Source organism: Pelobates fuscus, chromosome 7, assembly GCF_036172605.1.
Source record: "Pelobates fuscus isolate aPelFus1 chromosome 7, aPelFus1.pri, whole genome shotgun sequence".
In the NCBI taxonomy this organism is placed as follows: domain Eukaryota; kingdom Metazoa; phylum Chordata; class Amphibia; order Anura; family Pelobatidae; genus Pelobates; species Pelobates fuscus.
The window spans coordinates 47,261,946-47,550,303 of record NC_086323.1 but is presented as its reverse complement, the minus strand read 5'-3'; the positions used below and the strand labels follow the sequence as shown (position 1 = coordinate 47,550,303).

Here is a 288,358-nt window from a genome sequence, read left to right as displayed (position 1 = left end):
AACATGTCGCCTTCAGCTGGGTCTTTCGCGCTGGGTTGCGGCCCCTCATGTAGCCTCGTCTCTTTCTGCGCCATTTTTGGGCTCTGGTTGCTGGAGAGTGTGTGCCTGTGTTGGAAGCTTGCCGGCCCCACCGTGGGAATGTGGTTAGCAGGTTTGCTTGCCTGGGCTTGCTGCTCCCTGAGTGCTATCCTCTCCCAGAACTCTGCGAATAGCTTGTCAAGAAAGTCAGGCTTCTCTGCAGGTCGGGTGCACGTGGCGGCGGCCATTTTGCAGGAGTTCACTTCTTCCTGTCGTTGATGGAGCTCCATCTTTGGGGCTTGAACAGGTGGGTATTCTTTCAAGATTTGACCGGGATAACCCTGACCGGTCCGGGGGGTGGGGGGGTGGTGTGGTGGAAATAGGGTGTTTGTGCAGCTGCCCTTCCGATGCAGGGCTGGGGAGATCAGCTGCCTCCCCCCAGTCTCCTCACCTCTAGGCCGCGTCTAGCCAGCTCAGGCTCCCGGTCTCCGAGGAGCGTAAGGAAGGTATCAGGCTTGTCACCAGGTCGCACTTAATTCAGTTAGTGCTTCCCGGTTTGGATTCCGTCTCGGGTTTGGCGAGTAGCGGCAGTAATATGGCTCGTTAGACGGGAGCCCAGCTTGCATGTGACCGCTCGTCTCTTTGGCTTGGCCCCACTCCCCCAGAAATAAACAGTTTGACAATGCTATAACGTACACCCTGTGAACTAGTATGAGGAATTTTATTAAAGGGATGAATTACTTAACCTTTAAAGGAGACTGTTGTCTCACTCTGCAGGTGATCGAAAAGAAAAAAACAAAATAATTTCCCCCCATATTTACCTCCTTTCTTATACTTTCCACAACCACTCCAGATGGACACTGATGTAGCCACTGTCCTATCCCTACAAATGCTGGAAAAGTACATTGGGCATGCCTGACTTATTTACACACACAGATCTCTTCACCTTGCAAAATCCTGACATTGTTAAGAGGGGGGGGGGGGGGGGGGGAACCTGACCACTGAACTGGTGAGATGCATGGTGCAGAGGCTCCTGCACTGCCTGCTGGATTTTGGGGCTTACGTCCGGTAACAAAGTCGCCACTAGCACCGCAGTGTGCTACCCAGCTCAGGAGGGCACTGAGGAACAAAACGAGCCTTCACTCCGACTTCTACTCACTCAGGAGCCCTGGGCACAGAGCTGCTGGCGTTAAAGCTGGTGAGAGGAGGCCATTCTCCCTGCTCTTGGTATAAATCTGACATCCTACTCCTCTACCCATCCTGGACCGGGAGGGAAATTTCCAAGATGGCTGCTGTCACTTCGCCCAATCAGTGGAGCATATCCCTGGCCCACAAGCCTCACTATGACCCCTTAGAATCTATCCTGTGGAGACTGGATGTAATAGTCCGGGACTTTTGGCTGAAGCTCCAGAAATCTTATACAACCTACTCACTCTGGGCAAATAAAGGTATCTCGGGGATAAGCGTGGCCAAGACAGAGGGACCCCCTCTGGAGCCTTCGCGAGCACAAGCGCCTTTGCACTCTACCTAGGCAGAGAGCCCACTCAACCTTCTGCTCACCTGGACCAGGGGACAGACTCTATCCCAAAGGGCTCCCAAGTCCGTGCACGAACACTGCGGGCCTCCAAACAGTCCTGATCTGCGCCGATTGGGCTCCCTACATTAATGGCGCTTCTACCCTACCTTCCTGCTGGTTCCAGCTGCCTCCCAGCATTGGGAATCGGATGATGTTGACTTTTGCCCTAAACCATTATCCCTGCTGATACCCTATCTGCTCTATTATTACTTACACAGTGGTGCAGCAACATAAAGAAGTGCTTAGTTCCACTGGTTCAAATCTTTGACATAAAAGCTAGCAAGTCTATTCCGTTAAAATTGGTTTCTCATTACTCTGAACCCTTTTCATTTTTTTTCCAGAACGAAACTCATTCGGTCATGTACTCTTGCTTTCGGATTCCTCATGTTCTCGCTTTCAAAAATAAGAGTGCAATTTATTCACATGCCATGTTTCGGCAATTTACATGTTTGGTATTTCATGATTGTCTATGCTGTCTTGGCAATATCTGCTTATCTGTACCTATCTGCACTGAAAAAAATAGAAGAAAAAACCCCAAAAAGTGACCAGTAAGAGCAGATTCTTCTGTCGTGTTTCCTGGCACCAACAATGCCCTGTTTCTTTCATTAATGGACTGGTTTGAAACAGATAAGTGGGTGAGAGAGGGGGATAGCAGGGAGGCTGAGGAAGCTCCCGAGAGGTGGGCCCAATAGTGCAGTCTGACGACATGTTTATAAACCTTTAATAATTTTGGAATTTTTTTTTCTTGCTTTATTTTTATTTGTATATTTAACTGTTTGCTTGCTGGTATAAGGAAAATTGCCAAGTGATGCATGTCTCTTTCAAGGTATATTCACTTTCTGGGATTTTTTTTTAAAGATGTCAAATTTGGGGGGGCGTGGTTTGCAGCCGAGCGAGCTGGACGCGTCCGGATAGAGCTCCGCTGAGCCACGGTGCCAACAGCATATATCAGCAACGATACACCCGCAAACCTTACGGATCTAGGTGGATAAACTAATATGGATAAACTGGCCCCAAGAAAGCAGTCCAAAAAAACCTTCGGAGCCGGGCACTACGGTATCGGAACTGTTTGCGGCCTCCGTCTAACCTCCCAAGATGGCGGACGGGACGGTCGGGGGACGCCTCGCTCACCCTCCAGCCCGGGGAGCGGAGTCTCTTCGGTGGCCCTGGAGACCGATACGGGCCAAATACTGGTGAAACTGGCGGAGGTTAGGACTTACCTAGCCACAGAGATTGCTCGGAACACAGCCGAGGTCAAAACGGAGATCCAGGCCTTGGGCGTCAGGACGGCTGCCCTGGAACAGCGTGTGGAGTCTACTGTAGTGGCCCACAATGAAGCTGCAGCGCAAATTAACCTCCTGACGTCCCGACTAGCCCACGCTGAATCCGCTATCGATGACCTCGGCAACAGATCACGGAGGAATAATATCCGTCTCCGCGGCCTACCGGAGCAGGAGGGGGAGGGGTCCCTCATTGAAGTGGTGGTGAGCATTTTTAGGCCGCTTCTCCCTGACATAACGGAATATCTTTGGCACGTTGAGCGTGCCCATAGGGCACTACGACCCGGCGAATGGAAGACAGGCGGCCGAGGGATGTGATCATCAGGTTCCTGTCGTTCCACATTAAAGAGGCTATCATGAAGCATGGTAGGAACAACAAAATCGTATACAACGGGGCTGAACTAGCGGTTTACCAGGACTTAACGCCTGCTACGCTGCAGAAGCGGCGCGAGTGGCGCCCTGTTACAGAGCTTCTACAGCACAACAACATTAAATATGCATGGGGCCACCCTTTCCGATTTAATGGCGTTTAAGGATGGCCGCACCAAAATCCTGCTGGCTGACGGTGACCCGGTACCTTTCCTGCAGGAGTTGGGCATTCGGGTTCCAGAGGATCTGGCGGTACAGGCTGCACCGGCTGGCACCTTGAATCCTCTACCTCGCGACTGGTACACTGCGGGAGAGTGATGGAGTCGCTCGTCTGGAGATCTACTGATTCGGATATCCGTGTCTCCGGGCTCTCAGGTTCTTAGGGGGGGCTCTTGTTGTTTGGGTGGGTGACCCCGGGGGGATCCCCGATCTGTTTTACCCCCTCCCCTTCCCTCCCTCCCTCCCTCCCCCCTTATGGCCCTGGGCCAACCCGACCCCATTTGTTTAACAAGCTTCCCTTTTGGTTGGGGTTGGGACCTCTTCATGGGGTGGGCTAAGGCTTACTTTCGCCACGGCCCGTTGTTTTCGGCCCGGTGAGCTTATGAGTGAGAACGTTCTGTTTTCGGGGCAGAGGAGGCCGTTCACATCTGGGACGCCGGATCTCTTTTACCCTGGCTCTCCCACCGTCACGCTCAACCTGTATGAGGGACATTGGCAGGACTTTTGCGGTTAGGGGGTTTATTCTGTGCTGCGGGCGGCGGGCGGGGGATTGCACTAGCTGTGAGGGACTGTAGTGGCAAATTTTGTTCGTTACTTCCCTATCTGGCTACACTCTAAGGTTATTTTACTGCTAACTGGTTATGCCGGGTTATGTTGGGTTAACCTGGGAGGTGGGAACCTGCCTTTATGGTAGGAAAGAGACGTGTGTTTCTGTTCCGGTTAATGCCGTACTATGTAGGGTGGCTATTGCTCCCCTCCCCTCCCCCCCCCCTTTTTTGGTTTTCCTTTGCTCATTGTTGGGGTGATCGGGTTGCCACGGGCGGCGGGCGGTGGGTTGCTTCTTCTACCACCGCCCTCGGAGTGGGGGTTGGTCAGCTGCACTGTAACCCACCTGATGGCGATGTATTTGGTATCTCTTGTATAGCAACCTTCGGCACCCGTGTGGTGCGTTCTGTAGTTGGTCTATGTTCCTGTTCCTATGGAGCCTCATAGAGGCCCCGAGGAGGAGGGATCTTACACCCCAGACATGCCTGGCTATAGGTAAGACCAGGCTTATTTAGTTTTTTTATGTTCTTTCTTCTTCTTTCTTTCCCTCTTACTTCCTTTTCCTTATCCCCTCCATTGTGTTTTCCCCTCAGGAAGGGGGGACAGGTGAACCTAACTTAGTCACACACTACAGTCCTAACCAGTTAGGCCCGGGCCCACCACTGTTTGAGCTGCGTTGTGACGGACCGCGTCTCTTGGCCCCAGGGCGAGTTGGCTCGTAAGATTAGCTGGATATCATGTAGGCTGCGATGCCTCTAAAGTTACTATCCTTGAATGTGAAAGGCCTTAATGCTCCGAATAAACGCCGCCTTATGTTTCGGGAACTTAAGTGCCTTAATCCTGATATAGCATACTTACAGGAGACACATATTCCGGCTGTAGCTAAGCTGGTTTTGAAGGACGGTGCTTATCCATCATAGATGCCCGATCAGAGTGGAAACAGTACGGGCGGATCCGGGTGGGGTTTTTATTCTGGTGACGGGGGAGTGTTCACTCACACCCGATACACCTGCTCAACATCTATGCTCCGAACATCCCCTCTACCGATTTTTGGGAGGATATGGCTCAGTTGGTGAATTCACTATCGCACGGCATGGTGATAGTTGGAGGCGACTTCAACGCGGCTCCATGTCCGGCGGTGGATAGGGGCCCATGCAGGGGACTCCCTCGGTCCCATGGGAGAGGGGGACAGGATAAACTGTTATATAACTTTATTCGGCGAACGGGTCTTCTGGAGAGCGCATCATCCTGACGATCGGGATTACACTTTTTATTCCGCTCCCCACGATACCTACTCACGGATCGACCTTTTTCTTGTGAACCCCCATGTGGTGCCCAAGGTATCCAGCTCCGCGGTGGGGTCGATAACCTGGTCGGACCACGCAGAGGTCACAATGACCTTGGACAAATTGTGCATGGCTTCTCCGTGGTCTTGGAAGTTGAATACTTCCCTGCTTCAGGACCCGATAGTGGTGGAGAAGGTTAGGGGGGGAACTGGCTGAGTATTTCGCTAGAAATGCTGAGGTCGGCGTTCGCCCGTCCACGGTGTGGGCGGCTCATAAGGCGGTTATTCGGGGTATTCTGATCCGAGAAACCACCTTGATAAAAAAAAGAGACTCAACGGTTAGCGTCGCTCCTGGAGGCCCTGGGAAAAGCAGAAACATAAACTAAACAATTCGCCTAACACTCTAGCTGACGTTAAAACCTTACGGGCTTCGATACACGAAACCCTCCTCGACGAGTCAGCTAGGGCTATTTTTTGGTCCATGCGGACCTACTACGAAAAGGCAAACAAAAAGGATACCCTATTGGCAAGGTCTCTCCGACCAAGACAGAGACATACACACATTACGAGCATTAAGGATGCCTCGGGCACACGCCATACTGACCCCACTAAGATAGCTCAAGTCTTTACGGATTATTATTCCAAGCTGTATAACCATTCTGAGGGGACTAGCGACAATCCCTCTAGAGAAACTGACAACACCCGTTCTTTCTTGTCCCGTTTGTCCCTCCCTGTTTTGAGGGGTGCGGATTCAGAGGCTTTAGGATTGCAGATCTCAGCTGAGGAAATCGATGCAGCTATCTCCTCGTTAAAAGGCAACAGGGCTCCGGGCCCTGATGGCTTTGAGGTGGGTTACTATAAGATCTTTCGGGAAGAACTGACTCCCCATTTGGAAAAGTGGTTCAATGACCTCTTGGAAGGGGGCGCACCGGATAGGGATATGTCATTGGCTGATATTGTTCTCTTGCCAAAGCCAGGCAAGGATGATACAGGGCCGGAAAACTTCCGCCCTATCTCCTTGATTAATCATGATTGCAAAATTCTGGTGAAAGTTTTGGCTCATAGGCTGAACCCCTTGCTGCCGCAGCTGATACATCTGGATCAAGTGGGTTTCATTCCAGGTAGGCAATTGTTCGAGAATACTAGGCGCAATGTAGACCTTATCTGGCGACAGACCGCTAGGGACACCCCAACTTTGATACTATCACTCGACGCCGAAAAGGCTTTTGATAGGGTTAAGTGGCCGTATCTGTTCGAAGTACTTCGACATCTTGGCTTCCCTACCCTGTTTATAACAGTGGTTAGAGCCATGTACACGGATGTTCGGGCACGGGTCAGGATAGCGGGGGTCAGGATAGCGGGGGCCAGGTTGATGCCTTTCAGCTTAGGGAACGGAACCAGGCAGGGCTGCCCTTTGTCGCCCCTGCTGTTTGCCCTCTCCTTGGAACCCCTTCTGCAGGCTATCAGGGAGAGCGCGGACATTAAGGGGGTTATGGTTGGAGGGCAGAAGTACGTCGTGTCGGGTTTCGCGGATGATGTCTTGCTTACTCTGACCGACCCATTGGAATCCATGGAGGCATTGACGCTTCTGCTGGATGTGTACAGCAGAATAGCCGGCTATAAGGTGAACATGGTCAAATCGAGCGTGCTTCCAGTAAGGGTAGGAGACGCAGAAACTGACCTTATAGGACGAACATATAACTTACATGTAGCGAGGGACTATATCACATACCTGGGAGTCCGACTCACGGCGGACCCTGCTCGGCTATTCCAACAAAATTACGTCCCCATGCTTCAAACACTGATTGACAATATGGAGAGATGGGTGGATAAGCCGATCTCTTGGATTGGCAGGATACATTCAGTAAAGATGAATGTCCTCCCTCGAATCTTGTTCCTGTTTCAGGCACTCCCAGTCCGACTGACTAGAGCCGACTTGGGAGCGCTTCAGAAGGCGGTGGGTAAATTCATATGGCAGAATAGGAACCATAGAATCTCGCGTAATGTTCTTTATAGAGCGAAAACGAGGGGAGGTTTGGGGCTGCCTAACTTTTACTTTTATTATCTGGCGGCCCAACTGACCCAGATAGCTATGTGGCACTCCCCTGTGGGAGAGAGGCGATGGGTTGATTTGGAATCTGCTCTTCTGGGCTCAGATTTGTCACAATTCTACATGTGGGTCTCTCGGGACTGTAGACCATCGACACAATATTGCATGCCCGGCTATCAAAAACTCTATAAAATTATGGGATGCAGCGGCTTCAAAGTATAGCTTGTCCTCCCGTGTGTCCCCGTGGGCTCCTTATTTGAGGAATACGGCATTCCTGCCTGGGATGGAGGCGAGAGACTTTCAAGGTTTAGAAGGTACTGGGGTACAGAGGTTTTATCAACTATATGAAGGCGGATCGTTGGTCACATTCGAGGGATTGAAATCCCGAGCCCCTTTACGCCCGTCTGACTTTTTTCGGTATATCCAACGGAGGGACTTTGCCCAGACCCCGGAGGTGAAAACATCCGCGTTGACCCCGCTCACGTTCTTTGAGCGGATGTGCATGAAAGAACAATTCCCGAAAGGTCTGATTACAATTTTATATGCACATTTAAGCACGACTACGACTGAGTGGGGGGACCTCGCCTATACTGCCCAATGGGAGGCGGACTTGAATGAGGAACTAGAGGGGGTTGAATGGCAGGAGATCTGGGAGGCCGTGGCGACCTCGTCGATGTGTGTCTCCATGCAGGAACAGGTTTATAAGACCATGTTTAGATGGTACACCACCCCGGTAAAGCTTTGCAGGATGAACAGGGTGCCCACTGATCTGTGTTGGAGAGGCTGTGGCCAAAAGGGGACTTATCTTCACATGTGGTGGGATTGCCCAGAGGCACAAAAGTATTGGAAACTGATTGCAGACCTGCTACGGGATATTTTTGACAGGGAGTTCCTATTGGACCCCTGGGTCTTCCTCCTGGCCAGGTCCATGGATGATTGGACCAGGACAGAGCAGAAATTAATATTCAAGGTGAACTTGGCTGCTAGGAGGGCTTTAGCACAGGTCTGGCTGCAGAGGGGGATCCCTTCGCTAGACCTGGTAATTCAAAAGATTAGAGATAATTTCCTAATGGATAAACTGACAGCGCAGGTCAGGGGTACTTTGCGTAAGTTTGAAAAGGTCTGGGGCCCGTGGATAGAGAGTGGAGTCAGCGACTAGGCAATGGGGGAGGGTTCTCCCCCGGCCCCCTGCGTCTCTTGCTAGCAGTCTTGCCCCAGCCTTTGAGTCGCCCTCCCTGTGCTCCCACGCAGAGACTAATGAAACAGGCAGACTTTCCCTACACAATGACCTTCCGTGTCACCGTCGTGCTATGGCGAATTGTTTAGAGTCCATTCTGGGACTGGACCGCATGGACCTGTCGAGGTCGTGGCGATTGGTTCCCTGTTCCATCCCTTCCTGTCCCTCTCTTTCTTTTCATACCCTCCCATACCATAATCCTCTCTCTCTCCTTTTTCTTTCTTTCTTAGAAGTTTGGTGTACTTCCGTTTTTCTTCACGTTGCTTTCTCCTCGGATCTGACCGGGAATGGCGTCCTCTATCACCGAGTAGGTGGGCACAGATTAGCAGGTATAGAGTCTCGGGCGGTGCTGGCGCGACGCTAAAGGCTTTATGATGATGGCGCTGTGAAAGATCTAAGCTTCCTCAATCATTCTGCTCCCGCCTGTACTTTATATGGGTTACTACGTGTGGAAGTGGTGTGAGAGGTCACAGTACTTGATAGCTGGTCGGATTTCGAGTATTTCCATTTTTATATTATCTCTTATCTAAAATCCTGGCGGGGCACCTACAGAACATGGGATATGACAGTCTGTACACGAATTACGCATGCACTTGGAGATTGCCTTTATACACTGTTTGTTTGTCTCACTTGTGCAATATTGGATGTATCATATGCTACTTGTGTCTTACTGCATTGTGTTGTTTGTACTTTTTTTGCCTTGAAATAAATACAGAATTTAAAAAAAAAAGTCAAATTTAAGGCTACCAGTTAATGCTTTAAGTCCCTTTGAAATGCACACAGGTCCTATATCTAGTCTTCTCAAGCTGTTGCCATGCTGACAACCAGGAAATGTAAAACAGCTGATCAGAACATATTGTTCACTCTTAGCCACCATGATGTGAAAGGGGGAGTTGTACAACGCCGATTCCATCATCTTATCCATACCCCTGCATGTTGCCAATCTGACATATAGTAATGGATTTAGACCCATTTTTAAGGTTTATTTGGCTCCAGGTGCCAAAAAAAAGAAAAAGGGGGTATTTGTATATAAATATGTTTATTAAGTTCATTTCTAACAAATCATCTTGACATTCAGACTGTTCCATGCAAGTACATTGCCCAAAATTTGAGAAATGTTGCTGGTTGAAACCCGGAGATACCAGCAGGTGCCTGTGGGGAAAAAATAAATTTGGTTAGCCTAAAGACATCAGAACCGTATTTTAACAATGAAAACAGTACCCTTACTAGCCTCTTCCAGAGTTTTGTTATCTCCGTACTGGCCACGGTAGGAAGAAACATGGCAGTAACTGCCAACAGATGAGCTATAAGGTTTCATGGCAAATTGTTGGTGTAAAGTGTGTCTGGTGGCCAATCATTGTAATTGGGGTTGTTTGGGTAAAATAAATCGTAAATAGGGGACAACTTAAGGCGTTTGGTATTTACAGATAGCATGATTGTAAAATCAATATCTCAGCTTTGCAATCAAAACTACAAAATATATTCACTATTTTCATGCAAGTGATTGCTGGCTTTGGAAACCTCATGTATTATGGATATAATTTAGTGGATAGTTAATACAATGTTAAACAAATCTGCACACCAGTCAAGCTATAAGACTTGCTTTTCCCACAGAAATCACAAATTTGCAATGATGTTCATACCGCAAAGTATTCTGGGTGGGCATATGCAAATTAGTTTAACAAAGAATCACATTTCTATAATATTATATATATATATATACACATATACACACACACACACCTAATTTCCTGTATGATAGCAGCTTTCATAGTGACCAGGAAGTGGCTACAAATCTGCCAATCCCTCTTCCAGAGCCAGCTGTGCATATCATTGGCAAACTAGTGAGCAGCAATTTATGGGTATATCCAAATTATTAATTGCCTCGGTAGCAAACAAAGATTTCTACAAATATAAAGATTGGCCGATGGTCTTACAGACAGCCTTATTGCAAGTTTTGTGTTTAAAGATTTTAGATCCTGATATTTGCAATTGAGCATTTGCTCCTGCAATGTGTAGCAATTTTTCTTAATGGCTGCAAATGTCAGAAAAGATACAAACAGAGTGAATCTCCTTCCATCATAATATATGCAAGTAGCCTATACTTTTAATAATACTGGAGTTTTGGTTAAATTACACGGCTTACTATGAAAACATCTTGTTTTAATTCACCAAAAATCCATTGCAATACTCACCACGATAACCCTCCTCTTCTTTATTGGCAAGCGTAAAGCAGTATCATAGAGGGGCTGATCAGAATCCATCCACACAAGGTTTTTCACTCCATCGTCCGAAGCCAAATTCATGGTGTTCAGCTGAAATGTCATAAACTGGAACAACTGACCATCAGTGGCAATACTTTGGACGACAATTGGTTGTTCCAAGACCTCTGCACCATCCTAAAAGTTTGAACAAATACATTTCATTTTACAGATATTTATACACACACACTGTAATAACTCAGGTTTTCCCCCCAAAAATACAATGAATATGCCTTGCAAAATTCAAGAGAAAATAGCTCTAATTAGAAGAAGGAAAATTAATGTGTGACTTTCCTCTCCTGCGGCATCGGTCTCCAGCATGTTACTCTGCCTCTTTGGCCGGGATAGAGATTGATGATCTCAGGTAGTCCAACGCTTTTCCAGAGGAAAGTATTGGGAGGATAGTTCACTCTGCGTTAATCAGATGGTCTCTATGAAACCATATGATAGAAATGATTGCGTTTTATAACAGCCAACAGACGCAAGTTAGCCCTGTAATGTAGTGTTCCTGCCAAACAGCCATGTTTTCAGCTGCAGGGTTAAAACAGGGGGAACATATCACTCAGACCACTTCTTTGATACCAAGTGGTCTGAGTATTTATGGTGTCCCTTTAATAGTGTTTTCTATGAATTTTAAACAATCATTTAGCATATTTTTAAAAATATAAGAAGCACCCATGTGTTTCTTACATACATTTAGTGGCTCTTGCTCCTCACACTTTTTTTTTTTTTTATAAATTCTTTATTTTTCAATTTTAAGATGAGGTATAGGGTACAGAATAAAGGTAGGGATAGGGTAGTTGTCATTTTCAATACTTTGCAGTTTCATTACATTTTATCAATGCCATTGTGGTTTATAGCGAGACCTCATGTCAGTACTCTGGGTTGAGTGGTTCAGTTTTTCTTTACGTACGTGTCGGGTGGAGGAAGTCTCTTGGTAATGGGTCTTATCGTCCTTGCAAGTGGGTGCGTGTTTGGTTCCTCTAGTATTGTGTTCATCAGGTTTGTCTCTCCTTCGGTGGTGTGTGGATCTGAGGTTTGGTGTGTTTGTTTTGTGAGTGGGTGTGGTCAGTGAGGGAGTGTTGATGGTCCCAACCCATGGTTGGAAACCATTTTTGTCCTATTGTTGTGGGTCGTTTCATGTGTGGTGGAGATCGATTCTTCTTCGTTTGCCTGAGGTTGTTTTCTTATGTGTATCTCTGGCATTGGTGATCGCGTTTTACTAAATATGGTATTTTATCTTTTTGTTGGATGGTCTCTCCCTTCTTATGATTGTGCCTTTACTTGTGAGGTTGGTGTAGAAGTTATTTCAATGTATTATTATGGTAATAGATATAATCCATAGATGATACCAGTGTTGTAAACTCTTTGACGTGACATTTAGTGTATAGCACTATAGACCCAATAAGTGGGTTATCTTACAACTCAGTTATATTAAATGTGTATTCCAAAATAATAATCATTACGGATATGTGCCAAATTAATAAGCATCCATCAATCAAATAGGATGCTATCCATTTTAGTCTTTATCTGTTTAAAGATTTATCTACATTCACACCTTGGCATAAGTGATATATCCAAATCAAAAAAAATTTTTTTTTTAAAATTTTTTTATATTTCAAATTAAATTATATGAATTTATTTTATAATCCTATATATTCATGTATTTCATTATTATAAGATCTGAATTATTGATATCATCCATACTGTGGAATATTACAAACAGTATTCCTTAGTGGTCTGGTGGTGTCCATACAGTGCTTTCTTTTTATATGGCCTTAGTAAAAATTGTTCCTGAAGAATTATAATAATATAAATCCATCAAACAATATATAGATATCACATATTTAAAAGACAACCATCAAGACAATTTGCATCTTGCAAAACCTCCAATGTATATGAGATAACAGCAATGGTATATAAAGAAAATAAAGATGCAAAAAGAATCCTAAAAAGGCACTGCTGTGGAACAAAAGAAAAAACTAATCAAGAAAACACATGAGGTCTATATCAAGATTGAGTCCTCTTGGGTGAAGGGTCTGGAATTTATGAATCCAGAATGTTTCACGTTGTGCTAATTTTTTTTAGTCTATCACCTCCCCTCCAATAGGGTAATACTCTTTCTATTCCCACACACTTGAAGTTGGAAAGGGAGAACAAAGGACAGACATTGCAATGAGTGGGTATAGAATGGGTTATGAGCTTCTTTTTTAGATTAAGATGTTCCATAAATCGTATCTTTAGAATCCTTTTCGTGCGCCCTACATACTGTTTGCCACACGGACACTGCAGTAAATAAACATAGTCCGTGTGGCAACCTATATCTGATTTGATGTTAAACCTCTGTCCTGTACTGAAACTAGAAGACGAATTGGTTCTAAATACAAGACTGGTGGTGCAAGCTTTACATGTATTACATCCTCTAAAGGATCCTAATATATTAGAGACATTTTGATGTGTGGACTTTAGAGCATAGCTGGGAGCTAGCATATTTGTAAAATTTCTGTTCTTTTTATAGATGACTTTAGGTTGTTTTGATAATGCTGTCCCTAAAACGGGGTCCTGTAACAGAATTGGCCAATATTGTTGTAGACATGTTTTTATTTTGCTATGGTCAATGTTAAGTTGTGTTATGAAAGCTGATGTGAAATTTTCATTAGAAGTTTCAATCTGAGGTTTATCACTCAATAGTTGATTTCTATTGATTTGTTTGGCTAACCGGATCTCTTTTTCCAAGGTATTCTTCTTATACCCTTTTTCTATCAATTTATTTTTAACATGTGTAGATTGAATATAAAAATCCTGGCTGTCGGAGCAATTACGCCTCAGGCGTGTAAATTGGCTTTTTGCAATGCCCCTCAGCCAGGGTTTATAATGACAACTACGTTGGTGAACAAACCAATTTCCATCAGTAGGTTTAAAAAAAACACTTGGTTATTAATTTGGCACATATCAGTAGTGATTATTGATTATTATTTTGGAATGCACATTTAATATAACTGAGTTGTAAGATAACCCACTTATTGGGTCTATAGTGCTATACACTAAATGTCACGACCATAATAATACATTGAAATAACAAGGGGTTAAATGAGAAGTCTATGTATTTGGATACACTCTTAAATTTTAAATATAGAAATAAGATGATAGGGAAACAATAATGTGGTTTTTGTATTTTGTGTTTTCTAAGTTTGATTATTTAGATCTGTAACCAACTCCTTTTTTTCTGTTAGGAGATCTTCTGTTTTACATGTTCTTGCTAAATTTTGATTATTATTAGGATGGCTATACTGGGCGACCTCTAGGTGGCAATATGTAATTGTTCATCATAACTGAGCTGGAACGCATAGGTTAGTGGAACGCGGAAGTACAAACTAATTCTCACTTCCGGTTCCACCGTTTTGCGCCAAGAAAGACCGATGGAACACCCACTTCACACCTGAACAGGATCCCTGGACACTCCACAACTGAATAGGATCATAGAATCAACGGTAACTCCCACTGGACCCACCTATGAACTGAGGGCTCAGCCCTATTTATAGAGACTCGCTGGGGGGGGATATTGTATGCATTTCTGTATTTGATTGCTTTTAATTGTCATATTACTTAATTTTGGTCCCTGAGGAAGTTCCTTTTTACAGGAACGAAACGCGTAGGACCTTTCCTCTGTTTTATTTTTCTTTATGTGGCTAATTTATATGGCCCTTCTTTTACAATAAATTTGCATATTTATTTTACCCATACCTACATCGGAGTCTCATTCCATATTTTTGGTCCGCATGGAGTTCCAGTGGAGACGTTTAGCCGCCCAAGTTTTTCAGGGCAGGCACCTTTTTGGCGCATTATTCATTTCAATCTTGTGAGTGTATTACTATCTCAGCGCACTAGAACTCGTTTTACTGTATCACACTATGTGCCTTTTTTTGTTCCTGTTTTAGATTATTTGCGGCCGAATCTCATTACCTTCTGTGTTCATATATATGTTGTAAAAGGTCAGGAACTGGGCTACGACCTTGAGAGGCTGTTTGATTGAATATACCAGATAAGTATATTTAGATACCATTGTAATATAATTTAAGGTATCACATATATATATATACACAAGCCTTAAGTTAGATTAAGTGGGGAACATGCAGAATAACATTTTAACTCACCCCATACAGACTTCTGGCTTTGGCCAGTGCACTGCCATATGCCAACATGATCATCTTTGCTCGGAGCTGGTCTGGTGAGAATTTTGCTTTGGTGCTACAGGGCTCGATGAGGAACAAAGTGTGAGGGTGAGTGAATGGGTACCCAGGTTTGAAACCTAACAGAGATTAACATAGCATGCATGAATTAGCAAAGATTGCAGTTTATTTTTTATTTATTTTAATATAAATGCAATAGACTTTAGTCATGAAAAGAAGAGAGAAATATCATTAAAACAAACACAGGCCCTCACCCCACCAAACTTTTATTTTAGTGTATTATAGCTACATATGGTGACAGGAAATTTTATTTAAAAGAGCACTATAGGTTCAGGCACACAAACGTGTGCCTGACCCTATAGTGTTTAATCCACCATTTAGGTGGCTTGCCCTCCCTTTATAAAATGTTAAATCTCAACATATTTCCAGCACTGCACAGGTCCACCGACGCTGGCCCTGCCTCCGATCCGCCTCCTTGGTGACATCAGAATTTCCGATTTTTTGCCCAGAGGGAAAGCACTGGATTGGCTGAAATCGGCAAAGAGCTGGGGCAAAGCCAAATGCAGTTTTGGCCAATCAGCACCTCCTCAAAGAGATGCATTAAACTAATGCATCTCTATGAGGAATTTTAAGCATCTTCATTCAGAGTGCAGAGACGCTAAACGGCAATGCTACACAATGTGCAGCACTGCACCAGGAAGCACCCCCCCAGTGGCCATCTGAGGAGTGGTCAATTGGAGGTATCCCTAGGGGGCAATGTAAACAATACCTTTTCTCTGAAAAGGCAGTGTTTGCATTTAAATACCTGAAGGCAATGATTTTACTCACTAGATCAACTACAATAAACTAAAATAAAATATTAAACTAAACTAGTTATATAACAATACTGAAGTGATGTAAGCAGTAAATTACAATACAAGAAGTCTTTCATTTTCATGGTAAATCTCTCTCTCTCTCCCTCTCTTTCCTAGGGATCCTATAAGCTGCAATGTCTTCAATAACATTGTAGTGGAAATGTGCATGCTGTACTGATGGGAGAGGAGCATAGAGGAGAGAACTGCAGATCCAAGCTTACTGCTCAGATGACTTCTAATTGTCATGTTAGCAAGCCTTAACATGAATTCAGTATTCCTTTACAGTGGAAGACAGTCAGGATGGGAAAACAACATTGATCATTTGAATATTAAGAGATACCTGAATCATTTCTTTCCTCATACACAATGACTTCCTGGAGGTCAATAGCAGGAGATATCGGGTACAAAGACCCCAGTGTGTGCTGCTCGGTAGCCTGGATCTCACTGTCGGAGGCCATCCGGGTGAGAGGGCTTTTCGCACTCATAAGAAAACCATTAATCCCACGCACATGATATGTGTCAGAACCTGTGAAAGAGGCATACATTTTTCAGTATTGATCAGCAATATTTGTTATCCTAACATTTGTTAGGATTAACACCTGGCATTCAGAGTCTATCACTGCCATCCAAGTATGTACAGATAATGCCCTTTACAATAAGATAATAAAATGTTTAGGATGGTGTTCCTTTAAAATGTCACATCAACAATAAACACAATAAAAGGCTCATACATTAAATGTAAAGTGCAGCCACTCAAGGAGTAACTTCTCAAGAATCACCGAATAAACAGAACACACAATAAATAGGAGGAAACGAGAGAATGTTTTTGTCCTTGATACCTTAAAGGGACACTATAGTCACCTAAATTACTTTAGCTAAATAAAGCAGTTTTAGTGTATAGATCATTCCCATGCAATTTCACTGCTCAATTCACTGTCATTTAGGAGTTAAATCACTTTGTTTCTGTTTATGCAGCACTAGCCACACCTCCCCTGGCTATGATTGACAGAGCCTGCATGGAAAAAAAAAACTGGTTTCACTTTCAAACAGATGTAATTTACCTTAAATAATTGGATCTCAATCTCTAAATTGAACTTTAATCACATACAGGAGGCTCTTGCAGGGTCTAGCAAGCTATTAACATAGGAGGGGATAAGAAAATCTTAATTAAACAGAACTTGCAATAAAGAAAGCCTAAATAGGGCTCGCTTTACAGGAAGTGTTTATGGAAGGCTGTGCAAGTCACATGCAGCGAGGTGTGACTAGGGTTCATAAACAAAGGGATTTAACTCCTAAATGGCAGAGGATTGATCAGTGAGGCTGCAGGGGCATGTTCTATACACCAAAACTGCTTCATTAAGCTAAAGTTGTTCAGGTGACTATAGTGTCCCTTTAACTACGCTTGGATTAACCCCTTAAGGACCAAACTTCTGGAATAAAAGGGAATCATGACATGTCACGTGTCTTTAAGGGTTAAACGTGTAGAAGCCTCTCTGAGTAGTTGCATTACACTGGATTTCAGTCCACCCTGCCCTGCAATAACAGAAGAAGCCTGGAGACCTACTGGATCACAACCATCAGATCTTTCAAGAGCCTTTGCATCAAGGTCTGAACGATTGCACTATACAGCGTTTTTAGGCAGAGCGTTTTCTTTGCACATGTATAATTAGATATGCAAACACATTTGCGAGTGTGGTTTTTTTTTTTATTGTTTGTGTGTGTTTTATATTCAATACATTTTATTGAGCCATGATTTTATCTGTTTCATTCCCCCTTTACATTGTTTCTGCTAGTGTATGTATTGTACCTAAAACTGATATTTGCGCCCTCTTATTTGTGTGTCCCTTTAAAAAGGTGTAAAGAGGGGGGGCGGGGCCGGACCGCCATGCTGAGTGGAAGCATGGAGAAAGAGCTCCTGCAAACTGCTCAAGTTTTTGGCCCTAAAGACCAGCAAAACGCTCGTTAAAAGCCAGAAACTTAAACACCAGTGAAAGAGGCAACCCTGGTCCCGAGGAGAGGCTTGCCACGAGGTTCTAGTCCCTCGGTGGGGCGATCCCAGCCGAACGTGATGGAGACCGCCCGGGCGGTGAGAGGGGTGGACGGCCGCCGCCCAGCTATCCTGCCCACCAGCGGTTTAGCTGAAACGCAAGGCTAGGCGGGTCTGGCCCTGTTTCCCCCCCCTATGGACCGGCGGGGGTGATCCCGGTCCCCACCCTGTGACCCAGTGAAGTGCCACAACACCAGCGAGAGTCCGCTCCCAAGATGGCGGAGACCACATGGCACCTCCGAAGAGAGGGCCGCCGGACGCACCCTCCTCTCCTGCTCCCATACAGGCGGAACGATGACCGCACCAAAGAGGGCACCGGCGAATAAGCACTTACCTCACACAAACGGAAGAGGAGCAGCATAACAACCCGACACACCAGAGCATAATGAACCCGAAGAGGGAACACGTTACAAGGCCTCGGACCAACCTGGCACACAGCCCAGTTCCCTGTTGAGAGCCTGAAACGGAAGATTGGCCCACCCACAGCCACTAAACCCGGGACTCACTACAGGCCCAAGTCTGGTGCTCGGCTGGAATACCATTGATCCAGGAATGGAGCTGCGACCCCCCTTTCAGGTCACCCAATGGGACTATAAGCACAGAGGCAGCCATTAAGCATGTTACCACACTACAGCATACCACACTGCACACTAAGGGGTCATCCTGAATGCTGCCATAGACTCTTACCTGACTGTCGCTGGGTAAACATAGGGTGGCTATTTTAAGCATGTTTTAAGCATTTTTAAGCATATTAAGCGTTGAAGCACAATCTTTACTTTTGACACTGCTTTTCTGTTTCAAGCCTATGTACCTATCAAGCACTAAAAGCTAATTTACTCTAATGTACATCAACAAGTAACCCACATACATTACTATAAGCTTATGCATACCCATCTATGTTATTCAAATGCCTAACCAAGCATGTTCATCCTAACTACACAAGTTTGTTTCTTTCATGTCATTTAAAAAAAAAAAAAAAAAAAAATGTGCCGTTTACACTGGCACGTATTTGTAACACCAAGAAAATGCCTGCAGTTGCTGTTGTGGCTCTGCATGATTATTGTTATTTGACGCACAAATAAAATAAAGAATTAAAAAAAAAAAAAAAAAGGTGTAAAGAGCAGGATGAGCTCAACTACCGTTTTACTGAGATGACAAGCAGCAATCAGCCAAACATTGCTGAAGCCTATCACTGCCAGACATAAATCGAGTTACTTAATTTAAAATTTCTTCAAAACATACCTCTTTTCACCCCGCCAGGTGGGTCTTAGCTTGTGGCCCATACCTTGGGCACCTTGATCTCCGCCACAACCCACGGGAACTATTCATTATGATTGTTAGCTGTACTATATTGTACCCTCCCCTCCCATCTCCCTCCCTCATGGACTACCCTCCTTTTTCTCTACTCTATTCCTTTATATCTTTGCTATATTTTTTACGTTCATCTCCACCTACACCATGAATACTTTTCTACTATGTCCCTTCCTTGGAAAGCACTACCCAATTCGCGCACTGGATAACGACGCACGCACATATTGATGCGCTGGATTGGGCAGCGCCTACCTGTGATGCGAGGTCACATAGACCACCTCTGCTAAGGGGCCTCGTCTACTGGATTGGAGTTAATTGGTTTATTGGGTGAGAGTACATGCCCTGTATCCCAATGACCACGGGAAATACATAGGCCTGATGGGTGTATAAGCGGTGACCGATTTTTTCTTATTTAACTAAAATAAACTCAACAAGGTGTAACGCCATAAACTTCTACAAACCTATGGCTACGGAACACTTATTTATTATGAAAACTTCAGAATGGTCTCTATTGCTACTCTCCTCTGCATAAATGTTTTTACTTGTTAATATCTTTAGTGTTCTTATATATGACATTGTATTACAGTACTTTTTGTTATTTCCTATTATTGTTTTCACATGCTTGTGGTTTCATGCCTTGTAATAAATAAATGAATTAAAAAAAAAAAAAAAAAAATCATACCTCTTTTCCAAAAGGTAGCCAAGCGACAATTCTCAACAATGCTCCTTTCAGAAAGGGCAGAAAATTTACTGTTCTGTGTCCGGCACAAATGCAACAGGCCTTGTAACAGCTTTGGGCTTAAATGGGAAACAGAAATAAAGTGTCACTTATTTTTCAAAGATCCTAGAGTTTTTCTAGCAAGCATTATAGAAAGTTTACAACCTCCTTAAAAGGAACACAATAGGTTTAGGAATACAAATGTTTATTCCTAACACTAAAGTGCCATAGGGTTAAACATGAGAGTTTGCTTACCCCTTCTCCCTCGCAGTGCTGGTCTCCAGCATACTGCACCGCCTCATTGGCTGAGATTATCGAGACTGATGATCTCAGCCAATCCAGTACTTTCCCATTGGAAAGCATTTTGAGGCTAGTGTGAATTGAGATGACGTGGTCTGTGAGCCTATAGTGTTCCTTTAATGGGAATCTCTTATAGATAACAAAATAAAGTCATATTTTAATTGATCAGAGAAAATGTTGGGTGAGGTACGGTAGCATGCAGGACTTCCAATCGCCTTGGTTTAAAGTGGATGTCTGGTGAGCTCTGTATTAGATCTGCAAATCAAACTACAATGCATATGTAAAATTATTAGCAGATGAATGCTTTGGACATGGCTTCAAAGCAAAGGTGTGATTCTGTAATTGGTAGTAAATTAGTTACTGAATATCCAGTGTACAACTTGAAATGTTATGCCTGGCTCTATAGTGTAACGAACTGTGTTCCTACTCATGCAACCGACCGAAACGTTGTCCCCAAACTGCTATATTGCTCCCGTTCCCGGCATCCCTTTGTTTGCTGCCCTTGCTTGCCAACCCGGGAGCTACGGGTCCGGACGCGAGCCCTGGCCGACCTTCTGGAGTCATGAGTCGGCCTCACAGCCACAGAGTCCCGCTGGCTGTCTGGAAGTCCGTGCTGACCAATGAGAAAGGGAGCTACAGTTCAAATGGTTGTGCCCCCTTTCTTCTGATTGGCCGGCGCGAGTTAGAGGGCTTACCTTGTAATTCCCCCCCTCCCTGAGCGCTGATTGGTCGCTACTTGGTTTAGGAGCGAAAGTTGAATCCACTGGTCTAAAACAATTAATCCTGTGGAACTATTTTCGGGGATGTACAGAGCCTCAAGCCCAGATTTTACACAATGATTTCTCGAGCTCTGCACATCCGACCGCTCCAATATTTGCAGATATCATAGCTGGGACCAGGAGCTATTCGGGGATGTATGACGTGGGGATACATTATTGTATTTTGTGTATTTGGCTTTTTGTGTCCGGGAGATACCTCCCAGACACAGCGACGCCTGGGCAGCTTATGTTTTATGTTACTTTGAATGGAGACCCCCTGTGGGGGTCTCCGCATAAGTACTGTGTATCCTACATTCAATAAGCCATTCCTATTGTACCCTTTGTCAAGTCTCGGCTGATGTTTGGGTAACCAAGAGCTCTAATCACTCATTCACTTGGGAGTTGGGAGAATTTCAACGGATATACTCAGTCGGAGTATAGGGGATCCGTTACATACAGTAAAAATTATGCATGAGGAAAGTAAGGCATACAAAATCAGATTCATTGAAGGTTTTAAAAAAATGTAGCATTCCAGCAGTAATGATGCTCAGCAATCATTTTAAAAGAAAACGTTAATTACTCTCTGAGCATCATAGAGCTGTAGTTCTACAGCAACTGAAAAGCTACATGCTGGCTGCCATTTATCTACAGAATAATTTACACAGCACTCCACAATAATTGTGTCCCTCGTCCTACTGACAGGTTTCGTAATCTTAAAATGAGAGAGAAATACAACCGCTAACTAGTTCCAACTTCCTGGAAAAGGATTATGGGTGCTGCTAAGGTATTAATTGTCATTAGAGTTTGCAATCAATACCCATTTACTCAGGTGGAATACCTATCAGCAATACCTACAGGGGTTGCCAACAGGTGGAGACCAGACGTTGTATGACCACAGGTTCATTCCAGACAGATCACATTCAGACTGGATATTACACATGTGATAGTTCACACTAACCAGTATTCTTCCCTGGTTGGCTGTTCTTCCTTGTTGTTCCATATACAGGCTTGATTAATTAGGTTGTGCACCAGTTGTTCGTGGTTGGAGAATTGATACGCTGGGTCATTACATATGCTAAGAATTCTCTCTGGAAGACCTTCAATCAGCTTGGACTTGGTCAGCCAAAGGGCTTGTTTTACTCCTAAAAGAAGGAAATATAAAATCTTTAGAACAGTTGACCCACGTGCAACACTGTGTTGATACGCATTTTAATGCCATATCAGTCGTGCCTATATTTAAACTAGAAACATGCATGAATACCTTTAACCCCTTAAGGACACATGACATGTGTGACATGTCATGATTCCCTTTTATTCCAGAAGTTTGGTCCTTAAGGGGTTAAAATAAGTGCTCGTCATACACATTACTTAAAAGAACACTATAAGGTCAGGAACACAAACGTGTATTCCTGACGGTAAAGTGCTAAACCCACCATTTAGGTGGCTTGCCCCTCCTTAAAAGAAATTAAAACTCACCTTATTTCCGGCGGCGCACGGGTCCCGCCCTCTTGGTGACATCATCAGAATAGACTTTTTTTTTTGCCAATCCAATGCTTTCCTATGGAGAAAGCATTGGATTGGCTAAAATCTGCAAGGGGGCAGGGCTAAAGGTCATTTTGGCCAATCAGCACCTCCTCATAGAGATGCATTGAATCAATGCATCTTTATGCGGAAAATTCAGCGTCCCCATGCACAGCGTGGAGGTGCTGAACGGCAGTGCTGTCTACTATGCAGCACTGAGCCAAGAAGCACCTCCAGTGGCCATCTGATTAGTGGCTACTTGGAGATGTCCCTAGGCAGTGTTTGCATATAATGATTAAACTCACCAGAACAACTACATGGGGACACTGGGGCACACAGAGACATGGGGACACTGGGGGAACCTGAGAGACAAATAGACATGGGAACACAGGGGGATGAGAGACGCATAGACATGGGAACACAGGGGGATCCTGAAAACACAGACTTTGGGGCACTGGGTCACACAGAGACACTGTGGGATCCTGGGAGACACCTGAGACACTGGGACACAGAGACATGTGGAAACTAGGAGACATGAGGACACAGACACTAGAGGATACTGAGAGACATGGAGAAACCACTGAGACACTAGGGAACACAGACATCTGTGGTCGCTGTGAGACATGGGGACACTGGGATACATAGGGACACAGACACTGGGAGACAGGGAGGCATTGGCAGACATGAAGACACTGCGCACATGGGGACACTAGGAGACATGAAGACACTGCGCAGGGAGAGAGTGGGAGCAATCACTCTATGCAGCAGAAACAAACAAAGTAGTTATTTGGTGATTTTAAAGAATTTTCTGTTATGTCACTCCTCGTGATTTACATCTTGCGATGTCACACATGCATAATTAATTATGCAATTTGTACGGCCGTATTTTTTGCCAAGAAAAGTGGCAACCCTGAGACACTAAATGTCAGTGATGTGCATCACTGCCCCAAGAGGCACCTCTAGTAGTCATCTGAGTTATCTCTATGCTGTAATGTAAGCAGTGCATTTTCTCTAAAAAGGCAGCGATTACTGCAAAAAGCCTGAAGGGTATAGTATGATTATACTATCCCCAGAACAAATACAATAAGCTGTAGTTGTTCTGTTGACTATAGTGTCCCTTTAAGCACCATGCATAGATCATACAGCACAAAGGAGACTACATGAGCCCCCCAAAATATGGTAATGTGTTCTTCCTTAAGAAGCACCTCCTGCACAATTCCTTAACCCCTTAAGGACACGACATGTGTGACATGTCATGATTCCCTTTTATTCCAGAAGTTTGGTCCTTAAGGGGTTAAGGAGGATAGAGGTCACCCACTGTGATACCATGTCCTCCTTGTATAGAGGGGAAGCAGAGCCACCAGGGACCATATTGATGGGCTGACATGAAGAGCCATTAGTCACTGATACCCCCCTGCACCATATGATTGCTACATACAGTCAGAGAGCATTTTCCATGGGCTGTCAATCAGTCTGAAGAAGAAAACCGTGGTGTGTCTGTCCGCCTCCCTCCCACATGTACAAACCTCCCACCATCCGGCAGCTGCGGTGGAACACATAGCTCGGCCGCTCCCGGTACAGCTCCATCTCCTCCGGCGGGGGCGCCCGGTAGTGTCCGGGGTCAGCCCAGTCCTTCCTAAACTCGGGGAAGGTGGGGCGAGCCAGCCAGGGGACATGGTACATCCTGTCCGCGTAGGTGATCCTCTCCAGGCCCGGGATCTCGAGGGGCTCCTTCCGGACCGGCTTCACCACCCTCCCGCCCCAGCTCACCTGCAGGCTCAGGCAGCGGAGCCCGGGGCGGCGGCGGAGACATGACAGTATGGCAGTACTATGGGGCAGTATGGACGCCGCCATGTTGCCGCGCTAAGCCTGCTGGGAGACAGCCGCTGAACTAGGTGATCTCTGGACAACGTATCCCATGATGCTCCGCCAGCCAAACGCATGGCTAAGCATGCCGGGAAACGTAGTCCTTACTGTGTAAATGGGGGAAAAAAGGCTTGCAGCCAATGGGTGAGGGGTAAGTAAGCACCATGTCCTGGCCTGTCACTGGGGGTCTGATTGTGAGGATCTCTCTAACCAGAGTAGGAAAGCTGGGTAAGATAACTGGACAAAAGGGCCATTTGGGGATTATTTTGTTTATAATTCCCAGGTCCTGCCTTAGTGATTAACAACAGAGAGTTCAGTAAGTGACTGTGGGCTTTATTCACTAAACTCTGAATTTTGAATAATTAAAGCCTCAACTTGTAAGTGAATTTCAAATTTAAAGGAACACCATAGTGTTAGGAATAAAAACACGTATTCCCAGGGGCTGCAACCATAACGACTGTCACGGGCCCACCTGTCTTATGGTGACCAGGTGCGCCGGCCCAAATTTGGACTATCAGCGGATTTGGCCAGTAGCCCGAATCAATAGGCCCTGCGTGAAATTCAGGGGGAGGGGGCAGTAAGTAAAAGTGCCCTGGGAAGCATGTGGAGGGGGGCACCGCCAGAGCCGGCTGCCAGAATCTCCGGCTCTAATTGGGCCCCCTTCCTCGAGCCAGCAGGGAGATCAAAATATGGAGTTCCTGGTGATCCAGTGTTCTGCTAGTGCAGCCCCACTCCTATGTGGTTTCCATTTGATATAACACCGGTGCACTGTAAGTGTCAGAGCACAGACGCCGGGTTCCCAGCCTGCGCTCTGACGTGATGTCAGAGCGCCGAACCCTTGAGGGAGTGCAGCTGCACTAGCCGCACACTGGACCACAAGGGAGTCCACCACCAACAAACTGGATCACCAGGACCTACTGGACCACCATGGAATTAATTATTGCCCCCTGCCTGGCATTGGGGGCCAAATAAATATATATATTTTAGAAGCATTTTTATTCAGTATGGGGAGAAGGTGTGACACTTACCACCCTTCCACAGTCACCCCTCTCCCTGCCACACACCCTCTTACAATACCCTCACTCTATCACACTAAACTCCCTAACCCTGTCACACAAACCCACCTAACCCTATCACACTAACCACTCTTAACCTTGTCACACTCACCCCCCAAGCCCTGTCACACTCACTCCCTATCTGTGGAATGTTCACCCACCCTCACACTTACTCCCCAAACCCTTAAACGGATGTCTGTGTATCTCTGTGTAAGTGCCAGCGTGTGTGTCTGTGTATTTGCATGTATTTTGGTGTGTATGTCTGTGTATCTGTATGTGTGTCAGTGTATTTGTATCTGTGTGTGGCAATGTATACACTACACACATATGCACGCCTTCATTCAAAAGCCAGCATTCACACACACATACTCCATACAAAACCATGCTTACATTCAAACACACAAACACTGCTCAGTGCTAAATATAACCCTGCAAGGATGGGCAAATTGTAGATTCCCAACTAGCAAAGCATTGTGGGACTTGTATGGGGTACTACATTTTGGCCACCTTTGTGCTAGAGGGCGGCCCAAAAAATCACTACGTTAGTTACAGCACTGCCCCTGTGGGCCCTCAGCAACTTGTATAGTGAAGAGGGGGCATAGCACATGCGATCTTTAGCTTCCAGAAGCTCTCTCCAACTCTTACGAGCTTCCGGGTTGCGGGTTACCATGGCAACACTGTGCGTGACACGCAGACTGGACTCACGAGAGTCGGAGAGAGAAAATGCCAGAAGCTGAATATTATGTTGGCTGGGCCCCATCTTCACTACATAGCACCTGGTAGCCTGCACATTACCACCGGACCACCAGGGAGTGGCCACATGTAAGAGGTATGGAGGGGGAATAACATTTATAAATTAATGCAAAAAAAAAAAAAAAAGACTGCAGTCCCTATCCTACCCCTCATATATACTCACAAACTGCACCCACTACACACACACACACACTCCATCCAGTAAACACTCACCACATCCACTATACACACACTGCATCTTCTACACCAGGGGTGCTCAAAAGGTAGATTCCCCAGATGTTTTAAAACTACAGCTTCCATGATGCTTTGCCATTCTAAAGGCATGTAAAACATCATGGGAGTTGTAGTTCTGCAACATCTGGGGTTCTACCTTTTGGGCACCACCGCCAGGGCCGGCGCTACCTGTTAGGCGGACTAGGCAGCCGCCTAGGGCGCCCCTTGGGAAGGGGCGCCGCCAGGAGCACCGGCCCCCATCATGCTGCAGCCGCCCGAGCGCTCTGCAGAGAGCCTCAGGCAGCTGCAGCTTTGCCCGGGCTGGTGCGTCCATGAGGGCGCACCGCCCGGGCGCAGCATGAGGAGAGGGACTGACCCCACTCTCTTTCTCCCCCCTCCCCACTCTCTTTCTCCCCCCTCCCTCCTCCCCACTCTCTTTCTCCCCCCACCTCTGTTGTAGCGTGGCCGAGCCCTGTACAACAGAGGTGGGGGGAGAAAGAGAGTGGGGAGGAGGGAGGGGGGAGAAAGAGAGTGGGGAGGAGGGGAGAAAGAGAGGAGGGAGGGGGGAGAAAGAGAGTGACAAGGGGGGGAGAAAGAGAGTGACAAGGGGGGGAGAAAGAGAGTGACAAGGGGGGGAGAAAGAGAGTGACAAGGGGGGGAGAAAGAGAGTGACAAGGGGGGGAGGGGGGAGAAAGAGAGTGACAAGGGGGGGAGAAAGAGAGTGACAAGGGAGGGAGGGGGGAGAAAGAGAGTGACAAGGGAGGGAGGGGGGAGAAAGAGAGTGACAAGGGAGGGAGCGGGAAAAAGAGAGTGACAAGGGTGGGAGGGGGGTAGAGAGTGACAAGGGAGGGAGGGGGGTAGAGAGTGACAAGGGAGGGAGGGGGGGAAGAGAGTGACAAGGGAGGGAGGGGGGGAAGAGAGTGACAAGGGAGGGAGGGGGGGAAGAGAGTGACAAGGGAGGGAGGGGGGGAAGAGAGTGACAAGGGAGGGAGGGGGGGAAGAGAGTGACAAGGGAGGGAGGGGGGGAAGAGAGTGACAAGGGAGGGAGGGGGGGAAGAGAGTGACAAGGGAGGGAGGGGGGGAAGAGAGTGACAAGGGAGGGAGGGGGGGAGAGAGTGACAAGGGAGGGAGGGGGGGAGAGAGTGACAAGGGAGGGAGGGGGGGAGAGAGTGACAAGGGAGGGAGGGGGGAGAGAGTGACAAGGGAGGGAGGGGGGGAGAGAGTGACAAGGGAGGGAGGGGGGGAGAGAGTGACGAGGGAGGGGGGAGAGAGTGACAATGGAGGGAGGGGGGGGAGAGAGTGACAAGGGAGGGAGGGGGGGGAGAGAGTGACAAAGGAAGGGAGGGGGGGGAGAGAGTGACAAGGGAGGGAGGGGGGTAGAGAGTGACAAGGGAGGGAGGGGGGGAAGAGAGTGACAAGGGAGGGAGGGGGGAGAGAGTGACAAGGGAGGGAGGGGGGAGAGAGTGACAAGGGAGGGAGGGGGGAGAGAGTGACAAGGGAGGAAGGGGGAGGAAGAGAGTGACAAGGGAGGGAGGGTGGAAAGAGAGTGACAAGGGAGGGAGGGGGGAAAGAGAGTGACAAGGGAGGGAGGGGGGGAAAGAGTGACAAGGGATGGAGGGGGGGAAAGAGAGTGACAAGGGAGGGAGGGGGGGGAATGAGAGTGACAAGGGAGGGAGGGAGGGGGAATGAGAGTGACAAGGGAGGGAGGGGGGGAGAGAGTGACAAGGGAGGGGGGGAGAGAGTGACAAGGGAGGGAGGGGGGGAGAGTGACAAGGGAGGAAGGGGGAGGAAGAGAGTGACAAGGGAGGGAGGGGGGAAAGAGAGTGACAAGGGAGGGAGGGGGGGAAAGAGAGTGACAAGGGAGGGAGGGGGGGAAGAGAGTGACAAGGGAGGGAGGGGGGAAAAGAGAGTGACAAGGCAGGGAGGGGGGAAAAGAGAGTGACAAGGGAGGTAGGGGGGTAGAGAGTGACAAGGGAGGGAGGGGGGGAGAGAGTGACAAGGGAGGAAGGGGGGGAAAGAGAGTGACAAGGGAGGGGGGGGAAGAGAGTGACAAGGGAGGGAGGGGGGAGAAAGAGAGTGACAAGGGAGGGAGGGGGAGAAAGAGATTGACATCCATCACACACACACACAAACACACACACACAATCATGCAACCCTTACACACACAGAAACACACAATTCATTCCTTACACACACTCAATGCACCCTGTACACACACACTCAATGCACCCCTTACAGACGCACACACTGCATCCCGTACATACACAGAAACACACCTTGCAGCCCTTACACATACAAACACAGATTCACACAATGCATTCCTTACACACATATCAGGACATCCCCTACACACTCCACCCCCTGTGAACAAACTCATTGGTGGAACCTGAACCTGAACCTGAAGGTGGACCCTGAGCTGTGTAAAGGGCCCCCAAAAAAGGGAGCTGCTTCCCGTTCTCCCAGAACATTGATTTTTGTGACCACAGTTACAAACAGCCTCCAGAGAGCCTGTTCTACACCAGACCAGTGGTGCCAGACTGCAGCTAGAGCCCATCATCATCCTCATCTGGTTGTAAGTAGGCAATCTAGTATATTATTCGTGGCACTAATCTCTAATTTACCTCACATTAAAGAAAAACTATAGTCCCCAGAACCACTGCAGCTTAATGTAGTGGTTCTGGTGTCTATAGCCTGTCCCTGCAGGCCTTTTAATGTAAACACGGCGGCACTGCAGCACTGGCGATAGTTCAAGTGGCAGATCATATGGGTGGGGCATTGTGATGTCACATGGGGGGGGGCGGCAAACTTTACTTTTGCCTAGGGCGGCAAAAATCCTTGCACCGGCCCTGGGCAAACACAGGGCCGGTGCAAACACATACACTGCATCCACTACAAAAACACACTCTGTATCTACTCTATACACACACACACACACACTGCATCTTTGTGGGCAGACTCAGGGGAAGGCACTGTGGGTGGGTTAAGGGGTTGGCCCTGTGGGCTGACTTGGGGGGAGGGCCCTGTATGCTGGCTTGGGGGGAGGGCCCTGTATGCTGGCTTGGGGGTGGGGACTAGGGTCCCAGACCTTGAGCTGTGTTAGGGCCCCAACATTCATGATGGCAGCCCTGTGTATTCCTGAAACTATAGTTTGAAGCCGTAGTTTAGATGCACCCCCTCCCCTTTGTTAAAAAAGCTATTTTATTCACCTTATCGTGCCGGTCTTGATCCTGGCCCAACTCCGTGCCTCTTTATGGGGAATGTTTTGAGTCTCCAGTAGTACTGACGCAGGAAGCACCTCTAGTGACAGTCTGAGTGACTGCCACTGGAGTTGTCCCTCGGCAGGAATGTAAACACTGCCTTTTCTCTGGAAAGGTAGTGTTTACATTAAAAAGCCCTTAAGACCGCAGGGCGTACAATTACGTCCTTTTTTTAACGGCTCTAAACGCCGCCGGGCGTAATTGTACGCCCTCCGTTTTTTTTTTACTTACCCGGTCGCCGGCGATCCCACGCCGGCGATCGCGGTTGGGGGGACTCCCAGGGAGCCCCCCGCGGCACGTCCGCCCTCTTCAGCCCCCCCGGGCCATGTGAGAGTGAGGTCCTTGCGAGGACCTCACAATCACATGGCCGGGATAGCTGGCTGCAGCAATGCCAGCAGGGGGACTAACTGTAATGACAGTTAGTCCCCCTGCTGGCTGGAAATCAAATTAAAATAAATTAAATAAGTGTAAAAAAAAAAAATATATATATATATATATATATACTTAGATCATATATATATATTATATTATGATCTAAGTATATATATATATCCACATATACACATATACATACATACATACACATACACTGTCTAGGTGTATTTTACTATTAATATATATATAATTATATATATATTATATATTAATATCAAATTACACGTAGACTGATACTGATTAAATATATATATAATTACATTAAAAAAATATGTAAATACGTAAAAAAATAAAATTAAAAATAAATAATTACAAAATATTTATATATATTTATATTTATATCAAAATACACGTAGAACGAAATAATATATATATATCTATATACATAAATATATACGTATATATCACTATATATATACCTATATATAAATAAAAATATTAAACATTTTTTTATATATATATATATATATATATATATATACGTTTTTTTTTACATAATTAGGTATCCTAATTAATTACAATTAGCGGGACCTGCCTGACAACCCATGCTGAAAGTATAGGGAATTTAATTTGCTAGCACTATATTTAACCCTATAACTTTCCAAGACACCATAAAACCTGTACATGGGGGTTACTATTAACAACTGTTACTGGTGTTTTGGGAAGTTACAGGGTCAAATATAGCACGTTACATTTGAAATTGAAATTCGCCAGATTGCTTACGTTGCCTTTGTGACCCTATGGTAGCCCAAGAATGAAAATTACCCCTATGATGGCATACCATTTGCAATAGAAGACAACATCCCAAGGTATTGCAAATGGGGTATGTCCAGTCTTTTTTAGTAGCCACGTAGTCACAAACACTGGTCAAAATTGGCGTTTTTTGCATTTTTCACACACAAACAAATACGAACGCTAACTTTGGCCAGTGTTTGTGACCAAATGGCTACTAAAAAAGACTGGACATTCCCATTTGCAATACCTTGGGTTGTCTACTATTGCAAATGGTATGCCATTATGGGTGTAAATTTAATTCCTGGGCTACTATACAGTCTCAAAGGCAACGTAACCAATCTGGCGAATTTCAATTTCAAATGTAACGTGCTATATTTGACCCTGTAACTTCCCAAAACACCATAAAACCTGTACATAGGGGGTACTGTTTTACACGTGAGACTTTGCTGAATACAAATATGTGTATTTTATTGCAGTAAAAGCAAACAGTATTATGACATTGACAGTTAAAATGTCATGTAGAACTAAAAAAATAACAACATTTCTTATTTTCTCCCATTTTTTTCATATTAAATTATGTTTCATGGCTAAATATTTGATATTAAATGAAAGCCCTGTTTCCCCTGAATAAAATGATATATAATAAGGGGGGGTGCATTTAATATGAAAGAGGTGAATTACGGTTGGACAGACATATAGCGCAAATGCCAGGTTTTGTTTACGTTTTGTTTTGTTCACAACTTGTACATTTGGCTCAGTCCTTAAGGGGTTAAAGGGAAACTCTAGTGCCAGGAAAACAAAAACAAAAAAAGTTGTTTTCCTGGCACTATAGCTTCCTATAATGCCCCCTCCTTTGTGCCCTCCCCCTCCTCCCCATGGTGCAGAAGTCACTTACCTGAGTCCAGCGCTGATGTCCTTTGGCTCTGGTTCGGCCGCTCTCGCATTAGTCCCTCCTGCCTGTTACCTGGACCTTTTCGTCCCCAGGCCTGTGTGCCCTTAAGTTAGACTCCTGTGCCGCCTTGTGTTAGCATCGGAACGGACTATAAACCCAGACCACTTCAATGAGCTGAAGTAGTCTGGGTGCCTATAGTGTCCCTTTAACCCCTTAAGGACACATGACATGTGTGACATGTCATGATTCCCTTTTATTCCAGAAGTTTGGTCCTTAAGGGGTTAAGCTCTACTTGTTCTGGTGACTATAATTTTTCCTGTTTGGCTATTTTGACCTTAAAGGATCACTATAGGGTCAGGAACACATACATGTATTCCTGGCCCTGTAGTGTTAAAACCACCATCTAGCCCCCCTGGGCCCCTTATGCCTCCATAAATATAGCAAAATCTTACTGTATTCAAGCCTGAAGCTGTAACTCTGCATGCTGTTTGACTCAGAAAAAAAAGCAATCTGCTGACATCATCAGAAGTGGTAGCCTGATCCAATCACAGTGATTCCCCATAGGATTGGCTGAGACTGACAAAGAAGCAGATCAGGGGCAGAGCCAGCATGATTCAAACACAGCCCTGGCCAATCAGCATCTCCTCATAGAGATGAATTGAATCAATGCATCTCTATGAGGAAAGTTCAGTGTCTGCATGCAGAGGGAGGAGACACTGAATGTTTGGATGCCTTTTAGGCAGCCATGACCGAGGAAGGATCTCTAACAGCTATCTGAGGAGTGGCAAGTGAAGTTATCACTAGGCTGTAATGTAAACACTGCAATTTCTCTGAAAAGACAGTGTTTACAGCAAAAAGCCTGAAGGTAATGATTCTACTCACCAGAACAAATTCAATAAGCTGTAGTTGTTCTGGTGACTATAGTGTCCCTTTAAATTAAAAATTATCTTTGAGTTCACCTTGACTTCTCACTTATTTGAGTAACCCCGTTAGTGAATAACACTGTCAGAGTTTAGTGAATAAATTCCGATTTAGAACACGTCTCTATGCTGTGAAATTGTGAGCAAATACCGGATTTCTCATAGTAAAGGCCTATGTGTGCCCCCCAAAAATAAACCTACTCGGTCAATCCAATGTAAAACTTTAAAACTTTTTTTTTATTTTTACTGCTTTCATTTATTGAACACTTTTGTTTAATGCATATGTGCAAAAGGATTTCAGATGGAGCGCAGGTAGCTCTTTTTGGTTTCTGTTCTATGTATTTGGGCTGATGAATACTATAGCCATTGGCTCTTTATAAGTAAAATGACATCAGTTATGATAATGATTGTAAATGAGTGTCTGTACGGCAGACTTAATTTAGTCTTTGATGAGTACTTTCCCCGGTACTCAAGTATAAGTCGAGTTTTTCAGCACATTTTTTGTGCTGAAAAACCCCCACTCGACATATACTTGAGTTAATGTCTGTATTATGGCAACTTACATTGCCATAATACAGAACAGGACCGCCGGGCTCATTACAAACCCGGCGGTCCTGTTGGGGGCTGGCAGGAAGCGTTTACTTACCTTTCCCGCAGCTCCTGTCAGCTCCCTTTCTTTCTCCTCCGGTCAGCTCCCTTCTCCTCCACTGCAAGTCTCGCGAGAGCCGCGGAGTCAGACCGTGGCAACGCTCCGCGCGGTACTCACACCGTTAGACTTGCAGTGGAGCTGACCAGAGGAGAGAGAAGGGAGCTGACAGGAGCTGCAGGAAAGGTAAGTAAACGCTTCCTGCTAGCCCCCTCCTACACAGTGCACACCACTGGACCACCAGGGAATGAGAGCCCCCCTCCCTGGCCAGGTATTAAGCAGGGAGGGGGGACAAAAAAATAAATAAATACAAATTTAAATAATAATAAAATATTAATAATATTAAAAATAATAATAAAATAAAATATTAAAATAATAATTTTAAAAAAATAATAAAAATGCCCACCCCCCACCAAGGCTCTGCATCACATACACAAACACACTCTGCATCACACACACACACACATTGCACTCATACACACACACTGCACTCATACACACACTGCATTCATACACACACACATTGCAGTCATACACACACACACTGCACTCATACACACACACACTGCATTCACACACACACACATTGCCATCATACACACACTGCATTCATGCACACACATACTGCACTCATACACACACACACTGCATTCACACACACACACACTGCATTCATTATATACACACACTGTAAATAAATATTCAATTAATATAATTTTTGGGGGATATAATTTTATTTTGAAATTTACCAGTAGCTGCTGCATTTCCCACCCTAGTCTTATACTCGAGTCAATACGTTTTCCCGGTTTTTCGGGGTAAAATTAGGGGCCTCGTCTTATATTCGGGTCGGCTTATACTCGAGTATATACGGTACTTTAAAGACGAACTACCACTTTTATAACAGCGATAATTCCCTTTTCCCGTATAAATGTGTTTATACCATTTCGTCCTGTAAAGAAGGAGGACGCCATTATGGCCTTCATTTTAAATTCCTGCGTAAGCTTTTCAAATGATTTTTTTTTCCAGGGAAGGAATATATTTCTATATAAAAGAAAATATTTTTGAATGTTAAATAATTGTAAAAGTTTATCCAAAAATAAATGTAATAATTTGAAAAGCTTTTCCAAAAAAATGTAATCGAGACATAAATTGCATATTTCATAGGCCTAGCGTTACGACAGATTGTATCCAGCTGCTTGTACTCCAATCTCTTTTGCTAAAATCATGTGTTTTTATAAGGTGCACATAGAGAGAGTGATGTGTCAGAGTCCCTGGTAGCCAACGCCTGGGTTCAAGACAGACACTTCAGTAAGTACTGATTTATTGTTCACATCCAGAGCCTTTGTCCAGTATCAGACACTATCTCCCTTTCGGGCTTTTCTGGGAGCCTCACAGTCTGTTTCTCTTGCCAGGTGATGTGTGAGGATGAGATTGACTGGCTCTCTCTGAAACCTACAGAACCTTCTCCTGCTCAGTGCTGTGGCAGTGGCTGCTCACCTTGTGTATTTGATATCTACCAATCTGACCTAGAACGTTGGGAGAAAGCCAAGGAGCTTGGAGACACAAGCCTGCTATCCAGGAGAAAAGTTGAGGTAAGCGAGTGTGACATTCCTGATATCTGGATGGACATTTAGTGATCAGTTTCTCATGCTTGCAACTAGATGAAGCACATATGTAGGAGGGGATGTATCTGCGACAGAGCTCCTGTACCTCCGACCGAGTACCTCCGACAAAGTCCCCTAGCACTGGGAAAGAATCGCCAAAGTGACTATAGCCCTTTTCCAAGTGAAGGGGTAAAACAACTCTTAATTGTGACAACAGACACATATTTCTAGGAAACAATAATAAAGGGGACAATCATCTGTGACAAAAGGCTCCCTACCTGGTGCCACTGTTTGTGTAGGGATAACTACATTAACTGAAGATGATTTTATTAACATCCAGACAACAGGGTGTCGTACAATATGAACCATAAAACACAATGTTCCCCAGTAGTACAGGTAACAAGTCATACATCCTTAAACAGGGCTTGCTCTCAATATTAAACATTCCAAAAAGTGCTTGGATTGGAAGTATGTAGCCTGAGTAATCATTTAATGAAGTTCTAGCGGGACGTGCCTAACCTCTGTTCCGGCTCAGAGTTCCAGGCTGTTGGCAAGTAGTTGCCAGTCATAAACAAGAGGTTGCTCTGGCTCTGTGCAAGGGGGTTCCCCCTAATTTCTTGTGGTGTTTATTAACCATCTACTTCCTTTGCCTTTCTGTCATTTCTTGGTATTCTATTGTAGCAGGTTTTGTAGTGGTTTTAATATGTTTTTTTCTTAAAGATTAAGTCAAGCATTTCTTGTAGAGTTTACTTGCATGTTTTATCCACAATTGTACAGCGCTGCTGAATGTGTTGGTGCTGTTTTAAAAATAATATTGATATGAATTTTTCCTGTAATATGCTCTTGTTTTGCAGAACAGTGGCTCAGTCCTAAACTCAGAAACATTCACTGCATTCAGACTCATCCTAGTGGAACGAGAAACAGATGATACAAATCGTTACCGATTTCATCTCCCAAACGGGAGCAGTTTGGGGCATATGTTAGGGCAGCACATTGTTTTCAGGTAACCATTCAGTGGAAGGCAGGTAGTATAAGAAGCATTCTCTACCAGGTAACTACTGCATTACAGAGACTACACTGGACTACAGAGCACACGCCTTGTTTTTCTATTTTCATAGCTGGAGCTCTGTCAAAGATTGGTGTTTGGGGCACAGCAAAGTTAAAAAGTTGTAGCAATGCTACAATGTCTGCATTTTAAATTCTCTGTTTTAACCGAGCTAGTTAGACCACTAGTGATATCACTGCCTTAGAACTGGGAAACCCATGTTCCCTGAGCAAGACACTTAACGATATATATATCCACCTTCCTCTAATCATCACAGATTGTAAGTTTGTTTGAGCAGGGCCATCTTCACCTCTAAATCTCTCCTTTCTATGATTATAAAGCAATGCAGAATATGTTGGCGTATAAAAAAAATAATAATAAAGTTTTAAGTACTTCTATACGTAACCGCACATACTAACCCTAGAAAGAGGTTTTAAGAGTGCACCTGTTCAACTCCCATAACACAGTCTGATAGCGTAAAACCACTGACCTCCAACTGTTCTTTATTTTCCAATTAAGCTCAGCCAACCTCATGGCTCTGTGACGCTTGAATAAATGTAGGCCTCACTAATTAGAAGTCAGCCACCTCTGGTGTATACCAACAGTTTCTTTCATTTATAGAGGGATTGTAAAAGGTTTGGAAATCCAGAGAGCCTACACGCCAATTAGTCGTCTGGATACAAGAGGCCACTTTGACGTTTTAATCAAGGTATGATCTGTAATGTTTGTCAGTTTGCTGTGAGATATGAATAAAATGCATCATGGAAAGAAACCTGCCACAACATATCCCATGATGGCAATGACAAGCTATTTATGATGCTATGTTTATATACGTGAATATATATATATATATATATAATCGTGTGCAAGCAGACATGACCGTTTATCCAAGTAGACTTTTCCAATGCTGATAAGATTAGAAAACTAAATACTGACGATTTTCTAATGATGAAATATACACCTGCAAGCCATATCTCTTTGTTTGGGATTTTGCACTTTGGACTTTATAATTGATGGTTCAAGGCAAGAAAACGAAAGAGGAATAGATGGTGTGGTTTTAATACCAGGTATGATTTTTTTTTATGCTCCCATTAGGCCGATTACATCTTAAATAGAGAAGATTTAAAAAAAAAAAAAAAAAAATTCAGGGCTGTAATCACCGAAGTTTACCCAGAAGGCTTTTTTTTTTTTTTTTTGGTTTTTTTTAAACAAAGAAACCATTGCAGTTGGTCTATGTATTAAAACCCCTATGTAGACTTTTTAGGTTTGATGTCCAGTATGGAAACCTCTTAAACGACAATTCAGGAATTCCTCTGTGAAAAGCCTTTTCAGTATGTTATGATAATGTAGGACATTGTCTTTTGAGAGGGACATTTTAAACACTATAACCACTAGAGCTTACTGTAAGGATTACGGTGCAGGAAGTCTTTTGGTGCAGTCCATCTGTGTTTTTCTAAAACTGTGTGAGTTTATACGAGTATTTAAAAAAAATCTGCATTATCTGCAGACAGGCCAAGCCTTGGAGATTCAAACTATTCTTTGATAGGTTAAAGGTAATATCTTGACACCTGTATTGCTTTCAGGATTACCATTTAAAATCCTGATATGATTATACACTGTATGGACATTGGGACATCTGGTCATTACACTAATAGGGACTATTATGACATCGCATTCTAAATACATAGATATTAATAGATAGTTGGTCCCTATAACAGCTTCCACTCTTCTGGGAAGGATTTCCACAAGATTAGGAGTGTTTCTGTGGGAATTTGTGCCCATTCATCCAGTAGAGCATTTGTGAGTAGAACTGATGTTGGACGAGAAGTCCTGGCTCACACTCTTCGTTCCACTTCATCACAAAGGTGTTTAATGGGGTTCAGATCAAGGCTTAGTGCAGGCCAGTCAAATTCGTCCACACCATACTCATCTAACCATGTCTTTATGGACCTTGCTTTGTGCTCTGGGGCACAGTCATGCTGGAAGAGAAAATGGACTTCCCCAAACTGGTCCCACAAAGTTGAAAGCATAGCATTGTCCAAAATGTCTTGGTATGCTGAAGCATTAAGATTTATCTGCACTGGAAGTCCAACCCCTGAAAAGCAGCCCCATTATCCCTCCTCCACCAAACTTTACAGTTGGCACAGTGCAGTCAGGCAGCTAACATTGTCCTGGCATCCACCAAACCCAGACTCGCCCATCAGACTGCCAAACAGAGAAGTATGATTCGTCGCTTCAGAGTCCTGTGGTGGTGTGCTTAATACTACTCAATCTGACGCTGGACATTTTACTTGGTGATGTGAGGCTTACATTCAGCTGATCGGCCATGGAATCCCATTCCATAAAGTTCCTGCCCCATAGATTTTCTGCTTATATTAATACCAGTTGAAGTTTGGAGCTCTTTGACTATGGAATTAGCAGACTGTTGACAACGTTTACGCATCATGCGCCTTAGCACTTGGTGACCCCACTTTGTAACTATACGTGGTTTTCCACATGGTGGCTGACTTGCTGCTGTTCCTAAACACGTCAATTTCCAGTAATACCACTTACAAGTGACTGTGGAATATCAAGCAGGGATGAAATTTCACAAACTGACTTATTGCACAGTACCACGCTCTTCAAAATGACCCATATTTCTCACAAATGTCTGTAAATGCAGACTGCATGGCCAGGTGCTTGATTTTATACACCTGTGGATATGGGTCTGATTGTGAACCAATACTTTTGTCCACATAGCATATTTTATATAGATTCATTGGCAAAAATGATATCTGGACCAGGGCACTTCTATACAGACCCACAGTAAAAATACCTTAAACTATTTGTGGGCACAGAAATAGGTTACATTAGAAAGGATAACAGTGGGCAATAATGTCTTAATGAAATGTTTATATTTATGGTTACTGCAGATATATGAGCATGGCCTGATGTCACAGTTTATAACGGGTTGGAAAGAAGGAGACTGGATTGAATGTCGGGGACCATTTGGAGGATTTTCATACAGACCCAATCAGGTCAGAAATCTGAGAGTAACTGCCATATTTACAGATAGCTTGGTAGTTATTATGTAATGATCCTGGTAGATAGATTTATGACTCCAAGAGTTATCCATGCAGTCTATATCCCAGAAGTTGCTTTAGAATGCAAGCTCCAGAATGTTATTGGTCACCCCATCCCCGATTAGCTATATATTTATATATAGAAATTCATGATGTACCCTGGGATCTATTATGTATTAATGAGTAAGACATATGTGCCACTCAGAAACTAAAACCAGTGAAATTAATGATGTATACTGTGTGATTTATTGTTTGTGCTTTTTCAGACAAAGGCCCCTTTTTAGTAGTTAATCCCCACCCCGATGACCCTGTACCGTGATATGATAACATTTGAGCATATCTGATTTGTATTCCAAGTCTAGCCCTCTTTGTTCTTACAGTATGGAGAGCTCGTTATGCTGTGCTCGGGTACTGGTATTGCCCCGATGCTGCCCATTCTCAGTTCTGTGACAGATAATGAAGACGATGAAACGTTTATAACGCTGGTCATTTGCTGTCGTACATATGAGAAACTGTATTTGAAGAGTTTTCTACAGGAGCAAGCGCGATTCTGGAATGTTAGAATATTTTATGTGCTCAGCCAGGTAAATAGACCATTTGGACTTATCTGCCTCTGCGTGGGTATTTCATTTTATTAATAAAGTAAGTGTAAAGAGACATTTTCAGTTTTATGCTATACCTTGGGCACTTGGTTGTTTTCCATGCTAAATTTGCTTTCTGTGTCTATTTTCTCCCCTTTGGTGACACTGTGGCCATTGCAAATGGGGACTGGGGGATTGGGCATGCTTTGGCCCTTTAAAACAAAACAAAAACTCAGGTAAAGGTGGTGCGTATCCAAACTAGTTTCAATCACACTTCTCTGACAGGGCCCAGTTTGTGTCCTTAGCTAACTATGTCCCCCATTCTCTTAAAGTTGCTTGTGAAGTCCAAAGGGCTCAATTCTTGGACCTTTCAGACATCATATATATTGATCTCGTAAATCAAACGCGTCACAGTTTGAGTATGTGTTACAGAATGATTTCTCATAGTTATAAGCTGAATCACTGAAAACGGTTTCCTTATTTCAGACAAAGTGGTTGCATTGTTTTTTAGAACAAAGTCTGAAATATGTAAACTAATAACGTCCTATTAAACATTAAGGCAAAGTCTAACTGTATCATGGCTACAGTCAGTTCCTATAAATATCTCATCATGGGGCTGCATAGACTGTCTGTCACTTGGCTTCAAAATGAGAAAGTATCTCCCAAACATTATCCCAGACTTGGTGCTCCGTCATGAAATAAAGATTGTTTAGGCCTTCGTGTACTAAAACAGATTGTGCTGTAAATGTTAATGCCAATCATCATTTTGCCTTTATTGATTTCAACAGTAGAAAGGACATCATAAAAAACAGAAAATGATTTTTAAACTAAATAACTAATAACACGGAAATTATCAATGATGGCGCACATGAGCTGGTTAAACACCATAAACATCTCTCCAGAGTTCATGGCTTTTGCAAGCAATGTCGCCAAATCATTCCTCGATCACTTAAAGCAAATAGAAAACAAACATTGTTACAGTAAAATAACATTGTCAAATTGATAACACAAGAAAAACACACATCCATTGTATCCTAAATGATTGCTTTGAAAAACTTTAAAGAAACACGATGGGTTAATGTCACACACATTGCTTATCATGGATAGCCATTCAGCCTGTGATGTAGAAGCAAAGCCTGCAATATCACCTTTTTACTTGGCCTATTGAGCTTAATATTGAGTTATTGATGATGGCAACAAGAGTTAAGTCCAGTTAAGTAAATTATGTTGTCTTACATTGGCAGCATTACTAGCATAAAAAGGATCCTTTATGGGGGGCGGGGCCGGACCGCCATGCTAACCGGTCGCATGCCGGAGGGGCTCCAGAGACACCGGGCCTCTTAGGCTACAAAGAGCAAGATTATGCAACAAAAGTGAACTCACGATATGCCCATGGCTGTGGGAGAGGTAGCGGACCCCAAGATCGGGAGTTTTGTACCCCCTGGGGAGCACACGAAGCTTCGGGGACCGCGGCCTACTCGTGGGGGAGAGCGAGGTGGACGGCCGCTGCCGGGTCTCCCCTCCCGGGTACCACATGCCAAATGCCTGGGTTGCCAGCCGGTCCCGTTGCCCCCCCCCCCTCTGGACCGGGGGGTCATCCCGGTCCCCACTGGAGAGAGCCCAAGCTGTGGGGCGTCTGGGGGACACAGCGAACTTAAGGCCTACCTCGCAAATGGCGGCGGCTCGCGGCACTTTGCCATCTACTGCCGTACCACTGAGATCCCGAGGCCATGGTGGAACAAATGGAGGCAGGGTATCTGAAAGATCCACTGACCACCTCTGTCTGGAGGAGAGAGATCCCCCGCCTGAACTGGACGCCCAATGCTGAGCGGGAAGCGAGCGACGATCCCAAGCTGCGGCGCACCTCTGCATGGGGACCTCCATACCACCCACACGCAGGACAAGTGTGATGCTCCACTGGACATTATGCCTGTCAAAGGTGGGAGACCCACCGCAATCGGCAGAGCACCTAAGACACCCAGATGGACGGGAAGGTCCCTACTACCCCCATCAGGCATCTGAACAAGCACAGAGACACTCAAAACCCACAGCACACGGCCTTTACCAGAAACAGCAGCCTCAGGTCCAAAACCAGCAGCCTAAGACCTAGTGCGCCCGATAATAAATTGCAGCCAAATATTCTCACCCCTGCAATTACCCTCCACCTGCCTTGCATAGACTATAACAGCGGTATAACCCCAGTGGTCAGATAGGCAATTGAGTAAACAAGCTTATATCATATACAATAATCTACATGTCTATTGCTTCATAAATGTGACTACTAACTGACATCACATGTATGTTTTAGCTAGTTTCAGCAAGTACAACAACACATTGTCTTATAATGATGTTCTCTCACACCATAAGCATCCTACACAACAAAGTGGTAGTTAGTCAGCTATGTTAAGCATGTACTAAATATGTTCCTACCCTTACGTCTCCACTTACTTATAAAACATTATGCATGTAAAACTGTGCAAAGTCTTAGCTATGCCAAAGTTTGTTTTCTACTTAACTAAAAATGTGCAAAGTCGGGGGCCGAGCCTAACCGCCGAGCTGGATAGACGTGCCGAGACACAGCTCCGGCTCACAAGCGACACAAATTGGGATATATACCCCAAAAATCGGAAGACACACCAGCAAGGCGGCAGGAAAACAAACTGGGAAACCTGGGGGCACACTCAGACACCCGACTTGAGACGAAGTATGCCCGGGAACCCGACCAAGCAGATGAGGCCTACCCACGGTCAAACCGAGGAGAGGCGGCCACTCTCCGTACAGGTGAAGCCTGGGACAGAATCCTCAGCAAAGCCACTGCCTACCCTCCCCCCCCCCCCCCCCATGGACCGGCGGGGGTCATCCCGGTCCTCACTAGACATCTGGGGCAGCCAGCCAAGACCTCTCCTGCGACATGACTCCGAGAGGCGGGAAAGCAGCACTCCACGTGGCGCAGGCAAAATGGCGACTGGCAGCATCCCGCACAACCAGCACAGATTGCATGTAACACAAAGACAACCAGACTTATCGCAACGCCTAGAAGCCATCTTTACTAGCTTCTGGGACAATCTGAAGGAACGGCAAAAGAAGTCTCGTCCCGACTTGCCCTCACCCCAGCCAACAGGGGAGCAGAACCACAGGGGAGCAGAACCACAGGGGACAGGAGGTGAGAGCAAGACCCTCAGGCGCACAACTGCCGCACCAACCTCCCCATCCATACCCTGCCCCACCTGGGATGCGAATCACAGGGCCGGGAACCCAGAGGCATTACCCACGCATTTATTTTTTCTGCCATGATGTTGTATAACAGTTTTGTTTATATCGGTTTGTTGTGCTGTCGTGGCTCTACAGGCCAAATTGTAAAATCAAGCACGAAAAATAAAGAATTAAAAAAAAAAAAAAAAATGTGCAAAGTCTTAGATATGCCAAAGTTTGTTTTCTATTGAACTAAAAATGTGCAAAGTCTTAGCTATGCCAAAGATTGCTTCTGAATTGCTCGCACTCGCTATTGTGGCGCTGCAAGCACGTTTGTACTCACTTGCACTAACAAAAATTAAGAATAAAAAAAAAAAAAAAGGATCCTTTATTGTCAGATTGTGATTGCGTTCAAAACACTCATGTAATACCAGCTGATAATCAGAAAAAGATATTAAATAACTGGTGCTAGTTAGTGACCATGCCAGGCCACAAATGTGTATATTTAACTAATTGTTAATGCAATGCAAAGAGTTAAGAAAAGGAATTGGAATGTTCAGCTCCCCACTGAGATGTAAGGGAGTGTTTTATATCGCTTAGTAATGGTGTCACTGGGCAACCCAATCATATAAGTGATTTAGAAGCCTTTAACATGCGTTTGGCTTCTGAAGCCGTGAATGGAGCTAAACCTCTATTCAATTCATAGCATTTTATATTATTCTATCACACTAGCATTTTTGTTATTGTCCTTCCAAACAATACATGTATTTGTTCTTGCTACTAGGAAGATTAATATAGTATTAATAACTATAATACTCAATTAATTCTAGCCATATCCATGGTTTTGTGCAACACATTAAACCTGGTTTATTAATACCTGTCTATTCTGTATTTGGGATGCAGGAGAAGTCTTTAGGAAACTTGCCCATGAGCTACCAGGAGAACACAAAGATCGGGAGAATGGACCCCAACTTCATGGCAAACATGCTGGAAACGTGCAGACGAGAGTCCTATATACTTATCTGTGGCTCGTTAACATTTAATGAGGATATGAGAGAAATGCTGAAACAGCTGGGAAAGCCGGACAGTTCTTTATTTATATTTTAACTGTGATTTATTTATTTATTTTTTTATTAAAATGTTTAGTTTTTTTTGGGAAAATAATTTTTTTTTTTTTTTTTTATATAGTTCATTGTTCTATTGAGATATACCATGGGGACTGAGTTTGTGTGTGAATGTTTGGAGTGTTTTGTAATATGTATGTTTTAAGTTTTGTACATATTTTAATTGGTACAACAACGGTGCTTTGGGCATTTTGACTTAACATTGTTTGCAGAACACAGCATTCTTCTGACCTATCTGAGCAAAGAAGAACCACTTGGAGTGTAAGAGTGGGTTAAATTGAGGCTGGCCGGTCCACTAGCTTTATCTACACTTAATTACTGAAATGAAGCTGCAGATTAATTACGCAGGCTTCATAATGTGTGAGGCTGGGCCTGCTCTGCTAACCAAACAAACCACTTGATTCACAGGTAATTCAGTTTTGCACGGTTATTGACCAAAGTGAGAATTCAAAGTGTAAAAATAGCCACACTAGAAGCATTCTCTAAGTCATCTATGTTTCCAGTTTGGCTTCCTTGGCCTTAAGTTTGAAAGAAGTGCACAGTGCGCACCACTGATCTTTCACCATAGAAATGCATTGATTCAATGCATCTTTACGAGGAGATTCTGATTGGCAGAGCAGTGTTTTGACACTCATGTGCGATAGCCTCCCAATGCTTTACTGCGGGAAAGTATTGGATTGGCTAAGATCATCAAGTTTGATAATCTCAGCCAAGGGGGCAGAGCGTGGGCGGACCTGCCGCAACCGGATGAACAAACATTAGAACTTGGCTCCATGACACTATCATAGATTAAAGTAAAAGTGGATATATATATATATATATATATGTAATGTAAGAATGCTGGAGACACATAAGGTCAGGTATATTTTATTTAGACATTTAAAACATGAGTTGCAAAAATAATAATATTTTGTAGAGACGTAAAGCAGAAAAGATTTAATGTTTTGTATCGTATTGCTTTGCTACCCTTTACATCAGGTCTGTCCAACCTGTGGACCCCTAGATGTTGCAGTTGGAGAAATGAATTGCACTATTCAAAATACACTGTATACACCAAAACGACACAAAACAATGTACGGTTCTCATAGCTGCAGGAGGTAACATTGTCAGAATGGGAGTCCCACAGACACTGACTGGTTACAATAACGTCTTCTTGACTTTTACTTCCAATAGCCATATTGCAGATCAGTTTGTATCGTGGTGGAGTTAGTCTGCGTACCATTCTTTTTATATCTTCGCACAAGTCTTTAGTGAGATGAGCGCACGAGTCTGGGTCATAGATCACGTCTCTGAGCTTTGTATCTAAGAATTCGTCGATGAGCTCTTTTGCTTGGGTATGTGGGAACTTCTGCGAGGGGTTAGCAGAGGTATCTGGTGCCTGTGTATAAGAGACAAAACTCAAAAGTACTCACAGGTTATACTTATTTCAATTAGAAAACTCACCAAAGTTTTGTCGGGGTGCAATGGGGACAAGTGATTCTCCAGATCACTCACATAATCCACGAAATTGGTAATATCTGCTTTAGCATACTGATTTTCTCATAAAAGTTTTATATATGTTACACACATGTGTTATATGGAGGAACTGTATTAAAGGCACAAAGTACCATAAGCACTGGTTGATTTTGAGCAGTTTGACAAAAAGCAAGGGTCCCCAAGCAGTCTGTGGTCTGTCATTGCTTGCGGAATTTACACTGTAATTTTGAAAAGTACAGATGGACTTATGATCAGATGACGTGCTCAACCAATCAATTCCATCCAAATTTAAAGTATATTGTCACTAAAGTGGAACTTACAAATTACCAATCTGGTGAACGAGGGGCTAGGTCACCTGGAAGACCCTTGGTTTATGTCAAACCATTCAAAAACACTTTGACACAGAACCAGTGGCAACAACCACAAAATGCCAACACTATACCCACTACAACAGTCTGTAGTGTTTATGGTATTTAGAATTCCCCTTTAAAGTTAAAATACATTTGCTTTAAACTCCTTCATGACAATGGGAAGATGCAAATCCCTGAACCTTCTTAAAAATATTCTTGAAAATGATTAAATCTCAATTATATCCTTCCTAGCAAAATATTTTTATAAATACTAATGTAATGGTCCAGTCACATCATATTTATTTAAATTAAACATATTTTCTAAATGTCCAGAAAGCAAAAAAAAAAAGATGCATTTTGAGAGACATAATTGTTGGTATACTGTGTCCAAAATGCATCAGTCCTGGAGTTTCTCCATTAAATTATTTTTCCTTTTTCTCTGGTTTCTTGATGTGCATAAAAATATATATATATTAATGGCGTGGTCTAATAAACAACTTGTAAAATACCTTGTCCAGCTTTAGTTAAATCTCATTTAAAATCCTTGACCGAGTAAGAGAATATTAGTCTGTTGCATAAATAGCACAGAATATAGAAATCGTATTTGATATTTTACAAAGTACTCTCTGGTCTTCACTGGAGAATTTGTTGTTTTTTTTGTTTGTTTTTTTTCTTTTAAATCCATGTAAATAGAGACAACAATGTTCAAATTGTTCAATTTAAATAAAAGAATATATATTTCAATTTTTTTATTTTTACCTTTCTAGCTTGGGTAAATACGGATTTCACGGCATACAAGAGGCGTCCATTACTTTATTCTCATGTGTGCAGTTATTTGAATTCAAACTATGATGTTATTGGCTGAAATGCCAATATATTTATGACATAGTTTCTATCCCTGTTTAAGTTAATGTTACCCAAGATATAAACTGCATGTGTGCAGCATTGATTCAAAATTCTAATTGAAGTTTCTGTCTTTGACATCATTAGCCTTTTGAGAAGGTATTTGCAATGGGAGAACGCAGCTCGTGTTTACATTTACATTTCCTTGCGTTTCTCGGTTATTGATTCCTCATAAAACATGCACTTGAACACTTCCTTTGTATAGATGACAAACACAACACTCCTTCAAACAGGTGGAGTTGTGACGACCACAATTTATAATATAGCGCTACCAGAAAAAAAGAACAATACATGCTTTAAAAAGCAGAATTATAAAGGATAAAGAAATTGGACCAGTAAAGTTTTGTGTACTAAGATTATTTGTTTAAGGTACATTGAACAATGCCTGGGATAAGGTGTTAAGCACACACTCTTGTATGGTGGCAAGTGCACTATTAGATTGGATTTAGATGTGTATTAGTGGTTTAAAATGTCTGTAGTCTATCAGGCATTTAACAGAGTATCATGCAATAAATCATTCTGATGTCAGATGTATGTTTTTTTTTTGAGAAACAAAGAATGCAAAAATTAATCACCATATCTATAATTGAATGTCTCTCTCTTCCAGGACATATTAAAAGAGAAGAACCTTTGGAAATAACAGTAGAGTAGCCAAACTGAAAGCATAAATGACTTAGAGAATTTTTCCATTTTGACTTTCAATTTTAAATCCACTTGGGATTTTTACTTTAGTAGCAGTGGGCACATAAAGTCATCTCACCTGCTCATTGATGATGACCACTGATCTCCGGTGCTGTGTTCGAGCTCTGGTTTTTCTTCTCAAAGCTGCTCGATTCTGAAAGACAGAATGTGTCAAGTTTAATCCTATCTGATAACCTCATCAAATGATTGCTAATGTTGGCGTTATTCACTGAAATGTAAAATCAAAGTGACAACAAATTTCAAAGTTCCCAAGTCCTGGGTTTTGAGATGTGCTATTTTGACCTAAATCTTAATATTCACTTAGCATTCCGTTTGGATCACTGACAATTGAGCACCCTTACCAGTTATCAGTTTTTGTGGGTGCTTAAATCGTGCTTAGTTTTTCTGGGAGTCAATTCAGAAGGGTACTCTCATTCCGTACTGGCACTGACACTCAGGTGAGTAGTTTTGGCTTTTCAAAAAAAAAGTGAGCTACAGCACCTGGGCAGATGGGGATCTCACCACTTCAGCAGGGGAGCTGATGGTGGCAACGACCTCTGTCATTGCAGTGGCGGTGCTCTTGGCCAGTGTAGCAGTACTATCAAGAAGATTTGCCTACTTTGGGCATGGGGAGTCACAGTCTGCAGAGGAGCTGATAGTGGCTCTCATACCGCTTCAGACTCATGGAAAAGGTTACGGTTATCTGACTGATGGTTCTTATCCGGAAGATCGCAGGTTGTATACCTACAGAAGGCCAGTTAAGAGTCCGTAGTCTGCTTCTTGTGATCACTCTACTAATGTCTGGTGTACGATAGCAAGAAATGTTTGACTCTGATGCACAGATCTCTCTCCCACACCCTCTTCTTGCAGTGCAATCCATTTTTGAGAGCACTGCAATATAATTTCACATGTCATCACTTAGTAACTAGACCAGGTGGAAGTGAGATGTTCCATTAAAGGCATAGCTAGAGTAATCTATACAAGCTGTTTTAAATTTCCCGAAACTGCCTTTGCATAACACAACTTTGCATAATATTTAATCTGAGACTAGGTTACAGAAAGCAAATGATGGGATAAGTTTTACCTTAAGTTCCCTTGTAATTCGTTGAGCAGTCAGGAGACCCTTAAGACTAATGGGTGGTTGAGATTGTTTGGTATTTGCTGTTTTCTGGGTTTTGTCATCTTGCTGAGACTTCACGACTGGAATTCCTCTGGAAGCCAGAGAACCTGGGGACTTCAAGAGAATCTGTTAAAATAAATAATCTAAATGTGGAGGCAAATACTTATAGTGTTATTCACTCAACTCCAAATTCAAGTGATTTACAACTGGAGGCTAAAATAGCTTAGGTGTGACTGTATTTGAGTTGGAGAATTTTTCTAGATCAGCTATTTTAGTAAAATTTTTATATCAATTTACTACTATTTGGCATTTAGCCAATTATCCTATTAGACTGATTTGCTATAGACATATAGCGATATACTATAATTGATCATTTGTAACTCAGGCTTATCTGATTTAGGCATTTTAAAGGAAAGTGTCCAGTACATCCACACTAATTAGCCATAATTTTGAACCCACCTGCCTAATATAGTATAGGACCCTTTGTGCTTCCAATACAGCTCTCATGTGTCAAAGCATGGACTCCAGAAGACCTCTAAACATGTTCTAGGGTATCTGGCACTAAGATATTAGCAGCAGATCCTTTAAGTCCGGCATGTTGTGAGGTGGGGCCTCCATGGATCAGATGTGCTGGTCCAGCACATCCCACAGATTCACGTCCCCAGCACACCTTTAACTCTTTGTCACATTTCTCAAACCATTCCTGAACAATTTTTGCAGTGTGGCAGGGAGCATTATACTGCTGAAAGAGGCAACTGCCATCAGGGAAGACCATTGCCATAAAGGTGTGTACGTGGTCTGCAGCAATCTCTAAGTAGGTAGTAGGTGTCAAAGTGACATCTACATGAATGCCAGGACCCAAGGTTTCCCAGCAGAACATTGCCCAGATTATAACACTGCCTCTGCTGGCCTGCCTTATTCCCATAGTGCATTGTGCTGCCATCTCTTGTCCATGTAAACGAAACACACGCACCCAACCATCCAGCTGCTATCAAAGAAAACTTGATTCATCCGAAAAGGCTACCTTCTTCCATTGCTTAATGGTCCAGTTCTGATGCTCACGTGCCTATTGAAGGCACTTTTGGCAGTAGACAGGGGTCACCATGGGCACTCTGACTGGTCTGCAGTAGCTATTTTGTATGGTCAGACCAGACAGGCTACCCTTTGCTCCCCACATGCATCAATGAACCTTAGGCACCAATAATCCTTATGCGCTTGTCCTTCCTTGCAACACTTTTCGTAGGTACTAACCATTGCATACCAGGAACCCCCCACCAGACATTTTGGAAATGCGCTGACCCAGTCTCTAGCTATCTCTATGTGGCCATTGTCAAAGTCACTCTGATCATTTCACTTGCCCATTTTCCTGCTTCCAACACATAAAATTCAAGAACTGACTGTTCAGTTCCTGTTAAATTCCACCCCATAACAGGTAACATTGTAACAATATAATCAAGGTTATTCCTTTCACCTGTCAGTGGTTTTAAAGCGGCACTGTCACTGTCTGAGGCCAAATTCACTAAGACCCCCGATGATGACATCGCTGGAGAGGTCCGGTGGCGGGGGGAAAGGGAGCAGGTAAAGGTGAGATTTATTTACCTGAACCTGTCCCTTGCGGGCGCTGACATTTTTCTTGGTCTGCTCCTCCTTAGTGTCAGGAGCCAAAGTCATGCGGAAGAGTACCGCATTGAACTCTATGGAGGATCCTGCGAGACAGTAGGATGGATCCTCCATAGAAACAGCCAATTCCATTGGGATTGAAACATATAATCCGACCAGAGTCTAAGAAAGTGAGATGGAGAAGAAATACAGAGACAAAGTAGTCCCTACTGTGTCCATCTATATCTCTCAATTGGGCTGGAATTTCAGGGAAATTCTAACACAGTCAAAATGAGTATTTCATTAAGATTTTATCTTTATGAAAAACTCATTTTTGGGGAGTGGAGTGGGGTGGGGGGAGGCCGATAGGTCTGCTTTAATGTTGGGGCTCATATCAGTGTATATACTAGTAAACTTGCAAAAGCATACATTGCACATATAGGATCCTATTGCAAAAAAAGAATTCTCATTTTAAACTCAATGCATGCAGAGATGTTTCTACAGTACACTTCCAGTAAAATGATTTTATTGTGACAGTTTTGAATATTTGCCATATTGATAGTTGTTCTTGTAAATATGTTTTTATAATAAGTACTTATACCATGAAATCAGTCCTCCTGTTTGTAAATGTATTTCAATCAGTTGATTTCTGGAAACATCAGTCTCATCTTAATGTATGGCAGAGTACATACATTTTTAATTAAAGGTTATTTGTAGCAGCTTGCAAACACTTCCATCGGTAACAGAAAAAGGGCATCAAAAAACACGAGCATTTATGATATATTGCTACTTTAGGAGAATGGAATTCTCAAGTGGTTGAAAGCATGAGATTCTACCACAAATTATTAAGAGGCTGTTTTTTATTCACTAACCTCTAAGCTGCAGTGATTTGAAAACAACATATCAGGATCTAAGGAAAAATTGCTGATTTTAAAATATTCTCAAACTTAGCAGTTCTCACTACCTGCCTAGTTTAGGTTACATTTTGAAAAAAGAAAAAAAAAAAAAAGATTTAACGCTGCACTAATGAACTAAGGAATAATGCACATGTTCATAAATTTATAAACATTGCAGTATTAACATAAGCGTTATAAGGACCACTATAGGCAACCAGACCACTTCAGCTCAATGAAGTGGTCTGGGTGCCAGGTCCCCCGCGTTGTAACCATGCAGCTGAAAAAGTTTCAGAGAAACTGCTATGTTTACACTGCAGGGTTCATTCAGCCTCAAGTGGCTATTTCCCTGACAGCCACTAGAGGCGCTTCTGCAATCTACACTTATTTGAGGCTATTTGGTCTTGTATTCGTTTTTTAGACTGAGTTCTAGAGGGCATTTCTTTGTTGTTCCAGGTGTTCATCATGAGTCTTGAGGGATAGCTGTCTCTGTAACTGCTATGCCCTAGAGATTCTTTTTGTGGTTGGGAGCCTTCCTGCCTTTGATTTCTCTGATTTGTATTATTTATTCTTTTTGGGAACCTAATGTTACCTGTTTTATAAACATTGGTATCCCTTAGGTATTTCTTTTTTTGTTAATTGCAATGGTTTCTTTTTCTGCTTTTTCTACCTTTATTTTGATTTCTTTTATTATTTGATTAAATGTTTCTGGGCTGGAGGTTTCGCTAAGCTTTTGTTTCCATGTATTAATCTCTTCATCTATTTGTATTAGTGTTTCTTCCCTCCTAGATACTATATATCCAATTACGCTAAAGGAAAAACTTTCAAGTAACTTATTCCCCCCTGACATGAAATTTGAGTTTTCTCTGTCACAGGTGGGATCTTTTTCAAATCTGAGCCCCCTCGGTGTAATTTGCTCTGTAACATATTTTTTTAAGGTAGCTACTTCCCATTTTATTTTCATTTCGCGAATCAGGGCTTTTTCTAAATTTATTTTACCTGTATTAATATATTCTGTATTATTTGTCATTTCTTTAATTTCTAAGAACATTGACAGTATAATTCCTGTCTTCTAAATAAGACATGTTATAGAGCCTCAACGTTGTATATAAAAGGGGAATTAAATATACAGTCTAAAACACAGATATATACACAAACGAAGTGGAATAAAGTGTGGTGGCAACCAAAAATGGCCACAAATCACCTGAGTGGAAACCCCTTACACCACTCGGAAAGATACAATAATAAAATACATACAATGTCGTAGGTGAATCACACTTCTGATAATTTCTGTAAAGATTATATGAAAAACAATATAGTGTAATATTGTCTATACAGCTGTATTAATAGGAGTAGGAGTCAAGTACTCACAAGCCTAGAGCCAAATCACAACATATGGCAAAAAAATGGCAAATGCAAAAAAAAAATTTGGATCATACAATAATTGTTAAAGTCTGTGGCAGATTGTCTTCTGATAACTAGTACTTGTTACTATGGGCACTACTGCTGAAGTGCTTTAAGAGTGTCCTATTTTTGTTCATTTTAGAAATGTGATGAACCTTGCAACAACTCCGCAGCTGCCAATCATATTGCTGATCCTGTCACTTCCTAGTAGTGGCTCTATCTATATGTAAGAGGCAGGCAATTGTCCTTGGCACCTGCCTTGGAAACGACTTCTCACTGAGCTTTTATACCAACAGCAGATACACTTTAACCCCTTCAGGACGGAGTCAATAGTGCACGTTCTGATCAAAACAAAACGTAAACAAAAACTGGAATTTGCGCTATGTGTCTGTTCACCCGTAGTTCCCCTCTTTCAAATTATATGCACCCACACTTATTATATATCATTTTGTTCAGGAGAAACAGGGCTTTAATCTATCATTAACTATTCATATATGGAACATCATTTATTATGAATAAAAGTAAAAAAAAATGTGAGAAAATAAGATTTTTTTTTAAATTTGCATTTCCGTCTGACATTTTAACTGTGAATGTCATAATACTGTTAGGTTTTACTGCAAAAAAAATGCACATATTTGTAATCAGCGATGTCTCACGAGTACAACAGTACCCCCCATTAACAGGTTTTATGTTGTTTTGGAAAGTTACAGGGTCAAATATAGAACATTACATTTTCAAATTGAAATTTGCCAGATTGGTAATGTTACCTTTGAGATGGTGTGGTAGCCCAGGAATGAGAATTACCCCCATAATGGCATACCATTTGAAAAAGTAGACAAGCCAAGGTATTGAAAGTGGGGTATGTTTAGTCTTTTTTAGTAGCCACTTAGTCACAAACACTGGCCAAAGTTAGCGTTCATATTTGTTTTTGTGTGAAAAAAGCAAAAAACGAATATTTGGCCAGTGTTTGTGACTAAGTGGCTACTAAGAAAGACTGGACATACCCCACTTGCAATACCTCGGGTTGTCTACTTTTGCAAATGGTATGCCATCATGGGGGTAATTCTCATTCCTGGGCTACCATACGCTCTCAAAGGCAACATAACCAATCTGGCAAATTTCAATGTGAAAAAAATGAAATGCAAGCCTTATATGTGACTCTCTAACGTTCCAAAACACCATAAAACCTGTACATGGGGGGTACTGTTATTCTCAGGAGACTTCACTAAACACAAATATTAGTGTTTTAAAACAGTAAAACATATTACAACAATAATATAGACCATAAAAGTGCAGTTCGCTTGTAAAAAATGCAAAAAACGTCACTTTTACTTAAAATATCATCGTTGTAATACAATTTACCAGTTTAAAACACGAATATTTGAGTTCAGCGAAGTCTCCCGGGTAAAACAGTACCCCCTATGTACAGGTTTTATGGTGTCTTGGAGAGTTACAGGGTCAAATATAGTGCTTGCTAATTAAATTCTCTGCACTTTCTCCCTGTGTTGTCATGCATGTCAATCAAATTTTAATTAATCAAATCACATAATTATGTTAAAAGATTATTTAAATATACATGTAGAATTTTAATATATATGCATTTATAGGTATTTAAATTCTACGTGTATACTGATGTAATCTTTTATGTAATTATATGTATTTATCTATATATATATATTTGCGGTTATTTGCATTTTATATATAGATAGATATATATAGAATGTCATTCTAAGTGTATTTTGTTACCGATATATATATATTAATAACAAAATACAGTTAGAATGAAATTACATATGCATATATAATTTATATTAAATTTTGTTTCAATATTTAATTTATTTATTTTATTATTTAATTTATTTATTATTTTAATTATACGTATTTATATATAATATATATATGTACATCTATTATATATATAATATATATACATATTATATATATGTAATGTCATTCTAAGTGTATTTTAATATTAATATATATACTTATATTAATATTAAAATACACTTTGTATGACGTTACATATATATAATATGTATATATATTATATATATAATATATATACATATTATATATATATAAAAATGCATTTATTTTATTTTTACACATGTCTAATTATTTTTTTTAATTCTTCCCACCAGCAGGGGGACTGTCTGATATTTCAAACAGTCCCCCTGCTGGCATATCCACAGCCAGCTATAGGGGGCCATGTGATCGCTCTTTGAGAGCGATCACATGGCCCCCGGGGGCCTCATTTGCCGTGGGAGGGCTGCCTGGGCTGTGAGGCAGTCCTCCCGAAGCGGATCGCGGCGGAGGTAAGTATAACTTACCTCCTGGGGCTGCAAGCCGTTACGGCGTGCTATGCCGTCATAACGGCGTTAAAGCCCGCTTAACCCGTGACGGCATAGCACGCCGTAACGGCGTTAAGGGGTTAAAGGAACACTATAGCGTTAGGAATACAAATATGTATTCCTAACGTGATAGAGCCATAGTCATCTAAACGTTCCGCGGCAAATAAATGGTTAATTAACCATTTATTTGCTTACCCTAATCCAGCCCTGGGCTACCTCAGGGCTGGTGACCTCTCCTCCTCTATCGACGTCTGCTCCCGAGTGGAGCCGAATCCGCATGCACGGCCAGAGGCGCGCGCTCGCATTCAAACCCTCAATGCTTTCATATGAGGATTTTTTTGACGCTGGAGGTCCGTGAGGACGACCAGCCTCAAATAAGTCTAAAACACAGATATATACACAAACGAAGTGGAATAAAGTGTGGTGGCAACCAAAAATGGCCACAAATCACCTGAGTGGAAACCCCTTACACCACTCGGAAAGATACAATAATAAAATACATACAATGTCGTAGGTGAATCACACTTCTGATAATTTCTGTAAAGATTATATGAAAAACAATATAGTGTAATATTGTCTATACAGCTGTATTAATAGGAGTAGGAGTCAAGTACTCACAAACCTAGAGCCAAATCACAACATATGGCAAAAAAATAGCACGTTGCGTTCCAAACGCAAGGTAGCCGGAACCCGGAAGTAGAATGAACGAGGAAGTTAAGAAGATGCCGAGTTAGAGAAGACTCCCATATACCGATTGAAAAAGCCCCTGGTACGGGGCGAAACGCGTTTCGGATTGTTTGGACTCGAATTGCCAGCAGGCAGGACTGATTTAAAGTCTATTTTATATTGCTGATCATTTTATTTTATTTTTTTGCATTTTACTTTATTTTACTCCATATTGTGGAGAAATAAATTGTTTTCCTGCAAGACACCATTGGAAATGTGGAACCTGGATTATTTCCTAACTGAAAGAACCAGAAGGTCGTTTGGAAACAGGAGAGGGACACCCTGTACAAAGCGTCCCAAGGCAACATCCATGAGAGCCATATGTTGTGATTTGGCTCTAGGCTTGTGAGTACCTGACTCCTACTCCTGTTAATATAGCTGTATAGACAATATTACACTATATTGTTCTTCATATATTCTTTACAGAAATTATCAGAAGTGTGATTCACCTACGACATTGTATGTATTTTATTATTGTATCTTTTCGAGTGGTGTAAGGGGTTTCCAATCAGGTGATTTGTGGCAATTTTTGGTTGCCACCACACTTTATTCCACTTCATTTGTGTATATATCTGTGTTTTAGACTTATTTGAGGCTGGTCGTCCTCACGGACCTCCAGCGTCAAAAAAATCCTCATATGAAAGCATTGAGGGTTTGAATGCGAGCGCGCGCCTCTGGCCGTGCATGCGGATTCGGCTCCACTCGGGAGCAGAGGTCGATAGAGGAGGAGAGGTCACCAGCCCTGAGGGAGCCCAGGGCTGGATTAGGGTAAGCAAATAAATGGTTAATTAACCATTTATTTGCCGCGGAACGTTTAGATGACTATGGCTCTATCACGTTAGGAATACATATTTGTATTCCTAACGCTATAGTGTTCCTTTAAAGTGTATCTGCTGTTGGTATAAAAGCTCAGTGAGAAGTCGTTTGCAAGGCAGGTGCCCAGGACAATTGCCTGCCTCTTACATATAGATAGAGCCACTACTAGGAAGTGACAGGATCAGCAATATGATTGGCAGCTGCGGAGTTGTTGCAAGGTTCATCTTATTTCTAAAATGAACAAAAATAGGACACTCTTAAAGCACTTCAGCAGTAGTGCCCATAGTAACAAGTACTAGTTATCAGAAGACAATCTGCCACAGACTTTAACAATTATTGTATGATCCAAATTTCTTCAGCTTTTACTGCCCACTCTCCGTAGGTTGGGGAGCACATTTGGATTCCACAAGGGGTAGGATTAGATTATGGCTGATGGTTTTTTATATATCAAGCAATTTAACGATAGTACCAGACACCTTCAGCCAGAAGTTTGTTATTATAGAGCAGTCCCACAATATGTAAAGAAAGGCACCCTCCACAGACAGACTCCCTAACCACAGACTAATGAAGGAACAGTGAATGTAAAAGTCTTGTAACACTAGGAAACATGTTTGAAAACATTGTCTTAAAGGGACTCTAGAGACCATATCATTTCCATGACGTGCAGTGTAAATGTTGCCTTTTCTGATAAAAAGCAGTGTTTACACTACTGCCTAAGGCCCCCTCTAGTGGTAGTGACTAAGAAAGCGACTAGAGGGGATTCCTGGGTTCGGTTCTGCGAAGATTGCAGGGCTGAAGGTCAGCATCTCAATGCTCTGCATGAACGCTCCCCATAGAGAGGCATTGACTCAGTACATCTCTATGAAAAGATACTGATTGGTGGAGCATGGTGTGGTGGTCTGTACCAATATCAGCGACAAAACACTTTATGAGCTCCCTTGTGGTGCTTCTCGGTTATTCAGAGCACCACAACTGGTGCTTTGAGTCACTGACAGAGGGCACTCTTAAAATGGGCTTTAACTAAGATTGGTACAGTTGATGGAACTCTCCCATCAGGCCACTGGGGATCCAGGTCATCCTCCACTGGACAACCAAGGATCCAGGTCATCCTCCACTGGACAACCAAGGATCCAGGTCATCCTCCACTGGACAACCAAGGAAGGTTAGCAAGGGAGGGGGGTGGCAAAACATACCCTCACACAACCCACAGCCACATTCATACTCCTCTACACACACACACCACACACAAAATTCAGTAATAATAGTCAGTCATTGTAACATGTAATGCTATTCGTTCAGTCAGTGTAACATGGTATGATATTCAGTCAGTCAGTGTAACATGGGATGATATTCAGTCAGTGTAACATGGGATGATATTCAGTCAGTGTAACATGTAATGATATTTATTCAGTGTAACATGTATTGACAGTCAGTCAGTCAGTCAGTGTAACATGTAATTATATTCAGTCAGTCAGTGTAACATGTAATGATATTCGTTCAGTCAGTGTAGCATGTAATGATATTCAGTCAGTCAGTGTAACATGTAATTATATTCTTTCAGTCAGTGTAACATGTAATGATATTCACTCAGTGTAACATGTAAATGATATTCAGTCAGTGTAACATGTCGTAATATTCAGTCAGTCAGTGTAACATGGAATGATATTCCCTCAGTGTAACATGGAATGATATTCACTCAGTGTAACATGGGATGATATTCAGTCAGTGTAACATGGGATGATATTCAGTCAGTCAGTGTAACATGGGATGATATTCAGTCAGTGTAACATGGGATGATATTCAGTCAGTGTAACATGGGATGATATTCAGTCAGTCAGTGTAACATGGAATGATATTCAGTCAGTGTAACATGGGATGATATTCAGTCAGCGTAACATGGGATGATATTCAGTCAGTGTAACATGTAATGATATTCAGTCAGTGTAACATGGAATGATATTCACTCAGTGTAACATGGGATGACATTCACTCAGTGTAACATGGGATGATATTCAGTCAGTCAGTGTAACATGGGATGATATTCAGTCAGTGTAACATGGGATGATATTCAGTCAGTGTAACATGGAATAATATTCAGTCAGTGTAACATGGAATTATATTCAGTCAGTGTAACATGGGATGATATTCAGTCAGTGTAACATGGAATTATATTCAGTCAGTGTAACATGGGATGATATTCAGTCAGTGTAACATGGGATGATATTCAGTCAGTGTAACATGGGATGATATTCAGTCAGTGTAACATGGAATAAATGGAATAATATTCAGTCAGTGTAACATGGGATGATATTCAGTCAGTCAGTGTAACATGGGATGATATTCAGTCAGTCAGTGTAACATGGAATGATATTCAGTCAGTCAGTGTAACATGGGATGATATTCAGTCAGTGTAACATGGGATGATATTCAGTCAGTGTAACATGGAATAATATTCAGTCAGTGTAACATGGGATGATATTCAGTCAGTGTAACATGGGATGATATTCAGTCAGTGTAACATGGGATGATAATGATATTCACTCAGTGTAACATGGAATAATATTCAGTCAGTGTAACATGGAATGATATTCAGTCAGTGTAACATGGGATGATATTCAGTCAGTGTAACATGGAATTATATTCAGTCAGTGTAACATGGGATGATATTCAGTCAGTGTAACATGGGATGATATTCAGTCAGTGTAACATGGGATGATATTCAGTCAGTGTAACGTGGGGTGAAATTCAGTCAGTGTAACATGGGATGATATTCAGTCAGTCAGTGTAACATGGAATTATATTCAGTCAGTGTAACATGGAATTATATTCAGTGAGTGTAACATGGGATGATATTCAGTCAGTGTAATATGGGATGATATTCAGCCAGTGTAACATGGGATGATATTCAGTCAGTGTAACATTGGATGATATTCAGTCAGTGTAACATGGGATGATATTCAGTCAGTCAATGTAACGTGGGATGATATTCAGTCAGTGTAACATGGGATGATATTCAGTCAGTGTAACATGGGATGATATTCAGTCAGTGTAACATGGGATGATATTCAGTCAGTGTAACATGGGATGATATTCAGTCAGTGTAACATGGGATGATATTCAGTCAGTGTAACATGGGATGATATTCAGTCAGTGTAACATGGGATGATATTCAGTCAGTGTAACATGGGATGATATTCAGTCAGTGTAACATGGGATGATATTCAGTCAGTCAGTGTAACATGGGATGATATTCAGTCAGTGTAACATGGGATGATATTCAGTCAGTGTAACATGGGATGATATTCAGTCAGTGTAACATGGGATGATAATCAGTCAGTGTAACATGGTATGATATTCAGTCAGTGTAACATGGGATGATATTCAGTCAGTGTAACATGGGATGATATTCAGTCAGTGTAACATGGGATGATATTCAGTCAGTGTAACATGGAATAATATTCAGTCAGTGTAACATGTAATTATATTCAGTCAGTCAGTGTAACATGAAATGATATTCGTTCAGTCAGTGTAGCATGTAATGATATTCAGTCAGTCAGTGTAACATGTAATTATATTCTTTCAGTCAGTGTAACATGTAATGATATTCACTCAGTGTAACATGTAAATGATATTCAGCCAGTGTAACATGTCGTAATATTCAGTCAGTCAGTGTAACATGGAATGATATTCACTCAGTGTAACATGGGATAATATTCAGTCAGTGTAACATGGGATGATATTCAGTCAGTGTAACATGGGATGATATTCAGTCAGTGTAACGTCATGGGATGATATTCAGTCAGTGTAACATGTCGTAATATTCAGTCAGTCAGTATAACATGGAATGATATTCAGTCAGTGTAACATGGAATGATATTCAGCCAGTGTAACATGGGATGATATTCAGTCAGTGTAACATGGGATGATATTCAGTCAGTGTAACATGGAATGATATTCAGTCAGTGTAACATGGAATGATATTCAGTCAGTGTAACATGGAATGATATTCAGTCAGTGTAACATGGAATGATATTCAGTCAGTGTAACATGGGATGATATTCAGTCAGTGTAACATGGGATGATATTCAGTCAGTGTAAAATGGGATGATATTCAGTCAGTGTAACATGGGATGATATTCAGTCAGTGTAACATGGGATGATATTCAGTCAGTCAGTGTAACATGGGATGATATTCAGTCAGTCAGTGTAACATGGGATGATATTCAGTCAGTGTAACATGGGATGATATTCAGTCAGTGTAACATGGGATGATATTCAGTCAGTGTAACATGGGATGATATTCAGTCAGTCAGTATAACATGGAATGATATTCAGTTAGTGTAACATGGAATGATATTCAGCCAGTGTAACATGGGATGATATTCAGCCAGTGTAACATGGGATGATATTCAGTCAGTGTAACATGGGATGATATTCAGTCAGTGTAACATGGGATGATATTCAGTCAGTGTAACATGGAATGATATTCAGCCAGTGTAACATGGGATGATATTCAGTCAGTGTAACATGGAATTATATTCAGTCAGCCAGTGTAACATGGAATTATATTCAGTCAGTCAGTGTAACATGGGATGATATTCAGCCAGTGTAACATGGAATGATATTCAGTCAGTGTAACATGGGATGATATTCAGTCAGTGTAACATGGGATGATATTCAGTCAGTGTAACATGGGATGATATTCAGTCAGTGTAACGTGGGATGATATTCAGTCAGTGTAACATGGGATGATATTCAGTCAGTCAGTGTAACATGGAATTATATTCAGTCAGTGTAACATGGAATTATATTCAGTGAGTGTAACATGAGATGATATTCAGTCAGTGTAACATGGGATGATATTCAGTCAGTGTAACATGGGATGATATTCAGTCAGTGTAACATGGGATGATATTCAGTCAGTCAGTGTAACATGGAATTATATTCAGTCAGTGTAACATGGAATGATATTCAGTCAGTGTAACATGGTATGATATTCAGTCAGTGTAACATGGGATGATATTCAGTCAGTCAGTGTAACATGGGATGATATTCAGTCAGTCAGTGTAACATGGGATGATATTCAGTCAGTGTAACATGGGATGATATTCAGTCAGTCAGTGTAACATGGGATGATATTCAGTCAGTGTAACATGGGATGATATTCAGCCAGTGTAACATGGGATGATATTCAGTCAGTGTAACATGGGATGATATTCAGTCAGTGTAACATGGGATGATATTCAGTCAGTGTAACATGGGATGATATTCAGTCAGTCAGTGTAACATGGAATTATATTCAGTCAGTGTAACATGGAATGATATTCAGTCAGTGTAACATGGTATGATATTCAGTCAGTGTAACATGGGATGATATTCAGTCAGTCAGTGTAACATGGGATGATATTCAGTCAGTCAGTGTAACATGGGATGATATTCAGTCAGTGTAACATGGGATGATATTCAGTCAGTCAGTGTAACATGGGATGATATTCAGTCAGTGTAACATGGGATGATATTCAGTCAGTCAGTGTAACATGGAATGATATTCAGTCAGTGTAACGTGGGATGATATTCAGTCAGTGTAACATGGGATGATATTCAGTCAGTGTAACATGGAATGATATTCAGTCAGTGTAACATGGGATGATATTCAGTCAGTCAGTGTAACATGGGATGATATTCACTCAGTCAGTGTAACATGGAATGATATTCAGCCAGTGTAACATGGAATGATATTCAGTCAGTAAGTGTAACGTGGGATGATATTCAGTCAGTCAGTGTAACATGGAATTATATTCAGTCAGTCAGTGTAACGTGGGATGATATTCAGTCAGTGTAACATGGGATGATATTCAGTCAGTCAGTGTAACATGGGATGATATTCAGTCAGTCAGTGTAACATGGGATGATATTCAGTCAGTGTAACATGGGATGATATTCAGTCAGTGTAACATGGGATGATATTCAGTCAGTGTAACATGGGATGATATTCAGTCAGTGTAACATGGGATGATATTCAGTCAGTGTAACATGGGATGATATTCAGTCAGTGTAACATGGGATGATATTCAGTCAGTGTAACATGGGATGATATTCAGTCAGTGTAACATGGGATGATATTCAGTCAGTGTAAAATTGAATAATATTCAGTCAGTGTAACATGGGATGATATTCAGTCAGTGTAACATGGGATGATATTCAGTCAGTGTAACATGGGATGATATTCAGTGAGTCAGTGTAACATGGAATGATAGTCAGTCAGTGTAACATGGAATGATATTCAGTCAGTCAGTGTAACATGGAATGATATTCAGTCAGTGTAACATGGGATGATATTCAGTCAGTTTAACATGGAATGATATTCAGTCAGTGTAACATGGGATGATATTCAGTCAGTGTAACATGGAATAATATTCAATCAGTGTAACATGGAATGATATTCAGTCAGTGTAACATGGAATGATATTCAGTCAGTGTAACATGGGATGATATTCAGTCAGTGTAAAATTTAATAATATTCAGTCAGTGTAACATGGGATGATATTCAGTCAGTGTAACATGGGATGATATTCAGTCAGTGTAACATGGAATGATATTCAGTCAGTGTAACATGGGATGATATTCAGTCAGTGTAACATGGGATGATATTCAGTCAGTGTAACATGGGATGATATTCAGTCAGTGTAACATGGAATAATATTCAGTCAGTGTAACATGGGATGATATTCAGTCAGTCAGTGTAACATGGGATGATATTCAGTCAGTGTAACATGGGATGATATTCAGTCAGTCAGTGTAACATGGAATGATATTCAGTGAGTGTAACATGGGATGATATTCAGTCAGTGTAACATGGGATGATATTCAGTCAGTGTAACATGGGATGATATTCAGTCAGTGTAACATGGGATGATATTCAGTCAGTGTAACATGGGATGATATTCAGTCAGTGTAACATGGGATGATATTCAGTCAGTGTAACATGGGATGATATTCAGTCAGTGTAACATGGAATAATATTCAGTCAGTGTAACATGGGATGATATTCAGTCAGTCAGTGTAACATGGGATGATATTCAGTCAGTCAGTGTAACATGGGATGATATTCAGTCAGTGTAACATGGGATGATATTCAGTCAGTCAGTGTAACATGGAATGATATTCAGTCAGTGTAACATGGAATAATATTCAGTCAGTGTAACATGGGATGATATTCAGTCAGTCAGTGTAACATGGGATGATATTCAGTGAGTGTAACATGGGATGATATTCAGTCAGTGTAACATGGAATGATATTCAGTCAGTGTAACATGGGATGATATTCAGTCAGTGTAAAATGGAATGATATTCAGCCAGTGTAACATGGGATGATATTCAGTCAGTGTAACATGGGATGATATTCAGTCAGTCAGTGTAACATGGGATGATATTCAGTCAGTGTAACATGGGATGATATTCAATCAGTGTAACATGGGATGATATTCAGTCAGTCAGTGTAACATGGAATGATATTCAGTTAGTCAGTGTAACATGGGATGATATTCAGTCAGTGTAACATGGAATGATATTCAGTCAGTCAGTGTACAACAGATAATGATGCATTTAGGCATCTGTGGTCCAGATTCCAGCTAAGTATATGGAGCCCACAATATTATATATATACACACTTTATCATGACATTACATTTGCCTTTCACAGATATAGATTTGTAAAGTGCACGTGTGCATTGTAGGTTTGCATAACTCAATTCAGAGTGAATTCAAAATTAATTTAACATTTTGGGCCAAAATACTCAAAATGGACCAAGTCAGCTATGTTTTACTTTTGCTACTTTGACAAAAAAAAATAAAAAATGAATTTACTTAGAATTCCTAGCAATTCATACCTTAATGAATAACTCTGAAAAGTTTATGAAGCATATTACAGTCACGAGGCTCTAGAACAGACCGTTAATCTGTTCTGTACACTATACCAGGCATAGGCAACCTTCGGCACTCCACATTCAGGTTTGGACTACACCTCCCATGATGCTTTTCCAGCATTATGGGTGTAAGAGCATTATGGGGGATGTAGTTCACAACATCTGGAGTGCCAAAAGTTGCCTATCGCTGCACCATACTATGATTTAAAGAGCTTGATTTCTTTCTTTAAAGGACCACTCTAGGCACCCAGACCACTTCAGCTTAATGAAGTGGTTTGGGTGCCAGGTCCCTCTAGGATTAACCCTTTTTTTAATAAACATAGCAGTTTCAGAGAAACTGCTATGTTTATAATAGGGTTAATCCAGCCTCCCAATCCTCTAGTGGCTGTCTCACTGACAGCCGCTAGAGGCGCTTGCGTGATTCTCACTGTGAAAATCACAGTGAGAGCACGCAAGCATCCATAGGAAAGCATTGTAAATGCTTTTCTATGAGACCGGCTGAATCCGCGCGCAGCTATTGCCGCGCATGCGCATCCAGCCGAAAGGGAGGATCGGAGGCTGAGAGGAGGAGGAGAGCTCCCCGCCCGGCGCTGGAATAAAGGTAAGTTTTAACCCTTTCCTCATACCAGAGCCCGGCGGGAGGGGGTCCCTGAGGGTGGGGGCACCCTCAGTGAACTATAGTGCCAGGAAAACGAGTATGTTTTCCTGGCACTATAGTGGTCCTTTAAGGAAGGTCTGGCAGCAAAGGTTTGCCTAGCACCTTATAAATTAAATAGTACCATAGTTTTGGCATCTTACTTCTTTTGCTCTTGTGGCATCACGGTCTTTCGTTGTTGCCTGGAAAGTGACTTTTGAGAGCTTCATATCCCCAAGCTTCTTACTCAGATTCATTGTTTGTTGGTTATTCTGGACGAGTCCCGTTTCTGTGGAAAGCATTCAAATCTATTAATTGTCAATACCATACTTGTCAAGATTCAAATCTTTGGTAAACAGATGCAATCGTAATAAAATTGAATTCTCGTCAACATGCATGTGACAGTCGCGTATTTTTCTTTACTGTTCTTATGCGTCCAAGAAAACTTGTACAACTGAAGGTTGTTCGTTTTATAACCAATGTTCTTGAAACTAGAAAGTGTTTAGCACCTTCGATATTTTGTTATTCTTTCGGCTCACAGCAGCTCTGTGTGTGAGATCACAGCTAGTCGAAAAGTGAGACATTGCATAGCGCGCAATGTTTTCGAGTAGGTTTCCAACGCTCCATTTCTTTATAAATTACATTTACTATGTTTGCATTGTTCAGCTACAGCCTCTGTCAACATAACGTACCGGGCGTGTGCTGACCACAAATAATCTTGTGCTTGTATTTAAACTGTACATGCTGTGGCATTGGTACACAATCAGGCTAGAAGAATTTCTACCAAATGCAAAGATTTTATAAAATCATAAAGGATGTATAGGTAGTATAATCAATAACGTCAGACATCTCAGGGGGAACTATATGTGAGAAACCCTTTAATACGTAAGGACATGCCATTGCAGTAACAATAAGATTTTAAGAAATTAAAAGTAAATCTTCCCTAAATATATTGTTTTCAGGAGAGGAACTGTTTCGTTTTAGAATTTTAAATACTTTATTAAACAGTTTGCTCTCCTGTTTGAGAGAATTGTACTGTTTGTTAAGAACACAGTAAGTTCTGTTTACAACACAGTAAGACTCTACTACATAGACGCAGTTTTGTATTGTTTAGTTATAGCACAGTGTTAGTTGTGTTGATCATTTCCAATAATGGTTGTCGATCATGTCTCGAAAGTTCCAGGAACTCAGAGACCTATGGAATGTTTTCAAACTGATAAAACTTTCTCTTAAACTTCTTTATTTGTAATACAATAAATGTAATGGTACTTTGTTACTCTCCCTATAAATTTTCTCTAAAACATCCATCTTTTGCATCCAGGTTGCATCGTTGTTGTATCTTTGTTTCAACGGAAAGTCACACTTTACTATCAGGGTGATCAAGATGTAGCATTGTGTTTAGCCTTGCTGTCACACAGTAATAATCCTTTCATTTATATTAGGCAATATCTACTTAGTATCCCAGATAAAGGTGTGTCGGCTCATAGAAAACTCTTGATCTCAGACGAATAACATCCTATTCGGACACATCTCACCTGTCAGTTTATTATTGGGTACACAGTGACGTAATGTAGCATTAATGAATCCTGAAGGGTGTATAGTCAGCAGATCATCACGTTAAACACTTGAGGACTATTGTCCAAAGATAGAAAAAAGTTAGATCATTAGTTGTTGTAGAATTACAATGATTAGGACAAATGAGAAAAAATTGATTTGGAGACATTTGATATTTTGGCCTATTATTAACATTTTTATAAATTCTCCACAACTGTCATTTTGCTGAATAAGACGGCAGTCTGTGAAAATATGGGAATTCTGAGTTGCAATAATTGTTCAATAGTAGTTTACACAAGCATTATCTATATTGCAGCTTCCGTATGACCAGAGATTGAAAACAGCAAGGTTATAACAGTTCTAGGTCTGAAAGTTTAAAATACTAACAAAGGTGGAAAAAATAAAGATCAAGGAAGAAGATAAAATATGTACCTTAATCCGAAAGCACTTTAGAGTAAGCAGAAACTAAGCAATAAGGTCCACTGGTGAAAACATTAGACATTCAAATAGTTTCTTGAATTCTCTGCCCAATCAGAAGGCTTTGGGTGCATTTGTTTTGCCAAATATTGACAATTTTCAGCCAATAGGAAGAATACATACAAACCATGAGTAATTGAGTGTCTTGATTCTAGCCAACCTGCTTGCCCAGACAAGAAAGCAATTGTATAAGATCAGACCATTGTGTTGCTCTGCAGGAGGTTTACTGACCTTGTACAAGTCATAAAACCACCCAGGTACACAAATCAAACATATAAAGGGTAATATAAAGATTCAAACATTCTAGATATAAAACAGCATTTCCTTAAAACATTGGTGATGCATTTTTGTGCGTGCGCTTGTCCATTTCAAGATGCGGTTACATTTTAATGGCGCCCATATTCTTGGGTTAATTATATATTTTTTTAGAATTTAAGTTAAAAAAGCACCCACGTTCAAAACTACAGTACAATAATGCCCACATGGGAGGAGGTACATTTATACCTTGTAAAAATAATCTCTACAACAAGCATGTCAAACTCAAAGGCTAACACGGGCCAAATAAACAAGGTTTACGTTTATGTGGGCCGCAAAAAAATAAAAACTTCAGTTTTCATAGAAACGTCGGTTTATTTAGGAAAGTACAGTATAAAAAAAGTTGCCTAACTGAAATTGGACGTCCTCACGCTCGTAGGTTTTCAAAGTAAACAAAAGATCAAATTTATTTTAAGGAGACATGCATTTGCATATAACCAATGTTTCAGTTCAACTACCTTGAAATATTAAGAAAAGTTTGGTAATGGGACTGAAATGGTGAATGTATGCTGTCGCACAGCTGTAAAATACAAATGACGTTATCTTGTTGATTTTGAAGTCCTATGAGTGTGTTCTTCACTTTGATAATCTCAGCCAATCCAATGCTTTCCTATAAGAAAGCATTGGGAGCAGGGCCGGACTGGGAAATAAATGTGAAGGGGGCGGGGCCAGCGGGGGTGTGTTTTGTCATCACTAATGACAAGCACGCCCCCTCTCAAAGTGAGCATGGTGGTTCAATGTGCAGAGCCCCGCTGAAGAGCTCCAGCATGAGAAAAAGGCCCTGTATTTGTTCTACGCATTGCAAGCAAATTTAATAACATGCTTGCGCTGTATTTACTTTTAACTTGTCTCTGGTGTCTCCATAAGTGGGATACCAGAGGACAAAAGGGCCAGAAAAGGGTGTTGTGAATGTGTTTGGAGCCTGCTTGTGGGATTGCGTGCGTGTAGAGTGAGCTGATTGTGGTGTGGTATTGTGTAAATAGGTCGATTTAATTCGTGTTTGTGGTGTAATATGTGTGGCTGTAGAGAGTAGGTGTGTATAGGGGGCATAGTGTGTAGAGGGGGTGTAGCGAGTGTGTGCATACAGGCTGTAGTGTGTGTGTGTGTATTGTGATGTAGTGTGTGTAGGAGTTGTAGAGAGTGTGTGTTTAGAGAATGTAGTATGTTGTAGTTGTTTGCTTACAAGGAATGTAGTGTGTGCAAAGGGGATCCAGAGTTTGTATGTCAGGAATGTAGTGTGTGTAGGTTGTGTAGTGTGTGTAGGTTGTGCAGTGTGTGTGTGTAGGGAATCTAGTGTGTAAAGGATCCAGAGTGTGTATAGGAATGTAGTGTGTGTGTGTAGATTAGATGATGCAGAGTTGGGTAAGGGATTAAGTGTGTATCTGGAGCATAATGTGTGTAGTGGTACAGTGTGAGGGGTGCTATAGTGTATATATATATATATATATATATATATATATGTTTGGAAGTATTGTATGTGTGAGGGGCGCAGTGTGTTGGGTGTGCTGTGTGTATGTATGAAGGGTCCAGCATGTGTGTGTGTGTGAGGGGTGCAGTGTGTGTGAGGGTCGTGTGTGTGTGAGGGTGCTGTGTGCGTGTGAATATGTTTGGAGGGATTGTGTGTGTGTGGAGGGGGGACAGATTTAAATATATTAAATATGTATTTTTTATTTTATTTAAAATGCTGCCATCCCTGGTGGTCCTAGTGGTGAGTGAACTCTAGCCTGCAGGTCTAGAGTTCTCTCTCGTGAGATCTGAGTGTTGCCATGGTAACCATGGCAACGTTCCGACCTCGCAAGAGAAACCCAGCGGAGCTGCTGGCTTGAGCTGCCCCGGATTTTCCTCTCCCTCTCCAGTCGATGGCCACATGTTAGTGCCTGTAGGCCAGTGATGGAAATCTTTGATCTCCCCACCGGCCCATGAAGGCACACAGCAGGGTCGGTGCTCGGCTATCCTGTGATATCCCCTGCCGGCCTCGGCCCATGGCCATTGCGGACCACCGGACATTTGCCCGGTATTCCCGATGGCCAGTCCGGGCCTGATTGGGAGGCTATTGTGGATGTGTGGCAAAAAGTTGCGCGGCCAATCAGCATCTCCCTGGGGAGCGTTCCTGAGCCTCCATGCAGACCCAATCTAATACACTCCCCTTTCCCCCATTCTAATACACTGCCCCCACTCCCTCCACTCTAATACACTGCCTCCTCCTTCCCCCAATTTAATACAATGCCCCCCTTGCTCCCTAAATTAATACACTGCCCTCCCCCACCACTCTAATAATTAGCCCCAATCCCTCCCCCAATTTAAAACACTGTCCCCTTCCTCCCTCAAGTTAATACACTGCCCGCTCCCTCCCTCAAATTAATACACTGCCCTCTACCTCGCCCAATTTAATACACTGCTCCCCCTCCCTCCCTTAGAGGGAAGCCTGTAGCATGGGAGCAACGGAGCATTGGACAGTAATGTACAAGTTAGGGTCAAAGGAAGCCAGGACATGGGCCGACAATGAAGATAAGCAACAAAGCAGAAATGTCAAAAGCAGCCTATGATTAGATGCAGGATTCCAGCTAAAACCAGGGCAATAGTTGCTGTTGAAGTCATTTCCACTCATGAAAGACTTATACTGCTTATTTTATTGGTTTTGGTACCAAGAGTCTTTGGATGCCAAAATCTGTCAACCCGATGGACTAAGTGCTGGAAGTGCCCTGAGTTTTGTGAAACCACTTTGACAGAAAATTGGAAAATAGAACCCAAAGCCTCCATACCCCATAACCACAAAATAATCTGCATTGGTTATCGTGCTAAGAGTGCCCCCTTTAAACCACCAAACTAGACTACGGAAATACATGAATTTCCAAAAAAACACACCTGGAAAATGGTTTGGTGTTTCTGAAATGTATCAAGGTTTTTTTTCCAAGTGATTGCTGAAAATTACAACAGTCATTTTACGACAGCCCTGCACAAACAAGCATTAAAACAGTATTTTCTCTTTGTTAGCATTAGATTGTTGACTGAAACATGATCTGATACAGTTTGTTCGTGCACATGTAATACAATTCTTTGAACTATACCCCCCACAGCTTTCATACGAAGAACCAATTTATATACTGGTAGATGTACTTATACAACTATCAAAAATGATTGAAAATATCTATGCTGTTACAAAACATCAGCACGTATCAGCTAGGACGCTGTTTAACATGTGTTAAATATTGATGAGGTTGATCACAATCCAGAAGTTTGTATCTGATCGATTACATTTTCTCAACTTCGGTCATAGCTGAGTGCGTTGTTTCAATGCCAACCTAATCCAAAAATGTCAAAACTGTTTTCTGTCGGTAAGAAGAAAAAAAAAAGATAGATAGAGAGAGGGAGAAAGAAAAAGTAAAACAGAATGCTTACCTTGTAAATAATTCAAAAGGTAGATAATCTATTACTATTACTTGGAGCAGGGCTGTATTTACCACAAGACAAACAAGGCATTTGCCTAGGGTGGCACTATCACGGGTTGCCTTGTGTCCTCGGGCTGTCCACCTTAGCACCCCCCCCCCCCCCCACCCCCCAAGGTGTTAAACCACTAATATTCTAGCCGGGCAGCAAGGAAGCGCTCTTCTTGCTCTCTCACACGCCCTTCTGTGATGCCGGTAGCCGGAATATGATGTCCCTCCGGCCCCGGCATCAATAAGCTGTGCATGAGGTTGGCGAGCAAAAAGAGGCTGGTTCCCTCGCCGCCTTCATTAAGCGCCAGCAGCCAGCAAGAGCAAGGAAGGCGCCTGCCCAGCCACTGTCAGGGACAAGATCCACTCCAGCTCTCCGAAAGGTAGAGAGACTGGTTGGATTTAAATTGAAAAAAGTATTAATAATTGGCGAGTGTATGAGAAAAGTTGTGTGTGTATGTCAGTGAGTGTGTGTGTGTGTCTGTCAGTGAGTGTGTGTGTCATTGTGAGTGTGTGTATGTCTGTCAGTGAGTGTAGCTGTCAGTGTGTGTCTGAGTGAGTGAAAGTGTGTGTGTCTGTCAGAGTGTGTCAAATCAGTGAGGATTGGTATGTCTGAGTGTGTGTCAGTGTGTGTTTGTCATGTAATGTGTACCTGAGAGTGTGTGTCTGTCAGTAAGTTGGTGAGTCAGTGTGTGTCTGTCAGTGAAAGTGTGTGTTGGTCAAACAGTGTGTGTGCGCCAATGACTGTATGTGTGTGCCAATGAGTGTATGTCAGTGCATGTATCAATGAGGGCCTGTGTCTGTCAGTCAAAAAAGTAGCCTTGAGGGGGCGGAGACTAGCTGTTGAGCACAGCAGATGTGAGGACTCTGTGCTCCTGAATCCTGAGCCCAACTTGGGGTGTAAAAACCCGTTTACCGACAATGGAACCCACCCAAGGGCATTACCTGAACCCTGGCTCTCGGCTGCACAAACGGACACTTTAATCAAGCCTGTAGCACGGCGGAAGCCTGGACACCTTTGGTGAGGCCTACTGGGGATGAGACTGTGGAGTGGCGGACGATCACCTTGTCTCCAAACCTCGGGCCCGACCTCACAGCTATCATACCCCTCCCCCCTTTGGACCAGCGGGGGTTATCACGGTCCCCACTGGCATACCTGGGGTGACCTGCCCTGCGCTCGCCCTCATCTGATCGTAATCAAGCTAAATCCCAACCACGCGGCACACGCAAGATGGCGACTGCCCTGTCTCCTGATAATGGAGCACTGTACCAGCCTCAACCGCCACAACGTAGCTCCCTACAACAAGCCCTGCAAAAACTGGCTGAAATATTCCAGGGCTTCTGGGCGCGCCTGCAAGACCGGGCACGAGCAGCCAAGCCGGGACGCGGTATGTCTGAGCTGAGAAGCAACCTGCCGAAGCACATGTGCACACCACATGTTCCGGCTCACTCTGCCTCCAGCCCGCAAGCACGGAAAACCCCTAGGAGGCAATCCCTCCTCATACCCTCCAACACTGCGGGCGACCGCCCGTCGACGATGGACTTCACTACCTAGATCCCGCACTCGCTCCCCTGGGAACAGGGACTCTGCTCCTGGATATACCCTAATCCAAGGAACTGGGAAGCAGGCCCAGATCACTGCTGGGAATTGGAGGGAAGACCCACGCAGGCAAGACACGGCAGATACTAACCCGATGCATAACGCCACCTGGGAGAACAACAACATACCAGCAGCTGGGGTGGGCTAGGTGACTCCTGAGATTTCTGAGTTAACTATCCTATTCATGCCGACCTACTCACTGTTAGACAGCCTAGTACAGTTGATTTTACCAGTGCCCCATTGTTTTTGGTTCTGCCTAACGTGTCCCCTAGCGTACCTCTATGATGCCTCTTTTAACGTGCCATACACCTTAGTGCCAGCATGATCTTCTCTGTTTTAACAATCACTATGTCTACTATCTACCAAGCCTGAATACAACTGTTTAATCATAAGATAGGAAGTAGCTCAGAATTGTTACCTGATCTGCCATCACTAGCCCATGCCGACTGGTGACACCTTTCATGCAAATATAATAATCTATCGTATAAGCTGTGTTTGAAGCCTTGACTAGCTAAACAATTACTGCTAAATGTTGAACAACTATGTTTTTCATATTATAAAATGTGCAAGTTTTTCCTGAGTGCCACGATGCATAAACGCTGCCCATACAAACCAAGCATTCTCAGGTCATAGCTGTATACCTAAGCAAACTCGGACTGTTTATTCTAAAAACGCATTGCTCTGTCTTTTCAACAACTATGTCATTAAGCATACCTGATGTGCTTGCCAATGCTGTTGGGGCACGGCGAGTTATTCTGTTACATGTCATACATTGCACAACAAAATAAAGAATTAAAAAAAAAAAAGAAGCCTTGACACGAATATGAGTATCATAATTAGGAGAAATTAACAACATGAACATGCAGTCAGCATCCACTTAATATGCTGCACATCATAATAGTGAAGACAACTGTTTGGGGATTTGGGGAAAATATACATAACTATATAAGAACTTGTGCGTAAATTCATAAATAAATATATGGAGACTGGGAATTAAATGTGTGTGCGGGGATGAAAGACATCTACATTAAATCTGCAATAACCATTAAAAAAACCTAGGAGGCTGCATAGGCCCAATACAATAAGGGGGATTGTTCAGTTGACCCAAGTGAGCGCTAAGGCCCCTTAAGAATTTGCTGTGCAGAATTGACAGCGTACGGTTTTTGGGATGGAATTTCATATTTTGCCTAGCTTCCATATCTAACTTTAACTTCACATCTTGTTTAGTGATGTAGGAAGCCCTTACCCAGCCCTGGTCACTTTCTCAAAGCTCTCTTTTCTTACTAATGGGACGGCGTAAATTCCCATCCGAGAACTCCATGACACTTTACACAGATTAACTGAATGAAATTGTAAATCAAAGGATATCCGATACACATCAGGGCATCAAGGGTGGGGAATAAAGCGAGATCAGGTTCCCATTGAAAGAAGAAATGAATTATTTATTCCATAGCAGCTCAGTCTCTCCGGCTCTTATCTGTACTGGAAGTTGTGAGCGTCGGATATATTACAGTGTCAGTGTTACAAAATGCAGAATATTCCTTGCAAGTTTATCTTCATGATAACTGTGTTATGGGAAGAAGCTGTGATTCAGGCACGTAAAGGTAAGCAACCATTCCATTGGTTACTACACTTTGTCTGATTTGACATTCTATTAATTCGCATGTATCGTACAAGTTACTTTATTATTGATAATCTTTTGTTTGGGGAAATGGCTGACAGTGAAAGTGCTAACCTTTAGGGTTTAAAGACGACATACAAGTGTATGTCTTGGAGGGCCGACATTGACCCTGGGTTTAAGAATTATAGGACACGATGGGTCACAGTGCGAGGCATTTAAATGGAGGCTCAGCTTTTATTTATTCACATGTTCTGGAATTATGCAAAGGAGATGGATGTTCGTCCCAAGCCCAGTTGGAGATGACCCAAGAGCAGCCAATACAGGAAAGTTGAGGGTTTGCTTTGGAGGGAACTAACAAATGTCTGGTATGAATTAGCTGGGCTTGATGTCCACAATTATTTTCTATTTATTTGATTGCATGGGCCAGTAAAAATAATGTATAATAATCACACTGACCTTGACAAGTATTCATGGACTTTTTTGATTTGGGGCAAACAAAACAGTGGAGAGAGCTAGATCAGTTCTACCAGCAAGGTGTATTTTTTTCATATATATATATATATATATATATATATATATATATATATATATATCCAAACAATAAATCAGCAGGGCACTCCTCCTTTATCAAATATTGAAAAATATCTTTAAATGCCTAGGTGCAATCCCGCGTTATATATAATAAACAAATCAATGAAGGGAGCACACTAGGTCTTCAATTCAGTGAAACAAAAAATTATTTAATGTATTATGCGAAATACATGGGCTGTGAGTGGCAAAAATTGACGTTTCGACCCTCCTGGGGTCTTTATCAAGATCACAGTGATATATTTAAAACAATATCAATATATACATAAGTGTATAGTATGCTTACCAATAGAGTGATCGGACAGCCAGCGGACTGAAGAACCCGGAAGTGAAAAAACCACGTGGGACCGTACGTGTGACGTATATTATATTGTTAATGAAACAAAAAACATAGTGATTGTTCATATTTATATATATATATATATATATATATATATATATATATATATATATATATATGCCAAGTTCTTGATAATGACCCTCTACAATTCATTAAATTAATTACCGGTGAGCATACTATGGCTTGCAGTGGTTAGTAACTTTTAAGGCCTTGCTAGCAAAATAAAGCAAAAGTACAACAGTCTACGATATACAATATACGATATTGAACAACTTAACATATGTATTTTTAAAATATATTTCTTTTTAATTTTGGACTTGTCTCGGGAGAAGTCTCTTTCCATCAGAAAAAGTATTAAAGCTACATATCTACATTTATAACAGGTGTGAAATGCGGTGGGGTGCTCTCTTCTTCAGTTGGTAATTTTTCCAGCCCAAACTTTCCAGGACTGTACCCACCATACACAGAGTGTTCTTGGCTCATTGTTGTGTCTGAAGGTTCCACAGTGCAGCTCACGTTCCAACATTTTGACCTAGAATTCCATGAGTCCTGCGAATATGACTATGTCAAGATTTACAATGGGGAGTCCAAGGATGAAGGGAACCTCCTAGGGAAGTTCTGTGGCACAGATTTTCCCCCGCAGCTCACGTCCTCATGGCATGTCCTCTCTGTTCTTTTTCATTCGGACAAACATGTGACCAGCACAGGATTTTTTGCCACATATAAAAAAGGTGAGTACTTTAGAATATATTACCATCTTATAAGTAATAATGCAAATATCTAATACATTTAAATAACAGGATAAACACCATGACAAGGTTAAAAAGAAAATAACTTGGATGGAGGGACACATTAACATGTATTTTGTTCAGTGGATATAATCTCAAAGTACTTCTTCAAATCTGCAGGGAGGAATATATCTCTGGGTTGAAACGTTGCTGCTGTGAGCACACATTAATGGGAATTTATAAGTACTGAGTACTTGGACCATTTGACGTTTATTTGGATCCTTGGCCTTGCTAAGAATCATGGGAAACACTTTTCATAAAGCCACGAAGGGACACTCGAAGCACCAAAACAACTTTAGTTTAGTGAAGCAGTTGTCATGTACAGATCATGCTCCTACAGTCTCACTGCTCAATTCTCTGCCATTCAGGAGTTAAATCACTTTGTTTAGGCAGCCCTGGCCACACCTCCATGGCGGAGTCTCACAGTGCCTCTCTACACACTTCCTGAAAAACAGCTCCAATTTCTTAGCTGCCCTTATTGCACAGTGTGTTTAGATTAGAATGTTTTATCTATTGCTCTGTTAATTGTCTGCTAGAGTCAGAAGCAGGCTCCTGTGTGTGATTAAAGGAACACTCCACACTTCAGTCTGTCATATTTGTGACCGTTTATCAAAGTGTAACTGGGTTTAGAAACACCCTCCCTGGCTGTCACTCAGAGTACCAGGGAGGTTTTTTTTTCACTTCCTTTATCTCCAAAGAGCTGACATAATTGGCAGTTGTGCTGTACTAGAAAGGCCCAGTGAAAATACAAAATTAATTTCTAATTTTAGACCAAAGTAACTGAATTGGAAGAATTACTGTATTTTTCATATTCAGCTATTTTGCCTTAAATGTTAAATTAAGTTAATCTTCCAGAGCTCGATGTGTATTATTAAAGCAGTCGATAACCAGTCTGTTCAGTTACTGAGTCTGCACAGTATCTTGTATCCTGTTGTTATGAAGTTATGCTAATCACGCCTTCTCTTTACAGTTCCTTTGGGACTTGTCCAACCAGGAGAGTTTTCTTAGTCTACTTAACAGTTGAAAACATGTCTCTTTCCCTCTGCCTCTGTGATCTAGTGGGTCAATAGTTATCGATGAATTCACTAGTGTGATTTCTAATGTAGCAGGCAGTTTATTTTAACACACCTATGATCAGCTTGCTCCAGTGTAAACATTTGCCACAAGGTCTTTTTAGTGGCAAGGACACTTTGTTTTAACTCATGTTGGAAAATTAAAGTCAGCATCGGATACCAAGTGCAGATACAACACCTAAAATCACATCTAGATCTATTGTTATATCTCTCGTGTGTAAACTACCAGGGCAATAACACACACCGAGCCAAGATACAACTGAGGAGACAATCTGTGTTATTATTTTAAACCTAAGGTTATAGGACAACTGGGCACATTTCTAACACAAGTAATAATTTATGGATGTTGAAACCCTCAAGGTGACACTGCTCTTCATCATTTTAGTCTTTGGTCAATTTTGTATCCAATGAGAAAACATCAAAACGGGGCCACTGTTTCAGTGCTTACAAATAGCACTATAGAGAGTTTATAGTACATTGTTGGCTTTATTACAGGAACATTTGATGGTTGCTTACAGATTTTTGCTCTTACTGTTATGTTTACAGACTGGAATTTGGGAAGAATTTCTTTGATGCTACATTTGAAAACTCCACAACATTCAATGAAGTCTTATATTTAAGCTGGTAAACAGGTAGATTAGAAAAACTATGTAGCTAGGGAGATATGTCTCCCCTCTCTGGGGTTTTCATGTTTTCCTTCTGCAATATCACGTACAATAAACTCTGGGTGCCCCTGTTTCATGAAAATCCTTTGCCTTTCAGATATTTGCGGAGGAATACTAAATGGTCTCTCTGGAGTGATCACAAGTCCTGATTACCCTGATAATTACCCCAACAACGCAGAATGTCAATGGCTCATCCAGGCAGCTCCGGACTCCAAGATTCGTCTGGTCTTCACAGACTTTCAGATGGAGAGTGAGGAATGTAACTTTGATTATGTTGCCATCTTTGATGGTCCAAATCTAGAGGAGAACAAAGCCCAACGTTATTGTGGGTACACAAATCCCCCAGACACTACTTCTTCATCCAATGAATTACTGGTGGTGTTCAAATCAGACTTCAATATTGGAGGACGGGGCTTCAAGGCACATTTTTCAACTGGTAAGAATATAAGAGGCAAACATTCTGCTTTAAAACACATATAAGGTCTAGAGGGGCAGCAGACAAGATAAGGCCCAATGGAGGACTAAGTGTGTGAAACATTACAAGTGGGTTTTTATAATTTAGTCTAGTTAGAAAAGGAGACTGAAAGAAGTCTGTTTACATTTGGTAATTTTCATTCAATGTAGAAATGCAATTGTTATACATATTACTAATAGCAAAATCATTCAGAGAGGAGGGACCAATTTAACGATGCCATCATGAAGTAAAATTTGTCAACAAACTACCCCTCTCACAAGATAAATGAACCAGGTGTCATCTGTATGTTTTCCATACCCACTGTGTGTTCCCCACAGGCGAATGTCGGGAAATCTTCACAACTGTAAAAGGAAATATCACCAGTCCTCGTTACCCAGATCTGTATCCCAACAACATTATTTGCCACTGGAACATTCAACTACTCCCAGGGTTCCGCATTAAGATTTTTTTTCGAGACATAGAGTTAGAAGAAAGAAGCAGCCTATCCAAAGAGTGTGACTATGATCACCTTTCAGTGTACGATGGAGACAGCGAGGACAGCCCAATGTTGGGAAGGTGGTGTGCCAGCGACACTCCTCCTCCTCTTACATCAAGTGGGAATAAATTATTATTGGTACTTGTGACGGACAGAGACACTGCCAACAAAGGATTCTCCGTGTCGTACATAGGCGGTAAGTGTCTTTAGGATTGTTTAAATTGAAAATGTTGTCACAAAAAAAAGGAATTATTAAAATGGGACTAAAGTATCAAAGAAGGTAAAACAACTAAGATAAAATGAGGAGTTTAGGAGTGGGGTAGCATTTAAAGGAACACTATAGTCACCTAAATTACTTTAGCTAAATAAAGCAGTTTTAGTGTATAGATAATTCCCCTGCAATTTCACTGCTCAATTCACTGTCATTTAGGAGTTAAATCACTTTGTTTCTGTTTATGCAGCCCTAGCCACACCTCCCCCTGGCTATGATTGACAGAGCCTGCATGAAAAAAAAACTGGTTTCACTTTCAAACAGATGTAATTTACCTTAAATAATTGTACCTAAATCTCTAAATTAAACTTTAATCCCATACAGGAGGCTCTTGCAGGGTCTAGCGAGCTATTAACATAGCAGGGGATAAGGAAATCTTAAACAGAACTTGCAATAAAGAAAGCCTAAATAGGGCTCTCTTTACAGGAAGTGTTTATGGAAGGCTGTGCAAGTCACATGCAGGGAGGTGTGACTAGGGTTCATAAACAAAGGGATTTAACTCCTAAATGGCAGAGGATTGAGCAGTGAAGCTGCAGGGGCATGTTCTATACACCAAAACTGATTCATTAAGCTAAAGTTGTTCAGGTGACTATAGTGTCCCTTTAATGGTTGGAGAAATATTAGAAGGACATAAGTTTAGAGTTAATGGGATTTTTGGTTAGGAGTACTTAGGATTAGGGGTGTTTAGAGTTATGTTAAAATTAGCAGCTAGAAGCCTCAATCTCAGCTCCTTCACAAACGGAAGTCACCATAGACTATGCACACAAAGAGAAAGAGAAACGAAACTACCAGTGTTATTCACCACAGTGAGAATTTTCAAAGTGAATTTCAAAGTTAAGGCCAAAACACCTGAATTGGAAATATTCTGCCAGTCAGCTATCCTTCCGGTTCAGCTCCTTACATGTGAAATTAACTTTGAATTACCAACAATGTTCAGTTTAGTAAATAGCCCTGGATGTTTTGATTTCTTATCATCATTTGCAATGTGTGGCTTGGCCGTTCCTGGGATGAACTGGATTGTATATACATTTTTAAAAAAACTGATCATCATATTAAAAAAACCCTGTAATTTTCAACGACTTATTCAATGCTATTTCCAGAGATGTGACAATCACCATAACAATTATAATATGATGTAGTGGTTATGGTGAAAGAGCTGGCAATAAGCAGAATAAAAGTTGAAAAAGCTACTTTGTGGCTTTAACAGTTTCATTAGCATTGATACAGTTAACTACAAAGAAAGACACGGATGAGCCATGGTATCCTGGGACTACTAATTATAAAACTAAAAACAGAGCTTCACAAATTACATGGGACAAAGTTATATAAGCTCTTCCAGGATGTTACCACTATGCAAGGGGGAATAATTGTCAGACATTCTAAATTAGGTTATTATACTTAAAGGAACACTATAGTGTCAGTAATAAAGGAATACAAACATATATTCCTGACACTATAGTTCTAAAATAACAGTGTAGGTGGCTAGCCACTCTGTAAAAAGTATTAAAGGTGAATTTACTCACCATTTTCCAGTGCTGTGCAGGTCTCCTCAAGGCTGGCTCTGCCCCCTAGTCTGAGATAGTCAAACTTAATGATCTCAGCCAATCCAATGCAATCCCATAGGAAAGCACTGGGAGGCTATAGCACATGCGCGACAAAACGCTGCGCTGTGCTAATTAGTGTAAATTAATGCATCTCTATGAGGAACGTTCAGCACCTCCATGCAGAGCGTGAAGATGCTGACTGCCTCTAGAGGTGTAAAAAGGCAGCGTTGACATTAAAAAACTTGCAGGGACATAATATGCACAGCAGAACAACTACATTAAGCTGTAGTTGTTCTGGTGACTTTAGTGTCCCTTTAAGACTGCTATAACTATTATACAACACCATGCACATAACTGGGTTTCTCCAAATCAGCTATCATTCCGGTTCAATAGCTTAAATGTGAAAATCACTTTGAATTCCTATCAATTCTCAATTTAGTAAATAGCCAGGAATGCTTTGATTTCTCATCCTTATTTGCAAAGTGTGCACTGCAATGTCTTTGTGTCTTTCTTTACCTATCTTTTTTAGAAATGTTAGAGTCAAATTATGTTGCGCTCTGTTTGCCTTTTTACATGTGTTTTTTGTCACATACAACATGCATGACAGAAAGAAGATAGGCCCCTTTATAGTAAGTTATAACAGCGAGGCAGTAACTTTTGAGTTAGAACAGAATAAACGCAATAATTCATGTCATAACCGGCTGATAAGAACTACTATGATTTTTAGTGAATTCAACAGAGTCCAGGAAAGATGGGTAACCAATAGGGCCACTTAATAAGAGACATGAATAAAGAGCTAAATAGGGATAATATATTTCTCACAAAACAAAGAGAATATATGACATAATCCCTATAGATGATGATACAAAAATATGTAACAGGGTTGATGTTCCAGGAGGGATAAGCCAAATGGCAAATGATTTAGGTAAACTAGAAAAATGGTCGGAGTTGTGGCAACTGACATTTAATGTGGATAAGTGCAAGATAATGCATCTTGGACGTAAAAACCCAAGGGCAGAGTACAGAATATTTGATAGAGTCCTAACCTCAACATCTGAGGAAAGGGGTTTAGGGGTGATTATTTCTGATGACTTAAAGGTAGGCAGACAATGTAATAGAGCAGCAGGAAATGCTAGCAGAATGCTTGATTGTATAGGGAGAGGTATTAGCAGTAGAAAGAGGGAAGTGCTCATGCCATTGTACAGAACACTGGTGAGACCTCACTTGGAGTACTGTACACAGTACTGGAGACCCTATCTTCAGAAGGATATTGATACCTTAGAGAGAGCTCAGAGAAGGGCTACTAAACTGCTTCATGGATTGCAGGATAAAACTTACCAGGAAAGGTTAAAGGATCTTAACATGTATAGCTTGGAGGAAAGACGAGACAGGGGGGATATGATAGAAACATTTAAATACAGAAAGGGAATCAACACAGTAAAAGAGGAGACTATGATAAAAAGAAGAAAAACTACCACAACAAGAGAACATAGTCTTAAATTAGAGGGGCAAAGGTTTAAAAAATAATATCAGGAAGTATTACTTTACTGAGAGGGTAGTGGATGCATGGAATAGCCTTCCAGCTGAAGTGGTAGAGGTTAACACAGTGAAGGAGTTTAAGCATGCGTTGAATAGGCATAAGGCTATCCTAGACTTAAGATAAGGCCAGGGACTAATAAAAGTATTTAGAAAATTGGGCAGACTAGATGGGCCAAATGGTTCTTATCTGCCGTCACATTTATGTTTCTGTGTTTCTAGAAGTCTCATAAAAGTTGGTCCTATGGGGCAGGCAATACTTAAAACATAAGGACGCTTATCAGATATGCCAGTAAATAATATATCATATAATAATATATAAGTTTAATAATGATAAGTAAAAATAAAAAACAATCAAACCATGAGGCAAACACTAACAAACCCCCATAATAGAGCCGCAGAAGTTATTGATTTTTACTGGACTCTACAGTAGGTAAAGGTGAGATGCCCATTGACAAGCAATGCCCAAGTCACGTATGACTGCGTGGAACAGCTTCCTTATATTGCCTGCTCCTGGCGCCGGTAGCTCCGTCATCATTATGGGTAATTTTATGTTTTTGTTACCAGTGATTTTATTAAAGCTTTAGCAAACTCTGCAATGCTGCACAACATAACCCCAAATACTGAATTAGAAGGGGACCTGACACTTCCCAAGATTTTTTATAGTATTTTGATTTATCCCTTTATTTAACAAATATGTGTTTGCGAAGTATTTCAAAAATGTAATGTTGAAATCCACAATATTGTATTTACTTCTGTCCTGCAACTGCACACATATATCTTAGTTCCTTGTCAATCTTTGTTAAGATGTGCCCTTTGTACTGGTTAGTCAGTAGAAAAAGCAACATTGGCATTTTCCAAAGTGAGACTTCAAAGTGAATTTCAAACCTAAAGGAACATTATAACATTAGGAGTACACACATGTATTCCTAATGCTAAGTTCTTCTAGCTGGTTAGGGTACTGGCCCCAGATATTTGCAATAAAAAGATACATTTTACTTACCTTTCAGCCCTTGTTGTGTGTCAGTCTCCATGATCCCGTTTCCACCTCCTTGGCTGAGATCATCAAAGCTGATGATCTCAAGCAAACTAATGCTTTCCCATAGGGAAGTACTGGAAGCCTTGTGTGCATGTTGGATAAACGATTCACTGAGCCAATCAAAGGCTGGTCTATGAGCAGCATTGATATTTAAGTGAGTTTGATTGGGTAATAACAGAGGAAGTGCCTATAGTGGCTATCTTCCTAACAGACACTAGAGGTATTTTAACCCAGAAATCTAAATATTGCTGTTCCTACAGAAAGGCAATGTTTTACAATGCAGGGTTAAAATGTCAGAGGCACTGCACCCAGACCACTTCATTGAGATAAAGTGATCTGGATACCTTTGGAGTCCCTTTAACCCCTTAACCCCTTAAGGACCAAACTTCTGGAATAAAAGGGAATCATGACATGTCACACACGTCATGTGTCCTTAAGGGGTTAAGGACACATGACATGTGTGACATGTCATGATTCCCTTTTATTCCAGAAGTTTGGTCCTTAAGGGGTTAAAGACACATGACATGTGTGACATGTCATGATTCCCTTTTATTCCAGAAGTTTGGTCCTTAAGGGGTTAAGGCCAACATAGCCAAACTGGAAACATTCTCTAAATTGGTTTGCTTCCAGTAATGCTACTTTGGTCTAAAATTTGAAACTCACTTTTAATTATCGTTTTAGTAAGTAACCACATCATGTTTATTTAGTAAACAGCGAATTGTATTTAATGGAAAACAAAAATTGCAAAACTTGGTCTAACCTAACCACACTGTGACTATAACTGGGTTGTAAATTTTTTCTAATTGGTTGCAATTCATTTTTTTTTTTTTTTATTCTTTATCTTTCTTGTGCACAAGATAACATACAAGTTTGCAGAGCCACGACGGCTAATTCAACAGTAATCACATGCGTGGCAGAGCGAACAGCACATTTTATATATGTTAAGAACTTCATGCTTTGGAACCGTATTAAACAGTAGTATTATTGTAAAGCTACATGCGGTTATGGGAATGTTGGGTAAGCTTAGAGTCATTAAGTTTAAAGTCATAGGAGTGTGGTGCAACCTTTGAGTTGAGAGTAATCTTGCACTTTACGTGTGTATATAATAACAAGCTTTGAATCATTAGTGATCTGTAGTGTTTGTGCTAGGCTGCATGAGCGTATGCAAACAAAGGTTGTGCTTAGAGTCATAGGTGTGTGGCATAACCCTGGAAAGGGGGGTACCCATTGTTACTTTGTAAAACAGGCAAAAATATTTGTAAATGGGGTACATGTGAAAGGTAAGATTAAGCGTTTAACTGGAGTATACTCCTAAGGGTTTCATATGGTAAAACATAACTTTAGTAGATTATGAGATTTAGTAATGCCAGTAAGAAGATAAGCTAATATAATATAAGACAGCCTTGTGTGTCAGTTGAGCAATAGGTAAGCTCGGAGTCTGTGGCCAAGGCTACTGCCGATTCCACAGTCCTGGCGCAGTAAGACTTCGGCACCGCTGGGAATCAGGGGGCTCCGCTGCAACTCCCCGTTTTTTCGTGGGTACCTTGTGTGGTGAGCATACGTTCTCGGCGACGTGCCTGCTTCGCCTCTCCCCATGCTGATCTGTGAGTTGGTGTCTGGGTATTTCCTCCGAGTAGAGGGTTAGAGCCCCTCAGGGCACTTGTAGCAGCTATGCTGGTTTGTTGGCGGGTAATGCGCTGAGTGTCTATCTTGACTCTGATGGCTGTGAGCCGCGCATAGGCCCCCCATTTGTCTCTCTTTTGCTTGAGTAGCGGTGGGCCCTGCGTGTGGATTCTCCGCTTATGTCGGGACCCAGGTAGGCAGTTTCTGATGCGTGGTCTGCGGCCTAGGAGTCGGGGGTAGCCTTCGCTCTCCTCTCTCGCTTCGTCCCGGTTAGTGGCTCTATGGTGCTTGTCGGTGCTGGTTTATGCACCGGAGGGGTGATTGGCTTGCGGGAGGCCGTTTTGGCTGTTTGGGTCTGCGCCAGTGTGGCCCATAGTCGCTCCCAAAAGTGGTCAAAGGCTGCTTCTATACTGGCCTCATGGGGAGTCCCGCTTGTAGGTCTCACTTGTAGAGGCTGGGTGAGTATGGGCCCCTGAGCGCGGTCTGCGTCCGCCATTTTGGTTACAAGTTGCGGGTTGTTTACATCCGCAGGAGCTTGTAGGAGCCTCTGGCCCTGTGTCGTGTGGACCGGGATGACCCCTGCCGGTCCATGTGGGGGGGAACGTGAGCTCTGCGGTAAATCCGCTGGGTGTGAGGGTTGCGAGAGAGCATCCGTCTCTCCTGCGCTGCCCATGGGAGTTTGCCTCAGTAGTTGAACTGCTCGCTTGTGGTATCGGGTTGTTCGCCTGGGTGTCCCCCGCTTGTCAGGAGCTATTCTGGAATTGTACGTGCCGAGTTTCATGGGGTTTTCCCCATAAAAGGACGATTTGGTTCAGGAGCTGGGTCTCGGCAAGTCTGTTCAGCCTGGCTGCTTGGCTCCGCCCCCGCAATTCAGTTTTTAACTTACTACAAATCACTGTTTATTGAATATCCCCAATGTTTTTATGTAAATTTATTTAAAATACAAGGCATTAATATGGAAAAACAATGCACATATAGCACAAGTCTCATTTTTCCAAGGGTTTGGACCCACTGCAACGTGTCAGATGTAGTCGACCCCAGACAGTGCCACAAATTAATCAGAGATAGCCAAGCCAAGGGCCTTAAATATTATGACAACAGGGGAAAATAGTCGCCATTAGTTTATCCATCAAAAAATGTCTCTTCAATCTTGGCAACAGGCTCATGTATTAAGGGGTAAGATCCCTAAACCAGACTGCTGCCAAGAACCTGCGTCGCTAATATAACTTTATAGAATAATTTTTAGGAGTAAGTCAGAAATTGCTCAATCAACCAGCAGAGCAAAGATGACCAATTCAAACTGGAAGACGACTGCAAGAAGGTCCCCAGTCTCCCTCCAGTAGGAGGCTACCTTGTAGATGTATGTTCCCATACCACCACCAAGTCTCCAGCATAAGTCCGCCGCCAAATCAGTGCAATCTGTACTGTAGCTGTGCCTGCACTGAACTACAATGTAATTTACTAAATATTTCATAGAACTTTAAAAGAAAAAAAAGTGTCTTTTAAAAAAATGGTTAACACAAGTTGTAGGTAATTGTCACGGTTTAATTTATTGATTAAGTCTATTCAATGGTGTAATTTGCAGAGAAGTCCAGCTAGCCTTTAAACAGACAGAAACAAGAGAAGCATGCAATGAACTTTAGAGCTGTAAGTTTAGCTCAATCTGATAATACATATTATATAGGTCATTACAGACATGTAGCTGTCCAGTTGTTGCGGAACAACTCCCACACTGCTCAGCTACCACAGACAAACCATTTTTGTTTTAAAATTATTGGCAAGCATGATAGGACTTGTAGTTTCCAGATAAGATCTACCAGCTGATTTCCCACACCTACGGGCTATTTGATTATTTCAAACTTGCAGGCCAAATGAGGTCTTGCGCGCAGAGCTTACAATCTAAAAATTCTATGAAAAGCTTGATGAGAGCAGCCTGAGAGTCAGGGATTGCCTCCAAGCGATCTTTCACCCCACACACTGTTCGTATGATCATATGGGTGGCATGAGACATCTACGGTAAAACTGTTCGTAGGCAGAAGGGTACGCTTTAACCGTATCTATCCTAAAATTCTGCTCGTGTCAGTCTCATGGATTTAGGCAAATCTAATTTTTCAAAGAGAATAAAAACTAAATAAGGAAATGCAATTTCCAATGATTTACCATCTGTCTGTATTGGCAAGAGAATACAGTTTCTCTGTGTCTTGCAATAATGCACATTTAGTGTTTAGGAAAAGCTTTTAACAGTTTCCTAATGTACTGGGTATAAGAAGACATTCTCGTCTCGTATTGATCTACTAGGAGAATTACAGACTCAGCTTAATTTTTCTTAGTTGCAAAATTATATTTGTATTGCATTTTAACCCTTTAACCATGTTTAGCTCTTATGATTTTATTAGATGAAGAGCAATACAGATATCAAACGACAATATGCTGAGATACACACTGATAAGTAGAATTCAATCTTACCTATACCTGCCAAGTTTCCCATATCTGGCAGGACAGTCCCGATCTTGGACTTTTTCTTGTGTTCTCCACAAAGTGCAGCAAAGGACGTGAACTGGGTTATTTTGGTGCTTAGTGTCCCTTGAAGTGCCCCTTCAATAATGTCATGAAAAACCTAGATATTAAATTATTGCTACATTTTGTGTTTGGCAATAATAATAATTTATTAATTAGTGAGCAGTAAGTATATTGTCATAACTTTTCAAACATATTGCACAAATAGCACTATTTTTCACCTCCGAGCTCAATTTAAAAAGAGCAAACAAACTAAAACAGGGTGTAGGTTATTCTTTTAGCACACAGTTATATGCTAAAATTGTTGTTTAGGAAAATATAGGCGACTTAACTATAGTCAGTAGTCACAACTTGGCTACTTTACCTTAATTTGGTTTTCTTTTTTCTACATTTTGAGGTTTAGTGAATAAATTGTATGAACCTATGTTGTGTTCCTGTTTAAAGAATTTACTTCTGTGGAGATTAAAACTGGAATTGCAAAATTAGACAAATATAACGTCAAACTGGAAAAATAATTTGATTTGATTAGTTCGACCTAAAATTTGCAATCCTTGTTCACTTCTTTGCAATTCCCAGGTCAAGGTAATAACCTAACAAATATATGTCTTAGAACTATTAAAGGAATCCTATAGTTTTAAAACCATCTAACTCCTCTGGTCCCTCCTTTGTCCCCCTAAACATAGTAAAATCTTACTAGTATTCCAGTCTGCTGCTGCATCTGCCCCTGATCTGCCTGCTTGGCTGACATAATCAGAAGTGATTCTGTGAGCCAATCACAATGCTTTCACATGGGATTGGCTGAGACGGTCAAGGCGGCAGATATGGGGCAGAGCCAGCACAAGTCAAACACAGCCCTGGCCAATCAGCATCTCCTCATAGAGATGCATTGAAACAATGCATCTCTATGAGGAAAGTTCAGTGTCTCTATGCAGAGGGTTGAGACACTGTGCATCACTGCCCCAGGAACCACCTCTAGCAGCAATCTGAGGAGTGGCCAGTGGAGGTATCCCTAGGCTGTAATGTAAGCACTGCCTTTTCTCTGAAAAGACAGTGCTTACAGCAAAAACCTTGAAGGCAATGATTCTACTCACCAGAACAAATACAATAAGCTGTAGTTGTTCTGGTGACTATAGTATCCCTTTAAATAAGGTGTTCTCCAGCTGCCATGAATGTGCATCTCTATATATGGTGATATTATAAGCAATATTAAATATGAACGATATTCTTAACTCTGCCTACATTTGGAATAATACATTCATTCATTTTTTGCTAATTTGCTAATTTTCATAAGCTCCTCTGATTAACCCTTTTCTTTCCCTCAGTTGTGCCAATGAATGTCAGCTGTACCCGTACAGATTTCCAAATTTTAGTTCCAAGTCAATCTGTCCCTCAGTTGGAGAGGAGTCACATCTACCTGGGAAGTCCTTCCTGCCCCTCTCAAATATCAGGCAATAATTACAAGATATACGCCCGATTTGACACATGTGGAACAGAACCTCAGGTATTTAAAAAAACAAACAAAAAAAAACACGCACACATAAAAATCCAAAGGGTATTTGTCGATATAAGTTTTGAAACATGCTAAGCAAAGACAGGGCTTGCTGGGAGTAATGGGAATTGTAAGCAGTAGAATCACAGATTGGCTCCACACTAAGCCCCCAGAGCAGACCTGCAGCGCAGCTAGAGCGGCCAGATTTATCAGAAAGAGAATAGTAGTATTTAAGTTACAGTTTTATATGGTTTTTTTTTCTTCAATTCACTTCAAAATTGAATAGACTGTTGCACAACAGATGAGACCATTGCATAATTTTTTTTTGTATAATGTATCAATCCAATAAAATATAACAAAATAATAAAAAATAAAAAAGATTTTACAATTAACAGACTTTGCAGGGTCTGCTGTGAACTCTTTCCAGTGACTCCCTAACGGAATCTTTATAGTATTTTACTCGGTGTGCATTGGATACCTTAAAGGGACACTCCAGGCACCCAAACCACTTCTGCTCATTGGAGTGGTCTGGGTGCCAACTCCCACTACTCTTAACCCTGCAACTGCAATTATTGCAGTTTTTTATAAACTGCAATAATTACCTTGCAGGGTTAACTCCACCTCTAGTGGCTGTCTACTAGACAGCCACTAGAGGGAACTTCCTGACTCATAGCACAGATTATCTGTGCTAGAGCGTCGCTGGACGTCCTCACGCTGTGTGAGGACCTCCAGTGTCGCTCAATTCCCCATAGGAAAGCATTGAAAATCGTTTTCAATGCTTTCCTGTGGGGAGAACTTATGCGCATGAGCGGTCTCCTCGGCCGGTGGGCGGGATCAGTCTCGCCCACCGTCCGACAGAGTCAGTAGGAGGAGCGGCACGGAGGAGGAGGCAGCGACGAGGGACATCGTCGCTGCCTCAGGTAAGTGACTGAAGGGGTTTTCACCCCTTCAGCAACTAGGGATTGAGGGGTGGGAGGGAGAGGGAACCTGCAGTGCAGTGAAAATTGATTGTTTTCCTGGCACTGGAGTTTTCCTTAAATAAAAGAAAATAATATCAATAATAAAAAAAAGATACATCTTGTTATAGATAGAAAAATGGCTCCATATCAAGGATCCTGGGACGTCCATAAACCACCTAACTAAGTCCTCCCCCCCCCGGGAAAAAAAAATAGAATCTTTATGAAATACTCATACTATGCTGGAATTTCACTGAAATTCGAACCCTTTCAAGAGATTTACCGAGACAACGTATTTACAGACTTTTTACATATTTCCTCCGCCTGGCACTTCTAGCAACTGGGCAGAGCTACCGCCATCTAGAAGTGTCAATCACCCCAGCCATCACCAGTGACAGCTGCAGGGAATGGGTTTTATCTATGGAGGAACCCGCGCTCTTGCAAAATCTTCCACAGACCTCAATTCTGTACTCTTGCACATGCGCGTGACTACAGCAGTGACGTCGTCACTTGACGCTGAATTACAAGGAGCTGAAGAGGAACCGCAGGGAGAAGATGGCTGTGCCCACGAGGGACAAGTTCAGGTAAGTAGAACTCACCTTTCCTGCCCCTCACACCACTGCAGCGATGTTACTGACGAGGGTCTCTGAAAATTCTGCAAAGTCCCCAGACCGTAACAGTGCCGCTTTAAGGCTTGTGTTGTCTCCAGAATCTTTTAATGCTTTTATTTTCACACTTTAAAATTATTTATATTTTCACTTTCCTATATATTTCTTGCAGATATATTAAATGATTGTATAAAAAGTTTTTTTTTTTTTATCCATTCAAGATCTGAAGATTAAATCAACAATTGCATAATCACACTTAATGGGGAATGGATTCTGGCCAGCTGTCACATTCACGCTATTCACAATAGTGATTTGTTGAGAATTCAAAGTGAATTTCAGGTTCAGGCCAACATCTGAGTAGAAGAATGTTTGCTATTATACTATTTTGATCTGCAATTTTAAATTCACTTTGAATTTCCACTCTGACTTTGGCCTCGATTTAATATTTTTCTATATACATTTTAAATGATTTAATATTTTTGAATATACTTTTCCAATGATTTAATATTTTGAAAAACTTTATATGTTTTGATATCTTGATTTTGATATTTTGTTTTTCTATGTAGGAATCAGTTTATATTTTAGTATTTTGAAAAAAATGACTTCAAAAGTTTATTTAAACATATTGAATCATCTGAAAAGGCTTATCCAAAAATATTTGAGATCTCTTTGTATGAATTCCAGCATAGGCCCTAAGCAGTTCTCTAACTGCTGTATTTCCAAAGCATTAACGTATGTTTCCAAACAGTGTCCTGAATATATAGGGGCGTTATTAAGAAAGCAATGCATTGTAGAGAACTGACAAGGGATAGAAATTTTCAGAAATGAATAGTTAAACTGGAAAAATTCTTTATTTTTTTGCCAATTTGTATTTAAGAGTTTTCATTATATAAACAAAGAACAAACGACATTACACAAAATGGTCATAAATAAGTGCACACATACCCGGGAACAGCGACTACAATGGGGACTTTAGTATAATGCATTGAAGTAAGAAAAAAAGGCCAAACTTCCAAAAGAACATTAGAAAATAAAGAAATTAGAACTGAGAAGAATGTAGTGTCCCAGTTAGCTACAATGAGGAGTTATGCATTAGCACAGGGGTGCCAAAAAGGTAGATCGCCAGATGTTGTAGCACTACAACTCCCATGATGCTTTGCATGCCTTTAGAATGAGAAAGGATCATGGAAGCTGTAGTTTTAAAACATCTTAGGATCTACCTTTCAGGCATCCTTGCGTTAGCAGATGAGGGTAGGGAGTGCAAATGGGACATTATCAAAAACAAAGTAGCTCACAAGGGTCCGCGTAAGTAAAAAAAAAAGAGGAGGTGTGACAGCAAAAAGGGAGATAAAAAGCAAGGAAAAAGAAGGATAGAAAGAGTAAGGAAAGAAAAGGGAAGCTAAAGAAGAAAAAAAAGTGAGAATACTGGCAAGGGGGATACATAGAAACAGGGAACCAGGTAAAAGAATGGCATCAGCTTCAGGAAGGACTAGCCAAATAAACCATATCATCAGGGTACACACTCAAGATTGTGGTTCAATATATTCAATCCAGGGGAACCAGACAGCAGAATATTTATCATATCTCTTGTATAGTGAGACATAAAGTTTCTCCATGTCTTTGCAATCCACTGCACAACCACTGGAGGACGGGATCAGGGATTAAGCCATATTAAGAGCATGATTAACAACTGACGTCTTATAGACAGACAATGGCAACTTAGTGCGGTGTAGCAACATCCCTGCTGGACAAAAAGGTGTGGTGTGGGAGATGAATGGAAGAGTCAGCTGTTTTTGTAGCACAAACATCCACAATTCCCAAGTTTACAGAATAAACCCCACTGTAGTAGTTAAGTGAACTTGCATTCATTTGGCATTCTAATAGAACTCTTTGCAATTTCATTGTTCTTGGTTGCAGAAGAGGAATAATACATCAGTCATCGTGAGTGTCTTGTATGTGGACTTCTCCTTCGGCACTCGTGAAGATATCCATGAGTATGAAGTGCAGTGCGAGCCAAAGAGGAAGGAGGCATCCGTGCATATCCTATCTGGGTCAGATCCACTCCGACTCAATGCATTGCTGGACAGTGCAGCAGAATCAAGGCTTCCGGAAGCAGAATCTTCAGAGACCAGTGACAATGGACAGGATGGCAGCGACGTGATTTTTATCAGTATCTGTATCTTAGCTGGCATCCTCATGCTTATAGCAGTGGTGGGCCTGGTATTACTGTGACAAGGTGCCTCTATAACACGCCAGTAATAAACTACTCACCATTACTGTGCTCCCACAATTATTACTTTTCAAAGTGGGTAAGACAATGGACTATTGAACTGTGATTCAAGCGATACAGCAATCGACATTTTAGAATGTTTACGAAAGATAAAGGCTCACTGGAGGTTTAAAGAGTAATAAAAGGGGCAGACCGTCTGAAGCAGTTTGCTGTCTTCTAAGATTCTGTTGTAACTTATCAATATTACTAGTTTTGATAACGGGCTTTCCATTAGCCAGAATATGCAGTTTAGCGATTGTACAGTTTTACAAGGTCACTGTTACATGTGCAGATGGTCCATACAAAGTATTAACTAAACAAAATGGCAACGAATTACAAAATATTAGATAATGATGTACTGTGCCTTGGAAATGAAATACAAGCACACATCTGTATAGAATGCTTTGTTTTAATTTGTGTTCCCATTTGAATTAATGCTACATTGAAGTAAGGTGTGGTTAAACACAACGCATATATATAATGTAGCAATTGGTTGGGCAATACGTTTGGTAAATTTAAAATTATAAAATGTTAGATATTGCATCTTTGTTGATTTCAATGCAAGATGGACAAGCATTAAAAGGGTTAATTGCAGATACTCGATTGCTTTTGATGTGCTTTCTAACCTGTAACTATGTTTGTGTTGGTGCTATAAAATAACCTATTTTTTTTCCCAAGGCAGCTGCATTTTCAGTTTTAAATTCAGTTTTAATTGACGCAGAATTCCAGACAATTTGCTTTAGTTAATGTTTATAGAAGATGCAAACACTACTTCCCATAATGCGGAGACATGTGTATAATTTTCTTTTTAAGGTAATTCATCACAAATATATATATTTGCATCAATTTAATCTATGTGTAAATAATAAAACAGTAAGCTTCCTAGGAGGCTAATTAACTACGCTTACTTAGACGAATTTCAAAAAGGAACACAGATTCTGATGGCGTCTCATCTGAGGAATGCTGGCAAAACTATGGGAGATCTGTTCAGTGCCGGCTCGATTAGGAGATCGTTCTCTGTTAAGGATCTACTGAAACCAATCCACCAATAAAAGGATCTTATATTCACTTTTAGAAATACAGGATAACCAATTTGCTTCTAAAATCAACATATGTGATTGGACAGCCACAGAAAGTCTGGGCTAGGGAAGAAAGGTAGGGCTTGCAAATGCGTCAAACAAGAGATCTGCAGCTTTTGCAATCTGTTTTTATATATACACCAAGTGGAAAACTACGTAATAAGATATATATTTTTTGGCAGTGGGGGGAGGGGCAGTGCTAGTTTAATGGTTATGGAAAACTATAAAATACAATCTATTTTTCAGTTTTACCTTGTTATGCACCTTTATTTCTTATCAACGTTAATGGTTTAGGAGTTGTTTTACAATATGTATAATTAACAAAGTGTTATTTGCCAAGAGGCTACACTCTTGCACTAAATACTTTGTCCACCAAGTGCCTTATTTATTTTGCTTTGTTCAGCTTGCTGAAAACTGAACAGAGTGCTTTCAAGCTATAAAACTATTTCATTAAAGGGACGCTACATACACCATAACCACTTTAGTGAGCTGTAGTGGTCATGTGTCAGGAGTCCCCAGGCACCGTTTAATGGAAATATGTAGAACCGTTAACGAATGGTTTGAAACTTACCTTCCAGTTTGAGATGCTATTGTAAGAAGGATATTCATCCTTCTACATTATCACACCAACTCATACCAGGTTTGGACAGGATTGATTTGCTGAGATTAACAGCTGATTGACCTTTCATACAAAACATAGGAAAGATCTTTATTAGTATCACAGAACAAAAAGGATATTGCAACAATCCATCAGGACATTAAGAGCAGAGGGGATCTAATAATGTGCTATCGAAGTATCACTGAGTAATGGGTTATAGCAACAATCTGGCATTGGATCACAAAGCACATTGTGTATAGCAATGGCAACATGTCCACACATACAAAAAGAGAAGTCCTGCGCTTAAGCAGCAAGGACTACAACACACATCAGCCCCAATATATAGTAAAAACCAAAGAAAAGAAAAACGTTACCTGCGCTTTCTCCTTAATCCCTATGTATATTTAGACAAATGGAGGTCATTTAGTTGCTCCAATGGCCATTGGAGGGAATGCCCGCCTGCCAACGTCAAGGCAGACCCCCCTAAGCGGGTCCTAACACTGACCCTTCAGACTGCTTCCTTGAGCTTCTGGCAAAGATATCTCTAATGAGACAGAAAGGGGTATTTTTTATATACACCCCTATACTTATTAACCCTTAATAGGGAACACATGGGATGGGTAGCAGCATTGTAACCAGGCTGTGTGATACAAAGTAAATACAAATACAAAAAGAGAAGTCCTGCGCTTAAGCAGCAAGGACTACAACACACATCAGCCCCAATATATAGTAAAAACCAAAGAAAAGAAAAACGTTACCTGCGCTTTCTCCTTAATCCCTATGTATATTTAGACAAATGGAGGTCATTTAGTTGCTCCAATGGCCATTGGAGGGAATGCCCGCCTGCCAACGTCAAGGCAGACCCCCCTAAGCGGGTCCTAACACTGACCCTTCAGACTGCTTCCTTGAGCTTCTGGCAAAGATATCTCTAATGAGACAGAAAGGGGTATTTTTTATATACACCCCTATACTTATTAACCCTTAATAGGGAACACATGGGATGGGTAGCAGCATTGTAACCAGGCTGTGTGATACAAAGTAAATACAAATACAAAAAGAGAAGTCCTGCGCTTAAGCAGCAAGGACTACAACACACATCAGCCCCAATATATAGTAAAAACCAAAGAAAAGAAAAACGTTACCTGCGCTTTCTCCTTAATCCCTATGTATATTTAGACAAATGGAGGTCATTTAGTTGCTCCAATGGCCATTGGAGGGAATGCCCGCCTGCCAACGTCAAGGCAGACCCCCCTAAGCGGGTCCTAACACTGACCCTTCAGACTGCTTCCTTGAGCTTCTGGCAAAGATATCTCTAATGAGACAGAAAGGGGTATTTTTTATATACACCCCTATACTTATTAACCCTTAATAGGGAACACATGGGATGGGTAGCAGCATTGTAACCAGGCTGTGTGATACAATGTAAATACAAATACACGAAAACACCTGTTGTTTGTAGTCACGAACCCAGAGACCTCCCTCAGGGCAATACAGACAGAATTTGAACTATATGGCCGACTCTCGAATCTCCAAATCAATCACTCGAAGTCAAAGATCCTAAACCTCACGGTCAATCACGCACTGAAAACAACGATCCAGAGACAACACCCATACCGCTGGTGCGACCACAGAATGAGGTACCTGGGGGTCTGGCTCACACCCAATCCAGCAGACCTGTACGCCCAAAACTACCTTCCACTGTTGAGAAAAGCAACGGAGGAACTGCACAAATGGAGCTCATTCTACATATCATGGCTAGGACGGGTGAACGCGGTCAAGATGACGCTGCTTCCCAAGCTACTGTTCATATTCCAAACAGTCCCGATAACAGCTCCACCATCATTTTTTACGGCACTGAAAACGGAAGTCCGCAAATTTATATGGAAAGGCAGGTCCCCCCGGATAGCACATGCCCAACTAATCCTACCCAAACTACGTGGGGGATTGGCACTGCCGGACTTCGAGAAATACCACCACGCGGCACACCTCACGAGGATCATCAGTTGGACGGTAGCAAGCGGCTCGAAACAGTGGACCCAACTAGAATCAGACACGACCAACTGCGATCTCAGGACACTACCGTGGATCCCAAAAGCCACATACAAACACAAGCACATCACCAACCCATTTGTGGCAGCCACCATGCAAGTCTGGCACAAACAGGGCACGAAACAGTACCTGACGACAGACCCCGGCCCACTCCTCCCCTTGAGAGGCAACCCAGACTTCCCGGCAGGAGACATGGGCACAACTCCGCACCCACTAGGACACAAGCCAATCATCCGCATAAAAGACATCCTCCGAAACCCCTTCGACATCCGACCACTACATGAACTATTCCCGGACAAACCACATACCTTCGCACACACACTCCAGAGAGCGCAAATGACACAATACGCCCGATCCATCCCCCAGAAACCATACCTCCTGAGGGAACCAACCACATTCGAACACCTCTGTTTGCAAGACCAAGAACCACCCCGAGCCATATCACAGATATACCAGACCCTAATCACGAGCAGATACCTACTGGCACCCCCATGCATCAGACAATGGGAGGAGGACCTAGACGAGCCCATGACAGAGGCAGACTGGGACACGGCCATCACCTTGATACAAAAGACACCGGGCTCAGCACGTCTACAGGAAAATTCCTACAAGATCCTCACTCGGTGGTACCTGACACCATCAATGCTCCACGCGAGGAACCCAGAGGTGCCAGACACCTGCTGGAGATGCGAGGAGGCAGTAGGCACATTCAAGCACATTTGGTGGTCGTGCCCCAAGATCCGTCCATACTGGGAGACGATTGGGAAGACTATACACGAAGTAACAGATGAATTAATACCAGAGACCCCAGCTGCCTTCCTCCTACACAAAACCACCATGCCAACACCGGCATACGTCAGATCCATCATCCCCAGACTGCTCAACGCGGCCAAGGCAACCATCCCCATCTACTGGAAACAAACAGCTACGCCCCCACTGAAACGATGGGTAGCAGAAGTGGAAGCGACGCGAACATTCGAAGACGTGAAAGCCGTCACCCCGCGACAAAGAGACCAATACACACAACGCTGGTTCTACTGGCTACGCCACACCACGTCCGACCCCTTCCAAAGCCGCCTTGCGTCAGACACCCCCGAGAGGAACGAGCAAGAAAGCGGCAAGCCAGAGCGGGGAGCCGAGAGACCTGGGGGCTGAGCAGAACGGGGCGGCAACGGGGGACTAGATAACAGGCCACCAACCCGCAACCCCCTCACATACCCTCTCGGGACACCGCCACACACACATACACTCGAAAAACAACCTCAGACACAAAAGATAGCCACATAACCAGGCGATGAGAAAGGAGACACATAATACGACAATGACCAACCACATGCTGAGGAGACACAAGCAAGACATACCAGCCACACACAACACAGATACCTGAGAATACACCGAGGGGCTACAGCGGCCAATAAAAGACAGAACAAGACGAAACAACGCAACACACATAACCCACATTACCGCCTAGAACACAGGAGGCACGGGCCACATAACCGAACCCACCAGAAAGTTGGGATACACACGAGATAACAAACCAGACGCCCGAAACACGCCAAGCAAATATACCACACATCTGAACAACACTGAACCACACACAGCCCTAAGAACATGTTAAACACGCGCGGCACTGACAGACTCTACTATAGATACCAGGAATACACACCTCACTCACCGACCAACACCCACACACAACTCAAACCAAACACAGCACACAAATTAAGATCACTATTAAGGATGCAATAGACATACCCAAACAACCTCTGCGCAGGCACCAAAAGTCATCACTGCAGCTAGGTGAAAGGAACCTCGGCGCAGGCAAAAAAAACGCTATGATAGATGTATTGAGAAACACGCATCTGCGCAGGCAACTAAACACGATGTTAGCTGCAGGGTATGAAACGCCCCCGCGCAGACGACTGACTGCTTCGAGTAATACAACGAGGAACACACTTTCACACAGGCGACCGACTGCAATGTGCACATGCAGCCGTAAACCACATCCACGACATGACACGGATGATAATACTTGCAACACAATTACATGAGTCACAAATAACCATTCACGGGATAGCCATGCGAAATGTTAAAAGCATAGCACTTACACTATCCACCTAGGTAACGCACATACATGACACAAGCCTTTACATACTCCTTAAGGTACCACTACATCTTCACAAGGGCCAATTTAGAACCACCCTATACAGTTGTATGCAATACACAACTAATGTTTTTCTTCTAGACAAGTATGTTGAAACGTTAATTCAGAATACTGTGGTTAAATGTTAGATTAAAGCCTAGACATAGTTTATGTACGATAAAAATGACCTGATTGATTCGCCTCTGCGCAGGCGATAATTTACAACTGTAATTTTATACTGATGCTTAAGCCTCTGCGCAGGCGACTGTTCGCTTTCATGAAACTCTGTTTGAAGTAAGAAAACTTGACATGATACCAATAAATATATTTAAAACAAATACACGAAAACATGTCCACACAGCAGATTGTGTATAGCAGTGATGGCATAGCAACACAGGACGGATTGCTTATAGCATTGATCCTTTGTAATTTCAGAGAGCAAAGGGGATACAGAAATTATCCTTCAGAACATCAAAAAGAATATTAACAATAATGCTTCATAGTATCACAGAGGAAAAGGGATATAACTATGAAACTCAACAGAAGTCCTAGTGGATTATTAAAGGAACACTTCAAATACCTAATCACCACAGCTTTCTGAAGATATTTGCCTATTCCTGCAAGCTCATGTTATAAAAGTTACAGAAATCTGCACTTTTATAAATCCCCTTCGTATCACCGATTTCACTTGCTTTGAACTGTAGCTCAAAGTGAAAGTGAGGTTGTCTCTAGGAGTAGCATTGTTGGTGGATCACAGCGATTGATGCACGTGTCGCAAAGGATTCTTTATGACACAAGTCATCAGTAACGATGACTTCACCAGAGGCAGAGAGCTGCAGCTATCCCAGTGCTGGAAAAGTGTGAGATTAATTAATTATTATTATTTTTTCTCTCTTTTTTTTTTTTTTTCTTTATTTTTCATGTGCAACGGGTGACAAACAAGCTTGAAACGCCACGATAGCTGTATCAAGCGCATACAATCGGCATAAAACAGTTACATGGCTTTATATAGACTGCACATTTTATATTTAGTTAATATGAGAATCGTAGATAGTCAAACTTAAGTCATGAAATAGAGGATAAGTTAGCTTAGTCCTTGCATTTTTTTTTTGTATATTAAGTCATGCTAAGGGTAGACATACTGATTAAGCATTTTGGCAAGGTCTAGGTAAGCTCTGACAATTCAAGATCGTTATAAGGGTTAAAGTAGCTTAAACATGTAACAGGTTATTAATTATATGTTGAGTAACATGCTAGACAATTCCTAATACCCAATCTGCTCCTGTTATAGTATAAAAAGTGTGAGTACAGTGTGCTAGTTAATTAAGCAGGCTGGTGCAGGTGAGTTAGTTAAGCTAGTCACAGGCTAAACATGCTGCGTAAAACTAGTAGGACAGACTAATCATGCTGAAAACAGTGATATGCTAGGCAGACATTTCATGGAGAAAACAGTTATATGCTAGGCAGACATATCATGTTAAAAGCAGTCATATGCTAGGCAGACATAGTATGCTGGAGACGCTTATATGTAGGGCAGACATGTCATGCTGAAGACAGCCACATGTTAGGCTACTCTGGCGAACTGGGGAAACTGATCCTGCCAAAGCACTGGAAAATTATGTGAATTGAGTGAGCCCCTCGACAGCCTAGCAGAGTGATTACAAGGTTGAACTAGGACATAGGTTTAAAGAAGAGTATGGTGATGGACTGTGAGTTGTTAAACACAGGCCAGACTAGCTGGGAGGAGTTAGCAAGATCTGCTCTCTATGGACCCCAAGCTAAAACTTAAAGGGAAACTCCAGTGCCAGAAAAACGATCCGTTTTTCTGGCACTGGAGGGTCCCTCTCCCTCCCACCCACCAATCCCCGGTTACTGAAGGGGTGAAAACCCCTTCAGTGACTTACCTGGGACAGCGGCGATGTCCCTCGCCGCTGTCTCCGCCTCCGCGATGCTCCTCCTAGTGATTACGTCGGCCGGTGGGCGAGACTGATCTCGCTCACCGGCCGAGGAGACCTAATGCGCATGCGCATTACGTCTCCCCATAGGAAAGCATTGAAAAATAATTTCAATGCTTTCCTATGGGGTTTTGAGCGACGCTGGAGGTCCTCACACAGCGTGAGGACGTCCAGCAACGCTCTAGCACAGACCCAGGAAGTGACCTCTAGTGGCTGTCTAATAGACAACCACTAGAGGTGGAGTTAACCCTGCAATGTAAATATTGCAGTTTATGAAAAACTGCAATAATTACACTTGCAGGGTTAAGGGTAGTGGGAGTTGGCACCCAGACCACTCCAATGAGCAGAAGTGGTCTGGGTGCCTACAGTGTCCCTTTAATATGGTTTGAGTAAGGGCATATGCGGTCCAGGCCATCATATACAGGTTTAGGGGAAACCTTTATCCAGTTGGGGTGAATTGCTAAACAGTAAACCATAGCTATATGGGTACATTATGTGCAGTGAAGTCAGGCTATCATCTGCTAGGTCATCTTTTCAAGAGTCCTGCGGTCGGATCGATGGTTAGCCAGGGTTGTAGGAGTCAAGCGTGTGGGATAAAGTAAAACAAGGCTGCAATGATAAACTGTAAGGCAAAATATAAATGCGTGTCCGGAATAAAGTCTCGGACCAGGTGGAGGCAGTTCCCTCAGCCCACGCCCGTGGCAAGCAGGCTGGGTGCGTGTGTGTGTACCCTGGGTATATGCTCACTGAGGGCTGATAGCGTCTCCCGGGTTGTCGAGCTTTGGGGGCTGCATCCCTCGCCTAGTTGGTCTCGGGCCTGCTTGGGGACCATTTTCGTTGAGCCCTGAGCCATGGTGCTTGGGGAGTCTGGGTCCTGTCCGCCGTGTGGGCGATGGAGGGTCCTGGTGGTTGGTCGCCGCCTTCGGTGGGCTATTCTCCGTCTGTGCTGTGTGCGCTGCAGGTTGGATACTCCTAAGGCCCCTGGTCTGTGCAAGTGGGGCTTGGGTTTGTTGGCATGCCGGGTGCGTTTTGCGCCACCTTGTGGGCCTTTAATTCTTTGGTCGGCACCCTGTTGGTCTCCTCTTTGTGGCACTCGCTGCGCACTGGTACCTGTCGCCCGCTTTGCTAGCTTGGCCCAGAATCGGGCAAACAGTTCGTCCAGGCGTTGGAGCGTCCCCTCCGTGGAGTACGTTGAGGTGAGTGAGCTGCCCCTGTCCGCCATTTTGGGTGCCCATGTGTCTTGTGGTTGCTGGTTGCATGTGGCAGGCCCCGGTTGCCCGGTTGTGTCCCGCTTGCCAGAGAGGACCGGGATAACCCCCACCAGTCCATGGGGGGGGGGGATAGCAGTAGTCGCTTGTTACCGCCAGTTGAGGCCGTAGGAGAGCGGCCATCTCCCCTCGGTCCGATTACTGGTAGGCCGCAAAGCCTCGAGGTGTATTTGCCAGTGGAGGAGAGTCCTGCAAGAGGTATCCCCAGAACCGCCGACATGTCGGGAACAAGGTTTGATGTAGCCTTGCAGCCCGGTAAGCAATTGGTTCGAGTATTCGTCGAGTTTAGTGTGCTGGCCACAGGAGCTCATGCAGCACACGTCCGTGTAGCTCAGTAGCCAGGCTCCGCCCCCCGAGATTTATTAATTTTAACCATTTCAATGCAAAAATGGGGGGACAGGTGGCTGGCAAAATTCTAAAAATGAACTCTCTAGCCAAAAATAAATAAATTTATGTTTACATATATACACACACACACTTAATACTAAATACATAAATAACTATTACACTGTGATTCTTTAATCCCTTAAGTACACATGACATGTGTGACATGTCATGATTCCCTTTTATTCCAGAAGTTTGGTCCTTAAGGGGTTAATATGTATTTGCTTGAGTTCAGAAATGGGGTAAAAGCTCATACAAAAATAATGTTTTATTAAAATTAAAAAACAAATTCTGATTTCAGAGCACTTTTCAAACACAGCACGTGTTACAATCATTGTATGCAGAATGACAAATACATATAAGTAGCCAAATATACAATTTATATGTCAGTAATGACTAAACAAGAGTTTCCATTAATGAAAACTGCGGTGCATAAAAGAAAAGGGACGTTCCTATTTAGTTGTGTCTGTTGTCAGAAGCCCTGCATTATAGAAAAGTTGGGTAATGTGAATAACTGTTCACGCTGTATTCTGATTGGCTGCACTATGTGTTACATTGTGAAATGCAAAATTCGAAACCAAGGCTAATATAGCCACTTCAGTGAATACGCTTTACTGTTTTGTTGGTCTCCCTCTTCTTAGAACCTCTCCCCAAGATATGAGTAACGGGAGAGGGGTAGAATTCATGATGGCAGTGCGACTCTTGTCAATCTTGACAGATCCTGCACTACACTATAATAATAGGCAGAGATAATGGAGTTATATACATTTTACACACTGAATTTTAAAATTCTCAAAACATGTTTATGAATATAACAACTTATGTTTAAGAATTATTGTTATTATTTTTAAAACACCTCTGTGACTGTGAAAGCATGTCTAGCCTTTCCTGGTTTGAACTCGCAAGTACATTGCCCAAAAATTAACCACGAGAAAGGGCCGGCATCTCAAGATGTTAACAATGAATGTATTATACTGTGTGTAACTGGGTCCTGCTATATTAACCTGGCAATCTCCTGGTATTAAAAAGCCTACACAATAGGTATATCATGCTCCACTGAAAGAAGTTTCTTGTGATGGTAACCAATGGAAAAATAAATGTATGACAGTAGAAAGGGCATTAGTGTTAACCAGCCCGAAAACCTACATGTAGTATTCCCTGTAACATTAACTTGATCCAAGGTTACATGTCCTGAATTTTCCTGAAGGTGTTGTACAGTTGTTCTCACCCAGGAGTTGAGAATTTTCTTTTTTTATTTCTTATGACTTTGCACCAACTCATGAATCTTTATAGTCCCTTCTTTGACCTGGCATCGAGTCTCTGCCTTGTGCTTCAGTGCAAATACAAGTGCCCGGATTGTTCTGCGGTAGTGAACATTGATCAGACGGGAGGTCTGATGGAAAACTTCACGTTCAATACATTCAACCAAAGAGTGATCAGCCTGGAGATGGAAACAGGTTAGGAATTACACCTACAGTGATGTGTTAAGAAAAATTATCATCATGTGAAAAGCAATGATCCTCGCACAACTCCGCATAATGATTGCTGCGGTTAAGACACGCACCCATGGGAAGGCTGGACCACGTGTCAAGTCACCTTAACATATACATTTTAGAAGGAGCTTCCCTTGTACAGTGTTTGAATTGCCTTTTTTCCCCCATTACCTACAAGGAAACAAATTATTCACATATTTATAAAACAAGGAATACAATAATGAAAATGTAAATATTTGTTTCTCATTAACCCACCTTTTGTTAGAGCAACAGAAATGTCCTACAATTCCAGGACATTCATTCACTTGCTTGTCATGATGATAACCGTACTATTCCTTACCTCCATATTTAGTGCTTCAGCCAACAGTCGCCTGGCGTTTTGGCGTAGTTTCTCAGTTGCAGCATCACATCTTACTTCAATGTTTGGTTTGCTGCGATTCTCCTTTATGAACGTTTCCCAATTGTTGTAAACTTCCTGTGCCAAGTGTGACACATCCTTATCGTCATGCGTCTGTAGGCTTCCAACTGCTTCACCTAAACATACAGAGAAAAAGAAAGAAAGTAGTAAAACTTTGAAGACAAACAGGGATTAACAAATCTTAAATGCTAAATGTTCATAAAAAAGTGCAAGTGACATGGGTTGCTCCTGCACTTTTTGGACTTAATACATCCTTCACACTCAGGAAAGGAGAGAAGAAATTTAAATAAATGATGGCTGTTTTGGACATAGTATATAAAAAAGAAAGTGACAGATTAGGAATAATGGATTTGTACTGAGTACAAGTTATGTATATATATATAAAAATAAAATAAAAGCAAGACTGTAGATAAAGCACTCTACTGCACCGAAAAGGTTTGTTAAATATGTTTTAGGCTTAGACATAAAACGTGGAGTACATACTATTTAATTAAAAACACCCAAAAATAGAGACATAGAATGATTGTTAAATTGCTTGCATTCTGTTACATTAAAAAGAGTAATACTGGTGACATATCTGTCTTACAAACAAAAAAAATGACTTGGAATAAATATTTCAAAAACAATATATCTATCTAAGAAATAAACACTCATTAAGTCACTTGTTTAAAAATATATCTTTGCTGGTGACGCTGGGAGATGTAATGTGAAATGTGTTTTTCTTTAGAGAAGGAAGAAAATCAGCGCTTAAAATGTCAAATCTTTTGATAACAGTAGAGCTTACATTTACATCCACCTGTGCACAAATGCAGATACCTACACCCACTTGCAGACAGGCATAAAGCCATATAACAACCACACAAAGATTTGCAACATGGATACAAGTATTTGGCGGGGTGCTCTTTCATTCGGCTCCTGCTGCAGGACATGCATAAATGCCTTTGACTTATTGGGGGAAGCATGTGCCCTGAAACTCCAACCTTGAATTCACTACTGCACATTTTACAGACTCAACAGCCTGCAGATTTTAGTACCGATTTTTGTTGATCTTATCACTTCTTCAGAAGGAATTTTTTTCTTAAGTTCCTTCAGAGTGTTCATCAGGTTTTCTGTTGTCTGGTTAGGAAACTCCAGGATACACTTCCATCTCTTTATATCTTCCAGGACCACAACTCTCTAAACAGGAAAACCATTTATAAAAATTGATGAAATCATAGATTGCTATAGTTGCATGCAGCACTTATAAATCAGGGATGGCAATTCTAAAGTACATCTTCTAGAGCAAGGGTAGGCAATGGTCAGCACTCTAGAGGTGGACTAAATCTCTCTCAAGCTTTACCAGCATTATGGCTATGAGAGTTTTCTGAGAGATGTAATCCACAACACCTGAAGTGCCAAAGGTTGTGTAGTCCTGTTCTAGAGGATAAATATATATGAAAATGCAACTGTACATGAATTGAAGTATCATATAGCATTGATCATGTTGCGTAGACTGAACCTTTAGAATGGCATAACTCCTCCTAATACCAGACAAAACAGGACAAGTATAATAAGACATTAGGTGACAGTGACCATTTAAAGGAACACTCCAAGCACCTTAACCACTAAAGTGCACTATAATGATTATGCAGCCAGGAGTGCCATAGCAACATGCTCCCAACGTAAGTAATCAAATTGTGTGCCTCTATAAAAGCTAGAAACACCCCTGCGTGGAGCTTCTGACACCTCTCCGAGGCTAAACCCTGCAGTACAGTGTCAACTCATTGGATGAAAGTGTCAGCTGATTACACTTAGCCAATGATCTAAGCCCTAAACCACTAAGCTTAGCTGCAAGATGAAAGTTCCTGCTCTCATAGAGGCGGTGCCTAGTGGACCCCAGGTAAGAAATCAAACCATTACAAAAAGGTTTGAGAACTTACACTGAGAGCTCTAATGGTGCTTGGCATTCTCCTAAAACGACTAGAAATGTATAAAGCTGGACCTGCAAACAGAGAATTTAAAATGCAAGATTGCGTTCACATCTATGCTATTTTATCAGCCTGCTTTGCAAATTACGGTCAAAGTGCCCATACTGACATTTTACATGAGCTCAATAAAAACATCACAAGAAGAACAATGGTTATTATCAGAGTGCGCCACGTGTGCCCAGGAACACCTTGACATAGAGATGATTTTTTTTCCCCCTTTGTCATTTATGTATGTCTCTACCTGTACTATATGTCAATACTGATGTTTCTTGCCTTGTGTAAAATAAAAATTGCCTGCACCTTTATATTTGTTTGGTTATCCCTAGAGCAATATTTGGTATTTTGGGATTCACTTTTAACAAGTTGTATAACTAGTTTTCTCTTGTACCTTTCACAGGAAATGTGTAATACTGACTTGGTTTGAAGAATAAAATGACATGCACTATATGACTGAGAGATCAATATACAATAAATGATAATATCCTGTGCACACCCAGTGATAGGGATGAGCAGGGTACAAGCTGTCCCCCAGAGCTCCCCTCTCACCTTTAGTGAATACAGAGTGGCCTGTCCTTTGGGTTTACTGGGGACTTTAACCTCTGGCTGCAGAGACTTGGGTTTCCTAATAACGAACTTATCCATGCTTCCTCCCAAGCAGCACACAGACTGAAAATGAACCTGAGTGTCCGCCCGCAGAAGGGCAGAACGTCGCGCTGTGATTACGAAGCACGCACGCGTCTTCTCGATGTCAACAAAGTCGCTCGTGATTGCGTAGCCGGAAACCGGAAGTGGCCGAGGCAGCCCTTTTTGCTGCAAAAAAAACCAAAAAAAAAAACCACAAAACAAAACACGGAAGTAGAGTTAGAGGAGGAAGATGGCGGCCGTGCGGATGTTGTTGGTTGTTGCGCTGCTTGTTTGTGTCAGCAGCGGGTCCTTGGAGTCTGCCCTGGGAGACAGTGCCTCCTGTCATATGGTGTGCGATGAGACCTACCCCCTGCACACTTACCCCGAGGTGAGCAGGAACGACACTCTATCCGCCCCCTCCAGTGGCACCTACCTGTCAGGGCTGGTCTGTGCATGCCGGCTTGGGGGGGTCATGGTTTCTTAATTCAGCAGGGGGGTCATGGTTTCTTAATTCAGCAGGGGGGGTGTCATGGTTTCTTAATTCAGCAGGGGGGGGGTGTCATGGTTTCTTAATTCAGCAGGGGGGGTGTCATGGTTTCTTAATTCAGCGGGGGGGGGGATCATGGTTTCTTAATTCAGTGGGGGGGGGGTGTCATGGTTTCTTAATTCAGCCGGGGGGGGTGTCATGGTTTCTTAAGTCAGCGGGGGGGGTGTCATGGTTTCTTAAGTCAGCGGGGGGGGTGTCATGGTTTCTTAAGTCAGCGGGGGGGGTGTCATGGTTTCTTAAGTCAGCGGGGGGGGGGTGTCATGGTTTCTTAAGTCAGCGGGGGGGGTGTCATGGTTTCTTAAGTCAGCGGGGGGGTGTCATGGTTTCTTAATTCAGCAGGGGGGGGTGTCATGGTTTCTTAATTCAGCAGGGGGGGGGTGTCATGGTTTCTTAATTCAGCAGGGGGGGTGTCATGGTTTCTTAATTCAGCAGGGGGGGTGTCATGGTTTCTTAATTCAGCAGGGGGGTGTCATGGCTTCTTAATTCAGCAGGGGGGGTGTCATGGCTTCTTAATTCATCAGGGGGGGTCATGGTTTCTTAATTCAGCAGGGGTGTCATGGTTTCTTAATTCAGCAGGGGTGTCATGGTTTCTTAATTCAGCGGGGGGGTGTCATGGTTTCTTAATTCAGCGGGGGGTGTCATGGTTTCTTAATTCAGCAGGGGGGGTGTCATGGTTTCTTAATTCAGCAGGGGGAGGTGTCATGGTTTCTTAATTCAGCAGGGGGAGGTGTCATGGTTTCTTAATTCAGCAGGGGGGGTGTCATGGTTTCTTAATTCAGCAGGGGGGTGTCATGGTTTCTTAATTCAGCAGCAGGGGGGGTGTCATGGTTTCTTAATTCAGCAGGGGGGTCATGGTTTCTTAATTCAGCAGGGTGGGTCATGGTTTCTTAATTCAGCAGGGGGGGGTCATGGTTTCTTAATTCAGCAGGGTGGGTCATGGTTTCTTAATTCAGCAGGGGGGGAGTCATGGTTTCTTAATTCAGCAGGGTGGGTCATGGTTTCTTAATTCAGCAGGGGGGGAGTCATGGTTTCTTAATTCAGCAGGGGGGGTGTCATGGTTTCTTAATTCAGCAGGGGGGTGTCATGGTTTCTGAATTCCGCACGGGGCGGTCATGGTTTCTGAATTCCGCACGGGGCGGTGTCATGGTTTCTGAATTCCGCACGGGGCGGTGTCATGGTTTCTGAATTCCGCACGGGGCGGTGTCATGGTTTCTGAATTCCGCACGGGGCGGTGTCATGGTTTCTGAATTCCGCACGGGGCGGTGTCATGGTTTCTGAATTCCGCACGGGGCGGTGTCATGGTTTCTGAATTCCGCACGGGGCGGTGTCATGGTTTCTGAATTCCGCACGGGGCGGTGTCATGGTTTCTGAATTCCGCACGGGGCGGTGTCATGGTTTCTGAATTCCGCACGGGGCGGTGTCATGGTTTCTGAATTCCGCACGGGGCGGTGTCATGGTTTCTGAATTCCGCACGGGGCGGTGTCATGGTTTCTGAATTCCGCACGGGGCGGTGTCATGGTTTCTGAATTCCGCACGGGGCGGTGTCATGGTTTCTGAATTCCGCACGGGGCGGTGTCATGGTTTCTGAATTCCGCACGGGGCGGTGTCATGGTTTCTGAATTCCGCACGGGGCGGTGTCATGGTTTCTGAATTCCGCACGGGGCGGTGTCATGGTTTCTGAATTCCGCACGGGGCGGTGTCATGGTTTCTGAATTCCGCACGGGGCGGTGTCATGGTTTCTGAATTCCGCACGGGGCGGTGTCATGGTTTCTGAATTCCGCACGGGGCGGTGTCATGGTTTCTGAATTCCGCACGGGGCGGTGTCATGGTTTCTGAATTCCGCACGGGGCGGTGTCATGGTTTCTGAATTCCGCACGGGGCGGTGTCATGGTTTCTGAATTCCGCACGGGGCGGTGTCATGGTTTCTGAATTCCGCACGGGGCGGTGTCATGGTTTCTGAATTCCGCACGGGGCGGTGTCATGGTTTCTGAATTCCGCACGGGGCGGTGTCATGGTTTCTGAATTCCGCACGGGGCGGTGTCATGGTTTCTGAATTCCGCACGGGGCGGTGTCATGGTTTCTGAATTCCGCACGGGGCGGTGTCATGGTTTCTGAATTCCGCACGGGGCGGTGTCATGGTTTCTGAATTCCGCACGGGGCGGTGTCATGGTTTCTGAATTCCGCACGGGGCGGTGTCATGGTTTCTGAATTCCGCACGGGGCGGTGTCATGGTTTCTGAATTCCGCACGGGGCGGTGTCATGGTTTCTGAATTCCGCACGGGGCGGTGTCATGGTTTCTGAATTCCGCACGGGGCGGTGTCATGGTTTCTGAATTCCGCACGGGGCGGTGTCATGGTTTCTGAATTCCGCACGGGGCGGTGTCATGGTTTCTGAATTCCGCACGGGGCGGTGTCATGGTTTCTGAATTCCGCACGGGGCGGTGTCATGGTTTCTGAATTCCGCACGGGGCGGTGTCATGGTTTCTGAATTCCGCACGGGGCGGTGTCATGGTTTCTGAATTCCGCACGGGGCGGTGTCATGGTTTCTGAATTCCGCACGGGGCGGTGTCATGGTTTCTGAATTCCGCACGGGGCGGTGTCATGGTTTCTGAATTCCGCACGGGGCGGTGTCATGGTTTCTGAATTCCGCACGGGGCGGTGTCATGGTTTCTGAATTCCGCACGGGGCGGTGTCATGGTTTCTGAATTCCGCACGGGGCGGTGTCATGGTTTCTGAATTCCGCACGGGGCGGTGTCATGGTTTCTGAATTCCGCACGGGGCGGTGTCATGGTTTCTGAATTCCGCACGGGGCGGTGTCATGGTTTCTGAATTCCGCACGGGGCGGTGTCATGGTTTCTGAATTCCGCACGGGGCGGTGTCATGGTTTCTGAATTCCGCACGGGGCGGTGTCATGGTTTCTGAATTCCGCACGGGGCGGTGTCATGGTTTCTGAATTCCGCACGGGGCGGTGTCATGGTTTCTGAATTCCGCACGGGGCGGTGTCATGGTTTCTGAATTCCGCACGGGGCGGTGTCATGGTTTCTGAATTCCGCACGGGGCGGTGTCATGGTTTCTGAATTCCGCACGGGGCGGTGTCATGGTTTCTGAATTCCGCACGGGGCGGTGTCATGGTTTCTGAATTCCGCACGGGGCGGTGTCATGGTTTCTGAATTCCGCACGGGGCGGTGTCATGGTTTCTGAATTCCGCACGGGGCGGTGTCATGGTTTCTGAATTCCGCACGGGGCGGTGTCATGGTTTCTGAATTCCGCACGGGGCGGTGTCATGGTTTCTGAATTCCGCACGGGGCGGTGTCATGGTTTCTGAATTCCGCACGGGGCGGTGTCATGGTTTCTGAATTCCGCACGGGGCGGTGTCATGGTTTCTGAATTCCGCACGGGGCGGTGTCATGGTTTCTGAATTCCGCACGGGGCGGTGTCATGGTTTCTGAATTCCGCACGGGGCGGTGTCATGGTTTCTGAATTCCGCACGGGGCGGTGTCATGGTTTCTGAATTCCGCACGGGGCGGTGTCATGGTTTCTGAATTCCGCACGGGGCGGTGTCATGGTTTCTGAATTCCGCACGGGGCGGTGTCATGGTTTCTGAATTCCGCACGGGGCGGTGTCATGGTTTCTGAATTCCGCACGGGGCGGTGTCATGGTTTCTGAATTCCGCACGGGGCGGTGTCATGGTTTCTGAATTCCGCACGGGGCGGTGTCATGGTTTCTGAATTCCGCACGGGGCGGTGTCATGGTTTCTGAATTCCGCACGGGGCGGTGTCATGGTTTCTGAATTCCGCACGGGGCGGTGTCATGGTTTCTGAATTCCGCACGGGGCGGTGTCATGGTTTCTGAATTCCGCACGGGGCGGTGTCATGGTTTCTGAATTCCGCACGGGGCGGTGTCATGGTTTCTGAATTCCGCACGGGGCGGTGTCATGGTTTCTGAATTCCGCACGGGGCGGTGTCATGGTTTCTGAATTCCGCACGGGGCGGTGTCATGGTTTCTGAATTCCGCACGGGGCGGTGTCATGGTTTCTGAATTCCGCACGGGGCGGTGTCATGGTTTCTGAATTCCGCACGGGGCGGTGTCATGGTTTCTGAATTCCGCACGGGGCGGTGTCATGGTTTCTGAATTCCGCACGGGGCGGTGTCATGGTTTCTGAATTCCGCACGGGGCGGTGTCATGGTTTCTGAATTCCGCACGGGGCGGTGTCATGGTTTCTGAATTCCGCACGGGGCGGTGTCATGGTTTCTGAATTCCGCACGGGGCGGTGTCATGGTTTCTGAATTCCGCACGGGGCGGTGTCATGGTTTCTGAATTCCGCACGGGGCGGTGTCATGGTTTCTGAATTCCGCACGGGGCGGTGTCATGGTTTCTGAATTCCGCACGGGGCGGTGTCATGGTTTCTGAATTCCGCACGGGGCGGTGTCATGGTTTCTGAATTCCGCACGGGGCGGTGTCATGGTTTCTGAATTCCGCACGGGGCGGTGTCATGGTTTCTGAATTCCGCACGGGGCGGTGTCATGGTTTCTGAATTCCGCACGGGGCGGTGTCATGGTTTCTGAATTCCGCACGGGGCGGTGTCATGGTTTCTGAATTCCGCACGGGGCGGTGTCATGGTTTCTGAATTCCGCACGGGGCGGTGTCATGGTTTCTGAATTCCGCACGGGGCGGTGTCATGGTTTCTGAATTCCGCACGGGGCGGTGTCATGGTTTCTGAATTCCGCACGGGGCGGTGTCATGGTTTCTGAATTCCGCACGGGGCGGTGTCATGGTTTCTGAATTCCGCACGGGGCGGTGTCATGGTTTCTGAATTCCGCACGGGGCGGTGTCATGGTTTCTGAATTCCGCACGGGGCGGTGTCATGGTTTCTGAATTCCGCACGGGGCGGTGTCATGGTTTCTGAATTCCGCACGGGGCGGTGTCATGGTTTCTGAATTCCGCACGGGGCGGTGTCATGGTTTCTGAATTCCGCACGGGGCGGTGTCATGGTTTCTGAATTCCGCACGGGGCGGTGTCATGGTTTCTGAATTCCGCACGGGGCGGTGTCATGGTTTCTGAATTCCGCACGGGGCGGTGTCATGGTTTCTGAATTCCGCACGGGGCGGTGTCATGGTTTCTGAATTCCGCACGGGGCGGTGTCATGGTTTCTGAATTCCGCACGGGGCGGTGTCATGGTTTCTGAATTCCGCACGGGGCGGTGTCATGGTTTCTGAATTCCGCACGGGGCGGTGTCATGGTTTCTGAATTCCGCACGGGGCGGTGTCATGGTTTCTGAATTCCGCACGGGGCGGTGTCATGGTTTCTGAATTCCGCACGGGGCGGTGTCATGGTTTCTGAATTCCGCACGGGGCGGTGTCATGGTTTCTGAATTCCGCACGGGGCGGTGTCATGGTTTCTGAATTCCGCACGGGGCGGTGTCATGGTTTCTGAATTCCGCACGGGGCGGTGTCATGGTTTCTGAATTCCGCACGGGGCGGTGTCATGGTTTCTGAATTCCGCACGGGGCGGTGTCATGGTTTCTGAATTCCGCACGGGGCGGTGTCATGGTTTCTGAATTCCGCACGGGGCGGTGTCATGGTTTCTGAATTCCGCACGGGGCGGTGTCATGGTTTCTGAATTCCGCACGGGGCGGTGTCATGGTTTCTGAATTCCGCACGGGGCGGTGTCATGGTTTCTGAATTCCGCACGGGGCGGTGTCATGGTTTCTGAATTCCGCACGGGGCGGTGTCATGGTTTCTGAATTCCGCACGGGGCGGTGTCATGGTTTCTGAATTCCGCACGGGGCGGTGTCATGGTTTCTGAATTCCGCACGGGGCGGTGTCATGGTTTCTGAATTCCGCACGGGGCGGTGTCATGGTTTCTGAATTCCGCACGGGGCGGTGTCATGGTTTCTGAATTCCGCACGGGGCGGTGTCATGGTTTCTGAATTCCGCACGGGGCGGTGTCATGGTTTCTGAATTCCGCACGGGGCGGTGTCATGGTTTCTGAATTCCGCACGGGGCGGTGTCATGGTTTCTGAATTCCGCACGGGGCGGTGTCATGGTTTCTGAATTCCGCACGGGGCGGTGTCATGGTTTCTGAATTCCGCACGGGGCGGTGTCATGGTTTCTGAATTCCGCACGGGGCGGTGTCATGGTTTCTGAATTCCGCACGGGGCGGTGTCATGGTTTCTGAATTCCGCACGGGGCGGTGTCATGGTTTCTGAATTCCGCACGGGGCGGTGTCATGGTTTCTGAATTCCGCACGGGGCGGTGTCATGGTTTCTGAATTCCGCACGGGGCGGTGTCATGGTTTCTGAATTCCGCACGGGGCGGTGTCATGGTTTCTGAATTCCGCACGGGGCGGTGTCATGGTTTCTGAATTCCGCACGGGGCGGTGTCATGGTTTCTGAATTCCGCACGGGGGGGTGTCATGGTTTCTGAATTCCGCACGGGGGGGGGTGTCATGGTTTCTGAATTCCGCACGGGGGGGGGTGTCATGGTTTCTGAATTCAGCAGGGGGGGGGGTGTCATGGTTTCTGAATTCAGCAGGGGGGGGGGTGTCATGGTTTCTGAATTCAGCAGGGGGGGGGGTGTCATGGTTTCTGAATTCAGCAGGGGGGGGGGGTGTCATGGTTTCTGAATTCAGCAGGGGGGGGGGTGTCATGGTTTCTGAATTCAGCAGGGGGGGGGGTGTCATGGTTTCTGAATTCAGCGGGGGGGGGGGTCATGGTTTCTGAATTCAGCGGGGGGGGGGTCATGGTTTCTGAATTCAGCGGGGGGGCGGGGTCATGGTTTCTGAATTCAGCGGGGGGGCGGTGTCATGGTTTCTGAATTCAGCGGGGGGGCGGTGTCATGGTTTCTGATTTCAGCGGGGGGGCGGTGTCATGGTTTCTGAATTCAGCGGGGGGGCGGTGTCATGGTTTCTGAATTCAGCGGGGGGGCGGTGTCATGGTTTCTGAATTCAGCGGGGGGGCGGTGTCATGGTTTCTGAATTCCGCGGGGGGTAGGCAACCTTCACCCCTCCAGATGTTGTGGACTACATATCTGATGCTTTGCCAACAACATGTCTGTAAGAGCATCATGGGAGATGTAGTACACAACATCCGCAGTGCTGAATAGTACCTACCTCTGCACTACTTCCTTTACCTGCCCTTTTGACCCAGGGTGGCAAAATTGTGAATAACTCAATGATTACATACCTGCCCCTTGTTGTCTACTAAAGGGCACTGCTTCACTCCCACCTTGTTGGATTGCTATCCCCTGTCCTATTGTGTTTTATACCCCACCTCTTCTAGACTGGAAGCTTGTTTAAGCAAGGTGCTCATCAACCTACTGTAACATTTTGTATTAGTCTCACTTATTGTGAAATCCTCAACCCCTCCCCCCCACACAAATACACACCTTATAATATTGTAAAGCTATGCGGAAAAATGTTTGTGCTATTTAAATGCTGAAATAATTATTGTTATTGATAAAGTACCAACAAGTTTTGCAGCGCTGTACAATAGGTGGACCAACAGACAAGTATTTGTAACCAGACAAGTTAGGTGCAACAGAGAGTGTTGAGGGCCCTGCTCAAATGAGTTTACATGCTAGAGGGAGTGGGGTAAAGAAAACTAGTTTGCTAGAATAGTTTTCCCTGAGGGCTTTTAAAAAAAAAAAAAAAAAACCCAACACATTTCATTATATAATTGTAGTACTGTACACTATAGGTACAAAAGCTTTTAGCTTAAAGGAGCAATATAGTGCCAGGAAAACAAACCCCTTCGGCCACTTACCTTAATCCAGCACCGGGCTCCCTCGGCACCGGTGACCTCTCTTCCCCCTGCCGATGTCCACTCCGCATGCGCAGCAAGAGCCGCGCGCGCATTCAAACTGCTCATAGGAAAGCATTTTTCACACTGAGAATTGCGGAAGTGGCCTCTAGTGGCTGTCAGGGAGACAGCCACTAGAGGCTGGATTAACCCTCAATGTAAACATAGCAGTTTCTCTGAAACTGCTATGTTTACAGCTGCAGAGTTAAAACTATGGGGACCTGGCACGCAGACCACTTAATTGAGCTGAAGTGGTCTGGGTGCTTATATTGGTCCTTTAATGAAGTAGTTTTTATGTGTAGATCATGCATCTGAGATTTCATTGTTCATTTATCTGCCATTTAAGAGTTAAATCACTTTTGTGTCGGTTAAAGGGACACTCCAGGCACCCAGACCACTTCTGCTCATTGGAGTGGGCTGGATGCCAACTCCCACTACCCTTAACCCTGCAAGTGTAATTATTGCAGTTTTTTATAAACTGCAATAATTACATTGCAGGGTTAACTCCACCTCTAGTGGACAGCCACTAGAGGTCACTTCCTGATTTATAGCAAAGATTTTCTTTGCTAGAGCGTCGCTGGACATCATCACGCTGTGTGAAGACCTCCAGCGTCGCTCATTTCCTCATAGGAAAGCATTGAAGATCTTTTTCAATGCTTTCCTATGGAGAGCGCTAATGCGCGTACGTGGCAATGCCGCACATGCGCATTAGGTCTCCTCGGCCGGTGGGCGGGATCAGTCTCGGCCGACGGAGATAGTAGGAGGAGCGGCGCGGAGGAGGAGACAGCGACGAGGGACATCGTCGCTGCCTCAGGTAAGTGACTGAAGGGGTTTTCACCCCTTCAGTAACCGGGGATTGGGGGGTGGGAGGGAGAGGGTACCTCCAGTGCCAGGAAAACAGAGTTTTCCTTTAATGCTGCCATAGCCACACCTCTACTGGCTGTGATTGACTGCATGAAAACAAAATGATTTAATTTTTAAATCAGATGTCACTTATTTTAACTTATTTTTTATCTCCTGCTCTGTAAATTGATCTTTAATTACACATAGGAGGCTGCCGCGTGGTCTAGCAATCTATTAACAGAGCATGAGATAATATATTCTAAATTAAATTGAATTTTAAATTTAAGTTGCTGACACTGTGCAGGAAGTGCTTAGGCAGTCTGTGTAAGTCACATGCAGGGAGGTGTAACTAGGGCCGAATAAACAAAGTTATTTAAAGGGACACTATAGTCACCTAAACAACTCTAGCTTAATGAAGCAGTTTTTTTTTATATTGATTATGAAGTTTCAATTCTCTCCCATTTAGGAGTTAAATCACTTTTGTTTCTGTGGATGCAGCCCTAGCTACACCTCCCCTGGTTGTGACTCACACATCCTGCATGAAAAAATATATGGTTTAATTTTCAATTATTACTTTACATTTTGTTACCTCCTGCTCTGTAAATTGAACTTTAATCACATACAGGAGGTTCCTACAGGGTGTAGCAAGCTAATAACAGTGCAGGAGCTAGGAAATGCTAAATTAAACAGAATTTGGTTTGCAATAGGGAAGAGTAAACATTACCTGACTCTTTACAGGTGTTTAGTAAGTCTGTATAAGTCACAACCAGGGAGGTGTGACTAGGGCTCTATAAACAAAGTGATTTAACACCCAAATGGCATAAAATTGAGAGGGGCATGATCTATACACCAAAACTGCTTCATTAAGCTAAAGTTGTTTTGGTGACTATAGGTACCTTTAAATGTATTTTGGCTCAACATCTTGTACAATGTAGTGCAGAAACATCTGCATGCCAGGTAAGCCATCACTGTCTTGGGGCAATGGAATATGTTGCTGTTGTTTAACTAAAATGTTTGATCTTGGGACTCTGATACATGGTGATACCTTATTCTTTTTTACACACGCTTCTGTTTCTCTACCCCTTTTCAAAAAAAGTCCTTGTTGTTCGCTTAGAGGAGCAGTGTTATATTGCCACCTCGGGGATAAGAAAACTAGTGCCACTTTTACTCCATAATACTTAACTTTGTTTGCAGGAGGAGGAGCTTTTCGCTTGCCACCGGGGATGCCGTCTGTTTTCGATCTGTCAGTTTGTGGAGGATGGAAACGATTTGAATAAAACTAAAACAGAGTGTGAATCAGGTGATTCTACCATGGCTTCACATTTTTTTGTCACTGTGTGTGTGTGTGTGTATGTGGGGCGGGGGGTTTGAATGCGTTACTTTCGATATTCTATTTACCTATCCATGTATTTAACAAATATCTACATACGTCAATATCTATTGACGTACAAATCCACACCTTTTTGCCCCCTGGTACAGTATACTCCTGGGAGAGGTGTCTATCGGTTTGTCACTGTCTGCCCAGTATATATAACATGGTTTACAGCACTCGCTTTATTGCAGCCGGAGTTATGCTTAAATTTTCTTTTTCTTTTTTTTTTAAATGGTATGTTGTGTGGGAGCTCACCCTGCACGCGTCCGATCAGCTCAGAGCTCAAGCTCCGCCCCCCGATTTCTGTTTTTTTTATTTTTATTGTTATATGATTACCTTTTATAGAATTGTCGAGCGTTCGAAACGATACTGTATCCCTTGGCTTGCAATTGGTAATGCATGTTCAGAAACATCGGTGTAGAAGACCAAATTTACATTAGATACGATTGGCTGGTCAAACATCTTGCTTAAGGGAATATTTAAAAGGAGATGACTGAAATTAAAAAACAGTTTTAATGCTATATAATGTAAATGCAGTATAGCCTATCTAAAAGTAGCAATCTGTATGTCAGAGGACATTGCTTTGCATTTACGCTTGTGTATGTTGATTTAATTTGATTTTGTATTAAAGGTAAATAAGGATGCTTTGCGCCATTATGCAAAACTATTGTATAAAACTATTGTTACAACTGCCTGAACTGTCTTTTTTAAATGTACTCTTTCAGTTCGCTAGCAGAGTTGAACTTCTCTTAGATTATACCCCTCCCTGTTTTTCCTATGTAAAAAGAAAAAGTTCCTGTTTGCTTACTTTATTGATGTAATAATCCCATGTGTACACTTTTTGCAAACATCTTAAGTAAATACTTACGATATACTTTGTGTCATGGGAAGATTTTAGACAGTTCGGTGTTTACTACCATCTCTTGTTATGACAGTGGTTGTTAATAGGGATCGACCGATATTGTTTTTTTAGAGCCGATAATCTGTTAACTTTCAGGCCGATAGCCGATATAACTTGCCGATATTCTGTACATTTACCATTTTGAAAAATTAAACTATTTCTAAAGGTAAATGCACAAAATATACAAGCCACATGCACTGGGTGCAGTGTGTTTAGACTGTGGAGCTGTGTATATATAATGAATGCGGTGACTGTTTGTGTAGTGTGTATATAATGAATGCAGAGTGTGTGTGTGTGTGTAGTGTGCATAAAGGGAATGCATTGTGTGTAGTGTGTAGTTCCGGAAGGGATGTGATTTGTGTAAAATGGGGGTGGAAACTGCATGTTTGTTTTATTTAAATTTTTAATATTTATGTTTATTTGTAATAATTTTTTTTTTTTATGTTTATTTTTAATATTTATGTTTTATTCTTTTTTGTTGTCTCCCCTCCCTGCTTGTTGCCTGGCCAGGGAGGGGGGATATGACAGTCCCTGGTGGTCCAGTGGCATTGGCTGAGCAGTGAGGGGGTTCTCAGGTAGCGTTTACTTACCTTCCCTCCAGCTCCCCAGTGTAAATTTTGCGGTCTGTGTGCCGCGCGGAGCGCGTGGCAACTCTCTGACAGCCGCAGGTCTCACAAGAGTTATACTGGGATGCTGGAGGAGCTGCAGGGAAGGTAAGTAAATGCTACCTGCAGGCCCCCTCAGGACCGCCGGGCTTGTAATGAGCCATGCAGTCCTAGGAGGTATTTTCGGCAATATCAGTATCTATATTGGCCGATACCGATATTGCTGAAAATACCGAATATCGGCCGATTATATCGGTAAAACCGATAATCGGTCGATCCCTAGTTGTTAAAGGGACACTTCGGACATCTAAAGCATTGCTGAACTACTTTGAATAGTGTCATTTCTTATTTTATTTATTTATTTTTCTTCATTTTACAAAAACTGCTGTTTCAGTTGAAATTGGCACTTTTATAAATTAACCATGTTATATGCTCTGGCTGTCAGTTGGGCAACTGGTCATGTTACCTGCTGGTTTGTTTAGCTCAGTGGAGTTAAACTGAAGAGGCAGACAATTGCCCTGAACACCTGCCTTGCAAAGACTTCTCATTGGGAAGTTTGTGATTGAACAGCTATAGAAGGGGAGCAGAGCTGTTGCAAGCTGTTTTTAGATAACCCCATAATGAAAAACATGCATAATTAAAAGCATGCATGGTTTCATTTGGGGTGTATCTTTTAAACAACAATTTATTTTATTTATTGTATGGGGGCCGTATAGTGTCCCTTTAAACATTTATTTGAACATGGACACAATTTTGACCTTTTCTTCAGATGTAATGTTTAACAAAGCTACTTCTGGAAAATATTAGACCTTTCTTTATGAGAGGATCCCCATTGAAATGAAGAAGGCAGTACTGCTGCGATAACCCTTACAATTGCATGTGTCCTAATGAAAACTATGTCTCTAATTATGTCTGAGTTTTTTTATTCTTTAACAAAAAGAACAGTTTAAAGGACCACTATAGTGCCAGGAAAACCCTCAGGGTCCCCCTCCCGCCGGGCTCTGGAGAGAGGAAGGGGGTTAAATTTACCTCTTTTTCCAGCGCCGGGCGGGGAGCTTTCCTCCTCCTCTTCTTCTTCCTTGCAACATCATCGCCTGAATGTGCATGCGCGGCAGGAGCCGCGCGCGCATTCAGCCGGTCGCATAGGAAAGCATTTACAATGCTTTCCTATGGACGCTTGCGTGTTTTCACAGTGAGAATCACGCAAGCGCCTCTAGCGGCTGTCAATGAGACAGCCACTAGAGGTTTTGGAGGTTGGATTAACCCTCAGTATAAACATAGCAGTTTCTCTGAAACTGCTATGTTTATAAAAAAAAAAAAGAGTTAATCCTAGAGTGACCTGGCACCCAGACCACCTCATTAAGCTGAAGTGGTCTGGGTGCCTAGAGTGGTCCTTTAACATTGTGTTATGTTCCAAACTATATAAACCTTTTTTTTTTTCCTGTTACTGCAGCGTGTATTGAGGCCTATCCTAAATCCAATGAGCAATATGCCTGTCAACTGGGTTGCCACAGCCAGATGCCTTTTGCAGAGAAGAGGCAGGAAGAAGTAAGTATGTCGTCCGCTGATTTGAAACTTTGAATGCTGGGATGATTCTGAACGAACTGTATTGCTGTTCATAGGGTAGTCCAATTTCTTTGCTATTCTGAGAAAACGTGCATTTAAAAACATGTTGAATGTTAACAGGGAAAGGCACTTATTTGAAATTAATTTTCTTTGTATAGAAAGTGGATTTTAATTATCCTTCATGTGTGACTTTTTTTGGGTTTTAGAAGATCCTATTGGACAGTGACTGATCCACTACGTAGCTTACACTGCTCTGTATTTGGAGAGAATGCATGAATGATGCTTTAGAGCAGAGAGCTTTATTCATTAGTAGGAAATTGTAGACAACTGACAAAGGAAATGCAACGGTGGGAATAAAGTGGAGTTTTATTTTTTTTCCCTCTTATGGCTATGTTGGCCTAAAGTTTACAGTTCCTTTGTAAAGTTTCCACAATTTCAGAAGTGATTGGACTCTTGGAATTAAACTTTTGTTTTGAATGCTGTGTTTTAATACTGTTGGTTTATATTGTTATTGTACAGTTGTCTCAGGGACATGCGTGAAAAGTAGACGTTATAAAGGTACACTATAAACACGTTAACAGCTACAGCTTGCTGTCAGCCAGGAATGCATCACATGGACTGTCCGTGTCACTTCTGCTCAAGTTTGGTATTTATCGCATTTGCTAGGTGAAGGAGGTTGCGTGACCTGTGACCTTTTGTTTGTAAGTGCTGCAATGTGAAAATGCCTGTAAGCGACTGCAGTCTGAAAGATCCACAGTTGTTACCAAGCACCTCCTTCCCCTTCGAGGCTCAGAGCACTTTTCATGTACGTGCATCCACTTGTGGAAAGATGAGGATGACAGAGGGTGGCACTTTTTATAGGAGGTGGGCAAGCAGTGCCTACAACCCAGTGCTTATCTATGAACATTTCATTGGGGAATGCACAGCATTTAAATAGGATATTCTTTTTAAATGCCTTAGAGGCACAGACATCACTTGACAATTTTTGTTTTTTAAACAAGCAAGTAAATACTTCTAAACAAATATACAAAACAAAATTAAACAAGAAAAACTTACTATTAATTTTCACATTGCAGCACTTACAAACAAAAGAGTATGCAATAAATGTTTATAAACTTGACCAGATTGCATTGTTGGACACACCTCATGGCTAGGGGAGTTTCTTCAAGCTCACACCTTCCCTTCTAGCCATCCAACTTAGTTTCCAATCAATCCACTAATTATACATTACCTTCCTAGGGATAGAGTACTGGTTAGATCAGTGTTCCCCCTGGAGTGGTCGTGGAAAGCATAAGAAAGAAGAAACAGGTTAATAAAGAATAATTTACCTGCTTTTTTTTCAGGCTGTGTAGAGTGAGACAACTGTCTCATTCCAAGATAAATGTTTTTAAAGAGACAATTGTCTGAAAGTGATGCATACTGGCATTTTCTAGCCTAGAGTTTTCCTTTGATTTATTCTGCCTGCTGAAACTTTGTAATTAAATGCTTGTGTACTCTGTTAATAACTGAGAAAACAATTCTGCCTGGTAAAACTCTTTGTAATTAAATGCTTGTGTACTGGGGGCGGAGCTAGCCGGAGACCGAGACAGTCGCATACTTCGGAGCTCCGTGTCTCAACCAGAGAAACTGAGCTATTAAATGGGGATACCGAGACCCAAATTGGACACCCACCTCGGCGGCAGCACCGAGGATCGATATGGGCAAAAAAACAAGGGCAGACAAAGCCCTACAAACCGGGACATCAGAGAAATACTCCGGAGCTCACACAGGGCCTCCTGGGACAAAATGGCGCTGGCTGATGATTTCTCCTCCTACTCCTCCGAGGATTTCACAGCAGACCTGGATATAGGAGCCACTGCCAGCAAAACTCCAGACCCTACCAAGGCACCACCAAAACCAGGTGACCCAGTAACAGCAGACCTGCTCCAAAAGATGCTGTTAGAACTGCGCAAAAATATAGCAGCCGACATGGCCCACTATAAAACAGCCATTGACTCAGCAGCCTCCAAAATAACAAAGCTTGAGACCACTTCCAGCACCCAAGACTCCAGGCTGTCAGTAGTGGAACAACAACTAGCTGAGTTACTACACCAGCAAGCCACCACGACGAGCAGAATTGACGCCATGGAAGACCAACGCAGGAGATACAATGTGAAGGTCAGAGGGATACCTGATTCGGTGGGGTTAACAGAGGCGCCACACTTCATTAGACGCCTACTGGCGACAATATTACCGCCTAAACAAACTAAGTCTATACAAATTGATGGAATGTTTAGGCTGCCAAAACCAGCAAGGGCTCCGGCGGCCGCATCTATGGATCTAATCGTGCGATTCCAGTCGCTTCAACAAAAAGCACTGATTCTCGCAGCACTCCGGGGAAAGACCCCGCTACTCTTTGAAGGTGCTACACTGTCTGTCTTCTCAGACCTGACAAGGAATACCCTAACCTGGAGAAAAGGAATGCAACCCTGCCTACAACATCTGCAGAACAAGGACATACCTTACAAATGGGGAACCCCACGAGCGCTCCTCTTCTCTCATGAAGGGACAGCCCACAGAGTACACAGCGCCCAAGAACTAGAAGCCCTTCTGACCACTTTGGGCATCCTGACAACGCCGATCCTACGAGGACTGCAGATATCACAGCTGAACCCAGCCACAGTGCAGGAATTTACACCCAGACATGCTAAGAAGATGCAAGGGCCTCACGCGCCACCATGAGAGACTACCCCTGCGGGGATTGACTTTCCTCCAATGTCTACTGTTACCCTACCTCACAGTTCATCACCCCTAAGTTATAGCTCATCACACACTACACCCTCGTAGCGACACCTCACATAATACACCTCACCAGGTACCCAACTTAGTTGCAACACACGGGGCCACTTTTGGTGAGACATCGTCCAGACGCCGAGTTAAAACTAATGATTACGCTCTGTATTCCCCCCCCCCCCCCCATCCCCACCACTGACACACCAGGGTAATTTCACAAGGCAGCCACAGCCAACGGGGATGTTCTCCTCAGTGGAACAAGAACCACCTCACAACACCAGATAGCCATACTTCTATAGACCACTGAGGGCACTCGAGTTACCTACCTACTTGTACTCAATAATTCTTTTACAAAAAAAACATGCTGCATATTGTACCTTCTTGTGTATTGCCATATGTATGAATCTGACAATTATGCTTCAAACGTTTTGAATGTCGACTCTGACACTATTTTTGTGCAGCGTGACACAAAAATAAAGAATTAAAAAAAAAATGCTTGTGTACTCTATTAATAACTGAGAAAACATTGTAGCACTCGTTGAGAACTTGTAAAGATTATGGGATAAAGTTATAACAAATCTGTAAGGAAATCTCCAAAACTTTGAAGTTCTCCATCATTGATAAGTACATCTTTTTCGTTACAGCTCTCTGATATGGTCCCACGGATCCATATACTTTTCCCTTTGACTCTGGTGAAGACCTTCTGGGGTGACATGATGGATTCTGCCCAAAGCTTCATCACATCATCCTGGACTTTCTATGTCCAGGCAGATAATGGGCAGATTGTCGTTATCCAGGTATGAATAGCAGGAAAGGATAGCGTTAATCTACAGAAAACTTACACCTGGATTAAAGTGCATTTGATAGGTTTGGGCTTCGTGTTCATGCTGTGTTTTTCTCCTAATTTAAATCTCTTCAGTTTTTGTTAAAACAAAAAACAATAGTTGTTTGCTGCAGTGTAAATGCACATTTTTCCTCCTTTTACAAAACCACTTCCTTATTAGGCATACTCTGGGTATGCAAGCAGATCAACCAAAGATAGATCTGTGTGAGCTGAGTTGCTGATGTGACTCTGCTCTAGAGCCATTGCTGTCCTCTTGTCATCTGCCCTCTTTCCACATAGCATGACTTTAAAATAATTACAGATAAGAACAGTGATTACATGTGGGGCAAAGATCCATAAAATGTAAACCTGACATACATGAGTTTTACATTTTACTAATAAGTGCGTCCATCTATTGATTGAGCATGGCATTTCTGGTGGTATGAGTTTTTGTACCATACCAAGTATGGGTCAGGACCAAGTGAACTAGGAGATACCGGTATATCTGAGCCAATTTTACTCTGTTCCAAATTAAGAGTTCTCTGTCAGCCATGCAAGAGTTAAACATATAATGCATGTATAGCAAGCTGATGATCTGGGGAGATTTATCTGGCATTGAGAATCTCATTACCTTCTAAGAGTTGTGTGTCCTGCTGTTCTCCCTTGTTTTCCATATGTTGGAGCAATTGAAAAATAAAATATATATATATTCTTTGGTTTGTTTAGACGCAACCAGAAATTCAGCACTTTGGCCCATTACAACCAGGAAATCCACCAATGGACATAATGCTGGAAAAAATACCATGTAAGTTATGCCTTTCTAGCACACAGATTTTGCATATAAAAATATTTTATTGTAAAGCAGTAAAAGGCTGTTAGAGGGAATTTCGTAATGTATAAGTTTAGCATTTTATTATAGCCCTCTTTATTCGGTGTATTTATTAAACTAGTTTAAAGTTGTGTGTCAACATACAGACAATTTAAAAGTTTGTTTTGCCTTAGAAACATGACCGGTACAATACCAATTATAGGATATAATATTTCTGTGTGAAATTACAAAGCTGCTTTTCAACCTGTACTTGCTGTGCTGAATGCACATTTTACTTATCCATAGGAAGTAATCATGGATTAAATGAGGGAAGGTGGATCAATTTAATTTTGTCATGTTTAAGTTTCTGTCCTTGACGTTTTTATTTTCTTCTTTTTTTTTTTTTTTTTTTTTTTAGGTTTTCTTTTACACTACATGGAGTACAATTATGTAAAGATAACAAGTGTTTTTATTGTCTCTGCAGCAGATATGGCACCTGGTGAATCTATAGGAGATGGACCTTGGAACCACAGAGCTGGATTTCTAAGCTTTGAGAGTGGAGATCGTATTATGAAATGCTTTTCTATGTATGTTTCTTTGGTATTCTGCACATGTTTTTTCAGATAGGTTGCCTGTGAGTGTATCACTGGGCATACCTGATCCCGTCCTGGCCACTGATAGCAGTGGAATGATTTGCAAAATCGTATGATTTCATAGAAAGAAAGTGTAGCGTACACAGATGTGAAAAATAAATTCAACTTCAAGCTATAAATGTATTTTTACCTCACTACTTTTACTAAAGCTTATAACTAAAACCACTGAATGGGATATATCCTTTTTATATATCTTGCAAATTCATCTAAGACAGACTGTGAACATGGTCTATCTGTTCAATTTTAAAGGGGGAGCGTCTTTACTTTATTTTATTATACTGTTTGTTTATTCACTAAACAGCTTATGACTAGAAAACCAAATGGCAAGATTGAGGTTAAAATGTAGAAGCTTTGACTATAGCTTTGTTCCAGAATTTCTTCAAATTGACTATTTTGTTTTCATTTTGTAATTTAGTCTTCGTTTTCGATTTTATTATTTATATTCTATTTTCAGAGATAATCGCCCAGCGTAAATGCTGGTTTTATTGTAGCATCCAAACCTTGTACAGCATCACGAAGCATTAGCATCAACTAATGGCAATAGATGGAATGGCACTAATCAGTGATGTTAATATTTCTGGAAACTGTCCGTGTTGAAATCACAGTTGCAGTAGAATTTATTTGTGAAGCAATATGTAATTGTGTTTATTTTTTTCCTATTTTCAAAATGCTATGTAAAAATACGCCTTTTTTGTGTTCTTTCTTTCCCGTCTCTGTATCTTATTTTAACTTTGTTTATACAGGAATTCAAACTGGCTTCTTACTGCAACTTTAATCCTGTCTGTCATGGTGTTGCTTTGGATGTGCTGTGCCACAGTAGCTACAGCAGCAGAGCAGTACATACCTTCCGAGGTAAGCGAAAAATTGAATAGTCATGTTTACACATAATAGGTAAATTCTACCGTCAAATATATATATTTTTCCTTTCAGATTAGAGGCAGTGCTTATACCACAGGGATATCCAATCTGGAGGGAAAAAACAGGCAGGCAAATCTCCAAACATTTTAACCCCTCCCCTAATTACCTCCTTTCCAATAAGTAGCAGCTCCTCCTGATCATCCCCAGTTCTTTGCCTGCCTTCGGCAGGGGAGGTTATACAGGAGGTTCTCCAGGAAGCAGGTGAGAAGGGCTGAGGCTCGGGAGGCTCTGCTTCCTTGATGTTCGGGTAAGTAGCGTTTAACACGCCGGACGGCGTGGTCCCTCAGAATTTATTCCGTCTCTTGCCGTGCCAGGTGCCGGTCTGACGAAGGACGCAGGCGTGCGTCGGCTGGGAGGTCCTGTCGGTGGAACGCACGCACAGGTTGCGTTGCGTTCCACCAGGGAGTCGCAGAGCGCTATGCACATGCGCAATGCGAACCTGGATTCAGGCGCCAAATTTGAACTTGGCGTTTTTTGTTTGGTTACAGGACTTAAAAGGAGCATTACCAGCAGCAACCTCTGTTTGCCAGGAGCTCTCAGTACGGTTGCAAAGTGTGTTTCTCACCTGCCCTCCAACACACTCTCAGGCCATTTAAGGTAAGACTGATTAAGTTTTTATTTAAATGGTTCTAGCCTGAATCTTTAGGGAAAAATTTTGTTTATTTTCCCTTTTTTGTTTTCTGTTCCCAGTATATAATCCTGAAAATTGGATAAAGTTGCTGAGAAGGGGAAATGTACATCTAAGCCAAGCATTTAATGTGCTCTGTATGTGGCCATCTTATGCCAGATGGTTGTAAAAAGGAAACTTTGCTCTGTGTGTTCAAAGAAGCTTCAGAGGAAGCACAAAGAACAGAAATGTCCACTTTATCAGCTGGTTGCAACAAAGTATGCAGCAAACAGTTGTGGATATGTAGTCAGCAGCATTACAGACAATCCAGGCGTCGGTTGCCCAGGATTCTCAGATTGTAATACATGCTAACAAAAGCCTAAGATCTTGGGAAGTTCCGATTCTAGTTTTGGAACTAGTGGTTCTGAGTATGGCGATAATTCAGCAGTGTCTCATCAAATGAGGAATCTGCATTCCCAGAAGAATCCATTTGGGAAATTGATTAAAGAAGTGCAGTTGCATTTGAACTTGAGGAAACCGGGAAGAAGTCCAATATGTTTCTTTTTCACCCACAGATTAGGGAGTTGATTTAAAAGAATGGAAAATTCCCAAGTCACAAGCTGTTTATTGCTAGACAGTTTTTAAATCTCTCTTTTTCCATAGAAGCGGAACAAGACTGTAAGCTGGATTCAGTCCCTGTAGTGGGCGTTCCTATTGCTCAAATAGGTAAGAAGACTACATTACCGATTAGAGACTCAAGCGGGCTGAAGGATGTCATGGAAATACGCATGGACTCCTCTTTAAAAAAGCTGTTCATCTCTTCTGCAGCCCAAACTAAAGCTTTGATTGCGGGGGCATCCGTTGCCAAGACCCAATGACTTTGGTGGGAAGGCTTAGAAATTGTCTAGCGGATGCGGCACCTAAAAATTCACTGTGTGAACTAGCCTTTGAGCAAGGAAGACTGTTCGGCTCGAAATTGGATGAGTTGTTAAAACAGATGACAGAGTCGGATAGGAAGCAGTTTCCAAGCCGGAATTCGGAGACGCTTCCTTCATTTCAAAGTTCCTTTCGTAGAACATATTTCAGGGGTCAGCATAAAAGAGCCGTTGATTATAGGAGAAGGAAAGAAGTTGAGTCTTTTCCTAGATATCTGGAATAAGACATCATCAGATCACTGGGTCCTCGCAGTGATAAAGTAAGGATACGCTCTAGAGTTTTCACAAACCCCAAAGAAAATGTTTCTATGTTCCGAGGTTCATTCTCTGGATATGGAACTCTCTCTGTTGCGAGAAGTATCAAGTCTGTTACAAATCAGAGTGGTGGAAGAAGTTCCTTTAAAGGAAAGACATCAAGGCACCTATTCAGGACTTTTCTTGGTGCTGAAACCAGATGGATCGTTCAGACCCATGATAGACCTAATAGCCGTTAACAGGCGGATTATCAAATTAAAATTCCTCAGGGAATCAATAAAATCAGCGACTCTGCTTATTCATCCAGTAAGTTGGTTTGCGTCCCTGGATTTCAAGATGCCTATCTTCATGTATCCATAGCAGAATCCAGCAAAAATCTTCTAAGGTTTGCTGTGTGCTGCCAATCGGTAGACCAGACATTACCAATTCAGAGCACTGTCTTTCGGTCTGTCATCAGCGCCCAGGTTATTCACAAAGCTTCTAGTAGTCTTCTCAGCTTTTCCTAGATGTATGGGCATCGCTGTCATTCCTTGTTTGGACGCCTGGCTGTTGTTTGCAGTGTCCCAGGATCAGCTTCAGTTAGTCCTGGGGACAGCTATATAATCGCTGGGAAACATGGCTGGCTAATAAATGTCAACAAATCGGAACTGGTGCCAGTTCAAAGGATCCAGTTCTTGGGTCTGGGTTTGGATGCTATCGCTATGAAGTTTTCCTGCCAGAAGAGAAGAAACTAAAGATCAAGCGTTTAATCTAGAATCTCTGAGAAAAAGGTGTGTTTTCGATCAGAGAAGCCATGTGCCTACTGTTTACAGCCTCAATCCCGGCTGTCGGTTGGGCAAAAGCCAGGATGAGACCTCTACAGAGTAGCATACTGCAAGTCTGAAATCGACAGGAACTCGGCCTAGAGAGGCTTAAGAGGTTCAACAATCTAAAACTTTAAGAAGTCGGCAGTGGTGTACCTCTTCTCGATTCCTGCACGCAGGTCTTTCATTCCGGATGATGTCCTTCATGATAATAACAACAGACGCCTCTGCACTTTGCTGGGGGGCCCATCTGGGAGACATTATGAAGCATGGGCGTTGGCAAGAGAAGGATGTGAGAAATTCCTCGAACTTCAGGGAATTAAAGGCCGTATGGATGGCGCTCTTGGCATTTCAGATCAACATATTCAAATTCGTTCAGTCTATCGAACGACAGTGGCATATTTGAACAAACTGGGAGGTACAAAATCAACTACATTTGAAGGCCTTTGTTCATTAATCATTCTGTGGTCAGAAGTTCACCTTATGTCGATCTCAGCAGTTCACGTTTTAGGAAATTCAATGTGGTGGCAGATGCCCTGAGCGGCATCATTTGAAACAAGCAGATTGGTCCTTGTCATGCAGAATTTTCAAGCTCATTACAGACCGCTTCGGTGTTCCGGAGATAGACCTGATGGCCTCCGGAATAAATAGGAGGACGAGTCGTTTTGCGTCCCTAAATCCAGCAGACCAGCCAGATATCATAGATGCCCTGTCAGTACCACGGAAGTTCAACCTGGCATATATCTTCCCGCCAGTAGTTCTTATTCCCAGAATACTTCAAATAATAGGCTGGATAGTGTAAGTATTATCCTAATCCTTCCCTGGTGGCCAAGAAGAAGTTGGTTCTCGGTTCTTCTGAACTTTCCAGGGGCCACCTTTTGGAAGCTTCCTCTTTCAGGAGGAATTCTAGAGGACGCCATGGTGCCTCTTCCGACCCTTCGGAGATTCCGATTGACGGCCTGGTTTCTGAACTCCAGATTTTAGAAAGTAAAGGTCTGGATCCTGAAGTTATAAAAAAAATTTTTTTTGTTGGCAACTTACAAGGAATCTACTTCAAGGTTCTACGCTAGGATTTGGAAGTTTTTTTCAGCGGTGTTGTAGGTTTGAAGTCAACCCTGTTTCCGCGTCCATCCAGAAGATTCTATGCTTCCTTCAGATGGGATTTGCAAAAGGTCTTAAACCTGCTTCATTTAGATTTCATGTTTCTGCTATCAGTTTCTTCTCCCTCAGATGCTTCACCTCGAATTTTCTGATTTCAAGGTTCTTCAGAGCTCTGACACGTTTGGTGCCCTTTGTTAGGGAAACCTGTCCTCCCTGGGATCTGAATTTGGTCCTTTCCGCGCTTTGTGTACCGCCTTTTGAACCATTGGAAGAAGTTTCCCTGAAGATGTTTTCATTGAATACCGTTTTCTTTTGGTGGCTATTACGTCAGCTAAAAGAGTATGTGAGATCCGAGCGCTTCGGGAGAATTTTCCCTTTTTTGGTTTTCATCAGGACAAGGAGGTTCTGAAGCTCGATCCTTCAGGTATCAGTTAAGTTTTATCTGTTGCTAATGTCAACCGGGAAGTGGTTTTGCCGACCTTTTGTCGGAATCCGTCTAATGCCTTGGTAAGTAATTTTCACTGCTTAGACGTAAAGATATGTCTTTTGCAATATCTAAAAGCTACGGAATCCTTCCGGAAGGATATCGGTATGTTTGTCTTGTTCAAAGGCACAAAGAAAAGGTATGTTGGTTTCGAAGAGTTCTCTGGTTAGATGGCTGAAGGATTGTATTCTGTTATCTTATTCTAAGAGTGGCACGGAATTTGCAGGCCCTATAAAGGCACATTCTACTAGAGCGGTTTCGCCGTCATGGGCTCTGCGAGCAGCTGCTTCTCCTTCTCGAATTTGTTCAGCTGCTAATCGGTCCTCTCTCCATACGTTCTCAAGACACTACAAGTGGGACATACTGGCCTCGGAGTATGCAGCTTTTGGGCGCAAGGTGCTTCAAGCAGTAGTGAACTGAAACCCGCCCTCAGGATCTGCTTTATTATATCCCTGTGGTATAAGCACTGCCTCTAATCTGAAAGGAAAAACATAAATTTTACTTACCGAAAATTTCTTTTTCCTGAAGATTAGAGGCAGTGCTACAATTCCCGCCCCTTTTTCTAATAAACTCAGTAATTTTGCAGCTATTTGGCTTATGTATTTTCTGGGGATGATCAGGAGGAGCTGCTACTTATTGGAAAGGAGGTAATTAGGGGAGGGGTTAAAATGTTTGGAGATTTGCCTGCCTGTTTTTTCCCTCCAGATTGGATATCCCTGTGGTATAAGCACTGCCTCTAATCTTCAGGAAAAAGAAATTTTCGGTAAGTAAAATTTATGTTTTTTTAATACACAATACCTTTCCTGTCATGCATTACAACTGCAGCCTCTATTCAATCGGCCTTTGAATACTGTATCTCCAGCTTCTAGCATGCTATAGCTATATGAACCTTTGCCACCCAAAAATGGTTGTCTGCTTCTATTGGTGTTATAGTTTGCAACGTGCTGAGTACACTTGTTAATATGTATTGTCCTTTTGCTTGCAATAAGGAAGGAGTGCTAAAAAAAACGATTTCTATTACAGAAACTGAGTATCTATGGTGATATGGAGTACATGAATGAGCAGAAGTTGTACAAATACTCACCCACGTCTCTTGTGGTCGTCCACGGCAAACCCGAATCAAATGAAGAAGCAGGACCTCTACCAGCAAAAGTGGACCTTTCACAGTCAGCCATATAAGCTTAGTGGTCCTACTGCCTTTTTACATTCTTCTTTCACCCCAAAACCTGAGAGACACCTGCAACATTGGGATTTTTTTAAAAGCTGAATAAAGGACAATTGTTTAGAGTCTGAGTCTCATGGTGGATGGTAAAGTTGGACTTTCTGGCCTCTGTGCTTTGCTGTAACTGGCTTTAGTGATAAAATTGTCTTTGGGGCTAGGTATAATTCTATAAATCCTTCCCTAATAAGGGTGGTTGGCACATTATTTTGTTAATCTGCACCTCAATATGAAGTCTGCAAGAAATTACTTCCAGAATTCGAGCAAATGTTTTGTTTTTGACATGGCCCTGTTTTACAAATGGAATAATTTCACAGCTGGAAGTTTGTACTTTTATATCTATATATAGCCAATATTTAGATAATCTGACAACCAAGTGGTGGTACAGCAGTTAAGCCAGTGTACAGATTTGGGTTTGGTGATGAGGATAGTTATTGCACACTAATTTTACTAATAGAAAGGGCATTTTCTAGCCTTGAAGGAATAGACTGTGTAATCTATGTCATTAGAATTGACCTATGCTTATCGTCTTGAAAATCCTGCATATGAAGGATTCTCTCCTATTATTCTATTTAACAAGTGCATTTCCAGGCAATATTTGAAGTTAAATAACGGTTGAGTCTTTTTTCTGAAATGTCCATACTGGTAATAATAAACTATATATTTCTCTTTATGAAAATAGAAAAGGGGTTGACGGAACAAGAGTGGCTTATTCCAATTGGTGATTCATTCTGCAACTGTAGACACATGTAAACATCAGCTGGTGTTTAACTGAGGGTTCAAAAAAAAAAAAGCATTACAGTGGGTAAAATGGAGATCTAAAATGTGTTTTCTTTTTTCTGGTTTCCTTTGTAGTAGGCAAGCTTTAACGGTTGAAATGTTCCTATGGATTTCTAAAAGTAATTTACTTTAAACTAAGTATAATTCAGCTAGAGTAAACTGGGATGTAGGAATTTTGAGCATTTGTTTTATGGGTTGACTGATGTTTAATTTTACAGTTTTCCCATAATAAAATCTTACTTGATTAAAACTAACTTTGTGCAGATTTGTTTTTGTTTATTCCCCCCATGTATTTGATATGCTGATAAATACAGACATGCATATATGTTGCAATCTTTTCACGAAATTACAAGTTATGGCGACTTAAACGAACATTCAAAACTATGATAAAATAACAGAATTGGAGAAAAATCTAAAACATTTTGTATTTTATTTTTTGGTTTTTTTAGTTTCTTTTTTTTCTGCTTTTATGGCCTACAACCTTGTAAGTTCCCTCAACTTTCTGTATAGTGAATTAACTAATATATTGGACAAGGAGGATAAATAAATATATAAATATCCTTTTGGGAGAGTAGTAGAAATGGAAGTAGTAGAAAAAGAACCATTCAGCCCATCTAGTCTGCCCAATTTTCTTAATCTAGGATAGCTTTATGCCTATCCCACGCATGCTTAAACTCCTTCACTGTGTTAACCTCTAACACTTCAGCTGGAATGCTATTCCATGCATCCACTACTGTGATGTAATTCCAGTAAAATACAAGTTTAGCAGGCTAAGATTGCCACAAGGCATATGTATGTATATGTGTTTGTAGTATCAGTTAGTTAATAACACGTAGCTAAGATACTGTCATCACTGTACTGACCAGGTGCAGGAATGTAAGAACTGGAATTACGCGTCCCTCTCCTTTGTATCAGATGAGCCACGTGGTTAGACCGGATGGATGAGTTTAGACTCTATTCATTAAATAGGTTAAGGGTATGTGTGGGTGTAGTTAATTGTGGGAGGAGCTACAGTGCTATATAAGGAATGTACTCTATGTATTCAGTACTCAGACTTTGCTGTATTTTGGTGACGCTAGTCCCTCTGAGTCCCGATCGGTGATCCAATAAAGAATCTCTTCCTTCCTGAAGAAACCTGTGTCCATCTCTCTGTGCTTGGCTTCCGTCAGTTTCTCCGGTATCATTTGGTGCATTGGCCGGGAAGCTCATCGTTCAACGGTAGCTGAGAGGCAGAGGCGTGAGACGGTCTATCTTTGCCCACGTTCTCTACGGCTGCACCCCTGAACTTCTGCGTGGACCTCCCTTCGTCTCGGCGCCACTGGTCTGTTGTCCAGGAGATCATCGGCCTCTACGTGAGAAGTGCTGGGGTGTCCCCGTCGATGAGTGTGAACTCAGGTTCAGGAACGAGGAGGTAAGATAACTGCTGTTTTAGACGGCAGGACCCGCTAGGGGTATACCGATTGTGCGGTAGGCCCAAAGGGGTTTTTGAATCTGTATCTGCCCCCTCTGTCGGAGGGAAGGAGCGAAGGCGCACCGCTCGATCGAACGCTCTTTAGTCAGACCGTTTGATTTGGTTAGTCAGGCGGGGTCCTGGTGTAAGATAGCCCTAGCCGGACACCGGTGTCTTGTCTAGACTAGCGTTCTAGGGTGTATATTACGTTCGCTAGGTCGGAGGGACCGGGAGACTAAGCGGCGCCTGTGTAAATTCGGTTCGCTAGTTCTCATCCTATCTGGGCTAAGTGGGAAGGCGTGTAAATTTGGAACCCACTAGACTTTTGATAGTACGACTAAGAGGCGCCTGTGTAAATTCGGATCTCTAGCTCGTTGTATAGTGCGACTAAGAGGCGCCTGTGTAAATTCGGATCTCTAGCTCGCTATGTATATGTGGTGATTGGGCAGTGTGGCTAACCAAAACGGGTGTATATAGTTTTAGGTAGTCCATTCAAGGTACTGGCCAATAGTTTAGTTGGGAATTGTAAATGTGTTAACGATTGTTTAGTAAAGTGTATATCTTGTTAGATAGCGCGAGCTCAGCCGTCTAGCGAGAGTGTTAATAGTGTGTTGCTGTATTATAGTGCACGGTACCATAACCCTGTATATTTACTGACATTATATAATAAGTACTAATCATTGTCGTCCATTGCATGTTTAACACCATAACCACTAATAATTGTATTGTGACCTTAACTTGTGCTTTGACCTATGCTAACCGTACTGTAACCGCTATTTGTAAAAGACGATGTTACTGGGGTGTGTTATAGACGGGTAATTCGTATATAGAGAATTATAGCGTGGGTGACTGTGTAGTTACGCCAAAGGGCATAATATTGATTATATAGTGACTGGTGTAGCAGCTGTGTGTGTACGGGAATTCCCTGAGTGTTTATTGTTATTGTGTACGTTTCACTTGATAACCGTACCACGTGGTGCTGTTGCCAGAGGAAACGGGTGTGACTGTTGAATAGTACGCGTGTATAGTAATCGTTGTCGACAACGTTCCACTGTTAAATATGGGTGCGTCGCAGTCAACGATTCCGGATCCCTTAGGATGTATGGTTAAGAATTTTAAAAAGGGATTCAAAGTTTGTGATTTTGGGGTTAAGATGTCCCCTGTACGTTTGGTCACTTTGTGCACTAGGGAGTGGCCTACTTTGGTTGCGGCATGGCCGCCACGTGGCAGTTTGGATCCAACTCTGGTACAGCGCTTACACGTGGCTGTATCAGGTAGGCCTGAACTTTACGGCCAGTTTCCTTATATTGATTGTTGGAGACAGGCCGTAAATGACTCGCCAAAATGGCTCCGGACATGCCACGAGGAACAGTGTCGCCTCATGGTAGCTAGGACTTGTTCGTCCACTAGGGCTGGTGTTAGGCCCATTTTGGACACGCCCCCTGAGTCCGAGATCCCTTTGCCGCCCCCTTACTTTCCGTTAAGAAGAAGTGACGCAAACGCAGGAAGTCCTGTAACCCTTCCCTCACTACCCCCATCCACTTCCGCTTCCTCCTCCAGTGCAGGATCCACCCCCCCTCGTACTAAATCCCCCCTTCCGGAACCAGATAGACCAACCTCCATTAAAAATGAATATCCTGATTTGGCGCCACTTCAGACTTCCGGTCAAGCTTCATCTAGCTCGGCCCGAAGTGTTCTATTCACTACCTTTTCCCAAAACCAACCTCCCACATCCCCATACCCTATCTCTCCCCGACCGGAACCCATGACTGACGCTTCCCTACGTAGCCCCATCCAAACCCGACAGTTGACTGGTGCCCAACAATTAAAGCACTATCAGATGCCTCTTCGCTTAAATCCCGGGTCAGCTTATATCGATGCCGCAGGTCAAATGGCACACGCTGACCCTGTCTTCGTATATGTCCCTTTCACCACTACCGACCTTTTAAACTGGAAGACCCATAATTCCTCGTATACTGAGAAACCACAAGCCATGACTGATCTGTTCACCTCAATAGTACAGACGCATAATCCGACATGGGCTGATTGCCAGCAGTTACTAATGACTTTATTTAACAATGAGGAAAGGACAAGAATAAATCAAGCAGCCATTAAAGCATTAGAAGATAGAGCCCGTGCTTTGAACCAAGCTAATCCAGCAGCATGGGCCGCAACACATTATCCCAACACTGATCCCGATTGGAACGTAAATGGTGCTGATATGGTTCAACTCAGAGCCTATAGAGACGCTATAATTGCTGGCATGAAAGCCGGAGGAAAGAAAGCCATTAACATGTCGAAGACAGTTGAGGTGATCCAGAAAAGCGATGAAGCGCCCAGTGTCTTTTATGACCGATTATTGGAGGCGTACCGCTTGTACACCCCCTTTAATCCGGAAGACGCAGACAATTCCCGAATGGTGAACTCCGCCTTTGTCAGCCAAGCTTACGGAGATATTAAGCGCAAGCTACAAAAGCTAGAAGGGTTTGCAGGTATGTCAATCACCCAACTAATGGAGGTAGCTAATAAGGTGTATATGAATAGGGAAACAGAAAGCAAGAAAGAGGAGGAGCGCAAGATGCGTAAAAAGGCTGATATGCTAGCGGTAGCGATCGCAGGCGTAGATAAACGGGGCCCAGATAGAGGCAATAATAGATGGAGTAGGGAGCCTTTGAGTAGGGATCAGTGTGCGTATTGCAAGGAAGAAGGGCATTGGAGGAACGAATGTCCGCAAAGAGAGCAGTACGAGAGGGTCCTACCCAGGGCAGGCTACGGAAACTTTAGAGGCAGAGCGAGAGGTAGAGGAGGCCCCGGAGGGAGTAATGGTTATAGAGGGAGTAATGGGAACAGAGGAAGTGTTAGGGAAGACAGATATATTCCAGCAGCGCAAAGGTCCCGCGATAGAGAAGGTAGGGACTTCGTAGGATTGGCTGACACGGTCATGGAGGACTATTGATACCGACCGGGCTCCATCCCCCTTGGTCGAGCGGAGCCTATGGTCGATGTATCAATAGGGGGGAAAAGGAGTGCGTTCATGATCGACACTGGTGCTGAACATTCAGTGGTGACTAATCTAGTTGCTCCTCCATCTGGAAGGACTATTACTGTGATAGGAGCAACTGGAAGAAGTGCTGAAAGACCGGTTCTTAAAAGTCGACTCTGTACATTGGGAGGCCACGTAGTAAAACACCAATTCCTTTATATGCCTGAATGTCCAGTCCAATTGCTGGGACGTGATATGCTATCCAAATTACAAGCGCAGATTACGTTCCTACCAGATGGAACAACATCTTTAAAGTTTAATGGACCTTCAGGTATTATGACTTTATCCGTACCAAAGGAAGAAGAGTGGCGACTTTATACAGTGTTGACTAGCCAAAACCCTAGGAGTGATGAGACATTGTTTAACATACCAGGAGTTTGGGCAGAGAACAACCCACCAGGACTGGCCCGCAATATTCCACCAATAAAAATTGAACTGAAACATGGGGTTTATCCAGTGAGCCTAAGACAATATCACATTCCGCAGAAGGCTAAGAAGAACATCCAATCCTATCTGGATAAGTTCATACGGTATGGTATCCTAAAATTCTGTACTTCCCCCTGGAACACCCCATTGCTGCCTGTTCAAAAGCCCGGCACAGATGAGTATCGACCTGTGCAGGACTTAAGAGCAGTCAATGATGCGGTTGTTAGCATACATCCAGTTGTACCCAATCCATATAACCTGCTTGCTTTAATTCCGGGCGGGGCTACTTACTTCACAGTCTTAGATCTCAAAGATGCCTTCTTTTGCCTCCGAATTGCCGCAGAAAGTCAATGTATTTTCGCTTTCCAGTGGGAGAACGCTGTAACGGGCTCAAAACGCCAAATGACTTGGACAAGACTGCCCCAAGGGTTTAAAAATTCACCTACCCTATTTGGTTCAGCCCTAAGTCAAGATCTATTGGATTTCGAGTCCATCCCAGGAGAGTGTGTATTGTTACAATATGTAGATGACTTGTTGATAGCAGCAGTTACAAAAGAAATCTGTCAGCAAGCAACGCACGATCTACTACACATTCTCTGGAAGGCAGGATACAAGGTGTCTAGAAAGAAGGCTCAGTTGTGTTTGCCAACTGTCAAGTATCTAGGATTCCATATCTCTGAAGGTCAAAGAATTATGGGGCCAGAGAGAAAAGAAGCTGTCTGCCAAATACCAATACCCAAGAATAGAAGACAAGTGCGAGAATTCTTGGGGGCAGCAGGCTTCTGTAGGATATGGATTCCCAGCTATGCGATACTAGCAAAACCTCTGTACGCAGCTATCAAAGGTACAGAGCACGACCCCTTCTTATGGACCCAAGAACAGCAAACGGCATTTGAAGATGTGAAGAAGGCTTTGATGAGTGCCCCAGCATTAGGTCTACCTGATCACACACGACCATTCTACTTATATGTACACGAGCAAAGAAGAATGGCTGTGGGAGTATTGACACAGTACTTGGGATCATGGCAAAGACCTGTTGCCTACATGTCTAAGCAACTGGATGCAGTGGCCAGCGGACTTCCACCTTGTCTAAGAGCCGTAGCTGCAGCCGCCCTGCTAGTAGCTGAAGCCGATAAACTCACTCTGGGTCAAGAACTTTATGTACGAGTCCCACATGCAGTACAGACGTTGTTGGATTACAAAGGAAATCATTGGTTTAGTAATAGCCGTATGACCAAGTATCAAGCAATGTTGTGTGAAAACCCAAGAGTGCATTTAGAGACTGTAAACACCTTAAATCCAGCTACCCTTTTGCCACAACCTACTGAAAGTCAACATGATTGTTTGGAAGTAATGGATGAAGTATTCTCAAGTAGACCAGATCTTCGTGATTTTCCCATCCAGAACCCCGATGTTCAATATTACACCGACGGCAGTAGTTATGTGAAAGAAGGGATCCGCTATGCAGGATATGCAGTAACAACCATAGACAAGGTGATAGAAGCTCGGCCACTGGCGAAAGGAACATCAGCACAAAAGGCAGAATTAATAGCACTAACACGAGCGTTACAATTGGCTGAAGGTTTAAGAGTAAATATCTATACGGACTCTAAGTATGCGTTTTTAACCACTCATGCCCACGGAGCTTTGTATAAAGAAAGAGGACTACTGAATTCAGAGGGCAAAGAAATCAAGTACGCAGCTGAAATCCTACAACTATTGGAAGCAGTGTGGGAGCCGAAAGAAGTCGGTATTATTCATTGTCGAGCACATCTGAGAGGTGATGGTGATGTAACCAAGGGAAATCGGATGGCAGATAGTGCAGCTAAGCGTGCTGCTGAATCAGGAAGACAGGAGTATGTGGGGCATATAGCTGCTCTTATACCAACTCCACTGTCCCAATGGACTCCAGTTTATACAGCTCAAGAAGAGGAGTGGTTAAAGACTGAACCGGGAAAGTATCTGGAGAACAAGTGGTATCAGCTAGAAGATGGAAGAATAGTTATACCAGCATCGCTAGCGGTAGAAATTGTCCAAAATTATCACAACGGGACACATTCTGGGAGAGACAGTACTGAAGAATCTCTTAGAAAACATTTCTACATACCAAGATTGTCCAACTTGACTCAGGCCATTGTACGCAGATGTGTAACGTGTGCTAAGAATAATGCAAGACAAGGACCAGTAAAGCCACCAGGAGTTCAGTTTATGGGGGGACTCCCCATGTCCGATCTACAAATAGACTTTACAGTGATGCCTAAATCGGGTGGACATCGTTACCTGCTGGTAATTGTGTGCACCTATTCAGGCTGGGTAGAAGCATGTCCTACTCGTACAGAGAAAGCAGGAGAAGTTGTGAGATTCCTGCTACGAGAAATAATACCCCGATATGGACTACCCTGTTCTATAGGATCGGACAATGGTCCAGCTTTTGTTCATCAGTGCCTACAACAACTGACTCATATGCTTGGTATAAAGTGGAGGCTTCATACTGCATATAGACCCCAGAGTTCTGGTAAGGTAGAGAGAATGAATAGAACTATAAAGAACCAGTTGGCTAAAATGTGTCAGGAAACCCAACTTAAGTGGAACGTTCTCTTACCCATAGCTTTATTGCGAATCCGCAGTACCCCTACCAGAAGGATGGGCCTCTCTCCTTTTGAAATCATGTATGGGCGACCACCTCCCGTACTTGGTAACTTAAGGGGGGACTTGAGTCAGTTGGGAGAAGGAATTACCCGGCAGCAGGTTGTAGAGTTGGGTAAGACTATGGAGGAGGTACAGAAATGGGTACAAGATAGATTACCTGTGAATATTTATCCCCCTGTTCATAGTTATCATCCAGGAGATCAAGTGTGGATTAAAGAGTGGAATAATGTACCGTTAGGGCCCAAGTGGAGAGGTCCTTATGTTGTTCTTTTGTCTACCCCTACAGCAATAAAAGTAGCAGAAGTGACTCCGTGGATACATCACTCCAGGGTTAAACCAGCAGCAGTCGATTCTTGGCAAGTTACAGTAGATCCAGAGAATCCCTGCAAGATCCGGTTAAAACGCACTACTCAGTCGGAGTAACGAGGAATTATTGTGGATTACAAATTTTATTGTTACAGGTGTGAGTGAGAAGGCCATAATAAAGCCTGTCCGCTTACCATCACATAGTGTATAAGCCAGGAAAGTCTCGAAGGGACACCTGTGAAGACGAGCAGAACTCCATTCCCTGCAGCCCTCACATCCTGGAAGCTGAGGTTCCATCGCACGGACGAAGACTGAGGATGACGGCGAAAGATGTGCTTTTGATTGTGTTTATTTACATGTGTTTTTATATTCAGGAAGGTAGAGGTACCGACACTCCTAGCTGTGAGGTATGCATTAAGACTACGAGAACAGGTAACCATATTTCCCAAACCCTAATTTGGCATTCACAATACGAGTGTAAAGGAGATGTATCGAGATGTAGATACTTAAATATAGATTATAGTGTGTGCCATTTAGGAGTAGGAGAACCTAAGTGCTTCAGTCCGGAGTATCAACCTCGTACAATCTGGTTGACTCTCAGGAATGGAGATCCTCAGGGGACCCTAATTAATAAAACGGTGTTAGAATCCGTACATTCTTCGGGTGTTCTGCTATTTGATGCGTGTAAAGCGATATCGAGTGGTAGAAAGCCGTGGAATGTATGTGGGGATCTTAGATGGGAGAGGACGTATGGGTCTAACGATAAATATATTTGTCCCAGTAGCAAAAATAAATATGTAAGTCCTAGATGCCCAAATAGAGATTATAACTTTTGCCCATATTGGTCTTGTGTGGGGTGGGCAACTTGGGGACAGACAGTAGACAAAGACATGATAGTGACTAAGTTGCCGACTAGCCCTTATTGTAAGTCTATGGAATGCAACCCAGTCCATATACTCATTAATAACCCCGACAAGTTCTTAGATAAGTATGGAAATTTATTTGGGTTTCAAATATACGGGACGGGTTTAGATCCTGGGACATTATTGTTTATAGGAATAGAGACTGATACGGTATCCTCCCAGACTCATCAAGTATACCATTCCTTTTACGAAGAGATGAGTATAGATAATAAGATCCCCCATAATGCTAAAAACCTGTTCATCGATTTAGCTGAAAGTATTGCCGGTAGTCTTAATGTTACCAACTGCTATGTGTGTGGAGGTACTAACATGGGAGACCAATGGCCTTGGGAAGCAAAGGAGGTAATGTCCGGTTCTGAGGCAGTTGACCAATTAATATCTACACAAGCCGATTATCATATGAGTGTTAGAGGTAAATCTGAGTGGAGATTAAAGACCTCCATCATAGGTTATGTTTGCATAGCAAGGAAAGGAATGATGTATAATACTTCTGTAGGAGAATTAACTTGTCTAGGGCAAAAAGCTTATGATGATGATACAAAGAATACAACTTGGTGGTCGGCTTCAAATGTCTCAGAACCATCTAACCCGTTTGCTAGATATGCCAATTTAAAGGATGTGTGGTTTGATCTATCCATCACATCTACCTGGAGAGCCCCAGCAAATTTGTACTGGATCTGTGGTAAGAAAGCCTATTCGGAGTTGCCACAGGACTGGGAAGGGGCATGTGTGTTGGGTATGCTCAAACCATCCTTCTTCTTGTTACCGATTGAAACAGGTGAGACTTTAGGTGTTAAAGTGTATGATGTGAATCATAGGAAGAAAAGGGGACCCATAGAGATAGGCGCCTGGGAAGATAATGAATGGCCTCCCCAGCGTATTATAGATTATTATGGGCCAGCCACGTGGGCTGAGGATGGTACCTTTGGTTATAGAACCCCTATTTATATGCTCAACCGTATTATAAGATTACAGGCGGTGGTTGAGATTATCACAAATGAGACATCACAAGCGCTCAATCTTCTAGCGAAGCATAACACCAGGATGAGGACAGCAGTCTACCAAAATAGATTAGCCTTGGATTACCTTTTGGCAGTAGAGGGAGGTGTATGTGGGAAGTTTAACCTAAGTAATTGCTGTCTTCAAATAGATGACGAAGGGCAAGCAATAGCTGAGCTTACTAGCCATATGGTTAAACTAGCGCATGTGCCTACTCAGGTATGGAAAGGGTACAATCCAAGTAGTTGGTTTGGTAGCTGGTATGAGTGGTTTGGAGGGCTTAAGGCAGTGGTAGGTGGAGTCCTACTGATTTTACTGTTGTGTCTACTCCTACCGTGTCTTATACCCTTAGTAGTTAGGTCTGTGCAAAGCCTGATAGGAAGTATAGCAGAGAGGAAGGCTGCTGCACAGATAATGGCGATATATAAGTATAAGGCTCTAGATCAGGGAGAACCAATGCAAGAAGATGAATGTTGAAGATTCACATCATAAGATAAGTCTGGTCTGGTTCATGGTAACCTGAGGTATATGCAAACCAAGGTTAAGTGATGCCTCAAGTAATTGTGAAATATCAGAGGCATCAAAGGGGGGAATGTGATGTAATTCCAGTAAAATACAAGTTTAGCAGGCTAAGATTGCCACAAGGCATATGTATGTATATGTGTTTGTAGTATCAGTTAGTTAATAACACGTAGCTAAGATACTGTCATCACTGTACTGACCAGGTGCAGGAATGTAAGAACTGGAATTACGCGTCCCTCTCCTTTGTATCAGATGAGCCACGTGGTTAGACCGGATGGATGAGTTTAGACTCTATTCATTAAATAGGTTAAGGGTATGTGTGGGTGTAGTTAATTGTGGGAGGAGCTACAGTGCTATATAAGGAATGTACTCTATGTATTCAGTACTCAGACTTTGCTGTATTTTGGTGACGCTAGTCCCTCTGAGTCCCGATCGGTGATCCAATAAAGAATCTCTTCCTTCCTGAAGAAACCTGTGTCCATCTCTCTGTGCTTGGCTTCCGTCAGTTTCTCCGGTATCACTACCTTCTCAGTTAATTTATACTTCCTGATCTTTTTTTTTTTTTAATTCTTTATTTTTGAGGGTTGCAGGCAAATAATTCAAGGTACAACATGTGCTTAGAAGTATAGTATATAACAAGTTACATATGTGAGGATTGTTATGGTATTCCAAGTCGCACAGGTGCTACGTCTACCCAATTTTTAGTTTTATGAGTCAGATTAGGTTGATCCCCCTAGCCTGCGCGGGGAAAGTGCTGTAGTAATGTCAAGGGGGGCTTGTGTGGGATGCTTGAGGTACCCTGCCAAAGGAGATAGAGTAATATGCGTAACCTAGGGTAAGTGAGTCAGGGGTCGGGGATGTAAAGATATTGCGGCCTGAGGATACCCATGGCCGTTCGCAGTTCTTATGTCCGGTCCTGGATTGTCAGGTAGTTCGCTTCCCTCGCAATGAGGGCTGTTGTCTAGAGAGCTGGGACCTAACATGGCCTGTGCTAGGGGGGGGGAGGGGGGCGGGTGGTGGATGTCGCTTAGGTCAAGTCGTAGGGCGTCCGCTTACGGAGCCAGGGTGAGGTCGTATCTCCTATTCGGAGGCAATATAAAATTAACATAAGAGGAATATAAACGCTGTAACATGAACATAAACGCTGTAACATGAGATCATCATAATAGAAAGTCCCGCAGTCGTGCTCAGTAGCCGGCATAAGCTATGGACCCAACAGGCCTTCAGCCGGGCGTTATAGAGCATATTGCAAAGTACATTATGACAGATCTTAGAAGTGGATATCTGCTCGGCTCAGGTTAGTTGGCCTGCAGCTCTCTGCATCGTTCCTCGAGGCACAAAGGGCGTGATGTCTGCGACGTTCCACGGTGGACGGGTGGTAGTAATGCTCGTCGGCGCTGGAAGGCCTAGGGTTTGGAAGAAAAGTGGAGCTTCGGAGACCCTTGTCAGGAGGTGCATCTTGCCAGCATGGTCTGCTATCAGCTTGTGGGGACCCCATTTGTATGGGATGGAGTTCTCTCGGAGGTGCTGCGTGATGTGGTGGAATGTTCTGCGCCACGTGATAGTGTGTCTTGATAAGTCTCTGTATAGCGTTAAATGCGCTCCTTCAAAGGAGATCGTGGGGGAATCTCTTGTTGCACCCATAAGGGCCCCCCGATCAGAGTCTCGAGTTAGTTTAAGCAGCACATCCCGTGGGGCATCCTGCGGTGCTTTTGCGGCCTTAGGAAGACGGAAACAGGAGTCTATACCAACTTGCTTTGCCTGTTTTGGGGGTAGCAGCGTGGCTATGAGTCGCCTGCAGTAATGCGGCAATTCGCCTGCGTTGGTAGTTTCAGGTACCCCACGTACACGCACATTCCGTGCCTTAGCTTTGTCTTCCATGCCTGCTAATTGTGCTGTCAGTATATTGCACTGTTTCTGCAGGGATCCTAGGGTTGCTTCTGTAGCAGTTTGTGCCAACTTGGTGCCGCTCACAGCCTCCTCTACTGAGGTCACCCTGCCTGCAAGTGTGGTAATGTCTCCCCTAACAAGTGCCATATCGGCATCAAACATTGCCCTGATTTCCTGCATCATAGCTTTGATATCAGCTTTAGTGGATGGAGCCAGGTCGCCTAAATCTGTGGGCTGCAGGGGCTTACACTGTACCTTAGGAAGTGCAGGCAGGGGGTCTGGTATGCTGTCTTCGTCCGATGACTGCGAGGTATAGGCCTCAGCCGGCGCCATCTTGGCAAGCTCATGTCGCTGTGTCGGGCGCATGTAAGCGCTTATATCTTTGGATCCGGAGCCCGGATCCGGTCTGTGTTTTTTAGTTTTCTTCCCCATTGTCTGGGGCTTGTAGGGGATCGTGGTCACCGGACTCCGGCGGTAATTTCGCCGCAGAAACGGCCGTTAATCCTGTCGGCACTCGGAGCTGCGGTGAGTTGCGACCGACTCGTTCAGAAGCTCACTTCCTGATCTTTTTAAACCTTTGCCCCTCTAATTTAAGTCTTATGTCCTCCTGTTGTGGTAGTTTTTTATTTCAAATATACTCTCCTCCTTTACTGTGTTTATTCCCTTTGTTTAGTTCATATACGTACTGACTCCATGAACGATCACTGTACTTACAGACATCTTAATAATTTAAAAATGAAAAACCAGTGTGGACCAGATCTAATCCCAGCAATGTTGCTGAAGCTCAGTGCGCCAGCAGTTGCTAAACCTGTCACTACCCTTATCAATGAATCCCTGGTGTTTATTATCAATAAATAAAGGTAAGTTTAAACATTTAGATCTCTCTTTACAGGAAGTGTTGAGGAAGACTCTGCAAGTCACTTACAGGGAGGTGTGCCTATGGCTATTTAAACAAAGTGAATCAACTCCTAAATGGCAGAGAATTCATCAGTGAGACTGCAGTGGCATGATTTATACACAAAAACTGCTTCGTTCAGCTAAAGATGTTTTGATGACTTTAGTGTCCCTTTAAAGGGACACTATAGTCACCAGAACAACTACAGCTTATTGAATTTGTTCTGCTGAGTAGAATCATTAAGCTTCAGGCTTTTTGCTGTAAACACTGTCTTTTCAGAGAAATTGCAGTGTTTACATTACAGCCTAGTGATAACTTAACTGGCCACTCCTCAGATGGCTGTTAGAGATCCTTCCTGGGTCAGGGCTGGCTAAAATGCATCCAAACATTCAGTATCTCCTCCCTCTGCATGCAGACACTGAACTTTCCTCATAGAGATTCATTGATTCAATTCATCTCTATGAGGAGATGCTGATTGGCCAGGGCTGTGTTTGAATCATGCTGACTCTGCCCCTGATCTGCCTCTGTCAGTCTCAAGCAATCCTATGGGAAAGCACTTGATTGGATCAGGCCACCACTTCTACTGATGTCAGCAGACTGCTTGTTTTTCTGAGTCTAACAGCATGCAGAGTTACAGCTTTAGGCTTGAATACAGTAAGATTTTGCTATATTTATGGAGGCATAAGGGGCCCAAGGGGGGGGGGGACCTTAGTGATCCTTTAAGGTAGGATCCTATAGTGATCCTTTAAGGTAGGAGAAGAGGGGCTTGGGGGACCTTCCTGTGTAGTGTGTTAAATGTAAAAACATGCAAGAAGGACAAAAATAACACAATCACATAAGACAATAAACCAAAATATTGACAGAATATCTTGGGCCCTATAATCATTAATGCCAAGAGCAACAAATCGCAAAAAAAAAAACACAGTAAGACAAGACACACACATAGGCCAAATATATATCTCAATTAAATCCTAATTAAACCCTTGCAGGGGTGTCTGGGATGAAGGGCAGTGTTTATAATATGACAGTCCTTCCAACAAGACCATGACAAAAAAAATTGTGCAAGGGGGTATAATTGACATCTATAGGTTCTCTATTAACCTCAACCATGCCGTCTTGAGATACATTTGAAATGCCCATCTCCATATTTTTTTTTTTTATTCTTTATTTTTGTTGTGCATGTTATAGGTAACAACCAACATTTTGTACCGCTGCGCCCCAACAGCTGCAGCGGGGTTCGACCAACATACAGCATTAGCATGGTTAAAACAGTTATAACAGTAATTGTCTTGCACAGTTTTTTAAATTGTTTGAATGTGTGTGTTGTAGTGTTTGCTGGGTGGTTTGTAGAGGTGGCTGCGAGCATGTAGTGTGGGATCGCGTGGTATTTAATCTAGATCGGTGTTAGGGATGTGTCGGTTCGGGCTGTTCAGTATAGAACTATCCTATGATAGTGTGTTGTGTGGTACTGGAGGGTGGGTAAACTGGCCTGCCTTAGGTGGCACCCCTGACCTGGGGGGGGGGGGGGGGGAGAGCTGGCCGGTGTGGAGCCGAGCATCTGTCCTGTAGTGCCCATTTTCCAGGAACTATTAGTCGTGGGGTGGTGGGTCCTTCATGGGGGACTCTCATGTGTGTGGTGCGGTAACAAATTTACATATAGCTTATTATGAGCAACTTGTAACAGTTCTGGCATTATACTTCGCAACTTTGCAAGTGGGTATACAGTCTTTCCAGAGATCAGGTCCCTGGGTGGGTGCCCGTGCCAGCGTCGGGCACGAACGGGTTTATTCGGGAGGGATTCCATGTATGAGAGTTCGCCCGTCTGTCGTCGGTCCCTACGTGAGGCGGTAGACCCAGTGCCGTAAGGAAAGTTGGGGCTTCTGACAGCGATGAGAGTTTGTGTGCTGTCCCTTTGTGGTTTACCACCAGTAGCCTGGGGGACATCCAACGGTATTTGATACCTGCTGATCTCAGCTTGGTTGTGAGAGGTTGTAGGGATCTCCGCCACTGCAGGGTGGACCTTGTGAGGTCCTGGTAGAAGGTAAGGTTAGCGCCTTCGAAGGTGAGTGGCATCTTGCCCTGCAGCGCTGACCAGATGGCGATTTTGTCTTGTGAGTGTGAGTATCGCACTATGGCGTCTTGTACTGCCGTCGCTGGGGCCCTGCTGGACTTAGGCAGGCGGTATGTTCCATCCAGAGTTACTTTTTTGGCCTGTGCGGCCGGCAAGATGGTGGCCACCAGGTGCCTCACATAGTGGGGGAGTTCTTCTGGGGTTACTGAGTCCGGTATGCCCCTTATCTTAAGATGATTTCTTCTTGACCTATCATCCAGTGTGGCTAGATGTATGGAGAGTGCTTGTTGCATGGTTTGTAAGTGGTGGACGGTTTCTTGTATAGCATTCATGCCTTGTTTGAGGTCAGCAATGTCCCCCTCTGCTGTGTTCACTCTGTCATTGACTTTCTGCATATCTGCCTTAATGGCTGCCATGTTAGCTGCCAGTAGGTTTTTGATTTCTCCCACCAAGTTTTAGAAGTCCCTTTGGGTGACTGGAACTGACCCGTCCCCTGCAGCTAGTGTGGTGGGTCCTGTGTGAAGCTGGACAGGCTGTGTATGAGTCTGTCTGTGGAGGACTCTCTGGCGTTTCCGCGGCTCTGTTGTTCCCAGGTGGCGCCATTTTAGGAGATGGCTGCCGCTGGAGCATATGCTCGATGTTCTGTGCCCTTGATGGTATGTGTTGGGGCGATTTTTGGGGTCTGCGTCCCATCTCGGCGGTTGTTGTAGCCTGCCTTGCCGGCCCCTGCTCTCCCGACGTACCCGGTGGTGTGAAGGCGCCGAACAGAGCCGCCAGGTCCAGGCTCTGGGTAGCGTGGTAGGCCCCGGTCTTCCTCTTTTTCTTTGGCGCTTTGGCCGCTTGGAAGAACGACCTATGTTGTGTCGGGCTCGTGTCCTCGGTGCTCTCGGGTGAGTCGCTTGTTCGTGCGGGTATTTAAGGGTAGTTTTGGGGATTTTTCTAACCGTTTGTATCGGAGCTACCGCGACTTGCGTCCGCTCCGGTTCAGGCGCAGGCTCCGCCCCCATCTCCATTTTTAACTGAAATTTTAGTTGTTTTTTTAACCAGAGGCCAACAGTGAACCGAAGGAGGCTTCCAATATTTTTGCGACCACCAATATATGAATGAAGGAAGCGTTGAAATGACCAAATATTTGTTGAATATTTAGCTGTGATAAAAATAACCTTAGGTGGAAATTAATTATCCAATTAGTTATTGCTTGAATTTCGGTCCTAATCATACTTCAAAACATCTGAATGGGTAAGCAATCCCACCAGATGTGCAGAAACCCTCCTCTGTTGATTTCACAGAGTGGAGTGCATGCTATTATATCACTGTACCTGAATTGAATTACTGTCCCATCCCATGAAAAGGACCTGGAAGACCAAACCCATGATCTGTATATTGATCTATACATCCTGTCTAATGCCATAGGATGCCCATTCCCGCTGGTACTAACAGGGATTCATTTCCCCTTTTCTTCCCTCTGGGCTCTTTATTTACCTAGTAATATGGTTTGTGTGGAACGCGTTGGTGCTATGATTTTTTTAAAGTTAGCTTAGGGATTCATCATCGAATGGCTCATGAAATATTTTGTTGCTAATTCAGAGAAAGTTTTCGTATGGCTCAATTTCACTTCCGTTTGACAATGTAATTAATTTCAAGAACCAAATTTATAGTCGAGAATTTGGGGTCACCAAGATATGACTGGACTTGTTTTTTGTTTGCTATAAATTGATTTCCCATTCATCAATAGTGAAGAGATGTCCTAAAACAAAATCTACAATCAAACCGCTGCTTTAGAACCAGACCACCTTACCAGTAAGTGTCCCCAGGTAAGACATTAATTGATATATATGAGCGAATCTCAAATCCTCATAGACTGTAAGCTTGTTTGAACAGGGCATTTTTTTTTTACCTCTAAATATTCAATTTCTATAATTGGGAAGCTGCTATATAAATGGTAAATAATAATATAGAGGGTATAAGGCTTAAAGTAAATTATCAATATAACTCATGCAAGCTAGAATTTAACATCAATAAAACATTAAACACATTTAAAATTTACTTTAATATGGCAAGAATAAAAATAAAAAAAAAGAATGAATGAGAATGAAATACCAAGGAAACAAAAAAACCATACCAGCAATGAAGACTTTTTATATATTGCCTTTAACTTATTACTGAGCTAATTACTAGTCTAACCAGGTAACGTTACAATGTTCTTTTCCGTGTAGCAAACAGGTGACTAATTGTGTACATGACACTGTCCAATCCCCTCGGCTACTGATTTCTTTTTTACTTCAGTTACCTGGTAACTGACTTCTGTTACTCTACACACACACCTTGCAAGTTCTCAGACTTTTTACAAGGACTCGTTCAAAGGAGGATTTCAAGGAGAAACTTTAACCTAATTTCAAATCACAAAGGCTGCTTCACAACAATTCAGAATGATGAATAAAACTTACCCCAAGGTGAGACGGCACAATCAGTGCAATAAATATGATTATTTAGATAGGTGACAATATTAATAATTTATAATGATGTGGCATTGCTTTAAAGGACATGGGCAGGTAAGGATGTACTTCTGTTGTTTGACAATTCTAAAAATAATTAAGGATTGCTAAAGGGACACTATAGTCACCCAGACCACTTCAGCTCAATGAAGTGGTCTGGGTGCCAGGTCCCTCAGGTTTTAACCCTGCAGATGCAAACATATCAGTTTCAGAGAAACTGCTATGCTTACATTTGGGGTTAATCCAGCCCCTAGTGGCTGTCTTCTGTGATTCTTTTAAACAATGAATCCCCCCTCCCCCCCAGTTGATAATGCACTACAGCTCCCACAATTCTTGGGATGCAATAGACAGACAGATAATTATGGGAGTTGTAGTAGAACAACAGTTGGGGGGCTAGACTACCCTGTTGTAGATGGTGGTTAAGACAACTTGGCAGTTGCAGTAGATCAGTCTGTGCTATAGATTTTTGGTACATTTTGAACTGTAGACTATATTAACGGGAGTATCAAAACATGTCCTTTGGGAGTTGCACCCAAATTAACATTTGATCATTTAGCATCCTGCTACAGGACTTTTGATATGCAATGTGCTAATTGTCTCATTGCCAGAGGGGCAATGATATGGGGGGAAAAGATCCCAACCTTGTACAAAGTGACACTTTTGATACATTGTATTTAAAAATATGACTTGACAGAAGTTTGAAAGCATAGACATGAATTTTGGATTAACCAACTGTCAAAGATTCCAATGTTAATAATATTTTTATTTTTTATTTTTTATTGTTTGTTATTAGAGCAGCATAGAGGACATCTTTATGTCAAACCATAATATGACTTACAGAAGTTTGAGGATAGACAAGAATTGTAGAAAGCCAACTGTCAAAGATTCCAATGTTAATAAATTGCTGGATTACATTTTTCTTTAGAGTTTGTTATCAGTACAAAATAGTGGACATCCTTATTGATCATGCATGGATTATCTGGAGAGCAACAGTAAAGTTAAAATATTTACAGACAATGTATACCTTTCTGGTATAATATATCTTACAGTATGGCATTGAAATATGGCCAAGAGGGTAATATAAAGCCCCGTTAGATATCAAAATCCTTCATATCTGATAGATCAGAAAATGCTGGAATGAGGTGGACATTGCTCACAGTCAAACTAGCATGACTACAACGTGTGTTTGATAAAAAGGAATGGTTATGATTTAACAACTAGATTGCAAACTTTAGGTTGTAACAGTGAAGTTAATAGAAAAGCTGAAGTGGAATAAATTTTTTCTATATCCCTATATTTGGCAACATTTTGGAATCTTTTAACCAATTTGCCATAATTCCTTGTAAAAAAACAGATAAAGTTTGTGTCTTGTAATACCATTTTCATTGGACTAACATAATTTTTTTTAATGATAAGCTTTCGGGAGAACCTCCCTTTCTCAAGTCTGAAGCATTTCTGAGCAACACGACTCATAGAATTCAAAGTTGAGTTGTGATACAGGGGTTAAAGCAATCTGAGTGCAGATAAGACACAGGTTTGTTAGAAGGGTCGTAAATAACTTGTGTGAAGATCACAGAGTGAGGGGGGTAGAGAGAGAGAACAAAAACAAGCAAACAGTGCAGAAGATTGTGCTAGAAGGGGAGAACAAAAAAAAATTACTTATATTAAGAAGGCATGAATTCCCATCAATGAGTTAAAGGGTATGCATGAAGGCATTTATCCAGCATACACATACACAGGCACACACTCATGTTATGGTACTTTTTCAGTAAACCAAAATGTTTAAATGTCTATCTGTTCCTGTCCAAATTAAAGAAAATTGAATTGCGTATATACGCTGAAGTAATTCAGTCTGACACACCGAGTTCAGGTTAAAATAACTTTGAGGAAATTTATTGGCAAGTGAAGTCAGAGCGGGCGCGCAGGCCCTTTTAAGAGACATTTTGCGTCATCATTGATTATCAAGATATCAGTAAATAAACATCATTAATTGGATTAATTGTTAAGTGTCTGGATTAGTGTCCACCTATCAATATGATTAATTGGCTCAAAAACTAAGTGGTTAGCTTCGTGTCCACCCACCGACAGGTGGTATTGTTTTGGACACGGGTGGGGACAAGGGGCTCAAACGCCATCTCCCTTAGCATGAGGTTTACTCGGTGGAAAGGGGGGCTTGAGCGTCATTTTACACAGTCAGTGATGTCAGGTCTTGTGGTCAGGTGCAAGGTCTCTTATGAATAGAACATTTCATTACTACAGTGTTCTCATGGCCTTCGAATTATACTAAGTTGCGAGTTAGGGGAAATTCAGCAGTTCCTGGGTAGTCATGTCTTTATGGAGAATACAGTCTTTGTCTATTGTGTTAGATGTGCTGGGAAATTCTGTCATGTAATGTAGTTTTGAAATGGAGAAGTCAGGTTATGAGGACAAAATGGAGGATTTGTCACAGTATCAGGTTAAAACGGAGTTAGTGCAATAATTCAATACAAGTTCAATAAAGATTTTTAATAATTCTACATCAGTCCCCCCTATGAAATGTTAGATTCTAAGAGATAAAACGTTATTTGTTAATACCAGAAGACGTGTTAGCCCAAAGGCACAGAAACCCCGTGGCCGCTAGCTAGGTGTTAATGCAAAGTGCAAGTCTGTCCCTAATTCTGACCCTAATAGGCTAACTCATCCGTCAGCATGGCTCTCGAACACTTCACACCCATGGGTGGCCCATGGCGGCTTGCCCACCACTTCTCCACACGGGGCCTTTACCATTCACTGACAGATGCTGTCCCTAAGATGGTCCCTTCCTAGAACTCTCGCACTTTATCATCAAAAGGGATAGATTGCAGCGGCAAACAGGGTGAGTTGAGATCCTGGAAATCTTGGTCATCAACTTCAAGATGTGTGAAAGTGGGTGCCGCTTGGTCAACAGTCTTCGTGAGGGATTTTCTCAGACAAGGGAAGACACAACAAAAGAGAAGAGAAAAGATAAAAAGAAAAATTAGTATTGCCATACCAATATGCATTAAAGCCTTTTGCCAACCCGTCATCCAACCAAACCATCTGTCCCAGGGATCTTTTATCCCAGAATTCCTTTTCAACTCTTCAGAGAGGTCATTTAATTTTGCTATGGCTAATGTAACTTTACCATTAGGGCCGGTGTTTTCTGGGATGTAGGTACAACATGTCATGGTGTCGGGCAAAATTTTACATACTCCTCCTTTTTCGGCTAGGATCATATCTAGGGCCATTCTATTCTGGAAGGCCATTTGGGATGTGGCCTGCAACTGTTCGGCTAATCCCTGGAGGGCATCCCTGGTGTAATTAACAAAACGCTGTTGGTTGTAATAAATGTAATTTATCCAATTTAAATTCTTGTTTGCAGTAACTATGGTAAAAAGTGATTCAAACCCTGCAGCAACTTCATCTCTTGCTTTAAACTCATTGGGTACCCCCCTAGGCACCCCAATGGCATCAATGTAAATGTGAGGATCAAAACCTTTTACTGGGGCTTCACGCTTAACCTTAGTGTGGCTGGACTCATGGGTGTTGAGGTGTGTGTCAGAGATAATGTGTATGGGCATAATGGCCTTAGCCAAAGTACACTCCCCCCACCACTCCGTGTCCATTCTGGATCTTAGCTGTAAATCCCCACACAACCAGTAAATGTCTCCTAGTGACCTAGTGTGATGTTGCAGCAAGTGTACAGGAACAGTTCTGTAGGTAGCACAATAACCTTTTGAAAAGTTACCCACGAATTTACCGATCCCATCATACATAGCGTAGCAAGTGTAATTACCTTTATATACGGTAATACCATCAGGGGGTTTGACATCTTTGGCTAGAAGAGGATACTCTGCTGTCCATGCTTGACATATGGACCTGTTAAAATTGTAATGGTAGGCAAAAAGACTCAAAACACAATTTTCTACATCTACTGGTAGGGTCAAAGGCACAGTGCCCAGATGAGGCCGGGCACCACCACACACATAGCATGCGGTTTTGTTATGCTTGTTGGCATTATATTTCATCCATTCTAACCATAGGTTAACATCATTAAAACCTGTTTCAGCGGCCATGGTATCTTCAAAGGTGGGGTTAGCAATGGCCATCATGTCCTTAAAGGACTGGATGTGTGGTTTTAATGGGTTTGTGACCATGTGAGTAGCTCCTTGCCACTCAGAGGAATTACACATATCTCTAAGGTAGAAATGCCCTAATTTAGTATAGGAACCCTTTTTCCAATACATTCCCAATACATATCGGTCTGCATCTGTTGGACTTGGATGCTCAATATTTAGAATTAATTTCATTGGTGTGCCTCCTCCAGGCTTTCTCAGTCATTCTTTGAAGGAGGGACCTACCATGATCATCTACTTTAGATAAGGCACTCTTTGGCTTGTAACCCCAGGCAGGCCCGGCATTCCATCCCGCCGCCCCCCAATGGTCACAATTGTGCCCCCATTGTCTGTCAACTATACAAACATATGGGTCCTTTGCATGAGGGATATCTCTATAGATATTCTGGATTTGTGATGTAGGGAATGGGCATTCTACGATGTCACAATAATCAAAGGTATAGGTAGCCACACGGGTACATGATGAATTATACTAGAAGGTGTACCCACTAACATCTTTAGTGATGGCTACTTGCTGGGCCTTAATTAAACTAATTAAGGAGACAATGTACCAGAGGTACATGGTTGTGCGGTATCTGCTTCCTCTGGGGCAGGAGACTTCTTGCAGTGGGAAGCGTGGATCCAATGTGGCCTGCCGGCCAATTTGACGGAGGTTGCGGTGATCAGGAGAACTTGGAATGGGCCGTCAAATCTTGGTTCCAGGGTATTTTTCCGCACAAACTTCTTAACCAGAACCCAATCTCCGGGAAGCAGGTTGTGGGTACCTGTGTCCAAATCAGGATCTGGAATTGAAGAGAAAACTTGGGCATGTATTTTGTTCAAGGCACTTGCAAGTTCAGTTACATAGTCTACTAAAACATCAGATTGAAGCTGTAACTGCTGCGGATAATAACAACCTAGTCTGGGTGCTGTCCCAAATAGAATTTCATATGGGGATAACGAATGCTTCCCTCTAGGTGTGTGCCTAACGCTGAATAAAGCTATTGGCAGGCTTTCTGGCCAGAGCATCTTTGTTTCTTGTGACATTTTTAACATTCTGGCTTTTAGAGTGCCGTTCATGCGCTCTACTTTACCACTACTTTGTGGGTGGTAAGGGGTGTGAAAGGCTAGGGTCACCCCCAGAGCAGTCCAAATTTCTTTAGTCACTGTTGCTGTAAAGGCTGGGCCCTGATCACTTTCAATGACTTCTGGAAGTCCAAATCTACACACAATATCTGCAAGTAGACGTTTAGCCGTTGCTTTGGCAGTGATATTGGCCACAGGGTAGGCTTCTGGCCAGCCTGAGAACATGTCCACTATTACTAGTGCATATTCATGAGGCCCACTCTTGGGCATTTGGATGTGATCAATTTGAATTCTCTGAAATGGGTACATGGGTTTTGCTAGGTGCTTTGCAGGCACCTTGATTGGCCTTCCTGGATTGCATTTTGCACAAATGACACAGGCCTTACAGAAGCTGTTGATCAAAGTTGTGATTCCAGGTGCTTCATAATACTTTTGAATGAGGGCGGCCATTAGGTCTTTTGACAGATGTGCAGGCCCATGTGCCCATTGGACAACTGCTGGATATAACTTTCTTGGAAGGCAAAATTTAGAGTTGTTGTAATATATTCCGTCCTTTAGGACAGCTCCTTTCTTCTTCCATTTCTGGATTTCTTCGGGGGTAATTGCAGCTTGCTGTTCTCGCAAAATTCTTAGGTCAGTAGGAAGAGTTTGCAAGGTAAAGATAGGAACTTCTTCTTCTTCTTGACCGGACACTTCTTCATCCACGTCCTGCAAATTTCTGGCCGCTTGCTTAGCAGCCTGGTCAGCCAAATGGTTGCCCTTTGCTTCATCTGTATCCAACTTCCCATGTGCCTTGACTTTCAAAACGGCCACTTCTTCAGGGAGTAGGAGGGCATCCATTAGTTCCTTGATTGCGGAGCTGTGTTTGACTGGTGTACCGGCAGTGGTAAGAGATCCCCTTGTCTTCCAAATGAGGCCGAAGTCATGTGCCACACCCAGAGCATATCTTGAATCTGTATAGATGTTGGCACGCTTTCCTTATGCAATTTTGCATGCTGAGGTCAGGGCTTGTAATTCAGCTTCTTGCGCAGACATCGCTGGCGGTAAAGATGATGACTTGAGAACTTCCTCTGTTGTGGTTACGGCATATCCTGTGTGGTATTTTCCTTCTTCATCAGCATACCTTGAACCGTCCACAAACAGGGTAAAATCCGGATCTGGTAATGGATTCTCATGCACAGTTGGTAAGTGCACTGTTTCCATTTTCATCTGTTCAAAACAGTCATGAGGTGTTTCTGGGTCATAATCATTCACTATGACCAGGTCTTGAAATTCTTTTTCCAGGAAATGGCGTGGCCATGCTTCAAGAAGATCAGTTGTTGTGTATTTGGCTATGCCATTTTCTTGTAGCTGTGATTCATCCATGGTGGCCCATAATTTTGCCATAGGCCCAAGATCATTCCATGATTTTGTTTTCAACTTGGTAACAGGGATATGTGGAATAGCAGTATCCCAATGGCGGTACAGGTATTTGAGTTCTGGGGGCAGTTGGATCAGGACCATGCTATTGCCTTCAGAGTCACAATAGAAATCTTGAGCAGTGAGCTTCACTTCAATCCAATGGTAAAGCTCATCTTCATAGCAAGGTTCAGGAGTAATGTTTGGCTTGTACCACATGGTACAGAAGGCATAATCCGGGCCTTCACAGAGAGGTGTCTTGTCTTTGTAAAATGTTAAATGTGGATGCATTTTCTTGATACATCCACAGAGAAGGTAGATGTAGGTTTCATCCGTGACAAACCCATAGTATATACCCCCCTCAGGGAGTGGAAGAAGAGTGGATGGGTTAAGAACTTGACATCTTTGTATAGAAATGTTGTCAGGCAGAAGAAGATGACATTGCAGACGCAAGTGCCTAGCAGGAGACACGTGCTTGAGCTGGACTTGGTTGATAATGGCAGAGATGTCATGAGGGGCCAAAACAACCAGAGGGTGGCCAAGGACCAGGTCCGAAGTTCTTTCAATGAGTTCTCTTGCAGCAAAAACAGCCCTAAGGCAGGAAGGGGTCCCTCTGGCCACAATGTCCAGTTGGCATGAGAAGTATCCAATAGGCCTCTGGCGGCCTCTTAAGTCATTAGTTTGGGTAAGAACTCCTGTAGCATGGCCTTGTCTTTCAGAGACAAATAATTTGAAAGGTTTGGTATAGCCTGGTAGGCCCAAGGCAGGAGCAGAAGCAATGGCACGTTTAAGGGATTTGAAATTGTCCAGAGCTTCATTGGTCAGGCAGAATGGGTCTGACTTGAGTGCATCATAGAGAGGTTGCATAAGCAGAGAGGCTTCTGGGATCCATGCTCTGCAGTAGGAAATGAGGCCTAAGAAGGCATGAAGAGATTTTGAAGTCCTTGGGGGTGGAATGTCCAGAACTGCTCTGACTCGGTCCCGAGTGAGATGTCTGGCTCCTTGAGATAGGCAATGTCCAAGGAAAATTACTGAAGGTTGGCAGAATTGCAGGTTGAGAAGTGAAGCCTTGCATCCTTGTTCTGCCAAATAGCGAAGGAGACTAATTGAACACTTTTCAGTAGTGGGTATATCATCTCCACAGAGCAGTAAATCATCCACAAACTGGAGCAAGACAACTTCTGGGTGTTCAGCTAGCCATGTGTCAAGGATGGTACACATGGCCTTTGCAAATTGACTTGGAGAATTTTGTGCTCCTTGGGGCATGACAGTCCATGTATGCTGTTGCATTTCATGGGTGAAAGCAAACAGGTATTGACAGGATGGATCCAGCGGAACACTGAAAAAGGCATTAGCCAGGTCAATGACAGTGAAGTACTTTGCAGATGGAGGGACTCCTGAGAGCAGAGTGTGAGGGTTTGGCACAAGAGGAGTGTCCAGAACAGTTGCTTCATTGACAGCACGGAGATCCTGAACCATCCTGTACTTCTCTGGCTCACCTTTTGGAGTTTTCTTCTTCACAGGAAACAATGGAGTATTACATTCTGATTTGCATTTCACTAGAGCACCCTTCTCCAAGAGTGCTTTGATTTAGATAGAAATGGCTGCAGCCTGTGCTGGCTTTAGAGGATATTGTGGTTTTCTTGGTAACTTAGCTCCTGGAATAAGCTTTACCACCACAGGTGGGACATTTAGATGACCTATGTCCTCTGGGCCTGAGGACCATAACTTAGCAGGCACCTGTGTTTTTAGCACATCTGGGAAATTGGACCTTGGTTCTGCTGCTTCCCTACGGGGTTCTTCTAATTGCAGCATCAGAGGTAGGGAGCACAAGGCTGAGGTGTCTGAAACAGATAGAGGTGTAGACATTTCTACTTGTCCATCTGGAGTGAAGGTTATAGATGCCTGCAGGCGTGAGAGGACATCAGCGCCTAACAGGTTAATTGGGCATGTGGAGGATACTACAAAACGAGCAAGCAGGCTTGTGCCAACTCGTAGTGGGGTTGTCAGAGGACTGTGTCTTGGTTGGCCATCCACTCCAACACAGGAGACATCAATATTTGACAGGAAAGATGGGTCTGGCAGGTCTTGTTCTCTTAGAACACTTCGGGCTGCACCTGTGTCAACAAGAAATGTGGTAGGTTGGCCTTCAATGGGTAAAGTCACTGTGGCAAGTGCCCCCCCCCCTTTATCCCCTGTAGTCACTGCCATGACAGGGGTTAATGACACAGGCTTGCCAACTTCCTAATCATCTGGTTCCTCAACTAGTGGAACCGTTGCCTCGGCCTTAGGGGCCGGGGCAAGCTTGGAAGGCTTCTTTTGCTCTCTTGGTTCTTTTTTAGGTTCTGGGCAGTCACTTCTATAATGTCCTGTAGCTTTGCAATTAAAACAAGTTACATCCTCTAGTTTAGCACCCTTGGGGGCAGGGGTGGTGCGGGCCACCATGAGGGGAGCTGAATTGGGTCTTCTGGGGGTCTGGGCAGATTCCAGACCTCTAGCAACTAGGAGTAAAGTATCCAGAGGAACAACCTTATATTCAGGGCGTGCAGCAATGATTCCTTTGCGTATGGAGTCTTTAACACCTTGGACAAATGCACCTGACAGCATTTGTGAATGAATTTTGTCAGTAAGATCAAATCCCAAATCTGTAAACATTTGATACAGCCTTGCATGAAACCTTTCCACTGATTCTCCTTTGTCTTGCACAACATCAGTAAGACCAGCAGCCTGGTCTGCAAGTTTGTCCTTAGCCCAATCTTTCAATTGATTGCAAAAAGTTACTCCGGAGGGGTAATCAACATCACTTGTAAGCAGATCTGTACTGAGGTGGCGGGCCATGCTGGGCCAATATGCATCCCCTGCTTTGATAGCACAAATGCTCAGTAAGTCACGCCATGCGGCGGAATAAGTCTTTTGAATCTGAACTATCCCTCGGTAAAAAGGCATAGGCTGCTTCTCTGGGTCAGGGAGAGATTTCATTAAAGCACTAGCTTGTGTGGGGTTAAAGGCAACATATTTAGGAGGGGCCCGTTCTCCTCGACCTTTATGTCCGAAGGGATCATCAATAGAACGGTGGGCCGAGACTCCCGCAGCCTCCAATGAATCCTGAGACAGCCTGTCGACCTCTTCCTCATCTAATTCTATGATCTGGGCCCTTCTGCGTGAGGGGATCACCTGAGGTGACAGAACCGGGGGATGAGAGGGAGTCCCGGAGGCGGGAGTCGCCATTGGGTCATAATCTTGGGATTGGTAATCACCGGGAAGCACCGGCATCAGGGGTGCTGGATGACTGGGGGCCGCCATATTGGAGGCGGGGAAGGAAGTTGCATTGGGGTTAAGGGAAGAAGCGGCAGCCATATTGGATGCGGGCACATCCGGGGCAGACTGTACCGGACTGGGCATGACCGGAACCTGGGGAGTGGCTTGGGGAAAGGGGTATGGCTGGGGAAAGGGGTATGGATAATTCGGATAGGGCATGGACATGGGATATGGGAAGGGGTATGGCCAAGCCATCTGGGCGGGGGCTGGGGCGGTACCTGGGGTGGGCAGGAAGGTTGGGTAGGGATTAGCAAAGGGGGTGGGAACCTGGGCCGTGGTAGGGGCGGGCGAGGGAGAGGATGGAGAGGAATCAATAGAGGCGGGTGAAGAAGGAGGAGCCGGAGTGGGTTCAGCAGGATTGGCGGTGGCAGGGGAGGAGGGGTTAGCAAACTGGGCAGATGAGAGGGTAGGATTATCAACGGAGAGAAAGTGCAGGGAAGTAATGGCAGATGAAATGTTAGGATTAGACACAGAAGGTGGCACAGGGATGGATGAGGATGATGGGAGTGTTAGGGATGGAGAAGGGGAAAAGAAAGATCCATCAGAATTCAGGACCGGGCAAACGGGGGAGGTGACGGGATGGGTGTTGGGAGGATTGGGAGTGGGGAACATAGTCAGCTGGCAATCACCCATTGCTGACTGAACCTTGGGGATAGACATCCCCTGGGCGCCATTTTGGGGCGCTGGCTGAGGAAATGCCCCAGCAACACAGTTATTATGATACACAAACAATTTCACACCTTTGTGATTTATTTCTTCCTCAACCCAACCTTCTTGCTGAATAGCCTTCGCTACTCTGTACCATGCTTCAGCTGTCTTTAATAAATCATTATTTGCAAGCTTGCCTTTCTTCTCCATCAGTAACCTACGCCAGCTTTCTGGTTGCAATCTACCACATGACGGCACAGCAATTTTACATACTTTAGCAATCTTTTCAACACCTTCATAACCATCTCCTCACCCTCTCTGTCTTCAACTAAATCACATGCTAGCCAGCCCTTACTGGGCTTACTCAATTCCTGCCCCATATTCCCCTTCCCCCTACACCAGCGTCCTAGATATAGGGAGAGAAAAGGAAATTTGAACAAGAACGTCTACAATGCTCGACTGCCACTTGAGGAAGGTGGGTCCTACTCAAGTGCGTCTTCCCAAAACGTAGACTAGTCACTGAATCCGCCTACCCGGGGTGGTAGACACGGATTGGAGCGAGGTGAGAAGTGTGTGACCAATCACTTCTCTATTAAGAGGAATGGGAGTGGATAGTGTAATAGTACAGGAAGTGTAGAAAAGGTAAAAAGGTAAGGAAAAGTCCTTAGAGACAGACACAGGAGTTTGAATGACTCCTAATTAAACAAACAAGACAACAATACAGTTGAAATACAGTGCATGCATCACAGTTCAAATAAAATCAACAGTAATCCCTTTCCTTTACTCGTGTGACCGAAGTCACCTCCCTCAACCTCGTAATGTCTCCGCTCGGAGAACGACTTTCTCAAGTCTCACTACCAGCGGCCACAGGAAACAGCAACCATCTCCGACCCGAATCCTGTATAGCCTCCCTCGTTACAGCAGTCCACAAAGTGTGGCCACCTCTATCCTCACTCCCGTAGTGCCCCTATAAAAACCCACTTATAGGTCTCACAACCACGTGGTGCGGGAAACAAGCAATGCCTACTTGAATCCCCCTCTCCACAAATTAAATAATCAGGAGAGCCCCCAACTCAGCGCTCAAAGCTGGAGGATCCGCCGCTCTGCAACAGAGCTACGTGCACAATGAGGCTAGCTAGGCTATCAAAGTGACACAAGAAGGATCACAGGAAACTATGAGTCTACACAGTCTCCACAGTTCCAACAAACCTCTTTTTCCATACAGCCACAGCCACGAGGCTCCTAAAAGAAGTAAACAGGCAAAGAAGACCCCCAGGAAAACTTCCACAGGTCAACCCCCCTTTTTCCCTACAGCCACAGCCACGTGGCTCCTAAAAGGAGTAAACAGGCAACAGGACTCCAGGCAAATCCCCCGGGTCCACCCCCCCCCCTTTATCCCAAAAAGGGCAACAGACAAACACAGGACCCCCAGGCAAACTACCACGGGTCCACCCCCCCCTTAGCCTAAAGGGGAGACAAATAAACACTCAGCCCGGCCACTCAAACTAGACCATGCCAATACAGACACACCCAGGCAACAGATAGACTAAATGCAGGTAAACAAATGGGTAATGAGACCCCGGGCAAGATATTACCTGTCTTTGATGTCCTCCCGGGAAGCAGTCACAGACACGTGGACGGGTCAATCAAAGGGGCCGGAACATACCGGTGGCTCTGCAGAAGTCTCTACCGTGTACCTGGAGGTGATCAATCTCCTTTCCTTCCCCCCGGATTCCTCCGTCCACTCGCGTCTTCCTTAGGACGGCTCACCGGCCAGACATAGCCCGGGGTCCCTGTTCGGGCGCCAAAGTTGTTATGGTACTTTTTCAGTAAACCAAAATGTTTAAATGTCTATCTGTTCCTGTCCAAATTAAAGAAAATTGAATTGCGTATATACGCTGAAGTAATTCAGTCTGACACACAGAGTTCAGGTTAAAATAACTTCGAGGAAATTTATTGGCAAGTGAAGTCAGAGCGGGCGCGCAGGCCCTTTTAAGAGACATTTTGCGTCATCATTGATTATCAAGATATCAGTAAATAAACATCATTAATTGGATTAATTGTTAAGTGTCTGGATTAGTGTCCACCTATCAATATGATTAATTGGCTCAAAAACTAAGTGGTTAGCTTCGTGTCCACCCACCGACAGGTGGTATTGTTTTGGACACGGGTGGGGACAAGGGGCTCAAACGCCATCTCCCTTAGCATGAGGTTTACTCGGTGGAAAGGGGGGCTTGAGCGTCATTTTACACAGTCAGTGATGTCAGGTCTTGTGGTCAGGTGCAAGGTCTCTTATGAATAGAACATTTCATTACTACAGTGTTCTCATGGCCTTCGAATTATACTATGTTGCGAGTTAGGGGAAATTCAGCAGTTCCTGGGTAGTCATGTCTTTATGGAGAATACAGTCTTTGTCTATTGTGTTAGATGTGCTGGGAAATTCTGTCATGTAATGTAGTTTTGAAATGGAGAAGTCAGGTTATGAGGACAAAATGGAGGATTTGTCACAGTATCAGGTTAAAACAGAGTTAGTGCAATAATTCAATACAAGTTCAATAAAGATTTTTAATAATTCTACATCACTCACACTTACACACATGTACATATACACAAGTACATAGACACTATACACAAGTACATATAACAATATATATATAAATACAATCAAATGACAGGGGTAACATTGGGGCATTTGGGGGCGGCATAAAATGTCCTGCAGTCCTGCAGCAACAGCGGGAACGGCGTTCCTGCTCAAAAAAAAAGTGCAGGAACACCGTTCCCATGCGTTCCTGCAGGACTCGAACCCTGAATGTAACATGCAAACAATTGCCTCCATTCAGTGCTGTTTATGTATAGAGCTTTCTATGTTTGTTTTCCCCCTAGGATAGAGAATTTGACAACAGTTCATTTGATTCTTCAGAGACTATGCTTCCAAGAAACGAAAAAGGTAAATAGGTTGTACCATACTGAACAAATGCGTGAAAGAGCTGTCAACCTAGTGCATATAAGGGAAGAATTACAGGGAAACTCCGGGGTAAAAACCACCCCCTATTTATTAATGCATTCTATAGACAATACATTAAATTAAAAAAGAAAACAGGCACACTTTTAAAGTTTCATCTGATTCACTGTTAAGTAAGCCTGCTTGTAGTTATAGACTCAAGGTTGATGGCAGGAACCGCACTCACTCCCAACGGCCACGGGTGCTCCGGAGCAGGACCAGCAATCCCACCACGACAACAAACCATGAACTATTAGTAGGCACAAAGGGGCCACTATCAGTTCAATCAGTTCACTCCTAGTGTGGTTTATTCTTTAGAGCTTAGTCCACGTTCTTTGCAAAAGGTAAACTAAACTGAAAGCAGACAGCCAAGATTGGAACGAAGAACCACTGGCCCCCAGTGCAAGAATAAAAAAGGATCCGCCTCATCAATCCTGTGCTAATGAGTACACCAAGTGGTATGTGTGTAGTAGCTGTAATTTTGGTGGTTGTCAATGTGTGGTACATATGTGTGGAGTTGGCGGATTGTGATTGTGAGTGTAGGGCTGGCTGAATGTGATTGGGTGTGAGGGCTGAGTGTGATTATGTGTGATGGCTGGTTGAGTGTGACTGTGTGGGAGTTGTGTGTTTTAAAAAATATATATAAATATGTTTTTACGGGGGGGTGGGGCCTGGCAGCAAACATGGCCGGTCGCACGCTTTAGGAGCTCCAGCCAAGTCTGGCACAAGAAAGCCACGATCGGGCGACCCACAAGCACCAACGGCAAACGGTGACCAGAAACGAGCACAGCACGACGAGAGCAACTGAACGGTACCGGCCCGGCACCGGTGCGTCACAGATCAATCCGATCCAGCCATGCGGCCTACACCTGAGCGAAGTCAGGGGCCCGGGGGAGATGGCCGACCTCCCGGCTCTGAACGAGCACCCAGGCGTGGGCACACTGCAGCCCTGCTACCCCCCCCTCTGGACCGGCGGGGGATACCCCGTTCCTCGCAGGGGTCGACTAGCCCCATGAAGCAAACTACCCAAGCGGCACAAGCCCTGCCCGCAAGGGACCACCAGGTCCAAGCTAAAATGGTGGCGCAGAAGCAGCGCAGAACGAGGTGCAAGATGCACAAACCTCCCAAACACACGATAGTGTTTTTTGAACAGCTTTGCAAGTACCTTTGGGCGAAGTGTAAAGCCAAGAGACAGCCCTTCCGACAAGCGGTGAAAGTGGCGGCGAAGTGGATCCGCCCGGCGGTTCGGCGCTGCCTGGGGGGATCTCCCCCACGTGACCCCAATACAGCATCCCGTCAGCTACGAAGAATTAGAGCAGACGGCAACACAGGTGCCCGCAGGCGACCACACACAAGCGAGTCCTCCACGAAAGCGGCATCTAATAAGGCATCATCGAGCCTCCTTCCCAGCACCCGGCACAGCAAGACCCAGCTCCCTTCCGACACAGCCTCAAAGCAAGGACCGGAGCGTCAGCAGACACTTCGGAGTAGAAATGGAGCTGGCCCCTATTGCAGAGAGACTATGCCCAGGGGATCTGATGAGGGCCACCACGCCAGCAATGCCCTCCACGCTTCAGGCATTGGATGAACATTCAGGACTTACCCGCAGTAATCGTGAGTTCCATGTTGCGCAGTGGATGGAACCACGAGATGCTATGCCTCACACATGTCATAGCAGTTAAACCCCTACTGTTTGAATGTTCCCACTGGCTCACTTTTAATTATGCCTTAATTTTTAATTTGGCCTCTACGTTACCCTGCTATAAATGCTGCCGTAATGACAGAAGGTGATCAGGGGCATTCACATCTTGTCCTCTAACGAGGTCTTACCACAAAGGCAACCAACCCTATGAAAGTCACGCTTTTTAAGTTTTACGGCATGGCCATCTTGGGTTGTGGTACGACACAAGCACGCTCGCATTACAGCCAGCCTTATCTACTAATCGATAGCTTGCAACCATCTTGACCTGACCAGCATGCATACACTCATTTTGTTATATTTAATCTCTATACCCCACCAGTTACTTAGCCTGACCAAATCCTAGGATTGATACTCCTGGTGAATACCATATCATTATTCGTATATAATGTTGTAATAAGCTCACCTAATTACTAGTTTCTGACCTACTTAGGCAAGGTGACTCGGAAATGTTAACTCATTATCTGCTTATACAATTGTGCCTATTTACTTCACAAGACAAACAACAGGAAAATGTGCAAGTAAGTCTAACATATTATATCCAACCCTAAAAATGTGCGAATTGCCTAGCATATCACATTCTACTTTTAAAAGGTGCAAATTATCTAACATGTTACATCCTATATTTCTATATTGTTTTCTTTTTAACGACAAAGAAAAGTTGTCTAGCATGATATAATATACCGTAAAAACGGGCGCGTTGCCCAGCACGTTTTCTTCTACTTTAAAATGAGTAGGGTATCTAGCAAAGTATCACCTACTTTTAACTACCTAAACTGTCTCTAAATATAAAAATTGTGCTTGATTTTGCATGTACCTATATGTTTCAAATGTCTTTTATGCGTTGGAGGAATGCCTCTGGGGTACCTCGCAACAACCTGTTATCAGCTTATGCACTACAAAAATAAAGAATTAAAAAAAAATATATATGTTTTTACTCCCCCATACTTACCGTACTGCAGTGAGGTGGTATAATCGATGGTGGTCCAGTGGGGTTATGACAGTGCCATCTTAACAACATTACGGCCCCCGGGCAAAGCAATGCACTGGGGCGCTGCGTACCCACAACTCACATGAATAAAAATTTTAATTATAGATATCATTAAGCTTATATTTATTGGTATCTCCAACAAATGCAATACATACGTACAATACATACACACAGACTGCTGAATACAGTCACAGACTGCTATACACACACACACAGACTGCTGAATAAACACAGACTGCTAAATACACACACAGACAGAATGGTGAATACATACACACAGTCCGCTGAATACATGGACACTGTCCGCTGAATACACACACACAAACATACACACAGACTGCTGAATACATATACACAGTCTGCTGAATACACCCACACAGACTCCTGAATACACAGAGACTGCTGAATACATACAGACTGCTGAATATACACACTGCTGAATACACATACAGACACACTGCTGAATACACACACAGAATGCTGAGTACACACAGACAGATTACTGAGTACACACAGACTGCTGAATACATACGCACAGGCCGCTGAATACATACACACAGTCTGCTGAATACATACACACAAACACACACACAGACTGCTGAATACACACACACAGTCTGCTGAATACACACCCAGTCCACTGAATACACACACACACAGACTGCTGAACATACAGACTGCTGAATACACACACATACATACTGCATTGAGGGGTACAGTGTGTGTGAGGGGTGGTGTGTGTGAGGGGTGATGTGTGTGTGAGGAGGGCTGTGTGTAGGGGGAGGGGTGTGTGAGAGAGGTGCTGTGTGTGTGTGAGGAGTGCTGTGTGTGTGCAGGGGTGCGGTGTGTGTGGGGGAGTGATGTGTGTGCGAGGAGTGCTGCATGTGTGGGGGGGGTGCTGTGTGTGTGAGGAGTGCTGCATGTGTGGGGGGTGCTGTGTGTAAGAGGTACTTTTTGTGTGTGTGTGAGGAGTGCTGTGTGTGTATGTTGCAGAGTTTGAGGGGTGCAGGTAGCAAATGTGTTTTGTTTTTTTTAATAATCCTATCCATTATTAAAATCTTCATCCCCCCCTCCCTTCTTCTTACCTTTGGTGAAGGAGGGGGGGACACAGCCAGCCCTGCTGGTCCAGTGGTGGTAAGTTCCATGTAGCCTGCAGCTCGTCTGGCTGATGGCTCTCCTGTCTTCCCGCTGGCAGAATGCTGAGTGGAGCATTACCATGGTAACGCACGGCAACACTCCACACAGCCTGCTTGCGGGAGGAGAAATCTGCTTCCCAGATCCCTCTCTCCCTGATTGATCTCTGATCTCCTCCCTGGCCTGAGAGGGCCCACGGCCATAAAACAGGACTGGCTCTCCATGGGCTGGCAGGGGAGATCAAAGGATCTCCCCGGTCAGCCGGGCAGTGCAGTGGGCCCCCGTGCCTGTGTAGCCCCGGGCAACTGCCTAGCGTGCCCATGGGGAAAGGCGGTCCTGGGTTATGATCCTTGCTGACTGCATTCCTGGTGGATCATTGTGGTGTGCACCTCCATCAGATGCATATAAACCCTCTTCCATACTAGGGTTTCTCATGCCATGGTAACCTGGAGGCAGAGCTCTTACTCATTCACTGAGCTCAAGAACCGCAAGACAGGGCTTAAAGTGCTTCCTGAGGTAATTTGTTATTAAGTATATTGCCGTATTGGCCTTATACTAAATAATAATTCTGGTGGAGGTGCCACAGCTTTGTATGCCCCCCCTTTACAGGCAGAACTCTAGGGCACAGTTACAATAGTGACAGTCGCAACCCTGGTAACCAGAAACTACTACATTTTGTAAACCACTATCAGAGCTGATAATAAACACAGGGGTGCTGTGTGCAGTCTCAGCTATACAATCATGCAATGTTGTGATGGTGTTTAGAGTGACCCATGAATAAAATAAAGGTTTGCATCGATATTGCACAGGAAAGAGGATCTTAGGCAGAATCAGCTGCATATTGTGTGGCTTGAAAATTGATGCTTATGTAAATAGGAGCAGTGCACTAAATAGAGACAGTGCCGGACTGGCCCACCGGGAAACCGGGAAATTTCCTGGTGGGCCACGGCACCTGGGGCCGGGCAGACAGCTGGTGCGGCCGCAATTAGGCTGCTGGCAGCCGAAGGGAGACCTGTGCTGTCTCTGCTCTGCTCCCCCACCCTCACGCGCTACTTAAAGGGACACTATAGTCACCTAAATTACTTTAGCTAAATAAAGCAGTTTTAGTGTATAGATCATTCCCCTACAATTTCACTGCTAAATTCACTGTCATTTAGGAGTTAAATCACTTTGTTTCTGTTTATGCAGCCCTAGCCACACCTCCCCTGGCTATGATTGACAGAGCCTGCATGAAAAAAAAAAAACTGGTTTAACTTTCAAACAGATGTAATTTACCTTAAATAATTGTATCTCAATCTCTAAATTGAACTTCAATCACATACAGGATACTCTTGCAGGGTCTAGCAAGCTATTAACAAAATCTTAATTAAACAGAACTTGCAATAAAGAAAGCCTAAATAGGTCTCTCTTTACAGGAAGTGTTTATGGAAGGCTGTGCAAGTCACATGCAGGGAGGTGTGACTAGGGTTCATAAACAAAGGGATTTAACTCCTAAATGGCAGAGGATTGAGCAGTGAGGCTGCAGGGGCATGTTCTATACACCAAAACTGCTTTATTAAGCTAAAGTTGTTCAGGTGACTATAGTGTCCCTTTAATGAGACCGGGGATGGAATATGATGTCATATTCTGACACCGGTCTCATTAAGCTGCGTGCTGGGAAGCAGAGACAGAACAGCTCTCTATTCACGCCTACTATTCGCACAGCCAGCCGAACCGTCCTGCATGACCACCCAGCATGCCACCACCCACATCCATAATACGCCAACTTACTCCAATAGTGTGTCTATGTGTGTGTATCTGTCATGGTGTGTGTGTGTGTGTGTGTGTGTGCTGTCTGTTATGGTGTGTGTATCTGTCTGTGTCATAGTGTGTCTGTCATGGTATATGTGTGTGTGTGTGTGTGTCTGTCTTGATGTGTGTGTCTGTCATGGTATGTGTGTGTATATCTGTCATGGTATACAGGTGATACTCTAAAAATTAGAATATTGTGCAAAAGTTAATTTATTTCAGTAATGCAACGTAAAAGGGGAAACTAATATGAGATAGACGCAAAGCAAGATAGTTCAAGCAGTGATTTGTCATAAGTGCTATGATTATGGCTTATAGCTCATGAAAACCCCAAATCCACAATCTCCGTAAAATAGAATATTGTGAAAAGGTGCAATATTCTAGGCTCACAGTGTACCACTCTAATCAGCTAAGTAAGCCATAACACCTGCAAAGGGTTTCTGAGCCTTTAAATGGTCTCTCAGTAGGAATCACAATCATGGGGAAGACTGCTGACCTGACAGTTGTGCAGAAAAAAAATATTGACACCCTCCATAAGGAGGGAAAGCCTCAAAAGGTAATTGCCAAGGAAGTTGGATGTTCCCAAAGTGCTGTAAAGCACATTAATAGAAAGTTATGTGGAAGGGAAAAGTGTGGAAGAAAAGGGTGCACAAGCAGCAGGGATGACCGCAGCCTGGAGAGCATTGTCAGGAAAAGGCCATTCAAAAGTGTTGGGGACTTTCACAAGGAGTGGACTGAGGCTGGAGTCAGTGCATCAAGAGCCACCACACACAGACGGATCCTGGACATGGGCTTCAGATGTCGTATTCCTCTTGTCAAGCCGCTCCTGAACAACAAACAACGTCAGAAGCGTCTTACCTGGGCTAAAGAAAAACAGACCTGGTCTGTTGCTCAGTGGTCCAAAGTCCTTTTTTCTGATGAGAGCAATGTTTGCATCTCATTTGGAAACCAAGGACCCAGAGTCTGGAGGAAGAATGAAGAGGAACACACTGCAAGAGGCTTAAAGTCCAGTGTGAAGTTTCCACAGTCTGTGTTGATTTGGGGAGCCATGTCATCTGCTGGTGTTGGTCCACTGTGCTTCATTAAGTCCAGGGTCAACGCAGCAGTCTACCAGGCGATTTTGGAGCACTTCATGATTCCTTCCGCAGATGAGCTTTATGGGGATGCTGACTTCATTTTCCAGCAGGACTTGGCACCTGCCCACACTGCCAAAAGCACAAAAGCCTGGTTCAATGACCGTGGGATTACTGTGCTTGATAGGCCAGCAAACTCGCCTGACCTGAAACCCATAGAGAATATATGGGGCATTGCCAAGAGAAAGATGAGAGACATGAGACCGAACAATGCAGAAGAGCCGAAGGCCGCTATTGAAGCATCCTGGTCTTCCATAACACCTCAGCAGTGTCACAGGCTGATAGCTTCCATGCCACGCCACATTGAGCCAGTAATTGCTGCAAAAGGGGCCCAAACCAAGTACTGAGTACATATGCATGCTTATACTTTTCAGAGGTCCGATATTGTTCTATGCACACTCCTTGTTTTATTGACTGCATGTAATATTCTAATTTACTGACATTGTGGATTTGTGGTTTTCATGAGCTGTAAGCCATATTCATCGTACTTATGACATATCACGGCTTGAAATATCTTGCTTTGCATGTAATGCGTCTATCTCATATATTAGTTTCCCCTTTTACGTTGCATTACTGAAATAAAATAACTTTTGCACGATATTCTAATTTTTTGAGTATCACGCGCATGTGTGTGTTATGGTGTGTGTCTGTCTGTCATAGTATATGTGTGTGTCATGGTGTGTGTGTGTCTGTTCTGGTGTATGTGTGTGTCTGTGTGGGTGTTTAGGTTACCAGACCCCTTTCGTTTTCCCCAAGCCGTGCTGGTCTCCCCTCGACTGGCCCTGCCTCTATGGCTAAGATCATCAGTTCACATACCTTTGAATGGTTGGCCTTGCTACAGACATACACAGGTTAAAGTGGCAATAGAAGGTTAATTTCCCACACTTGTGGCTTTTTAAATTGCAATTAGTGTCTAATTAGTGTCAATTAGAATCAATGAGTTTGTTAGCTCGCACGCGGATACAGCTAGATACTGTGCCATGGGGAGCAGAAACGAACTGTCAAAACACCAGCATAACAAGGTAATGGAACTTTATAAAGATGGAAGAGGATATAAAAGTCATCCAAAGCCTTTAAAATGCCAGTCAGTACTGCTCAATCAATTATTAAGAAGTGGAAAATTCAGGGATCTCTTGAAACCAGGCCAAGGTCAGGTAGACCAAGAGAGATTTCAGACACAACTGCCAGAATAATTGTTCGGGATACAAAGTAAAACCCACAGGTAACCTCGGTAGAAATAAAGGCTGCTCTGGAAAAAGACGATGTGGTTCTTTCAAGGAGCACAATATAACGATACTTGAACAAAAATTAGCTGCGGCGGGGGGGGGGGGGCGGCGAGGGGGGATGAGCTCTAAAGGCATGGGGAATCTTTTAAAAACTGATGGCAAGATGAATGTTATCAGAAAATACTGGCAGACAATTTGCATTCTTTTGCACGAAGGCTGAGCATGGGACGCTCTTGGACTTTCCAGCACGACAATGACCCTAAGCACAAGGCCAAGTTGACCCTCCAGTGATTACAGCAGAAAAAGGTGAAGGTTCTGGAGTGGCCATCACAGTCTCTTGACCTTAATATCATCGAGCCACTGTGGGGAGATCTCAAACGTGCCGTTCATGCAAGACGACCAAAGACTTTGCATGAACTGGAGGTATTTTGCCAAGACGAATGGGAATCTATACCATCTGCAAGAATTAGGGGCCTCATAGCCAACTATTATAAAGACTGCAAGCTGTCATTGATGCTAAAGGGGGCAGTATGCAGACTTTTGAACAGTGGTCATTTCATTTTTTTTATTTTTTGTCATGCTTTGTTTTATGATTGTGCCTACAGTTGAATATTAATAAGAAATAAAAGAAATGTGTTTTGCCTGCTCACTCATGATTTCTTTAAAATGGTACATGTGGCGAAACCAACCTCACCACTGGGCATTGGAGAAGCCTGCTTGCCCGCCTCCTGCCTGCTGACTATGGCCCCTGGGAGATTTAGCCCTTTAAATACAGTATTTGGGCATATTGTATTTTATTATATGTTGCTACCATGTGGCTAATGGAGTTTTGCCTCTGTCCTTGGAGATAATTGGATTACTTCCCAATTATCTTCAGAATAGAAGACTCTGTGGAACTGGTTTTGGGCAGAAAAGCCATGCTTCATTTGGTCAAATAGGACTTTCCCTTAACTTTTTTTTTTTTTTGTCAATCTTTGTTTTATTAACCCCTTAAGGACACATGACATGTCTGACACGTCATGATTCCATTTTATTCCAGAAGTTTGGTCCTTAAGGGGTTAAGGCATATATGAAGGGTACAGAATAAAGAAAGGGAAATGCAAAAATATTCCACAAAAGATAAGGGTTAATACAGCTGTAACAATGTTATTTACATTTCCGAGATAAACATGCCTCATTTTATATTTTTATATGGCTTTGAACAGAAGTGTATACTAAACAAGTTATGTTAAGAAGCAACCTATAGCAACGATTATGTGAAACACGTTGAACAGATTAAACCTCGCTAACGGTGAGGTTGCCTAAGTTAGTGTTAAAGTTAGGTTACATGCTTGGCAGGGTTCGACTGCGAATATTCGTGTCAAGTCTGCTTAAGTACACACTGGGAATCACACAGTAGGCTCCTGGGAAAAGTTACATTAACTTTACAGGCTAGGTGCACGCAATATTTACAGCTATCATAATAAATTGCTTAAATGAGTGATGGCATTCGCTGAAGGTTACTATACATTTGGTTAAATGTTAAGAGCCACAGCACACATCAACATGCTTAAGTTACAGGCTGTGGTGAGTAGCGTTTGATTCTTGGTTAAACGTCGCTTATGACAGTAAGCTGGCTACACAAATCCTAGATAGCCGGCATACAAACTGGCATAAGGGGTAAGTATCAAGGACCACAATATACATTTATATGCTTAGGTTATAAGCTATGGTGATTAGCATTTGAATAGCGTAAGGGCAAGTAGTGCATAGGCAACTATGGCACATCTTAATGCCGCGTCAGAGTAAATAAGCAGTGGTGTCAACGTGGTATATATTCATGCCATGAATAAGTGGCACAGTTGTAAAAAACAAGATTATAATAGCAAGTAACGCTTAATATGCGGTGGCGTAGATACATGGTTATTAAGTAATTAGGCAGCAAAATAATGCAGCACAGTGTCAGTCCTGAGAGGGCTGGTGAAAAAGAGAAATTAGAAAAACATAATAAAAAACGGACAAGGTCCATACTCTGTGCGCCCAGTAGGTATCAGTCATCCTATGCCTCTTGGTGGCTTTGAGCTGGAGACCGGCCATTCTGCTTTGCGTGTCGTGCCCGTGGTGCTTATTTCAGGGGCTCCTCTGGGCCTGGGGTTGCCTCCTTCAGCATTCCATAGGGTGTGCACCTCTGCGGCTCCTCGCTTAGTGGCGGTGGCGTGAAGGGGATGGTATGAGTTCCCGGTTCCCGGATCAGGTGAGTGGCTTGTGTGGGGGCCGTGTTTGGCGTTGTAACTCTCATGCATATGTGGGTCCGTGCGTTTGCCCGGGTAGCCAGGCGTCTTTTCCGGCCTGTGGGGTCGCTTGCAGTTGCGTATCGTGGCGGCCTTTCTGGGTGCCTGCGGTGGGTACCTGTAGTGGAGGCGACGGGTTTTTGGATGGAGCCATGTGGCCACCAGCTTGACAGCCAATCTGTGAGCCATTCCGCGGTCGTGCAGCATTGCCCAGAGGCTCGCGCAGAGCCGATCGAGTGTCAGTAAAGGGTCTGCATGTCGGGCGCGTGTGCTCCGCCTCGTGGGCCTACGATGGGCGGCCATCTTGGCTTCGTCCCCGCGGTCCAGTGCCTCTCAGCGGGATATTCTCGCTTGTGCGGGTGCCGTGATGTCCCTCACGGCAGGGGGGGGGGGAACAGGGGTCCCGTTCACCTCTCTGTGCCACAGCAGTATAGGCAGCCAGGAGACCGGCCTTATCCTCTCGGCTGCGCCCGCGTGTAGGCCCGAAGAGGCTTCTGGGTGCGACCTCCGGTATAGTAGCAGCCAGTCGCCCTAAAAAGTAGTCTCCCGTGTTTGGAGAGGTATTCCTGCCGAGTCCCAGCTCGTTCTCCCGAGTGGAAAGTCGTTAGTTGTACGGTTTTAGTATGTTTTCAGCAGGAGCTCTCACTATGTGCGACTTGCCGGCATGGCGGTCAGGCCCCGCCCCCTTCCCTTAACTTTTTAACCCCTGAACCGATTGCCATGATTTTTGAGTATGTGTATATTTCAAGCATGCTGATTCTGAAAATGTATGTTTTATGTGAATGGCATGTATATTTTGGTAGTTATTAATATTTTGTAAAACCTGTATTTCTCTGCCTGTGATAATTATATTACCCATTGTGTTTAGTAATCATATCACAGGCAGAGGGGAGGATTTTGTGTGGGAGTGTCTGTGTGTATTGTACGGATTGATTGGTTGTATTTCAAAACCCTGTAGGCTGTACTTTGTTTGTGGATTGTGAATAAAAGAGGCTGTATGTGCCAGTACAGTCAGTTCTGCTTGACCTCAAAACGAAGTGTCGTCTCGTTATTGGGGGAATTGGATTGTATGCTGATTGCCAGAGGTGTAAGCGGATTGTATGCTTTTCCTGTTCAGCTGTTTACAGAATTCATATGCTTGAGAGCATTCGTATGCTTCTCCGGTTCGGTGGTTGTGGTGTCTGCAGCAGTGCTTGCAGTCCTCAGGAAGCGCTAGGAGCATCCTTCAACGGAGGTACCCAGTCGGGGTGCCCGTCGATCCGCTACAGTACATATATTACCAATTCTCCAAGGGTATGCACACTTTTGAACACAACTGTATGCTTGATAAATAAGGAAAAATGTTAGTGTAACTTTCGTAATAATAGACTTTAATTTACTATTAGTGTTCATTTGTTGGTGGGTGATATGTATCCATATAATGCATCTCTTGCATATAATATGTTTGGTGACAATTCCTCTTCATAGCTATTTTAGAATACACAGAACCTGCAACAAGATGGGTTTTCCCCAGGGTTCTGATTGTCTGATTGATGCAAAGTCTCTGTCTTGATTTTAGATTGCTGTAACACATGTACCCGAAGATGCGTGTGTATAACCCTGACAGTTCTGCTCGTGCTGATGGTTATTGCTGCTGCCATTGCATGCACAGTGACACTTGCCCTCCCGTCACGTACACCAGGTAACATTCCGTAACACGAGGATGGGCTATTTTTTTTTGTATGATTGTTAGAAGCACAAAGGATGAGGGCATTCTTTTAAAGCACCTGATCTTACTTCTGAGTGAGACCTCAATATTATCGGACTTTACCTTCAGTTACTCCATCAGAACTTTATTCCCACCATATCAGTGAGACCAAATACGTTATATTGCCCTACCTATTCAGATGAACTCATATTTTCAAAATCAAAGCCAAAATTTCACAATTTTTGCCAGGCTATGCAAACTTTTGAGCACAACTGAACTCTGGGAAATAGAGGATACTATTTCCCAACTTAATGATATTTATTTGATTGACCTTGGAAGGTTGAAAACTGAGATGACCTTAAAAGTTTTTAACAGACATTACAGCGATGTCCAAACAAGCTCATCGGATTTTTGCTGGTTTACCTCTGTTGTATCTGTAATGCATTGGCAGCATAACTTGCAGTTCAAGTTTTTAACTATTGGCGCAGCCCTTTTCCTATATTTATTTGTTACCTAATCTACTCAACCACCCAACTTGCAGTTCAAGTTTTTAACTATTGGCGTAGCCCTTGTCCTGTATTTATCTGTCACCTGACCTACCCAACCACAACTGTGTGGATGGGTAGCTCAGGTCCCACTGCCCAGTTCGTACCACCACATAAGGAAAAGGCAAAATTAGGGACATAGTGGACAGATTGTTAGTGGAATGGGGTATGAGCGGAACTGGGGCCAGGTTTCGACAGTTTTTCTTTTACTCATATCCACACTTATCTCCATTTTGTCCATACCTTGGATATCCAAGCTCGATCCACAAAATCTCTTCTTGATTAACATTTCTGGTTGATGATGCGGGTAAGAATGGAGGTATTTTTTATTATTTGTGTCTAGTTTTTCTGAGATGTAAATATGATTATTGACAAGGAATCCATACCAAGGTTTAAATGGTTTAAATGTAGCCTGTATCTAACAAGCGGAGCCGGATTTGGAAATCAGCTGTGGTGTGTTGAATCTTTTTTTTTCTCATCTTAAGTAACCTTTCTCTGGGTTTCAGGGTTGGTGATCATAGGGTTTGAATGTTGCATTCTTTAATGATACATAAATATAATAAACACAAAACAACTCCTTTATTCAATTGTTTATTTTGATTAAAACTGTAACATTTGGAGAATGGGCGTGAACCTGTATTATGGACTTCATAATTCCAATTTAATCCATAAATATCCTTAAAGGGAAACTATAGTGCCAGGAAAACAGGTGGGTGAGAGCTGCAGCCCAAATATACTTTTAAGCAGCCAACCTTGTCTGGTACAAGTTAAGGTAAAGAAATGTTGGCGCCTTTAAATTTATATTACTGATTTCCCTCCTGTTAGCTGCCTCACGCTGCGATCCACCAATCAGGGCATGAGCCCTGAGTGCGAGTTTCCCGCTACACAAGCAGCAGGCACTGCCCTGCACCTATCTCCCGGCACGTGCTGCTCCTATTGAAAACTACTCGATACTTACCCACCGGTCTCCACTCCATCAGACCCTATGAGGCTGCTTCCCCTGTGTGCACCTGCCCAACATTTGTGGCAGAATTACTGCTGAGTTTACTGTGAGACAGTTCAGCCTACTCTTCGATAGGTGCACTGGGTTTAACCAGAGATGAGTCTGCATAGGCTCCACATGTCATGTAGTGGCTTTCTACAATGCCTTACTCCAAGGATAGGCAACCTTCGGCACTCCACGTGTTGTGGGCTTCATCCCCCATAATGCTCTTACACCCATAATGCTGGCAAAGCATCCTGGGAGGCATAGTCCAAAACATCTGGAGTGCAAAAGTTGCCTATGCCTGCCTTACCCTATAAGAACCTTTCCCTATAAGAATCTTTGGTTAATCTGTGTCAGCACCAGTTGTGAAAAACTCCATTGATCTTTGTCCCCAGAGAGTCGCCTATGTACAACAGGTAATTATACCGGATTTCTATGTGATGACAGAATCACCTGCCTATTGCCATCACAAGTCTGTGATTCGAGCAATGACTGCGGAACTGGAGAAGATGAAACTACATCCTTATGCAGTAAGTAAAACCTCCATCACAGAGATAAATATGAATAAAAGATCGAATCCCCATAATACAATGTTATGTCTCAGAGTGTATCCATCCCTATGGGTATTTTCTAACTGTACGTCATGCTCTGTGGTCTTTTAATATGTTGGGGATTGATATATGATCCTTCATGGTATTGTAATGATTGATGAACTTATTTACATAATTTATAACGTCTCGGTATGGAGTATGGGTTGTTATGGAAATTGTATACTGATCTGAATTACGGTAGGTTTATAGTATGTGTGTGTCATGGGAGAGAGAATGCCATACAAACGAGGATGGGTTGCAGGATGGGGGTGAGAAGATACTGAGTTCTGTCAAAGACATTCCAAAACAACACCTTGTCTACCTTCATGGCCCAGCTATTTTAAGGAAAGTTTGGTAAATAAACTCTTCTTAGTCTTTGTGGAGACTGGTTTATGCTAATTTAGTTAAAGGGGAACTTGAATAAACCATTTAAAAATCACATATAACTTGAGTGATCTTTTCTATTTCTATTAAATTGTTAGTAAATTAAATCATAATCTAGTTCACACATGACAAAGTCAGGGCAAACATTACAAATAAAGAGGATAAATAGAAATAATGTTTCATTTTCTCTTTTCTCTGTATGCTTTACCTATGCTGACTGCCAGGGGTAAACTGACCACTTATACTACAGTAATGACTGACAGGGAGCTAAGATGGAGGCGTCCAGGTGCAGAATAACGTTTTGTGTATATATACATTTAATTACATTTTTTCACACCTTGCAAAAAAAAATTTTTTTTTAAATATAGGGATAAGTAAACTTAGTATTAAGAAAATTCATGGAGGTAGCAGTTTCCTTCTAAAGCAGAGATATTAATAATAATTGAACCACACACCTACAGTCACCCTGAATTTTTTATTCCAGAAACACAATAAAAAACATACACAACAAAACACAACAAAAAAAACATTGAGTGTTTCCAGATGTATTGTAACCTTTCTTTAAAGGACCACTATAGGCACCCAGACCACTTCAGCTTAATGGGAAGAGTAGGTTTGGTTTCCAACGCTACTGTTTGTTTTGGAAAACCTCCAGTCAAAACTTTATGTACATTTTGATTTATTGGTTTACTTTAGTTTGATGTTGTTTTTCTCACACCCAGTTTGTACTGTGTGTCCCCAGGTAACCTCCCGGATAGCCTGCCTGGATATCTAATCTTTCGCTGTGGAAACCCATCAGTCTGGATCTACAGCAATTACAAGTGCAATGGGATCAATAATTGTGGGGACTGCTCGGATGAATCGATGACATGTGAGTGTCTGGGTGGGTTAAGTGTTGCTAAAGGAGAGTGCTCAAAAGAGTGGCCCGTGGACCTGCACACTGGTCAGTAGAGAGAGCAGGACGAACAAATTGTGACTTTAGGTGGCTGTTAACCTGCCTAAGGCCCTGTGAGATCTTAATCCTTCTCTGTCATTAGATTCTTCCTGAGATCCTCGAAATGAGAGTAAATGACACAGATTAACATTACATATCTAGAGCTGTGCTGTTCAACCCAGTCACAAGGGATATATTTCCTCTTTCTCTCAGGAGCATCACATATTTTTATAATCCCCTCTACCCCCCATTAAAGGATTACTCTAACCTGTTTTGAGGGAGTGGGACCTCTCCTTTGTAAAATGCTCCATTGGACACTAGGGAAAATCACCCCCTCTCGTGATTTGCGGTATGACCTACAAAATAAAGATTTTCACTTACCTGGAATCCACAGCCAGGCGAAGCTCCCAGCACAAACTTTCACGTCCCTTCGACGTCACACCATTATTTAAGGTGACTGTGACTTCTACCCAGCGGTGTGGAACTGAGCTGGATCGGAGGATGGTCAACTTCCATCTAATTCGGGTTAGACACCTCAAGTGCTTCTTGGACATATTAGAAGCTTCTCGAGGATGGCACTATTGTAGGGATGTGGGCACGCGGGGAACCCTAAGTTTTACCTGTTTCTCTTAAACCAGTGCCAAGGTGTCCGGCTGCTAATTAAATGATCAGGTCAGGTACAGACACAAAGGTGCCGCGTATGTCGCATTTCTATTGCTTTCCTTGGGCCCCAGGTATAAAAGTGTGACCGTGTGACAATAATAGCAGTTCTTCTTCACACTTTACTAAGTCTTAACTAGTGTTTGGGTGAGACAGCTACAAAGTGGCAAGGAGCTTTAATTACTCTGGGCTATAAACACAAGGGAAAGGGGACTTGGCGGTGACAACCGAATTACTTGTGGGTACATCGCCACACCTATGAATTAATGAAGTGGTGGTAGAGTTGTTGAAAGCTTTGTAGGTAAGAGTTAAAGGGACACTGTAGTATTAGGAATACAATACTGTGGTCTGGGTGGCTATAGTCCCTTTCATATATTGCATTTGTATTTGTAATTGTTTTCTAGGTGTTACTGAATTAATAGCAGAGCTTTACCTAACATAATATGTTTAGAAACCAGTTTGTGTAAATAAGATACATAGTTTTTGTTATAAATTAGATTTATGTGCATAATTTGAAATTTCTCAGAACCATACTCACCCGGGCCACACATTAACTTAAACTAAAAGTAAAGCGTCCTTCTTTGTCTCCTTGAATGAAGCCGTATTTTGTAATGAATTATACTCCCCCCAGTCTTTAGTAAGGAATATGTATATGATGCTTTTCTTTTCTACTCCACAGTTGCCTCCTGCCCTTCATGTGGCTCTGACTGGTGGACGTGCATTCCTGTTCTCTACCAATATTGCAACTGCATCCCCCAGAGCCTGTGTAAGAATGGCGTCCAGGACTGTACAAACTGGTCTGACGAGTATGTGTGCTCCTAATGACATCAATAATGTGTATTTACCATGCACCATATAAATGTAAATTGATGATTTGCATGTTTAATGCAAATTATTAGGGCATCCCTCATGGCAGTTCTCTGCCACTTGCTCCAAGCAAAGCCTAATAAAAACTGCTCCGGCAGTTGCCCCAAGATCAATGCACTTTAATTTTTGTAATATTTTTTTTTTAAGTGGAAGGGTCACTATAACCTTTTGAGAGGGGGGCCTTTGTGGTGTAATATGCTCTACTGGGAATTGTGGAGAAGTGTCCCCTCTCAATTAATAGTAAAATAAAAGGTTTACTCATCTGGATCCCAGCGCTAGTCAAAGCTCTCGGCGCTGATCTTCTGCACCCCTTCCAAGTTCACTTGGGCTGTGAATGGTCCAATCACAGGCTTCTCATAGAAAAGCCTGTGATTGGACTATTTAGCAGGATCAGAGCAAATAAGCATGTTCCGGACAAGGGAGTGGGGAGGGAGGTTTTTAAAAACAAAACAAAAAAACAACCCAACAATTGTGCAACAGTGGGAGGGAGAGCCCAAAGGGAGGGAAAGGAGAGCGATCTGGAAAAAGATTTTAATGTCTCTTGGCACAGATGTAATTTATGCACAGAATTTACATTAGACAGCCCGGAACAGAGTTCTGGGCTGCCAGTGTCATATGTGCTGGGGGATGCAACTAGCCCCCGGTAAACAATTACAAATATCTCCATATTGTGCAGTGTTTCAAGCTGAAATATTACACATACTGACTCCTACCACGATGACCACTTCAAATCACTTTAGTGGTCATGGTGGTTGGAGTAACCCTTTATATAATGATTAAAGACAATGGAATCTATGGGGGAGGAAATTAGTCACTATCTGAAGTTTAGGGTAAAAATTAGGGTATTTTTTAATCAATTATACAAGAGACATTTCATCTATAAAAAAAATGTAAACTAATGAAAATTCTATACTATATTTATATATATTTATTCTATGTAACCCATGTTTGTAGGGTTTTACAGATCTTATAACATCTCAATTCATGCACAAACCAGGATCTGGCCAAGAATTCTCAGCCAATCCCAGGTGTCCTATTAAATCATATTATTGCAGCAGTGTCTCCTTTTATTTTTTTTATTAATAACTGAGATGTTGATTGTGGATACATTGATCAGTTGGATAACAAAGTGTCTGGTTTATAATTGTGTTTGGCAGTTCAATTAACACTGTTTTATGTCTACAGCAGTGTTTCCCAATTGGTGTTCCGCAAGATCAAAATTGGGGTTCCGCAGTCATCGGGTGGCCAATGCATTGGCCAATGCATTGCTGCACAGGGGCTAGGTCAGTGGCGCAGCCGATTAATAGAATGGGATGCTGGGAGGAAGTGACAGATGGTCACTTCCTTCCAGCTTCATGTAGAATACGCTGCGTTGGAGGGAGAGAGGCAGCAGCCAGGAGTGAGCAGCTCTCCCCACACACACCAGCCTCAGCTAGCAAGTCACATTCCTTCAGACAACAGGTATGCTAACAGGAGGGTGACTGCATAAATATAAAATAACATGTGTGTGTATTTGACAGTGTGTGTGTGTGTATATGTCACTGTGTGTATCTGTGTCAGTGTGTATCTAAGTGCGTGTGCCAGTGTGTGTATCTGATAGTGTGTCACTGTGTGTATCAGTGTGTTAAGGTGTGTGCCTGTGTGTGTTGCAGTGTGTGTCACTGTGTGTATCTGAGTGTGTGTGTGTGTGTATCTGTGTGTCAGTGCCAGGTTGTGTATATGTGTGTATGTGCCAGTGTGTGTATCTGTGTCGGTGTGCATGTGTGTATCTGAGTGTGTGTATGTGCCAGTGTGTGTGAAGGTATGTATGTCACTGTGTGTATCTGAGTTTGTGTATGCACCAGCGTGAATGTCTGTTTGTGTATATCTGCGCCAGTGTGTGTGTATCTGTGTGTTTATGAATGTGTGTATATGTGAAGTGTATTTGTGTGTATCTCTGTGTTAATGTGTATGTATATCTGTGTAAGTATGTATGTGGCATACATCCCAGCAATCAAACACCAACACAACATGCCAACACACCCCTGGATACACAAACATTACATACAAAAACACCCCTGAATTCAAACCCCAAAATTATATACAAAACACTCAAACACACCCTTCACTCCAACACCAATACTACACACATTCATTTAAAAGCCAACACTACATCCAAACAAACAACCCCCTAAACGCAAATGCAAAGATTACATACAAAACACACCCCTGTATTAAAATGCTAAAATTATATACAAACACCAACTCTACACACATAAGCACACCTACTCCCAAGTACTACAATCTGTTTACCATCTGTATAAATTAGAGTGTATATATAGTGAAAAAAAAATTGCTAATTGAAAGGTTTTGGAGGGGAAACACTGCAGGTGGAAAGGACAGGCAGATATTGTGGGTTCTTGGAGCAAAACTGCATTATATCCAACAAGTGTGGCGATTTGACTTTAACTGTTTTGTTTTTGTATTGGTTATTTAAAAAAAAAAAAAAATTGTATAACAAATGGTAAAAGGCAAAATATCTGTTAAATTCTAATTTGCAAATGATAAATAAAAACAAATGTAAAATCTGCTGGTAGAAAAATAATATTTATTATACACAAAAATATAAAATACTATTAAAAGTAACAAAAGTATATTGTGTGTGTATTCACCGAGTTTATAAATCTGCCCACTGAAGTGGGTTTATTGGTAGTGTGATAACCTCTGCATTTCTCAAGATACCCTTAATAATCATTGAAACATTGAGGGTTTATCCACTCCCAAGGTAGGTAGATGAAATTCTGGAATATTTTGGACATATAGACAAAGCACTGAGCTGACTGGATCCTGTTGAATTCAGGATATTGGAACTTTCAGAAACTCAAAAAGATACAAAATGCTATTGCCTCGATTAGATCCTAGCAATGTAAGTGCTATTGTGGGGACTGGACACTCTCAGACAAAAACCAAAAACTATAGTTTGGGATAAACAACCCCTTCCTGTCTTGGTTTCCTGGGCCAGTTCACTACAATTAGTGAGTCGACAGAAAGTTGGAAAAAAAAAATCAAAATAGTCAAGATGGAAAATGTCTTAAAAGAGACCAAGTTGGATATTTTTCCTATTTTTTTTAACCGTGAATTTCATAACTTGCTTGTCAGCTCACCCCTCTATTTATAGATTTCTGCACAGAAAGCATAACATACATGGGTTTATACACTAAGCTAGGAACGGTGGAGAGCTGATAAGAAAATAATATATAATTTAGGCCAAAATAATCAAACTAGAAAAAGTCTTGATATCTCAGCTATTTTGGGGTACAACTCTCAGTTTAGTGAATCAATCCTATATAGTTATGACTCAGGTCACTGGCCTGCAGTGTACTTTCAGTGCACTGACAACATCCACAGGCCAACAAGAACCAAGTATCCACTCACGATATCAAAACAAAAAGTGAATACAATACACATTGTAGCTTACTGTCAAACAATTTCACGTGCAAATTTACTCTTCAGATCACCACCAAACTTGTCTGCCCATAAGAAAAATGAGTAAGAGGACGTTTGGTATTTCGTTTCAGAGTAAATTAGAAAAATGAGTTACTGGGATACTTCTCATGGAGAAGTCATAAGAAAAGGGCTCACAGTGGATCTTGGACCACTTTCTGGGTAACACGAGCTCGGTTTTAGTAACTGTTTAACATTTCCCAGTCTGTATCAGAAAATGTAAAACTTGGCTGTTTTGTATTTGGGTCTGGATTTGTAGTTTGTCTTCCATTCTCTAGAGCTCTGTTGGTTGAGTTTTCATTTGTAGTAGACTCAGAGTACACCGTGTCATTCTCTTTTGCCTGCAGCTTGTAAAACTGCAGGTGTTTGCGTGCTTGTGTTGGTGTGTTTTGCAAAATACACATTTTTAAATCCTGTTGGCTTTGTTTCTTTTCCTTTCCATCTAGAAAGAAAAAAAAAAAATTATATGAAGATATTTTTGCCACTTTTGTCCACTAGGTTTACGAAAGCATTGTCCTGCGTTGTCCACTACATTCCCCCAAATTCTCTTATTTTGATTCTTTAGTTTCTGAACAGTATTCAATTCTACTCTTCACCCACAGCTATTTTTTTTAATCCCCTGGATTTCAAATACCCAATATGTATCTTTCTTGCAGTTACTGAACAACAATTTGCAGCTAATCTCTGTTCAGACAAAATGGTGGCTGTGGATAACTGTGCAATTAGTGCAAAAGCAGTTATGGATCTACTTATCGACTGCACTTGCTTTAAAGGCATACTATTATAAACCATAGAATTTTGAGAAATTCATTGAAAATAGCTGGAGGACAAATATTAGATGTCAAACCTGTTTTACAGCAAATTATCCAACAACTTTGTGTATCCGGAGTAAACTAAAGTAACATGGTAAAGCAGAATTGTTGAAAGCAACCTCATTGTCGTTAACGGGGCATCTGCATAATCTCGGCCATCCCCCCCTCCCCCGCCCGCCAAAAAACAAACCAAAAAAAACTACAGGTTGCAAGGAGCAGCCTTTGCACTTGGAACTTTTAAAACTTTTAGAACTTTGAAGAACTGGTTTCAATTAATTCTATGAAAACTCAAAAACATGTAAGGTGATGTCCTCCACAAGTGGTTGAATCCACCACCAGCACCACATATGATACTCAAAGTCACATGTGTATGCAGGGGAATCCCAGACTGGGGATTATTCTTTTGGTTACATGATGTTGACGTCATGTTATAGAAAAGTAACGCTGTATAGCCCTGTAAGTATTATTGTCCGTCGTAGCGTGTACTCAACGGCCACACATGTAACAAAACAATTATAGGTAAAGCACGGTCTGTCTGACCTGTGACACCACCTAAGAACACCTGATGAGAAATGCATGTCCTTAACACTAAAAGACTTTGCGAGTTCTAGGTGATACAGAAAAGGATGAAGGATTTGAAGAATTGAATGTGATCAATGTACGCACAAAATGTCTGGGCAGCCGTCTGTGGTTTTGCCTTGTCTTTTCTCTTTGATTTAATGGCGGAGAGGATATATTTTTCCCACTGATTGAAAAGCTGGAAACAAAAAGAAAGCCTTTATTACGAAATTGACTCCAAAACACAATGTTTACAATGTGATGGCCACATACATTACTACATTAACGGTTTATTGAAAAGGCATAATTATAGCAATATTTAAAGAATGGTGTAGGGCTGAGATCCGAAGGTTTTTCAGCTGTTTCGTTCCCATTACTATCAGCAAATGTCTGCATGGCCCTGAAACAAAATGACTGTGTGTACCTGTTCAGCCCAGCCCTCAGTAGTACAGTTCACATGATCAAACCGAGTTAGCTGTTCCTTAGAATGTTTTAATCCAATGCTTTTCTCGATCTTTCCAATGGTAGCATCCTATTCAGAGGGAAAAAGTACATTTTAATTATTGATTAGTAAAAAAAAAACATTAAAGTTTTTCCATTTAGAATAGCATTATAGATGTATTGTTGCAAATGTACTGCAGGTCCTTGGGATAATCTGGTACACAGATGTAGTCCATGTATAAATTAAAGAGACACTATAGTCAACAGCTTATTGTATTTGTTCTGGTGAGTAGAATCATTCCCTTCAGGCTTTTTGTTGTAGACACTGTGTTTTCAAAGAATATGCAGTGTTTACATTACAGCCTAGGTATACCTCCACTGACCACTCCTCATATGGCTACTAGAGGTGCATCCTGTGGCAGTGCTGCACGGTGGACAGCACTGCCATTCAGTGTCTCCACCCTCTGCATGGAGACACTGAACTTTCCTCATAAAGATGGATTGATTCAATTCATCTCTATGAGGAGATGTGGATTGGCCAGGGCTGTGTTTGGCTTGTGCTGGCTCTGCCCCATATCTGCCTCTTTGTCAGTCTCAGCCATGGGGAAACATTGTGATTGGCTTTGAAGATGGGGTGGCTAGATGGTGCTTTTAACACTATAGGGTCAGGAATACATGTTTGTGTTCCTGTCCGTATAGTGTTTCTTTAACACAACATTTAGCAGTGCCTTTAATATTTCATAAATTAACTTTAATCTGCAGCAAAAAAGTGTATACTAGCATGACATGCATATACCCAACATGTCACTACTTTTTAAAATACTTCTCCCAAATTCGGACCCAGCCACGAGTAAACCGGAAACCACAAGAAAAAAACAAAGACTTCCAGTTCCTTTTTCTATGTCTAACCCGGCTTCCTTACTAATCTGACCCTGAAGCAAAGCTTTTTAATGCTCACCTGAAGCGAAATGAAAATGTATCAATTTACTAGCCAATCCATAGAATGCATTTAATATTTTAGAAATAAATATGGAACATTTACTCTATTTTTTTTTTTTGTGTAATACTTTCTTCAAACAGAAGCAGTGACAGATCCATTGTCTGCCCCAGACACATACATTAAAAGGCTTAAACAAAACCGGGAATGATTTGCACATCTGAGTGGCTAAAACCAGTTTGAAAAGTATTTTATAAGCAGAGTATATATTTTAAAGGCTTATATTGTGCATGCGCTCGATGGCAACAGCGATAGGGCAGCAATGCAACCTATCAGAAGACATGGGGTTGGAGAAGACAATGCTTTAGACAAAAAATGTGCGGTAAGATTATTTCCTCTTGGTATTTTGTAATGAATGCCACCTTGGTGTGTTTTACCCAAGACAAACAAAAACCCAAAGCCTAAACAAACACCCGACCTAGTAACAGATCTACTTTGAAATAGGTTTGATGTTTAACATTTTAATGCTCTTACAATTATTGGGCCATCTACAAAATTCTGGGTAGTCAACACTAGCTCTCCAGCTGCGGTGGGAATGCAGTATCCATCACTCTCCCCCAGTGATATCTGGAGATGTAATCCATAAAACATATTTGACATTTTACATTTGTTTATCATTCTTAGCATTGTATTAGCCATCTTCTCAGCCTGGTATCCCGGCACTGTTCATTTAATGGTAATTTCTACTTGTATCTAAATAGGAAGCAATACACTGGCTTTCCCGCCTCAAATGCTTATCAAACATTTCCCTGCATTCTCTCTAAAATATCTCACCTGTATAGATGTACCAGAAATATCCAAGAAGTGAAGCATTTTAAAAACAAACAGGAACGTTACCCCAATGTCTGTGATTCCTTGGTTATCTGGTACAAAAAGAAAGAAACATGCAGGAATTTTGAGTTATTGGGGGAAAAAGTAAATTTAAATTTTTTGGCCAATACTATTGAATTGAAAAAATACCTGTCTGTGGATTATTATTTTTTTTAAATTTCCGCTCAAATTTTGAAATTCATAATTTAGAGAATAACACTGACTGTCATAAAACTATGGATTGCCGAAAATTCATCCGAGAATTTCCCATCTGAAGCCAAAATAGCTGAATTTAAATAAACCTCCAAAACATCTATGTTTTAGCTTAAAATATGCAATTTTCTGGAGAAGTGTCAGCAAGTCTTGTTTAGTAAAAAACTCTAAATGTGTAGGTTGCATCTGATTCACATTGTTTATAATCTCACACTCCCAGTACTTATAAAAGTTACTGAAAACCTCTAAGCACGTGGCTAAGTTTGATACACATAAAAAAGCCATAACATCTTCAGATCTAATGTACCCTTTATTGTATTATATATATTATAGGATAACCCCAAGCACCATGACCAATTCACTTAACTTGAAGTGGTTATAGTGCCTGCAGTTTGTATGTGCAGCATTTAACTATGAAATGTTGATCATGCAGAGCTTAACCTCTCTGCTGCTGGTTTAACTCCACCTATTGGAACACAAGTTCTGGGTGGCTAATGTTCATTTTGTGCATATTGGAGTAACCCTTTCACCCCTTAAGGACACATGACATGTGACATCTCATGATTCCCTTTTATTCCAGAAGTTTGGTCCTTAAGGGGTTAAAGACAATGCGAGTTTGAACAGACACTTAACTTACCTGAGAGATCCAACACTGTGAGGTTTCCAAGCCCCTTACGCAAGACACGTGTAGGGGCTGTCATTCTCCGGATTCCAGTATCTGACAAACAGTTGTCTTTCAAGTATAATTCCTGCAAGCTGCAAGACGCAAATACATCTCATCAGCAACAAAGGACTTCTGCATTATACATAGGAAACACTGGAAATAATTGATGACTGTTTTAAGATAAAATACCATACTATCATTAAAAGGTAATAAAATGTAGTCTTTACATCAAGCTAGCCAGCGAAGAACAATGATTACACTTGGAATGTGGAGGGTATACACCAAGGCTTCTATGCCATCAGAATGGAGGTGTACACTACAGATTCATGAAGCTTAATACCATAAAGCAGAGCAATGTGGGATTCAGTCGTGTGAATTCTGTGGTTAAAACAATCAATGCCCAAAGCAAAATATTATTATTATTATTAGCATTAACAGCGCCAACATATTATGCAGCGCTGTACAATTACAGAAAGAAGATATTTAGACAAGCTTACAATCTATGAGGATTTGAGGTACGCGGACATATTGCTATGTGTCTAACCTAGGGACACTTCCTGGCTCACTTTAAGCATTACCATACCACTAAAAATTCATTATTATCAAGAGCAGGATTGAATCCCCCCTCTGTGCTGCTATGAAGTACAACACACCTGTTCAGTGCTTCAGAGGTAAAGTGACCAATTAGTTCATGGTCATCTCCCAGTTTACAACATGACAAGTCCAGAGAGCGTAGACCTTGAAAAGACTGAATTTCCTCTAATTTCTCAGACACTAGCAAATACCTGAAAAGAAGCATAACAATATAATCAAACATTAATTGGTAAATGTCATTAAAGTAGTACACTAGTGATTTCAGAAGGAAACACATATCAGGCTAACCAGGCCTGGGTCCAGTGCATAAGAGGGGTGGTAATCAATCTTTCTACAATTCATTTAGAATTGGGTGGCTGCTAATTGATGAAAAGCGAGTCAGTAATGTAGAGTATCTAACAATGCCCATCTTCTTTTTTTTTTTTTTTTTTTTTTTTTAAGAGACGAGATATAGGAGGTAACATCTTCGCAAATTTTACAATGGTGTCTTTAAAACTAGACTATATCCAAGGGGTGGTGAGACGCCACTCACCCTGCAGTACAGGATTGAAAAATTATGGTTAACCCTACAGTTACATAAATATGCTTCATCCAGGAGATTGAAGATAGAATCACAAAGCATGGCAACAGGACAGCAAACCGGGAAAACCAACTAAATTACTATGCCACCCAAAATCTTTATAAAACACTATATTTCTCACACCCGCCGAAGGCCCCTACTCATCATGCTATGAAGAAGTCTGGCAACTGGCCACAAGACCATCCCATGTATGCGGATTACTTAGAGACTTGGGAGAAGGGTACAGCGGCCTGTAACTAGGAAGGGTACAGTTCAGTGGGACATCTGTGATCTCTCTCTGGGTCCTCATGCATTATATGTCGGGCATAGGCTGAGCAAGGTTCCACTACCACATAGCCTACTATATGCTGACAGCCCTTGTATAGTCTATTTACATGTCCAGTGGTACCTTTTAATATGCTATGTGTCTGTCACTTAAATGTGTTTAATGTTTGTCGTTTTCATAACCTTAACTGACATTCTGTTGCAATTTCCCCTCACTAGTCTATCACCTATACTTACATACTATCACCTTGTCAAGCAAGCTTCTCCTTAAATACTGTACTTTAGTTATGAGACAGGATGATCATACTGCTAGTCTTACTTTTTTAAAAATGAGTGCAGTAATCCTTGACATATTCAGTAAATATTTCTTGTCATATATGCCTTAACTATTATGTCAGTTCAAACATTTTATATATATCAATGTACCACAAAAATAAAGAATAAAAAAAAAAAAAAACTATATTTCTTGCAATAATACTGAAACAGCAAAAACGACTGCAAGCTGAGAGGCCACATTGCACATACCTGCCCCTAAGGCACAGAGAGGACAGTATCAGGTCTCCATAAGCCTCTGTAAATTTCTGCAAGGCTTTGAGCCCACTGCCAGGCCTGTGAAATTGTTGTCTAACTTCTGCGGCAGTGAAGAGTTTCTCTGCAATCTGCTCTGGGAATCCAATGAGAGAATCCACATACTGAATGTTGTCCGCAATGAAATCAAGAGTCAGGTTAAAAAGTGGCTTGGCAGAGTACCGCAAGCTGCCATGCTCGGTGTAGGTGAAGAAGAAAGACTTTTCCTTGTGTCTGCTTGCATCTTCATGTTTCAGACACAGCTCCACAGAAAAAGCTCTGGAGAAAAGACCAACAGAGCGTGTTCTGCTGTTAGATAAATTGGACCCAGCAAGGAACAGCTTTCCATTTTCACGAACATACACAGGTCCTCCATCCTCTCTCACCTCTGGGCAGTATGACATTATCTTAAAATGAACACAGATAATAAAATCAAAATGTATTGTTACAGTGTACTATAATTAATTAGCATATGTTTTTCCACACATGTAGCCATGTATGCTAGATTCTATTAGAGGAAATAAGTGTACCCATTGCGACTGACTAGCAGGTTTCCTTTTTGATTTATATGGAGAACGTGCTGTTTAATTAAAAGTCCTTATCTCATCAAATACAATCTAGTCCAATTTTGGAAAATATTGTAGTTGAATTGAAACCCCCGTTTCCCAATTTTAATGGTTTTAATCAGTACCAGGTTGCTCCACTAAAATGACATAATGGCAATTTGTTGCTATATGCTTGCTTCACCTTTACAAATTACATCAAGCCGAGCGGAAGGCGCTCATGCCTTCTTGACAGGGCGCAAAACGAAACATACGGAGATGTGGCTCCCGTGGTTCCTGTACATTTCCCGGTATCGACAGTCGGAACAGCTCCTGGACTCCTCAATGACGTAGCTTCGGTTGCGTACCCCACTTGACACGGATCAACCCATCCTTCCCCTTCTCTTGAACCTAATCCCTTTCACCCCCCCCTCCAACTCGCCTAACACTGAACTAACGGGTCCCGGAGCCTGGGGGACAGGGGTCGAGGCCGGAGGGAAGCCTCATTAGCCTTCTGTATACCCATACTTTGACTCCGGACGGGCGCCCATTCCTCATGGGTCACCGATAGTTACCCGTACTCTTAGAGACTTGAGATTGGACTCGATACACGCTCCTACTCCGAACTCATAGATATGAGAGATGACACACACTTCTGGCATACAGCTCCGCATCTCGTAGACTTACATCATACACACCTCGCACTAACATCACTACACACGTTACGGACATAAAGGAGAAACCTACACCAGACACTACCACTGTCAGCAACGACAACATGCACCGCTAGACTGGGGCCACCTACGATCCGGGTATCCTGCCGAATTAGCTAGTGCCCTCACCCTTGGCCGAACTCACTACCGAGAAAGGACCGGGGTTGTCCCTCATACGGGCCCACGACCACCACTTAGAAACGAACCAGCATGACTGTAGCCCTGGTGGGATCTCAACACAAACCCCGCTGCACAGATGCTCGATAACATACCGGATGACTGTGACTCTAGCGACGACACCTGTCCCGATCACATCACACTTATCCCACACATTGGAGGACACGTGATCACCCTAGGGTGGATCGAGAACCCGCATACACCGCGGGCCTGTGACCCGCTTCCCTTACAACCACTCCGATCTCGGTTCACCATATACAATTAGGGTATATCCGGGCTGTTCACGTTTTCCCATCATGGAGACTTACAAGTCTCACTGCCACACCCAGATAATTCTTGCATACATCGAACCCGATTCTGATGCTGATAATACTGTATGCAACTCCTGTGCTCATCCACACAAGGCCACTGATTGGTAAGGCCGTATAACAGAAAATGCACATTCATGCCTCCTAAAGCTGTTTACTATACGTCCTTGCTTGTAGATGCGATACTTAGCACACGATGCGCAAATAGTGTTCTTAGTATAATGGCATACATGTTAGGAAGTGAAAACACTGATTCATCACGTAATGATGTGGGTACACGCTTATGCTGTTGACTCTGGGGAAGATGGACATGTTTCTCCCCCCATGACTAATCTACTGTATGTTCTCATGCTTGTTTATGTTACTATGCGCATATCATAGAGACCTACGCATCTCCTCTCCTTGACAACAGCTGTTTCAGGTCCTGCGTGACCTATACTGTCGTTATATTGCATTATTGAAAGGTTTCTTCAATAAAAAATATATTTACAAAAAAAATCAAGCCCTTTCTTTAGTATAAAATGTAAAAAATGTACCAGCGCTATATTATAATAGCAATTTCAAATTAATTTGTGCAAAAAGTGAGTAGTATAACATAAAAAGCAGACGCTATACCACTGAAATGTGCGAACAGTGTAGTACTTTATTTTTCTAATAAAAGTGAATTGTGTGTTGGTAGTGAACATATATGTCTTAAAAGACCCTAAAGAAACCTGATAAAATGTTGTAAGCCAAGAATGTGGACCATAAAAGGCGAAAAAAGTATAACAGTGCAATAAAATTTACAAAGATAACATATTAATAATAAAATAATAATAGTAATGATAATATTAAAACACTCACATATTGGAGAGCGAAGAATCTAGCTCTGGTATAAATCACAGTAGGGTTCTTTTAGGTGACCCTCCCTTTCTCTGTGTAGCTGGGTCTCCTGATAGGTCCTGTATATGGGCACTTTCTTCGTGCCTGCATTTTTTTTTATCATATCATTTTTTTCATACATTTGTCCATTTATTATTACTTCTATTACTTCTGTAATGCTCTACAAAATTGACAACCTCCAGATTAAGCCCACCCAAAGTTTTTGATAAAAAATGACTCACAATTCCCAGTTTTAACTGCTATAAACTCTCTATATTTAGAGAACTCCATTAGATTTTAGCAGCACAATGCAGTAAATAAAAGGAGTCCTGCATGTTTCAATCCTATGTTGAGAAAACTCAGATTCTATCTTCTATTAATTAGTGTCACTTTCTGGGGCTGGCTTTTAGTGTCACCGAATCCCCACATTAAGTTTAACTAGATTTTGTCTGATTGATATTATATTTCTATCTGTTTAAAGCTCTTACTATGTCCCATCTTAGCTCAGTTTTATTTAAAACTTATACTTTATCTAGGGGAACCCCCCCACTATACTAGGGGTTGTAACTACAACTCTGTCAGTTAGTACACCGAGACTTAGATTATTAGCAGAATTATTATTTCAATAAAAACCATAATCCATTGCACTAGCAAATGACACACCGACTCACCTTCTGCTCTGCTCTGCTCTGGTCACAGCCCGGAACCAATAAACACGGTCTCCTGCGTTCCACGGTCACTTAGTAAAAACGGACTTCCGGATGCAGACAGCTACATTTCCGGCAGATGCTCCCCGGTTACCTAGCAACAGCTTTCCACAAGCTATTTCGCCGTTGTACTGTTTATATATATTGGTTGGTGCGGTAACTGGGAGCCATGAGCAGAGCTGGGGACTTGTGTTTGAGTTCTGCGGGGGCCTGGGTGAAGCTGGCAACCTCCAGCGACGAGAGACACCCAGCAGAGCATATTGTGGATGGGTGAGGATAAAGGGGCTGGGACAAAGTTCCTAATAAATGACATAAATCACCATTGTTATTGTTTTCTATGTATTGCTATTCAATAAAATGGGAGTTTTTGAGGTCAAAATAGCAGAACAGTAAACCCAAGATGGGTTTTTATGAACTAAACTGTAACGAATGGCAAAATTAAGGCTACATTGTTTTGATCTGGAAAATAATTTCCAAGTCTGCTAAATTCACAGCTGGGATATTGTTATCCGAGTTCCGCCATCGGGATTTTAATTCAATTACAATTTAGAGTCTAGTGGAAAAAAAACAAATGAATGTGCAAATTCATTCTGCTTTTCACATTTTTTGTGTTTTGTATTTTTAAACGCTGCCATATTTTCTGTATGGGAATCTAGCGCTCATTTATTGGTTATTGTGAATGTGCAAATTCCATCGCTGGAGGTTGTGAGATTTGTTTGTTTTACCGTAAAATGTGGAATTTCATGTCCGCATCATACACTACAATTATCAGGATTATTTACTAAAGTGAGCATTCACAGCGAATTTCAAATGTTAGGCCAGAGTAGGTCACCTGAAATCATAGGTGACTTAGAGAATTTTACCACTTTAGCTATTTTGACCTTAAATTTGAAATTCACTTAGAATTCTTACTTTAGCAAATAACACTGTAACTCCGATTTGTAGCAAAGTAAAATCCAAATGGTAATTTGTCGCCAAACATAGCTGATATAGCAAATCTTTCAATTCCACTATAGTGACAGCTAGGCCGTTTTTGCTTGAATTGTGCTATTTGGATTTTAATTCGCTTCAGGTTGGAGTTTAGTGAATAAACCGTCTTAGAATTCATTGTGAATTCCCCAATTCACACTAGTGAATAGTCTAGTGAGCACTAGCAATCACTAGTGAAGATACTGGGAGGGTAGAACATAGAACATGTCTCGCTTTAATTGCCATTACTAAAATTAATATCCGTCTAAATAACAGGCATTCAAGCAGGAATTTTAAAGATGAACTGTGGTATTCCAGGATTTTTAATATATTTATTTCTTCCTATATTTAACAAATATATATTTGTTAAATACACATTTATCTTGCAACAAAATTTAGTTCAGCTTAATCTTAGCTTCCTGTCAATCACTGTTACAAATTCTGTCAAACAACAAGGTTTTTCCTTTCCTTTCTCATTGCAGTGTTTTCCCTATCTTTGCCTTGTCTAAATTGGATTGTAGTTTATCAACCGCTAAATTTTCATATTCTTCTTTTGTGTGTTACTTTTTTTTTTTTTTTTTTTTTTTTTTTTTTTTAGGAATCCAGAAACATTCTGGATGACAACAGGGATGTTTCCACAGGAGTTCATCATCAGCCTCAATTCTGTTTCAAAAATCAACAAGATTTCTATACAGAGTTCATCAAGTAAATATGCTGGCTTTCTTTTTTTTGCAACTTCATATTGCCACAAAAATTATTGTCCCAACTCTGCAACATTTATTATTATCTTAGTTTGAGTCATAACCAGAATTCGTGTAGCCAAGTACAAATTTACCCAGGACATTCTTGAAACCTCAATGTATCCATCCTGGTAAAATATTTTATAAATAAATAAATTTAAAGGGTTACTCCAAGCATCATAACCACTACAGCCTGCTATAATGGTGATGCAAGGAGACCCCTGGTTATTTTTGCTGGTAATGAGGCAAACAGTTTTGCAATGGCTTGCCCTCTTACCTGGATCCCACCAAGCTCCAATGCTACTCTCCTCCTGGGTGCATGCGACTTCTGCAGAGCTGCAGAAACCAGCTGCAGATCCGTCGTCCATTCATTGGCTGGGAGTGTCAGCTGACCATTCCCACCAAATTTCTTTCTGCATAGATCTATGCACATAATTGATATTAGCGAGTCCAGAATTCTTGTTACATATTTGACTGCAGAAGGGTTAAACTCTCTATGTGCAGATAGAAATACACAAGAAGGAAAGAAGAGCAGCCTAGGAAAGTAAATATTAAAACGTAAAATTTATTAAAATTTGTATTTTTATAAAATTAGGGAATATTAAAAAGGTACCAATGTAATAAATAGTAAAAATAAAGCAAGGTAGGCACACTCAACTAATTATTACAAAGTAGCCCCAAATGGAGCTCTGTAAGTAAGTATTGGGTGCTCACTTACATGAGGCTCTATCACCAAAAGCCCAAATAAATGCTAATACAAATAGAGTAAGGAGCACAACCAAAAGTGTTTATATACAAAAAAAACCTTTATTAAGTGGGTACACACTATTAGAATATCTATTTAAATATGAAGCAAAAAATACATAGTCATATAATGCTGTAAAGCAACAACCAGAAAAATTCTGGATATATATAAACGCCAAATGCGTAATGTATGAATAGAATATTCGTAACACAGGCAACTAAATAAGATACTAATACAATCCAAACCCAAAAAACCCATATAGAAAAAATACAGAAAGCATACCAGACCTAGTGAGAAGCAGGGACAGAGTCAATCAAAAAGCCCCCAACGTTGCGGCAAGAAGCCTTTATCAAGGCTCCCTTGATAAAGGCTTCTCGCCGAAACGTTGGGGGCCTTACTCTATTTGTATTTACCAATGTAATAAATAACATTCTAATCGAATGGAAGTAAACCTATTATGTCATAAATGTATATTGTTTGGTGTAATGCTTATGGCAGTAGCAGAGAAATCACGACTTGCAGTTTCTACATAAAACAAATGGGTATCCATGTAAGGACACACAATGTGAAGTGAGTATCAATTTGTATCAAAACCAGACATAGAGGTAGAAAAAAAAACAGCAGGGAGAAACAAAGAAGGAGTGATATAGCATTTCATAATCTGTCCATGCCTTCAAAGGCACCTATACAATATGCTGGATAACAAGTCAGTTGCTATGGTACAGAAAGGAAGAAAGGACAGGTATAGCTATAAAAATAAACATTCAGCAATGTTCCACAGTACTGCAAGCACTCTATGTGCTATGAAATTATTAAATGATTGAAGAAGTCATGTTGCTTTGGGTAACCCTTTATTATGCTATCTTACTCATACACACACACATACAGCCTTTTGTACCTTTCAGTCCATCTACTAATTTATAACTTCTTTCGCTTGTCTTGCTATTGCACATTTTTTTTCTTTTAAAAAATACTTTATTTAGATGCAGTTTAGAACATCATGGGAATTATATCAAAATTTCAGAAGATGACATCCAGATTTCATTGAGTCAATTATAAAATAAAACAAAATCACACCCAAAACAAAGAGAAAATGAAAAAAGAAACACAAGGAAGACTCTTCCTCTTCTACTGAGTGCCACTTTTAACCATTCACAACCCAAAACATCTGCTTACCTTATTAGTGCCCATTAGAATACACATATACCACCGCAAGGAGATCACACTGATAAAATGGGACTGTTGACATAAAGTAGGTTTCGCTGAGATTATGTATCACTAAGATTACACTGCTTTTAAAAGGAAGTGCTGGAATGTATTTTTTTATTATTATTATGTATCACTAAGGACCACGTTTTGCCAACATTTGTCTTGCTGCGACTGTGGTTTTACTTATCAGCTTTTCTAGGGTAGCAAAGGCTTGCAGAGGCATATACAAAAGGAATGTCCATGGAAAGTGTATACTGGTTTCTGGATTACTGTAGTTGACAAGTACTTAACATTTGCCTGAAGAGATCTATCCAATGCAGCTTCAGCAGATGTGATAGAAAGATCCTATGTAAGGCCTCAATTTAATCTTTTTGAAAAAGCTTTATCGAATGGATAAGCATTTGTGTTTAATAAAATAAAATATTAAATATTAAAAAAGCTTATGCAAACATATTAAAAATCGAGCCCTATGTTAGGGATATATATTTTTATCCAATGAAACACATATAACACACACATACAGATAATGTAAAGAGTTGATAAAAAAAATCATTCTTATAATTTACAAGCAGGGATGTATTTACCACAAGGCAAACAAGGCATTTGCCTAGGGCGGCCCTTTCATGGGGGGCGCCAAAAAATGCCACCCTAAGCTCCCAGACAAATGCCTTGTTTGCCTCGTGTTCTGGGGCTGTCTGAGTGAGTGAGTGTAGCTGTCAGTTTGTGTCTGTGAGCGAGAATGGGTGTGCCTGTGAGTGATTTTGGGGGTGCCCGAATTTAGTCATGCCTAGGGCAGCACAAATCCAAAATACACCACTGAGTAAAAGGACATCTACAAGCATTAGAATAACTGCTCTATCCACCTTTAATTTCCTAATTTTGTTTTAAGACACCTTTCCTGTTTCTACTTCAGCTACCTGGTCTTTTTCTCTACATTCCATTTTCCCCATTTCCTATTCCCTCTCTTTGCTACACTCTGCTTTTCTTTCTTTGATTTTCACTCTTTCTCAACCATTGTGCTTCTCTGTTTTTGCCCTGCGTTTCCATTCCCTTTGTGTCATCACATAATTAATGACTGATTGATGCAAAATGAAAAGTTGCATCTGTGCATGCCCCCACAGCATTTCAGTTTAAAGTAATCATTCCTGCAGTTTATGTTCTCACCAGGTGAGTGTATTACATGCTCTTTTACTGGAGCATATAGGTACATATCGGTCTGGCATGTTGCTTCTTGCTGCTGCACTCAGATAGTTAACAACGTGTCATCCGCACTCCCCAAGCAATACCGATTTGATGGTGGTCCAGATCAGATCGTAATAAAGTGTGCTCAGAGCTGTGATCTCGTCTACCACAGCTTGCACCGCAATCTATTTATTTCTTCACAGCTTCTGACCTTTGACTATAAGACCAGATAACCATTTTATTATTTGCAATTATAAGAGATGTATTTGCTTTTTTTTTTCCAGTACAAAGATTACAAATTGAAACAAGTATGTCTAAAGACCCAATAAATTTTGAACGTTGTGTGGAAAAAGGTGAGTGCCTTTTATACAAAGATGCTAATACAAATGGTTTGATTCTCTAAATCTCTGATCTGATCAAGTGGAAGCACAGTTTTGAAAAATATCCAGAGAAACAATGAGAAGTTTTCCTTTTCCAAATTTAAAGGGGCAGGCTGTAGACAACTAATGCATTCTGTTTAGTGCATTAAATGGATAATTCAGTAAACATATACAGTTAAAACTAAGAGATAATTTTAAACACTCTTACAAAATAATACTTTTTCAGTCATATTTTTTGAGTTAATGCCATTACAGGTTATTTTTATGTATTTCTTTATCTCATTCTTTTGAGTGTTTTAATTATTCAGGTATTACAAAAATTTAATCAAAACACTACCCATATATGTATCTGTCTATATTCAATCCTGTTACATTTTTATACTTATACATTGTAAAGAGATTTTAGATTTGTGAACTTTACATTGTTGGCAGTGGCTATGTAATAGAATTCAGTATATTTGGGATAGGGAGGGTCCAGAACAAACTGTAGGTAAATAATCAGGTAGTAGTTGTCCAGTAATGTTGTGAGTACCAACTTTTCAATACACTATCACTAGTTGTGCAGCATTGAATACTACACTGATCAGCCACAGCAGTAAAACCATTGACAGGTGAAGTAAATAATATTGATTATATTGTTACAATGACACCCCTCAAAGGGTTGGGTATATGAGGCAGCAAATAAACAGTCAGTTCTTGAATTTCATGTGTTGGATGCAGGAAAAAAGATCTTGGTGACTACAATGACCAAATAGTGATGGCTAGAAGACTTGCCCAGAGCATCTCCAAACCAACAAATCTTGTAGGGTGCTTTCAGTATTCAGTGGTTAGTATCTATTAAATGGTGCAAGGAAGGAGAACTGGTGAATCGGCATCAAGGTCATGGAGGCTCAAGGCTCATTGATGCATGTGGCTCAAATTGCTGAAAAACGTAATGCTGGCCATGATAGAAAGGTGTTAGAACACACAGTGCATAGCCAAAGACCGGTTAGAGTGCCAATAATGACCTCTGTCCACCATTAGAATGGCCTTCAATAGGGACGTGAGCGTGAGTACTGGACCATGGAGCAATGTAAGATGGTTGTCTGGTCTGATAAATCGCATTTTCTTTTAGATCAGGTGGATGTTCTGGTGCGTGTACATCATTTACCTGAGGAAGGGATGGCAACAGGATGCACTATGGGAAGAAGGCAGGCCGGTGGACATGTTATGCTCTGGTCAATGTTGTGCTGGTAAACATTGGGTCCTGGCATTCATGTGAATGTTACATTGACACGTACTACCTACCTAGTAGATTGTTTCAGACCAGAAAGTGCACCCTGCCATTCTGCAAAAATTGTTCAGGAATGGTTTGAGGGACATGATAAACAGTTCAAGGCGTTCCCTTGGCCTCCAAATTCCCCAGATGTAAACCCGATTGACCATCTCTGGGATGTGCTGGAACAAGAAATCAGATCCACGGAGGCCCCACCTCACAACTTGCAGGTCTTAAAAGATCTATTGCTAATGTATTGGTGCCAGGCATGTTCAGAGGTCTTGTGCAGTCCATGCCTCAATGCATCAGAGCTGTTTGGCTGCAAGAGGACCTACACTATATAAGGCAGGTGGTTATAATTTTGTGGCTGATCACTTCTATAACACAAAACAAATGACTTGCTCATATATACACTGTAGTTCCAATACCTTAGTTGTAGTATTTCGGCTCCTAGGTTTTGCTCAAATTTGTAACACTTCATATTGTACTATGTGTGCTTGTCAAAGCTAGTCTTTCATACAAGTTATATTTCCTTATGACTTCCTTCAGTTCACTACTTGTCTTGTGTATCAATAAACAATATTTGCCACATTCCACCTTGCTGTACAATGTGTGAATGATACTCTGGTTTGCGCTTAATATATTTGGATACAGTACTATGGATATTTTCTTTTCTTTTCAGAACTTGAGCATGTAGAAGGACAGCGTCAGACAGAGGAGATTGCAGTAAGTGCCTGGCCGGATACTCTGTGCCTATATCATGGATAGTCAACCATTGGCACTCCAGATGTCATGTACTTCAGTTTCTAGTATGATTTACCTAAAAAAAAAATAGCTGACTGAACATAACAGGTGCTCTTGTCCATGACATCTGTGGGGCAAGCATTTTGCTATCCTTATTATTGTTATCAAATTAAATATACTATTTTGAAGACTTATTTTCTATAACTCTGCACATCAACAGTTTATTCCAGGGACTCTTTGAGAAAGTCCAATCGTTGATACTAAATCTCTCAATACCAGAAATAGTCCGCCGTAATTTGCCTTGTATAGCTCCGAAACCGCCTGATGTTGCATAGATTCTTAGGGAATCAAGTTGTGAGGGGTGTGCCTTTTGAAAGGAATATTTCCTGCATTTCCAAGTGTTGGAGTATTTGAACGATAGAGTATGTCTTACATTTTGTGGGTTAAATGTTAAATGGGAGCTGTCACTTCCCTGGATTTTTAATAGTATGTTTATTGTTTATTTATCCTTATATTTAACAAATTTGTATTTATTAGGTGTGGAGATTAAATGCAGACTAAATGCAGACATCCACAATTTTTTATCCTGCAACTGAGCACCTCCATCTTAGTTCTGTCAATCATTTTGATAATCGTTGTGCTTTGCACCTGCCAGTCAACAGAAAACATACAGAGAAAATGAGAAATGAAACATTTTTTTTTTATTTCTTATGTTGTTTTGAAAAGTTTGCCCCTGACTTTGCCTCGGCTGAATCTTTTTTTTTTTTTTTTTTTTTTGTATAATTCTTTATTTTTGGTGCAATAGCAACAATACAGACATTTGTGAGAATGCCACAACAGCATTTGCATGGGATATAGTAATGTTATGTACTTTCTGTGAGTTGGGCTGAGGTGAGCTCTGCACTTTTTTTTTTTTTTTTTTTAGTATAATGGGCTAGTTGGTCGTATCGAGAGTGATGGCCGTGCCTTTGGTGTGGATAATGTGTAAGGTTAGTGCTGCCCCTCGGGGTCCTTGGGTGATGGTTTAACCCTGGCACAAAAAGTGTGTGCTTGTGGTTTCCCTAACCCTTTGCGTGGCGTTAGGTTTTTTAAATTTTGTGATAGTGTGAGGGCTGGGTTTCTGTGGTTCGTCTATGTGTAGGTATGTCTGGGTTAGGAGCCTGGCTATCTGAGCCTGACTTGGCTGCTGATGAGGGTATTACTACGCCCGTGAACCCGTCTAGTGGTTCATGTGGGTGCTCCATGTTTTGCTATGCCCTGTAACCCCAGGGCATTAATGGGGGGGAGGGGGGGTAGGACTCTGTAATCTGCATGCATGGTGTCTGCCTCTTTACTACAGGGCCCTTTGGCCTTGTCTGACTCGTTAAATTTGGTTTGAGTTGGGAGTGTTATGTGTAATTTGGTGCAACAGTGGAAAAGAAACATGAACAAACAATATATAAACGTGATTCATGGCTTGTGGTCACTGCAGGCTTCAGTTCGTGGGTCCAGGGTCTCTACGGGTGGGGCCGTGTCGTTGTTGGACAGTTCCAGTGTGGTCAGGAGGGCTGGGCCTTCTCCCGGGTTACTGAGCTTGTAATGAAGTACGCCTTTGGTCACCCACAGCGTTCTGGGGGTTGCCCATATGTATGGGATGCCCGCTGTTTGCAGTGTGGATGTGATGGGTTGCATGCTCTTGCGCCAGAGTAGAGTGTCTCTGCTCAGATCCTGAAAGAAGGTAAGTCGGTGTGTTTCGAATTCGTGTGGTGAATTCCCTTTAATGGACAACATTAGGGCTGTTTTGTCCGTTAGTGATTGGCATCTCAGGATGTCGCGTGGGGCTGCCTGTGGTGCTTGTTGGGGTTTTGCAATGCGATATACGCCGTCGAAAGTAAATTGTTTCGCCTGCCTATTGGGAAGGAGTGAGGCCGCCAGGCGCCTTACAAAGTGGGGCAGTTCTTCCAGTGGCACCGCTTCTGATACCCCTCTTATTTTAATATTCTTTCTCCTGCCCCTGTTGTCTAGGACGTTGACTTGTCTGTTGATATTAGCTTGCGCGGTTTGTATCTGGGTGACTGTGTCTTTTAGGGAGGTGAGGTCTTGGCGCAGGTCTCTCACCTCTTGTTCCGCGGCTTGGGTGCGGGCCGAGACCGTTTGCACCTCTGCTGCCAACCCTTTCAGGTCCGCCTGCCACATTTGCTGCAAGTTTCTTTGGAGTCCGGTCAGCATTGTCTGGATGTCCCTCTTGGTTGCTGGAATTGAGTCTTCAGTTGTTTGTGTGCATGTGCTGTTTATGGCTGCTATAGCCATGCTGTGTGTGGAGTCTCCATCTTCAGACCACTCGGGTGAGACTGCTGTGGCGGTTCGGGTCCGCATCAGTGAGGGAGTTTGTAGCATGCTGCCTATATCCTTGTGCGGTATGGAGGTACCTGGGGCTGATTTGTGGGATCTCCGTCCCATTTCTTCTGGGGTGTAGAAGTCCGCCTCAGTGCAGTATGGGCTCGCCCCGAGCCACAATGTCAGCTCCCTGGTTAGAGCCTGGTCGCGTGTGCGGTAGGCCCCTGCTCCTTTGATGCGGCGTTTTGTGCCTGGCCTCTGTACAAAAGGCATCTGCGGGTTCCGCCAGGTGTCAGGGGTTAGTTCCCGTAGTTTTTGTCGGCAGATGGGCTTTAGCTTTTGCGATTTTCAGTGTTTTTGGCTCCGGTTTACCGGAGCTGCTGGAAATGGCGCCCTTCTCCTTGCGCTGCTAGCTCCGCCCCCCATAATTTGCTAAATCTTAAATACATGTTTTAAAAAAAAAAAAAAAAAAAAGAGCATTTAGTGAACAAAAGTTAACACAAGGTATAAATGATCTGCAATGTTTTATTTAATGGTGTACAATTCAGAAAAGGTTACAGTTCTCCTGATACCATAAGATATTGCATCAGGGGGCAGTGGAGATGAGTGAATAAGGTCAGAGATGTCACACAACATAATTTAATCCACAAATAGATTCAATTTATATTCCTTCACCACAACCTCTACCCTCTAATGTTCTTCCGATCATTCGGGAAATGGGTCAATGACCAAAGATTTGTAGCGGCAGCAAGGGGCAGCCCTCATGTGTTACATTGCCTATAGGGAAGATAGCAGCAGAAACTGTTTTATTGGTGTCAACCCGAGTAAAATGCCCTAAAGCAATCACTGAATTACATACGTTAAAGGATCACTATAGTGTCAGGAAAAAAAAAACTAGTTTTCCTGACACTATATAACCCTCAGGGCCCCCCTCCCGCTGGGCTGAAGGGGTTAATCAATGGGGTTAAAACCCCTTCAGCTACTTACTTTAATCCAGCGCCTGGCTCCCTCGGAGCTGGTTACCTCTCCTCCCACTCCTACATCATTTTTTGACGTCAATGCTTTCCTATGGACGTTCTACACATTGAATGCGTTTTTCGAATTCAGCGTCGCAGAAGCGCCTCTAGCTTCTCTGAAACTGCTATGTTTACGTCTGAAGGGTTAAAACTTGGGGGTCCTTGCACCCAGACCACTTCATTGAGCTGAAGTGGTCTGGGTGACTATAGTGGTCCTTTAATTAGTACACCGTGATATACACAAATGTTTGAGTACATTGTTACTGTACTTTGTTATTTTTTAGTGTGCATTGTTCTTAATCTGGTGAACTAATTCTGTTTTCCCCCCTTTAGCTCTCTGGAATTCAAGCTACCTATTTGCGCTTTGTGATCTTGTCCGGATATGACCCTTTTGTGGCCATATACAGTGTTTCAGCTGAATCATAACATAATCTTCAAAGTGTTCAAAAGACTATTCTGTGAAATAGATTACGCCATGAAGCCTGTCAGCCTCAGTCTTTTAGGGAGAGTAATGCAAAAAATGGCGACCAGATGTTTGTTTTTTGACAGGACTGCAAACTGTGGTTACATTATTTTACATTTGCATAAGTGTATGTAATATTTGTAAATAAATGATTTCTTATTCATGCTTATATGTTGTATTATATCGATAGCTTGTATTAAGACCTGATAATAAACTGGATCTATAATGACATTGAACTTGGTATAATTGTTTTTGGCACAAAAATAGTCTTTTAATTCTGAGCAGTGCCCTGAAAACTCTTAGCTTTTCTTATAGATCTACAGATGTTCATATTTATGTACACCAGGGGTAGTCACCCTTTTAATACCTACCGCCTACCAGTGCCGCAGTAACTAATTTTTATAGCTCAAGTGCAATTTTAATTTGTTTATTTTTTTTTTGAAAAGGAGGTGGGTTTTTTTTGTGTGTGTGTGTACTTATATGTACTTAAATTAATCTAATTTTTTCTATTCTGTTTTTTTTTTATGTGTGTCTTTGAAGTGCTGTGTGTTTGTGAGGGTTACTGTGCATGTGTGGGGTACGCTGTGCATGTGTGAAGGGGGCAGTGTTTGTGTCTGTGTGTGTGTGAGGGATGGTGTGTGTATGAGGTGGGCAGTCTGTATGTGTGTGTGTGTGTGTGTGTGTGAGGGGTGTAGGTTGCATAGGGTCTATGCTGTGTTTAGGTGGGTGAGATGTGAAAATCTATCTTAATAACTCCCCCTCCCTTCTTCTTACCTTTTACCAGGGAGGGGAGATATAATGCTGCAAGCCCTGGTGGTCCAGTGGTGGCATGTTAACTTTAGCGTGCAGCTCCTCTGGCTGCAGGCTGACTCTCCTGTCCTCCTGCATGCACAGCACTGTATCAGAGCATTACCATGGTAACATGCTGCAATGCTCTGACCAGCCTGCTCGTAGGAGGAACACAGAGCCTACCGTGCCCTTTCCTCCCTCTGCTGGAACTAAGTGCCAGTGGGCTGGTGAGATCATCTTTGATCTCCTCACCAGCCTGAGATGGCTTATTGCAAGGCTGGCTCTGCATGGATCCTTTCATCTCCCCTGCTGGCCTTGATCCACAGCCATCAAGGCCCACTGGGTGTTTTCTGCAGAACCCACCACCGCCCACCTGAAATCTCAAACCACCCACTAGTGGGCGGTAGGGACCAGGTTAAAAACCCTTGATATACACTATGATATATTTCTCTATTGTTTTAGGCTTCAGTGAGCTAAGAGATTACACCCTAAGAACAGATATGCCATTATTCCTAGTTGAGCATCTCTCTGTTTTTTGCCCTAAAATGTTAAATTAACTTTTAATTTACTTACATCCCAACAATTCACACATAAGTGACAATATTTCAGGGAGGTGAACTAGTGAGTTCTAAATTGTGCATAATGGGCAAGAAAAACAAATTAGGGATGGAAGAAGACCGTATACGAAGACAAGGAAGGTAAAGTGTGGGGGCGATTGTGGATTGTAGATCGCGTGGAAGAATAGAAAGAGGAAAAAATGGTAAAACATTCAGCAGCATCAAAAATGTAGTAACTTTGTTATGAGAGGAAGAAAGGATAGAGTTTACAAAGGGGTTTATTTAAGTGAATTAAAAAAGTAAGACAAATAGCATTACAGAGTTGTAGAATTTTCTAAATGAGTTAAGTTTACATTTTGAATTTTCTATCCACTACATTTGTGTTCAAAGAGTAAACCCCACCAGGATTTTTGTGGATGTACAAAGGATACCTGGTAACCCTAGTACCTTTTATTTTCGTATGGCTATTTAATCCCTCTTTTGGCGTGTAGAAAAAAAATAGATATATGCTCCTTTGCAACAGTGAGATTCTTACCTTTGATATCATAGGCGTCACACGTGTAAAGAGTGACTATAAAATCATACATTCATATATACGTGAGTTAAATAAGTTTGTGTGGCACGTTTCTGATATCCTTGTGCCAACATAACATTAGTTTATTGGGACAAAGTGCAACGTTTCGATCCCCCAAGGGATCTTTCTCAAGCAATGACATTTCCTAACATGGTATCCTGTCTGAAGCATCTGCTTTGTTCAGTTGCCTTGTTATAGAGATACATTGTAGTTTATCTCTCCACTTCTCTCCAGAAGCTAAGTAGTGATGTATTTATATAATGCTATTAAATTTGTATCCTGCGTGTATATCTTCTAATGCTACGGAGACACTTATGAGTTTACACAATGCTTGATTGCAGTATTTACTTACAACCAGTTGTCATTATCCTTAGATTCTCAGTAAAACAGACCGTAGGCTGCAAATTCCACTTTTTGTTAAAACATTGTTAAAACATTTTGTTAAAACATTTTAATTAATTTTTTGACATTCTGAACACACAACATCTACAATTACTTGCAATATCAGGTAGAAGCCGGACATGCTTTAAGCTGCAACCATCACAAACAAATTAATTGTGGTGTTTGGTTCTGAGTTCATATTTAGATCATGTTTGGAAACTGTGGTTCATAAAGACACTGAGCATGGGCCTGGGTTAGTCCATCTTTTCAAGAATAAAGCGTACTTCTTCTGGCTTGTAGCCCCAGGGACCCATCTGGCCCTAGAAAGAAAATATATTGCACAGTGACTATACGTCATAACATACAAAAACTATCAAATCATATAAGATTCTCTGAAAATCAACAAAATGTATTTACCATGTAAACCTAGTCACACCTCCCTGCATGTGACTTGCACAGCCTCCCTAAACACTTCCTGTAAAGAGTCATCTAAAGTTTAGCCTTCCTTTGTTGCAAGTTCTGTTTAATTTAGATTTTCTTATCCCCTGCTATGTTAATAGCTTGCTAGACCCTGCAAGAGCCTCTTGTATGTGATTAAAGTTCAATTTACAGAGAAAGAGATACAAATGTTTAAGGTAAATTGCATTTGATTGAAAGTGAAACCAGTTTTTTTTTCCATGCATGCTGTGTCAATCATAGCCAGGGGAGGTGTGACAAGAGCTGCATAAACAGAGACAAAGTGATTTAACTCCTACATGGCAGTGAATTGAGCAGTGAAACTCGAGAGGCATGATCTACACACAAAAAATGCAGCATTAAGCTAAAGTTCTTTAGGTGACTATAGAGTTCGAATATAAAAAAGCACTGGCCAAACACCTTCTATCGACAGCCAAGTCCTTGATCAACTTAGAGTTGAGGATGTTAGGAGTTGAGGAGATCTGAGTTATGGAGGAACAGACAGCAGCCCTCCAGGATAGGACAACCACATTCCTGGAGATCTGGAGCCCTTGGTTTCTACCATGATGGATGAAGCGGAAGGAGAGGCAGTATGTGACAATTGGGCAGTATCGGGGCTATGGTGCCTGGAGCACGACAAACAAGATACAATTCATTAGAGTAAAAACGGTTAGAAATACACCCAACCCCAATATTCATTTCTAAACACTGATCCCACCTTTCGCACCTCTTAGTATGAAATAAAAACATGTTTCCCACTTTTTTTTTCTTCTCTTCTCTCTAGCTCTCTTTCCTTTCCCTATAATACCTCCACTATCACTTTATTGCAAGTGCCATAGACGAGTACAAAATACTGAACAGTTTGTTGGTGATAAAATTGAGGGCTTATCATATTGGACAACATGATGAGCTGTACATTTTTCTTATTTCTGTCTGGAAAATTTATAGAACACTGGGTATAAATAAATGACTGAACAAATAAAGATTGAGAAAAAATAAAATGCAAAACTGAGTCAACTTTATTTTAATTATTTGATATAGAGCCATTCTCAGTTCCAAGGATGCTGCGGTAAAACCACACCACAACCTGTGCACAGTCATGCACTAATCCATAGTAACCTAGGATCCAGCCTATGCCCTTACTTGTTAATATGCATGCATTTATATTTTGTCGTGTCCCTTCCATGTGATCTTTCAAACTGCCACTAGAGGGCTCTGTGAGTCATAGTAAGGAGACCCGTCACATCATAATCAATTTATCAAGTTTTGAAAGGAATGGATTAGTTATTTTTTTTCTAACATGAAGTATATGTAAAAAAAAAAAAACAACAATTTTCTTTTCACACATTATTCGATCCAAGGTGCGTGTGTGTTTTTCTCATAAATTAAAAAAAAAAAAAGATTTCATCATAAAACTTTATAAAATTGTTATTATGTTAAAAATAGTTTTGAGTTGCAAGATTTGGGTGTTAACGCCCGACCACCCAAGCGTACCAGCTGTGGACAGCGATAGTCCCAACCAGGAGGCGATGCTGCATCGGGGGATACCCGATATGAGACCCTCCGTGGCTGAATCGACCACATCGAAGCCTGCGGCCTACACGGGTGGGAGCCGAGGAGAGGCGGCCGCTCTCCCGGTTCTCTGGCTGAAAAGGGAGCACTCTCACATTGCCTCCCCCCCTAGACCGGTGGGGGATATCCCGGTCCCTGACGAGCTGGACGACCGCAGCCCTGGACAAAGCAGAGGTAGCGGTGACACCCTCGTGCAGAATAAGAGCGGCGACACCCAAGATGGCGGATGCGCCTAACTCCACAACACGCGGCAAGCAAATACTTGAAGCTAACCTAGATGAGCTGTTCACCAGGTTCTGGGCGAAGCTGGCGTCCAGAGAGCAACTGGCTGGCACAAACATACCTGCAAGGCAGCTGACACTCACCCGCACAGAGCCGGCGCCACCGCGAGCTCCAGCGACACACAAGGTGAGCCACAACCAGCAGACACGTGGAGACTACAGGCCGAAGTGACAGCAACTGCCAACAGCAGTGGCGAACCACAAACCCAACCCAGCGAACTCTAATCAACGTCGAAAGCACCCACAGACGACGCTGAGGAAGATAACTGAGAGAAAGCTGCACGCCGCTTCAACTCTGCAGACCACTCCTGCAAGTATGCCCACAGAAATCTCCAGCCCTAATAGCGGACTCAGAGTGGTTGCTATCGGTGGCTCCCCTAAGAGGCGCCGATGGCGGGACCGGCCACACAAGCGGCGACGGAGTGCCCGCTCCCTACCCAGCATTCACCCCCACTTCAAGCCACCACAACACCGGACGGGAGCTGGAGCAATCTACCCATCAGGGAAGCGCCGACCCCCCCACTACGCAAACCTCTACCACCAAATGCCGGACGCCTGGTTCCTATACGCATGTATGGCTTTGACACCCCAGGAGATAGCGGCTCACCAGGGCTACAGTGTGAGCCCAGAGGGGATCGGATGAGAGTGGCCATGAGACTGGAGTATGTCAGGCATATCGCTGGACTTTCCCCATTATGCCTCCTAACGCACGAACTGCTCCCTGACTGCCGGCTAAGCATACAGTAACGACCATTAACCCTTTGCTGAGTGATTAATAAGCATTATTATAAGTGCTAGCTAAATCAATCTAATGTGGCATCCTAAGCATGTTTGCAACTCACTAGGTGGCTGTTGGTCTACCTGCATGTTAACACGCTAGAAAACACAAATCTATATACACCTTCTCACACATAGATGTGATTAAAGCTTGCAATATACCTGTTTGTACTACAATACTATGTGTGACTGTATGCCCCAACACGACGATCTTCAACCTACATACACAGTACATGTACCTTTAGTATGTTGCTAGCTAATGTTTTTCATGCCCACTAGCCTAACCACCCACATCGTAAAGTTTCTATGCATAGTTCTGTAAATTTAAGGATATCAATGTTCCAGCCTGTTTATAGCTTAACTATCGACGACACTGCCTAAAAAACATACCTGCTACTACTGATGCTTGCATGTTATATATAACTAGATTGCCTTACTACGTCTAACTACGTTTAAAAATGTATAAAAAATGTGCTTTCATCTCACTGCCACATATGTATAAACCTGTCATATCACTGTGATTATATTCGCTGTTGTGGCAACATATAACACTTTGTCAAACCATGCACAACAAAAATAAAAAATTCAAAAAAATAAAAATAGTTTTGAGTTGACAGTTCTCCTTTAATTGTTGTCTGATATTAATTGAGAACTTGCTAGATTATTTGCTGCATCTGCCTCATTTTACTGCCACCTGGGCTGAGATGTTACAGCTTGCCTCATTCATTCTCAGATGTTTGTGTTAGAAATTGTTTTATTTCACACGACACCATAACAAAAACTAGAATATTTCGGCAAAGGTTATCTTCTTAAATTGCTCTGACTGTCGTACCAGTGACCTCTTACTGCTCTTCATACACTCGAAATCAACGCTTGTAAAGAGTCCAAATAGTTTAGACCATTAAGACAATAACATGTCATTACAACATGAACATTCTGTATCTACAACCAAGTGTTGAAATGCAGAAATCACGTGCCCTTGTAATTATTGTTTACAGGTTTTTGTAAGAAAGTGATTCATAATTCTACAGCACAGATGAGTCAATGCCTCCAGTAAACTTTCTATGCTTAATTATATCTTGACAAAATAAATAAACACCAAGTTGTAATTCAATTGAAAAATGTATGGAAATCGGCAGATTTGGAAAAAACCTCCATCTACTAAATAGTCACAGATTGGTTATTTTAGCGTAAATCTTTGCAATTTGGTTGTCAATTCACTGCTGTTTTATTAATCAGTTACATTTTATTTTATTGTTTTGATTCAAGCTACAGCTGATCGTCAGAAAAAAATACATTTAAAGGATCACTATAGGGTCAGGAACACAAACATGTATTCCTGACCCTATAGTGAAAACCCGAATGGAATTCGCCTGTGTGAATTTGTTTGCTTGAATTAGTCTATTTGAATTTGTCTGTTTGAATTGACGGAATGGAATTCGCCAGAAAATTTACAATTTTGCCGCCAATGTAATGCGCCATCGAATCTAATGTTCATTCAAATTTTAGAAACGTTATTTTCCCAAAAAAGATGCGCACTAGATTCGAGTAAATGCGGCATTTATTGAATCATGATTTTAACTTTCAGCTGCATTTTCTTAACACACAAGTTAGTTTTGCCTTTTCTATAATAGAAATCTGACAATTGAACATCCAGTCCCCACAGCCAGACTGGGACAAAAATTCACATTGGGCATTTAAAGGCAGAACAGCCCAATAATAGGGGTGGGGCCAGAGAGGAGGTGATGTGCATCGCCAATGACACTCCCCTAAAGTGGGTATGTGAGTTCAGTGCCCTACAGGCTAGCTCATACGCAGAGCCCTGCTGAAGAACTCTCGCACTATGTAGTGGTTATGGTGTTCAGAATGCTCATTCAGTATATTTAAGAATTAAGACTGGATTCACATGTGGCAATTAATTAACACTAAAATAAGTCAGTTTAGCTAAAATATACATATCTTTCTAGATTATAAACTGAGCAGGGCCTTCCTCGACACTTTCTCTAATTGTAAAGCATTACACTATATAAATACTGCTGCTAATAATAGTAAGTCTTCAATTAAATGTGATATTTATAAGCTACTGACGTGAAGAAATGAGGAAGAGAGAGGTGTGTAAGGTGGGTTTCGATATGTCGAGTAATATACTCCAAAGTCAGAGTTAATCCTACAGAGAGCAAATTAAGCAGATACATTGGTTACATAACACAATTTGGCTCGTAACTGCTCAGTTCCTGTTGTTACATAACAATTAATTAACCTCAGTTTGGCAGTGATTGTGCTGTATTGGCTTTCCCCCCAGATTAACGTCATTAAAGGATCACTATAGGGTCAGGAACACAAACATGTATGTTAAACCCACCATTTAGGTGGCTTGCCCCCTATTTCCCCCCCTCAGAATGGGTTAAAACTCGTCTTATTTTCAGCTCTCCACAGCGCTGGCCCTGTCCCCTTGGTGGCATCATCAAAATTGCAGATTTTAAGCCAATCCAATGCTTTCTCAAAGCATTGGATTGGCTAAAATCAGCAAGGGGGCAGGCCAAATGCAGTTTTGGCCAATCAGCACCTCCTCGTAGAGATGCATTGAATCAATGCATCTCTATGAGTAAAATTCTGCGTCTCCATGCAGAGCGTGGGGACGCTGAACGGCAGAGCTGCCTACTGTGCAGCCCTGAGCCAGTAAGCACCTCCTGTGGCCATCTAAGGAGTCCCTAGGCGCATGAAAATGCCTGAAGGGAGCTATTATACTCCATTTAGCTGTAGTTGTTCTGGTGACTATAGTGTCCCTTTAATTTGCCATGACATGGTATTTTGTGATGTTTGCATGGAAATTTAAATTGTTAGGTCCAGTTTGATAGCCATCAGTTTTTCTGATAATGCTTATTTAGAGATTTTAGTAGAAGCCACAAAGTATGCAGAACATAAACAAAGAGCAATATATGCAAAATGTACCAGAGCGTCAATCTGCCGTTGGCTGGATTGCGAATTTATAACGTATAGTTGATGGGGTGTCTCTCTATTCGAGCATTCCACATAATTGCAATTGCAGTGGATAAGGTGCTCGGAGTGTCTCCTTTTAAAACAGCTACGGTAATTATAAATCTGGAAGTCAGGGATATATTTGTTTGTAAACATATTTTGGTTTTCCCTTCATTTATTTCTTCAGTTACAGGTATAACATATGATATTAAAAATTAACCAAATTGTTACTTTGATCGTACTTGATTGCATGTAAAGTTTGTCACAAGCTATATGTGGGGAGAAGAGAGAGAACACTGAAAAGTATGTTAAATGTATATCATTAGAATGGCACCTGTGAAATGGCAGGATATATAGAGCAGTCAGTTCTTGAATATCATATGTTGAAAGCAGCAAAATTGGGCAAGAGAAAAAATCTGAAAAAAGTGACTTTGACAAGGGGCCCAATAGTGTTCGCTAGATGACTGCATCAGAGCCTCTCCAAACGGCAAGTCTAGTGGGGTGTTCCCGGTATGAAGTGGCTAGTACCTACCAAAAGCGGTGCAAGCAGGGATAACCAGTGGACCCGCGTCAGGATCTTGGGTTCCCCAATGCTCATTGATATTAGTGGCGAGTGAAGGCAAGCTTATATGGTCCGATCACACAGCAGAGATACTGTAGCTGGCAATGAGAAGAAGGTTCAGAACACACAGTATATCACATTTTGCTGCGTATGGGGCTGCGTAGTCGCAGAGTGGTGAGAACGGCAATGTTGACCGCTGAAAGCACCATCAATGGGGACATGAGTCTCAGAACTGGACCATGGAGCAATGGATGAAGGTTGCTTGGTCTGATAACTCATGTTTTCTTTTACATCAGGTGGATGGCCGGGTGCATGTGCGTCATTTACCTAGGGACCTGGGGAAGAAATGGCAGCAGGATGCACTATGGGAAGAAGGCAGGTCGGTGAAGGCAATGTTATGTTCTGGGCAATGTTCTGCTGGGAAACCTTGGGTCTTGGCATTCATGTGAATGTTACGATGACACGTATCACCTGCCAGGATATTGTTGCAGACCATGTACACCCTTTCATGGCTGTAGTGTTGCCTAATATCAGTAGCCTCTTTCAGTACGATAATGTACCCTGTCACACTGCAAAAATTGTTGGGATGTGCTGGAACAACAAATCCGATCCATGGAGGCCCCACCTCGCAACTTACAGGTCTTAAAGGATCTGCTGGTAATGTCTTGATGACAGATACCACAGGACATGTTCTTGTGGGGGATCTAGACTAAATCAGGCAGGTGGTTTTAAAGAGGCACTCTCACCGCCCCTCCCTCACCCCCATAAATGAGTATTTCATAAAGATAATATCTTTATGAAATACTCAATTTGACTGTATTGGAATTTCACTGAATTCCAACCCAGTTAAGAGATATACAGAGACAAAGTAGGGACTAATACTGTATATTTCCTCCGTCTGACTCTCTTTCCTACTGTATCAGTCCCGACAGCCGTCACCAGTCACAGCTGCAGGGAATTGGCTCTGTCTATGGAGGATGTCTCAATAGACTTCAATTGTGTAGTTTCGCACAGAGGCCAGAGGATGAAAGGTGGGCCTGCGAGGGACAGGTTCAGGTAAGTAAATGTCACATTTACTTGCCCCCTCCCCCATCCCCCGTGGGCTACTGGACCACCAGCGGCAATGTCACTGCCAGAATTCTGCAAAATCCACAGACGGTGACAGTGCGGCTTTAATATTGTGGCTGATAAGTGTATGTCTCCTTTAATAATTTATGTTATTTTGTATCCATATGTACATATCTCCTGCAGGATATGTTAAAAGTTTATACAACCTCTATTCTGTTTTAGTGGTATAGGTGTCAGGCTAATGTGTGTATTTATTCATTGCTTATGCACTTTCAGATTGTAATCTTGTTTGGGCAGGACCCTCTTCACCTACTATTTCCAAATGTAAAACCTTTTTGTTAGAATGTTTTGTGTTGCTTTACCTATTGTACAGTGCTACTGAATATGTTGGTGCTATATAAATCATTGTGATTTAGAAACGTACATTTAATATTGCTTTTAATGTTTTGTATCTTTGATTATGCAAGGAGTAACTCCTATTATACACCTTATATTCTTTGATACACCCACGTTTGGGGTGGATCCAGGTTTTCTTTAGGAGTGAGTTTGGAGATTTTCTAAGATTTACGATTACGTCTAATGGGATTATAGGACCAAACTATATAGGTCATATTAAAAACAGAATTTTAGTGCTTACCAGCGTGAGAGTGTGGAAGATTTCTTCAAATTAGTTTCTCAATTTGCAGTAAATATATCAATGTATTTTGTGAAATGCTGGTTTGATAAGGCTCAGTAGGCCATGGTTAGATCTCCTTCTCCTCAGTTGTGTGGGCATCACAAGTAAGGCTGCATCAGATTTAGTCTATAAAATGAATGTCTGTATTTAATTAAGGAATAATGTAGGCAATAAGGTGAGATGTGGGTATTGGGTAAGGTAGATGGTGAGTATCAGTGGAATTAAAGGTGGAGTCTTGTATCAGTGGAATTAAAGGTGGAGACTGACACGTGATGTGCTATCCACTAATCTCATCCATAGCCTGTGACTCCTGCTGATCTTGCCTAACCACCATTTATGTCCTCAAACAATGACTGAGCATTGTGGGTGAAGTAAGCCACGGACGTTTATGAATAAGAAGTGACTTTAGTCTGTCATTACTGAATAGTAATAAATTATCATTTAGTAATAAATTATCATTTTTTGAATTCCACCAATACCCTATAAACCACGTTTAAAGGAGCACTATAGTGCCAGGAAAACAAACTCATTTTCCTGGCACTATAGGGTTATAAGGTCCCCTTCAGCCACTTACCTTAATCCAGCGCTGGTGACCTCTCCTCCCCCTGACGATGTCAGCTGCGAATGCGCATGCGCTGTCAGAGCCGGGCACTCATTCAAACCGCCCATAGGAAAGCATTACTCAATGCTTTCCTATGAACATCAGCATCATCTCAGTGTGATTTTCACACTGAGAATCGTGGAAGCGACCTCTAGTGGCTGTCAGGTAGACAGCCACTAGAGGCAGGATTAACCCTCACCTCTCTGAAACTGCCATGTTTACAGCTGCAGGGTTAAAACTAGGGGGACCTGGCACCCAGTCCACTTCCTTGAGCTGAAGTGGTCTGGGTGCCTATAGTGGTCTTTTAATGAAGAAATTGGGAGCAATTGTCCAACATATCATATGCTGGTATGACGGTTACTACGTTTCTGATCTAGCAGTAACATAATGAGGAGCCTTACCTTGTAAGTGATCTTGCCTTCTTGCAAGATGTAAAGCCTCTCCGGGAGAGCTGCATATTTAGCACTGCACAGATTCTCCATGGAGTCTAATACCACAGGACAAGACGGCGATTCCTCCAGAAGACGCCTCGCAGCAGTAAGTCGATCTTGGATGCTTTGGTGTTTCTTAATATGTACGTTGTTTTTCAAGGCCCATTCATCTGCAGGTAGACCAAAGCACACAATATAAACCGCATGTTTCACTAGTTAAATGAAAAATAGACAATAGTACAGAAACATGAATTTCTTACATGGTAGCTGTTGACCAATGGTTCTTAACCCCTTAACACTGTTATGACGTTCTATGTCGTCCTACACAAAGTGGGCTTAAAATGCTTGTAGGGTGGCATAGAACACACTGCAGATTTGGTGTTAGTAGGGTGAAATCCCTGTTCACACAAGGAAGCCGAAGGTAGCAAAAGATACTAGGGGCTCAGCTCTGTCTTTTATATGAGATGTCTGCAGTGCTGGAAGCCAGCGATGCAAACAGCCCTTTAAGCCCTTAAGGACACATGACATGTGTGACATGTCATGATTCCCTTTTATTCCAGAAGTTTGGTCCTTAAGGGGTTAAATAGGCATTTAAATGCCTATTGAAAGATCATGGTGTGAGCAAGTTTAAATCCCTGCTCACACCACTAACAAAAGGTATCAATGGATACCTAGAGCTTCCCCTAGTGTGCTGGGGCCATTTTTAGTGGCCCCAGACTTTTAAATGAGCTGGAAGCCAGCCCTGCAAGCAGCTCTTTAAATAGGCATTTAAATGCCTACATAGAGATTGTGGTGCGATCAAGATTAAATCCCTGATCACACCACTAACCTGTGGCTGCATGGGGCTTCTGTTAGTCAGATAGGGCTATAAACATAAGTCTGTTTTATAGAGATATCAAAATGTAAAAATTCTCAAAGGTAGCTAAGTTTTCAGATCAGCTACCTTGGCCTCAAATTTGAAATTCACTTTGAATTCATGAAAGATCACTCTTTAGTGAATAACCCTGTAAATGTAATTGTTACTCTCATGTTCCTAATGTGAAAACTCACATAGGTGTCAGATAGGTTCGCCTACCTCCCTGCTGTACTTACAGCAATATTATGGCATGGGCTTGATATAATACTACCCTGGGAATTTTCACTGTGTCTCAAAAAAGAACAGAAGCTTCAACAGATGTAGCCGTATTTTGCTAAAGAAGAGTTATAATGAATGCGACTACGCAGGAAATCCCTTAGGGCTTTAACAGTCGATTTGTCTGATCTTTAGTTAGGACATGCACTGAAAAGGAGACTGTTTTGTAATTGATTATTTGCAATGATTTTAATTTTACAACAAGGTGGTTACATCACTTAGAGGACTAAGACAATTTTCTAGATGTGTCCATGGGATATAGCCAACATTACCCTCTTTGTTCCTATCGGCAGACACCCCAAGCCAACCAGTAACCCCACTGTCTAGAGTAGTGGTCTGTTTGTCTCATGTTGTTTTTTTTAGCTAATGGTATCTTTTGTTTTAATTATTTTTCTTTTCTGTTGTTCTACCTTACAGCAGCAAATAAACACTGCTCTACCTGGGTCCCTGTGCACTCGTTTATGTGCCTGGTTTTACTATAATTCTCAGGGCGATCATCATGGCATACCTTACAGTAACTACTGCCCAACGATCTATATTGGTGCCAGTGCACCCCTACCTACTACTGTGATGGGATTTCAGCTATGCCCAAAACTTAGCAGGCCTAAAATCTCCATGTGGCATATACAAGTACAGGTATCTGTTAGTTAGTTACATGTAGCTAAGATACTGTCATCAATGCACTGAGCATGTGCAAGAACTGAAACCACATTCCATTCTCCTCAAGGGCCATGTTGCCTGTCCATATAAGGTAATCCTGTGTATCCTGTTTGCTGATGGGTGTGAGGGTATAGTAGGGGGATGCATAGCTTATAAAAAGCCTGTACTCCATGTGCTCAGGTCTCAGACATTTTGAACATGAGTTCAGCTGAGACCCGATTGGTGAGAACAAAGACCCTTGCTTCCTGAACTGACCTGTGTCTGGACTCTCTGTGCATGGCTTCTTCAGAATTCTCCGGTAACATATCTAGTGCAATTGGGTGGAAAATCATAGCAGAGACCCCGAGATGGTAAATATTTTTACCAACTTCTCCACAGTAACACCCCTGGACCGATAATGCATGGACTTCCTTTCGCCTTGGCACCACTGGCCTTTTGTCCAGGAGACCTGCGCAGTGGGTATTGGGGTGTCCAGTGGCAGACTGCATTTCGAAAACGACATGTATTACGCCTGTGTTTTCCACCGCAACTATAACAAGTTCCTTTAAATGGAGCTGTGACATCAGTGTGTGGTGAACAGTCTTTTGATTTTACATCAGTCTTCTTCACTAGATTTATTTCAGGTGATTTCTCTTTGCTGGAGGAGGATTGTATCTCTTTTGAATGGACATATGCAGCCTCATTTGCGAGCGCTTCCTCTTGTGCAATAATAAAAGTTAAATTCTGTCTTGCAAGCAGTCTCCTCTGCAGTGCTTCATCTTGCACCCCACACTTAAGCCTGTCCCTTAACAAGGATTCTAAGCTGGCACCAAAATTGCAATTTTCAGACAGCCTGCGCAGTTCTGCAATGTATGCTGCAATGCTTTCACCTGGTTTCTGATTTCTTCTATTGAAATGGAAACGCCTCACTGTTTCAGATGGAGTGGGTGCTAAATTATTTTTTAACAGTGCCAGTTTTTCTTCAAATGAGTAGTCTTGTGGTTTAGCAGGAGATATCAGTGAGCGGACAGTATCAAAAGTCTTGGATCCAATAACACTAAGTAACACAGCTCTCTTCTGAATAGCATCCACCACCTTATTAGCTTTCAGGAAAAACACCAACCTGTCAGCATATGAGTCCCATGAGGCTGGATTAGCCAGATCAAATTCCTCCATGTGTCCCAGAGAAGCCATGCTGGAAATATTTGTAGATAAAAGAATTCCAAAAAAAAAAGTGTTACTTCCTCAATCAGGCTGATTTCATTTCCTTTATATATATTCTGCAGTGTCCATTTACTGATATCCCATCCTCGTCGCCAGTTTAGTGTATTAGCATGTTATATATTAACAAATGGCTCTCAGACATTGTAGTAAAATAGAACTTCTCTTTACTTCAGTACACACACATAATGACATAACACCAAAGAGACTAAACACAACAGAACAAGTGCATAACTTCACTATGCTGCCATCTACTGGAAGGTGGACTGTATAAACCTCAATACATAACAGTATGAAATGCTCACAAGGACTGTGTTGGCATTTTACAGTATTTTTTATCCAGCTGACAAGCTTTACACTAGCCAAAGCTACCGCCATCAAGCCTCGTCATTTCCCCCAACCATCACTAGTGACAGCTGTGTTATGGTACTTTTTGAAAGTAAACCAAAATGTTCAAAGTCTATCTGTTCCTGTCCAAATCAATAAAATTAAATTGCGTATATACGCTGAAGTAATTAAGTCTGACACACGAGGTTCAGGTTAAAATAACTTCGAGAAAGTTTATTGGCAAGTGAAGCAAAAGCGGGCGCGCAGGCCCTTTTAAGAGGCATTTTGCGTCATCATTGATTATTAGAATATCAGCAAATAAACATCATCAATTGGATTAATTGTTAAGTGACGGAGTTAGTGTCTTACCTATTGGTTAGTAAAATTAAGAGGTTAGTCCCGTGCCCACCCATCAGAGGTGGGATTATTCTGGACACGGGTGGGGGACAAGGGGGTCCTAAGCGTCATTTTACACGGTCAGTGATATCAGGCTTTATGTCCAGGTGCAAGGTCTCTTATGAATAGAACATTTCATTACTACTGTGTTCTGTGGCCTTCAAACTGTACTATCTTACAAGCTCTTAAGGAGTAGCCAGCAAGTCTTAAGGAGTAGCCGGCACCTCCTGGTACTTGTCCTTGAAGGAAACACGGTCTTTGTCTACTGTATTAATTGGGTTGAGAAGTTCAGTCACGTAATGTAGTTTTAAAATGAACAAGTTAAGTCATGAGGACAAAATGGAGGATTGAAGAAGTCAGGTTAGGAGGACAAAATGGAGGACGAAGTCACAGTATAAAGTTAAAATGGAGTTAGTACAATAATTCAATACAAGTACAATAAAGATTTTTAATAATTCCACATCAGTCCCCCCTATGAAATGTTAAATTCTAAGAGATAAAACTTTATTATGTTAGTATCAGAAGACGTGTTAACCCAAAGGCACAGAAACCCCGTGGCTGCTAGCTAGATGTTAATGCAAAGTGCAAGGCTGTCCCTAGATCTGACTCTAATAGGCTAACCATCCGTCAGTATGGCTCTCGAACGCTTCACACCCAAGGGTATCCCATGGCAGCTAACCCACCACTTCTCCACATGGGGCCTTTACCATTCACTGACAGATGCTGTCCCTAATCTAGTCCCTTCCTAGAATTCCTGCACTTTATCAACAAAGGGGATAATTTGCAGCGGCAGACAGGGTGAGTTGATGTCTTGGAATTCTTGGTCATCAACTTCGAGATGGGTCAAAGTGGGTGCTGCTTGGTCAACAGTCTTCATGAGGGATTTTCTCAGACATGGGAGGACACAACAAAAGAGAAGAGCAAAGATAAAAAGAAAAATTAGTATAGCCATACCAATCTGCATTAAAGCCTTTTGCCATCCTGTCATCCAACCAAACCATCTTTCCCAGGGATCTTTTATCCCAGAATTCCTTTTTAACTCTTCTGACAGGTCATTTAATTTTTCTATAGCTAGTGTGACTTTACCGTTAGGGCCTGTGTTTTCTGGGATGTAGGTACAACATGTCATAGTGTCGGGCAAAATCTTACAAACCCCTCCTTTTTCGGCTAAGATCATATCTAGGGCCATTCTATTCTGGAAAGTCATTTGGGATGTGGCCTGCAACTGTTCGGCCAACCCCTGGAGGGCGTCTCTGGTGTAATTGACAAAACGCTGTTGATTATAATAAATGTAATTTATCCAATTTAGATTCTTGTTTGCGGTAACTATGGTAAAAATTGATTCAAATCCTGCAGCAACTTCATCCCTAGCTTTAAACTCGTTGGGCACCCCCCTGGGCACTCCAATGGCATCAATATATACATGAGGATCAAAACTTCCTTTCACTGGGGCGTCACGTTTAACCTTAGTGTGGCTGAACTCATGGGTGTTGAGGTGTGTATCAGAAATAATATGTATAGGCATAATGGCCTTAGTCAGAGTACACTCTCCCCACCATTCTGTGTCCATTCTGGATCTTAGCTGTAAATCCCCACACAACCAATAAATGTCCCCTAGTGACCTAGTGTGATGTTGCAGCAAACGTACAGGGACAGTCCTGTATGTAGCACAATAGCCTTTGGAAAAGTTACCTACAAATTTACCAATACCATCGTACATGGCATAGCAAGTGTAATTACCTTTATATACGGTAATACCATCAGGGGGTTTGACATCGTTGGCTAGGAGAGGATACTCCTTTGTCCATGCAATACATATGGACCTGTTAAAATTATAGTGATAGGCAAAAAGGCTTAAAATACATTCTTCTATATCTACAGGTAGGATTAAAGGTACGGTACCCAGGTGAGGCCGGGCACCTCCACACACGTAACATGCAGTTCTATTATGCTTATTAGCATTATATTTCATCCATTCTAACCATAAATTTACATCATTAAAACCTGTTTCGGCGGCCATGGTATCTTCAAAGGTGGGGTTAGCAATGGCCATCATGTCTTGAAAGGTCTGGATATGGGGTTTTAATGGGTTAGGGACCATATGGGTGGCCCCTTGCCACTCAGAAGAGTTGCACATATCTTTAAGGTAGAAATGCCCTAATTTTTGGTAGGAACCCTTTTTCCAATACATTCCCATCACATACTGGTCTGCATCTGTTGGGCTTGGATGCTCAATGTTAAGGATTAATTTCATTGGTGTACTCCCCCCAGGCTTTCTCAAAGTCATTCTCTGGAGGAGGGATCTACCATGATCATCTACTTTAGATACGGCACTTTTTGGTTTGTAACCCCAGGCAGGCCCGGCATTCCATCCCGCCGCCCCCCAATGGTCACAATTGTGCCCCCATTGCTTGTCAACTACACAAACATATGGGTCTTTCGAATGAGGGATATCTCTATAGATGCTCTGGATTTGTGGTGTGGGAAATGGGCATTCTACAATATCACAATAGTCAAAGGTATAAGTAGCCACCTGGGTGCATGATGAATTGTACCAGAAGGTGTACCCACTAATGTCTTTGGTAATGGCTACTTGCTGGGCCTTCATAAGGCTAATTAAGGGGAAGATGTACCAGAGGTACATGTTTGTGCGATATTCGCTTCCTCTGGGGCAGGAGATTTCTTGCAGTGGGAAGCGTGGACCCAATTTGGCCTACCGGCCAATTTGACGGAGGTTGCGGTAATCAGGAGAACTTGGAATGGACCGTCAAATCTTGGTTCTAGGGTATTTTTCCGCACAAACTTCTTGATCAGGACCCAATCTCCGGGAAGCAGGTTATGGGAACCTGTATCCAATTCAGGATCTGGAATTGAAGAGAAAACTTGGGCATGTATTTTGTTTAAAACACTTGCAAGTTCAGTTACATAATCTACTAAAACATCTGATTGGAGCTGTAACTGCTGTGGATAATAACAACCTAACCTGGGTGCTGTCCCAAATAGAACTTCATATGGGGACAGTGAATGCTTCCCTCTAGGTGTGTGCCTAACACTAAATAAAGCTATTGGTAGGCTTTCTGGCCAGGGCATCTTTGTTTCTTGTGACATTTTTAACATTCTGGTTTTTAGAGTGCCATTCATGCGCTCCACTTTACCACTACTTTGTGGGTGGTAAGGGGTATGGAAGGCTAGGGTCACCCCTAGAGCAGTCCAAATTTCTTTAGTCACAGTTGCTGTAAAGGCTGGGCCTTGATCACTCTCAATAACTTCTGGGAGTCCGAATCTACATACAATATCTGTAAGTAGGCGCTTTGCGGTTGTTTTTGCAGTGATATTGGCCACTGGGTAGGCTTCTGGCCAGCCTGAGAACATGTCCACTATTACTAGTGCATATTCATGGGGCCCACTCTTGGGCATTTGGATGTGGTCAATTTGAATTCGCTGGAAGGGGTACATGGGCTTTGCCAGGTGTTTCGCAGGCACCTTAATTGGTCTTCCTGGATTGCATTTTGCACAGATGACACAGGCCTTGCAAAAGCTATTGATCAATGTTGTGATTCCAGGTGCTTCATAATACTTCTGTATGAGGGCGGCCATCAATTCTTTTGACAGGTGCGCGGGCCCATGTGCCCATTGGACCACTGCTGGGTATAGATTTCTGGGAAGACAAAATTTGAAGTTGTTGTAATATATTCCATCCTTTTGGACAGCTCCTTTCTTTTTCCATTTCTGGATTTCCTCAGGAGTGACTGCAGCTTGTTGTTCTTGTAAGATTCGCAAATCAGTAGGAAGAGTTTGCAAAGCAAAAATAGGGACTTCTTCTTCTTCTTCTTGTCCGGACACTTCTTCATCCACTTCCTGCAAATCCCTGGCCGCTAACTTAGCAGCTTGATCAGCCAAATGGTTGCCCTTTGCTTCATCTGTATCCAATTTCCCATGGGCCTTGACTTTCAAAACGGCCACCTCTTCGGGAAGTAGGAGGGCATCCATTAGCTCCTTGATTGCAGTGCTGTGTTTGACTGGTGTACCGGCGGTGGTAAGAAATCCTCTTGTCTTCCAAATTAGGCCGAAGTCATGTGCCACACCCAGAGCATATCTTGAATCTGTATAGATGTTGGCACGTTTTCCTTCGGAAATTTTGCAGGCTGAAGTCAGAGCCTGTAATTCAGCTTCTTGTGCAGACATTGCTGGTGGTAAGGATGATGATTTAATAACTTCATCTGTTGTGGTTACGGCATATCCTGTATGATATGTTCCTCCTTCATCGGCATATCTTGATCCATCCACAAACAGGGTAAAATCCGGATCTGGTAATGGATTCTCATGCACAGTTGGTAAGTGCACTGTTTCCATTTTCATCTGTTCAAAACAGTCATGAGGTGTTTCTGGGTCATAATCATTCTTTATGACCAGGTCTTGAAATTCCTTTTCCAGGAAATGGCGTGGCCATGCTTCCAGAAGGTCAGTTGTTGGGTATTTGACAATACCATTTTCCTGTAGCTGTTCTTCATTCATGGTGGCCCATAGTTTTGCCATGGGCCCAAGATCATTCCATGACTTTGTCTTCAACTTGGTAACAGGAATATGTGGGATAGCGGTATCCCAATGGCGGTAGAGGTAGTTAAGTTGTTGAGGTAGCTGGACCAAGACCATGCTATTACCTTCAGAGTCACAATAAAAGTCTTGTGCAGTGAGCTTTACATCGGTCCAGTGGTAAAGCTCATCTTCATAGCAAGGTTCGGGAGTAATATTTGGCTTGTACCACATGGTACAGAAGGCGTAATCCGGGCCTTCACAAAGAGGTGTCTCATCTTTATGAAATGACAAATGTGGATGCATGACTTTCTTGATACATCCACAGAGCAGGTAGATGTAGGTTTCATCTGTGATAAATCCATAATAGATACCCCCCTCAGGGAGTGGAAGAAGAGTGGACGGATTGAGCACTTGACATCTTTGGATGGAAATGTTGTCAGGCAAAAGAAGATGACACTGTAGGCGCAGGTGCCTGGCTGGAGACACGTGCTTGAGCTGGACTTGGTTGACGATGGCAGAGATGTCATGAGGGGCCAAAACAACCAGAGGGTGGCCAAGGACCAGGTCTGAGGTTTTCTCTATGAGTTCTCTCGCAGCAAAAACAGCCCTGAGACAGGAAGGAGTCCCTCTGGCCACAATGTCCAGTTGACATGAGAAATATCCAATAGGCCTCTGGCGGCCTCTTAAGTCATTAGTCTGGGTGAGCACTCCTGTTGCGTGGCCTTGTCTTTCAGAGACAAACAATTTGAAGGGTTTGGAGTAGTCAGGTAGGCCCAAGGCAGGAGCAGAGGCAATGGCCCGTTTTAAAGCATCGAAATTGGCCAGGGCTTCATTGGTTAGACAGAACGGGTCAGACTTAAGAGCATCATAGAGAGGTTGCATAAGCAGAGAGGCTTCAGGGATCCATGCTCTGCAGTAGGAAATGAGGCCTAGGAAGGCATGAAGAGACTTTGAAGTCCTTGGAGGTGGAATGTCCAAAACAGCTCTTACCCGGTCCCGAGTAAGATGTCTGGTACCTTGAGATAGGCAATGTCCAAGGAAGATCACTGAAGATTGACAGAATTGTAGCTTGATGAGTGAAGCTTTGCATCCTTGTTCTGCCAAATAGCAAAGGAGACTAAGTGAACACCGTTTAGTAGTGGGTACATCATCTCCACATAGCAATAGATCATCCACATACTGAAGCAGGACAACTTCTGGGTGCTCAGCTTGCCATGGGTCAAGGATGGTGCCCATGGCCTTAGCAAATTGACTTGGAGAATTTTGTGCCCCTTGGGGCATGACAGTCCAGGTATACTGTTGCATTTCATGAGTGAAAGCAAACAGGTATTGACAGGATGGGTCCAGTGGGACACTGAAAAAGGCATTGGCCAGGTCAATAACTGTGAAGAATTTTGCAGATGGTGGGACTCCAGAGAGCAGAGTATGAGGATTTGGTACAAGAGGGGTGTCCAGGACGGTAGCTTCATTAACAGCACGGAGGTCCTGGACCATCCTGTACTTCTCTGGTTCACCCTTTGGAGTTTTCTTTTTCACAGGAAATAACGGGGTGTTGCATTCAGATTTACATTTTACCAGGGCACCCTTCTCCAAGAGTGCCTTGATGTGGACAGAAATTGCAGCGGACTGTGCTGGTTTTAATGGATATTGTGGTTTTCTTGGTAACTTAGCTCCTGGAATAAGCTTTACCACCACAGGGGGAACATTTAGGTGACCTATGTCCTCTGGGCCTGAGGACCATAACTTGGCGGGCACCTGTGTTTTTAATTCCTCTGGGAAATTGGACCTTAATTCTGCTGCCCCCTCACGGGGCTTTTCTAAATGCAGCATCAAAGGCAAAGAGCATAGGGCTGAAGTGTCTGATACAGACAGAGGTGTAAACATTTCTACCTGCCCATCCGGGGTAAAAGTGATGGATGCTTGCAGGCGTGAGAGGACATCAGCACCTAACAGGTTAATGGGGCATGTGGAGGATACTACAAAGCGAGCGAGCAGGCTAGAACCAACTCGCAGCGGAGTTGTTAAAGGGCTACGTCTTGGCTGGCCATCCACTCCAACACAAGAGACATCAATACTGGACAGGAAGGATGGGTCTGGCAGGTCTTGTTCTCGTAGAACACTACGGGCTGCACCTGTGTCAACTAGAAATGTGGTGGGGTGGCCTTCAATGGGTAAAGTCACTGTGGCAAGTGGCCCCCCTTTGTCCCCTGTAGACACTGCCATGACAGGGGTCACAGACACAGGCTTGCCAATTTCCTATTCATCGGGTTCCTCAACTATTGGAACCTGTTTGGTGGCTTTGGGAGCCGGGGCAGGCTTGGGTAGTTTTCTGGGTTCCCTTTGCTCCCTTTTAGGTTCTGGACAGTCATTCCTAAAGTGACCCTTTGCTCCACAATTAAAGCAATGTCCCCCCTCCTCCGGTCTGGGACCTCTTGGGGCTGGAGCGGAGCGGGATACCATGAGAGGAGCTGAAGTAGGTCTCCTTGGGGTCTGAACGGATTCCAAACCTCTAGCAACTAAAAGCAGGGTATCCAGGGGAACAACCTTATATTCAGGGCGTGCGGCAATGATTCCCTTTCGTATAGAGTCTTTAACACCTTGGACAAACGCACCTGACAGCATTTGTGAATGAATCTTATCTGTAAGATCAAACCCCAAATCTGTGAACATTTGATACAGTCTTGCATGAAACCTTTCCACTGATTCTCCTTTATCTTGAATAACATCAGTAAGGCCAGCAGCCTGATCCGCAAGTTTGTCCTTAGCCCATTCTCTTAATTGGGTGCAAAAAGTTACTCCAGAGGGGAAATCAACATCACTGCTGAGCAAATCTGTACTGAGGTGTCGGGCCATACTTGGCCAATATGCATCCCCTGCTTTGATAGCACAAATGCTCAGCAAATCACGCCATGCGGCGGAATAAGTCTTTTGAATTTGAACTATCCCTCGGTAGAAGGGCATAGGCTGTTTTTCTGGGTCAGGGAGGGATTTCATTAGAGCACTAGCTTGAGTGGGATTGAAAGCAACATATTTAGGAGGGGCCTGTTCTCCCCGACCCTTGTGGCCAAAAGGGTCATCGATAGAACGGTGAGTTGGGGCTCCCGCGGCAAGCTCCGATGAGACATGGGACACCCTGTCCATCTCGTCATCATCGAATTCTATAATATTGGCTCTTTTACGTGGTGCAGGGCCCGAATGAGGTGAAAGGATCGGTGGTTGGGAACGAGCCCCAGATGCAGGGGTGGCTAGTGAGTCATTACCTGGGGATAGGTAGTCACCGGGGATTACCGGCATCAGGGCCGAACTGGGGGCCGCCATATTGGTGGTCGGAAAAGGTACTACATTAGGGTTAAGGGAAGAAGTGGCGGCCATGTTGGAAGAGGGCACATCCGGGGCAGACTGTGCCGGACTGGGCATGACCGGAACCTGGGGCGTGGCTTGGGGAGTGGGGAGTGGATATCCGGGATAGGGCAGGGCCATGGGATATGGGAAGGGGTAGGGCCAGGCTGGGGAGGGGAAGGAGGTGGGGTATTGAGCTGGGGTGGAGATGGGAGGGAACGGAGAGGGATTGGTAGGGGTGGGTGTAGAGGGAGGAGCCGGGGCAAGGGCGGAGGAGATGGTTAGTTGGGTAGAAGAAGAAGGGAGGGGGTCATGAACAGAGAGAGAATGTAGGGCAGGAATGGCAGATGAAGTGTTAGGGGAAGGTATAGCGGGTAGCGTAGGGATGGATGAGGATGATGGGAATGTTAAAGATGGGGCAGGGGAAAAGAAAGATCCATCAGAATTCAGGACCGGGCAGACAGGGGAGGTGATGGGATGGGTATTGGGAGTGGGGAACATAGTCAGCTGGCTATCACTTATTGCTGACTGAACCTTGGGGATAGACATTCCCTGGGCGCCGGTTTTGGGCGCTGGCTGAGGATAGACCCCGGCAACACAATTATTATGATACACAAACAATTTCACACCTTTGTGATTTATCTCTTCCTCAACCCAACCTTCTAGCTGAATAGCCTTCGCTACTCTATACCATGCTTCAGCAGTCTTTAATAAACCATTATCTGTAAGCTTGCCTTTCTTTTCTGTCAGTAACCTACGCCAACTTTCTGGTTGCAATCTTCCACATGTCGGTACAGCAATTCTACATACTTTTGCAATTTTTTCAACACCTTTAACCATTTCCTCACCCTCTCTGTCTTCGACTAAATCACATGCTAACCAGCCCTTACTGGGCTTGCTTAAATCCTGTCCCATAATCCCTTTACCCCTATACCAGCGTCCTAGATATAGAGAGAGAGAGGGAAAACTGAACAAGAACGTCTACAATGCTCGACTGCCACCCGAGAATCGTGGGATTTTCTCAGGTGCGTCTTCCCAAAACGTAGACTAGTCACTGAATCCGCCTACCCGGGGTGGTAGACACGGATTGGAGCGAAGTGAGAAGTGTGTGACCAATCACTTCTCTTTTTAAGAGGAATGGGAGTGGATAGTATAATAACATAGGAAGTATAGAAAGATGAAAGACAAGGAAAATCCTTAGAGACAGACACAGGAGTTCATGAGACTCCTAATTAGACAAACAAGACAACAATACAATTGAAATACAGTGCATGCATCACAGTTCAAATGAAATCAACAATAATCCCTTTCCTTTACTCGTGTGCTTACTCCAAAGTCACCTCCCTCAACCCCGTAGTGTCTCCGCTCGGAGAACGACTTTCGTAAGTCTCACTACCAGCGGCCACGGAAAACAACTGACACCGGTCCGAGTTCCGTCAGCCTCTCTCTACTCTGCAGTCCACAAGAATGTGGCCACGTCTATCCTCACTCCCGTAGTGCCCCTATAAAACCCACTTATAAGTCTCACTACCACGTGATGCGGAAAACAAGCAATGCCTACTTGAATCCCCCCAGGAAACAAAATCCTCTGCCACAAGACTAAGCCCCCCTCACAAATAAACAGAAATACCATGTGCACAAAGAAGCTAGCTAGGCTCTCAAAGTGACACAAGAAGGATCACAGGAAATTATGAGTCTACACAAAATCCACAGTTCCAACACCCCTCTTTTTCCTTACAGCCACAGCCACGAGGCTCCTAAAAGAGGTAAACAGGTAAAGAAGACCCCCAGGAACGCATCCGCAGGTCAACCCCCCTTTTTCCTTACAACCACAATACCGTGGTTCCTAAAAGAGGTGAAACAGGCAACAGAGACCCCCAGGAACGCATCCGCAGGTCACCCCCCTTTTTCCTTACAGCCACAGCCACGAGGCTCCTAAAAGAGGTAAACAGGCAAAGAAGACCCCCAGGAACGCATCCGCAGGTCAACCCCCCTTTTTCCTTACAACCACAACACCGTGGTTCCTAAAAGAGGTAAAACAGGCAACAGAAGACCCCCAGGAACGAATCCGCAGGTCCACCCCCCTTTATCCCAAAAGAGGTAAAATACAAACAGATAGACACACACACTGAAGACCCAGGCAAGTCCCCTCAGGTCCACCCCCCTTTATCCCAAAAAGGGGAAAACAAGCAAGACAGAACCCCAGGCAAATCCCCTGCAGGTCCACCCCCCCTTTATCTCAAAATGGGGAAACAGGCAAACGATTCAAACACACCCAGGCAACAGATAGACTAAAATGCAGGTAAACAAGTGAGTAACGAGACACCGGGCAAGATATTACCTGTCTTTGATGTCCTCCCGGGAAGCAGTCACAGACACGTGGACGGGTCAATCAAAGGGGCCGGAACGTACCGGTGGCTCTGCAGAAGTCTCTACCGTGTATCTGGAGGTGATCAATCTCCCTTCCTTCCCCCTGGATTCCTCCGTCCACCCTTGTCTTCCTTAGGACGGCTCACCGGCCGGACATAGCCCGATGCCCCACGTTGGGCGCCAAGTTGTTATGGTACTTTTTGAAAGTAAACCAAAATGTTCAAAGTCTATCTGTTCCTGTCCAAATCAATAAAATTAAATTGCGTATATACGCTGAAGTAATTAAGTCTGACACACGAGGTTCAGGTTAAAATAACTTCGAGAAAGTTTATTGGCAAGTGAAGCAAAAGCGGGCGCGCAGGCCCTTTTAAGAGGCATTTTGCGTCATCATTGATTATTAGAATATCAGCAAATAAACATCATCAATTGGATTAATTGTTAAGTGACGGAGTTAGTGTCTTACCTATTGGTTAGTAAAATTAAGAGGTTAGTCCCGTGCCCACCCATCAGAGGTGGGATTATTCTGGACACGGGTGGGGGACAAGGGGGTCCTAAGCGTCATTTTACACGGTCAGTGATATCAGGCTTTATGTCCAGGTGCAAGGTCTCTTATGAATAGAACATTTCATTACTACTGTGTTCTGTGGCCTTCAAACTGTACTATCTTACAAGCTCTTAAGGAGTAGCCAGCAAGTCTTAAGGAGTAGCCGGCACCTCCTGGTACTTGTCCTTGAAGGAAACACGGTCTTTGTCTACTGTATTAATTGGGTTGAGAAGTTCAGTCACGTAATGTAGTTTTAAAATGAACAAGTTAAGTCATGAGGACAAAATGGAGGATTGAAGAAGTCAGGTTAGGAGGACAAAATGGAGGACGAAGTCACAGTATAAAGTTAAAATGGAGTTAGTACAATAATTCAATACAAGTACAATAAAGATTTTTAATAATTCCACATCAGCTGTAGGGAAATGAGCTCTATTGAGTGGGATCCTGGGTAGACATTTATGCTGTACTCTTGCACATGCGCAGGTCTTCGGCAAAAGAACGACCAAAAACAAAATTGCCACTTCAGCAACAACCTCCTAATGCACTCTCCATGAGTACTGCTAACTAAAGTTATCATCTTTAGGAGGCAGTGCAACCAAATATAATACTGCATTGCCCGGCAGCATGCTCTCAAAACCAAGGATCACTTAAAAAATGCAGCTTAATGTGTGTCGGTAAATAAAAAAGTTTACCTTTGCAAAAAAAAAAAACACCCCAGGTGTATGGAAATAACAAATGTATTCATATTTTTTATAAACTCTGAAGAGTTAGAATTAGACTGTAAGCCTGCAGGCAAGACTGTCAAAACCTGCTATATTAGTCTATTCATGTTTATCGCTAAGTTTTGGGTTTGTTTTTTCTCTTTAAACTATGATTCTAGTCTTATGGTACTTTTTAGCAGTAAACCAAAATGTTTAAATGTCTATCTGTTCCTGTCCAAATCAATAAAATTAAATTGCGTATATACGCTGAAGTAATTAAGTCTGACACACAAGGTTCAGGTTAAAATAACTTCGAGAAAATTTATTGGCAAGTGATTAAAAAGCGGACGCGCAGGTCCTTTTAAGAGACATTTTACGTCATCATTGATTATTAGAATATCAGCAAATAAACATCATTAATTGGATTAATTGTTAAGTGTCGGGATTAGTGTCCACCTATCAATATTATTAATTGGCTCAAAAACTAAGTGGTTAGTCCCGTGTCCACCCACCAAGAGGTGGGATTGTTCTGGACACGGGTGGGGGACAAGGGGTCTTGAGCGTCATTTTACACGGTCGGTGATCTCAGGCCTCGTGGCCAGGTGCAAGGTCTCTTATGAATAGAACATTTCATTACTACTGTGTTCTCATGGCCTTCAAATTATACTATGTTGCAAATCTAAGGAAAAGTCAGCAATTCCTGTGTTAAAGGACCACTCTAGGCACCCAGACGACTTCAGCTTAATGAAGTGGTCTGGGTGCCAGGTACCTCTAGGATTAACCCTTTTTTTTATAAACATAGCAGTTTCAGAGAAACTGCTATGTTTATAATGAGGGTTAATCCAGCCTCCAAATCCTCTAGTGGCTGTCTCACTGACAGCCGCTAGAGGCGTTTGCGTGATTCTCACTGTGAAAATCACAGTGAGAGCACGCAAGCGTCCATAGGAAAGCATTGTAAATGCTTTCCTATGCGACCGGCTGAATGCGAGCGCGGCTCCTGCCGCGCATGCGCATTCAGCCGATGACGTCGCGATCAAGATGGAGAGGAGGAGGAAAGCTCCCCGCCCGGCGCTGGAAAAAGAGGTAAGTTTAACCCCTTCCTCTCTCCAGAGCCCGGCGGGAGGGGGTCCCTGAGGGTGGGGGCACCCTCAGGGTACTCTAGTGCCAGGAAAACGAGTATGTTTTCCTGGCACTAGAGTGGTCCTTTAATCATGTCTTTATAGAAAATACAGTCTTTGTCTATTGTATTAGATGTGCTGGGAAATTCTGTCATGTAAGGTAGTTTTAAAATGAACAAGTCAGGTTAGGAGGACAAAATGGAGGATTGTCACAGTATACAGTTAAAATGGAGTTAGTGCAATAATTGAATACACATACAATAAGGATTTTTAAATAATCCCACATCACTAGGACAGCAGAATTTTTCGGCAACATAAAAAAAAAACCAAAAAAAAAACTGTGATCTTTAAACATTTGCAAACTATGCCCTCCCAGGTTTTAAACATATGCACTGAACTTAAATATTTACTAGGCAGAAAACCATTAAAATAATTAATTTAGAAAACACATGAGAGAGTTGGTGGTGGGTTTTGTAATTGTTTGAAGAATTAAAAAAAAAAAACAATACCACATTCCACATTCCTTTGTGAAAATGACATATACCAGTGTTTCATGCTAATTTTTTTTTTTTATTATCTAATTCTAGATCTTCAATGTAAAACATATATTTTTTTTTCTCCCAAGTAACATCTCCTACCTGCTGCATGGGCCTCATCAATGTAGATGATCAAAAAGTCTGCCACAGATCTGAAATCCTGGACGAGCTTATTAAACTCTCCAAGCTTGAAGAGGAACGGTGGTCAGGTACAACTCCCAAAACTTAAAACCAAAGGACGCTGACCTAGAAAAGAAATACCACAGTTTTTTTTTAACTAAATCATCCAGCAAGAGATACGGAATACATGATTAAAAGTCCACACATTTTTATAAGGGCTTCAGAATGATGGTTTCTTCTTGGACAACAATGTCCCCTAATGTTAGAGAATACTGACTCCCAATTGGCATTGTGACATGTCTTTAACTTTCTGGAAATTGATATAAAACATGAAAGGTCCATCTACACGGTGGATACATCTGGCTTTGATTGAAAGTTGCGGTGCTTAGAGTTACCAATAAGAATTTTACTAGAAATAGATGTGTTTAGATAGATGTGCCAAGGAATGTAGTGATATTCTTTTCTACTCTGTGATACACTAGGCACACTGTTTGTATATTGGTGCTGCTCATTTCTTAAAGTCCCTTTAGAAAGGCAGATGTTTTGACATGGAAAATATTCTACTTACCCCCCAGTGATACTTTAGCAACTTTGCTCTTCTACCGGGACACAAATTGTTTGTTCTTACCCTTAAGATAGTCCAACAAATTATGCACTTCCCCATTGAGGTCCACAACTGGAGTATTGGGAGCTGCCTGACCCAGGAATGCTTCATCTTCCAGGCGAAGCCACATGATTTGCAAAATAGACTTCAGAAACTTGAATGTGAAGATGGAAGGACCCCAATCTTCATACTGAAACTTTGGGTCATGTCCAATCATTTCAAAGCGAGATTTCAGCACAGATGCCATGGTCTTTGGAAACAGAAACATGAACACTCTTCCCACAACAACATATAGAAAAAGAGCACAAAGAATCAAAGTCTTCTGCACAAACCGATAAGCTATTCTGATGATCTGAAGCAATCTCTCCATGCTGAGTTCTTTGTAGACCCAACAGGTAAAGAAGTAGCAGAATGCAAAGCTCACCTTTCAGTTAATTTATCAGTGGCTCAACCTGCTTAACGTAGAGTTTCCCCAGGGGAACTATTTGCTGGCAACAAATGTAAGGTGTTCCCTTTCTATAGCCACGCCAGTAAACACAGATATAAACTGGAGAAACTGAGAAAAATATGCAATCTGATGACAAGCGAGAAGGCAGAGGGTAACAGATATGCATATTGCAGCTCAATAGACAAAATATTTCTCGCCAGAAACAACAGATGATATATACATAGCAACGTGATAAACAAAAGATAGTGCAGACAAGATAAATGACACTACAATATAAACAAATGGATAATAAAAAGAGAAAATACCATATGGCGAAGAGAAAGTAGAACACGAGATTTCAGGTATTATAAATATTCAGATATTGTCTGTCGTGAACAAGAATATGATACAATTTTAAAGAAAATCTATCCAGATAGTAAAAATCTTCTTATCTATTTAATTGCTCACAAGCTGCTTTAGATTATGAAAAAGATAATTATTTGTTACCAAGGCTTTTCCGAGATTCTGTGCGTTTGGGACAAATGCTTTGGGTTTTTTTTTATACTACATTTGTATTAGGAATGTCAGATATTGTCAAACATGTTGACAGCATACAGTGAACATTATGCTATTTTGGAACGTTTGCTCTGTATTTGTTTCAGCGTTAATTAACCTTTCTCTTTAAGTGTACAGATAGTGTTCTCTTCTGATACTCTATATGTATACATAACGGCAGCAGAGGGGGACAATTAAGGTAAGTAATATTTACCTTCTATGGCACACCGTGACCACTGGACCCTAAGCAGGGTTGTCATCTTTGGTAGTCTTTGCGAAATAGACAAAGACCTCTGGAAGAGAGAGATCAGCTTTTACAGTTCAGGCAGCTGGTGGTGTAATGATATGGTAAATGTATTGCTTTAAATAAAAATCATCACTGCTTGTTAGGGGTTTTATTTAATACATCACAAGGTAATCAAATGATTTCTGACATAAGGATATATTATCAAGAAGAACTGAGTGTTCCTTTAAATTCAAGAATGGTGAACCCTTTTCCCCAGTTTGCTAAACTCATAAAATAAAATACAAATATTTCCATGCAAAACACGTACAACCTGTTCGTCCTTTGAGATAAGCTTATTTAATTATGAGACTTTTCAAGCATCACACAATTAAATCATCAAACCGACATTTCAGAAATTCATATATCAGTAGCATTCAGGGCTGTCTTTAATATTGTTCGGACTCTTGGCAAGCACTTGCTTGGACCCTGCTCTCCCCCACCCCCCAACAACCCCCCCCACCCCCCACCAATTATCAACGGAATCGCATGCAATCATGGCCCACATCCAAACCCAGTGACAGACCTAATGTAGAGAGAGCCCTGGTGCAAGATTTTTTGGGGGGCCTCCCCTCTAGCGCAAGAGTGGAGAAAAGATAGATCCCGATCTGTCATACAACTCCCACAATGCTATGCCAGCTGAGAATCTACCATTTGACCATTATTGTACGGTTGTGTTAGGTTGGTGAAGAATTCCTTAAAAGCACACAGTTCTAAAAGGGGCTCACAGGAAATAGTGGGGGTAGATAGAAACACACATCCCTGCAGCCTACATGATATGGGGGGGGGGGGGGGGGATAAGTAAAATACTAACAGATGGTCACTGCCATACAAAAAAAGATACCAATGTATAGTAGGAATGTATAGTCAATGCCCTGTCTACAATTAACAGAACTTAGCTTGTTAGTTTAGGGCAGCGTTTTCCAATTGGTGTTCCACGGAACCCTAAAGTTCCGCGAAAACAAAATTGGGGTTCCGCTGTGCGTTGCCACACCCAAGATGGCTGCCGCTCCCTGCTGTTCCCAGAAGGTCGGAAACAGCAGAGATCAGTTGACCGAGATTTTGTTAAAAGATCCATCCCGGGGTCACTTCCTCTCTCTGGCTAACTCTACAAAAAGAAAAAAATGGTTACATGGTTAAAAAAAAAAAAAGTAGGGGGGCGGAGCCTGACCGCCATACCGAGCGGTCGCAACTCGTGAGGGCTCCGGGCTAAAATACTCATTCAACCACATTGACAGCAAAAGCCCCAACTCTTAACAGTATACCTGGCCTGGAGACGGAGGTCTACTACTGTGGCAACAAGCGACAGGTCCCACGACCGTAAACGGTGGACCCATCCCGGGGTCAGACCTGAGGCCTACTCGGGCGGCGTGGGGGAGGCGGCCGATCCCTCCGCTGACTGGAGCCTACTAGCCTGCAGGTCCCCCGACACACTCTCCCCCCCCCCCCTGCCGGTGAGGGACATCCCGGCTACTAAAACGTGTGACCCACTAGCAAAGCGCCAACAGCGACATATTTGCACTGTCAGACATGGCGGACACCACGTGTGACCCACGACTCGCCTCTCCGCTACTCCCGCTTGAGGAAAGACTTGATCGTCTGTTCACTGCCTTCTGGGCTAAACTGAAGCTCCGTGGGGGCAAAGATGAAGAGGCTCCACTGACGGTAACCTCACAAGTACCGACACAACGGCATGCAGCTCCTGAACAGGGCAACGGCGCGACTTTGAAAGCGGGAAGGAGAGGGCGAGCACCCCGAAGAAAGCCTCTACACCGCAAGCCCAAATCAACGAGGTGCCACACTATGCCCATGCGGGACCACCCCATCAAGGCCTCACCTGCCGCCCGGGGGACCGCCACTCCACACATGAGGAAGCAACGAACCAGAGGATTCCGAGCTCCGGCTGAAACACGCAGAGAAACAGGCGGCTCAGGTACACGGCAGTACGCTGGGAGCTGGGGTGGACGGGGAGACCACACAAGATGGTCCTACCGCAGACATCTAGCCGAAGACTGTCCCCAGAATGTGACTCCCACAAACCACAGAGATCAGATACCAAGCCAAGGGATAGGATGAACCTCCAACAATGCAATACCCGTGGGGCGCATCTCGGATGCTGCCTGGCTTCTATCCCAGTAACTGATGTGTATTGACCCTTGCCTGGACTGTTTATGCTCTGGCTGTGCGGATTCAGTTAAATATCCGTGTAGTCCTGATGGTACATAGTAGTTAAGGCACTCTGCCCTCTCTGAGCCAGGACACATTGTCACTATTAATGTCTGGTACAAATCTTTCACGTCATTAAACCTGCCACCTCACTGTATGTGCGACCTATAACACAACTGTCAAAATGTTAACTCTAGCTTACACTAACCCACTATAAGCACACCCAGGGCATATCCCTATCATAACTACAGCCAAGCGAAGTGTACTGACCAACGATCCATGTTTATTATTATCTTAACGCAATCTTACCATTTAGCCTGTTTAGCATGTTCTATGTTATAAAATGTAAAATTGTGCTGTCTACCGCAAGCCATGTTGACCACTACTTTTAATGCGCCTGCTATAGCTGTTGTGGCTCTGCAGGATTATATGCCATGTATATTCATATGCACAAGAAAAATAAAGAATGTAAAAAAAAAAAAAAAAAAAAAAAAAAAAGGATTTTCAGAAATATATAAAAAAAAAAATCAGTTTGTACATCATTTGTGGTTGTTTTCGATAGAATGGCTGATAGTAGCAAGACAGCTGACAATAAGACAATGTCTGATTTCACATAGTTCTTAATACTTCCATTTGTTGCTGGGTTTTCATCACAATGCTCTTACACCACCCCAATTGTCGAGAGGGTTATTTCAAAAATTGCGGAATTAGACAGCACTCCACTTTCCAGGTACTTGTGTACAAAGCTTATGTTCTCATAAGTTAACATCTTGGTTTCTTCGGCCCGCATGCAGGCCCAGATTAAGAGCACAGTGGGCCTGGTGCTGACACTTATGATGGGCCTAATTACGGAATCTTATCGACCAAAAATACTAAAACAGTCATACCTCCCAAGCATCATGTATCTGATGGAGATGGTGCTGGAGGGAAACTCATAGGATGCAGCTATAAGAAAACACATACTCTATGCTAATCTCTCTCTAATTTATGTTTATATCTTTCAAGTAAATCCATAATCCCTAACAGCAGTGTCCAGTGAAGCAGGAAATCAATGGGCGCAGTAAAAGGGTGTGCCACTGGCGTGAATCACGTGACCAGACCTGCCAAAAGGGGTGAACATGCCCAAAAAGGGGGCATGTTTGTCCAAAGAATTGGAAGGTCAGCCTGGCATGAATGCATGTCAGGCTGCCTGCCAATCCTGCAGCTCCCTGAGCTTGACATAAATGCGTCTAATGATGCGCTCATGCCATGCTTTCTAAGGACTGTCCCCTAGCACTCGCTGGTCCACTAGTCTCCTTACCTTCTTACTAGCAGGCAGAAGTTCCTGGTATATAGTCTGAGACAGAGAAAAGGTGTATGCAGTGAGTGTAGAATAAAGGGGACATGCCACGGTGTTAGAGAGACCAACGTCTGCATTACCTAAACTAATTTTATTGTCAGCCAGTCCACACAAGTTTTGTTCCCATACATCCCTCTTAAGAACAACAACAGCTTATTGTATTTGTTCTGGTAAGTATAATCATTTCATTCAAGCTTTTTGCAGTAAACACTGTCTTTTCAGAGAAAATAACTCCACTGGCCGCTCCTTGGATGGCTGCTAGAGGTGCTTACTGGGGCAGTACTGCCTAGTGTGCAGCACTGCCATTCAGTGTCTCCACCCTCTGCATGCAGACACTGAACTTTCCTCATAGAGATGCATTGATTCAATTTATCTTTATGAGGAGATGCTGACTGGCCAGGGCTATGTTGGACTTGTGCTGGCTCTGCCCCTGATCTGCCTAGTTTACAGTCTCAGCCAATCCTATGGGGAAGTATTGTAATTTGCTCAGACCACCACTTCTAATGATGTCAGCAGACAGTCTGTTCACAGGCAGAGCCAGCAGCTGCAGACTTGAATACAAGTAATATTTTACTATATTTAGGGAGGCAAGAAGGGGCCAGGGTGGTGGTTTTAACATAATAGGGTCAGAAATACATGATTGTGTTCCTGACCCTATAGTGCTCCTTTAAGCAAGAGTATGTGAAGAGTAGTTAAGGTTGCCACCTTTCTTGGAAAAAAATACCAGCCATAATCATTTGTACAATTAATTAGTTAAGCGTGACATCACATGATGTAAATCACAAGGAGTGACATCAGAGAAAATTCTGTAAAATCACCAACAAACTACTCACAGTTTGATTATGCTGTATAGATGGATTGCTCCCAGTCTCTCCCTGTCTCCCAGTGTCTCAGTCTCGCAAGTCACCCAGTGTCTCAGTGTCCCTATGTATCACAGTGTCAGTGTCCCCATTTCTCCCAGTGTCCCAATGTCTCAGTGTGTCCCCATGTCACTAGGATACTGGGGACACAGTGAGACCCGGTGACACTGAGAGACCCGGGGACACTAGAGACATGGGGACACTAGAGACATGGGGACACTAGAGACCCGGGGAAACTGGGAGACATGGGGACACTGGAAGACATGGGGACACTGGAAGACAGGGGGACACGGAGACATTTAGGGAAACTGGGAAAAATAGGGACACTGAGACACTAGGAAAGATAGATATCAGGTGTATTAAATAACAAATATTTGGGACTGGCAGCTACATACATACACAAGCGTCTAAAATTGAGTGGTAGCTCAAAAAAGTGTAAAGAAGTATGTGCGCTCAGAAATGAATATATCAAAAAAGGACTATTGTATATACTGTGATTTAGCACTTATACAATAAATAGATATATTTATTTAAAAATCAAACAAAACATTGAATCAAATAAAAAGTCACAATGTGTGCATGGATCCACTTTAGTGAACAATGTATCAGTCAACTTTCTCTATATAATATGTGACACAATACAAAGTGTAATACAGATGCTAATCTGTCACCTAACTCTGTGTAGAGAGTACAAAGTATCACATACGGTATCAGAAGCAGCTGCCAAAAAAACACAAATAAAAAACTTATATATAAAAAAATTAACAAAGCTAAATGCATAAACAATAATAAAAAGTACCTGCCTCGGTGTGGGCCCCCCACCGAGGTAATAGAGGAAAAAAAACCCAGAAAAAAGGAAGGGTATTGAAGAGGGTTCTATGCCGCCGGTATCCGACCCACTTCAAAAGGTGTCCGTCGAGGAACGGTGAGATGCACCGCGGTCGGGATCTTCGAAAAAGACCGCGGTGAACGCTGTAACAGACCACTCACACAGGCACCTGGTGAGTCACTTGATGACTATATATAAAAATATACCGCGGTCGGTGTCTTCTCAAAAGACCGCGGTATGGTTGAAATGGAGCAGCTTTGAATATATAGCCGTCAGTCCCCGGCTTCACTATGTCCGGAGGTGTAGTAACCCTCACTTCCCTTAACAAAAATAGTAGGAAGAAGGGGAAAATGGATAAACAAAAAACAGGGGATTATAGAAAAACACAAAAAAATGTAAAAATCTGGACACAAAAAGTATATAAAAAATAATAAATAGAAAATAATAATAGGAACACAAATAAAGGCAGCCGAAAAGGATCCGGTGGAACCAGCCACACATGCAGTCACGTCTACGCGTTTCGTCCCGTCCACGGGACTTTCTCAAGACTAAAGAAGCTGCAGGTATTGGAGGTATTTAAATCAAATTATCTTGCAGCTTCTTTAGTCTTGAGAAAGTCCCGTGGACGGGACGAAACGCGTAGACGTGACTGCATGTGTGGCTGGTTCCACCGGATCCTTTTCGGCTGCCTTTATTTGTGTTCCTATTATTATTTTCTATTTATTATTTTTTATATACTTTTTGTGTCCAGATTTGTAAATTTTTTTGTGTTTTTCTATAATCCCCTGTTTTTTGTTTATCCATTTTCCCCTTCTTCCTACTATTTTTGTTAAGGGAAGTGAGGGTTACTACACCTCCGGACATAGTGAAGCCGGGCAGGGCCGTCTATAATATGAATAGGACCCTGGGCAAAGAATTTTGTTGGGCCCCCTCGGCCCTGCGACCCTCTCAATCCACCAACCCCCCAATTACGCCCAACCCCCAATCACACTGACATATTGACACCAGGGCCGGTGCTTGGATTTTTAGGTACATAGGCGAAGATGCATTTTTCCGCCCCCCCCCCCCCCCCCCCAAAAAAAACATCTTCACCTATGTGCCTCTTAACCAGCCCCTCCCTGGTCCCTTCCCTGTCCCTTAGTGTTCTTCTCCCCTCCCCCCTCTTTTCCCTGTCTCTTGGTGTTTCTCTCCCACTCCCTCCCTGTCCCTTGGTGCACCCCACACCCCTTTAGTGGTCACACTCTTCTTCCTGGTGTGTCAGTGTGTACAGAGTGTAGCGGAGCGGAGCGCGGTACAGGAGCTTCAGTTTTCTGTACCCGGCCGAACTGACAGGGAGTGCTCTCTCTGTGAGCACCTCCTGTCAGTCTGGCCAGGTACAGGAAACAGAAGCTCCTGTACCGCGCTCCGCTCCGCTACACTCTGTACACACTGACAGACACAGACTCATTGACAGACACACTGATAGTCACACACAGACTCAATGACAAACATACTCTCACTGATTTGACAGACACACGCCGTCACTCGCACACACACACACGCCGTCACTCGCGCACACACACACACACGCCGTCACTCGCACACACACACACACACGCCGTCACTCGCACACACACACACGCCGTCACTCGCACACACACGCACACACACACACGCCGTCACTCGCACACACACACACACACGCGCCGTCACTCGCACACACACACACACACGCCGTCACTCGCACACACACGCCGTCACTCGCACACACACACACACACACACGCCGTCACTCGCACACACACACACACACACTCACACACAGACACATACACTCACACACAGACACAGACACTCACACACAGACACAGACACTCACACACAGACACATACACACAGACACATACACTCACACACAGACACACACACTCACACAGACACACAGACACTCACACAGACACTCACACACAGACACACAGACACACACACACAGACACTGACTAATTATTTTACAAATACATATTTTCCACCCAGCCTCCCTACCTGGAGAGCTGGTGTGGATGAGGAATCCTTCCCTGGGGTCCAGTGGGGCTGCTGGGCGGCGTGCGGCTGTGCCGAGATCAGATGCGGCGAGGGAGCTCTAACCTCTCTGCTCTGCTCCCTCGCGCGCTGCCTGTCTGCTGATACCGCGGGAGCCGGAATATGACGTCATATTCCGGCTCTCGCGGTATCAGCAGACAGGCAGCGCGCGAGGGAGCAGAGCAGAGAGGTTAGAGCTCCCTCGCCGCATCTGATCTCGGCACAGCCGCACGCCGCACCGGGGGCCGAGATGGTGGCCCGGCAGGAGGGAGAGCTTCCCTCCTGCCGGTCACTGAAATCTTGCGCCCCCAGAGCCCGTGCGCCCTAAGGCGGCCGCCTGTGCCGCCTTATGGACGCGCCGGCCCTGATTGACACATACACACACGGACAGACATATTAAAACATTCACAGATACATACTGACACAAATATATACTGGCCGACATATTGACACACATTCAGACATACTGAAACACACAGACACACATACATACACACACAGACACATACACTGACAGATATACTGACACACATACAGACACACACACACACACAGACATGCTGACACACACAGGCATACTGACATACACACAGGCATACTGACATACACACAGACACACTGACACACACACAGGCATACTGACATACACACAGACATACTGACACACAGACATACACACACACAGCCACATACACTGACAGATGTACTGACACACACACACAGACACATACACTGACACATACACAGACACATACACTGACAGAAATACTGACACACACACAGACACACTGAAACACAGACAGACGTACTGACACACACACACAGACAGACATACTGACACACACATAAATAGTGACACACACAGACATGCTGACACACACACACACACACACTGACAGAAGTATTGACACACACACAGACACACTGAAACACAGACAGACATACTGACACACACAGACATACTGACACACACACACAGACTAACATACATTTAGCCACCCTCCAACCACCCTTACCTTTTCTGGAGGGTGGTTTCCCTGGAGTCCAGTGGCAGGCTGAGGCAGTTGGGAGTTCCACTCTGAAACTCCCCCCCTCCCTGCCTTTCTCCTCCTGTGCGGCTCTAATCTCCGGTGGGAGGAAGTGACGCGCGGCACTCACTTCCTCCCATCCGGCTGCCGAACAGGAAGGGGCCCGGTCGCGCTGTTTAAGCGTATCAGCGCCCGACTGGGCCCCTGCTGGCACATGCCCACCGGGTGGCCCTTTGTGCATGGGCCACCCAGGGGCCCTCTTTAGCATGCGGGATGGTCCATGCACAAAGCCTGGCCCAAGGGTGGCTGCGCAAATCACGGGGCCCACGGAGCAGCTGCTCTGGGGCCCCCCAGGAGCAACTGGGCCCGGGGCAGCTGCCCCGTTTGCCCCGCGCTAAAGACGGCCCTGAAGCCGGGGACTGACGGCTATATATTCAAGGCTGCTCCATTTCAACCATACCGCGGTCTTTTGAGAAGACACCGACCGCGGTATATTTTTATATATAGTCATCAAGTGACTCACCAGGTGCCTGTGTGAGTGGTCTGTTACAGCGTTCACCGCGCTCTTTTTCGAAGATCCCGACCGCGGTGCATCTCACCGTTCCTCGACAGACCCCTTTTGAAGTGGGTCGGATACCGGCGGCATAGAACCCTCTTCAATACCCTTCCTTTTTTCTGGGGTGTCAGGGTACCTGAGGTCTCTGCCTCTGAAAGAGGTAGAGACTTAGAGGTTTATCCATCCGGACGTGCCATTTCTCCCGTTCCTCGCGGTCTTTCCAGTCACTTATACAACGACCGCGAGGAATCCACGTCCTTTTCTAACAGGACGCTCGATACGTGACGTCATGACGCCAATCCTGAGCGACCTGCCACTCAATTGTCCGATACCCTATCGGTACTTGTTGGAGGCGTGGTTGCTTTCCCGAACCAGGGTATTTAAGCTTACTTCTCTATTCAGCTCATTGCCCTGTCGTGGTTCTAGCTTGTCTAGTCACTCAGTGCTCTGGTATTCTAGTTTGCTCTATTGGTTTTGACTCGGCTTGTTGTACTACCCTGCTTATCTCTGTTATCCCTTGACCCGGCTTGTCCTCTCGCTTATCTGTCTTCTCGTTTCCTTGACCTCGGCTTGTCTCTGACTATTCTCTATTACTCTCGGTACGTTAGTCCGGCCATTCTAAGGTCCGGTATACGTACCTTTCCACTCTTTGTACTCTGCGTGTTGGATCCCTGTCCCGATCCTGACATTACGACAGGGCCAATGGATCCTGCAGGTACAAACAGTCAGCTTGGTTCTTCTGATCCCAGGTTTGACGCCATGGAGCACAGGATGGATCAGATGGCTCTAGCACTACAGGCATTATTGTCCCGTGCTAGTAACCCACCTGAGGAGACGCGTACTCCTTCTATTTCTCCTGCAGGCTCAGGTCTAGAGGTAGCCACTGTAGGTGCTTCTTCCCGTATTACCCCACCAGTACGTTATGGTGGGTCACCGGAGAAGTGTCGTGGTTTTCTGAACCAGATTAGCATCCACTTCGAATTACAACCCCGCTCTTATCCTACAGATAGAGCGAAGGTTGGATTTGTTATTACCTTACTCATTGAGAAAGCTCTGAGATGGGCCAATCCTTTATGGGAGAATGATAATCCATTAGTCTATAATTATAATGCCTTTGTAGCTGCTTTTAGAAGAACTTTTGACCCTCCTGGCAGAAAGGTCAATGCAGCTAGATTACTGTTGCGCCTTAGACAGGACAATCGAACACTTGTGGATTATGCACTAGAGTTCAGGTCCTTGGCGGCAGAGGTTAAGTGGAACGAACAGGCTTATATAGATGTGTTTCTGAATGGGTTATCAGATGTAATTCTTGACGAGGTCGCTACTAGAGAACTCCCTGAGAATTTGGAGGATTTAATTTCTTTTATATCTCGTATTGATGAACGCCTAAGAGAGAGGCAGAACACTCGAGATAGGACCCGTAGACCCTCCTTTAGACTAGCTCCTACCTTTCAAAATTCTGAGTTCGAGACCTTACGTTTTCCTGAACCTATGCAGATAGGCAATACTCATCTCACAGAGGAGGAGAGACAGTACAGGAGAAGGGAGGGTTTATGTATGTATTGTGGAATTAGAGGTCATTTACGCCTAAATTGTCCTAATCGTTCGGGAAACGCTCGCACCTAAGTTTCTCTAGAGGACAGGCCTTGGGTGTTTCTATTTTGTCCTCTATTCACAACTACAAAGAGCACAGGCTTCTGTTACCCGTTTCTTTAACTTGGGAGAAGGGAGTAGTAGAGACCATGGCACTAATCGATTCTGGAGCTGCTGAGAGCTTTATTGATCAGGTTTTTGTTGCCAAGCATGCTATTCCATCCCAGTTAAGGCAGACACCACTGGCTGTTGAAGCCATCGATGGTAGACCGCTACTTGAGCCTGTTATTTTCCGTGAAACCATACCGCTTAACTTAACTGTTGGCGTCCTACATAGAGAGGACATATCCTTACTGCTCATTTCTTCTCCGTCTATTCCCATAGTCCTGGGGTACTCCTGGTTGAGGAGACATAACCCTATCATTAATTGGGAGTCAGGGGAGATAGTCTCGTGGGGACAGAGTTGTCAAGAGAAATGTTTGCGGAGGGTCTCACCTCTCTGCTTAGCTAACACCTGGGCTAACTCTTCCAACCCTACAGAGACACAAATACCGCCTCAGTACCTGGATTTAAAGGCAGTATTTGATAAAAAGAAAGCCGATACCTTACCCCCACACAGGTCCTTTGATTGCAAAATTAACCTACTCCCTGGTACCATGCCGCCCAGGGGTCATGTATACCCGTTATCTACGAAAGAGAACTCAGTTATGGAGGAGTATATTCACGAAAATTTAGACAAGGGATTCATTAGGAGATCCTCCTCCCCTGCCGGGGCTGGATTTTTTTTTGTTAAAAAGAAGGATGGTTCTTTAAGACCTTGTATTGATTATCGAGGTCTGAATAAGATAACCATTAGAAATGCCTATCCGATTCCCTTGATTACCGAACTCTTTGATCGTTTAAAGGGTTCTACAATTTTTACCAAGTTAGATCTCAGAGGGGCATATAACTTGGTGAGAGTCCAGCAGGGACACGAGTGGATGACGGCGTTCAATACTCGCTATGGTCACTATGAATATACAGTAATGCCTTTTGGGTTATGCAATGCTCCAGCTGTATTTCAGGATCTGATAAACGAGGTTCTTAGGGAATTTCAGCAGGAGTGCGTCATTGTATACCTAGATGATATACTCATACATTCTAGTGAGATCGAGACTCATCACAAACAAGTCAGGAGGGTTTTGCACAAACTTCTCCAACATGGCTTGTACTGCAAGTTGGAGAAATGTAGCTTTGATCAATCCCAAGTAAACTTCCTTGGTTATGTGATTTCGGGGGAGGGATTTAAGATGGATCCGGATAAACTTCAGTCCATTTTAGAGTGGCCTTTACCTAAGGGTCTTAAGGCTGTCCAGAGATTTATTGGTTTCTCTAATTATTATAGGCGCTTTATTAAGGGTTACTCTTCCATCATTGCGCCCATCACCAATATGACCAAACAGGGGGCTGATACTAAGAATTGGTCTACTGAAGCTCTCCTTGCTTTCAAAACACTCAAGGAGCTTTTCGCTTCGGCTCCAATTTTAGTACACCCTGACACTTCTCTGCCTTTCCTACTGGAGGTAGACGCCTCAGAGACGGGTATAGGTGCTATCCTATCTCAAAGGTTAGGTGTTGACAAACCATTGCATCCATGTGGATTTTTTTCTAAAAAATTGTCTGGTGCTGAGAGCAGATATGACATTGGTGACAGAGAATTACTAGCTGTTATCAAGGCTTTAAAGGAATGGAGACATTTATTGGAGGGTACATTACATCCTGTTACCATTTTGACGGACCACAAGAATTTGTCTTATATTGGAGAGGCCAAGCGATTGTCTTCCAGGCAGGCTCGTTGGTCGCTATTTCTTACCCATTTCAATTACGTTCTTACTTACAGACCTGGTTCGAAGAATTCTAAAGCCGATGCACTATCTCGCCAATATGAACCTTCTGTGTCAGCTGAACCGCTTCTGTCCTCTATTGTACCAAAATGCAATATTATTGCTAATACCAGTCTTAAAATCCACTCTCCGTTACTTGACCAGATCATTAAGTCACAACATCTGGCACCTAGACACACTCCTGAGGGAAGAAACTTTGTTCCTCCTGAACTCCAACTGGAACTTTTACGATGTTTCCACGAAAGTAAAGTAGCTGGCCATCCTGGCATTCGTAAGACATACCTCCTGATCTCCAAGGATTTCTGGTGGCCTTCCTTACGAAAGGATATTAAAGACTTCATCGGAGCTTGTGAGACTTGTGCCAAGACTAAACAACCTCATACTACTCCGTGTGGCTTGTTACACCCCTTGGACATTCCAGAGAGACCGTGGGCCTGTTTGTCCATAGACTTTATTGTTGATTTACCGGCTTCCAAGAAACAGACCGTTATTCTCACAGTGGTGGATAGATTCACCAAAATGGCCCATTTCGTGCCATTACCCAAGCTCCCGACTTCTCCTGAATTGGCAGAGATTTTTGCGAGGGAGATTTTTCGCTTACACGGGATTCCTTCGGAAATTGTTTCTGATAGAGGCTCTCAATTTGTCTCACGATTCTGGAGATCCTTCTGTTCCCAATTAGGCATCAAATTGAACTTTTCCTCGGCCTATCACCCTCAGTCTAACGGAGCTGCTGAACGTACCAATCAAAAGATTGAACAATATCTACGCTGCTTTGTTTCCGAACACCAGGACGATTGGTTCGGTTTGATTCCTTGGGCGGAGTTCGCACACAATAATCTTGTTTGTGATTCTACTCGTTCTAGCCCCTTCTTCATGAACTATGGCTTTCATCCTTCAATTTTTCCTTCGGTCTCCTCTTCTCAGGGAGTACCGTCGGTCGATGATCATGTCGCCAACTTGAAGAGGTTGTGGGATCAGACTCGTCAAATTCTTTTGCATAGTTCTATGTTGTTCAAGAAACACGCTGATAAGCATAGAAGGGCGGCTCCTGTTTTTGTTCCTGGGGATAGGGTGTGGCTGAGCACTAGGAACATTCGTTTAAAAGTCCCATCTATGAAATTTGCTCCTCGTTACATAGGTCCGTACAGGATTCTCACTCGTATCAACCCAGTTGCGTATCGCCTAGCTCTGCCACCTGCTTTACGCATTCCTAACTCCTTTCATGTGTCCTTATTGAAACCGCTAATTTGCAACAGATTTTCCTCTAAGGTTTCCGCACCTCGTCCTGTTCAGGTGGAGGGTCGGGAGGAATACGAGGTCAGCTCCATCATTGATTCACGACTCTCTCGGGGTAAGCTGCAGTATCTGGTTAACTGGAAGGGATATGGTCCTGAGGAGAGGAGTTGGGTACCTCAGGAGGATGTTCATGCTCCTCGCCTCCGCAGGGCGTTTCACTCCCGCTTCCCATCTCGTCCCGGTTCCTTCCGCCCGGTGGGCGTATCTGAGAGGGGGGGTACTGTCAGGGTACCTGAGGTCTCTGCCTCTGAAAGAGGTAGAGACTTAGAGGTTTATCCATCCGGACGTGCCATTTCTCCCGTTCCTCGCGGTCTTTCCAGTCACTTATACAACGACCGCGAGGAATCCACGTCCTTTTTTAACAGGACGCTCGATACGTGACGTCATGACGCCAATCCTGAGCGACCTGCCACTCAATTGTCCGATACCCTATCGGTACTTGTTAGAGGCGTGGTTGCTTTCCCGAACCAGGGTATTTAAGCTTACTTCTCTCTTCAGCTCATTGCCCTGTCGTGGTTCTAGCTTGTCTAGTCACTCAGTGCTCTGGTATTCTAGTTTGCTCTATTGGTTTTGACTCGGCTTGTTGTACTACCCTGCTTATCTCTGTTATCCCTTGACCCGGCTTGTCCTCTCGCTTATCTGTCTTCTCGTTTCCTTGACCTCGGCTTGTCTCTGACTATTCTCTATTACTCTCGGTACGTTAGTCCGGCCATTCTAAGGTCCGGTATACGTACCTTTCCACTCTTTGTACTCTGCGTGTTGGATCCCTGTCCCGATCCTGACATGGGGTTTTTTTCCTCTATTACCTCGGTGGGGGGCCCACACCGAGGCAGGTACTTTTTATTATTGTTTATGCATTTAGCTTTATTAATTTTTTTATATATAAGTTTTTTATTTGTGTTTTTTTGGCAGCTGCTTCTGATACCGTATGTAATACTTTGTACTCTCTACACAGAGTTAGGTGACAGATTAGCATCTGTATTACACTTTGTATTGTGTTACATATTATATAGAGAAAGTTGACTGATACATTGTTCACTGAGACACTAGGGACACAGACAGTGGGAGACATGGGGACACTGAAACATTTGGGGACACTAAGACACTAGGGACACAGAGACATGGGAACACAGACACTGGGAGACTAGGGGACACTGGGAGACCTGGGGACACTGGCTGGGAGACAGACACTTGGGGACACTGGGAGACATGGGGACAGTTGGGACATAGACATGGGGACACTGGGACATATAGCGACACTGGGAGACATGGGGGCACTAGGCACACTGAGACACTAGGAACACAGACACTGGGAGACATGGGGACACTGAAACATTTGGGGACACTAAGACACTAGGGACACAGAGACATGGGAACACAGACACTGGGAGACTAGGGGACACTGTCTGGGAGAAAGACACTAGGCACACTGGGAGACATGGGACACAGACACTAGGGACACTGGTTGGGGGACACTGGGAGACATGGGGACATAGTGTCTCCGTGTCCCAATGTCTCCCAATGTCCCTATGTCTTACAGCATCCCCATGTGTCTCATCATCCCCATGTGTCCCAGTGTCCCCTAGTGTCTCAGTGTCCCCATGTTTTCCAGTGTACCCAAGTGTCTCAGTGTTCCCAGGTCTCCCAGTGTCTGTGTCCTAGTGTCTCAGTGTCCCCTAGTGTCTGTGTCCCCATGTGTCCCCTAGTGTCTCAGTGTCCCCATATGTCCCCTAGTGTCTCAGTGTCCCCATGTTTTCCAGTGTCCCCAAGTCTCCCAGTGTCTGTGTCCCCTAGTGTCTGTGTCCCTAGTGTCTCAGTGTCCCCATATGTCCCCTAGTGTCTCAGTGTCCCCATGTGTCCCTGCTGCCTTTCCCCCCATCCCTCACTTCCCTGAGCTGTAGAGCTGCTGTCTGGACTCTGTGCTGTGTTGCTGCTCCCCCAAGGATCAGTGAGTAGTAGAGAGAGGCAGGGATATGCTGTAACTTCCTATTCCTGCCTCTCTCCACACACAGTGACCCCTACTGGCTTGTGCTGGTATTGCAGAGTAATCTATTTATTTTCTCATTTATTCTGAGAAAAATACCTGCATTTGTATTGCTGGTATTACTGCAATACCGGCACGGCCAGGCAGCCTCAAATACCGGCTGTGCCAGTAAAATACCAGTCAGGTGGCAAACCTAAGAGTAGTGTGTTTTTTTTTTTTTTTTAATGGGCCAATTCCATGGGCCTGGAGCTGCAGCTCCATCAGCCCCTATGTTAACCCGGCCCTGCCCGCATGTGTTTTGGTCGAAAAGACACCATTGCTAATATAGACAAGACATCTGTTCCTGGCTCATTCTGATACCTAAGAACCTGCTAAAATCTGATTACGTTGGTTCCATCCTGATTCATCCAAACAACCTGCTTTTTTTCAGACTGGACTGTTTCTAATTATTCCTTATTGCTTTGGACCTAACCTGCCTGGACTTTACAAACATTCCTATTAATTACAACTCTCCTGGGTAACCCTGTTCCACCTATCTGGTAACTGCTGTACAACCTCCAAACAAACTAGACTGATCATCTAAACTTAGAACTAACCTGAATTCCATAAGCCTTTATTATATTTTGTTTATTTCTGTCCTGTTATATTATGTTTGCCTGTTACCTGCTTTGGAGCATATTGCCTAAAAGTCTATTTCTATAACTACTCTCTTACCTACCTGTAATTCTGTTTATAGGTTCCCCTTCTTCCTCCTAGCCTAAAATTTCTCTTATAGGTTTTCCTCTAACTTTGATACCTGTAATCTCGTTTATAGGTTCTTCTTTGTCCTTATTGTCCTTTTCCCTTTTATCCTGTTACTTTTATTGTTACCTTGTCTAAACATGCCAAAGATTTAAAATAAAGAACCTCAAGTCAACCTCAGCATAAGTCTCTTATCTGACCTGCACAAGATCATGACACACACTCAGCAAGATATATATATATATATATATATATATATACATACACACACACACAAACTGACTCAGACCCAGGTACAGGTACACACACATATATCAATTTACATATTTTAGCCACCCTCATGTCTCCTTAACTTTTGAGTACAGAAGGGTGGCTTTCCTGGGGTCCAGTGGGAGCTTATTGGCTAAGGATGATGGGAGTCTACTTCCTCAGTCCCTCTCCTCCACCCGTGTGCTTGCTTCTCCCCAGCAGTACCCTGTTACTTTGGAGGAAGTGATCTCACCTCACTTCCACCCAGGAGGCAACATGAAAGGGGCCACCGAGCCGGAGTAATCCTTAAAGGCCGGGGGGCCCTGAATACATTAGGTGCCGCAGCCCACCAGGTTTGGTCGTGGGCAGGAAGCCCAGAAGCCGCTGCTTTGGGCCTTCCAGGAGTATCTGGGCCCGGGGCAGCTGTCCTCTTTGCCCCTGTGTTAAAGACCGTCCTGTCTTTAATTGTAAAGTGCTGCAGAATAGGTTGGCGCAATATATATAAACATTTCAGCTGCTAGTGTTTGGAGAGCGATATCATGCTGACCAGGGCCGCTACCAGAAATGTTGGGGTCCCTAACTCAGCTCAGGGTCTGGGCCCCCTGGGGCCCGCCTCCAATCCCGCCCACAGGGTCCGCCTCCAAATCCCGCCCACAGGAATACACACACAGACACAAAAACACACACTGATACAAAAGGACACAAATACACACACACACAGAGATACATACTAACAGACACACATACTGAAACAGACATACACGCATATAGACATACATACTTACACACATACTGAGACATACACACATATACAGACACACAGGCATACATAGTGACAGATAGACACATACTAACATACATACAGACACACATGCATGAGGACATACACATACATACACCGACATACATACACACATACATACACACAGACATACATTCATTCATACTGGCATACATACATATATACATACATACAGACATACTGAGAGACATACATTCATACAGACATACATACAGACACTGACATACATTCATAATGGCATACATTCATGCTGGCATACTTGCATATATACAGACATACTGACAGACATACATACATTCATTCATACATACTGACATACATGCATACTGACATCCATACACACATACACAGAGACATACGTTCATAATGACATGCAGACATACATTCATACTGACATACTGACATACATGCATACATACAGACATACATTCATAATGACATACATACATATATACATACATACATAATGACAGGGGTCCTCAAACTTTTTAAACAGGGGGCCAGTTCACGGTCCCTCAGACACTGTTGGGGGCCGGACAATGAACAATATGAACGAATTCCTATGCACACTGCACACACACGCATTAGGACATAAATATACACACACACACACATACTGACATACATACATATATAAACAGACAGACACAGACATGCATACATACATATTGAAATACATACACACAGACAGACATACATACATACACATACTGACTTACACACATACATACATACTGACACATACATACACACATACATACTGACATACATACATACATACTGACACATACATACATACTGACATACATACACAAATACATACTGACATACACACTGACAGACACACATACATACATACTGACATACTGACACGCATACATACATACAGACACACACATACATACATACATACATACACAAACATACATACATACATACTGAGATACATACACACATACGTACATACATACTGACATACATACATACATACTAACCGACATACATACATACTGACACACATATGTACTGACACACATACATACATACTGACATACTGACACACATACATACACACATTCTAACATACATACTGACAGACATACATAGATACATACTGACATACACACACACACATACATTGATACATACTGACATACAAACATACATACTGACATACATACATAGATACATACTGACATACACACATACATACTGACATACTGACACATACATACATACATACATACATACTGACATACTGACATACATACACACATACATACTGACATACATACATACTGACATACATACATACCGACATACATACATGCTGACACACATACATATATACTGACACACATACATAGATACATACTGACATACACACATACATACACACACACACACATGCATACTGACATACATACATAGATACATACTGACATACATACACACACATACATACATACTGACATACATACATAGATACATACAGACATACACACATACATGCACACACATACATACTGACATACATACATAAATACAGACACATACATACATACATACATACTGACATACATACACACATACATACTGACATACATACATAGATACATACTGACATACACACATACATACACACACACACACATGCATACTGACATACATACATAGATACATACTGACATACACACATACATACACACACATACATACATACTGACATACATACATAGATACATACTGACATACACACATACATGCACACACATACATACTGACATACATACATAAATACAGACACATACATACATACATACTGACATACATACACACATACATACTGACATACATACATACATACATACTGACATACATACATACCGACATACATACATGCTGACACACATACATACATACTGACACACATACATAGATACATACTGACATACACACATACATACTGACATACATACATAGATACATAGATACATACTGACATACACACATACATACACACACATACATACATAAATACTGACATACTGACACACACACATACATAGATACATACTGACATACACACATACATACTGACATACAAACATAGATGCATAGATACATACTGACATATACACCCACATACATACAGACATACTGACATTTACACACACATACCTACTGACATACACACATACATACACACAGATACATACTGACATACACACATACATACACACAGATACATACTGACACACATACATACATACACACAGATACATACTGACACACATACATACATACATACACACACACACATACATACTGACATACATACACACATACATACCTACATACATAATGACATACATACATACTGACATACATACATACATACATATTGACACACATACATAGATATATAGATACATACTGACATGCACACATACATACACATTCTGACATACTAACACACACACATACATACCGACATACATACATACTGACACACATACATACTGACACACATACATACATAGATACTGACACACATACATACTTGGTTGGTGCAATATATATAATAATTTCAGCTGCTAGTGTTTGGCTGGAGAGCAATATATCTCTGCCTACCGGACTCCCAACTAAAGTAAGCCGTGACACCGTGGAGGTGCGTTGCGGCTTGCAGGCGACAGAGCTGGGGGAAGGCAGCCGATTTCCCCGCTCTACAAGTGCAGATCAGCCCCCCTCTTACCTCCCACCCCTGGATCGGTGGGGGTTATCCCCACTGGTAGACCATCAGCTACTATTGCCGCACTTACCTCTTTTCTATTTCACGGAGGCACGAATCCTGATGGCTCACTCCTAGGGCTGCACCTTCAAGATGACGGCTGCCTCAGCAACAAGCACAAAGAACCTGAATATACCTCATTGCTGCTCTATGGACACTATCCTGGAGCGGCTGGACACAATATTTCAGGACTTCTGACTGAAGTTACAGCAACGCATGCAACCTAGCCTACATGTGCAGAAGAAGGAAACAAAAGGAAACCAGCGGATGCGGCAGTGTGGGCTCCCTCTGGGCGACTTTAAAGCTCAGGCGCCTACCTATCCTGTCACTAGCCCGCCTGGGCTGAAAGCCCCTTCAGGCATTGCCTCTCTGCATCTGCCACATAAGTAGAGGATTGCCCACCGCTCACGACGCACACCTCCTCGAGCCTCAGTCTGCCCTGGAAGGGGAAAAGACTTGTCCCCAATGGGCACCCAAGTCTGTGGACTAGTGAGGCTGGCCCTCAAACAGGCCCAGGGCCGGAGGAGAGCCCTGCCCCACAGAGTCTTACCGGACACCATCTGCCTGACTGGAATAGCCTGAAACTCCGCTCCACAGCAAGCTGTCAGACCCCTTGAATCCAGCTTCGCAACTTCTTCTACCCAATTGTTTTATGTTTATTTTCACTTAATTTTTGTTTTCTCTACTTCACAATGAGAGCGGTCCCAGTGGTCATACCCCTGTCAGCTATTCTTACTTATGTCTTACAAACCTCAGTTGCTGGCAGAGATTCAGCTAGTATGTTTTAACGTCTATAATCATTCCTAACTTATTATCTGTACTATACTATAAAATTGTGCTATATCCTAGAAATGCCACGAAACGTTACATTTTATAAAAGTAGTATGTGCAGAATCTGTAAGCCTCATGCAATTATTCTCCTAAGTATTCTGATGCACTTGTGAAAGCTGTCGTGGCCTCGCAAGCTAAACAGTATTTCTTATGCACAGCAAAAAAAAAATTCAATAAATTTAGTATACATACCCTATCCATATATCAGTGAGATGGTTTTATTGATTTTTATTGAACATTTTTATTTGATTTTTACTGAACACTTGGATGGACTCTATTTTTACTTACTTCTTTGATGGTGTTTTAATAGAGCATGGGCGTAGGATCCAGGGGGGTTGGGGGGGATGCATCCCCCCTAGCAAATCATGCGGGGGGGACAGGTTATGGGGAAATCCCCCCCAGCTCCGCCGGCCCCCCTCATGCAGCAGCCGCCCGAGTGCTCTGTAGTGAGCCTCAGGCGGCTGCAGCTTTGCCCGGGCTGGTGCGTCCATGAGGGCGCACCGCCCGGGCGCAGCATGAGGAGAGGGGCTGACAGGAGGGAAGCGCTCAGCACTCCATCCTGTCATTCCCACACTGTAGCATGGCCGAGCCCTGTATGGTCCGCGGGTACAGGGAGCATCTGTCTCCTGTACCCGGCCGGACTAACAGGAAGTGCTGAGTGTGCACTTCCTTTTAGTCCGGCCGGGTACAGGAAACAAAAGCTCCCTGTACCCGCGGACCATACAGGGCTCGGCCACGCTACAACAGAGGTAGGGGAGGGGGAAGAGAGTAGGGAGGGAGGGAGGGAGGGAGGGAGAAAAAAGAGAGTGACGAGGGAGGGAGGGGGGGGGGAGAAAAAAAGAGAGTGACAAGGGAGGGGGGGGAGAAAAAAAGAGAGTGACAAGGGAGGGAGGGGGAGAAAAAAGAGAGTGACAAGGGAGGGAGAGAGGGGGAGAAAAATGAGAGTGACAAGGGAGGGAGGGAGGGGGAGAAAAAAGAGAGTGACAAGGGAGGGAGGGAGGGGGAGAAAAAAAGAGAGTGACAAGGGATCGAGGGGGAGAAAAAAGAGAGTGACAAGGGAGGGAGGGGGAGAAAGAGAGTGACGAGGGAGGGGGAGAAATAGAGTGACGAGGGAGGGAGGGGGAGAAATAGAGTGACAAGGGAGGGAGGTGGAGAAGAAAGAGTGACGAGGGAGGGAGGGGGAGAAAAAAGAGAGTGACAAGGGAGGGAGGGAGGGAGGGGGAGAAAGAGAGTGACAAGGGAGGGAGGGGGAGAAAGAGAGTGACAATGAAGGGGGAGAAAGAGAGTGACAAGGGAGGGAGGGAGGGGGAGAAAGAGAGTGACAAGGGAGGGACAGAGGGGGAGAAAGAGAGTGGCAAGGGGGGGAGGGGGAGAAAGAAAGTGACAAGTGAGGGAGGGGGAGAAAGAAAGTGACAAGGGAGGGAGGGGGAGAAAGAAAGTGACAAGGGAGGGAGGGAGGGGGAGAAAGAGAGTGACAAGGGAGGGAGGGGGAGAAAGAGAGTGACAAGGGAGGGAGGGAGGGAGGGGAGAAAAAGAGTGACAAGGGAGGGGGGGAGGGGGAGAAAGAGAGTGACAAGGGAGGGAGGGAGGGGGAGAAAGAGAGTGACAAGGGAGGGAGAGAGATTGACATCCATCACACACACAATCACACAATCATGCAACCCTTACACACACAGAAACACACAATGCATTCCTTACACACACTCAATGCACCCCGTGCGCACACACACACACACACACACACACACAATCATGCAACCCTTATACACACAGAAACACACAATTCATTCCTTACACACACTCAATGCACCCTGTACACACACACTCAATGCACCCCTTACAGACGCACACACTGCATCCCGTACATACACAGAAACACACCTTGCAGCCCTTACACATACAAACACAGATTCACACAATGCATTCCTTACACACATATCAGGACATCCCCTACACACTCCACCCCCTGTGAACAAACTCATCGGTGGAACATGAAGGTGGACCCTGGGACCCAGACCTTGAGCTGTGTAAAGGGCCCCCCCAAAATTGAGCTGCTTCCCATTCTCCCAGAACATTGATTTTTGTGACCACAGTTACAAACAGCCTCCAGAGAGCCTGTTCTACACCAGACCAGTGGAGCCAGACTGCAGCTAGAGCCCATCACCATCCTCATCTGGTTGCAAGTAGGCAATCTAGCATATTATTCCTGGCACTAATCTCTAATTTACCTCACATTAAAGAAACACTATAGTCCCCAGAACCACTGCAGCTTAATGTAGTGGTTCTGGTGTCTATAGCCTGTCCCTGCAGGCCTTTTAATGTAAACACGGCGGCACTCCAGCACTGGCGTTAGTTAACATGGCAGAAAAATTATTGGAAAGGGTTAGGGGGGCTACTAATAAGGATAGGGGGAGAGGGGTAGGTAGAAAAATAATTGGAAGGGTTTAGGGGGGCTACTAATATGGATGGGAGGAGGGGGAGGTAGAAAAATTATTGGAAGGGGTTAGGGGAGTACTAATATGAATGGAAGGGGTAGGGTGGGTTCTAATATGCATGGAAGGGGTTAGGGGGTACTAATATGCGTGGAAGGGGTAGGTGGGGTTCTTTTGTGCATGGAAGGGGTAGGGGTGGTTCTAATATTCATGGGAAGGGTAGGGGTGGTTCTAATCAGGAGGATTCCGGCGCTGTATCCGGGTAAGTAAAACCCCTTCCGTGTAGTGACCCTTTAATGTTATTATTTAATCATTTATATAGCGACTGCAAATTCCGTAGCGCTGTACAATGGCATAAACAACTCCGAGTTTACGGAATAAGAATATACCCGGCGAGTAAAAATGCTATCCCCCCCAGATTTTTTGGGGTTCCTACGCCCATGTAATAGAGACTATAATACCCAGTTCTATTCCTTGCTGTTAATTCAATTTGTCCCTTTCGTCTTATTTATAAGGTACTATTCTCTATCTAATAGCACAGCCCTTAACTCTTCCTTTTTTTCTTCTCTCAGTTTAGTAGCCCTTCTCTAAACTTTCTCTAAAGTATCAATATATTTCTGAAGATACGGTCTCCAGTACTGCGTACAATACTCCAAGTGAAGTCTCACCAGTGTTCTGTACAATGGCATGAGCACTTCCCTCTTTCTACTGCTAATACCTCTCCCTATACAACCAAGCATTCTGCTAGCATTTCCTGCTGCTCTATTACATTGTCTGCCTACCTTTAAGTCATCAGAAATAATCACCCCTAAATCCCTTTCCTCAGATGTTGAGGTTAGGACTCTATCAAATATTCTGTACTCTGCCCTTGGGTTTTTACGTCCAAGATGCATTATCTTGCACTTATCCACATTAAATGTCAGTTGCCACAACTCTGACCATTTTTCTAGTTTACCTAAGTCATTTGCCATTTGGCTTATCCCTCCTGGAACATCAACCCTGTTACATATCTTAGTATCATCAGCAAAAAGACACACCTTACCATCAAGACCTTCTGCAATATCACTAATAAAAATATTAAAAAGAATGGATCCAAGTACAGATCACGAGGTACCCCACTGGTGACAAGCCCAAGCTTTGAATATACTCCATTGACTAAAACCCTCTGTTGCCTGTCACTCAGGCACTGCCTTACCCATTCTACAATATTGGAATCCAATATTGGAATCCAATGCAACAGTGTCAAAACCCTTACTGAAATCTAGGTAAGCAATGTCTTCTGCACCACCCTGATCTATTATTTTAGTTACCCAATCAAAAAAATCAATAAGATTAGTTTGGCATGATCTCCCTGAAGTAAACCCATGTTTTCTCTGATCTTGAAATCCATGTGATTTTAAAGGTTTAAAAATCCCATCCTTTAACATGGTTTCCATTACTTTCCATTACTTTCCCCACTACTGAAGTAAGGCTTACTGGCCTATAGTTGCCCGACTCCTCCCTACTACCTTTCTTGTGAATGGGCACAACATTCGCTAACTTCCAATCTTCTGGGACTACTCCTGTTAACAATGATTGGTTAAATAAATCTGTTAATGGTTTTGCTAGTACACCACTAAGCTCTTTTAATAACTTTGGGTGTATTCCATCAGGTCCCATTGACTTATTTGTCTTTACTTTTGACAGTTGAAATAGAAACTCTTCCTCTGTAAACTCACATGTAACAAATGACTCATTTGTCCTTTTTCTTAACTGAGGTCTCTTTCCTTCATTTTCATCTGTAAATACTGAACAAAAATATTCATTGAGGCAGTCAGCTAGACTTTTATCCTCTTCTTTTGTTTTTAATCTAAGTAATCCTTGTTTTACTTCCCTTTTCTCATTTATGTATCTAAAAATTGTTTTGTCCCCTTTTTTTATATTTACTGACTGTGCTATTTTCTCTTCTGTGTGTGATTTGGAAGCTCTTATAACTTGCTTAGCCTCTTTCTGCCTAATCATTCTATCTTCCTCACTCTGTTTTTTTTTTTTATAATTACTTAATGCTAACTTTTTGTTTTTAACTATTTTGGCCGCATCTGCGGAGTACCACAGTGGTTTCTTGAATTTTTTGCTTTTACTAACAAGCCTAATGCAATTTTCTGTTGCCTTCAGCAGTGCAACTTTTAAATAATCCCATTTCTATTGGACTCCATTTAAAATGCTCCAGTTTGATAATAACTCCACACATATTCTAATTTTAGAAAAGTCATTACAGGTAGGTCCCCTCGCTCACAAGGTAGAGGCTCATCAATCTCATTTTGATCTTTCAGGTCTATTAACCCCATAAATTCCTGCAGGAGCAACAGTTAGTATTTTTTTCCGCACCAGCAGTTCTAGTCATCAGATAGGTTGAGTGTAACTGCTCTGTATACAGACAGCAACCATTCTGCAGCTGCAATCAGTTTACACACAGCCACAACATAAGTACTTTGCATCATTGCAGACTTCGTGATGTTTAAAACACCATTCGTCACACTTTTTGTGGGAGAGGTCTTCCTGCAGCCGTACACCTTCCCTCTAAACAGTGCTTTGCCCGAGGGACAGTAAAAAAATATCTTTAATGTATTTTTTGCAGAACGAATACAAAAATACAGAGTAAAAATTTACCTGGGCCGTCCTTTTGATAAACCAGGCTGTGTGCTCTGGGGGTCTATGGTTTTCGTTTGTGAGAAGAGAGAGAGAGGTCAGTCCATGTATTGCGTGTGGTGTGCTCATACAACATGCACAATATGGTGAAAATTGATAACCGCAGCCTGATTTCCATGCGTTCTGAAATTGAACAATGCAATACCAGAGAAGTAACAGTTCCACTTGAAATAAATAATCTTAAAGGAATACCGTAAGCACCATAACAACTACAGCCTGCTGCCCTTTCCGCTGGCACCATCCCTGGCTCTTAATGCAGTTTGGCGCAAACCATGGATGCTCCACTTCCGCATTAGTAATGTCAATGTCATCTATCTTTGGTCAGCATTCATTGGCAGAGCATGCCAGCACACACTATGGCACTATACAAATAATGGAACGTACCGAGTACAATATACAGCACAGAATAAACAGAGGACAACTACGACTAGGAACACAGCTAGTGAGCTTACAACCTAAATGTTACAATGGGAGTTCAAACAAGAAATTGCTTGAGAGTATGAAGACGATGGCCCCAGCGGGTAGCATTCGCATAGGTTATGAAGAGGTAAACGAAGTAGTAAGGGAATATTTAAAGGACCACTATAGTGCCAGGAAAACATACTCATTTTCCTGGCACTATAGTGCCCTGAGGGTGCCCCCAACCTCAGGGACCCCCTCCCGCCGGGCTCTGGGGAGAGTAAAGGGTTAAAACTTACCTTTATTCCAGCGCCGGGCAGGGAGCTCTCCTCCTCTTCTCCGCCTTCGATCCTCCCTTTCGGCTGAATGCGCATGCGCAGCAAGAGCTGCGCGCGCATTCAGCCGGTCTCATAGGAAAGCATTTGCAATGCTTTCCTATGGACGCTTGCGTGCTCTCACTGTGATTTTCAGTGAGACAGCCACTAGAGGATTTGGAGGCTGGATTAACCCTATTATAAACATAGCAGTTTCTCTGAAAATGCTATGTTTATAACAAAAAAAAGGGCCAATCCTAGGGGGACCTGGCACCCAGACCACTTCATTAAGCTGAAGTGGTCTGGGTGCCTAGAGTGGTCCTTTAATGAACCTGGATAACTATGTTGTAAAGTAAAGCACGTGTGAACGGGTTAGTGGTTGCAGATCATGATGATTAATTACAGAAAAAGTATTCGAAAACAGGTGTGAATGCCTGGAGTAACAAGAGAAGATATTAGATAAAAGGATATTAGACTATCCTTTGGCGTACAGTCCTTTGTAAAGTTTTGCCAATAGGAACAGTTTGTAATTTCTAAGAATTTAGGTAATTTGTGCAATGTTAATAAATAAAACCAGGAGACAGACAAAATGTCATAAGACTTGGGAGAGAATAACAACCTGATTATGAAACACGCTCTCACACACAAGTCATAGTATTTTAAATGCTACTGAAATATATAGACACAAAATGGTACAGCAGAAAAAGGTAATTGTATATCAGGAAACGATCAGAAAAGAATCTGCAACATGTCATAGCTTACTAATAGAGGGTGCAAACTTGTATTTTTGTTGAGCTATCGATTTTAAAGTATTGCAGTGTTGTTCACTAATATGAATTTTACATTTTAGACCAAAGAAAGCAAAGGGGAAGCATAGTTGACTTAGGGAATGTTTTGTGTTTGGCTATTTTTACCTTCGGTTTAATATTCACTTTGTATTCTCAGTTTCTGTGAATCACTCAGTGAGATCCAATATTTCTTCTAGGGAAACATATATTATTGATGTTTTGAGAAAATCGACATTGAGTCCCTGCCTACTTATCCTCCTGACTGCCATAGGCAAATTAAACAGACACCAAAACCTGGATCACAAAAAAATAAAATAATTTTACAATTGAATTATGGACAAGGGCAAGTGTTCCCTGAAAAAAATGCACCCCCACTCCCTTCTGCATTTTAGTGTTTGACATTGTTGTTATTATTGTGCATTAAAAAGTGCCTGCAGTGGAACCACGAACAACATAAAAATATAATGGTTTTATCAAGGAAGAGGCATAACATACAAGCTAGGTACCATAGATATAAAATAAGCCATACAAATTCATAAGGCAGGAGTAACAACAGGACAGATACTATAAACATCAGGAATTTGAAGGATATTTGGACTATTACACTGAAGATCACGTTTATATATATATATATATATAAAACAGAATTATAGAGTGCGATATTACATAATTAAAGTTATAGCCTATAAATTGCAACCATTAAGCAGCCTGGACTTCAGTTGGATATAATTAAATTATGAGTTAAAAAAAATAAAAATAAAAAAAATCCCAGGGTAATAATCTCTGTCACTCCAGCTGTTGTGGCTATGGTCCCCTTAGGGCGGAAGTGACAATCAGCCAGCATCACTGAGCTGTATGGCAGGGCAACACGTGGGTAGAGCAGCGAGACAATGATTCGAACGCTGTGATTGGCTGATGGACCGTCACATGATCATCTCCGGGAAGACTTCCGGCAACAACGCCTGTGTCACGTCACCTCCCCTGTGCCTGGAAGGTGAGCTGCATGGTGTGTACGCAGAGCAGGGCTGTGCATGCAGAGCTGCATGGTGTGTACGCAGAGCAGGGCTGTGCATGCAGAGCTGCATGGTGTGTACGCAGGGCTGTCCATGTAGAGCTGCATGGTGTGTACGCAGGGCTGTCCATGTAGAGCTGCATGGTGTGTACGCAGAGCAGGGCTGTGCATGCAGAGCTGCATGGTGTGTACACAGAGCAGTGCTGCATGGTGTGTACACAGAGCAGTGCTGCATGGTGTGTACACAGAGCAGTGCTGCATGGTGTGTACACAGAGCAGTGCTGCATGGTGTGTACACAGAGCAGTGCTGCATGGTGTGTACACAGAGCAGTGCTGCATGGTGTGTACACAGAGCAGTGCTGCATGGTGTGTACACAGAGCAGTGCTGCATGGTGTGTACACAGAGCAGTGCTGCATGGTGTGTACACAGAGCAGTGCTGCATGGTGTGTACACAGAGCAGTGCTGCATGGTGTGTACACAGAGCAGTGCTGCATGGTGTGTACACAGAGCAGTGCTGCATGGTGTGTACACAGAGCAGTGCTGCATGGTGTGTACACAGAGCAGTGCTGCATGGTGTGTACACAGAGCAGTGCTGCATGGTGTGTACACAGAGCAGGGCTGTGCGTGCAGAGCTGCATGGTGTGTACACAGAGCAGGGCTGTGCGTGCAGAGCGGCATGGTGTGTACACAGAGCTGCATGGTGTGTACGCAGAGCTGCATGGTGTGTACGCAGAGCTGCATGGTGTGCACGCAGAGCTGCATGGTGTGCACGCAGAGCTGCATGGTGTGCACGCAGAGCTGCATGGTGTGCACGCAGAGCTGCATGGTGTGCACGCAGAGCTGCATGGTGTGCACGCAGAGCTGCATGGTGTGCACGCAGAGCTGCATGGTGTGCACGCAGAGCTGCATGGTGTGCACGCAGAGCTGCATGGTGTGCACGCAGAGCTGCATGGTGTGCACGCAGAGCTGCATGGTGTGCACGCAGAGCTGCATGGTGTGCACGCAGAGCTGCATGGTGTGCACGCAGAGCTGCATGGTGTGCACGCAGAGCTGCATGGTGTGCACGCAGAGCTGCATGGTGTGCACGCAGAGCTGCATGGTGTGCACGCAGAGCTGCATGGTGTGCACGCAGAGCTGCATGGTGTGCACGCAGAGCTGCATGGTGTGCACGCAGAGCTGCATGGTGTGCACGCAGAGCTGCATGGTGTGCACGCAGAGCTGCATGGTGTGCACGCAGAGCTGCATGGTGTGCACGCAGAGCTGCATGGTGTGCACGCAGAGCTGCATGGTGTGCACGCAGAGCTGCATGGTGTGCACGCAGAGCTGCATGGTGTGCACGCAGAGCTGCATGGTGTGCACGCAGAGCTGCATGGTGTGCACGCAGAGCTGCATGGTGTGCACGCAGAGCTGCATGGTGTGCACGCAGAGCTGCATGGTGTGCACGCAGAGCTGCATGGTGTGCATGCAGAGCTGCATGGTGTGTACACAGAGCAGGGCTGTGCATGCAGAGCTGCATGGTGTGTACGCAGGGCTGTACGTGCAGAGCAGGGCTGTGCATGCAGATCTGCATGGTGTGTAAACAGAGCAGGGCTGTGCCTGCAGAGCGGCATGGTGTGTACACAGAGCAGGGCTGTACATGTAGAGCTTCCAGTAGGGGGGGGGGGGGGGGAGGAAGGGCATGGTATCCTGTTATCTGTGTTATTTAAATGGTAGGCAGTTGGGTTCACTGATTTTTGGGCCGGGTGGAGGGAGGGGAGGGGAGGGGTTTGGGTAGTGAGGGGGTTTAAGACCCCAGGAGCAAGTTTCTCCAAATATATCACAGGTGCTCCGCTTCCAATTGTGTTATCTAGAGGCAATGGAGGAAACTCTTCCCTTTTTTTATTTTTTTTTAGTTTTGGGAATGGTCAAAGGCTGGCAGAGGATCATTGGTGTTGACGTTCTACCACAGCTGGGCTCTAACAATCTGCCTCCACTGGTTTTTAGATCCCTAAAGGAACACTGCATTAACTGGGGGAAAAAAACATATTTAATTAAAATTCCTGTTTAGTAGATATATTCCCAAATTAAAGCATGCACCGGTTAATTATGCATTTTTTTTTCTCCATTGGGTTATATCTAAAAACTGCTTGCAAAAGCTTCAGTTCTCTTGTCTGAAGCCTTTACAAGCCCTCCCCTTCTAGCCCTGACCAGCCTTTGTGTCAGTCCAATCACAGACTTTCCAGTGCAGCTCAATGAGAAGTCTTTGCAAGGCAGGTGCTCAGGGCAAATGCTGCCTTTTGAATTTACTTCCACTGAGCTAAACAAACCAGGAAGTAACAAGATCTGTTGTATGATTAACAGACCTCCCCCAAGGGGTTAACAAGGTTAATTCTATAAAAGTGCCAATTTCTACTGAAATCAGCACTTTTTGTGTGAAAAAAAAAAAGAGCATGTAAGAAGTATCCTGTATGGTTATGCATTACTTCTAAATTGAGTAAAAATGATGTGTTTTACATTGATATTAGAGTATTGACTATTTAGTCAGAGTAAACCATGTTGGGTGCAATGTATTGGTGTTCAACTTGGGGTTTACTTTTTAATAGATGGTAGATTGGTTGGCCTGAAATTTGGATTAATTTTATAGACATAATACACAACTGGAACTTTATAGCGTGCGTATTGCAACTTACACTGTAATACCTCTGACATGTTGCCATATGATTTTGTATAATAGGTATTGTGCTAGAAGAAATTTTAACACAGAGTGAATGGCGAGGATAGATGACCTACAATTCCAAGGTGAGGAGCAATGTAAATAATCTTTTTATAAATAACTGCGTAAGCCAGTGCTTTCTTAACTTGTTTTTGCCGGGTACCCAGTATGTATATAGGATTAGTTTTGCAGCCAATTCTTCGTTTTGCAGTTTCTCAATATTCAGAAATAAGTGCACTATAACTAATTAGCATTACAATAAACTTTGCTTAAAGGGACACTCCAGGCACACAGACCACTTCTGCTCATTGGAGTGGTCTGGGTGCCAAGTCCCACTACTCTTAACCCTGCAACTGTAATTATTGAATTTTTTTTTATAAAATGCAATAATTACATTGCAGGGTTAACTCCACCTCTAGTGGCTGTCTACTAGACAGCCACTAGAGGGCACTTCCGTGTTTATAGCAAAGATTTTCTTTGCTAGAGCGTCGCTGAACGTCCTCACGCTGTGTGAGGACCTCCAGCGTCGCTCAATTCCCCATAGGAAATCTTTTTTAATGCTTTCCTACGGGAAGACCTAATGCGCGTGCGGGGGGGGGGGGATCAGTCTCGCCCACCGGCTGACGCGATTACTGGGAGGAGCGATGCCGACCCAAAACCACTGCCGAGGGACATTGGCGGGGTCTCAGGTAAGTGACCTGAAGGGGTTTTCACCCCTTCAGCTACCTGGGATGGGAGGTGGGAGGGAGAGGGGACCTGCAGTGCCAGGAAAACGGATTGTTTTCCTGGCACTGGAGTTTCCCTTTAACATCTTCACCTGACTCTTTCCAATACCTAATATTTAAGCTAGTTAAAGCAGTTATGTAAAACTGTGAACAGTTTACTGGGGCCTGAAGAATGTGATATGCCTGAGATTAAGAGCCTCAACTCATTTTTGGTCTATTTTCCTTTTTTGGACTATTTTTTTTTCTTAAACAAATAGTAGCTGTTTATATTATCAAATCTGTGCATGCAGACCTACTCTTCGTGAAAAGGTCGATATCAGTGTAAGCATGGCAAATGGTTGCTTACTACAGCATCTTCAAGGGCAAGGTTGTTTTCTCCCAGCTCCAAACTGGGTGTTTCTGAGTAAGGCTGGGAATAAAGTTAGCAGGCATTATTCCAGGAAATTTCTACCCAGCCCTATTAACCCACAATATGCTCTATCTGCAGTCCATGTGCCTATTATCTTAACTGCAGAATGAACACATGGTGATTTTAAATATTGACATTTTGAGCAGCGTTAGATTAGGGTGCTCTGCATGTACTCCCCCATTACACCTGTTACATTTTCTTCCTGTTATGACAGATCACATTCTTAAAATTTTCTGTTTTATTGTATGGGGCAGTACAAAATATCAGTATACCACACAAATTTACATTTTAAAAACCTATAAATCTTTTCTGTGTTTATTTTTGAAGAGGGGATGCAGAGGATAATTGCTCTGTATATGGTTCTTCTTCTAAATATGTAACTTTTGATCACCATCAATTACTAATTATTACAGTTTAACTGTATGAACACATTTTGTTTTCTGCGCACTAAATGTCAGATTGTAGTGAATTGAAATGCAAATTGCTAAAATGTGACTATAGATAAACTCTTGAATTATTCCATACCAGGTATTTTTGCTTAAATGATGCCTTTTGGATGTTTAGATCTCTATAATTCAAATTAGTAAAACGTTGTGATGGTGTAATCTCTAAAATAACCTGCTCAACTGGACTTTTCAAAAGCTCAATAATAGTTTAACCATTTTTTATTCTGCTTGCTTATACAGCTGAATTTAATGGTTTGCACGTAAACACGAGGAAAGATCATGATTCTGCAAGTTATATATGTGGGTGAGACGTTAGACCACCTATGGAGGTTTAAAAAAATAAATAAATATATATTTCTTATTTTTTTGCACTTCTATGGTTATATCAGAATTTGATGATGCAGCAAATTTACTGGCTGCCAACCCTGATGCCACCACTACTACTGTGAGTATTGTAGAGTCTCAAGACACAGGTGGGGGCCAGCGAGGACATCGACACAGAGATGAAGATGACTCGTTGGCAAATGAAGACTCTGATAAAACAGAGGTAATTTCATGAAGTAAAATTTTGCATTTTTATAAATGGTTTCTACCCCCAAAATATCTTCAATATTTGCTCTGTGATACACCAATAGAACTTACTTTATTATATTCTAAGTGTCATTTTATTTTTTTATTTGTTTGCTGTGTTTTCTGATAATACTTGGTGCCAATCATCCCTGAAAATAGACTTCATGCATTCTGGTTGATGAGTGTTGTATAATCTTTGGTATGGTGGCTGTTGTGTCATATATTAATAGTTAAAAGATAGTTATTAGTTGTGTTTTCGTTTATTGTTTAACACACTCTAATTATATTTGGATGTGTTTCATGCAATGCAGGTATAGCCAGCTTGTGGCAGTTTGTGTGTGCATGAACGTAGAATTGTTGGTAAATGATACCCATAGCATTTACAATTTCACAACATCTTGGGAAATTGGCTGTTAAAGTCTCCCAGAAATGCAACAGTGGTGGGTGTTTTTTTTTTTTTATTTTCTATCGTTACTTATCGTCACTCCACCTAAATTAATAGCTTCAGTATCGGAAGTGATTAGTTATCTGTATATCCTGTGTTTTTTTTTGTTTTGTTATTTTTTACTTTTATACAAATAAATGGTGATTCTATTATGTGTATGCATGTTCTCTTCCAGCGCTTTGGTAATGCCCTCATTCCTAGAGCACTGGTTACACACCACTTCCACATTATAAATGTAAATTTTACCCATCCTCGGCAACATTAATTAGCTATGAATCCTGGGCTGATGCAAAATCAATGTGAGCAAGAAGGGAGGGGGTCCTTTGATGGTGGGAAGGGCACAAGTTTTATAATAAACAGATTGATATTAAATCTTGGGGACCACTCTATCAGAGTTGTGATGGTTAAGTTGCTTAGTGTTCCTTTATAGAAATGGTATGGGAAATACTTTTAGATTTTGCATTGGCATGTTTATACGTGTTTATAATATGCTCTTTATAGTAAACATTAATTTATATTTAACTTGTAATATCTATAATGTTTTGTGGAAGACTAGACGTTTGTGTTTTTTTTTTGTTTTTTTTTTTTACACTATTACAAAATGTTACGGTATTACTCAATATTACATATTGTGCATATTACACAATATTGTGTGCACCAACTTGTGATATGGATATTGACTGCTCAAAATAATCTCAATCGTACGATTCAGAACTCAGCCGGTGTAGTTTTCAGTATAGTTCTTTGAATAACCTGTCAACCGTACCACTGAAGCTGTAAACGATTAAAGGTTAATACTAATTCTTTTTTGCAGCTGCTTGCCGGACAGAAGAGTTTGGCTGCTTTCTGGACATTTGATTATTACCAAACATTCTTTGATGTAGACACTTACCAGGTAATTAAGATCAGTTATTCTGATTCTTAGTGACTCTCTCAATAATGCAAGACCATTGGCAGATGTACATATAAATATATATTTCTGCGTGTAAGGGAGTTTTTTGTTTTTTTTGTAATAATTGCTTAGTTTTACTTTTCTACAGGTTCTGGATAGGATAAAAGGCTCCCTTTTACCGATACCTGGTCGAAACTTTGTGAGGTTATATGTGAGAAGCAATCCAGATCTATATGGTGAGTTGTGAATTTCTGCATTTATAGATATTTACTTTGTTTTTATTGTCTCATTGTACTGTAAGAGTATTTTTTGAATCCTGCACATTTGGCTATTACTCCGTTAAACTATTTTCCACTACTGTTTCTTTAGTTATCTAGATTTAAAGGAAAATTATTGTCACCAAAAAAACTTTAGCTTAATGAAGCCGTTTTGGTGTATAGATCATGCCCCTGCACTCTCACTGCTCAATTCTCTGCCATTTAGGAGTTGAATCACTTTGTTTATGTAGCCATAGTCACACTTCCCTGCATGTGACTTACACAGACGTCCTAAACACTTCCTCTAAATAATCATCTAATGTTTTTATACTTTCTTTATTGTAAATTCTGTTTAATTTAGAATTCCTTATCTCCTGCTCTGTTAATAGCTTGTTAGACCCCACAGTCTCCTGTATGCAACTAAAGCTCAATCCACAGAGCAGGAGATTAAAAAATAAAATAAAAAAATCTTTCAACGTAAGTTACATCAGATTGAAAATGAAACCATTTTTGGTTGTTTTTTTTTTTGCAGGCTGTGTCAGTCACAGCCAGGGGAGGTGTGGCTAGGGCTGCATGGATAGACACAAGTGTAATTTAACTCCTAAATGGCAGAGAATTGAGTAGTGAAACTTCAGAGGCATGAACTATACACAAATACTGATTCATTAAGCTAAAGTTGTTTTGGTGACTATAGTGTCCCTTTTTTAATAAAACATCTGATAATGTGCATATTATTGTAACTAGTAGGCTAACATTTATGAATTTGCTTGAGTTAATTTGTCTTTGAATTGCATGGATGTTCAACTCCTGAAACTGGATAAAATTGCGTGCTTAATAAGATAATGCTTGCTTGTGCCTCTTATTATCACCATAAAACCAATTTCACCCTTGACATACAACATAAGCAGTAAATAATTGGCTACTTTTGAAAATGACAGCATCTACAAGATTACCTAATTTTTTTCCTATCATTTATATATAATATTTCTTTCTTTGTAAGGTCCATTTTGGATATGCGCCACTCTTATTTTCACACTGAGCATCAGTGGGAATCTGTCTAATTTTTTGCTGCATCGAGGAGAGTCCCATTATCACTACGTTCCTGAGTTTAGAAAAGGTGAGTAATCTGACTGACTGCTAATCACTCTTACCCAGCTTAGTTGTTGACACCAATGGCTGTATTTGCATTGAAGGGTGCATTTCCTTTTTTTTTTTTTTTTTTTTTTATTCTTTATTTTTGTTGTGCGTAAGTTTATAACATTCGCATGTGAGGTACCCCAAAGAAAAGGCAATCCTCCAGCGTATTAAAACAGTTAAACATAGAGGTACATGGTAGAACAGGCACATTGTTTAGTTTAGGCTATAAACCGGATGGATTTACGTTGTTGAGGTATTGTGAATGGTACATTTCATGACCAGAGCTACATTGGCTCTTTTTAAAGAGCGTGAAATTTGAATCCTTGTGCAACAATTTTACTAGTAAAAGCATTGATTGGGAGAAAATCCTATTTAAATATAGGGTTTTCTTCCATCTGGTAATCAATTCTTCAACATAAACTCTATTCCAAGTAATTGGTAAAGAAGATCCAAAGAGACCTCCCACAGATGGTCCTTCTGCTCTCCACTTATATCACCACTACCTGGCGCTGCCAGTATAGGAATGGAGTGACTGACATCACTCTGTTCAGATTCCGGCATCATGGTACACTTCACTGCAAATCAGTGGAGAGAGCAGGACTAGCAAGGGCGGACCGGAGGTGGCTATTGCAGAAGTGTAACACAAACCTCTGTTAGCTGAGGTAAGTGGTGTCAGGTTCCCTTTAAACAATGTTATCTCAGTACAGCTCCATGTGAGAGGACAGTCTGGAGCCTAAGTGAATATGAAGTTATTTTAGCCCAACATTAAAAAAGAACACTAAGATTAAAATGACATCTATTTAATTTTTAATATTTGTGTTCCTTTTTGTTAAAGATTACAGTATTATCATTTATTTAGTGTCAACATATTCCACAGTGCTTTGCAATTAATAATGGGGATATCGTAGAACAAGTAACTGACATACCGAATATAGAAGCGACGAGGTGAAGGCCCAGATTAAACAAGGTTAAAATATCTTTTGTAATTAAAAATAAAGTTAAACCTTTCCATTAGGGTTTTTTTTTTTTTCTTTAGCCTAGCTAAGATTCCTGGAACATGCAGCTGGTGATAGCCACCCCAGATCTACAAACTATTCATTTAATCTGAAATTGCAGGTCTGCACAATGTGCTGAACCCCAGATGTTTTGAACTACAACTCCCACGATTCCCTGGCTATTTGTTTAATTAAAAGAATCATGGGCGTTGTATTTCAAAACATCTGGGTGGCCCGCAGGTTGTGCAGGCCTGGTCTAGAGTTTAGTTTGTATTGTATGTTAAATTATATTTGATTCTTTTTTTTTTTTTTTTTTTTTCCAAACTGCACCACATGGTGATACAATAGTAACACACAAGACATGCTGTCCCCAGTTTACCCTAGTGTCCCTGTGTCTGGCTATTCCTTTGTGCCAAGTCATGCAGCATGTCTCTGTTTGTTTGTTGCAGTGTCAATTGCTGCCACTGCAATTTATTCCTATGCCTGGCTGGTGCCACTGGCTCTTTGGGGCTTCCTGTCATGGCGACATAGCAAGGTGATGAGCATGGTGTCCTACTCGTTCCTGGAAATTGTGTGCGTTTATGGATACTCTCTCTTCATCTACATCCCCACTTCTGTGAGTGTCTTGTGCATTGGATTACATTATTAGGACCCTTTTTCTGTCATTCAGCTCCATAACTGAACATTTTATTTGTACATTATTCTATCCTTCAGTGTGATAATATATGCACACATACTTATTTAGTGAAGTTTGGGTTGTATGGAAATCAAATTTTAGACCAAAGTAACCAAACTGAAAACAAAGCTGAATTAGAGACTTTTTTTTTTCACTTTGTATATTTAAAAACATTTTTACATTCCCCTTTACTTTGAACTCGAGTTCTTAGTTTTTAATTATGGACCAGTGAGCTCTGTGCATTTTTTGGTCCATATTTCCCCATCTTTCCCTTGTGTGGCTTTGCTCTAGCAGGGATTTAATAGGGCACTATAGTCCACAAAACAACTGTATCGATCATGTCTCTGAAGTCTCACTGATCATCCGCTGCCATTTAGGGGTAAAGTAATTTTGTCCATGTAGCCCTAGTCACACCTCCTCTGGCTGTGACTGACACACCCTGCATAAAATAAAAAATGGTTTCCTTTTTTTCAATCAGATATTAACTTGCTTTATACACTTATCTCCTGCTCTGTCAATTGGTTTTTCATCACACACAGGGGGCTCCTGCAAGGTCTAGAAGGTTTTTAACAGAGCAGGAGCTAAGAAAATCTAAATTAAGCAGAATTTGCAATAAAGGAAGTGTAAACATTAGATCTCACTTTACAGAAGGTGTGTAAGTCACATGCAGGGAGGTGTGCCTAACAAAGAGATATAACATCTGAATAGAGCAGTGAGATTGCACAGGCATGATCTATACACCAAAACTGCTTCATTAAGCTAAAGGCGTTCTGGTGACTAGTGTCCTGTTAGGGGAGCAGTGTTTTATGTCACATCTGGGTTTGGGGGCTTCTGTTAGTAAAATATCCATACGAGTTTACTCACCACCCCACCTCACATGACAATACAAACACAGTAGCAGCACCCATGTAAGACATTCTGTTTCCTTGTCTTGCGGTGCTGCTCTGCCTTTTGCTGCAGTGTGAGTTTAGACAAAGTCTGTTTGGGTTATTAACTACAGAGCGAACTGTCAGGAATGCTGAATTAACTTAAAGGACCACTCTAGGCACCCAGACCACTTCAGCTTAATGAAGTGGTCTGGGTGCCAGGTCCAGCTAGGGTTAACCCATTTTTTTTTATAAACATAGCAGTTTCAGAGAAACTGCTATGTTTATAATGAGGGTTAATCCAGCCTCCAAATCCTCTAGTGGCTGTCTCACTGACAGTCGCTAGAGGCGCTTGCGTGAGTCTCACTGTGAAAATCAAATTGAGAGCACGCAAGCGTCCATAGGAAAGCATTGTAAATGCTTTCCTATGCGACCGGCTGAATGCGCACGCAGCTCTTGCCGCGCGTGCACATTCAGCCGACGGGGCGGAACGGAGGAGGATCGGAGGCAGAGAGCTCCCGCCCAGCACTGGAAAAAGGTAAGTTTTACCCCTTTTCCCCTTTCCAGAGCACCCTCAGGGCACTATAGTGCCAGGAAAACGAGTGTTTTCCTGCCACTATAGTGGTCCTTTAACTTTAAATATAACATTTTAGGGCAAAGTAGCCAAATTGGGGGGAAAAATCCCTAAGTCTACGTTTTCGGTTTGGCTGTTTTTGGCCTAAAGTTTGAAATTCACACTGTAGTGAATGTGTGATTTGCAGTAGGATGTAGAGGATAACAACTATATTTATTTGCGTTTTGTTCATAAAAGTGGTGCAATATGTAAAGAAATTAGTTGCCAGTGGGATGCATGTGCCAAATCCACTTGTTGGCATGGTGATTGCTCGACTTCTCCCACTTTTTAGAACAGAACACTTTGACATTGCCGTAGATTCATGGGGAAGATTTATTAGACCGCATAATATTATCCTATCAGACAATACTAATAGACAGCATAGTATTATTCTATCACTAGTAGTAACTCTTCTGTACTTCCTAGCATTTTACAGAATGCTAGGAAGGCGACATTTCATTGTGTTACACTATAGGAGTTTTGTGGCCATTGCATGTCTGCTGCGGCATTGTTTAGATATTGTATATTAGAATCTCCCAAGATAATCACACTCGTACACATCTCGTGCATTGTATTATGACTATGTTCAGTCTGTTTTTATTATCTGCAATTTATCAGATGACAAAACTGCAGAGTTTAGGATATGTTTTTTTAAATATGCGTGTATTATGCTGGCTTTACCATGCTTTTACAGACAGGTTCCCAAGTCTAGATTTTCAAGGTCATACAGGCTGAACAAAACATAGACTTAGTGATAATTGAATATCCCAGCTGGTGCTTTTCTCATTGGTACATTTTCCCCTGTCAAGTATGGCCTTTAGTGTGCGTGTGTGTGTTTGTAAATAACCTTGTCTGACTACATCTGTCTTTGTGTCTGTCTGTCTATAAAAAGTATAGCCTTTAAATGGACAGAATAATGTTCCTCCAGTAGACTTTTTGGGTGTATGTATGGCCAATTATGTTTCGACTGAGTCTATAACATCCTGACCTTTGCATTGGTTTAATCTGGTAAATCTTTTTCTATATCCATTTTAGGTCTTTGAGTGATTCTTGCTTTTGTCATACTGCCAAATAAGTACAGTACACTCTTGCTTACCCTTTTCTATATTTCTTTCCCCGTGCAGGTGATGTGGGTAATCCACTCAGAGATTCTTCGCTGGGTCCTGATGAGTTTGGCAATATGCCTCTCTGGGTCAGTCCTCATGTTGACATTCTGGCCTGCTGTACGTGAGGATAACCGCAAAATTGCCATCGCCACACTTGTAACCATCCTGGTGCTTCATGTTTTACTTGCAGTTGGTTTTGGGGTAAGTGATAATTATTTTTTTTAATTATTTTTTTTTTCTTCAACCCTTCCCCTCAAGTATGTAATATAGAAGAGCTGAACAGGCTAACATTGAGACCACTAATAATCCTTCATTTCAAAGTGCTCTCTTATTCTTTGCAATGAGGCACCATTGGTGGTACATATGGTGCCATGTAAATTAACCAGATCTGCTTTACTAACTTTTCATGCCGTCTTATAAGGCGCAATACTGATGATCATTTATTGAACACATCTAGCAATTTATTTTAAATCTAGTCTATGGAGAATGAATGTAACACCAATGTAATGTGGACCTGACTTGAAATATATACTTGAGGTGAGGAGCCACAAGCAGGTTATCGGTCATCAATGTTTATCGGTTATAAAAAGGTGCATTAGCACATCTGCTAAAACCAATTACTATTTATTACGAGTATTTACTCTAATCATTTGCTAGTATTTCTTGTTGTTCTGAAATAGCAAATATTGAGAGGAATCTGATTTTTGAGCTGCAAGTGCACATGCTCATCTTTCCAATTCCAATGCAGTACAGCTCGATGAGAAGTCCCAGTTGGGCAAGCGTCATTGCATGTGTGTACATGATCGTGGCTGCCCTTATAGTCTGACGTGCACACTGCTATATGGGGGACACGACTGGTGCCTAAGACACCTGCCACCTCTGTTAGCTTTGTGGAGCTAATAGAATTGAGAAGAAATCCTCCCCGGCTGACAGCTAGGGAGGTGTTTCTGCCATTAGTTCTAAAAGTGCGGGTTGTGTGAGGACTCTCCCTTTTAATAGCAGTCAATTTATGTCAGGCATATCCAGAGAATAATTAAAATTCACCCGAAAGAGGAATGCTCTGTGGAAAAATTAGTACAGAGGTCGGTGCATTCATGATCTGAGAATTAGACGTTGTGTATCTACATTTAAAATTACTACCTTGGGCTCCAGATTGCCTTTTTTTTTTTTTTTTTTTTATTCTTTATTTTGGTGGTGCGAGTAGCGTCATATCAATACAACGACATGTTATAAACATCTCATCAAAACATTTCAAGTATAAAATCCAGTAACATGTTATAAGAAGCTGCACCGTTTTTTGGTTTTTTTTTAAGGAAAATTGGAAAGGATTATGCATGCTGACATTACAATTATAACATTTGAGGAAAATATACGCTGTTAACATGGGTCGCTAGGCGTATATAAGGCATATATAAGTTGAGAATGGTTAAATCTACAGGCATTTAAGTAGCACAGTGCTGATGGTATATGGTTTAAAAAGAAGGCAAAAACATGAAAATAAGCAGCCTACTAGAATAGACAGTAGGGAGAACAGTAGCAGTATCATATAATACGTATTTTAGGAGTGTTTAAGGTTTATACCTTTGGTGCTGTGCCGCTTTGAAAGCGGTTAAGGAATACCTATGCTGGTGTGGCCGCCTATAGCAACAAGTGGAAATGGTGCTTGTAACGCTTGTTGAGAATATAAGAGCATATGATCATGGGTGGCCGTTGCTTCTGGTTTAAGAACACACGGGCGTGAAGTTTGCCGGTAGTGTGCGGCCTTAAAATCATATGCGGAGAACTTCTGTTGATGTTACAAGGCTACTACAACATAGAAGGGGTGCATGTGCTGCCAGTGTGTGATGTTTAAAGCCTTGAATGTGTGCATATGCTATGATGTAAGTCGGGAACCTTAGGGGCGGCCAATAAGTATTATCAAACATTTTACTACATGTATCGTGAAGCAAGGTGTCGCTCAATAACCCCTGAGCGCGGGGGGGGGGGGGGGGCGGTTAGGGTGTTACAAATACCAGCTTGGTGTAATTAGGGGCAAACAAATAAACTGAAGGGTTCAACGCCTATTATAACAAAACATTTGTGTAACTTTACGCTGCGGTTTTTGATCTGTGACTCTCTCGCCACCGAGCGTCCCCTGCTGAGTCAACCTGTATCAGTCCCAGCTCTGGGGGTAAACGGGGCTATCTTAGAAATGTCCCAAGTGTCCATAGTTGTCTTGCTGCTCGTCTCGGGCTGCGTTATTCCCAGCTTTTGCAGGAAGGCTGCAGTCTCATCCGCCGCGGAGATGGTGTAGTTGCGGCTGTCCTTCGTGGCTATCAGGGTTCTTGAGGGTCCCCATTTGTAGGTTATTCCTGCCGATCTCAGTGCCTGTGTGGCCCGTTGGAGGGTTCTTCTCCAGGTGAGAGTGGAGCGGCATAGGTCCTGTAGGAAGTGAAGCTGCATCTCTTCAAAGAGGTAAGGCGCTTTGTTTCTGGTCTCTTGTTGGACCGCCATTTTGTCACGGAGCATGAGGAAACGCACCATCACATCTCGAGGTACCCCTGTCGGGGCTCTGGCTGAGGTGGCCAGTCTATAGCAGCCGTCTATTTGTATATTCTTAGCAGTTCGTTGTTGCAATAAGGCTGCGAGTAGTCGGCGTATGAAATGCGGTAGTTCTTGGTCATCTATGGATTCTGCGATGCCTCTAATTTTGAGGTTTGTGCGCCTTCTCGTGTCTTCCATCGCCTCTAGTTGAAGTTGGGTGGAATTTTGTGCGGTCTGAAGCTGCAGGAGCTGCTCTGCTTCGCTTGTTTGGCGTTGGGTTATGGCGGTAACAGACTCCTCTGCACCTCGCACTCTCTCCGTGATCATGGAGATGTCTTCCCTGATGATGTCCAGGTCTGCATTAAAAAAAGTTCTGATGTTATTCAGCAGGGCTTGGATATCGCCCTTGGTAGCTGGGGCTTGAGGGTCACCCTGTATTAAGGATACCTGTGGGCCTTCCGATCTTGGGATGGCATCGGGGGCATCAAGAATTTCCTCATCCGAGGAGGGGTTGGTCGAGTCCGCAGGCGACGCCATTTTGGGTCTAGGCCGCGGTTGCTGCAACAGGTCGCAGATACTCCTGGAGCCCTCTCCCGCGAGGGTTCTTAGTTTCTTCGTCTTTTTGCCCATCTTGGGTGTTGTTGGGCCCGGTTTGCGGCGATGTAAGGGTGAGATAATGCCGTTTAGTCTGCGTTCGCCGAATTTGCAGCGGGAGCTAGTCCGACATGCGTCCGCTCCCTTCAGTGTCTCGGCCACGCCCTTTTTTATTTTTTTTATTACTAGATTCATAATTGGGACAATCTTTCAGAGAAATCCTTCATATGTCTAAATACTAATTTTTTTTCATACATTAATATAACAAACTTTTTATTTGCAAAGGAAATTCAGTGAAATTCCAACACAATATATATGCAGCTTTACATAAATGATCTGCCTTCTTGAAAAACTATGAATTAATAGGCCTGTATAGGCAATGGGCCTTGGGTAACCTTCCAAGGGAAAATATATTAAAATGATCCCATCTGTTTCATAGCAAATAATTCAGAAATACATATAGACAGATTTTTGCTAAAGAATTTCATAATGATAAATCAAAAACCTGGCCGGGCTGTTTTGCCATGAGTCAAAATTTTGCTTAGTTTACTGCATACTAAAATAAGTTTAGGGCTCTAAAATGTTTGGCTGCTTGTTTAAACAGGAAGATGTAACATGTCCTGAAAGGCTTGACCATCATGTACTTAAAAGGAACTCGCTTCCCACCTGTGCCCAGTATGGTGGTGACTGAGCAAAGAAGGGAGAAATTAGGTGTTAAACCATTCAAAAATGGTTTAATACTTTAAGGCAATACAGTGCCTTGGTACTCCAGCCGTCAAAACAAATTCATTGAGATGTAGTTTCTTTGCGGGTAGAAAGTCCCGTTAATAAAGTGACCACTGATTGTGTACTTCATTCAATATGTGTTTTCTCTTCAATGCTTTAAATTTCCCTTTAAATTATTTGGCTGTGTAGGAGTATTTCTTTGATCCTCCTGAGAACGAACATGTGGTTCGCACTGTAACGTCTCCTAATGCAACAAAAGGAACTGTACAAACTCACTGACTGGAGGTAATAGTTGGACCACACCATCTATTATTATCATAATTACTAACTGCAATTACACTGATTTACATATGTTTAATTGTAATAATTATATGGTGGTTTTGGGACTGACTTCAATCAAATGTAACTAGTTTACTCAAGCTTTTATTAGCGGAAAAGTAACCAATAAAGAGGCTTGAAAATAATGTACCTGCATTTTCCATAATGGTGGATATGACACATCTCCCAGATGTAACATTTGCTTGTGATAATTTCGATTTTATTTTATTTTATTTTTACTGTTTTTTGTTTTGTTTTGTTTTTTTTAGGTACCAACAATTAGGCTCAAGAGTCAATCTTCTGTTTCATAAAGTTAATCCTCACAGTTGACCAGTGAATCTGGTGAACGGAATGCTAAAGAGAGCTGCACTTCTGAAACGTGATCAGCTAATTTTGTTCCATAACTTCATGGGAAAATATTGATCAAGTTAAGACACTGGACCATTTTTATTATTCTTATTTAATTATTTAAAAGGACTTCAGTTAAATTGCTTAGTGTAAGCGGTGAAAAGGGAGGACTTTTGCATGTTGAAAATAACAGTCCAGGGGTAGGCAACATTCCCATTCCAAATCTCGTGGACTACATCTTCCTGGATGCTTTGCTAGCACGATGGCTGTAAGAGAATTATGGGATATGTAGTTTTACAACATCTGTAGTGGCAAAGACACTATTTACTTATGCCTCAGCATCTAATGTGCTTTGAATGGTAAATGTTTGACTCACTTCTTGATTCCATTGCAGATATATATATTCAGTTATATAATTTAGCAGGGATTGTGATTGCCGCTTAAACTTTATTATTTACTTATCAAATATTAAAAGTAGGATCAAAATCAAAATTTTTCAAGACCTTTACCTTAAAGATCCTTTTACTCCGATAACACCTATTATAAATACTGTAGACTAAGAAACAAAGGAAAATGAATAGACCTGTTAAGACCTCAATGTGTTCTAAGCACCTCCAAATAAAATTGCTATGTTTAACAAGCATGTTCTGCTGCTAAGGAAACAGAAACATACATTTATTTAACATTATTGCTGAATTTGTTTTGCCATGTGGCCAATGCTATAAATTAGCCTGGCCAGACAAAAATATATGGGACCAAATTTTGTTTTTACTGTATACAGTTTGATCACTCAAACTAATGGTGATAAATTTAATATGTATCTTATTAAAACTATTTAGATCTGTGACCACATTACAATTGTTAACTTGTATAGGCAATTTTGATCTGTATAGTTGGATAGCCTCACTTCTGTACAAGGTGTTAGTTATCAATGTGCCTATTGAACTTGCATACAGTTATTGGATATGGCTTTATAGAATGGAACTATGATGGGCCGATAGATTTATTTACAAGAAGGTTCTGGACTACCTTTAAGAGGAATTATAGGGGAAAGGGACATAAAAAAAAAAAAAGTTGTTACATTTAAAATTCTTCACAGATGTGCTGTTTAGTAGGTCTGCATGCAGCTATAGGCAGACGCCCCATTTAACTGAGAAGAGACCTCCAATAACTGTAAGGGTCACATTCTGCTCTGTGAGGTATTTTCTTATTCTATTCACCTCTGTCCAGCAGCGATTTATGGGATAAGAAGTTCATCCACCCAAGAGCTGTTTGATAGCGACCGTACGATGGCTGCTATTGGTTTTGCTCATTGCCTGCTTCAATGTTTAATAAACAGGGTTATGTGTACTGATAGTGCTTCAGTCTATGAATTGGTTTCTCGCTCTTGGATTGGACACATTTATTTATTTTTTTGAGGGGGCAACATGTATGTATTTATTTTTATGAAACACTGACGTTTTAAGCCACTGGGAGGTGGTGTAGGGTATTCTCTTTACAATTAACTTATCAGATATGCAAAGTTGTGATAATGTGTAGACTGACCCTTTAAATATTGAAATATTTATTGATGGCTGTAGCTTGCTCTTATGGCTCATTTCCTCACTATCGCCACTCACATGAGTAATTATCTTTTATCATATATTATATTATTGTTCTATCTAGACCAACACCATTGTATGCATATAGGACTACAGTGCCCTTAATACTCCATCAGTCCTAAAATGAGAAGGGGTGGGGGGGAGAACGATAATTAATGTTTAGGTTGTACCTCACAATGTTTCTGTAGATCAATGAATATAAAATGCCTCTGAATGTGCCTAACTTACATTTTTAGTTCATTCTGAACAGCAATCTATGCATGATGATCTTGTTTTGTTATTTGTTCATGTTGTAGCCGCATTTCATGAGTTCCAAATAAATTCTACAGATTACTTTTCATAACTCCTGGCTTTGCTACTGTGTTTTTTTTTTTTTGTTTGTTTGTTTTTTGTATTTACTTTTTACTTTAATTTAGATTTTTTTAAAGTGCTCAGCTGTGAAGGGATTAAACGTGTATTTATGTATGTTCTGGTGTAACTGACATTTAACATTCAGTTGCTTTTATGAAGTAAATTGTACATACATGTTTGCATGTGAGAGCCTTTTGTAATGTGTAACACTGATCGTAATTTAAAAAAAATGTTGTATAAAGGGAAAAAAAATAAATGGGGTAACATCTGGAAATAAATCTTCATCTACCTGGGAGCATCCAGCTTGACTTGATTTGTGCGATGGATAATTCTATTACACTAATTCTGTTTTCATGGATTATGGGTGTTTTACATAATTATGGAGGAATGGAAATGAATGCACAAGTTAATTATTCTATAGGTTTTGTGTAGCACATCATGAGAAGAGAGTCCTCATATTGCATGATTTCATCCATGGTCTTTGTCGACTATGTAATTATGGAGAGAAATGCCATTTACTACTTGGCACTGTCTCTTTCTGTGACATGTCACAGGATTCTGTGCCGTCAGGAATGACTGTTGGCTGCATGGATTCATAGCGTAATCCAGTCACTGAGGAATGCATTGGGAGCAATGGCAAAAATATTCACTGGTTGTCCATTCAAATAAAGAATTATTGATGTCTGCAGAATTAGCATTGGTATGTAAACCAGCAACAATTCTATTTAAAATACTCCCCAGACCTTAACCCATTTGTGCCATTAGGATGCGTCATTATGTTTTGAACAGCATGGGCTCTAACGGTGTTAGAGCATAATGACGTGTCCTAACGGATTTGCTTTAGGATGGTAAATGCAGAGCTTGAGTATTGATGGTTCTGGAAATGTGTGAAGTGAGGCAATGTGATACGTTGCTGAAGACCACTTCCTTCTCACTTAGTATACCACCCGATTATTCAAACCGTATTCTACAGTTCCATGTGCTTGTGCAAGAACAGAACATGGTCCAACCTATTCTAGATTATTAGTAAAACACTGTACGTAATATTACTGCCTCACTGTTCTCTTCCACTGTACAGATGTCTGTTGGGCTATTTGGCAGTGCTGGTATGGCTAGTGCAGTGTGGTGGAGGTTTAAGAGTACACTAAAGCAAACCCCATGGAGTCTTAAATTTGAGTTTTCACACAGTAAACTATGCATACTGTTTGTCACCCCTGCTGGTGATAAAAAGTTAGTTTTAAAAATACGTTTTTATTTTTTATTTTTATTATATATATTTTATTCTAACTGTATTTTGATATTAATATATATTTATATCCACATACACTTGGCATGAAATACATATATCCATATTTTCATAAATATACACGTAGACTGTGTGTGTATGTGTGTATATATGTATGTGTGTGTATATATATATATATATATATATATATATATATATATATATATATATATATATATATATAAATTATATATCTCTCTCAAATTTTACGTGCTTTTTTTTTTTTTTTTTTTTTTTTTTACATAATTTTATTGATTGCCATTTGGGGGACCTGCCTGATAACCCAGGCAGAAAGTTCAGAGAATTTAATTTGCTAGCACTATATTTAACCCTGTAACTTTCCAAGATACCCTAAAACCTGTACATGGGGAGGAGGGGGGGTACTGTTTTACTCGGTAGACTTCGCTGAACACAAATAGTGTTGTAACACATATCTCTCATTTTAATTACTTTAAATTGTGCACTTTCTTTTTAACTTGTTTAAACCTATTACAGCGATGATATTTGCATTTTTCACACACAAACTGCACTTTCACAGATAATATTGTTGTGATACATTTTACTCTTTTGAAACCCTAATATTTGTGTTCAGCAGGAGCCGACTGAGGAAGCCGTGTGACGGCGAAACGCGTTTTGGCAATAATTATATTTTTATTTGTATTATCCATATGGCATTTTAATTTTGTTTTCTAGCAAAATTGTATACAAAATTTTTAAAATTCTCTTTTATAATAAATTTACTTTTTTTTTTTTTTTTAAATTCTTTATTTTTAGCGTGCATGTGATTACAGAGCATAAACATACGCCACAACAGCGTGCTTGAGTTAAACATAGGATTAACAGTGGCATGAGAGGCGTGCACATTTTTGTTTTGACATGAAAGTAACAGGCTTTTTAACAATAGTGGGTAGAATTAAAACGCTAGGTCATACAAGCTTAAAAGTGGTTTAGGCTCGTTTAAGCTTAAGTTAAATATTATGTCGTGTCTATGGTATTGCATTTCTGGGGAGGTCAAACGTTTACGCTTATGCCATATTTACGACTGTGAAGAATAAATGAGAGTGTCAAACTATTAAACTTTGTTTACATGTTGTAACAGGCTAAGCTAGGCCTGCATGGAACAATGCTGGTTGCGCTTAAGATTTGGAGCAAGCCGGTCAGTTAAGTGTACGTCGTCGTAGCGCATTAACAACAACAAAAAAAAAAAAAACTAAAAATAAATCTTAGTGTGGTATACTGCTGGCCTTCAAGTCTATTTATAGGGCATTGCACTGGAACAATCAGCTTTAGGTCGATTAAAGTCTTGGGGCAACCCAAATACTCCCTAGGGAGGGCAGGTCAGCATTTATAGCAGGGTAACCTAGAGGCCACATTAAAATTAGAATTTAAGGCTTAATTAAAAGTGAGCCAGTGGGAACATTCAAACAGTAGGGGTTTAACTGCTATGATATGTGTGAGGCATAGCATCTCGTGGTTCCATCCACTGCGCAATATGGAACTCACGGTTACTTCGGGTAAGTCCTGAATGTTCATCCAACGCCTGAAACGTGGAGGGCATTGCTGGCGTGATGGCCCTCATCAGATCCCCTGGGCATAGTCTCTCTGCAATAGGGGCCAGCTCCATGTCCAGTCCGAAGTGTCTGCTGCCGCTCCGGTCCTTGCTTTGTGGCTGTGTCGGCTGGGAGCTGGGTCTCGCTGTGCTGGGTGCTGGGAGGGAGGCTGGATGAAGCCTTATTAGGTGCCGCTTTCGTGGAGGGCTCTCTCGTGCGTGGTCGCCAGCGGGTACCTGTGTTGCCGTCTGTTCCCTGTGTTGCCGTCTGCAGTCTTCGTAGCTGTCGGGATGCTGTATTGGGGTCACGTGTGGGGTATCCCCCCAGGCAGCGCCGAACCGCCGGGCGGATCCACTTCGCCGCCACTTTCACCGCTTGACGGAAGGGCTGACTCTTGGCTTTACACCTCGTCCAAAGGTACTTGCAGAGCTGTTCAAAAAACACTATAGTGTGTTTGGGAGGTTTGTGCATCTTGCACCTTGTTCTGCGTTGCTTCCGCTCCGCCATTTTAGCTTGGGCCTGGTGGTCCCTTGCGGGCAGGGCTTGTGCCGCTCGGGTAGTTTGTTTCATGGGGCTAGTCGACCCCTGCGAGGACCGGGATATCCCCCGCCGGTCCAGAGGGGGGGGTAGCAGGGCTGCAGTGTGTCTACGCTTGGGTGCTCGTTCAGAGCCGGGAGGTCGGCCATCTCCCCCGGTCCCCAGACTCCGCTTAGATGTAGGCCGCATGGCTGGATCGGCTTTATCTGTGGCGCACCGGTGCCGGGCCGGTATCGTTCAGTTGCTCTCGTCGTGCTGTGCTCGTTTTTGGTCACCGTTTGCCTTTGGGACTTGCGGGTCGCCCGATCGTGGCTTTTTAGTGCCGGACTTGGCTGGAGCTCCTAAAGCGTGCGACCGGCCATGTTTGCTGCCAGGCCCCGCCCCCCAATAAATTTACATTTTAATACTCAACTAACCCTGCTGCATCCTGTTGAAGTGATTCCAGAAAGGGGCAGTATCACCCCACAAATTGACACTAGGCTAATATACTTAGAGCCAGTATCAAAGGCTCTAAACAAGGTGAGCAATACTATATTCTACTTACACTGATATTTATAGTATTTGAAATACTACGTTCAGATTGGATTACCTGTGTCCTTTTTCTATCTAATGTGGAGGAAAATACACAAGCGTACACCGTGAGAGAAGGGTCGTGTGGTCTACCCCAAAAAAGACAGACACCAGGAAGTTTAGAGCCTTACATCTGTAAAAGGCTCTAAAAAATGTGAGTGGATTCAATTCTATCTCCAGAATTCACTATATAATTCAATTCACTCTAATATACTGCACAATCATTTGTATATTTTTTTTTCCATATATACAAGTGTGATATAGAGGGTAAGTGCAATTAGAGCACTATTCACTTTTATATTTCTAATTACACCCAGCGCTACACTCAAGAAAACTTAGGTTTTCATTGTTGATTTTGGTGATCTTTTATGTGTGGTGGGTTTATAGGAGTACCCACGGAGTGTTTTTAGCAGCTACTTTATATAATTATACACGAATACATAGCGCCATCTTTTCCACATCTTTGTGTGTTTTGAACTTCTTTTTAACTTGTTTAACCCCTTAAGTCCGGCGGACGTATATTTACGTCCTTTTAAAAGCGGCTCTAAACGCCGCAGGACGTAAATATACGCCCGCCGTTTTTTTTTAACTTACCCGGTCGCCGGTGGTCCCACGCCGGCGATCGCGGTTGGGGGGACTCCCAGGGAGCCCCCCCGCGGCAGATCTGCCTCCTCCGGTCCCTCCCGGTCATGTGAGAGTGAGGTCCTTGCGAGGACCTCACAATCACATGGCCGGTATAGCTGGCTCAGGCATTGCCAGCAGGGGGACCAACTGTAATGACAGTTGGTCCCCCTGCTGGCTGAAAATGAAATAAAATAAAGTTAAAAGTGTAAAAAAAAATATATATATATATATATATATATATATATATATATATATATATATATATATATATCAAAAGGTAGTAAAGGGAGCACACTAGGTCTTGTAAATTGTGCAAAAAGTATTTATTGCATTCAAAAGGAATACAACGCTGTGGTACAGCAAATCAACGTTTCGACCCTGCTGGGTCTTTATACACACACACACATACACCGTCTAGGTGTATTTTAATATATATATATATATATATATATATATATATATATATTATCAAATTACACGTAGACTGATACTGATTAAATATATATATATATATTTATAAATAATATAAAAAAAAAATATGTAAATACGTAAAAAAATTAAATAAAAAAAATAATTAAAAATAAAATATTAAAAAATATATAGATGTGTTTTATTTCGTTCTAACTGTATTGTGATATTAATATATATATTTATATCAAAATACACGTAGAACGAAATAATATATATATCTATATACATAAATATATACGTATATATACCTATATATAAATAAAAATATTTAAAAAAATATATATATACGTGTATATACACATATGTATATATATACATATATTAATTCTACACATATATTTATGTAATAATTTTACATAATTGGGTATCCTAATTAATTACAATTAGCGGGACATGCCTGACAACCCATGCCGAAAGTATAAGGAATTTAATTTGCTAGCACTATATTTAACCCTATAACTTTCCAAGACACCATAAAACCTGTACATGGGGGGTACTGTTTTACTCGGGAGACTTCGCTGAACACAAATATTAGTGTTTCAAAACAGTAAAATGTATTACAACGATGATATCGCCAGTAAAAGTGAAGTTTTTTGCATTTTTCACGCACAAACAGCACTTACACGGACGATATTACTGCTGCAATACTTTTTACTGTTTTGAAACACAAATATTTGTGTTCAGCGAAGTCTCCCGAGTACAACAGTACCCCTCATGTACAGGTTTTATGGTGTTTTCAAAAATTACAGCGTCAAATATAAGGCTTGTGTTTCATTTTTTTCACATTAAAATTCGCCAGATTGCTTACGTTGCCTTTATGACCCTATGGTAGCCCAAGAATGAAGATTACCCCTATGATGACATACTATTTGCAATAGTAGACAACCCAAGGTATTGCAAATGGGGTATGTCCAGTCTTTTTTAGTAGCCTCTTAGTCACAAACACTGGCCAAAATTGGCGTTTTTTGCATTTTTCACACACAAACAAATACTAACGCTAACTTTGGCCAGTGTTTGTGACCAAATGGCTACTAAAAAAGACTGGACATACCCCATTTGCAATACCTTGGGTCGTCTACTATTGAAAATGGTATGCCATTATGGGTGTAAATTTATTTCCTGGGCTACTATACAGTCTCAAAGGCAACGTAACCAATCTGACAAATTTCAATTTCAAATGTAACACGCTATATTTGACCCTGTAACTTCCCAAAACACCATAAAACCTGTACATAGGGGGTACTGTTTTACACGTGAGACTTTGCTGAATACAAATATGTGTATTTTATTGCAGTTAAAGCAAACAGTATTATGACATTGACAGTTAAAATGTCATGTAGAACTAAAAAAATAAAAAAAAATCTTTTCTCCCATGTTTTTCATATTAAATTATGTTTCATAGCTAAATATTTGATATTAAATGAAAGCCCTGTTTCCCCTGAATAAAATGATATATTATAAGGGGGGGGGGTGCATTTAATATGAAAGAGGTGAATTACGGTTGGACAGACATATAGCGCAAATGCCAGGTTTTGTTTACATTTTGTTTCGTTCACAACTTGTACATTTGGCTGCGGTGTTAA

General features: G+C 42.8%; 12 protein-coding genes across 16 annotated transcripts; 6 read left to right on the top strand and 6 right to left on the bottom strand.

The window, feature by feature from the left end:
- Positions 1-9,621: 9,621 nt before the first annotated feature.
- Positions 9,622-24,438, bottom strand: MRPL37 (mitochondrial ribosomal protein L37). The gene is made up of 7 exons (XM_063427258.1): positions 24,067-24,438; positions 21,978-22,161; positions 19,926-20,041; positions 16,226-16,411; positions 14,996-15,150; positions 10,776-10,979; positions 9,622-9,732 (listed from the first exon to the last, which is right to left on the bottom strand). The coding sequence occupies exons 1-7, from the start codon at positions 24,392-24,394 to the stop codon at positions 9,655-9,657; spliced, it is 1,251 nt and encodes a 416-aa protein (XP_063283328.1). The 5' UTR covers positions 24,395-24,438; the 3' UTR covers positions 9,622-9,654.
- Positions 24,439-24,572: 134 nt separating this feature from the next.
- Positions 24,573-43,903, top strand: LOC134568608 (NADH-cytochrome b5 reductase-like). Of its 2 annotated transcripts, XM_063427256.1 has the most exons (8): positions 24,573-24,634; positions 34,552-34,620; positions 34,725-34,904; positions 35,771-35,919; positions 36,583-36,670; positions 38,874-38,978; positions 39,404-39,607; positions 43,700-43,903. In XM_063427256.1, exons 3-8 carry the CDS (start codon positions 34,728-34,730, stop codon positions 43,901-43,903), a joined length of 927 nt encoding a protein of 308 aa, XP_063283326.1. In that variant the 5' UTR covers positions 24,573-24,634; positions 34,552-34,620; positions 34,725-34,727. The 2 variants fall into 2 exon arrangements, with proteins under 2 accessions (XP_063283326.1, XP_063283327.1); XM_063427257.1 differs by lacking the exon at positions 24,573-24,634 and having other exon boundaries at positions 34,537-34,620.
- Positions 43,904-44,779: 876 nt separating this feature from the next.
- LOC134568607 (dynein light chain Tctex-type protein 2B-like) lies at positions 44,780-66,810 on the bottom strand. 2 transcript variants are annotated; one of them, XM_063427255.1, is made up of 5 exons: positions 66,784-66,810; positions 64,962-65,086; positions 48,415-48,564; positions 47,410-47,484; positions 44,780-45,298 (listed from the first exon to the last, which is right to left on the bottom strand). In XM_063427255.1, exons 2-5 carry the CDS (start codon positions 65,052-65,054, stop codon positions 44,951-44,953), a joined length of 666 nt encoding a protein of 221 aa, XP_063283325.1. In that variant the 5' UTR covers positions 65,055-65,086; positions 66,784-66,810; the 3' UTR covers positions 44,780-44,950. The 2 variants fall into 2 exon arrangements, with proteins under 2 accessions (XP_063283325.1, XP_063283324.1); XM_063427254.1 differs by lacking the exon at positions 66,784-66,810 and adding an exon at positions 65,307-65,399.
- A 6,895-nt stretch (positions 66,811-73,705) lies between these two features.
- On the top strand, positions 73,706-92,096 carry CDCP2 (CUB domain containing protein 2). The gene is made up of 6 exons (XM_063427253.1): positions 73,706-73,781; positions 75,110-75,457; positions 77,350-77,688; positions 78,045-78,398; positions 88,055-88,233; positions 91,703-92,096. Exons 1-6 carry the CDS (start codon positions 73,706-73,708, stop codon positions 92,015-92,017), a joined length of 1,611 nt encoding a protein of 536 aa, XP_063283323.1. The 3' UTR covers positions 92,018-92,096.
- Positions 92,097-101,958: 9,862 nt separating this feature from the next.
- On the bottom strand, positions 101,959-106,173 carry TCEANC2 (transcription elongation factor A N-terminal and central domain containing 2). The gene is made up of 4 exons (XM_063428102.1): positions 105,952-106,173; positions 104,473-104,614; positions 103,361-103,554; positions 101,959-102,968 (listed from the first exon to the last, which is right to left on the bottom strand). The coding sequence occupies exons 1-4, from the start codon at positions 106,045-106,047 to the stop codon at positions 102,780-102,782; spliced, it is 621 nt and encodes a 206-aa protein (XP_063284172.1). The 5' UTR covers positions 106,048-106,173; the 3' UTR covers positions 101,959-102,779.
- Positions 106,174-106,188: 15 nt separating this feature from the next.
- Positions 106,189-131,275, top strand: TMEM59 (transmembrane protein 59). 2 transcript variants are annotated; one of them, XM_063428100.1, is made up of 8 exons: positions 106,189-106,417; positions 116,411-116,516; positions 119,548-119,642; positions 123,077-123,229; positions 123,982-124,060; positions 124,551-124,650; positions 125,460-125,568; positions 130,843-131,275. In XM_063428100.1, the coding sequence occupies exons 1-8, from the start codon at positions 106,280-106,282 to the stop codon at positions 130,996-130,998; spliced, it is 936 nt and encodes a 311-aa protein (XP_063284170.1). In that variant the 5' UTR covers positions 106,189-106,279; the 3' UTR covers positions 130,999-131,275. The 2 variants fall into 2 exon arrangements, with proteins under 2 accessions (XP_063284170.1, XP_063284169.1); XM_063428099.1 differs by having other exon boundaries at positions 124,548-124,650.
- An 18,054-nt stretch (positions 131,276-149,329) lies between these two features.
- On the top strand, positions 149,330-180,055 carry LDLRAD1 (low density lipoprotein receptor class A domain containing 1). The gene is made up of 6 exons (XM_063427252.1): positions 149,330-149,445; positions 162,933-162,996; positions 174,850-174,972; positions 176,904-177,038; positions 178,225-178,353; positions 179,756-180,055. The coding sequence occupies exons 1-6, from the start codon at positions 149,422-149,424 to the stop codon at positions 179,896-179,898; spliced, it is 618 nt and encodes a 205-aa protein (XP_063283322.1). The 5' UTR covers positions 149,330-149,421; the 3' UTR covers positions 179,899-180,055.
- Positions 180,056-182,806: 2,751 nt separating this feature from the next.
- Positions 182,807-190,330, bottom strand: LRRC42 (leucine rich repeat containing 42). The gene is made up of 7 exons (XM_063427249.1): positions 189,885-190,330; positions 188,575-188,706; positions 187,895-188,013; positions 187,009-187,097; positions 185,221-185,328; positions 184,905-184,995; positions 182,807-183,868 (listed from the first exon to the last, which is right to left on the bottom strand). The coding sequence occupies exons 1-7, from the start codon at positions 190,328-190,330 to the stop codon at positions 183,606-183,608; spliced, it is 1,248 nt and encodes a 415-aa protein (XP_063283319.1). The 3' UTR covers positions 182,807-183,605.
- A 2,971-nt stretch (positions 190,331-193,301) lies between these two features.
- On the top strand, positions 193,302-204,484 carry IFT25 (intraflagellar transport 25). Its single transcript, XM_063427248.1, has 5 exons — positions 193,302-193,504; positions 194,802-194,908; positions 198,364-198,432; positions 200,397-200,440; positions 204,124-204,484. The coding sequence occupies exons 1-5, from the start codon at positions 193,404-193,406 to the stop codon at positions 204,214-204,216; spliced, it is 414 nt and encodes a 137-aa protein (XP_063283318.1). The 5' UTR covers positions 193,302-193,403; the 3' UTR covers positions 204,217-204,484.
- Positions 204,485-206,609: 2,125 nt separating this feature from the next.
- Positions 206,610-234,202, bottom strand: DIO1 (iodothyronine deiodinase 1). Its single transcript, XM_063428101.1, has 4 exons — positions 233,565-234,202; positions 232,919-233,062; positions 215,928-216,127; positions 206,610-206,874 (listed from the first exon to the last, which is right to left on the bottom strand). The coding sequence occupies exons 1-4, from the start codon at positions 233,908-233,910 to the stop codon at positions 206,809-206,811; spliced, it is 756 nt and encodes a 251-aa protein (XP_063284171.1). The 5' UTR covers positions 233,911-234,202; the 3' UTR covers positions 206,610-206,808.
- Positions 234,203-262,046: 27,844 nt separating this feature from the next.
- LOC134569131 (histidine-rich protein PFHRP-II-like) lies at positions 262,047-264,964 on the bottom strand. Its single transcript, XM_063428039.1, has 2 exons — positions 264,178-264,964; positions 262,047-262,081 (listed from the first exon to the last, which is right to left on the bottom strand). Exons 1-2 carry the CDS (start codon positions 264,962-264,964, stop codon positions 262,047-262,049), a joined length of 822 nt encoding a protein of 273 aa, XP_063284109.1.
- YIPF1 (Yip1 domain family member 1) lies at positions 263,376-280,654 on the top strand. Of its 2 annotated transcripts, none has more exons than XM_063428092.1 (10): positions 263,376-263,441; positions 266,162-266,226; positions 268,110-268,267; positions 269,550-269,630; positions 269,776-269,863; positions 270,885-271,001; positions 272,466-272,632; positions 275,296-275,478; positions 279,310-279,405; positions 279,708-280,654. In XM_063428092.1, exons 2-9 carry the CDS (start codon positions 266,196-266,198, stop codon positions 279,397-279,399), a joined length of 915 nt encoding a protein of 304 aa, XP_063284162.1. In that variant the 5' UTR covers positions 263,376-263,441; positions 266,162-266,195; the 3' UTR covers positions 279,400-279,405; positions 279,708-280,654. The 2 variants fall into 2 exon arrangements, with proteins under 2 accessions (XP_063284162.1, XP_063284163.1); XM_063428093.1 differs by having other exon boundaries at positions 263,379-263,429.
- The last annotated feature ends 7,704 nt before the right edge of the window (positions 280,655-288,358 follow it).

Coding starts and splice junctions, on each gene's coding strand:
- MRPL37 (XM_063427258.1), bottom strand. CDS start 24,394: ATGGCGGCGTCCATACTGCCCCATAGTACTGCCATACTGTCATGTCTC. Junction 20,042..21,977: donor CCAACCAGGGAAGAATACTG/GTTAGTGTGAAC, acceptor TTCCCATTTAAG/CCCAAAGCTGTTACAAGGCC. Junction 16,412..19,925: donor GGCTACCTTTTGGAAAAGAG/GTATGATTTTTT, acceptor CCTCTTTCACAG/GTTCTGACACATATCATGTG.
- LOC134568608 (XM_063427256.1), top strand. CDS start 34,728: ATGTGTGAGGATGAGATTGACTGGCTCTCTCTGAAACCTACAGAACCT. Junction 35,920..36,582: donor GGGCAGCACATTGTTTTCAG/GTAACCATTCAG, acceptor TTTCATTTATAG/AGGGATTGTAAAAGGTTTGG. Junction 38,979..39,403: donor TTTCATACAGACCCAATCAG/GTCAGAAATCTG, acceptor TTGTTCTTACAG/TATGGAGAGCTCGTTATGCT.
- LOC134568607 (XM_063427255.1), bottom strand. CDS start 65,054: ATGAATCTGAGTAAGAAGCTTGGGGATATGAAGCTCTCAAAAGTCACT. Junction 48,565..64,961: donor ATGCCACAAGAGCAAAAGAA/GTAAGATGCCAA, acceptor ATTCTCTTGAAG/TCCCCAGGTTCTCTGGCTTC. Junction 45,299..47,409: donor TGGTCATCATCAATGAGCAG/GTGAGATGACTT, acceptor TCTTATACACAG/GCACCAGATACCTCTGCTAA.
- CDCP2 (XM_063427253.1), top strand. CDS start 73,706: ATGCAGAATATTCCTTGCAAGTTTATCTTCATGATAACTGTGTTATGG. Junction 75,458..77,349: donor TTTTGCCACATATAAAAAAG/GTGAGTACTTTA, acceptor TTTGCCTTTCAG/ATATTTGCGGAGGAATACTA. Junction 78,399..88,054: donor CTCCGTGTCGTACATAGGCG/GTAAGTGTCTTT, acceptor TCTTTCCCTCAG/TTGTGCCAATGAATGTCAGC.
- TCEANC2 (XM_063428102.1), bottom strand. CDS start 106,047: ATGGATAAGTTCGTTATTAGGAAACCCAAGTCTCTGCAGCCAGAGGTT. Junction 104,615..105,951: donor CCACTCTGTATTCACTAAAG/GTGAGAGGGGAG, acceptor TTTCCTGTTTAG/AGAGTTGTGGTCCTGGAAGA. Junction 102,969..103,360: donor CTGAAGCACTAAATATGGAG/GTAAGGAATAGT, acceptor TTCCATCTCCAG/GCTGATCACTCTTTGGTTGA.
- TMEM59 (XM_063428099.1), top strand. CDS start 106,280: ATGGCGGCCGTGCGGATGTTGTTGGTTGTTGCGCTGCTTGTTTGTGTC. Junction 116,517..119,547: donor TAAAACAGAGTGTGAATCAG/GTGATTCTACCA, acceptor CTGTTACTGCAG/CGTGTATTGAGGCCTATCCT. Junction 124,061..124,547: donor AATGCTGGAAAAAATACCAT/GTAAGTTATGCC, acceptor TTGTCTCTGCAG/CAGATATGGCACCTGGTGAA.
- LDLRAD1 (XM_063427252.1), top strand. CDS start 149,422: ATGATGAATAAAACTTACCCCAAG. Junction 174,973..176,903: donor CCTCCCGTCACGTACACCAG/GTAACATTCCGT, acceptor CTTTGTCCCCAG/AGAGTCGCCTATGTACAACA. Junction 177,039..178,224: donor TGAAACTACATCCTTATGCA/GTAAGTAAAACC, acceptor GTGTGTCCCCAG/GTAACCTCCCGGATAGCCTG.
- LRRC42 (XM_063427249.1), bottom strand. CDS start 190,330: ATGTCATACTGCCCAGAGGTGAGAGAGGATGGAGGACCTGTGTATGTT. Junction 188,014..188,574: donor ACCTCTGAAGCACTGAACAG/GTGTGTTGTACT, acceptor TGCGTCTTGCAG/CTTGCAGGAATTATACTTGA. Junction 187,098..187,894: donor CACAGTGTTGGATCTCTCAG/GTAAGTTAAGTG, acceptor TTTTTGTACCAG/ATAACCAAGGAATCACAGAC.
- IFT25 (XM_063427248.1), top strand. CDS start 193,404: ATGAGCAGAGCTGGGGACTTGTGTTTGAGTTCTGCGGGGGCCTGGGTG. Junction 194,909..198,363: donor TTCTATACAGAGTTCATCAA/GTAAATATGCTG, acceptor TTTTTTTTCCAG/TACAAAGATTACAAATTGAA. Junction 200,441..204,123: donor GTCAGACAGAGGAGATTGCA/GTAAGTGCCTGG, acceptor TCCCCCCTTTAG/CTCTCTGGAATTCAAGCTAC.
- LOC134569131 (XM_063428039.1), bottom strand. CDS start 264,964: ATGCAGCTCTGCATGCACAGCCCTGCTCTGTGTACACACCATGCAGCT. Junction 262,082..264,177: donor TGCACACCATGCAGCTCTGC/GTACACACCATG, acceptor TTGTTACTCCAG/GCATTCACACCTGTTTTCGA.
- YIPF1 (XM_063428092.1), top strand. CDS start 266,196: ATGGCGAGGATAGATGACCTACAATTCCAAG. Junction 266,227..268,109: donor AGATGACCTACAATTCCAAG/GTGAGGAGCAAT, acceptor TGGTTATATCAG/AATTTGATGATGCAGCAAAT. Junction 275,479..279,309: donor TACTTGCAGTTGGTTTTGGG/GTAAGTGATAAT, acceptor TTGGCTGTGTAG/GAGTATTTCTTTGATCCTCC.